We start from the raw sequence: 288358 nt of genomic DNA, 5'->3' as shown, positions 1-288358 counted from the left end.
TATGTATACATGTGCCATGTTGGTGTGCTGCACCCATTAACTTGTCATTTACATTAGGTATATCTCCTAATGCTATCCCACCCCACTCCTCTCACCCTACGACAGGCCCCGGTGTGGGATGTTCCTCGCCCTGTGTCCAAGTGTTCTCATTGTTCAATTCCCATCTGTGAGTGAGAATATACACTGTTTGGTTTTTTTGTCCTTAGGATAGTTTGCTGAGAATGATGGTTTCCAGCTTCATCTATGTCCCTACAAAGGACATGAACTCATCCTTTTTTATGGCTGCATAGTATTCCATGGTGTATATGTGCCACATTTTCTTTATCCAGTCTATCACTGATGGACATTTGGGTTGGTTCCAAGTCTTTGCTATTGTGAATAGAGCCACAATAAACATACATGTGCATGTGTCTTTGTAGCAGCATGATTTATAATCCTTTGGGTATATACCCAGTAATGGGATGGCTGGGTCAAATGGTATTTCTAGTTCTGGATCCTTGAGGAATCGCCACACTGTCCTCCACAATGGTTGAACTAGTTTACAGTCCCACCAACAGAGTAAAAGTGTTCCTATTTCTCCACATCCTCTCCAGCACCTGTTGTTTCCTGACTTCTTAATGATCGCCATTCTAACTGGTGTGAGATGGTATCTCATTGTGGTTTCAATTTGCATTTCTCTGATGGCCAGTGATGATAAGCATATTTTCATGTGTCTGCTGGCTGCATAAATGTCTTCTTTTGAGAAGTGTCTGTTCTTATCCTTCACCCACTTTTTCATGGGGTTGCTTTTTTTCTTGTAAATTTGTTTAAGTTCTTTGTAGATTCTGGATATTAGCCCTTTGTCAGATGAGTAGATTGCAAAAATTTTCTCCCATTTTGTAGGCTGCCTGTTCACTCTGATGGTAGTTTCTTTTGCTGTGCAGAAGCTCTTTAGTTTAATTAGATCCCATTTGTCAATTTTGGATTTTGTTGCCATTGCTTTTGGTGTTTTAGACATGAAGTCTTTGCCCATGCCTATGTCCTGAATGGTATTGCTTAGGTTTTCTTCTAGGGTTTTTATGGTTTTAGGTCTCACATTTAAGTCTTTAATCCATCTTGAATTAATTTTTGCATAAGGTGTAAGGAAGGGATCCAGTTTCATCTTTGTACATATGGCTACCCAGTTTTCCCAGCACCATTTGTTAATAGGGAATCCCTTCCCCATTTCTTGTTTTTGTCAGGTTTTTCAAAGATCAGATAGTTGTAGACGTGTGGTATTATTTCTGAGGGCTCTGTTCTGTTCCATTGGTCTATATCTGTTTTGGTACCAGTACCATGCTTTTTTTGTTACTGTAGCCTTGTAGTATAGTTTGAAGTCAGGTAGTGTGAGGCCTCCAGCTTTGTTCTTTTGGCTTAGAATGGTCTTGGCAATGCAGGCTCTTTTTTGGTTCCATATGAACTTTAAAGTAGTTTTTTACAATTCTGTGAAGAAATTCATTGGTAGCTTGATGGGGATGGCATTGAATCTATAAATTACCTTGGGCAGTATGGCCATTTTCACGATATTGATTCTTCCTATCCATGAGCATGGAATGTTCCTCCATTTGTTTGTGTCCTCTTTTATTTCACTGAGCAGTGGTTTGTAGTTCTCCTTGAAGAGGTCCTTCACATCCCTTGTAAGTTGGATTCCTAGGTATTTTATTCTCTTTGAAGCAATTGTGAATGAGAGTTCACTCATCATTTGGCTCTCTGTTTGTCTGTTATTGGTGTATAGGAATGCTTGTGATTTTTGCACATTGATTTTGTATCCTGAGACTTTGCTGAAGTTGCTTATCAGCTTAAGGAGATTTGCGGCTGAGATGATGGGGTTTTCTAAATATACAATCATGTCATCTGCAAACAGGGACAATTTGACTTCTTCTTTTCCAATTGAATACCCTTTATTTCTTTCTCTTGCCTGATTGCCCTAGCCAGAACTTCCCACACTATGTTGAATAGGAGTGGTGAGAGAGAGCATCCCTGACTTGTGCCAGTTTTCAAAGGGAATACTTCCACTTTTTGCCCATTCAGTATGATATTGGCTGTGGGTTTGTCATAAATAGCTCTTATTATTTTGAGATACGTCCCATCAATACCTAATTTATTGATAGTTTTTAGCACGAAGGGCTGCTGAATTTTGTCAAAGGCCTTTTCTGCATCTATTGAGATTATCATGTAGTTTTTGTCTTAGGTTCTGTTTATATGCTGGATTACATTTATTAATTTACATTTGTTGAACCAGCCTTGTATCCCAGGGATGAAGCCCACTTGATCATGCTGGATAAGCTTTTTGATGTGCTGCTGGATTCAGTTTGCCAGTATTTTATTGAGGATTTTTGCATCGATGTTCATCAGGGATATTGGTCTAAAATTCTCTTTTTTTTGTTGTGTCTCTGCCACGCTTTGGTATCAAGATGATACTGGTCTCATAAAATGAGTTAGGGAGGATTCCCTCTTTTTCTATTGACTGGAATAGTTTCAGAAGGAATGGTACCAGCTCCTCCTCGTACCTCTGGTAGAATTCGGCTGTGAATCTGGTCCTGGACTTGTTTACAGTATTCTCTGATGGTAGTTCAGATCTCTTGGCAGAAACTCTACAAGCCAGAAGAGAGTGGGGGCCAATATTCATCATTCTTAAAGAAAAGAATTTTCAACGCAGAATTTCATATCCAGCCAAACTAAGGTTCATAAGTGAAGGAGAAATAAAATCCTTTACAGACAAGCAAATGCTGACAGATTTTGTTACCACCAGGCCTGCCCTAAGAGAGCTCCTGAAGGAAATACTAAACATGGAAAGGAACAACCGGTACCAGCCACTGCAAAAACATGCCAAATTGTAAAGACCATCAATGCTAGGAAGAAACTGTATCAACTAACGAGCAAAATAACCAGCTAACATCATAATGACAGGATCAAATTCACACATAACAATATTAACCTTAAATGTAAATGGGCTAAATGCTCCAATTAAAAGACACAGACTGGCAAATTAGATAAAGAGTCAAGACCCATCAGTGTGCTGTATTCAGGAGACCCATCTCACATGCAGAGACACACATAGGCTCAAAATAAAGGGATGGAGGAAGATCTACCAAGCAAATGGAAAACAAAAAAAAAGCAGGGGTTGCAATCCTAGTCTCTGATAAAACAGATTTTAAACCAACAAAGATGAAAAGAGACAAAGAAGGCTATTACGTAATGGTAAAGGGGTCAATTCAACAAGAAGAGCTAACTATCCTAAATATATATGCACCCAATACAGAAGCACCCAGATTCATAAAATAAGTCCTTAGAGACCTACAAAGAGACTTAGACTCCCACACAATAATAATGGGAGACTTTAACACCCCACTGTCAACATTAGACAGATCAACGAGACAGAAGTTAACAAGGATATCCAGGAATTGAACTCAGCTCTGCACCAAGCGAACCTAATAGACATCTACAGAAATCTCCACCCCAAATCCACAGAATATACATTCTTCTCAGCACCACATCGCGCTTATTCCAAAATTGACCACATAGTTGGAAGTAAAGCACTCCTCAGCAAATGTAAAGGAACAGAAATTATAACAAACTGTCTCTCAGACCACAGTGCAATCAAACTAGAACTCAGGACTAAGAAACTCAATCAAAACCGCTCAACTACATGGAAACTGAACAACCTGCTCCTGAATGACTACTGGGTACATAACGAAATGAAGGCAGAAATCAAGATGTTCTTTGAAACCAATGAGAACAAAGACACAACATACCAGAATCTCTGGGACACATTTAAAGCAGTGTGTAGAGGGAAATGTATAGCACTAAATGCCCACAAGAGAAAGCAGGAAAGATCTAAAATTGACACCCTAACATCACAAGTAAAAGAACTAGAGAAGCAAGAGCAAACACATTCAAAAGCTAGCAGAAGGCAAGAAATAACTAAGATCAGAGCAGAACTGAAGGAGATAGAGACACAAAAAACTCCAAAAAATCAGTGAATCCAGGAGGTGGTTTTTTGAAAAGATCAACAAAATTGACAGACTGCTAGCAAGACTAATAAAGAAGAAAAGAGAGAAGAATCAAATAGATGCAATAAAAAATGATAAAGGGGTATCACCACCAATCCCACAGAAATACAAACTATCATCAGAGCATAGACTTTTAAAACAGCATCTTAATTCATTTCCATACTGATCATCTCTGGTCACTTCAGGCTAACACTGACCACAGAGTTATATTTTAAAAGAATAAAACTTTGGATAGGTGAATGTTCAAGGGCAAGAATAGAGAAAAAATAATAACATAAAATAAAACAATAAATCTTCTCCCTCATCACTCCTCTATTGGAAACTCTCAGGTGACTCTTAGAAAATAAAGTCTATGAGGTCATGAGTTTGAGACCAGCCTGGCCAACATGGTGAAACCCCATTTCTACCAAAACTACAAAAATTAGCCAGCCATGATTGCAGGCACCTGTAATCCCAGCTACTCGGGAGGCTGAGGCAGGAGAATCGCTTGAACCTGGGATGCGGAGGTTGCAGTGAGCCAAGATCATGCCACTGCACTCCAGCCTGGGCAACAGAGCGAGGCTCTGCCTCAAAAAAAAAAAAAAAAAAAAAAAAAAAGGAAAGAAAGAAAAAGAAAAGAAGGTCCAAATTCTCTACCATGGCCTATACAGCCTTTCTCAACTTGGATGCAACCAATACCTCCAACCATTCTCCCACATAATCAATACTACATTCACAATCAATGTTCTCCATCTGTTCACAACTTAGTGCTTTTATACAAGCTGTGCATACAGCAAAAGCACCCAATCCACTGCCTACCTACTATCCAAAATGTACAGGTCCTGCAGAAATCAGCTCAAATGCTACCTCTTTAGTAAGGCTGTTTGTAACTACACCAGAATAAATGGACATCCCCATTCACTACTGACTCTTCTCAAAACTTTTCTGGAGGCCCTACTATGTGACAGTCACTGGCATAAACATTCCTATAGTATTTTGTTCAAACTAGAGTTATGACAGTTATAATGTTATATTAGAAACACAGGTGATTTTATCACCTGCATCTGTCTGTTCATTTCCTGAAGATAGCAAGCTTTATTTTCTGATTCAGCTTTCCTGTTTTTCTGATTTGGGTCCAAGAGGGGCTCAGGACTCCATGTTATGCCTAATAAAGACTTCCCTGATGGCAGGTCACAGCTGTGGGCACCCAGGGTCAAGCTACAAGGACAGATATTAAAATAATGACTGAGCCCAGATGTAAAATATAAATAGCCAAGAAAGTGAAGAAAGGTCAAAACGCAAAGTATTCAAGTCTTCCATCTCAGATGAGAAAAACAGAGGTAAAAGTGAGAAACAAAACAAGCAGAGGTGGAAAAACTAATATTGAACTAATATAATCAACATAGCTCATCCATGCATGGGAACAAGGCCATACCCTTCAAGTAGAAAAGTCATTCTTTCTTTTTTTTTTTGAGACAGAGTCTCGCTCTGTTGCCCAGGCTGGAGTGCAGTGGCGCGATCTCGGCTCACTGCAGGCTCCGCCTCCTAGGTTCACACCATTCTCCTGCCTCAGCCTCCCAAGTAGCTGGGACTACAGGCGCCCGCCACCACGCCTGCCTAATTTTTTTTCTTTTTTCTTTTTTCTTTTTTTTTTTTTTTGTATTTTTAGTAGAGACGGGGTTTCACTGTTAGCCAGGATGGTCTCAATCTCCTGACCTTGTGATCTGCCTGCCTCAGCCTCCCAAAGTGCTGGGATTACAGGCATGAGCCACCGCGCCCGCCAGAAAAAATCATTCTAAATATAGTGCAATTAGCCGGGCGAGGTGGCGGGCGCCTGTAGTCCCAGCTGCTCGGGAGGCTGAGGCAGGAGAATGGTGTGAACCCAGGAGACGGAGCTTACAGTGAGCCGAGATCGCACCACCGCACCCCAGCCTGGGCAACAGAGCGAGACCCTGTCTCCAAAAAAAAAAAAAAATATATATATATATATATAGTGCATTATATCCATCTTTGTAACTATTCTGAAGCCTAACCTAGTGCCAGGAACACGTGAAAGTGTGCTGAATTAACACTTTCGCAAGTAATGATTATAACATACACGCCTACATTCTATGTGTGTTCATCTGACCCAGTAGGCAAAACAAAGCCACTGGAAATACTGAATAGGACGTTGATATGGTTTAGTTCTGTGTCCCCACCCAAATCTCACATCCAATTGCAATCCCTGTGTGTTGAAAGAGGGGCCTGATTGGGGGTGACTAAATCATGGCGGCGACTGAATCATGGGGGCAGACTTCCCCCTTCCTGCTCTCCTGATACAGTTCTCGCAAGATCTTGTTGTTTGAAAGCGGGTAGGCCATTCCCCTTCACTCTCTCCTACTCTGCTGTTCTCTGGTAGTAAGAGTTCTCACAGATTTTGTTATTTGAAACTGTGTAGGACATTTCCCTTCACTCCTCTCTGTTGTCCTGTATAGTTCTCGCGAGATCTTGTTATTTGAAAGTGTTTGGCACGTCCCCCTTCACTCTCTCCTACTCTGCTGTTCTCGTGATAGGAGTTCTCAGGAGATTTTATTATTTGAAACTGTGTAGGACGTTCCCCTTCACTCTCTCCTGCTCTGTTGTCCTGTAGAGTTCTCGCGAGATCGTGTTATTTGAAAGTGTTCGGCACGTCCCCCTTCACTCTCTCCTGCTCTGCTGGTCTCATGATAGAGTTCTCGCGAGATCACTTCCCCCTTAAGACTTTCCCTTCTCCTTGGCTTCCAGTTTCCTGAGACCTCCCAGCCATGCTTCCTGTACAGCCTGCGGAACTGTGAGTAAATTAAACTTCTTTTCTTCATAAATTACCCAGTCTCGGGTAGTTTTTTACAGCAGTATGAGGACAGACTAATACAGATATCTCATCTAAAACCAGTGACTTGAAACTACTAACTCATGGCATACAGTAAATATCAAAACACTAATTTATTCTCCCACCTATAAGTCACATACAGTATTAAAGCCTGGAATCAAAATGTAAAACAATCAGGAGCTTTGGAAATAAACTGTCACGTGGACTAAAGATTCTTCTGTCATTTGGCTGCAGAGGAAACCATTCTGCAGCCAAAAAAAAAAAAAAAAAGCCACAAAGAGAAAAGCAGGGATGAAAAACCACAACACGCTTAGGCTCCTCAAAGCGTTCCAGTTTCTAGTTTCATTCCCTTCCCAAATCAGAAGACACACCCCTACCCTCGATTTCTGTGAGACACCCTGAATCCTTTTAATATATTCTTCTTTGCTTCAGCTAACACTGGTTTCTATTTCCTGCAAACAAAAAAATTTCATACCAAGCATAAGTACCAGAGTGCTTTACCTCCACTGCCTTTATTATATCCAAGAACTTCATTGTCAAAAACATCTATTCCTTTTACAAGTCTGATTTCACTTCTTACTCCTCTTCTTAATTACCAATTTATTCAATTAATATCTACTGAGCATCTGCTCTAGCACAGTAACAGAAAGATGAATATGTCATGGTCTCTGCACTCAAGCATAGTCTAGTGCAGTTTTTTCAAACTATGGATCTTGATCGATGAGTAAAATCAATTTAGTGGTCCTGAGAGGAACTTTTTAATATTTGAAATATAAGAAAATTAAAATACTGCATCACAAGAAATTAAATATTATTTTCTACAGCTTTTGTTTCAGTAACGTGTGTTTTTACTGAATAGCAATATAGTATGTATATCTCACTGTGGGTCATGAAGAAATAATTTGAAAAATACCAATAGGTCCCTATTTCCTAATAATGTGAACAAATGCCAAGGAAGCAATCAGTCAAAGCTGTGCCTTAGAAAATCCTTTAGTGCTTTAATAAAAAATAATTTCAAGTGGTGTATTCCTAGTTTACGGTGATTTTATAAGTACTTGAAAACAGTTGTTGGTTTGCCTCAAGTAGATTAAACATTCCATCTTGTTTATAGTTTTAATTAGCAAAACAAATCCTTTTCTCTTTGCTTTGAACATTACAAAGAAACTTCAAATCAGCATGTCAGAATTCTTATAAACTCCTAATTAGCTAAGTACAAATTTATTACATTCCTACCACACTTACAATGAATGCTGTCTGGGCTAAAATAAACCCCAGTCATCATAAGAGCATCTATCAGCTACAAGGCTACAAACCATGATAAGTTAGCCTAAGAAAAGACCATGAGGCAGAAGACAGCTGTGCTCAAATATTGTTAAAGGCATACAATGACTCTAAATTGTTTAGGGTAACTTCTGAAAAAGGTAAGTTAAAGAGAATGTAGGAATACATCAAATAAGCATTGGGCATCTTCTAGGGTTTCTTGTATTAAGAATCTGATTTTGTTTCTTGGAAAATTAATTCAAGCATGTTTATTTTCTAGTTTAAAGGCTGTCCATCTTTATCAGATAGTGGAAATTATCTGAAATTAGTGGAAATTAGTGGAGAAAAAAGTGGAAATTAGTCAACAAGAATATTTCCTAAACACCTAGTACATGTAGCTCCAGGTATTATGCAGAACACTACATATAATATGGAAAGCCATAAAATACTTCCAAATTATATACATGTTAAATATATTAAAATCCATAGTAAAAACTTAGAACAATTTTAGTATCAAAAATAATCACATCATAAACATGTTTCTGTAGACAAAAAGAAATCATGTAAAGCACAACAATCTATTTCCATGTGTTTTCAAAAGCATACACTTGCTACCTATCTATTTGTTCTGCTAGACAGAATTAGGTAACTAAAGGCTAAGAAAAAATATGAAAAAAATTAAAATTGAGGGGGCTGAGGCAGAAGAATGGCATGAACCCGGGAGGCAGAGCTTGCAGTGAGCTGAGATCGCGGGACTCCACTGCACTCCAGCCTGGGCAACAGAATGAGACTCCGTCTCAAAAAAAAAAAAAAAATTGAAATTGAGAAAATGTATTCGCAAACTTTTTTTTCTCAGACACAGGAAAAGTACCACTATTAGTTGGTTTTCGCAGCGCCACACACTTCTGGCATACCTGTGTTCACGTATTCATTCTCATTTATTCTAAATTAATTGATTGTCTGCCTAATTCTAGAGACATAAAGATGAAGGCACTCACAGTTTAGAAAAAGAACAAACATATAAACCTAAATGTAATTTAATTTTCAAAGTGCAACACAGAGTAGGGTACCTAATCCAGTCTGGTGTGGTAGGGACGGCAAGGAAGGCTTCCACAAAAGAGGTGAAATCTAAAACAAAGGGTAGGAGGTATCCAGGTAAAGGTTTGGTTTCTGAACACCTTTACCTGAGTGGAGATGTGGAAAGCCTAGCATTGTGAGTACAGGTATGGCAAGAAGAATTCGCCTGCCGGGTACAGCGCCTCCTCCCGCGGAGCCTGGTGGGTACAGCGCCTCCTCCCGCGGAGCCTGGTGGGTACAGCGCCTCCTCCCGCGGAGCCTGGTGGGTACAGCGCCTCCTCCCGCGGAGCCTGGTGGGTACAGCGCCTCCTCCCGCGGAGCCTGCGGAGCCTGCGGAGCCTGCCGGGTTCAGCGCCTCCTCCCGCGGAGCCTGCCGGGTACAGCGCCTCCTCCTGCGGAGCCTGCTGGGTATAGTGATTCTCCCGCAGATGCTGCAGGACCCCATGCCTAGAGGCCTAGAGAACTGTGCTCCACAGTGATGAGTGGTACCCCCATCCTTGGACCTGCGTCTCCCACAACCCCATGGGGGCCTGGCCTCAAGTCATAGGACCCGTCTGTGCTACCGTGTCCACTGGGAATTGTACACCTGAGCAATGGAAGCAATGGGAATTGTACACAGACCCCACCACCCACAAAACTGCATCTCAGACCACCCCATCTTTGGGCGCGTCCCTTGACCCAGAGGCTTGGAGGGCAGGAGAATCATCTTCAGGCCATCTGGTATAGCTGAAACAAACTCAGCCTGGAGCTGAGAGAAAGGTCAGAACTGGAGAGCTACACAAACACCCTAAGGATTTTGGATTTTATGTTGCAAGAAATCCGGGTTCAGAGAAATCTCTGGTAGCTCACTCTATGAGCTAACAAAAAACAGAGTAGTAAATAAGAAATGAGCATTAAGAAACATTTTAGGTCAAAATGAGATACATGCTATACAATTTGCTGGTAAACAAAGCAACAAAATACATTTTAATTGAGTAGAAAAAAGAAAGAAAAAAACGGTAGGGGATAGCAAAATCACATTTAAGAGGCTGTGGCAGGGATGACATCCAAGTGAGAAACGGGGGGCCTGAACTGTGTAGTAGGCATGGAAAGGAGAATGCAAGAAAAACTTGGTAATATAGGAAGGAAAATGAAATGAACTTGCTGAATGACTGCAATGAGAGTTGAGAAAAGGAAAAAGTCAAGGAGTGGTTCAAGATGAGGCAGGGAGGGACACATAGGCACGGTAACAATCTGAAGCCCTGAACCGAGAACAGTAGCTAGGAGGGTAGGAGGGGAACAAGAATGAATATCAAGTGATGATGAATCAGGAGACTAAGATAGAAATTTAGGCAAGAGATTATGATATGATGGTTTCAACTAGGATGATGACAGCAGAGATACAGGGATATACGTATATTTGAGAAACATTCTACTGCTGAAATCAACAGGATTGCAATTATCTCCCTAACAGGTCAGAGAAACAGTGGTACCAATTACTGAAATAAGGAAGGTGGGAGAGAAGCAAATTTAAGAATGAAGATTGAGAATACTGTTTTAAACATGTTGAATTTCCAGCTCCTTTGAGATATCCAAATTGAAATATCAACCAGACAGTTAAATACAAGAGTGTGGGGCCAGGCGCGGTGGCTTACACCTATAATCCCAGTACTTTGGGAGGTCAAGGCTGGCAGATCACGAGGTCAGGAGATCAAGACCATCCTGGCTAACACAGTGAAACCCCGTCTCTACTAAAAATTAAAAAAATAAAAAAATAAAAATTTGCCAGTTGTTGTGGCAGGCGCCTGTAGACCCAGCTACTTGGGAGGCTGAAGCAGGAGAATGGCATGAACCCGGGAGGCATAGTTGGCAGTGAGCCGAGATTGTGGCCACTGCACTCCAGCCTGGGAGATAGAGCAAGACCCCATCTCAAAAAAAAAGGAAAAAAAAATAAAAATAAAAAGAGTGTAGAATTAAAGGTCTGTTTAGACTGAAATATAACTTCAAGAATAACAATTATATAAGTAACTGCAACTCTGTATGACGACAGAGAAGGCACATGGACCGAAATGATGGCCCAGAAACAGGCCTAAAATCTAAACTTTGGATGCCAGGAGAGGATGAGCCTGCAAAGGAAGCTGGAGTCTTTGATTATAAACAAAGCTTTTGAGAAAGTTGGTTATGAAGAAGAGATGGTACAGTAGCCTTAAGAAGTGTAACGAAAACAGAGAGGGTGCTCTTTGTTTTCTTTTTGAGGAAAGACAATATAGCATGTTTAAGAGCTGATGGGAATGTGTCCAAAGAGGGAGAAAAAGGTTTAAAGATACACAAGAAAAGGCCTGGTGCAGTGGCTCACTCCTGTAGACCCAGCACTTTGGGAGGCCAAGGTGGGCGAATCACTTGAGCTCAGGAGTTCAAGACCAACCTAGGGAACATGGCAAAACCACATCTCTACTAAAAATTAAAAAAATTAGCCAGGAGTGGTGGCATGTGCCTGTGATCTCAGCTACTCAGGAGGCTGAGGTGGGAGGCTCACTTCAGTCCAGGAGGCAGAGGTTGCAGTGAGCCATGACCGCTCCACTGCACTCCAACCTGGGTGACAGAGACAGACCCTGTCTCCAAAAAAAGGTATACAAGAAAGAGAGAAAATATTCAATAGCATAAGTTTCCAAGAAGGCCAAAATATACAGGATGCAGGACCCATGTGAAGGGTTTAGCCCCTCCTCTCCAAGATGATGTCTACGTAAACTTGTGTGTCTGCAGGACAGTGGTTGAGGAAGCAGTCTTGGAGCCACACAGCATCCTCGAAATTCTCAGTTTTCTGGCTCACCGTGTTAAGATTAGTCTGGACTTATCATTAAATTGTTAGCCACTAAAGTACAACTGGTCCTGTGTAGTCTTTTTTCCCCCCATGGATCTGTTAATGTTTATTTATTAGTACTAGCATCTTCCTTTGTTCTCTATGTTAAAGCAAAGAAAGAAGAGGGTTTTGTCATATAATCTGATTTTAACTTAACTTGGGAAACTTGAGATTGTCATGTAATATAACTTCTTGCTTTAAGAAATAAATTCCTTGTGTTTACAATTAATTGATCACAACCAGCTATGGATTTATTTGTTTATTCGCCACTCCCACTGCTTCACTTGACAAGAAAAAAAGAAACAAAGAAATTCCTTGAAAATGAGGAATACAAACTGCAGGGATAAAATATAAATCAAACAAAAGCATCTCAGCTAAACCTCTTTTTTTGTTTTCCAGATGCTACTATCCTTTAAGATGGTAATTAAGAAAAGACAGAAAAATGCCTAAACACTAACTGATGTTTTGTCAAAATCTGTTTCATCAGACCCAATGGATATGGCAAGAGATAGTATTCTACAAAATAATTCGGATTCTCTTTCAAAAGACTTGAATTGTTTCAGGAAAAATAAACTAATTCACAAATCAGTAATAATGCACTTGTAGGAGTAACTATGAGCCGCCATCACTCTGTAAATGAACAAAACATAGCAGCATCTACTTCTAAAACTGTGCCAAATACACCACTAATAACTCCTGGATGATGCAGGAATCAATGCTGGTAATTAACATAAATTAATAAAGGAAGTTCAGAAGTTCAGAAGAAGTATTAAAGAACACCTATCAGGGCCGGGCACGATGGCTCATGCCTGTAATCCCAACGCTTTGGGAGGCTGAGGCAGGAACTGCTTGTGCCCGGGAATACCAGACCAGCACCAGCCTGGGGAACATAGTGAGACCTTATGTCTACAAAAAAATTAAAAATCATCTGGATTATTAAAAAGATAAAAAATAAAAAACAGATGCTGGCAAGGTTGTGGAGAGAAGACTGAAACACTTGTTTTTTGTTTTTCATTTTTCTGAGACACAGTCTCACTCTGTTGCCCAAGCTGGAGTGCAGTGGCACGATCTCAGCTCACTGCAACCTTGCCTCCTGGATTCAGGCAATTCTCATGCCTCTGCCTACTGAGTAGCTGGGATTACAGGCAAGCACTACAACACCCAGCTAATTTTTGTATTTTTAGTAGAGATGGGGTTTTGCCACGTTAGCCAGGTTGGTCTCAAATTCCTGGCCTCATGTGATCCACCTGCCTTGGCCTCCCAAAGTGCTGGGATTAGAGGCGTGAGCCACTGCTCCCAGCCACTTATACACTGTTGGTGGGAATGTTCAACCATTGTGGAAAACAGTGTGGTGATTCCTCAAAGACCTAAAAACATAACTACCATTCGACCCAGCAATCCCATTACTTGGTATATGCCCAAGAGAATATAAATCATTCTAACCTAAAGATGCACGTGTATGTTCACTGCAGCACTATTCACAATAGCAAAGACCTAAATGCCCATCAATGGTAGAATGCATAAAGAAAATGTGGGACATATACACCATGGAATACTATGCAGACATAAAAAGAACAAAATCATGTCCTCTGCAGGAACATGGATGGAGTTGGAGGCCATCCTTAGCAAACTAACACAGGAACAGAAAACCAAATACTGCAGGTTCTTGCTTAAAAGGGGAAAAAAATGATGAGAATGCATGGACACAAAGAGGAACAAGAGACATTGGGGCCTCCTTGAGGGTGGAAGTTGGGAGAAGGGAGAGGATCAGAAAAAATAACTATTGGATACTAGACTTAATATGTGGGTGACAAAATAATCTATACAACAAACCCACATGACATGAGTTTACCTATATAAAAAACCTGCACACGTACCCCTGAACCTAAAATAAAAATTTTTTAAATAAAAATTAGCTGGGCATGGTTGCACATGCCTATAGCCCCAGCTACTCAGGAGGCTGATAGGGGAGGATCACTTGAGCCCGGGAAATCAAGGCTCCAATGAGCCATGATCATGCCACTGCACTCCAGCCTGGGCAACAGAGTGAGGCCCTGTCTCAAAAATAATAATCATTTTTTAAAAATGAAAAAAAAAGGCTGGGCGCAGTGGCTCACGCCTGTAATCCCAGCACTTTGGGAAGCCGAGGTGGGTGGATCACTTGAGGTCAGGAGTTCGAGATCAGTCTGACCATCATGGCAAAACCTCATCTCTAGCAAAAATACAAAAAATTAGCCAGGTATGGGGGCATGTGCCTGTAATCCCAGCTACTTAGGAGGCTGAGGTAGGAGAATCACTTGAACCTAGGAGGTGGAGGTTGGAGTGAGCTGAGATCACATCACTGCACTCCAGCCTTGGCGACAGAGTGAGACTCCATCTCAAAATAAATAAATAAATAAAATTTAAAAATAAAATAAAGACACTTATCAGTAAAACAATGGCAAGTTGCTGTCACTCTATTACTTAGGACAGGAGAGACACATCATTTGACAGAATTAGATTTCACATACTTTAGGATGCTACATGTTTTGCTTGAACTACCCAACATAAATATAAGGGAAATAATAAAAATATAAGAGCAGAAATAAATGAAATGGAGGCTAGAAAAAAAAAAAATACAAAAGATCAATGAAACAGAGCTGGTTTTTTAAAAAACATAAAATTGACAAACCTTTAGCTAGACTAAGAAAAAAAGAGGGAAGACTCGAATAAATAAAATCAGAGATGAAAAAGGAGATATTACAATGGAAATACAAAGGATCGTAATGTTATGAACAACTATAGGTCAACGAACTCAATAACCTAGAAAAACGAGATAAATTCCTAGCACATACAATCCAAGATAAAAGTCTCCCCCTCAAAGCAAAGCCCAGGACCTGACAGCTTCACTGCTGAACTCTAAAAAACAATTAAAGAACTAGTACTAATTCTTGTCGATCTATTCCAAAAAATGGAAGAAGAAGGAATACTTCCAAACTCATTCAACAAAGCCAGCATCACTCTGATAGCAAAACCAGACAGACACAACAAAAGAAGAAAATTACAGACCAATATCCCTGAATAACATAGAGGCAAAAATCCTCAACAGAATATTTGTAAACCAAATTCAACAGTGCATCCAAAAGATCATTCACCAGTATTTGCAGAGGCTAAGGTGGGCAGATCGCTTGAGTTCACGACCAGCCTGGGCAACATGGTGAAACCCCGTCTCTACTAAAATTACAAAAATTAGGCGGGCGTGGTGGCACATGCCTGTGGTCCCAACTACTCAGCAGGCTGGGTTGGGAGGATCACTTCAGCCCAGGAGGTGGAAGTTGCAGTGAGCCATGATTCCACCACTGCACTCCAGCCTGGGCAACAGAGCAAGACTCTGTCTAAAAAAAAAAAGAAAAACAAGAAAAAAAGAAAAAAGATCATTCACCGTGATGGAGAAGGATTCATCTCAGGGATGCAAAGATGATTTAACATAAGTAAATCAATAAACATGATACATCACATTAACAGAATGAAAGACAAAAAATATATGATAATTTCTATAGATGCAGAAAAAGGCATTTGACAAAATTCAATATGCCTTTTTAAAAAAATTTACAGTTCAGACGCAGTGGCTCACGTCTGTAATCCCAGCACTTTGGGAGATTGAGGCGGGCAAATCACTTGGGCCCAGGAGTTCAAGACCAGCCTGGGCAACATGGTGAAACCCCATCTCTACAAAATATACAAAAATTAGCCAGGCATGGTGGCACATGCCTGTAATCCCAGCTACTCGAGAGGCTGAGGCAGGAGAATCACTTGAACCCAGGAGACAGAGGTTGCAGTGAGCCAAGATCACACCACTACACTCCAGCCTGGGTGACACAGTAAGACTCTGTCTCCAAAAAAAGGAAAAAGATTAATAACAATAATAATAATTTTTAAAAATTAACAGGGCTGGGTGTGGTGGCCATGTCTGTAAATCAACATTTTGGGAGGCTGAGGTGGAAGGGTTGCTTGGGGTCAGGAGTTTGAGACCAGACTGGACAATAGAGTAAGACATTACCTCTGGAAAAACTTTAAAAATTAGCCGGGCATGGTGGTACATAGGAGGCTAAGGCAGAAGGATCACCTAAGTCGAGGAGTTGGAGGCTGCAGTGAACTCTGATCAAACCACTATACTCCAGCCTGGCCAACAAGGCTATCCCTTCAGTCATTAAGCCTCTGTACATGGTAGGGTTTTCACACTAACCCCAGGCTACTGCCTACCCACTGGCCCATTCAGTACCTCCACACTCCATCACTAGAGCAAAAGAGAACTTCTGGATCCCCAGCATGACACGCACATGTCATGAAGAACTAAGAGTTGCCGTATTTGGCCAATCTCCTTGGCCACTCACTGGAGAGGCCTCTCTGCTGTTAGCAACCTGCTTTCCACGATCACCCTCATCTATCTAACACACCTCCCAAACAGGGGAGGTCTCACCAACTACTTTTTCAATCTAGGTCTTCTTCCATTCCACAATTTTCCTTGGCCGAAAAACGCCCAAAATTGTTACAAATCTTACTACCTAGTAGTAAGGCATGGTGTTAATATGTCAACCGAAGCTAAAGCGATTTTTTAAATGGCTGAAACCAGGCTGAGAAGGCAAAGTACAACATAAGCCTGGAACGTTTTTGTCGGACTGGAACATTTTGTCATTCCAGAGAGTAAGAAAGTGTTCCAAAAAATTATGGAGGTAGATCAAATACAGGAGCCAGCTTAGAGGGGCTCCCATGAGTCAAAGCAGTGACAATTTCAGCATCAAAAATGTAGAGGACTACGCGCTTGCAAACGAGATGTTCCGGATAAGTCCTGCTCTTGCAAACGAAGCAGGGCGTTGGGGGCTTGTTTATGTGTAAACATCTTGAAAATCCAGAAAGTCAGGGAAAGGTCAGAAAAACAACAAGGTGTCTTGTGACTTGGCAACATTCCACAAATGACTGTATAAAATAAAGCAGAGCGCGCCATTCGAGGCAGGCGCCATGTTTGTCTTGTCTTGTGTTGTCTTGTGTGTTCATTCCTTTGTTTAGGAAACACGCGAACCCCAACAAAAATAAATAAGAACAATAATAAATTGTAACCAATGGAACAAATAGGAACCCATTAGTCCATACTAACAATAAATAGATACCTAAATAAATAGAGGAGAAGGTAAGGCTCCTCCTTAGAAGAAAATAAAGACATAAATGTGGAGGGAACCATAAATAATGATTCAGGTGAGAACCAATCAAGAATAGATGTTAACTCTATGAAGGAAAAAAAAATGATGAGGAATAGACATTTTCATGGTCTCAAAGTGCCTCCCCACAGACTGGCTCATTAGTTACAAGTGGAAAAATAGTAACTACCCACCCCCAAGGCTGTATCTTAACCAGGTGATTAAAACTTCACCAACCAGGAGCAGATGGACATTGTGTGCTTCCTGGTGTGATATCCTGAGGACGACACAATATCACACCTACACTACATAAATAATGTCTTACATAATACTCTCACTGGGGTTGAAAAATTCAAGTCTAATCATGAGGAAACATCAGACAAACCTAATTTTGGTTTTTTTATTCTATAAAATAACTGGCTTGCATTCTTCAAAAATATTAATATCATAAAAGATGAGAAAAGACTGAGGAACTACTCCAGATTAATAGAGACTAAAGAGACATGACAACTACATGTATTAACAATATATAATCCAGCCGGGCACGGTGGCTTACACCTGTAATCCTGGCACTTTGGGAGGTCGAGGAGTGAGGATCACCTGAGGTCAGGAGTTCGAGACTAGCCTGGCCATCATGGCAAAACCCTGTCTCTACTAAAAATACAAAAAATAATTAGCTAGGCATGGTGGCACACACGTATAATCCCAGCTACTCAGGAGACAGAGGCAGGAGAATCGCTTGAACATGGAAGGTGGAGGGTGCAGTGAGCTGAGATCACATCACTGCATTCCAGCTTAGGAGACAGAGCAAGAATCAGTCTCAAAAAAAATAATAATTTTATATATATATACTGTGTATGTGTACACATACAGTGCACATGTGTATATATACATAGTGCATATGTATGTGCACATACATACATACACACACACACAATATCCTACACTGGATCTTAGGCTAAAGTAAAAAAATGCAACAAAGGACATTATTGCAACATTGACAAAATTGGAAAAAATGAACTAGAGATCAAAAGTATTGTGTGAATGTTAAATATTTTGGATTTGACTAAATGTAGAATGGTTATATAAGAGAATATCCTTGTTCTTAGGAAATGTACACTAAAATGGTAAAGAGACATTAGGTATACAGCCTACTCTCAAACAGTTGCGAAAAATAAATAATACTTATGTATGTGTGCTGTGTGTCGGGGGTGGGTGGTGTGTATAGAGCGGAAATAAATAAATGTGATAAAGCCAATAGAGCAAATGTTAGAATCCATTGTACTTAGATAAAAGGCACGTAAGAGTTCTCTGTACTATTCTTCCAACTTTTCTGTAATTTTAAAATTATTCCAAAATAAAGCTTTTTTTTTTTTTTTTTTTTTTTTTTTTTTTTTTTTGAGACGGAGTCTCACGCTGCTGCCCAGGCTGGAGTGCAGTGGCGTGATCTCGGCTCACTGCAAGCTCCGCCTCCCGGGTTCCCGCCATTCTCCTGCCTCAGCCTCCTGAGTAGCTGGGACTACAGGCGCCCGCCACCGCGCCCGGCTAATTTTTTGTATTTTTAGTAGAGACGGGGTTTCACTGTGGTCTCGATCTCCTGACCTTGTGATCCGCCCGCCTCGGCCTCCCAAAGTGCTGGGATTACAGGCTTGAGCCACCGCGCCCGGCCAATAAAGCTTTTTAAAAGCAGTTTGACCAATTTTAAAAGATGTTTTAATTTTTTTAATTTTAATTTTTTTTTTTTTTTTTTAGAGATGGGGTCCTGCTGTCACCCAGGCTGAAGTGCGGTTGTGTGATCATGGTTCACTGCAGCCTCAAACTCCTGGGCTCCAGTGATCCTCCTGCCTAAGCCTCCTAAGTAGCTGGGACTACAGGCACATGCCACTACTCCCAGCTATTTCTGTTTTTTTGTAGAGACAGGGTCTTGCCATGTTGCCCAGCCTGGTCTCAAAATCCTGGCCTCAACTGATTCCCCATCCTTGCCCTCCCAAAGTGCTGGGATTACAGGCGTGAGCCACCATGCCTGACCCCATATTTTAAAATAAGGCTGCATGTACCTGTCACCTTTAATTTCAACCATGTAAGCAAGGTAACAAAATAAACTTTCCAATGAAGAAGCTCTAAAAATTAATGTGATATAAAGCATAGATAAATACTTTATGAGAGGATTAAAACTTCAACTAGCATAGCAATTATGCACTGGTGCTCTGCTTACTGTTCCACTTGGATTTCATTTTGGGCTCATCAGGGATCCCCTGAGTAAGATTAAAACACTTTATATCTTATCTATAAATAGATCATTACATTTGCATAGAAAGAAGTTTTATAAAAATGTAGAAAGACTACTTCTTAAGTTAACTAGGCTAAAAACTATGCAGGTACCAAATCTGGCTCCTAATCTCAGTGGCTTTTAAAAGCTAATTAGCAGGAAGCACAACTCAAATATAGAAAGTGAAGGACAATCAGTCCAATCTTGGGGAACAAAAACCTAAAGCAGGTGTTACTTGTGATGTATTATGCTCTGAATAAGTCTATTAAAAGCATGTAAGCATTCAACCAAAATATTTGATTTTAATTTTTCAATGATTCCAGATGTTCTTTACGTTGAAAAAAAACAAAAAGGAAGAATAAAAACCAAAGGTTAAATAGGCAACACTCTAGCACAAGCCACAAGGGGCCTCAGAAAAACATCCACACCACACTCGTACAAATCCACCTATCTAGTCCCCATACAGAAAGTGTCCTATGTAATTATGATAATCAGAGGCTTCTGATCTTGTGAGAGAAAAAAAAAACAGAAAAGTGACAGGCAGCCCTTTTTGCAATTTAATGAGTGGAATATGCCTCTACAATAGCTGGAAGCACCTTTTATTATGTTGTTTTTTGTTGTCATTGTTTTCCGCTATACCTGCTAGATCAGAATTTTATTTTGTTTTTAAATTTTTAATAAAAGTAATATATACCATATGGTTAAAATGTCAAATAGGCTGGGCATAGTCGCTCATGACTGTAGTCCCAGCATTTTGGGAGGCCAAGACAGGCAGATCACTTGAGCCCAGGAGTTTGAGACCAGCCCAGGCAACAGAGTGAGGCTCTGTCTCTACAGAAAACAGAAAAACTTAGCTGGGCATGCCAGCATGCGCCTGTAGTCCCAGCTACTGGAGAGGCTGATATGAGAGGATCGCTTAAGCTCGGGAGGTCAAGGCTACAGTGAGTCGTGATCACACTACTGCACTCCAGCCTGGGTGACAGAGCAAGGCAATCATAACTAACCATTTCATTTCAGGGAGTCTCTGGCAGTTATTCTCAATTTTTTTTTTTTTTTTTTTTTTTTTTTTTTTGTGAGAGAGTCTCACTCTGTCACCAAGGCTGGACTGCAGTGGGGCATTCTCGGCTCACTGAAACCTCTGCCTCCTGGGTTCAAGTGATTCTCCTGCCTCAGCCTCCTAAGTAGCTGGGATTACAGGCATGTGCTACCACACCCAGTTGATTTTTGTATTTTTAGTAGAGACTGGGTTTCACCATGTTGGCCAGGCTAGTCTTGAACTCCCGACCTCACATGATCCACCTGCCTCGATCTCCCAAAGTGCTGGGATTACAGGCGTGAGCCACTGCGCCCGGCCTGATGAATCTTTTTCATTCCCGCATTTGGTAGGTATTTTAATGTTTTAGTTTATCTTTTTCCATGTTTTAGGTTCTGGCAATACGAGAAACTATTAAACTAAGTTAACTGGTTCTACATCTTGGAGATAAACAGTACTTCAGCAGTTTGAGTCCAGAATATATTTAGAGTAAACCTGATTTATTATGTTATTATTTATTTTATGTTATATATTTTAAAATTCAAAAAAATGCCTTGGTTCCTTATTTTGCTAAGTATTCTGCTCATCTCAGAGAAGAAAGTCTTTTTGGACTAGCTCTGTAAATTACCACTCTAGGCTTGTTTCAGAACCATTTTTCTAAAAACGTTATTTTATAAGGTCAGTTGCTTCTAGCTAGGAATATTACTGATTTTCTAATAGGCCTTGCTGGATTTCAAAACTACTTTCTAATGTGCTAAACTTGCCCCCCACCACCATAGCAGACAGACAACTGTCCCAACCATGCACTGGTGATCTAAAAGACTGTTATTATGAAGACTGACTGTTACTAGAGTATAAGAGAAGAGGCGGAACACATATGCCTCAATCCCTTCAGAGTTTTTTGAGGGGAGGGGGTACAACTCCTCCATGACTGAAGTTTGAAAGAGGTACACTCTGCCCCTCGGGGAAAGCCTGCAGGTGTACTTGTCCAGCATTCCCACGAGACTGAATGAGGTTTGTATTTGTTGCCAAATTCTGCGGCAGCCGATTGTTGCCGTACACCCAAGCCACTTTTCAAATGCTCCATCACTAATAAAGCTGAAATTGTAATTTTCAAAAGATAATAAAAAACTCTGTTGGGCCATTTAAATTCACCATACATAATACCTACCAAAAGTTATTAACAATTTATTTTTAATCTAATCCTATAACATGCTTACTAATAGTTAACATCTAAATAAATTAATTGGAACAGAATTCAAAATGTTCTAATTCTACATCAGAGTGTTTTCAGCTTTTACCTAAACTTTGAAGTCTGTAGTCCTATCCCTTACAGATAAGACATGCATTCAGTCTTCAACAGTTCTTACAGAAATTCAGAAGTGGGCCAGGCGCTGTGGCTCATGCCTGTAATGCCAGCACTTTGGGAGGCCAAGGCGGGTGGATCACGAGGTCAGGAGATGGAGACCATCCTGGCTAACACAGTGAAACCCTGTCTCTACTAAAAATATAAAAAATTAGCCAGGCGTGGTGGCGGCACCTATAGTCCCAGCTACTCGGGAGGCTGAGGCAGGAGAATCGCTTGAACCCGGGAGGCAGAAGTTGCAGTGAGCCAAGATCACACCACTGCACTCCAGCCTGGTGACAGGGCAAGACTCCCTCTCAAAAAAAAAAAAAAAGAAATTCAGGAGTAATGAGGTTTGACTACTTGTTTTTAAGCTGACACTAAACAATTATTATATCAAATAAATTATACGTATAGAAATACAAAATATAAGGATTGAGTTTTTAATCTCTACTATATATAAAGGACTCTAACAATTACTGCAGAGGTCAGCAACTCCAAGGTTTATGGAAGGAAAAGGGGAGACAGGAGACAGAGGGCGTGGTATTGTCTGCGGGTCATTCTCCAGCTTTCTTTCCACTATCTCCCTTTCCCCTTTCCTCGCACTTTCCAAGAAGTTGCTGCTGTATGAGGAAATTCTGTCAAGTAGCAGGAAGGGGAAGGCTTTGAGCCTTTCAGCCAGGACTGGTAAGAACTAAGAAAATTGGTCCTATCTGTGCTATCAGATTAATGACGGTGTCGCCTCTGGTACTTCTGGCAAAGATGGTCAAATCCCCAACTAGAACTTCACGGTGATTTGTGGTGCATTAAAAAGTTTGTGCTTGATCGGGCTCAGTGGCTCACATCTGTAATCCCAGCACTTTGAGACGCTGAGGCGGATGGATCACCTGTGGCCGGGAGTTTGCGAACACCCTGACCAACATGACAAAACCCCGTCTCTATTAAACCCCCGTCTCTACTAAAATACAAAAAATTAGCCAGGCATGGTGGCAGGCGCCTGTAATCCCAGCTACTTGGGAGGCTGAGGGAGAACTGCTTGAATCCAGAAGGGGAGGTTGCACTGAGCCGAGATCCCGCCATTGCATTCCAGCCTGGGCGACACAGCCAGACTCTGTCTCCAAAAAAAAAAAAAAAGTTTGTACTTTTTTGCCCGCAACTGTGGCTCTCACCTGTAATCCCAGCACTTTGGGAGGCTGAGGTAGGTGGATCATTTGAGGTCAGGAGTTCGAGACCAGCCTGGCCAACATGGTGAAACACCACCTCTACTAAAATTACAAAAAAATTAGCCAGGCGTGGTGGCGGGTGCCTGTAGTCCCAGCTACTCAGGAAACTGAGGCAGGAGGATCGCTTCAACCAGGAAGGCAGAGGTTGCACTGAGTCGAGATCACACCACTGTACTCCAGCCTGAGTGACAGAGCAAGACTCATCCATTGTACTGCCCAGAGTGGAGACCAGTGGCACGATCTCGGCTCATTGCAACCTCCACCTCCTAGGCTCAAGCGATCCTCCTGCCTCAGCCTCCCGAGTAGCTGAGACTACAGGCATGCACCAGCACGCCAGGTTAATTTTCCATATTTTTGGTAGAGACAGAGTTTCACCATTAGCTCAGGCTGATCTCAAACTCCTGAGCTCAAGCAATTCGCCCACCCTGGCCACCAAAAGTGCTGGTATTACAGGCGTGAGCCACCACGCCCAGCCAAGTTTTTACTTTGAAGCAATAGCTAAAATAGATTTTATTCACACTCAAAACAAAGGTTATAAGCTATCTAGGTTTTGTTATTCTATGACAGGTAATACAGAAATATGGTTCAGAAAGATAATGGCAGTATATGATCCTAAAGCTATTTTTCTTTCATTTTACCAACAAATTGTAATATTCATTCTAATGAATATGGACATTTTATTTTATAATTACACATCAAAGTATACAGTGTACCCTATACTTTAAAAATATCTCGGCAGTTCTAATGGAGTACTTCCTACGAACTCCTCTGAACATTGCAAATGTACCATCATCATCCCTGTTTTACAGTTAAGGAAACTGAGATGCGGAGGTTAAATTACTTGCCCAATGTCACAAAGTTAGTAAGTCTCAGATTCAGGATTTAAACTGGGCTCCACAGGCCATGTCTAATCCATGCCTCTCGGACTTTAATATGCATGCAAACCACCTGGAGATCTTGTTAAAATGTAGATTCTGATTAAGTTGGTCTAAGACTGGGCCTGAGATTTTACATTTCCAAAATCATTTAGTTACAGTGATGCTGCTCGTCCACAGACTGTATTTTAAGTAACAAGACTGTAAACCACTTTATTCTGCTACCCAACTAAGCATCAAGAAAGGGGTGATATTTAACTCAGATCCTAACAACCTAAGCAAAGAGGCAATTATATCTGCAATTCAAATACTGAACCAAGGGGCTGCTTTCAACCCACATGAAGACTTTCAATTTACAATAAAATTCAAGACCCACCTAAAAAGAACTTGATTTGTTCAATGTCCTTATTTTTCTAGTCTAAGGACAAAAGCCTGTTTCTTCCTGTCCCCACACAAATACACAGAAGAAAACAACTTTTTCTTTTTTGCAGACAAGCTTTTCAAGTTGGCATTTGACTAAAAATTACATGTAAAAACAAATGCATCAAGTAAGACACAACACTCTTGACTATTCAATTATCAAATACGCCACAAAAACCTGTAAAAGACAGCTTGTCTCTGGAACACACTAGCTCAGCAACTTTTTAAAGGAGGGATTACAGAAAGAAATTGTTCCAACTAGTCATGCTTCTCTATTGAAAACAACATGATTCAGATCTTACATTTAAAGACACCTCTGATGTGAATTGAAACCAATTTTCTTCTTTGAATCTAGACCAAAATTAAAATATGTCTAATTCCTATTAAACTTAAACCTCATTTCTCTTTCTCAAATTCAAGCCATTTCTAAAAATTTTCTTGCACACTCCCTTTTAAGGACTATTCAGAGTTTTCTTTGGGTATGTATCCTATTTTCCCACCTTATATGATACTTAGATGAATATAGAATATAGACGAATATACTTAGATCAGTAAGGAATTGGTTAGGTTTTAAAATTAACATTTAGTCTTATTGATACCTAATTACTATAATAGCTTTCTCCAACAGGTACCATGATGTTAGAAAAAAACACACATACATACTAAAATCATCTCTTAACACGACTATATTCTAACGCTATTTTTGAAAACCTAGAGAAACTACCTGAAGACAAGTTTAGAAGGGAAACATCATTCATGGCACACCTACCCGAAAGTAGGCGCAGGCTATGCAGTTAGGCAGACCTGGGTTTACATTCACCTTTAGTGACTGTGTGACCTATGGGGAGATTTATCTAAACTTACTATGTCATAGTCCTTTGTTTCACATGTAGTAAACTCAATTACATAGTTACAGTGATAGATATTATAGAACCATTTTTATAAAGGGGAAAATTAAAGCTCATGGAATGTATACAACTTATTGAAGATCACCTAGTAACTGGAAAAATCAGAATGTGAGTCCAGCTCTATCAGACTCCAATGCCCAGGACTTCTCCTGGGAGCCACATGCGGCCTGTGGAGTTACTGACGGCTTAACTGAGGTAACAAGTATTTCCCACACTCTCAGAATGAATCTGTAACTTAAAGAAGCCTATAACTCTACCACAGCACAAAAGCCACCTGCATCTACACTGCTGGTACTAAGACAACCAACTATTAATATCAACCAGCTAGGAAGTAAACACAAAAGTCAGTCTCAGCTAACCCAAGAAATACTAATACACATGTAGATAAGGACAAAGATGACTGAGAAAATTTGCTTCTAAGGTCCTCCCAGTTTTCATATTAACAAACATCTGCTGAAGACCTACTGAGAACATATGTGGCTACGTACCCAGTTATATTTTACCAAACATTATGACACGATCAAGACTAAAGACCAGAACAATTTTACAAAATTAATTAACCTAACCTAAACCACAATAAGGGTTTCTACAACTGATGCTTTAAATGATAGGAGATTTCACTGCATCTTTGGACAGTCACCTAAAAGTAGAAGTAAATACTAAGGATACTCTGTGTAACAGAGTCAGGAGGTGAGAAAGTACTGGTCTATGCATACGTAAGTGCTCATATATGCACACCTGTCCTCTGTCCTGGAGCTGGTATAAGATCATGGTTCATACTCCAGGAATGAGGGCTGGAAGACCTGGTTCCAGATCCAGCTCTGTCACTCACAGTTGTGTGACCTGGGTCAAGTAACCTCTTTAAGCCTCAGTCATCCTAATTGTCAAATGAGTATAAAAATAGCACTTAATTTACGAGGTTGTTCATTTAATACACTTTTGTTGAGATTACATCTTACCACTGGCATCGTGCTAGGCATTGTGGATTAGGTGTTAAAATGCACGTGATGTGCTTGGCATGTGTCAAAAAGAGGGTTTTGTTTTGTTTTGTTTTTTGAGACAGGGTCTCGCTCTGCCACCCAGGCTGGAGTGCAGTGGCGCAATCTCAGCTCATTGCAACCTCTGCCTCCCAGACTCAAGTGATCCTCCCACCTCAGCCTCCCAAGTAGCTAGAACTACAGGTGTGTGCCACCACACTGCTAGTTTTTAAAATTTTTGTAAAGCCAAGGTCTCAATATATTACCCAGGCTGGTCGTGAACTCGTGGGCTCAAGCAATCCTCCCACCTCAGCCTCCCAAAGTGCTAGGATTACAGGCTTGAGTCATAGCACCCAGCCCAGAGCAGGGATTTTTGTCTGTTCTGGTTCTCTGCTGTATCTTCCGTAGCAACAACAGTGGCTGGCATGTGAAGTTTCACATTAAATATCACAACAAATATTGAAAAAATGGTTTAGCGTCAGGTGGGTCAGAAACTACTTCCCTTGACCCTTGTTTGGATTCAGCCTGTGTATTTTTAGGTATACACAGAAGTATACCTAAAAAAAAGTTCAAGGATCTTTTTTTAATTTCTTTTTAGTTTTTATAGCAGTTTCATAGAGCTATAATTTGCAAACAATAAAAGTAACCCACTTAAAGTGTACAATGCAACGATTTTACATTCACAGAGTTGTGTCTGCCTTTTTTGTAAAGACAGGGTCTCACCATGTTGACCATGCTGGCCTCAAGTGATCCTCCTGCCTTGGCCTCCCAAAGTGTTGGGATTACAGGAGTGAGCCATCACACCCAGGCTCTTTCATTTTAAAAGGAGAAGTCGGGCTCCTGAGAATCCATGCATGAGTTTCTGTCACACGTATTTAAAGTACTTTTAATTGAACATTTTCTATAACAAAACACTGAAACATACAAAGAAGTAAAGCATAATGCACTCTCATGTACTCATCAACCAATTTCCATAATTATCAACACTTTTTTTACTATATTAAAATGTTTCAAATACCTTAGAAGGTGAGACTAACAAACACCTCTCTATTCAGACACATCTAGTTCCTATTCCAAGAGAAAGGGAAGAGATATAACTACATTATCTGATAGAACTGTGGCTCCTACATCCACTCCCTTACAAGATGTCACTACACAGCAAAAATAATTTTTACCAGCAGTGAGTATCCATAGAAAACATCAATCCCCCATTCCCTTCCACTATGCTATTTTGGGTCCTTCTGACAAAATGAAAGTAAATCTCAATGCAATTATCCAAGTTACCTTTTTTCAAAAGATCTTTTTTTTTTTTTTTTTTTTTTTGAGACAGAGTCTTGCTCTGTCGCCCAGGCTGAATGGAGTACAGTGGTGCAATCTCAGCTCACTGCAATCTCAGCCTCCCAAGTTCAAGTGATTCTCCTGCCTCAGCCTCTCAGGTAGCTGGGATTGCAGGTATACACCACCCTGCCCAGCTAATTTTTTGTATGTTTAGTAGAGACAGAGTTCCACAATATTGGCCAGGCTGATCTCAAACTCCTGGCCTCAAGTGATCCGTCCACCTTGGCCTCCCAAAGTGCTGAAATTACAGCCACTGTGCCCGGCCAAAAGATCACTTTAGATCTCAAGTTTTAAAATAACTAACAGAGAAAGAGCAATACACATAGATTACAAATGTAATTAACCTGTTCCAAATACCTTCAAAATGCCATCTTCCTTTTGCAGATCTGTAATGGTTAATTTTACACGTAAGCATGACTGGACCACAAGATGCCCAGATATGTAGTTAAATATTACTTTTTGGCGTGTCTATGAGGGTTTTACTGGAAAAAAACAGCATTTGAATTGGTGAACTGAGGAAAGCAGATTGCCCTTTTAAATGTTAGCAGATATCATCCAACCTGTGAGGGCCCAATTAGAACAAAAGAATGGAGAAAGGGTGAATTCTCTCTCTCTCTCTGATTACCTGAGCTGAGACATCAGTCTTCTCTTGCTCTTGGACTGAGACTGAAACCATCGATCCTCCTGGTTCTCAGGCCATTGGAATCTACTTTCCTGGGTCTCTAACTTGCAGAGAACAGATCACAGGGCTTCTCAGGCTCCATGTAGATACACATAATCATACATGATCATATATATAATTATATACATAAACTAATATATATGAGTATATATGAGATCATATACGATTATGTGTATATATCTGATACATCTACATAGAAGATATATATAGAGAGAGAGAGATTGATTGATCAATCGATCAATACTCTACTGGTTTCTCTGGAGAACCTTAATACAGAAGTTCAAAAAAAATTCCATAACTTCTGGCTGGGTGTAATGGCTCACATTTGTAATCCCAGCACTTTTGGGAGGCCGAGGCAGGAGGATCACTTGAGTCCGGGAGTTCAAGACCAGCCTGAGCAACATAATGAGACCCTTTCTCTACTAAAAATAAACAAAAGTAGCCAGGAAGGTGCTGTACATCTGTAGTCCCAGCTACTTGGAAGGCTAAGGTAGGAGGATCATTTGAGCCCAGGAGGTCGAGGCTGCAGTGAGCCATGATCATGCCACTGTACACCAGCCTGGGTGACAGAGCAAGACCCTGTCTCAAAAGAAAAAAAAAAATTCCGTAACTTCTAACATCAAAGTGATCCTCAGTTTGCCATGAGAGGTAAAATGGTGGGTCAGCCCGAGGCATATAATCTTCATACTAACGGTTATCACCTAAAGGCAACATGCAGAAAGCCACAGCAGTGCTCCTTAGTGATAGGATCCTCAATGTTGCAGATGGTGGGTACTTCTTACCCCACCCCCCGCCCCGCATAAATTGATTTATCATGTGTCTGTATCTATCACTTACATAAGCATCATGTGGTACAAAGTGGTATTACCCCAGATTTCTTTTTTCCACAGTTACAATGGTTGACAAAAGCCACTCTGTCCCCTTTCCTGGCCTACGTCAAGACCAAGTTCAAACCCTCTCCCTAACTGCAGATTAGAAGTCATGGTGGGCTCTCGACAGCTCTCACTCAGAGGTGCCAGTACACATCCCTGCACATACAGAGGGATAAGCAGCTATACAATCTCAGTAAAGTGCTTTCTTCCAAAGAAGGGCCAGCCCCTGAACTAACTGACATATAATTTTGGCCAATAAAATTAAGGTAACAGGTTCCATAAGTTTTATAAACATAAGACACAATGAAAAACACAAAATGATCCAGTTTCAGATACAGGGAAATCAAGGCCATATACTTCTCAGTAGGGGAAACATCCAGCAAGATCCTGGGAAAACCAGCAGTCAGGGATAGAAAGGGGAACAGTGCTCCACAGACAAGGGCAGACCAAGGAGCCTCTGATTCCCCAGAGTCTATAGTTATACGCAGATCTCTCAAGGGGATGAAACTAGTTAACCCAAATGTCAGGTTTCTTCTGACTTAGACCGTATGTCCTTACAGCACCAGGTTGAGCTCACTGCCCCTCTCTTGAACCTAAACAAAGCCCAGCTGCAGACTTAGAAAGGATTTACTGTTCACAACAACAAAACTAATTTTCTACTGCACCCAATCTTCTCTAAAAATGTTCCTTAAGTGACCAAGTTAAAGGTAATCAAAGGATGATTTCCCCCTTGATGATATGTATATTTCAATTGATGTGCCTGAACATTAAACTAAGAGTTAAGCTGTTGATAAGTCCTTGAAATCAGGCATTCTCATAAAACATTCACATCAATTCAAGCAAAACATTAAAGAGCATTACATAATGAGTCATACTAAAATGGCAATGAAAAGAACAACCATTAAGACACCCAGAGTATCAGTTTATCTCCAGTTATCATTTATAGCACGAAAACATGCTTGAGACTAACATCAAAACATTTACCTCAGCCCCCAGAAGTATCCTGTTCTTCCCCTTAAGTACACAACATTTACCAAAAGCACTGTTTTATGCAAATACAAAAGGCTTCTCTAAAAATGAAACTAAAAAAAAACTTATTTGGAAGAACATCCACTAACCTATCTCTATTGCTGATGTAAAGGCTTAAAGGACTATTTCAGGGAAAGGGAAGGCTGTGTAATTGTGTGCTAACGTTCTCTGATACAACTGTGGCTCTCACATCAGCCTTCTTACAAGAGAAGAGCTATGAACAATTAAGATGGCATAGCACGAAAAAAAAATGACCAGCAAAGAACATTCACATTCCCTCTCCTCTCTCATCCTCTCTGCTTTTTGGGACCTTTCCGATAAAAGGAAAGCAAATCTAAATACAATCCAAGTCATTTTGTGGTTAATTCCAAATAATTTTCCATATTTTAATAAATCCACCATTACATTTTCAGTTTTAACAGATGCCACTCCCAACAACTCCTTCGATGTGAAACATAAAAACACACAACTGCAACCAAAAATCTAAATTATTGTCCTCTTTACCCATTACCAGAGAGTGTTATCGATAAAATCTTGTCTGTACATTTTTCCAATTTCCAAGATAAATATGATCTTATTATGAACGTACAGCATCACAGAATGTATAATTACTGTTGACATCTGACAAGTTTCCAACAGGAATGAAAAGCCTAATTAATAATAAAGATCTAGCCAGATGCGGCGGCTCACGCTTATAGTCCCAACACTTTGGGAGGCTGATGCAAGAGGATCACTTGAGGCCAGGTGTTCAAGCCCAGCCTAGACAATACAGTGAGACCCCCATCTCTACAAAAAAAATTTGTAAATAACTAGGTGTGGTGGCTCGTGCCTGTAGTCCCAGCTACTTGGGCTGAGGTGGGAAGATTGCTTGAGCCCAGGAGTCCAAGGCTGAGTGAGCTAGGATCACACCACTGCACTCCAGCCTGGGCAACAGAGCAAGACTCTGTCCCAAAATAATAATAATAATAAAGTCATTTGCTCTTCACTAAAATCCTATGAGACAGATAGGAATTATAACCCTCATTTTGTAGATGAAGAAAATGAAAATCAAAGAGATTAAGTGATTTGCCCAAGGTCACAAATCTAGCAAATGGAAGCAGCGCTCAAACCGAAGACTTACTTCTCCAAGTACAGTCCTATTTTTCAGTATACCATGTAGACAAACAGATGAATAATACTAATTAAAAAGTGATCTTCAAAAAAAGTAATCTCACCACCCCCAAAAAAACTAATTCACTCATCTAACTCATTCTCATTGATGATCAAAGCAATGGTATAGTTCTCTAAAATACATTTAAAGAAAGGAGATAAGACTTAGAGGAGCATAACACTGTACAAAAAGGTAGGCCCATGGACATATAAGGAAAGCAAAAGATCCACTGGTCTCCAAGACAACAAAATAAATAAAATTACCCACCTATACTAATAGAAAATACAGTCTAGAACTATACTGAAGAATTTTGTTTAAATAAAAACAGTCAGAATGGGTAGATATTGATGGTACAAGACACAATACTTGCATCCAAGAGCTTCCAGAGGAGGTTAAAAAAAGTATTTAACAATTATTGGTTCAAATAGTTAAAATATGATTGGGCACGGTAGCTCACGCCTGTAATCCCAGCACGCTGGGAGGCCAAGGCAGGTGGATCACTTGAAGCCAGGAGTTTGAAACCAGCCTGGCCAATATAGCAAAATCCCATCTCTACTTAAAATACAAAAATTAGCCAGGCGTGGTGGTGCGCACCTGTAATCCCAGCTACTCGTCCCAGCTAGTCAGGAAGCTAAGGCATGAGAATCACTTGAACCCAGGAGGCAGTGGTTGCAGTGAGCCGAGATTGCACCACTGCACTCCAGCCTGGGCAACAGAGCAAGACTCTGTCTGGGAAGAGAAAAAAAAAAAAAAGTTAAAATACAAGGTGGTAAATGTGATAAAAGATACAATGCTCTGAATACATGAAAGAGTGAGCACCACCCTAAACAACCAGGAGATAATCAAAGAATCTGTTCATCTAGAGAAAGAAAATGGAAAAAAGAAAAAAACAGAAGTCTCAAAATACAAGAAAAATAGCTACAAGTGACGTCACCCTACTGCAGAAAACCGGGCCCGGTGTCTAACTCAGGCTCCACTTACCTCTTTTTCTTTTTTTTTTTAAGACAGAGTTTTGCTCTTGTTGCCCAGGCCAGAGTGCAATGGCGCGATCTCGGCTCACCACAACCTCTGCCTCCCGGGTTCAGTGATTCTCCTGCCTCAGCCTCCTGAATAGCTGGGATTACAGGCATGCACCACCACACCGGGCTAATTTTGTATTTATAGTAGAGACGGGGTTTCTCCACGTTTGTCAGGCTGGTCTCGAACTCTCGACCTCAGGTGATCTGCATGCCTTGACCTCCCAAAGTACTGGGATTACAGGTGTGAGCCACCATGCCCAGCCCTCTCTTTTAGCATTTCCTGTGCATAGTGGCCACATGAATCATTTGACCTCGTAATAAATCGATGTTCCACAAGTGCCTCATTCATTAAATCTGCTCATTACAAGTTGGGCTCCAAACTACAATTAAATCCATGTATTTGATCTGTGACTGACAAATTATTATATTAAAGGTAGTTATTACATATGTAATTTCATTTAAAAGAAGTCCGGGCATTTTAAAATAGACTTCTAGAATCATCTGCCAGCTTGACTTGTATATCTTGACCGAAACTAACAGAAGAAAGATATTACTATAGATCTCTGATATAGAGGCCGGGCGCGGTGGCTCAAGCCTGTAATCCCAGCACTTTGGGAGGCCGAGACGGGCGGATCACGAGGTCAGGAGATCAAGACCATCCTGGCTAACATGGTGAAACCCCGTCTCTACTAAAAAAATACAAAAAACTAGCCGGGCGCGGTGGCGGGCGCCTGTAGTCCCAACTACTCGGGAGGCTGAGGCAGGAGAATGGCGTGAACCTGGGAGGCGGAGCTTGCAGTGAGCTGAGATCCGGCCACTGCACTCCAGCCTGGGCGGCAGAGCGAGACTCCGTCTCAAAAAAAAAAAGATCTCTGATATAGAAAGGTCAAGTTCAAGAAATTCAGTTAAAAAGCAAAAACAGAAGAAAGTGAAGGGTGCTCAGAAAAAGTCCAAGCTAAGCACAGACAAAAATAACAGAGATTTAGGCTGGGCATGGTGGCTCATGCCTGTAATCCCACTTTGGGAGGCCGAGGCAGGCAGATCACCTGAGGTCAGGAGTTCAAGACCAGCCTGGACAACCTGGTGAAACCCCATCTCCACTAAAAATACAAAATTAGCCGGGCATGGTGGCGCACACCTGTAGTCTCAGGTACTTGGGAGACTGAGGCAGGAGAATCGCTTGAACCCGGGAGGCAGAGGTTACAGTGCGCTGAGATCGCACCACTGCACTGCAGCTTGAGTGACACAGTGAGACTCCGTCTCAAAAGAAAAAAAAAACACAGATTTTAAGCAGGCTGTTACTTACAACTGCTGCAAATATTCATATAAAACTACTATTGATTTAGCCCTAGTGTTCTCAAACTTTAGTGCCAACAAGACCAATAAAGCAGACAGAAGACAGATTGCAAAGGGAATGCACCTCTGTCCTGTAGGTGAACAGGCATCAAAATTTTACGAGTTCCAGCATCACCCAGGGAGCTTGGCAGAATGTAGATTCTGTGCCTTAAAATACTAGATATTCTCAGGAGAGGCACTGGGAGCCAGATTTTTAATAAGTCCCCTCTCTCCTTCTCCACCTCCCACTCCCCAGTAATTCTGAGGGAGGTGAATGGTAGATCACACTTTAAGAAGCAATGCAGGCCGGGTGCGGCGGCTCACACCTGTCATCCCAGCACTTTGGGAGGCACAGGCAGGCAGATCACGAAGTCAGGAGATCGAGACCATCCTGGCTAACACAGTGAAACCCCGTCTCTACTAAAAATACAGAAAATTAGCCGGGTGTGATGGCGGCACCTGTGGTCCCAGCTACTGGGGAGCCTGAGGAGAATGGTGAGAACCTGGGAGGCAGAGGCGGAGGTTGCAGTGAGCCAAGATTGCACCACTGCACTCCAGCCTGGGTGACAGGGCAAGACTCCATCTCAAAAAATAATAATAAAAGAAAAAGAAGCAATGCAATATTTCAGGTACTATCCTAGTACTCTTGTGTGTGTTGTCTCATTTACTCCTCATGAAGATCACATGAGGTAGATATTTCCCTGTTTTATGAATGAGAAAACAGAAGCCCAGGGTTTAAGAGGCAGAAGGTTAAACAACTAAGGAGAAAGAAAAAGGACAGAAAGGAAATTTGCTCCATTGGACAGCGATTTCAAAGTATTGTAAATAAAGAAGCTGACATTCTAAAAAATCATTAAAAACAAAAGTATCAATAGATCAGAGAGTTTCAATATCTTGTGTCATTCAGAGAGATGTGGAAGGCCAATATTGAAAGTTATAAATAACTGTCCAAATATTTAAAATGCAACTCATCTCTGTTTGTAGTAGGCTGTACATAAGCCAAGGTAGAGGCCAAAAGTACACTGTATGAAGATATTTATGCTTAAAATTTGCATTATTTGAGCTTTAAGTCTTTTTTTTTTTTTGAGACAGTCTGGCTGTGTCACCCAGTGGAGTGACAAAATCACAGCTCACAGCAGCCTCAACCCCCGAGGCTCAAGTGATCCTCCTGCCTCAGCCTCCCAACTACCTGGGACTAGAAGCATGCACCACTGCACCTTGCTAATTTTTTCCTTTTTTTTTTTTGTTTTTGTTTTTGTCAGGACAGGATCTTGCTGTGTTGCCTGAGCTGGTCTGGAGCTTCTGGACTCAAGTGATCTTCTCACCTTGGCCTCCCAAACTGCTGGGAGGAAAGGCACGAGCCACTGTGCCTGACTTAATTCATTTTCATAGGTGAATTAAATAATCACCTATAAACATTCACTTTGATATACCATTTCTGATGACTATACAGAATTATAGATTTGATACTAATAATTCAGCCGGTGATCCTAATCTTACTAGCTTCCCTAATCAGTAGTACCAATTGACTAAGAGTGGTAACAATAATGAAGAGAAGGAGACAGTTTCAAAAAATATTCAAAAAATGTCTCAGATGTTATCTGCAGACAGAGTGCTCTGATAATCCTGCAAATTTCCGTTATTGAGACATTTATTGAACATCCTTGTGTACTTAGCAATGAACTAGGCTCTTGGGACACACAGAAAAATAAGACAAGGTCTCTGTCCTCAAGAAGGCGAAGACCACAGGGCAAATAACGAATAAAACCTAATAATAACCAAATTAAGACTTCAATTATAATAATACCTAAATTCCACCAATCAATCACTGAGGACTGGAGGCAATGGCTCACACCTGTAATCCCAGCACTTTGGGAGGCCAAGGGGAGAGGACTGCTTGAGCCCAGGAGATCAGCCTGGGCAACACAGTGAGACTCTGTTTCTACAAATAATTAAAAAATTAGCCAGGTATAGTGGCAGGCACCTGTGGTCCCAGCTATTCCGGAGGCTGAGGTGGGAGGATTGTTTGAGTCTGGGAAGTGAAGGCTGCAGTGAGTCATGATCATGCCACTGCACCCCAGCCTCAACAGAGTGAGACCCTGTCTCAAATTAAATAAATAAATGGCTTTTTAAAAAGATCAATCAATGAAAACTAAGTAGAGCAAGGAAAGAACACGTATTCAGTATAAGGACCTAATATACACAAAATACTTCCACATGTTTTATGTCTTTTAATTCTGAGAATAATCTGAAGAGGCAGGGTTCGAGATTAAGAAAACAAAGTTCAGAGCTGTTAAGTAGTTTGCCCCAACTCACATAACTCATAAAGAGGATAAGACAAGGGAAAGCGCCAAAGTGAGAGGAAGTATGACTGGTTCACAAGGCACTGAGACCAGTCAGACTAAAACACAGGATACACTGGGAAATAAAGCTGGCCAGAGTTGGGTCAGATTAGAAAGGACCACTAGTTATGCTTGATGAAATAAGAATCTGTCAGCCGGGCATGGTGGCTCATGCCTGTAATCCCAGCCCTTTGGGATGCCGAGGCAGGCGTATTACCTAAGATCAGGAGTTCAAGACCAGCCTGGCCAACATGGCAAAACTCCGTCTCTACTAAAAATACAAAAAAAATTAGCGGGGCATGGTGGCAGGCGTCGGTAATCCCAGCTGCCGGGGAGGCTGAGACAGGAGAATTGCTTGAACCCGGGAGGTGGAGGTTGCAGTCAGTCGAGATAGCACCATTGCACTCCAGCCTGGGCGACAAGAGCGCAACTTTGTCTCAAAAAACAAATAAAAATAAGAATCAGTCATTAAAGGCACATTTAAGGAAGACTACTAATATGGCAACACTTCATAGAACAGATTGCAGTAGGGAGGATCTGTAAATAGATACAATCAACTAAGACACAGCTCTAGAGAGGAGCTGCCGCTGACATGCAGGAACTAACCGATACTATCAGGTAGGCAGGTGCTGCTCCAAGCTGGCCAGGCCCTCACAGGGAGGCAGTGGTGTCCTTCTGTTGAACATAAACAATTTCACAGAACATGGACCTCAGACAAGGCCACTCTGAGACCGTAATGGATCAAAACAAAAACAAGACCACTCTGCAATCGTGTCTGAACGCAACTCTGGTCAACTACAGATGTGCTCCTTGGCTGGAGGGCAGGAACCACAACTGCAGCCTATTCTAGGATGGTGGCAGTGGGAATAGGAGAAAGAAAGCAATATAAGTGACATTTCCAAGTAAGAATAAAAAGAACTGTTAATAGGCAATTCAAGAGAAAAAGTTGAGACTCGTACATCGCTTGAGAGAGTGGGTAGCATCCAACTGATATATTATAAATTTAAATTTAATCTATATTTTAAATCCATATTTTTATTTAATCTAGTTAAATTAGTCCATGTTTCTTAGATTGGATAAAAGATGATGACGGAAAAATATTTAGTAGGTAATTAGAGATTAAAAAATAATGGCCGGGCGCGGTGGCTCACACCTGTAATCCCAGCACTTTGGGAGGCTGAGGTGGGTGGATCACGAGGTCAGCAGATTGAGACCATCCTGACTAACACGGTGAAACCCCGTCTCCACTGAAAATACGGAAAAAAAAAAAAAAAATAGCCGGACGCGGTGGTGGCGCCTGTAGTCCCAGCTACTCAGAAGGCTGAGACAGGAGAATGGAGTGAACCTAGGAGGCGGAGCTTGCAAAGTGAGCTGAGATCGCGCCACCGCACTCCAGCCTGGGCGACAAAGCGAGCCTCTGTCTCAAAAGATGATAATAATAATAATAATAATAATAATAATAATAATGCCTGCGTCCCACCTCCAAAGGCTCTGATTTGATGAGTATTGAGTGTAGCCCAGGCATCAGGATTTTTCAAAGCTCCCCAGGTGATTCCAGTGTGCAGCCAAGATAAGAACCGGTATCTTGGAGAATGCCGATGGCTCCTGACTAGGAGGAAAAAGGACAAACAATGGATAGGGTAGAAAGGGACCCAAGAAAGTACTGGGGCAAAAAGGTAAATAGAAAAAAATGGCTGAAAGACTAGACAGACGATTCCCAGACACAGCAAGAGTCATTTAAATGATGAAAGAGTCACTATGTAACAAAAGATAGAAACCAGACAAGAAGGCTAACGTAGGTTTAGATGACTAGGAAACATGACCAACAAGTAAGGACAATACTGTGTCTTCAGCTAGGAGACTTTCAATCTATCATCCTCTGAGGATGCCTGGATAACAGCTACATGTGCTACTACAAACAGATGTAACTGTACAGCCTGTTTCTAAATACAGGGGGGATTCCTCCAGCCCTCTTCCTTCCTAGTGTTCCCACACTGCCACCTCGTGGGTCAGCATTGCAAGGAGCCGGTTTGAAGTGGAAGGGAGTTCTAACTGGCCCTGCAAATTCACAAGGCAGGTACGTAGTAGAGCCTCAATTCAAGGGTTTAATCCTAATGTTTTCCTCTGTTTAATTACAGTGGAAGACAGCCTTAAGGTACATTGTTTCTTTTGTAGGTGATAAGAATTTTCTAAAGTTGATTATGGTAATGTTAGTATGTACTTAATGCCACTGAATGGTACACTTAAATAAATAAAAGGGTAAAGTTAATGTTACTTTATATCACTTTAAATAGGTGAATGGTATGGCATATGAGTTATATCTCAATAAAGCTGTTACAAAAAAAGTAGGAGGTGGCCAGGCACGTTGGCCTGTAGTCCCAGCTACTGCGGGGGAGGAGAGGGGGGCTGAGGCAGGAGGATCACTTGAGGCCAGGAGTTTGAGGCCAGCCTGGGCAACATAGTGAGACCTTGTCTCTTTGAAAAAACAAATAAAAAGAAATGGAGTAGGAGGCAGCTGTAGCAAATACATAAATGGTTTCCTAAAACTGCAGAAAATTTTAAAAGGATGTCAGAAATCACTCAATACCTTCATTTCAAAAAGGTAAAAACTGAGACTCAGATTAAATCGCTTACCCTACTTACCCAGGTAGTAAAAACTAGGCCAAAAAGGGGCACTATTAACCCATTTACGGAGGTCTTCCACCTCCCAGTCCTGAGAAGCTTTTCTCTTAAGCTTGATCCTCGGCAGTGCTATCTTTTGCTGCCTAACTTATTACCGGGAGATCACCCTCACACCAATGACTTCACATAGCAGTAGTATCACCACTATTCCAACAGTTCTAGCTCAAAACCCAGCACTCGCCCTTCGCTTACGCCCTGCCCTTTAATTGGTCAACAAAGTGGGTCAACTCCTCACCATGTTTGGTTCCAGGCCCTCTACCACTCCCCTAGCTCAGGCCCTCATCACTTCCCACTGAGAATAATGCACATTTTCTCCTAACTGGAGTCCTCATCTCCAGTCTTTCCACTTCTCTCCCTCATCACACAATTCACCCAAATCAAGATTCCCACACAAATCTTCCATGTGCACTTCACACCGCAGCCCAAAAATCTTTATGGGCTCCTCAACAGTCGTACCTAGAAAATAAAGTTCAAAATCTCTTAGCCTCATCAAGGCCTTCTGTGTTACAGACTCTATCCCAACCTATAATCTATAATCTATACAAACGGCACGTCGCTGCAGTCATAATGGTCTACTATACAATGTCTGTGCATTTCCCAACTGGTTATTCCTCCAGAGTTGTTATCTATACCACTTATTTGACTGTATCATGACTTTTTTTTTTTTTTCCCTTTCTCAAAGGTTCTCACCTCCGGCTATGCATTACCATTACCTGTGAAGCTTTACACAATTACGGGATCCTTAAGGATGTTGCTCAGACATCTGGATATTTTTTAAATCCCACAGGCAAATTTGTAAAATACCAATGATTCATACATTTTAAGTAAGTCTTTTTGTAAGATGCTTAAGTTTTCACCACCAAAACCGAACATCCAATATTAGAGTCAAAAACTCAAAAATTAAACTGCCCAGAGAAACACTTACCTCATATCCAAGGTTTCTAGATCACTGGTACCACATAAATCTTTCCAATTAACTCTACTTTCTAACAAGAGGTAAACACAGCAGCTAAAAAAAGCTAACAAGGATGAAATTTTTATACACTCAAATTCATTTGTGAGAAACATCAACCACAACCATGCCAATTAAATATTCGACAGAATTCCTGTTTGTCCTACCTATGACAATTATTTACGTGGAAACAGAACATGCTAATGTCAATGTCCAGTTTAAAATTGAACATGCAGAATTATTTATAGATATTATAAGCAGTTGGACTAATCCCAGCTGTGGCAACTTCACCTTAGCCCTCGAATATAAAGACACAGAGAAGCAGGGAGTCAGTGAAGATGGAAAAGAAAGATGGCAGCTGTCAACCCAGACTGCTCCACAGTAACCTGGGGAGAATTAAAAATGTCGATGCTCAAGCCACACTCTAGACAAATTAAATCAGAATCTCTGAGGGCAGGACCCATGCATCAGCATTTTTTAAAGATCCCCAGGTGCTTTAAATGTGTAGCCAATGTTGAGAACCAAAGAGTCACAAGGGAATTTCTCAAAGGAAATCTGAAGATTAGAGCTATTCAAAGACAGACACAAAGAGGGAAAAAAGTCCCAAGAATCAGTTAGTACACTTCAGAAGTAAGTTGCTTTCTCATATCAATTTATGAACAATTTTTATATATTACGAACATATACCTTTTGGCCATGCCAGCACTTTGGGAGGCCGAGGCAGGCGGATCACTTGAGCTCAGGAGTTAGAGACCAGCCTGGGTACTTGGCAAAACCCCATCTCTACCAAAAATACCAAAAAAAAAAAAAAAAAAAAAATTAGCCAGGGGTGGTGGCACGCATCTGTAGTCCCAGCTACTCAGGGGGCTGAGGTAGGCGGCTTAGGTGGGAGAATCGCTTGAACCCAGGAGGCGGAGGCTATAGTGAGTTCAGATCATGCCACCACACTCCAGCCTGGGTGACAGAGTGAGACTTCACCTCAAAAAAAAAAAAAGAATAATATTCCTTTTTATGTTGAAATATTTTCCTCAATTTCTTGATTTATTGTTTATTGTTATTGTTATTGTTTTGAGACAGAGTCTTGCTCTGTCACCAGGCTGGAGTGCAGTGGCATGATCTCAGCTCCCTGCAACCTCCACCTTCCGGGTTCACGCGATTCTCCTGCCTCAGCCTCCCAAGTAGCTGGGACTACAGGCATGCACCACCATGCCCAGCTTAGTTTTTGTATTTTCAGTAGAGACGGGATTTCACCACGTTGGCCAGGATGGTCTCAATCTCTTGACCTCGTGATCTGCCTGCCTCGGCCTCCCAAAGTGCTGGGATTACAGGCGTGAGTCACCGTGCCTGGCCAGTTTCTTGATTTTTTTCGTTATAAGATGGTTCTTTAACATAAGGATGTTTTTAACTTGTATATATTCAAATCTGCCCAGTCTATCGATCTATCTTATCCCCTTGTGGTAAGTCTTATTTATTTTTGCTGCAAAGGCAATAAGAACAACAACAAAAAGAGGACTTCCTTACATTATAATTCTCAACCCAAGTAATGAATTTTAAAAATCAATATTGGCCAGATGCAGGTATCTCACACCTGTAGTCCCAGCACTTTGGGAGGCCGATGCAGGTGAACTGCTGGAGCCCAGGAGTTCAAGACCAGGCTGGGCAACATGGTGAAAGCCCATCTCTACAAAAAATATAAAAATTAGCCAGGCATGGTGGTGCATGCCTGTATTCCCAGCTACTCAAGGCTGAGGTAGGAGGATGACTTCAGCCCAGGAGGTTGAGGCTGCAGTGAGCCGGGATCACACCACTGCATTCCAGCCTGGGTGACACAGTGAGACTCGGTCTCAAACAAACAAAAAGATCAATATTAGCCTACTGTTATAAATGCTTTTAAATGTTTAAAATTAAACATGAATAGGCCACGTGTAAAACAGTAAACTGACAACAAGTGAACTTTAAAAAAGAAACATTCTTGATTGTACTGTATTTAAACAACTAGTAATGGCTCTGTCCATTTTCACTTTTCAAATAGTAGAATGAGATATCAAGGTTATCCCATAAGTGGCCTTTATTTTTTCTACTAACAAGTAATTATTATGTCAAAAACTAGGGGAAAAACTCATTTACAGAGAATCTTCTTGCAGTAATAAACTGTAAGGAGATCACCAAGCACAATTTTCCCTCCAGATCATACCAACTCCAAGTAAAACTACTAGTTTCAAACACAGGTTTCAACTCTTATTGTGAAAAACATGGTCATCATTAATAAGCCACTAAACCATGTAAATCTGACCAGTGCTATTTCGTTAGTGAGTTTTATATAGATATTCATGACAAAATTTAACTTGTTTGCCCTCTTTTGGTCTAATTCAAAATAAGAGTTAATGGCAAATGTTAGAGGCTAAGAACAGTTTGGAAGGGGGGTTCATGAAGGAGACCACTCAGAGATAGTGTTTTAGTGGCTAAAAAATAAGTTGCCTTATTGAAAAATGTTTGTATGCTTTTTACTCCGTTGTCCACCAGAGGGAGCATCACATCTGATTAAGAGATAATGGGGAACTCCCAGATAGAAATGGAAAATCATCTGCAACTTGATCTACAAGGTGCTACAGATGGTAGCATATACAGAGTTAAATGTAAAATCAAATCAGACAATCCCCAAAAGAATCTCAAAGTAAGTGGGAGGACAGCCTCCTAGGGAGATCTCATCTCTAAAAAAAAAATTTTTTTAATTAGCTCGGCATGATGTTGCACACCTGTGGTCTCAGCTGCTCAGAAAATTCTGGAGGTGGAGGAGGGAGGATCACTGGAGCCCAGGAATTCGAGGCTGCAGTGAGCTATGATCATACCACTGCACTACAGCCTGGGTAACACAGGGAGACCCCAGTCTCTAGAGAAAAAAAAAAAAAGAAAAAGGAAAAAACAAGAAAAATGAGCAAAAGATAAATACGGACAAATCCCAAAAAGATATAAATATGGCCTTTAAACACATGAAAAGATGTTTAGCTTCATCCATAATGCAATTTAAATGCAAATTAAAACTGTACTAAGATCCCACTTCTCACCCATCAGCTTAGCAAAACTTCAAAAGCTCAGGCTGCAAAGCTAAGGGAAACAAGAACTCACATACATCATTAATGGGAATGCAAAATGGTACAACCCTACATAGGTTTTACCCCTTGACCGAGAAATCCCACTTTGAGGAATCTACCGAGGATACACCAGCAACAATACAAAAACACACACATGCAAGGTTATTCATTAGAGCAATATGCACAACTGCAAAATACTGGAAATTGCCTAAATATCCACACATAGGAAATTAGAAAGAAGTGGCTACATAAAATTGAGTATTATGGAGCTATAAAGAATAAGAAAGATCTCCATGAACTGATAATACAGTGATTTCCAATAGACACTAAGTTAAAAAAGCAAGTGCAAAACTAAGAATGGAAAATAAGAACACACATATATACTTGCTTATCTTAAAAAGAAAAAAAACTAAGATGAACCAGATGCTATGGTCTGAATGCGTATGCCCCCCAAGCTGGAGTCCAGTGGCATGATCATGGCTGATTGCAGCCTTGACCTCCTAGGCTCAAGTGATCCTTCCACCTCAGCCCCCTAAGTAGCTGCGATTACAAGGGTGCACATCATCCCACCCAGATAATTTTTGTGTTTTTTTTTTTAACAAGATGAAGTTTCCCCATGTTGCCCAAGCTGATCGTGAGCTCCTGGCCTCAAAAGATCCTTCCACCTTGTCCTAACAAAGCACTGGGATTACAGGTGTAAGCCACCACACCCAGACCTAAGGGTCTTTGATTAAGCCAGATTTTAGAGAGACATGAAAAAAATGCAAAGCAATGCAATCCTCATTAAATTTTCGTTGTTTTTAAAAATACACACGGGCCTATAGTCCCAGCTACTCGGGGGGCTGAGGCAGGAGAATCGCTTGAACCTGGGAGGCAGAGGTTGCAGTGAGCTGAGATTGCACCATTGCACTCCAGCCTGGGCAACAAAGCGAGACTCTATCTCAATAAAAGAAAATATAGTTTGATTTCTCTAAAAATTGTTACAATGTAAAAATTTACATATATGTAACAATTTTTTAAGGAATCAAACAATCAAATGTATACACACACACATATATTTTGTCATTGTTGTTGTTGTTGGGTTTTTATTGGAGACAGGGTCTCACTGTGTTGCCCAGGCTGCAGCGCAGTGGCGCAATCTCAGCTCACTGCAACCTCCACCTCCCAGATGCAAGCCATTCTCCTGCCTCAGCCTCTGAAGTAGCTGGATTACAGGCATGCACCACCACATCTGGCTAATTTTTGTATTTTTAGTAGAGACAGGGTTTTGCTCTATTGGCCAGGATGGTCTCAAACTCCTGGGTTCATGTGATCTGCCTGCCTCGGCCTCCCAAAGTACTGGAATTACAGGCATGAGCCACCACACCCAGCCTTCAATTTATGTTTAAATAGGTATTTTCAAAACTTAGTTTTAATTTTTATGCAGTAAATATAAATAGATAAAACCCGCATAAACAAAACATCATCAGCACTCTCAATAATGTTTTTTAAATCCCTATCAAATCCATTTTGATAATTTGGAAAAGCATCAAGGGGTCCTGAGACTAAAAGATCTGAGAACCACTGGTCTGTAACACCAGCTGCCTGAAATGCCAGAGTATTAAGAGCAGGGGGTGGGGCTGGGGACTGTATCACTTCTGTTGCCTGATAATGCTGGATTCCACAGTACGTACCACCAGCACTACAGACACTGTGCCCTGCTGCTGCTGCTGCTCCTTGGGAAAATGGTTGTCGCTGGAGAGTTATTCTCTCAACCATTCTTCTTTGTGATACTTTTGTGAGGCTTTTATTCAAAGTCCTCAGAGAGTGTCTCAGATTGAACGAACTTAGGTCACTGCTGCACCCTAGCTGCAAGGGAGGTTGAGAAGGTATTTAGCCTTTTTGCCTTTTTGGATAGAAGGCAGACTTGCTCTACATCCCACCACTTAGTCATCCAATGAGGAAATCGGCAAACATAAACAGTCAAAACCACAAGTATTAGAGCCCATTGCTCCAATTCTTTCTGTGAAGGTCAGAGGCAACCTGTGGGGAATATTACAGCTCTATCGAAGATTCTCAGTGGATCTTAGAGATGGTATTACACGCAGGGAAGACAAATCCAAGTGCAGGAAAAAAACTGATATTCCAACTGACCCCCCCATGACAAAAAGTTCTACCATAAAAACCTGACACAAGGTGGCTGGCTGGTCCTGAAGACCATTTGGGGACCAGTGTTGCCATTTGGGGAATCAGGACCAGTTAGTACTGGCAGCAAACTGGGCACTCTGTACCAGCAGAAGCCACATGGCTATCATGAGGGGAAGGCTGCATTGCTGAGTTCCAGGCACCAGCCTCTATCCCTGTCCCCATGGCTGCCCTGTTCCTGAGCCCTTTGAGCAAGCTCCAGGCTGTCTGAAGAACAACTTACTGCTATCCACAAAGCAGGTCATCCTGTCTGATGAAGAACGCCCTCTGCTGTGGCATTCACATGGACCAAATGTCTTCACCAGGGCTCTGTCATAAAGCCCTTTCCCAAACCTCCTTGCAGAAGAAAAGGAAGCAGCAGAAGCAGCAGGAATTATGACTCCCACTTAAAAAGAAAAACGTAGTCACATCCATAAAGTCCTTTCCCAAACCACATTATTATCAATTCTTTCATCTTCTTTTATTCCAAGTCTGAGACCCATTAGCCACTGCCCAGGAAGTTGCAAATCCTACTTCAAGCCATTGTTCAAGGTTCTGCTCTTTGAAATGATTTTGCTGGTCGCGTGACCTTCAGGGCCTCCAAGGAAGAGCTGTAACACTGCAGCAATTCACTTACGCCTGGTGCTAACCGTATTTCACAAAATCAGCTGTAAACCCAGTAATGTCTTTTTACATTATTTTCACAGAGGTAAGCGCTTCCCTGTCTCCACTAGCCTCTTCTACTCTACTGACCCTTAAACCTTGGGTTACTGTAGCAAATGTGAGAATTGTGCCTTTGCTGAAACTATTCATTCCAATGTCTAACATTCTTAGTAACTTCGTGTATTTAGATAATTCAACTAACACCTCAGCCTTTGGGATTCCTGACCAAAAATCTTTTCTTACTCCCTACCTTGGCCACGTTCTGCCACACCCCGAAACTTGCTGTATCAAGACGCACACTACTTCTAAGCATGGATATATCAAGTCAACCCATTATCTGATCACCATTTCTCTGACCACATGAGGACCTCTAATCCATTGATTCGGCCACATTTCACTGGCCATCACCTTCCTTATGACCCCATTCCCTACCTGAGAAACCATGATCCACAATTACACCCTCCCTTGCCTACAACTTCAACTTCCTGTCCCTTCTCTCCGTCCATCATACTAACCTAGTAATCCTGGGTAAATTCAGTTCTCGTAGCCAAGCAGCTGGCAATTGGGAGAGGAAGGAAACATGACCCAACTAACTGTTCCCACTTTAAATAAATGAACACAAGTTTTAAGTAGACCCTCAGCACTTTTCAACAATCCTACATTTCACAAGGCAATTTATGCTTCTCTCCTAGAAGACTATTTCCAATCTCTCCTAAGGCTGAGTCACTTAGCAACCACTTCCCTAGGTGTCCTTAAACTTTTCAATCACCACTGCTGTTGCCTTTTCTGGCACCTCTTCTTCTTACCCTCATATATGAAGACGCTCCCTCCCGTCTCCACCCCAGGTTCAGTCCTTGGCCAAGAGAGATTCCATCATCTCACCAAACGCAGTGAGTTACTACCCTTTATTGCCTGGTCACATTTACTCACACTGCAACTCAAATGCAGCTGCCTTTTTTTTTTCTTTTTTGAGACAGGGTCTCACTCTGTCACCCAGGCTGGAGTGCAGTGGCGTGATCTCCACTCACGGCAACCTCCACTTCCTGGGCTCAACTGATTCTCCCACCTCAGCCTTCTCAGTAGCTGGGACTACAGGCATGCACCCGGGTAATTACTTGTATTTTTAGTAGAGACAGGGTTTTGCCATGTTGCACAGGCTTATCTTGAACTTATGGGCTCAAGAGATTCACCTGCCTCAATCTCCCAAAGTGCTGGGACTACAGGCATGAGCCACCATGCCCAGCCTGCTTTATTTTCTATAACTGATCTAATCTGTCTCCTGAACATGTGCCGTTTTTTCTATAATTAATCTAATATTACTCATGAATATCTACTCTAATAAATGTCCAGGAAATTTAAAACTTGTCAAACAGTATCTCAATCTCTTCCAGTTAATACTCAGACTTGGTTGAACTCCTTACCTGGGCTGGTTTAAAACGGTATCTGAATCTCTTCCAGTTAATGCTCAGGCTGTGTTGAACTCCTTACCCGGGCTGGTTTAAAACAGTATCTCAATCTCTTCCAGTTAATACTCAGGCTCTGTTGAACTCCTTACCCGGGCTGGTTTAAAACAGTATCTCAATCTCTTCCAGTTAATACTCAGGCTGTGTTGAACTCCTTACCCGGGCTGGTTTAAAACGGTATCTGAATCTCTTCCAGTTAATACTCAGACTGGGTTGAACTCCTTACCCGGGCTGGTTTAAATGGTTGCTTTTGGGTAGGTTTCCCTCCAAGGTCTTATAGGACATCCTAGAAGAAATAATGGCAAGAAGACCTTGGATGTGGGTTGTTTCTCTGGATCCTCACTGGTCTCTGCTGCAAGGAGGTAATCAGGTCCTATGGCTGAACTGGTCCCATCTCATCTTTTAGGATGTCATGCTGGCTCTCATCCCTGGAGTCTGTGATCCTGACCTCCAGTCTATAGTCACACAGTTTTTTGTCATGATGCCAGCAGTTCCACCATGCCAATAAGCTCCTCCACCTCCTTCAAAGTGGCATGAGAGCATTTCAGAATCCCCTGCTACCACAAACTCAACTATCTAGCCACTTCCTTCCACCACTGCTGTGCTATAGGCCCGTGTCGGCCTATCACTAACCTGCATAACATCTCCTCTCAAGATTCCACATAAGGAGCAGAGCAAAAGGCCTTCCACTGTTGACTGTCCCCTCAACCCATTTAACATCCCCACCCTAACCCTAGAACTTTAGCCAGCCAAGAAAGATCAGAACACATATTTCTCACAATCTGTTTTCCCTACCTCTGTCCCCCTGCTTCCCACAATCCACCAGGACTGAAAGGGATGACACGTCTACTTCGAAGTCATCCTCCTTCCTCCTGGGAGGCACTAAGCCTCATCTCAGCCTTAATGCAGGATGAGCTATTCTCTTTACCCTACCGGAGAAACTATCATTAGAGTTTGCCAGAAGTAACTCTTGATATGGAAGCTGCAGGCAACTTGGAACTTGAGAAAAACAAAAACAAACATACAGCTACTTAAAGTTCCCCAAAATATTAACCCTTGAATGATTAACATCTCCCATGTGCTAGGCCCTGGGGATATAAAGATTAGACTTAGAGCACTACACTAGGGAGTGAGAAGGTTTACAAATAAAACCATAACAATGGAATTTTATGTGCTACACTGACCAAAGCAAACAGGAAATACACATAACCCATACTCAATTGTCAATCAACCTCTTCTATCTCCATCAAATTAAAAATGCATGCAATGGCAGAAGGACAATATAAGTGATTTCAGGCCAGGGACAGTGGCTCACGCGTGTAATCCCAGCACTTTGGGAGGCTGAGGCGGGTAGATCACTTGAGGTCAGGAGTTTGAGGCCAGCCTGACTAATGTGGTGAAACCCCATCTCTACTAAAAATACAAAAACTTAGCCTGGCGTGGTGACACATGCCTGTAATCCCAGCTATTCAGGAGGCTGAGGCAGGAGAATCGCTTGAACCCGGGAAGCGGAGGTTGCAGTGAGCCAAGATCGCACCACTGCACTCCAGTCAGGGCAACAAGAGCAAAACTCCATCTTAAAAAAAAAAGTGATTTTAGGTTATAATTTCATTGCCATTTACTCTTTCTACAACTTACATACTTCATTTTCTTTTCCAGGCACAACATGAAAAACCAGAAGCCATTCCTTAATGAGAGGAAAAAGGTAAGATAAGGCTTGAAGCAGGTTCACCTTTCTCCATTAAGAAAAACGAGTATACAGAACTAAAGCTACTAAGCAAAACAGCTCTAGACCAAAGGAACTCACGTAAAACTTGGTAACCATTATTTCTGGAGCCTAAGGAAGTAGAGTTGTACATCCCTTAAGGACATCATTAGGTGATTTCATTGTTGTGGGAACATCATGGCGTATCCTTGCATAAACCCAGAGTGCACAGCCTGCTACACACCTAGGCTAGCAGGTATTGTCTGTACTGCCTACTGCGCAGAGGCTATAAACCTGCACTGCATGTTACTGTACTGAATACTGTAGGTAACTGTAAGACAATGATAAGTATTTGTGTATCTAAACGTATCCAAACACAGAAAAGGTACAGTTAAAAAATGATATAATTGGCCGGGCGCGGTGGCTCAAGCCTATAATCCCAGCACTTTGGGAGGCCGAGACGGGCGGATCACGAGGTCAGGAGATCGAGACCATCCTGGCTAACACAGTGAAACCCCGTCTCTACTAAAAAAAAAAAAGCAAAAAACTAGCCGGGCGAGGTGGCGGGCGCCTATAGTCCCAGCTACTTGGGAGGCTGAGGCAGGAGAATGGCGTGAACCCAGGAGGCGGAGCTTGCAGTGAGCTGAGATCCGGCCACTGCACTCCAGCCTGGGTGACAGAGTGAGACTCCGTCTCAAAAAAAAAAAAAAAAAAAATGATATAACCATACAGGGCCGCTGTCATGTATGTGGTCTTTCGTTGACCAAAATGTCATTATGCAGTGCATGACTGTAGTTATCAATATCTGTCTTTTTAATTCTATTATGATTTTTCCTTTCCCATGTAACTGTTAATTGCTACAAACTAACATTTTCATTCCATACTTAATTCAGATGGAAGGTGGCAGAAGGACAGGGACAGTTAGGAGGAAAATTCTGCCACACATTCATACTAAAACTAAGGGCTTACTATGTTAGACACTGGAGCTACACAAATTGAAAGACACACTATTCTCAAAGACTTCACAATGGACAGTGAATAAAGAGAAACAAATTTTACTTACAAGATGATAAGTAATACAGAAACTTATCCCTTAAGGACAGGCATGCAACAGTGGCAGAAAACTACATCAAACAATGCACCAACATTTCCCTAACAGTATTTTCAGGTTGTAGTGATTCCCAACCAGGCTCTTCGGGACAGTATAACCACTAAAATGGGAGTGTTCAAACACAGCAACTAACTACCACAACACAAGTGAACTATGTGTCCTGGCAATCCAAAATAAGTGCAAATATTTTGTGTCTGTGTAAAATACTAATAAGTATTTGTTAGTCATTATGAAGAATCTGTTTAGCTTGTTTTGTTTAGATGCTTAGCATTTACTTATATCCTTTTTTCTATGTTTATGTGTGCTGATTTCCCCACTGGATAACTATGGGTGGGAAGTAGAGCGAGCCTGCCTTCTATCTTAAAAGCCAAAAAGGCTAACTACCTTCTCAACCTCCCTTGCAGCTAGGGTGCAGGCAGTGACCTAAGTTTAGTCAATCCAAAACACTCACTGAGGACTTTGAATAAAAGCTAGTACCACAAAGAAGAATGGTTGAGAGAATAACTCTCCAGCAACAGCCAGATTCCCAAGGAGCAGCAGCAGCAGCAGCACCAGGGTTCAGTGTCCATGGTGTTCGCGGTGCATACTGCAGAATCCAATATTACCAGGCGACAGAAGTGATATACTCCCCAGACCCCAGTCCCAACTACTTTTGCAGTGCAATCCTGACTTGTTCCGGCCCATGTCCAGTCAACTCTCAGCAGACTTTAAAGCAACACTGAGAACTCCCCCAGTACTCTTTCATGAAATTCCTTTTTTGCTTAAATCCCCACAGTTACTGCAAACAGGAAAAATTAATGAGACTAATGAAATAGTATAGTAAATTAACAAGCATCCCGCCCACAAAGGGTTCGTGTAGTTTATTTTGGAAATGCACAATTCCGTGTGTCACAGGACTCAAGTGCAGCTCTAATGATTGAATTGCCAATTTGTCACCATTTATTCATTCCAAAACTTTTCTGTTCCAAGAACTATCTTGAAAGGAATGAATTGTTTTCAACCACACAGTTTACAAAAACTTCAAGGTGCTGCTCTCTCTCCCAAACAGATGTCTTCGCTGTTATCATTACTTCAGAAAGAAACAGACAAAATTATTATTTGGTAGCTTTAAAATGCAAAGTCATATTCCTGAATTATGAATCAATAAGAACAAAGTAAGAACAACGGTCAAATTACAGATATGAGTTTTGCACTTACCGTCCCACCTCCACCCACCTAAATCTCAGACTGGCAGGTCTGAAAAGCGGCCTTGCACAAAATCATTGTACTCGTCTCAAAACAGAACTCTTCTTCCTCGCGCACAGAAGCTCAATAGTATTTGTTGACTGAATGCAATTCCCATGACTATGTATGTATGTTACACATTTCCATAAATTGCTTTCACATAGCACTTTACACCGGCACAGTGCGTCCAGGCTTCCAAAACACTTTCACGTGAATCCCTGCATCTAGAAAGGTGGTTAAGAGTTAGACACGCCTGCACAGCCATTAAACGGCACAGCACACGGGGGACCCGTGTCTGATGCTCCCACCGCACATTAATTGCCCCTCTATTTCAGCCCTTCTGGTACACTGCAATTATCTCTGTCACTTCATCTGCTCCTTAAGGAGGTCCCGTTCATCTTCGTATCCCCAGGCCTCCCAGAACCCAGACCACAGAGGTGCACGGTAAACATCAAGACTCTTCCACCTCCTGCAAGCCTGACGCTTCACCGGCGGGGCCTCCGCAGGGGAGCCTGATGTATACACATCCCGGCTCCCACCCACCCCACGCCCGCCACTTGTGATTTCCACAGCCGCACCAAGGACGCTTGTCGCACAGGACGCCGACTTTTGGTTTCCCAGCAAAATTACCGGGCACAACGCTTCCCCCTTAAGTCTGCCCAACGGCTTTCCCATTTCCACCGCAGCCCAGGCTGGGGGGCAGTGGCTGAGCCCGGGCCCCCTCCCCAGCCCCGCTGCGGCAACCGAGGGGGGTGTCCGGGCGGGGCCTGTCAGCCGCGACCCGCCCCCGGCCACACGCGCGTCAGGGGCAGCCCCGCCAAGCTGCCGGTGCAGCCCCATCCAGCAGGAGTCCCGCGGCCGCCGCCCGCCCGACGCCCCCAGCAGCCCACACAGCTCGCGACTCAGGTGGGCGAGGGCGCCCCATACGCACCCGAGGAGGCAGCGGTCGCAGACAACGCCACGACTCCCCTTGCACACCGTGTACGCCAAGGGATCCGAGCGGAAGAGCAGCTCTCCGGGGCGCAGCGCGGTCACGGCGCGCAGCCCGTTTCCCCTGTTGGCGGTGGCGAACTTTTCCACCTTCAGCGGCTCCATCCTCCCGCAGCTCCGGCACCTCAGACGGCTACCCGCGTCCAGCAGCTGGCGTCTCACGGGCTGCCGGGACCCGCGCGCCTGCGCCCTGCGCGCCCACGTACGCCCGAGGGGCGGGGCGGGCGCGATGGGGCATGAGCATGCGCAGATGGAGTCTGGAGGGACGGCTGGAGCGGCGTGTGTGGGACCGCAAGGGAGTCGTAAGGCTCCGCGTGCGGCTCGTGCCCACGGCGCCTGCGCAGAAGAAAGGCGGGTTTTCCCCCCTCTAACATTGTATTATGATAATTTTAACGCATACGGAACAGTTGAAAACAGTGCAATGAACACCTGTATTCCTCCGCCTCAATCAGACAACCCAGCACTGTGCCATTTCTGCTGGTTGCTCTCTCCCCACCTGTAGCTATGTATGCATGTATTGTCGTTAAACTATTTCAAAGTTGCAGGCATCGTGACATCACAACTAGTACTTTACATGGTAACTTTTTTTGGTTCTGGGACGGAGCCTTGCTCTGTCGCTCAGGCTGGAGTGCAGTGGCGAGATCTCGACTCACTGCAACCTCTGACCTCCGGGTTCAAGCAATTCTCCTGCCTCAGCCTCCCTAGTAGCTGGGACAACAGGCATGTGTGTGCAATCCTCCCGCCTCGGCCTCCTGACTAGATGGGACTATAGGCACACGCCACCATGCCTGGCTAATTTTTTTTACTTTCCTCCAGAGACAGGGTCTATCTGTGTTGCCCAGGCGAATCACAATCTCCTGGCCTCAAGTGAACCTGAACCTCCTGCCTCGACCTCTCGAATTGCTGGGATTACCGGTGTGAGGCACCACACCCAGCCTAAATTTCTTTTTTGTTTTGTGGGTTGTGTTTTGTTTTGTTTTGTTTTGTTTTTTGAGACGGAGTCTCTGTCACCCAGGCTGGAGTGCAGTGGCATAATCTTGGCTCACTGCAACCTCTGCCTCCCGGGTTCAAGTGATTCTCCTGCCTCAGCCTCCCGAGTAGCTGGGACTACAGGCGCCCGCCACCACACCGGCTGATTTTTGTATTTTCAGTAGAGACGAGCCTTCACCGTGTTAACCAGGATGGTCTCGATCTATCCTCGTGATCCGCCCGCCTCGGCCTCCCAAAGTGCTGGGATTACAGGCGTGAGCCACCGCGCGTGGCCCACCCAACCTAAATTTCTTAGTTTGGACAAATGTGCCATGGTAATGCAAAATCTCGTTATTAAGGGCAGCTGGATGGAAAGTGTAGGAGTAACTATATACCTTTCAATTTTTCTGTGTATCTAAAATTATTTCAAAAGTAAACATTTATTTTAAAACATGAAGGTGGGCCGGGCGCGGTGGCTCACGCCTGTAATCCCAGCACTTTGGGAGGCCGAGGCGGGCGGATCACAAGGTCAGAAGATCGAGACCACGGTGAAACCCCGTTTCTACTAAAAATACAAAAAATTAGCCGGGCGCGGTGGTGGACGCCTGTAGTCCCAGCTACTCAGGAGGCTGAGGCAGGAGAATGGCGTGAACCCGGGAGGCGGAGCTTGCAGTGAGCCGAGATTGCGCCACTGCACTCCAGCCTGGGCGACAGAGCGAGACTCTGTCTCAAAAAAATAAAATAAAATAAAAAATAAAAAAAATAAAACATGAAGGTGGTTATGCTTCCATGAGTGTAAAGTACAAAAGGAAGGCTCATGGTGCGGTCAGAAGTCAGAACACTGGTTTCAGGGCTGGGGGTGCTGGGAGGGGCTGGGCGTGGTTGGCTTTGTGATCTAGGGGCTGGTGTGTGAATATCTTTTGAGCAGTGCACTTACCAGGGATGTAAGTCATATCTTAATAAATTTTCATAAGTTTGACAAAAAGTAAAATGAGGATGGGAAGCTTGTTTGGGTTGTGGGGCCTCGGGTGCTTATCCAACCATGAGCTCTGGCCCAGATGCTTCTAGAAGCCTGGAGGGAACTGAGAACATTCCAAGTAGAGGTGGCAGAGTTAAGGCCCCGAGGTGGGAACGCAGTGCTGCACATCCCCAGCTGGGAATGGGGTGTCCATAGCAAGTCCATGTCCACGTTGTGGCTCGGTGCAGTGAAAGCCAATCTCAGCCCCCTCCGCAGTGTGATTAACCTGCCAGCAGGTGGCCAGCTGGTCCTCCTGGGAAATGGTGCCAACCCCGGGATTGGCACGAGACCAAGTGTCTCGTTCACAGACGAGCGATGTTGTCAGCCTGGTGACCTCGGTAAGGGCACGTGCAGGATGCTGAGCCTCTTCCATTCCCATGCCTGTCTCAAGGCCACTTGCTCCGTGGGCCCATCCAGCAAGCATGGCGGCCGGTAAAGACGCCGGCTGCATCCACACAGCGTGCCGTTTTGCTCACCTCAGGACAAGAGCATCCTGCGTAGTAATTCTCTTTGGTGGGAGCACTGGAAACATGAACCACGGATACCTTCAGCGTCTGAGCCACCGAGGAGAGGGCTGCAGGGCACCCTGCTGTCAGGAAAGCCTGCACTGGCAGCTGGAAGGCACATGGTGGTGGCGCCTGCTGTGGCTGCCACAGTTGCTGCGAGGCTTTGGGATCTCGCCGGCCTCTGCAAGGTGAATTGTGACAGTGCGGAGCTCCGCAGTGCCAGGGTCCCCTGCATGGCCATGCTGACTGCAGCTGGGAGCCCGCCACATCCCTGGTTACCCACTCTTTCCAGGGCTGGGGTCTAGACCAGGCCCCTCTTGGCCTAGAAATTGTGCCCTGGGAGGGGGACACTGTCCCACAGGTTGGGATCGAGGATCCAGGGCATGGTGCTGGCTGGCTGGGCTGCGGGGATGCCATGCTCACCTTTTTCTCTCATGGCCTTGACGGGACCAGCTTCCTCATTGAACAGCATTTTCCAAGGTGTCTGGGGCTGCAGGGCAGCTGTTGCGGTGCCACCCTGGTTCCTTCTAGGCAAGCCAGTCACTCGCCACCAAGGGGGCCAGATGCAGGTGCCCATGCTGCAGTGGGGGCATCTCCCAACTTCCCTCTTAGTCCTGATGGGCCTGGGCAGGGCCTGATATCGGGGTCCCCATGAGCTTCCCGGGCTAAGCCTGCCCCATGGTCCCGGGGCTGTCCAGGACACATTCAGAAAGGACATGAGCCCAGCAGCTCAGTTTGAAATTATAAAGGAACCAAGGGCCCCCCACATCCAAGTCCACTGGGAGTCGGAGCATGGAGTTCCGCTGCAGGTACCTCCAGGAACCCTGAGGTCCTCCCTGAGCCGAGGCCAGGCTGGGCACACCATAAATCCTGGGTGCCCCCAGAGAGTAGCCTGCTGCCCTGGGCTCCCCAGAAGCCCCCTCATGCCCCTGGGCCACATGGAAGCCCCACCAGGACAGGGTGTGACAGGACGAGGAACCCATGGCGGGAAAGTGGACCAAATGGGCCGCTGGAACCAGGCTGGTGGGCAGGGAGGGGCCTGCCCATCCCCCTTGCACAGGGCTTTCCTCTCATATAAAACAAGCACAGGCCTGGGTGCCGAGAACACTTGCTTGGGTTTGGCTGAAAGAAAAACATGTGGTCAGACAGCACCCGCTGTGGGCCCAAAGAGTCCTTTCTGGGCCGGGCCCCACCTGCCTGGGTCTCTGGAGTCCGCAGGGTCTCTGTGCGGCCCCTGGGGTCTGACACTGAGGACACACCTGCAGGCTGCTGATTCCGGAGAGAGGGGTATGTGTCGCCTGCGGTGGGGAAGCTGTCGGGACACAGCAGGTGGCTCCTGGGACCGCCCCCCAGGCTTCAGGCTGGCTGGGGACTTCCTGCCCGATGCCCTCATCCCAGGGCTGTTGGGCCTGGGATACGATCCCCTGTCAGAACTCAGGTGGGAGGGGCCTTGGCTGTCACCCAGCCCCCTTGCCACCTCATGTGGGGACATGTCTCCACAGTGGGTAAGAGGGCCCAGATACGGGGCCCCCTCTGCCCTCCTGGGCTGCCCGGTCCATGCCAGGACAGACCATTCCCACACCTGAATGAACTCTTGGCTCTGGCTCTGGCCAGGGGTCCCACCTGTGCCCTTGCCCTGAATGCTCTGGGGGTCAGGGACACTGATTCCCTCGTCTCCCTGGCTCAAGGCTTGTTGTCCTGGCACCCTGGGAGGCGTGTTCAGGAGTGAGGGACCTATGCTGCTCTCTGAGGCTGTCAGTGCTTGCAGGGAGGGGCAGGGGGGTCCCACAAATGGGTCTGGCTCCTCCAGTGCCATTAAGGGCCCCGTGGGGGGTGGGGTGGGACACCGTGAAAAGTGGGAGGGGGCTTGTTGGAGAGGTCTTGCCCACATCCCCCTCCTGCCTGCACAGCATGTCCAGTGCACACGCACTGAGCTCCCGCCCTGAGGACCGGGGGGCCTATTGTACGTCCTTAGAGTCCAGGAGGAAGAGGAGGAAGAAAAGGCGCACGAGGAAGACCCAGGTAGTGGGCTTGGGGGTCCGGGGCACTCCCCCACTATTGACTCCCCAGAGGGTGACTCAGGAGGGGACCTGGTATGGAAGCCCACCTGGGGGTGGCAGGTCCCCATGCTTCCTTGTTAGTTTCCTCGTAGAGGCCCGATGGTGCCTGAGAACTGCATCTTCACCCAGGGCCTAGGTATGGGAGAACCGGCCCCGAAAATGTGCCCATGGGCCAAACCTGGATGTCTTCATGAGGCCCTCTAGGGACAGGGTGGGTATCAGGCCAGGAGAGTTCCCTGGGAGGGGTCAGAGCCCATACCTCATTGCCACCTCAACCATCTCCCACTGGGTGGTGCCGGATCCTTTTATGGCCACCCCAGGGGTCCAGATGTGCATAGGAGGCTGTGGCTGGGGTTTGGCCTGGGCAGGGAAGTGCTCACCACACTCCCGACTTTCATCTGGAACATGTAGGAGGTGGGCTTGGTGTCACTGTGCCCTGCCCAGCCCACCTGGCCAGACGTCCCCCTGGGCCAGAGCAGAGGATCATGGGGACAGTGTGAGGAAGCTGCCTTCAGGCCAGTGAGAGTCTGACCGCAGCACTCCCCAGGTCCCACTGGACACACGTGGACTTACTCCTCTGAACCTTAAAGGCAGTGCATGCCATCGGCTTCAACACCTGTTCCCCTTCTAGCAAATACACGTCCCACAGGTGCAGGTTGAGCCTGAGAGAGATCTATGGGGACAGCAGGCACGGGAGGACCCGGCCCTTCAAGGCTGGGGGCTGGTGGCTTGAGCTGGGCCCACTGGGACTTCAATCCCCAGAGTCAGTGACGCTCCCCATGAGGGCCATCTGACCCCTCCAGGAGGCTTGGTCAGACAAGGTCTTGCAGCTCCTCATGGGGGGCACTCATTTCAGTGGGATGTGGCTTCTGGAGAGAGGGGCCTCCCCAGGGCTTGAGGCTTCCAAGCTCTCCCAGGCTGGGTGCTGCCCCAGCCTTCCCATGAGGCTGGGCCTGAGCCCCAGCCTCTGCCGTGGGATGACCCCTCTTGGGCAGGGGGCCTTGCTTGTGTGTCCTACAGGACCCCGTCTGTGCCCCCTGTGGGCTGGGGGTAAGCTGGACCCCTGGACTAGGGGAGTAGGGCACTGCAGGGCAAGGAAGTTCCCTGAACCAGGGTCTCCCCGGGCCTCCTTACCCCATCCATGAAGCTCTGGAGAAGCCAACCTACTGAGGAACCCTGCGCACATGGCCCTTCCTTGTCGCGATGGGAGGAACAGAAGTGCTCAGGGCCCCCTGGGCTAACCTAAAAACCAAACTTCCCTCTTCCAGGGTCCTCTGAAGACCCTTCCCCAAGTGCAGAACACAGGATGGTGTCCAGGGCTCCCCACAACACCTTCCCCTTTCCACACCCCCGGTGGACATACTGCCCTTGGCCTTGCTCTGCAGGAGCTGGGCCCCAGTGCCTGTGCCTCTGTGTCCTCCAGGGCAGGGGAGGAAACCCAACTCCAAACGCATGGAGAACCCCCACATCCCAGGTCAGGGCCTGGCTGGGACTCAGCCTCTCATCAGCCCCACAGGGGTCTCCAGCCCCGCACTCTGCCAGCCCTATGGGATGCAGGGCCTCTGGGAAAGAGCCGAGGGGACCATAAACTCACAGGGTGCCTAGTGGTCTTGGGGTATGACTAGGGTACCACATGGTCCTGGTGGTCCTGGAGCCCCTGGGGCCTCGTGCTATTTGGGCTGTAGAATTTGAGAAGACCCCAGCCCATCATGAAATCAGAGCCTGCTCCCAAGATGTGGAGCTGTCGGCTGGAAGAACTGGGCAGCTGCAGAGGCCCCTGAGCCCCAAGGCCTCCCACCCTCCCATCTGGTGACCCCACCATGTGGCCTTGGCCCTGGGGAGGAGGGGTGGGAACATCCCCTGGAGCCTGGCTGGAGGTGCTCCAGGAGGCCTCCTGGGCCAGGATGCCGGGAGGGCAAGCCTGACTTTGAGGCCACGACAGAGAGCAGAAAGAAAGAACAGGGTGGGTGCTGGGCTTCCTGGTTGTCTCCTGGAAGTGGGGTCAGACCAGGGGACACGGGATGGGGAGATGCTGCCATCTGGGCTTTGTCGGCCCACCTGTGGAGACCAAGGGCAGCTGGAGCCCGGCCAGCTGGAGGGCAGGAGGACTCTCAGGGAGGGGAGAGTCAGCTGCATGGAATTAGAGCTGGAGAGTGTGGCTCCAGGACACAGAGATCAGCCACGGTGAAGATGAGATGCCCTCTGCTGACGGGGATGAAAGGCATCTGACTCAGGGTCTGGGGGTCCCTGTTCATCCCTGGGCTCCTGTGGGACCCTCAGCAGAGACATCCTAAATGCTCCCAACAAGCTGGCGACACAAGGAAGGTACCTTTGCTGAAAGTCGAGATAATCTGGCTAGGGTGGCCGTCCCCGGGTTTGGCTGCGTGTTCGGGGGGCAGCTGTTCACCTACCCTGCGGGGAGTGCCTCTCATCAGCCAACAGCTGGGCCGGTGCCCAGAATGCATCCTCCTCAGGCTGATAGAGGAGAAACAAGGCAGCAGCGTGGCTCAGGTCCCTGCAGTAGTCCACCTCCTGCAAGATCCAGAGTCACCATGGAAGGACATCTCCTGGAGGGCTGAGGTCACCTGGGAGGACTCATGTCATTGGAGAGGGCAGAGGTGACTGGGGAGGCTTCCTCTGAAGAAGAGGCTTCCTCTGGATGCAAATTTATTTCCTAACAAGAGCCATGTCCATCAGGCACTTCAGCAACTTGTCCAAAATGTTTCCTGAGAGCACCGTCCTGCATGTGACACTGCCAAGCTCCTGGGCTTCAGGACAGCCCCAGGAGGAGGGTGTCATTTCTTGTTATGAGAAGTGGTGGTCAGGCCCAGGTGACACTAGTAGTTGGGGCCCTGACTCCTCTGTCTCAGTTTGACCCCTTGAGACCACCTCCCTTGCTTGGAGATTTAAGCCAGCAGTGAGCTGGAGTCCTATCTACTATATCCTGGTGGGTCACAAATACTGACTTTGAAAGAAGCAACGATGCCCTTACCAGACACCCATGCCCATGAATATGGGAATATGGCCCAGAAATGTCACTGCCTGGGAATACTCATAGGGTTATATGCCAAATATGCCAGGAGGATGTAGAATAATTCCTGTTGCCTAGGAAAGAGATAAAAGGGGCTTTCATTTGTTTTGTGCAGACACTTTTAGTTTCACTTTGTCTACAAACCCTAACAACAAATCCAATTTCAGGTTCAGATGATTCACCAGATAGGCTGTAAGCTGTTCAGGGCCTTGGTTGTTTAAGAAATGTTTCAGCAAAATCCATATCTGTGATATGCAAATATCCCAGTTGTACAGTGAGTTGACTGATCACACTCTGATTTTTATTTTTTCAGTTTGCACACCCTCCAGTTCAGTCTTTGGGGTGTACAGTTCCTCCATGGTTCTAAACCAATGTGCAGAGTCTCCTGGCCACCACTCCAGCCCCTCCTGGAGCAATTCCTTCATCCTCCAAGTCTCCAGGGTATCCCCTATGTCGCCAACCTCTTCCCAGTCCATCAGCCTTTGGCCATCCCAACCTGTTCTCCGTCCCTGTGATTTGGCCTTTTCCAGAATGGCCTATGAATTGGAACCCTACAGCAGTAGCTTGTTGGGTCTGGTTTCTTTCCCTTAGCAAAATGCAACTAAGATCCACTGACGTTCATGTGGGCATCACTGGCTTGTTCACTTTTCTCACTGAGTCTTTTTCCCTTTGAAGGGAGGGCCACCCATCCTCTCCCCATCCCCGTGTTGAAGGTTGTCCCCATGGCCTCTCTGTGTGAGTGATGATGAATCAAGCAGTGAATGTGGCATGCAGGTTTCATGTATGTTATAAGCAAAATGTTTATTTAGAAACAGAATGCTTGTTCCTCAGTACCACAAAGAAACATCAGCATTTAGACAAAAAGTTTTCTCAGCAAGGCAATTTTACCTTCTGCAGAAAGGGCGCTCCTCGCAGATGGAACAATGGCAAGAGCACACCTGAATAAAGGAGGGAAGCAATTTTTATCCTTTATGCAACTTGTCCCTGCTACTGTGTCCTGTCTCCATTGGCTGGAGCCGGACCACACAATCTAAACTAAAGCTGACTGACTAATAATTTAAAATGTTTCTAAATAGGCAAAAGCAATGGAGAACAAAGGAAAAGAGGAAGTTGCTTATGAAAAGACTTAGAAAAGTAATCACATTCCCAAATAAGGAAGGGGCATAGGCTTCGAGCCGGGACCTGCCTGTGAGCATGTCCAGCACAGATAACCTTGATTAAAGCACAAAGACATATAATGTACTTATTCCTTTATATCTAACAGCTACATAGGATAGGGCTTTACAAAGAGTTATTAGCACAAAGCAAGGAGGCTTGAAGGAAGTTAGTCTTTAAAAAAAACTGTTATTTCAACACTTATGATCTATTATTTAACAAGAAGGGAAACTTTGAAGAGGAACTTTTTACTTTCTACAATGTGGATGTCCGTTTTCAAATCAGTTGGTTCAATGTCTGTGACATTTTGGGGACATGTGGTTCGAGTCCACTGAGCTTTGCGAGTGACTGTCCAGCTGGCTTCCAAAGTGGCTGTGTCATGTCACGTTTCCACCAGCTGTGGATGAGAGTTTCTGGGGCCCCGAATCCCCCTGCCCCCAGCATTTGGTACTGTCAGTGTTGCCAGGGGAGGCTCAGCAGCCCTCCATCCTGCTGCCCCCCACCATGGGTCCCTACCATGGCTCCCCGTGGGTCAGGAAGAGCACCTTTCACCATTGTGCATGATTTTGTTTGCTGCCTTCTGTCTCCTCAGGATCGTCCTGGGTTCTGGCCCCACATATTTTAGCCTGGCCCAGGGCTTGGAACCTGGGAGGTGCTCAGTGCATGGTGCCGGCTGCTCCCTGGGCCAGGGGAGCCCTTGGCAGCTCTGTCATCCCTCCTGGGTGAACCTGGTTTTTGCTCCGGAGATGTCTCCATCCGTGTGGTTCACTTCATCTCCACTGGGACCCTGTGGCCCCCATAGGCTTACCTGATGCCATATCATTTCCTAAATATTATGTGATTCCTCAGTGTCCGGCTCACATCCAGGTCGATCTGGTGGATGTGTTCAGAGGACCTCTTGCCCTTTTCCTTCATGTCCTGTAGGACAGGGCCAGGAGGAGGAAGCAGCCTCAGAACAGACGGAAGGCCCCCTGCCCCAGATGGCAGTCAGCCCATAGTCAGCACTTCCGGAAGGAGGGAAAGAAGGAAGGTTTCCTTCTGCAGAAAGCTGCTTTTGGGCTTCTTTCTGAAGCCAGGGAGGGTCGCCAGAGCTGAGCTCGTCTGTGGTGCCTGTGTCACCGTCTGTGCCCAGGATGTGCCTCTGACCACCCCAGCCCTCCCCATAAGCTGGGCTCGATGTTCCCTCCAGCTGAAGACCTGGGCTCCTGACAGAGCCTGGCCGGTTTGTTGTTCTCTGGCTGAGTATACCTCGTATTTCCCAGGTTCTCAGGCTTGGCTTCCTCAGTGTTTAGCAGGACTGACCACACCCAGCCCCGGACCTTTGGTAGAATTCCTTTGTACACTCTGGCAGAGAACTGATCTGGTGACACAGGCCAAGGGGTGACCCCAGCAAGGACCAGGGCCCAAGGATTCTGGAAGTCTCTGTTTTTGGCCCCATGATTCCTCGATAGAGGTGAGGTGAAGCTGGGACAGGGCCTCTCCTCCCAGGGCTGAAAGAGTGGGTGAGCACTCAGAGTCTGAACTCTGATCTGCACCTGTTCCTTCACCAGGAGGCTTCCCTAGCCCTGATCTAGGGTGGCCCCAGCCCTGGCATCAGATTCCCTCCCAGCAAGGTGACGCTTGCACAAATGGGCAGCAAAGCTGGTGACCAGGCCTGCTGTCCTCTGAGTGAGGAGAGGGTGCTACCCGCTCTCTGAGACACAGATGGTGCCAGGCCACAGCCATGGGTGCCCATCCCCTGACTCTGCAGACAGTGGTTCTGGAGGCCTCTGCCTCCCCACGTTACCTTCTTGCTCTTCCTGTATTTCTGCCATTCTCCCAGCATCTTCAGCCACTTTTCCACGTGTCTCCTGTCCTGCCATGTTTGCTGTCAAATGAGGAATGTTGGAGTTAGTGGACCGCCACACTTGCCAGAGTGGCCCGTGGATGCCGGGTCCTGGGCTCTGGAGCCCTAGTGGGACCCAGCTGGAAGGAGCCAGGGAAGGGCAGACCCTGGGGGCTGAGACCCTCTGAGCAAATGGGCACCAGTGGGCTGGCCTTATGACCCTGGGACATGCCATCCTCAGGCCACAGACACACCAGTCTTAGGTTGGGTCCCAGGCTCTAGGTGGGGTCCCGACACGAGCGGGCAGCCACCCAAAGCCACAACTGTTGTTCTCACTTTGAAATTTCGGCAAATTGCCAGAGAAACAGAGACTTGGGGTCAGGTCCAGCAGGGACAGCTGCCTCTCCCAGTGATAGCACGCTGCTCCCACCCACCACCACCCAGGCCTGCTGCCTTCCTCTGCCTCACAGACCACCCGCTGAGTCCCCTGTCCCTGGACCAGCTCCCCAAGCATCAGGGACATGCTCTTACCTTCACCTCCAGGGCATTGACAGGGGGCAGCTCTGTCTCACTATAAGGCACCCCAGACAGAGCTGAGGACCTGCACAGGGCCTGGAGCCACCGGTCCGGGAGTCCACCCCCAGAAAGGACTGACTGTCCCCATCCACCCCAGGTCTCAGCTTGGGAGAAGCCACAAGGAAGGGAGGACAAGGGCCTTGTGGGACTGACTCCCAGGAGGGTCCATGACCTGGGAGAAGACAGAGTTCAGGGCCAGCCTGGCCGGGGCCACTAGGGGCCCTGGTGTGGGGGATGGTCAGGCTGCACAATGGGGCTGTCCCTCCTGGACTGGAGATGGTGCTTTCTGCTGGAGCTGAGAAATGTCAGCTCTGAGATGGGACGGTTTCTGCCCAGGGTGGGTGGCCGCGCCCAGACAGGAGTCCCTCAGGGAGTGACCACATCACCCTGCTGGGGTCTAGGGTGCCTGGCCTGAGACCTGCCCGGTGCACCCGGGGCCCATCCCACCCAACACTCCCAAGGTTCTCACAGGGTCTGACCTCCTGGCGTCCACCTGCCTCTCCCTGCACCTGAGCCACACACCCTGCTTGTTCCCCGATTTCCGCCATCCTGTCCAACCCGAAGACTGTGAACGTCTCTCCAGCCACCCAGGGCCTACTTGGACCCTGGTCCTGTCAGAACCCCTGAGCGAGACTCCCCAGATCTATTATCATGACTGCCTTGCCTGCTCTCTCACTGGGCTGCCGACAGCTGCTCGAGAGACGCCAGGGGCGGCGTGGGTGACCGAGGGCCCCACGGGCTGCCAGGACGGCCTCCTGGACCCACCTCCAGCCTCACTTGGCTATCGGAGCTGTTGGCTGTCAGCCCTCAGCCTCCTCCCAGACACGGCAGCAGCTGGAACTCGGACACCTGGCCGTCCTCCCCCACTGTCTTGCCTGCCCCAGGTCAGTCCCCCGATCACTGTGTGCCCACTGCGCTGTCCAAGCTGACTGGAAGCAGAGTCTCCGGAAAGCCACGCAGAGCCGTGGGCACGGACTGACTCCCTCTGCTGAGCAGTCCCGGGTGAGCTGGTGTTTTCGGCCCCACCCCATCTCTTGTCCTCCCCAGACCATCGGTTCCACTGGGGAGCATTTCCGAGGTGGCACAGCCCATGGGCTTACTCCCGCCCCACCTCCCCCGGGGCCCATCCTGTGACCCCGGAGGGATGGGCTCCAGGCTGGGCTCCTCTTATCTGGCCCCAGATGCCATCCCAGCACCAGAACCAGGGCCTTTAGTCACAAGCTCTGCTGTCCCCCGGCCAGAATGCCTAGAATGGGGGACGCTGCCCATCTTCTCCCCCATTCCCGTAGGCCCACAGCCCTCACTGTCCCCATGGGGAAGGACATGGTCCATGAGGGAACCATGGCATGGTCTATGGGGAAGGGCATGGGGACAGTAAGGGCTGTGGCACTAGGGGAATGGGGAGAAGAAGGGCAGGTGGGCCCTCAGCGATCTGCTGGACAGCTGCCCCAAGGCTGGACCAGGTGCCCCCTGACCCTGTGGCCACAACCCTTGGATCTCACTAGGATAGTGTACAAGTGGACAGGGCCAGACCCTCAAGCTGTCCACCTCCTCTTGTGCTGACTTGGAGACAGAACTGCTGAGAGCCCAGGGCCCTGACCTAGCCCCCTCTCTATTGCCACCCGCTCCCTAGATGCATTCCCTGGATGCGCCGTACTCCCTAGATGGCCGTACTCCCTAGATGGCTCCACCCCCTAGATGCGCCGCACTCCCTAGATGGCCACACTGCCCAGATGACCGCACCCCCTAGATGGCCACACTCCCCAGATGGCCATGCTCCCTAGATGGCCGCACCCCCTAGATGGCTGCACTCCCCAGATGGCCGCAACCCCCAGATGGGCTGCACCCCCTAGATGGCCGCACCCCCTAGATGGCCACACTCCCCAGATGGGCCGCCCTCCCTAGATGGGCTGCACTCCCCAGATGGCCACACTGCCCAGATGACCGCACCCCCTAGATGGGCCGCACTCCCTAGATGGGCCAGGCACCTCTGGCCTAACAACAATCGTGGACTGAACCTGCAGGGGAGCCCGGGAGGAGCTCTACCCTGGAAAAGAGGTAGGCCCAAGCCGAGGAGACACATCCCGCCTCCGAAAGACCTTTCTAAAAGCAAAACCCATCCCTGAGCTGACATTTGTACTTTAGTGGTGAGAGAAGCACAGGAGACTCACTGCAGAATCCCGAGGCCATCCGTGATCTTGTACATGTTACCATGCCCAGGCTCTATGTCCGCTGGCGCCCAGTTCCACATCCCTGAAACCCAGAGGGAGCCAGGGTGAGGCATCCAAGGTAAAAGGTGCAAGGGCCTGGGGGTGTTGTCGACGTGTCGCCACCCTGTGCTCCTGGGAAGCCCAGGACGCTTTGACCAGGGAGCACTGGGAGGGGCCTCCATCCAGGGAGACCGACTGTACCTGCTCATGCTTGGTAATGACGTGCCCTCGCTCCTGTACCAGCAGGTGTCGCGTTCTCTCCCATGTCCATCCTGCGAGACAAAATCGTCCAAAGGTTACACTGTACCCGAGAGCTTCGGAGAACACCTGAGCCATTCCTGCCAGGCTCCCAGATGCTGGCAGCGCGTGGCCCCCATTCCACACCGCCTCCAGGTGAAAAGGAGCCAGACCCAGTGGCCCACACCTGCACGGGTCTCCGGAGTCTCAGGCCCAAGCAGGAGTGGGCTCCTCCTTCCCAATGACTTGAGAACAGTGGGACCTGGTCAGAGAATCCCGTTGTCCCCAAATGCCATGAAATGGGAACATATCCGCCCCAACAGGTTGAAAAGTGTCCACCTGCCGAGGGCAAAGGGCCTGTGATTCCAGGGATGTGGAGGCAGACTGGGGTCCAGGACCAGAGGTCTCCATATGATCAGCCTCCTGGCATCGCCCAGAAACCACAAAGTTGCCCAGTTTTCTATGCAGTACAAGGTATCTCCTGAGGTCTCCACTCTACTCCACTCACCACTTGGGCTGCCATGGCCCTTCAGTCTGCCCAGTGAAGCCGCTTTAGGAATAACGCCAATTGAGCAGGAGGGTGTTTGGTTTAGGGGAAGAAAATGATCTATTTTCTCCAAAGCAGCCTCTGTGCTGGTGGAAACCATGACTCTGGGGGAGGGACGGTGGACTCCACAATTCTGAGCTATCCATGCGGGGCGTGGGGGCTTCATTTTCCCAGGTCACTGAGAAAGAACAGGAGAACTCTGGGTCCTTGGTCCTGGAGAACACCTGGATGAACAATTCCTCCTGGGATCACCTGGGGCAAAAGGGAGGAGAGGCCTCCAGAGGACCAGACCGAGAAAGAAATACTTGGAGAGAACCCCAGTGCCTGTACCCCTCTGAACAGGAGGGAAGATAGTCTCCATCCAGGCAGCCCTCCAGGGCTCCCTCATTTTCGACAAGTGCCCAAAGGCAGAAGGCTCCCCATCCTCTCCCGGACACGGAACTGTGTGTGTCCAGTGGGTCCCAGCTTAGGGCACAGATGTATTCTGAGGACCCTCCCCTCCACCCCACCCACAGTGGATCCATCCCAGGAGCTCTGCCAGGGCCAGGCTCTGCCCCACTGGGATCTGGAGCCCTGGATACATTTGGGATCTAGGGCAGGGAGGCCACAGGGTTCAGGCCTTAAGTCCAGCACGGCACAGGGCAGCAGTGACAGCGCAACATCTGGATTCTTGGGGTTACCCAGTCACCACGTCTCTGACCCCAGATGTCTCACCTGTCGAATGGGCACATTTGGGAACAGCACCCAGCCTATGGAGCCACCATAGGACCAAGGAGGTGATCGTCTGCCTGGGCAGCACAGAACGGGCACCTGGTGAGTGCGCAGGGTTGACCCTCCTTGGCAGCTGCCCAGAGGCCAGCACTGCCCACCCCAGAGCCACTGTCCCCAAGTCAGCATGAAGGGAAGAGAGAATGTCCCACTCACCTGATTCTGATGAACCAGGGTTATACCTCTCCCATAGCAAACCCTCACGAACACAGAACGGCTCGCAGACAGCACTGTGTGTGTGCGGTTGCTGTGGAACACAGAAGCAGGCTGGAGGGCCAGCAGGTACTCAGCACCAGTGACATTCTGAGGTCACGGCACGCATCACAGTGGGGCCTTGCCCGGGTCATCAGGGCCCAGAGTCAGCGTCCTCCACTGCCTGAGGCGTCAACAAGCCTGCATGCAATGTGTGCACGTGTGCGCACACGTGTATGTGGTAAACGTGTCTGTGTACTTGTGTGTTGCTTCTTTGGCCAGGCCAGGCTGCCCCACTCGTGTCCGCACCCAGTTCCTCATCACTGTTACCCCCGAGGCCCAGGGCCAGCATCAGAGCATCCATGGGTGCTCCCTAACCTCAGCCCTCCCCAACCGGGGTGGTCTTGGGATACACATAGGGGTGGAGGGAAGTGACTGCTGCTGTTGAATATCAGAATAAAAATATTAATACTATTACCTAATGACCTTTTCAGTATCTGTAGGAACTCTTAATGGTATCCCTTCTTGTATTTCTGATATTTTAATGATATGTTTCTCGCCATGACCCTGGGTTATTCTAGCTGGAGGATCCTGTGGGGAAAGGGCCTGGCACACTGTAGGGAATCACTCTTCCAGACATGTTATCTGAAATCCGGCTCACCTGTCCTTCCTGGAGCCTAGGGTATGCTGAGCTCCAGGGACCAGAAAGAGCTTGGGATAAAAAGAAGGTTCAAGGGTAGGGCTTTGACCTGGGCTGAGCCTGCCCGCGCCATCCAAACCTGCAGGCTGGAGTTCTGAGACACAGGCGGTCCAGATGCCCCAGTGCAGGGCCCTCCTGATTAACACCTGCTCCCCTGTACTCGTTAGTAACCTCACCCATCCTACTCTCAAAGCACAGCTGGCCCTGGTATCCGTGGGCTCTGCATGTGTGGATTCAGCCAACAGCGGGTAGAAAAGGGAGTGGATGGCTATGTCTCCACTGAACATGTACAGATGTTTTTCCTGTCACCATTCTCTAAACAATACAGTATGACAGCCATTTACATAGCATCTGCATTGTATTACATTTCATAAATCATCTAGAGATGGTCTAAGGTGTACGGGGGATGTGCATCGGTTCTATGTGAATGCTAGGCCATTTTATATCAGAGACTTGAGCATCCCTGGATTTTGGTATCCACAGTGGGGTGGGGCCCTAGAACAAATCTTCCATGGATACCAGGGAATGACTGGATATACTCACTCAGGAAGGCTTCTCCTTGGAGAAAGGCCCCAGTTCAGGACAGACAGGGACATCCTCTTTGGACTACTATCCATTCATCCATCCATCCATTCGCCCACTGGCCCACCTCTGGTACTGTCCCAATGACAACCCTAGCAAGTGGAGACAATGCAAAAGACTGGCTCACGTTGTCCAGCTTTGAAACCTTGGAAGACGTTGCCACCAGTATAGGGGTAGGGGGTCAATCTCCTCTAGGATCCAGGGAGCATCTCGGCCAGCCTCAGGGTCGGGAAAGGAGCCCTGCATCTCTACCAGCCAGACGGGGCTGCAGTAGGATGGGCTGGGGCTGGCCATGCGGATCACTTGGGCCTAATGAGGGAAAGAAAGACCGTGAGGCAGAGGGAGCATGGGGGCGGCTGGTGGCCTAGGCAGGAGGAACGTCAGAGAAGGGGCTGGGGAGGGCTGCGCTAGTTCATTCTCACACCGCTGTAAAGACATGCCAGAGACTGGGTAGTGTATAAAGGAAAGCGGCTGAATTGACTCGCAGTTCAGGAAACTTACAGTCACGGCAGAAGGCGAAGGGGAAGCGGGCACCTTCTTCACAAGGCGGCAGGAGGGAGTGAGCGGAGAACGAGGACGCACCACACTTTAAAACCATCAGCTCTCCTGAGAACTCACTCACTATCAGGAGAATAGCATGGGAGAAACTGCCCCCAAATCCAATCCCCTCCCACCAGGTTCCTCCCTGGACACATGAGGATTACAACTCAGGATGAGATTTGGGTGGGGACACAGAGTCAAACCCATCAGAGGCTCACTCGGTCTTGCGGCTCCCCCAGGGCTCGGCCTGAGTGCAGATCTGATCTGCAGGCCCGCTCTCCAGCACGCGGGGGCTCCCTCCGCCTGTGCATCCCCGTCTGCTGCCTCCTGGCGTGGTTCCTCAAAAGGAGGGTGGATCTGCTCTCCTGGCCACGTCCTCCCAGGGTGAGGGCATGAAACTGGGCTCTTTGTCCTTCTTGCTGTTGGGTGACAAGCCTTGGTCATGCTAGGTCCTGTCACTGTCACTGCTTCTAAATGGAGAGCGTTTTGCCAAATCTTCCCGGGAGAGGCCGGGGGTCCGTCCTTGTTATTTGTTCTATCTTGGTTAGAACAAATTAAGGTTAAGTTATCTGGGCAGACAATAGAGTGGCACCGAGGAAGGGTGGGCGTGGGGTGCTGGCCTTTGGGTTGCCTGGACTGTGCTGGGAGGGGTGAAGGTTACCAGGAAGCAGGGCTGTCAGGGCTAAAGTCAGGAGGAGGTGGTTATGCTGACGGGGAGGTGTGTGGCTGGCTTGGGGCAGGACGTAAGTAAGAGCCAAGGTCTGTCAGCTCGCAGAGGGGGCCGCTGGCACCTGAGGTAGAGGCTGCGAAGCCCAGGGCTTGTCCTTAGTTCCTGGATCCAGGCAGACTTCTGGAGCCTGTGCCTGTGACTTTCTAGGGGTGGAGCTGGTGAGAGCATCAGGAAGGGTGAGAGAGGAGGCCTTGCATGCAGGGTGCAGGACAGGAAGCTGGCCAGGGACCGGTTTGCAGTGGCTGTTCCCGTCCCCACCCCCACCCCCAGGCACACCCCTACCCCCACCCTGGTGCAGGGCTGGGCCTGGGCATGTGTCCTCTGCTTTGGTCTCAGCAGATCACAAGATGGAAGCTGGCAGCCCAGTGGGCGTGCCGCTCAAGCCAGTGGTGACCTGTGGCTTCTTCTTCCTGGATTGTGGGGTGCCCACCCAGGAGAGCACAGGCATGCCCCACACCCCTGACCTTGAGGGCGCTGGGAGGTGGGGGACCAAGGTGCTCTAGCCCTGTGTGTATGCCCTGAAAGGTGGCCTAGGAGTCCTGTGTGAGCCCTCCATGTGAGGTCCCAGAAGCTTCCACAGTGGCAGGGAGGGAGATGAGGAGGGAGAAAGACGTGCAGAAGAAGGAGAGAGAAAGAGAGTTGGGGAGAAGAGAGTGAGATAGAAAGAGAGGAAGAGAGACGGGGGAAGAAACAGAGAAAGAGAGATGGGGAGAGAGACAGAGGAGGCTGAGAGGAAGAGGAGGGAGAGAGATAGGGAGAGAGACATAAAAAGCAAAGAGAGAGACAGGGAGAGAGGCACATGAGCAGGAGGTTGGGTCATTCTTGATCCCAGTTCCAGGGCAAACTGTAGGTTGCCATCACCTACCCACACATGCAGTAAAGCCTTCTGCCTGCTGCTGATACCCTCAAGGACGCCTTCTCCTGGAGCCTAAAACCTCTGACGGCTGCCCTTCTGCACTGGATGTTCACTGTGTCTTCTGACGAACTGCAATGTCTCTTTGCAGGAGTGGTATCAATAAAGAGCCCGATTGAGGAGGAGAGTAGCGTGAGGCGTTCCAAACCATTTTCAGCTGAAAGGTCTTTAATTAAGGTTTCAAACTCGGCCGGGCACGGTGGCTCAAGCTTGTAATCCCAGCACTTTGGGAGGCCGAGATGGGCGGATCACGAGGTCAGGAGATCGAGACCATCCTGGCTAACATGGTGAAACCCTGTCTCTACTAAAAAATACAAAAAAAAAAAAAAAAACTAGCCGGGCGAGGTGGCGGGTGCCTGTAGTCCCAGGTACTCGGGAGGCGGAGGCAGGAGAATGGTGTAAACTCGGGAGGCGGAGCTTGCAGTGAGCTGAGATCCAGCCACTGCACTCCAGCCTGGGCAACAGAGCGAGACTGTCTCAAAAAAAAAAAAAAAAAAGGTTTCAAACTCTTCAGTAGGTGGATTGCTGGCATCATCAGTGCTGGTGTCCCCCTTTTCTTTCTTTGATTCATTGTTTGAATCTGTTGAGGACTGAACAAGTGCGAAGTTGACCTGAACGGCACCTTCACGCCTGACACACATTCTTGGTAACTGGATTATACCTATCATAAAGGAGGCAGGTCAGAACCACAGTCCTTCAGCTGCAGTACCCCAGCCCTGGGAAAACAGGTGTGCAGAGAACGTGTGAATCCTTGGGATAAATGTGGTGCATCTTCCTCAAGAGACAACATTTTCATGTTGAGTAATTTATTATTTTTAATACATTAATTAACAAATAAAACTCAGGGGACAGGCTTGCCTAAGAGGACTTAGCGAGTCTCACAGTGTCCTCAGGGTGCCGGGAATGTTTGCTTTGTTTCAAACCTGTTTCCTCTCACAGAGAACCTATGGCCATCACTTGGGGCTGGAAGAGGTCCTGGGGTAACTGAGGGTTCCTGGCCAGGGCCACACCCTGGTGTTATCTGAAAGCTTCTGAACTAACCCCAGCCTCCAACAGCCCGATGGGTGATGGCAACTGGGCCTCCAAGCTTTTTCTATCGCAATTTTCCTCCTCTCCTGTCCGTGACCACCATGCCTCCGATCCACTCTCTGTATGCATTGCTGCGGGAATTTTTACAGTTCGGGGAGGTAATTCTGTCAGGCGAGGTCAGGAAAACGGATTGCTGTTTTCTTGATTTTCTAGAAACAGAGGGCCTCCCCAAGTGCCCCCAAAGCCCCACCCCACTGCAGTGAGCATCTCTCTTTACCCTTGGTCTGGAGAGCACATGGTATTTCCAGGTCGAAATCACCACCTGGTGGAGTGGGGATCCTCTCCGTGAGGCACATTGTCAGCCCTTTGCAGAAACTCTCGAGCTTCCCAATTCTCCCTTTTTGCACCCCTCTACCAGACGCCAGGCTTTCTGCCTCTTCTGTAAATGGGAAAACTCAGTGATGAGAAGGAAAATGTCCTCCGAAACCAAATTTTAGTCTTGATACTGTCCCATCAGCAGGAAAAACACCATTCAGTCCCATGTTGTTTTAAGGCACCTATTCGGCCTCCAATTAAAATGGTGCTTAAACTGGGCGCGGTGGCTCACGCCTGGAAACCCAGCACTTCGGGAGGCCAAAGCAGGCGGATCACCTGAGGTCAGGAGTTCAAGATCAGCCTGGCCAACGTCGTGGAACCCCATCTCTACTAAAACTACGAAAAATTAGCCGGGCGTGGTGGTGTGTGCCTGTGCTCAGGAAGCTGAGACAGGAAATTTTTTTTTTTTTTTTGAGACGGAGTCTCACTGCGTTGCCCAGGCTGGAGTGCAGTGGCGCGATATTGGCTCACTGCAACCTCTGACTCCCTGGTTCAAGCGATTCTCCTGCCTCAGTCTCCAGAGTAGCTGGGATTACAGGCATGCACCACCATGTCCAGCTATTTTTATTTTTTTTTATTTTTTTGGTATTTTTAGTAGAGAGAGGATTTTACCATGTTGCCCAGAATGGTCTCGAACTCCTGACCTCATGATCCACCCACCTCAGCTTCTCAAAGTGCTGAGATTACAGGCGTGAGCCACCACGCCCAGTGAGGCAGGAAAATTTCTTGAGCCTGGGAGGCAGAGGTTGCAGTGAGCCAAGCTGGCACCACTGCACTCCAGCCTGGGCAACAGAGTGAGACTCCATCTCAAAAAAAAAAAAAAAAAATTAATAAGGAGATTTTATGCCCGGAAGTTAACGAGAGCCACTACCTAAGAATAAATACTTTAGTACAGGCCATAATAACAAACTGCAGAGCTCAAACCAGCACACTCCCTCCATTAAGGGGCCTTGCCCAAATGCAACCGTTACATAGTCCTCCCCAAGATCTATTGGGGAACCACACAGATCACACAAGTCTAAGAAGCCAAAGGGAAATCACCAGCAGAGGACTAGAGTCACAGGGATGAATGTGACTAATCCCAGTGGCTTAGTTCCTCTGGTTCCATGGCTGAAGGTCACATCTGCATTCCTGGGCAGCACCTTTAACAGATGCCAGGGCTCAGGGAACCAAGGAAGGAAAAACAGCTGGGGGGATGACCCCACTGTCTTCCCCTCCACCCTGGGCCATGAAAGGAGACTGAAGAGATGCCTTTTTCTTGCTTCTCTTTCTAGATGGGCAAAGACCAACTTCAGCCTGTACTCCTCTGGAATGCATTGTGAATCACCGGGACTCCTTTGACCCCAAGACTTTGAAGGAAAAGCAGCTCATTTTCTTTTGCACAAGGGCATGGCCTTCTTCTCATCTTGAACCAGCCTGGCCTGTGGAGGGGAGCCTTGATTTTAATACTGTCCAACAATTTGACCCTTTCTGCAGACAGGAGGCAAATGGTCCACAGTTGCCTATGTACACACTCTCTTTGCTCTGCAAGACAACCCAGACCTTTGTAATTGCTGCACAATTGGCTCAGCTTTTTTAGCAGAGTCATGTCAGACGGTCCCAAAGGGAATGATTCCCCAAAACTAGAGAAGCAACTTCCAGGGCAACAATCTGAGGCAGCTATTGAGTGTCCAGGCCCTTGTTGTCCCCCTTATCTGGGGCCCCCTCCAACCATGCCATCAGCTCCTTCAGCCCCACCACCTCTGAAACTCCCCACTTCGCCCTACAGGAAATGCCCAGTGGAGGAGATGCCACTAGGGTTCCAGTGCCCTTCTAATTGCAGAACCTTAGGCAAATAAAGGGAGACTTAGGTCAATTTTCTGACGACCCTTATAGGTATATAGAAGCGTTCCACAATTTAACTCAGGTGTTTAGCGTCTCATGGAGGAATGTTATGCTGCTCCTAAACCAAACACTAACTACAGCTGAAAAACAGGCAGCTCTGAAGGCAGCAGAGAAATTCAGAGATAAGCAATATGTCTCCTACAGTAGGCCAAAAAAGAAAAGAGAAAATAGGGAAAGTGAAGAAAGGAAGAATGGAGAACCATCATTCCCAATAGGAAGAGAGGCAGTACCCCGTGACAACCCTGATTGGAACCCCAATGACGCCACAGAAGAATGGAAAAGGAAAACTTTTTAATGTGCATATTGGAGGGCCTACAAAGAACTAGGGCCAAACACCTTAATTACTCTAAATTGTCCATGATGGGCCAAAAGCCAGATGAGAATCCTGCAGCCTTTACGGAAAGGCTTAGAGAGGCACTAATAAAACACACCTCCTTATCCCCTGATTCGGTCAAGGGACAGCTCATCCTAAAGGAGAAGTTTATTACACAAGCAGCTCCTGATATTAGAAGGAAACTGCAGAAGAAGGTACCAGATAGCACCTTGGAGAACCTGTTGAGGGTGGCCACCTTCGTTTTTTATAATAGGGATCAGGAGGAGGCACAAGAGAAAGGGAGGAGGCACAAGAGAAGGACAGAGGCTCTAGTAGCTGCTTTGCAGGCCTGCAAAGTCCAGGATCCCCGAGGTGCATATGCTAGTTGCTACTGATATGACAAGTCGGGGCACTTTAAGAAGGAGCACCCAAGCAGCTAGAGAAAAACATCTTGTCCCTGTCCAGCCTGTGGCAGGGACCTCTGGAGAATGGACTGCCCCCAGAGACAGAGGTCACCAGGTTCAGAACCAGTCTCATAGATGGTCCAACAGGACTGATGGGTCTTGGGGTTCAAACCCCCAGATCCAGTGGCTCAAACTGCCATTACAGCACAGGAACCCTGAGTGATTCTGGAAATTGAAGGAAGGAAGGAAGGAAGGTGGACCTCCTCTGATCCAGGCTTCCCCTCTTCCCATAGCATAACTGTGAGGGAAGTCTCAGGAAAGGCTCTGACCTGATATTTTTCTCAACCCCTTAGTTGTAGTTGGGGGGATCTATTATTTATGCATGCCTTCTTAATCATACCTGAAACTCCCACTTCTTTACTAGGCGGAGACATTCTAGCTCACATGGGGACCAGCATCCTTGTAGCCCCGGGACAAACTCTTTGTCTCCCCCTGGTGGAAGGTAATATTAATCCAGAATTGTGGGCAACTCAAGGAAGAATGGGTTGAGCTGTAACTGCTAGGCCAGTTCAGTTCCACCTTAAGGATCCCACTTCTTTTCCTAACCAGAGACAATATCCCCTAAAGCCAGAGTCTGGGAAAGGGCTAGAAGCCATTGTTAATAACCTGAAGATGAATGGCTTCCTCAAGCCCTCTAACAGCCCTTGCAATACCCCAATATTAGGATTGCAAAAACCCAATGGGGAATGGAGACTGGTTCTAGACCTCTGCTAATGAAGCCATAGTCCCAATTCAGCCAGTGGTCCCTAATCCCTATATCCTGCTGACTCAAATACCTGAAGGAACTAAATGGTTCTCAGTCCCACATTTAAAGGATGTCTTTTTCTGTATACCATTACATCCTGACTCGCGATACCTGTTTACCTTCAAAGATCCCTCCAGCCAAACTGCCCAGTTAACATGGATGGTGCTTCCTCAGGGATTTCGAGACAGTCCTCACTTGTTTGGACAGGCATTGTCAAAGGACCTTTCTGAGTTTTCCCATTCTCAGGTTAGGGTCTTGCAATATGTAGATGACATATTGCTCTGTACCTCAATTGAGGAAGCTTCTCAGGAAGGCGCTGAAGCTCTTCTGAATTTCGCAACCAAGAGAGGGCATAAGGTTTCAAAACCCAAGGCCCAGCTTTGCCAAACCTCAGTGAAGTACCTGGGTTTGGTGTTGTCTGAAGGGACCAGAGCATTAGGGGAAGAAAGGATTAATCCCATTTCCTCCTCCCCAACCATCAGGCAACTAAGAGGATTTGGGGACATTAGAGTATTTTGCAGACTATGGATACCTGGGTACAGTGAGATAGCTCGCCCTTTATTTCACCTCATAAAAGAAACTCAAGTGGCTAAAGCTCATCTCCTAACCTGGGAACCTGAAGCTCAAAAGGCATTTAGCCAGCTAAATCAAGCCTTACTTAAGGCACCTGCCCTCAACCTTCCCACAGGGAGGGCCTTCAATCTTTATGTATCAGAAAGGAGGGGAATGGCGCTGGGAGTTTTAACGCAAGCCTAAGGACCAGCTCAATAGCTAGTGGACTACCTGAGTAAGGAACTTGATATCGTGGCTAAAGGATGGCCAGCATGCCTCTGAGGAGTTGCTGCCATGGCCCTACTAGTACCAGATGCCACCAAATTAACCCTGGGAAATGACTTAACTGTTTATACCCCCACATAATGTAGCAGGATTGCTGTCTTCTAGGGGAAGCCTTTGACTAACAGACAGCTGGCTCCTTAAATATCAGGCACTGCTGTTAGAAGGGTCTACAATCCGATTGAACACTTGTCCTCGCCTAAACCCAACCACTTTCCTCCCCGAGGAAACTGGAACCTGAACATGACTGTGAGCAAGTTGCGGTGCAGACCTGTGCAGCCAAGGAGGATCTCAGGGACACTCCCCTGCGAAATCCAGGCTGGACCCTTTTCATGGACGGAAGTTCCTTGCAGAGCGAGGAGTCCATAAGGCAGGATATGCAGCCATCACTCGGAATGCTGTTATTAAAGTGCATCCCCTTCTCCAGGCACAAGCACTCAACTAGCTGAAGTAATAGCTTTTAAAAGAGCAATTGAATTAAGGAAGGGAATGGCAGCTAATCTTTTTCTCGCTCTGTGGCCCAGGCTGGAGTGCAGTGGCGCGATCTCAGCTCACTGCAAGCTCCGCCTCCCGGGTTCACGCCATTCTCCTGCCTCAACCTCCCGAGCAGCTGGGACTACAGGCGCTGCCACCTCGCCCGGCTAGTTTTTTGTATTTTTTAGTAGAGACGGGGTTTCCCCGTGTTAGCCAGGATGGTCTCGATCTCCTGACCTCATGATCCGCCCGTCTCGGCCTCCCAAAGTGCTGGGATGACAGGCTTGAGCCACCGCGCCCGGCCATGGCAGCTAATCTTTACACTGCCTCCAAGAATGCTTTCTTAGTTCTCCATGCTTATGCTGCCATTTGGAAGGAAAAACACTTTCTTACTGGTAATGGATCTCCTATAAAATACCATCAGGAAATTAACAGGTTATTATCATCAGTTTTCCTTCCACAAGGGGTAGCAGGGATGCATTGCAAGGGACATCAGAAGGGAACAGATGAAGTAGCTGAAGGAAACATGTTAGCTGATCAGGCAGCCAAGTCAGTGGCAAGGAAGCCTCAGGGCACAACACACTTGAAGCCCCTCGAATCTGGGAAGGCTCCGTAAGAGAAATTAAGCCTCAGGACTCCCTTGCAGGGATAGAAAGGGCCGCCTCTTGAGGGTGCAATTTCCAGCCCTCAGGATGGTTGAAGTCAGAGGATGGCAAACTCCACTTGCCAGCCTTCAGCCAGTGGAAAGTCCTTAAAACCCTTCACCAAGCTGTTCACGTGGGAAAGGGTATAACTGATCAGTGCGCCCAGAGATTGTTTTCAGGAGCGAGCTTACTAAAAACAGTCACACAGGTTGTTAATGCTGGTGAAGTCTGTCTTAAAAATAATCTCCTTGGCCTGGTGCGGTGGCTCAAGCCTGTCATCCCAGCACTTCGGGAGGCCGAGACGGGCGGATCACAAGGTCAGGAGATCGAGACCATCCTGGCTAACACGGTGAAACCCCGTCTCTACTAAAAATACAAAAAATTAGCCGGGCGCAGTGGCGGGTGCCTGTAGTCCCAGCTACTTGGGAGGCTGAGGCGGGAGAATGGCGTGAACCTGGGAGGCGGAGCTTGCAGTGAACTGAGATCGCACCACTGCACTCCAGCCTGGGCCACAGAGCGAGACTCGTCTCAAAAAAAGAAAATAATCTCCTCAACAGGCAGCTCCTTCCTTCTCAAACCCAAAGGATGAGAAGCTATCAAGGGGAGGCCTGGCAGATGGACCTCACCCATGCACCAAAGATGAAGGGCATCCAATGCCTCCTAGTATGGGGAGAAACTGCCACTAACTGGGCGGAGGCATTTCCATGCCACACAGAAAAGGCTTCCGAGGTAATAAAAGTGTGAGTTAACGAAGTAACTCCTCACGCTGGTGTACTTGAGCACCTCTAAAGCGACAACGGCCCCTCATTTAAGGCAGCCATCACACAGGGGTTCTCAAAGGCACTAGGCAGACGGTATCATCTCCATTGTGCTTGGAGACCCCCGTCCTCAGGAAAGGTAGAGATGACCAACGATGTTATCGAGACACCTCAGAAAACCGTCCCAAGAAACTCAGCTTCCTTGGGTCACTCTTCTTCCCATGGCTTTACCGCGGGTAGGAAATACCCCTTCAAAATTAGGTCTGAGCCCTTTTGAACTGCTGTGTGGATGGCCCTTCCTTACCGGTGATTTCTTATTAGACCTGGAGACCTCTGAATCAGGTAAGGATGTAACCTCTCTAGCTCACTTTCAACAGCAATGAATGCAACTAGCAGAAGCCCAACCCTCAAACACAGGACCACGTTTATTTAACCCAGGGGATTTGGTATTGGTGAAAGCTCTCTCTTCGCTCTCTCCTCTCCAAGCCCAGGCTGGGAAGGGCCCCACACTGTTCTTCTTATTTTTATTTTTATTTTTGAGATGGAGTTTCTCTTTTGTTGCCCAGGCTGGAGTGCAATGGTGCAATCTCGGCTCACCGCAACCTCCGCCTCCCAGGTTCAAGCGATTCTCCTGCCTCAGTCTCTTGAGTAGCTGGGATTACAGGCGCCGCCACCACACCTGGCAAATTTTTGTATTTTTAATAGAGACAGGATTTCTCCATGTTGATCAGGCCAGTCTCGAACTCCTGACCTCAGGTGATCCGCCTGCCTTAGCCTCCCAAAGTGCTGGGATTATAGGCGTGAGCCACCGCACCTGGCCTCTACACTGTTCTTCTTTTAACCCCCTCAGCGGTAAAAGTTACAGGTATCGACTCCTGGATACATGACACTCAAGTCAAAGCCTGGAAAGCTAAGAGGGCAACCCCTGACAGCCCAGAGGAATGTCCTGAATATAAATGTGAAGAAATAGAAGATGTTAAGCTGAAAATCATAAAAGATAAGTAAATGAGTGATGGTTTCTCTTCCTACTCAGTCACACCCCTAACTTACCATATACCTTCAGTCATTTCACTTTTTCTCTCGAGATTTGCCATCAAATATTGAAACTTCTTTTTGATGTGTACTTTCAGAGAGATTTTGATTATCCATGGGATTACATTTGTAACTTCATAGACCCCCAAAGGGAAATTCTGTATCTTGGTGAGTAAAATTTTAGATGGAAATTATCTACTACACCACCCTTGCGGGAATTGTTATACTCACTCTATTTTCAGTAGGACTGTATGCTGTCACACCCCCAGAATGGAGTATCGGATGAAGAATCTCAATCACTGTCGTATTTTGCTTAATTATTCTCCTGATAGCAGGGATAACAGTTACTGACAACAGGTAAACATGAAGGTTTTACTATCACTGAGTCAGCTAGGAATTTTTCTTTTTCTTTCTTTCTTTCTTTCTTTTTTTTTGAGATGGAGTCACACTCTGTCACCAGGCTGGAGTGCAGTGGTACGATCTCAGCTCACTGCAACCTCCACCTCCCGGGTTCAAGCAATTCTCCTGCCTCGGCCTCCCAAGTAGCTAGGACTACAGGCATGCACCACCACACCTGGCTAATTTTTGTATTTTTAGTAGATACGGGGTTTCACCATGTTGGCCAGGATGAGTCTCGATCTCTTGACCTCGTGATCTGCCCACTTCGGCCTCCCAAAGTGCTGGGATTATGGGTGTGAGCCACCGCGCCTGGCCTCAGCTAGGACTTTTATTGGATTTAGTAATACATCACACCCTCTTGCTTCTACAATATCAGTCATAGGCCCATTTGTACAAAACTAATTGCTGGGTCTGTCCTGAGTGGTGTGTTGAGTTCAGCAACATGGAGGAATCGCTCAATGACCCAGAACTTACAGTCTTAGGATTCCCTTTGTTAGCTTTATCTTTAACCCTTGAAGACTTAGCAGGCATAAATGCACATGGTATGGGAGCACCTTCAACTGGGTAACTAACTCTTCCCAGGAAAACATTCCCCCCGGCACAGTGCCAGGAAACACTCCCCCCAAAGATAGGCTTCATACCCTCAATTAGGAAAAGATGACTGGGTAATAGCAAATGCCTCCCTCTGCTTTAAAAGCAGGGGAAGGGGCCATATCTGGGAGATGTCAAACATTGTAACACCACACTTGTGACTGCCGAAAGCTCAGAGGTTTGGAAAAGAAAGAGCTACAGAGCTGATCTAAGAAAATTAGCAGCCCTATGCAGGGGTGGCTTTTAGAATCTGGCCTCTCCCTCTGGTTGGAAGTTCTGATGGGAACGGCAGGCTCTAGGTAACCGCCTTGCCACACGGTACTATGATGTGAAAAACAACAGGGGGCATTCCCAGACAGGCCTCCTCATGGAATTCCAGACCCCCGTATGAGGCTGGCTAACAGGGGTGGCCTGCAAATCTGTGGGTGAACAGGGGTTGTCTGGACCGACAGCCCCTGCCATAAGTATTGTCTAAGATATTGGCCAGGACACACTGTGTCCCTGACCTTTTGAAACTCCATTTGTCAGGTGGACCCTTCTCATTTAGCACGTAAAATTCCAAACGGCATCGTGAATGACTATCCTGAGTATGAATATCCCTATCCCAAAGATGCTCCTATTATAGGTAAAAAGGGAAAGCTTCTAAGATATGAGAAAGATCTTCTTGTGTCTCTCTCACAAGCGACAACTTAGAACCATCCCTTCGAGGGACAGGACTATATTTCCTTGGTGGCTCCTGGACACAGGTAATCCTCCCTAGGCATCGGAAGGCATCCTGCACTATAGCAGCGATGGTCCCTGACCTGTTATTTTAAAATTTCCCTGACACGGCAGCATCATCTGTGGACATCCCTAACCTAGGCTCTTTTCTAGAGAGTGCACTATCTCAGATACGCCAAACGAAGAGATCTATCATCTCCATGCCCTCCTATGGAGACTTAACCAAAAGAGAAGATTGGGGAGGACATGCACATGACAATCCCATCTTAGAAACTCCACGGATGGGGGATTCTACAGTCGAGGCATATTCTGGTTTGCGGGTACTCCTCTTCTTGAAAGATCAGTGTTTAATATTTCCATTATGATGCAATGAGGATGGAAGGCAACAGTAGGGGCCATAGAGGCACAACAACAATCCATAGAGTCTTTAGCCCCAGGAATAGCACAAAATACACAGGACTTAGATGTCCTTATGGCTGAAGTAGGGGGTACCTGTGCACTTTTTTTTTTTTTTTTTTTTTTTGAGTTGGAGTCTCGCTTTGTCGCCAGGCTGGAGTGCAGTGGCACGATCTTGGCTCACTGCAAGCTCCGCCTCCCGGGTTCAAGCGATTCTTGTACCTCAGCCTCCTGAGTAGCTGGGACTACAGGCGCCGCCACCACGCTCAGCTAATTTTTGTATTTTTAGTAGAGACGGGGTTTCACCGTGTTAGCCAGGCTGGCCTCAAACTCCTGACCTTGTGATCCGCCCGCTTCCCAAAGTGCTGGGATTACAGGTGTGAGCCACCATGCCCGGCCTACCCATGCACTTTTAAATGAAACATGCTGCTTCTGGATCGGCATCTCTAGTCAAGTAGAAGCGAACCTACAGGTGCTTAAAGATCAAGTGAGAGTCGTTGACGAGTTCAGAGAAAACGTGGATTCCAGTCTTCTTTCCGGAATCGATTAGTTCCTTTCTTAAGCCCCCTTGCTCGTGGGTTTTGTACTAATATTTGGACCTTGTATATGCAATATGGTAACTTGAATTATTTCCTCTCCCCTAGAAGCTATTAAACCCCAAATGGCACTGCAGATGGAACCTCGCATGGACATGCCACTCTTCCAAGGACTCTTAGATCGACTCCAGGAGGAGCTCTAGCTGCTGTCCCCCACTCAATGCCCCGCTCTTCGGCAGGAAGTAACCAGGAAGGGTCATCGCCCAATACCCCTCACCAGCAGTGAGGGTTACCATTCCTGAGAGGGGAAATGTGATACAGGAGCCAGAAGACTTATTTGGCAGATAGTGAGGGTGAAGGAGTCCTCAGCAAGGCTTCCCTTTTAAGAAAAAGCAGCCCCCACATCATTTCTTTTCTAACGAAGAGCAGCCTGAAAAATTGAGCTGCAGACATAGGTAAGCCAGTTGGAAGCTTGCACGGGGATGCCGGCACCTGCGCCAACAGAAAAAAGCTACTGAGGGCCAGATATGTTCAACATGGAGCCTCCATCCTCCCTTTTGTCACCACGTGTACAGTAAAAAAGCAGGCAACACGGCACCAGCCAGGTAGAGAATCCATCTGCGTCATAAAAGATTAGGGTGCGGCGGCCAGCTTCTTTGTGCACGAACAGCACACCTAGTCCTAACCAGTTCTTTGCATGCTATGCAAATAGCACACCTGGTCCAACCAATCTTTCGCTCCGTATGCAAATCAGACAACACCTCCTCAAGCTCATCTATCAAACCTCCTGCACTCCACTGCAGACCAGAAGACCCGCTCGGGACCTCCTCCCTCTTCAGGAGAGAGCTTTTTCTTTCACCTAGTAAACCTCCATTTTTAACCTCACTCCTTGTGTGTCTCTGTCCTTGATTTCCTTGGCGTGGGACAAGGAACCTTGGGTTTTACCCCCAGTAGATGGTGCCACTTCACCACTATGTTGCCCAGGCTGGTCTCCAACTCTTGGGCTCAAGCAATGCTCCCACCTTGGCCTCCTCAAGTGTTGGGATTACAGGCCTGAACCGCTGTACCCAGTCTGAAAACTTTTCTTTGGAGATAACAGGCTTTGTCCGTGGTCTACTTGAACAATACACTAAATTCGTCAGGTTTGTGGATTCAAAGGAACTCTCCATTATCCTCAGCCATCAGCAAAAACAAAAGACCTTTTGGTAAATTATTTTTGTGCCCTTAGGTAAATTATTTTGTAAGTGCTTAATCTTCAATTACTTGTTGCTGGGCCTTGTAATCACCAGGAATCATTCCCCGCCTGGTGTCCTTAATGCCAGCATTCACGATTTAAACCTTAGCTTTCTAGCACTTGCTTCATTGTTTCAACCACTCTCTTCCTGGGACTTTCAAATTCTTTGACCCCTGTTTTAGTTCAAGTCTACAGAGAAGCAGATGTCAAGGGCTGCATGTGAAAGAGGTTTATTAGAGAAGGGAACAGAAGGCAAGACAAACCTTCAGACTGATTGCAGGTCTGACTATGGAAGGAGAGAGGGAAGGAAGGAGGATTGGGTAGGACTGGACTGTAGCAAAATTCAGCCAGGCCACAAGGAGTCTTTGAGCCAAAACTGCCTGTTGGAGGTCTGTATGTCAACACAATGGGCCTGCGTTAGTGCCTCTACCATGCTGAGTCGCTGGCTCAGGGCTCCACGCAGGAAGCAGAGCCTTTGCAGAAGCGTGGTGGTGGATTCAGAGGGGCAGTAGCTGCAGACATCTGTCAACGACGCTCCTCAAAACTGGAGATCTGGCAACACCTCCACTGTTCTTAGGCTGTGTCTATCCCCTGTGAAAGACACCGAATGTCAGATTAACTTCTCACTCTACAATTAGTGGAGATCATTCAAATGCAGGCAAAGGCATCCCTTTAACACACTGCTTTATTAGTCTAATCATCCGTGGCCCACATTGTTCTAGTCCTACTGTTGAAAATCAAACGATAGTAGAGAAGAAGCCACCGTTAGAAGGCCCTCCATAGTATCCCTTCTTAATTTCCTGATTGCCCACAGCAGTTACTACAACTCTTTGTCCTTCTCAGCTTCTCTTCTCTTCTGTCTGAAGTAACACTGCTTGCGTTTGCTCAGAGACTATGGCACCTGTAGGTCATTAATGTATCTAACAAGAACACTTGTAGTCAATTTCTTTTATCTAAGCTAAGAGCAAAATGTGCTTTACCAGTCTTAGGACCCCATCCCTTTTCCTAAAACCATGTTGATCCCTCGGAGCTTTATTTAAAATACTCCTCAGCTTACTTCATTCTTACGCTCTAGTTCCTTTTTTTTTTTTTTTTGAGACAGTTTCACTCTGTTGCCCAGACTGGAGTGTAGTGGCACGATCACTGCTCACTGCAACCTCCAGCTCCTGGCTTCAAGAGACCCTCCTGCCTCAACCTTCCGAGTAGCTGGGATTACAGGCGCGCACCACTGTGCCTGGGTACTTTTCTGTATATTTAGTTGAGATGGGGTTTAGCCATGTTGGCCAGGCTGGTCTCGAACTTCTGACCTCAGGTGATCTGCCGGTCTCAGCCTCCCAGAATGCTGGGGTTACAGGTGTCAGCCACCATGCCTGGCCCACCCTATTAACTGTTTTTTGTTTAAGTGATGAGTCTTGCTACGTTACCCGGGCTGCAATGCAGGGGTTCTTCACAGGTACAATAAATAATAGCTCACTGCAGCCTCGAACTCTTGGGCTGAAGTGATCCTCTCACCTCAGCCTCCCAAGTTGCTGGGACTACAGGAACCTGCCACCATGCCCAGCTGTTTATATAAGTATTTTTAGAAATGGGGGTTTCACCATGTTGCCCCCAGACTAGACCCGTGGGCTCAGATGTCCTCCCTCCTCCACCTCCTGAGTAGCTGGGACTATTAGGTGCATACCACCATTCCTGGCAAGAAAACATTTTTTTCCCCCCCACCGAGAGTCTTGCTCTGTCACCCAGGCTAGAGTGCAGTGGTACAATCTTGGCTGACTGCAACCTCTGCCTCCCAGGTCCAAGTGATTCTCCTGCCTCAGCCTCCTGAGTAGCTGGGATTACAGGCACCCGCCACCATGCTGGGCTAATTTTTGTACTTTTAGTAGAGACGGGGTTTCACCATGTTGGCCAGGCTGGTCTTGAACTCCTGACCTCGTGATCCACCCGCCTTGGCCTCCCAGTGCTGGGATTACAGGCGTGAGCCTCTGCACCCGGCCAAGAAAACATTCTTAATTCCATTTACGTTCACATAAATTCCATTTAGGTTCACATAATCAACTTCAGATGAATTTTCTTGATAGAACAAATGTGCAGAAGACTTTTTTTAATACACACTGAATTATTCACCAAAACTATAAACTCTACATGACAGAACTAAAATGCAGTAAATTAAGGTCAGTTTAATGTTTCATTAAGTATTTAGAGACCAAAAGAAACCACAAAATCTTATTATTTAAAATATTTTAATTTCTAAAAAAGTTTAAATTATATTACAATTTAAACAATTTCATTGTACAGTATTTGACAATACATTTCAACAAACTGAAAGGCAAATCAGTGTATCAGTTTTGTTTACTTTCTAAGCTTAATAATGTACAGACTCTTGCTCTTCAAGAAGATGCAAACGTCAGCAACAGTAAAAGTGAAATATTTAAAGAGGAATCTGAAAGAAAATGAATTCAATCTGATCAAATCCATAATTAATTGAAGTTTTCATTTCATTCAATTGTGAATAAAATAGCAGCCACTGTTTCATCCAATATGCCAATGATAACTTAGGAGAAATGATCTGCCTGGCTTGTGCAAAACAAGAACAGTTGTCTTCTGCTGAAAGCATGGGAGTTTTCAAGTTTGGTTTTCATGTCATAGTTTCCAAGTAAATAAACTGCTCCACCAAAAATGACAGTCCAGGTGCTATATATCTTCCAGGGTGTCATCATACAGCCATTTATAAGTACAATCTTCGGAAGACTCTATAGTTTCAAAAAGTCTTTTGAAGTCTTCAGGGTACATGTTAACTACTTTCTCATCTTCCTTTTTTCCTATTTGCATCAATATATCCGCTGCATCAAGTGGAGTCAATGAACTGCAAAAGAAATATAAAGTAAATGTGCTTAATTCTTTTTCATGCATCTATCCCTTAATGGTGACAGAAATGGCTTCTAAGTCGAAATTAAAATGTCAAACTTAGGCATACAGAGTGCTGTAATGGACACGGGAGAATCAGCAGGGAAGAGGAGAGGAGGAGGGTGAGGGATAAAGCACAACCTACTGCGTACAATGTACACCATTTGGGTGACGGGTACACTAAAAGCCCAGACTTCAACAATCCATCCATGAAACAAAAAAATCACTTGTATTCCTAAGGCTATTGAAATAAGAAGAAAAAAAAAAGAACCATAACTTACATATGAGCAATCTTATTTAGTTTAAGAACTTCCAATAACTTTGTTTATTTCTAAAGTTTCATAGCTAACCTATAATGAAAATATTAATAGCAGGTTTAGGCTTTCACATACTCTAATCAATTTTTACACAAAATTCTAGTTTAATCATTACCCTTTCAAAAATTATTATGCCTACCTCTTTCATCCTTTTCCTTTCTGCAAAAAATATTCTTAACTTCTTTTGGTTCATGTCAAAGCTCAGTACTACGAACAGCAGAAGTTGCTGTTTGGCAGTTTACCAAGAGGGAGTCGTTTTTCACATTTTGATGTAACCATCACTGGTAAATAAATTATAAAGCAGCGAACTTCCTTATACAGTCATGCATTGCTTAATGATGGAGGAATGTCCTGAGAAATGCCCTGTTAGGTGACTTCTTTGTTGCTTGAACATCTTACAGAGTACTTAACCCAAACCTATGTGATACGGCCCATTACATACTTAGGATATATGGCATAGCCTAGTTGCTCCAAGGTTACAAACCTGCACAGCATGTTACTGTACTGAACACTGTAGGCAACTGTAACACAATGATGAGTGATAGAAAAGATACAGTAAAAGATACAGCATCATTATAACCTTATGGGACCACTATTGTACATTTGGTCTGCCACTGACTGAAACCAGGTTTGAGGAATCTACCTCATTACGAGGTATTATATATATGAGGTATATTATATAATATATATACAATATAGAATCAATGAGGTGTATCATATACCATAATATGAGGTATATAACTGTATATCAGCTTAGCAAGAAACCATCGATAAGCCTCTCACAGCAACAACTGTAAAAAAATATTTTGGGCTGGGTGTGGTGGCTCATACCTGTTATTCCAGCACTTTGGGAGGCGAGGTGGGAGGATCATTTGAGCCCAAGAGTTTAAGACTCTCCTGAGCAAGAGAGAGAGACCCCATCTCTACAAAAAATGTAGAAGGTTAGCTGGGCATAGTGGTGGGCATAACAGGCCCAGCTTCTCAGGGAAGAGGCTGAGGCAGGATCACTTGAGCCCAGAGGTTTGTGGTTGCAGTGAGCTATGATTGTGCCATTGTACTCCAGACTGGGCAACAGAGTGAGACTCTTGTCTGTTCAATTCCAAATTTTGATATTGAATAGAATCTCAGTAACATGTTTCTAGTCCATTGAGATTACCAGGAGCATTTTTAATATTTTGCACCATGATTTACAACATTTATTCCTTATTTCCCTATTTTCTTGGTATTTTTATTGAAAATAGCCACCACAAGGTGGCAAGATGAAAAAATAAGAGATTGCCTTTTATTAGTCTATTGCCTTTTACTAGTCTATTACCCCGCCCCCCCACCCTTTTTTTTTTTAGAGATAGAGTCTTGTTCTGTCACCCAGGCTCGTCTCAAACTCTTGTTGGCGCTCTCTGCCTCCAATTTTCTTTCTTTTTTTTTTTTAAAGAGACAAGGCCAACTTCCTCTGTGTCCCACACTGGAGTGCAGTGGTGAGTTTATGGCTCACTACAGCCTCCAACTACCGGCCTCCTCAAGTGATCCTTCCACCTTGGCCTCACAAAAAGTGCTCGGATTACAGGCATGAGCCACTGCACCCAGGCTATTGCCACTTTTAACATTTATTTTTAGATAAATATTGTCTGGTCAACAGCTCAAGAGTTATATGTTAAATGATCAAATTAGTTAAAATAATTATTTTAACATTTTACCCATCCTCTGGCAAGACTGAATGACTATGGGCTGCTGATGACAAGGCACAATGCACAACTTACAGGGACGTATGCATCAGCCCTACATACAAATTACATGGATCTACATACAAATTACACAGATGGCTGGGCACGGTGGCTCCCGCCTGTGACCCCAGCACTACTGACAGAGATGTGTGCGTCAGCCCTACATGCAAATTACATGGATGGCCAGGCACTGTGGCTCATGCCTGTGACCCCAGCACTTTAGGAGGCCAAGCCAGGTGGATTGCTTGAGGCCAGGATTTTGAGACCAGCCTGGGCAACATGGCAAAACCGGCATCTCTACAAAAAATGGCATACAATTTATAAACACAAAATATAAATAAAAAATGTGATATTTTTACAAATATAAAAATTAGCCAGGCGTGGTGGTGCATGCTTGTAGTCCCAGCTACTCAGGAGTCTGAGGTGGGAGGATCACTTGAGCCTGGGAAGACAAGGCCGCAGTGAGCTGAGACTGTGCCACTGCACTTCGGCCTGGACAACACAGCGACACCCTGTCTCTAACAACAACAACAAACATGTTTTTCACTTTTACACCACTGAAGACAGGCAATGAGGGGTGACCGTGGGCATGCCTCCAGCAACGCTGATTTTTCTCCACCCCACTAGTGGTAAGCTGCTAGTGCTTCCCGTAAGATAAAGCTAGGCCTATGCTCTCCAAAAGACAAAACAGCCTGTAGGCATCCCTGGGCATTTTTTCAAAGAAGGAAAAATAAATGAAACTCACCGAGAGATTATGGGAAAAATATATTTTCCTCAAAATGTACACTAGGGAGAACAAATTATCTTGAAGAAATATGAGGGAAAACATGGTACCTCACTTTGTCAATCAAGATATAAAAAATAGACCTCTAAGATGAAAGAAGAATACGTACATCAAATTGCTACTTTCATACTTACTTTTATTCTTTTCACTTACCGTAAGTGATCTATCACAGTAGCACTGCGCTTCCCAAAACAGTGCTTTAACAAGTGAAAAAATATATTATAGTTCATAGGTGTTAAGCTATTGGCAAATAAATTTCGACGAGGAGTCATTTGAATAAGATACAGATTTTGTTGTAATAGTTCTAATACTTCCTGGAGAGAAGAAAAAATGAATTGAATTAGTCACAAAATATTGCCAGAGTAAGACATCGCTCACTTCTTCCTTCAAGCTACCTGCTGAAAGACACAATCACCACAGGCCCTGAGTGTCTTCACATTCTCTTTTTTTTTTCCTTTTTTTTTTTGAGATGAAGTCTCGCTCTGTCGCCCAGGCTGCAGTGCAGTGATGCAATCTCAGCTCACCGCAAGCTCCATCTCCTGGGTTTACACCATCCTCCTGCCTCAGCCTCCCGAGTAGCTGGGACTACAGGCGCCCGCCACCACGCCCGGCTAGTTTTTTGTACTTTTTTTTAGTGAAGACGGGGTTTTCACCGTGTTAGTCAGGATGGTCTCGATCTCTTGACCTCGTGATCCGCCCGTCTCGGCCTCCCAAAGTGCTCGGATTACAGGCTTGAGCCACTGCCTTTTTTTTTCTTTTTTTGAGACAGAGTCTTGCTCTGTCACCCAGGCTGGAGTGCAGTGGCGTGATCTCAGCTCACTGAAAGCTCTGCGTCCCGGGTTCACGCCATTCTCCTGCCTCAACCTCCCGAGTAGCTGGAACTACAGGCGCCCACCACCCTGCCTGGCTAATTTTTTTTTATTTTTTATTTTTTAGTAGAGATGGGGTTTCACCGTGTTAGCCAGGATGGTCTTGATCTCCTAACCTCATGATCTGCCCACCTCGGCCTCCCAAAGTGCTGGGATTACAGGCGTGAGCCACCGCACCTGGCCCACATTTTCTAACTGTGTACACCAAGCACACAAAGCCCTAATTGGTCTTTACCTGGGCCATTTCTCAGAGTTGTTTGCAATGAGTAACCTTGAGGGAGGAGATAGTGTCTGTCTCCAGGACAAAGAGCAGGCTTATGGCTGGGCACAGGGCTCATGCCCATAATCCCAGCACTTTGGGAGTCCAAGGCATGGATCACTTCAGGTCAGGAGTTCAAGATCAGCCTGGGCAACATGGCAAAACCCCATCTCTATAAAAAATAAAAAATTAGGTGGGTGTGGCAGTGTGTGCCTGTAGTCCCAGCTACTTGGAAGGCTGAGGTGGGAGGATGGCTTGAACCCAGGAGGTGGAGGCTGAGAGCATGCTACTGCACTCAAGGCTGGTCGACAGAGCCAGGCTCTATCTTAAAAAAACAAAAGGGCAGGTTTGCTTAATGTTTGCTATGAAAGACGGATTCATTGGGAGGCTGAGGTGGGCAGATAGCTCGAGCCCAGGAGTTCAAGACCAGCCTGGGCAACATGGTAAAACCCTGTCTCTACAAACAGTACAAAAATTGGCATGGCATGGTGTTGCATGCCCGTAGCCCCAGCTACTTAGGAGGCTCAGAGGGGAGGATGCTTGAGACCGCCAAGTGGAGTTTACAGTGAGCCGAGATTACACCACTGCACTCCAGCCTAGGTGACAGAGCCAGACCCTAACTCAAAAAAAAAAAAAAAAGACCTGGATCCCCCAGCTCTGTACTTCTCAGCTGTAAAGCAAATCCACTAAATGCAAGTCATCCAACTGAGCCATATCAAATCACTCCACAGGAAGAGAGGCACAGAACATCCTTTGTCTGATCCAGGAGTCTTAGGCCAACGTCCGAGAAACAGTAACATTTACTAACATCTAAGTAGGGTAAAATCAAATCCCAGACACGAGGCCGGGTTGCTCACGCCTGCAATCCAACGCTTTGGGAGGCTGAGGCAGGAGGATTGCTGGAGCCCAAGAGTTAGTGACCAGCCTGGGCAACATAGGGAGACACCTTCTTTACAAACAAACAAACAAACAACTAGCTGGGCGAGGTGGTGCACGCCTGTGGTCCCAGCTATTTGGGAGGTTGAAGTGGGAGGATCATTTGAGTGCCGGGAGTTTGAGGCTGCAGTAAGCCATGATCGCGCCACTGCACTCCAGTCTGGGAGAAGAGTGAGTCACTGTCTTTAACAACAACAAAAAAAGGCTAGGTGTGGTGGCTCATGCCTGTAATCCCAGCACTTTGGGAGGCCCAGGCAGGCGGATCACCTGAGGTCAGGAGTTCGAAACCAGCCTGGCCAACATGGTTGAAACCCCATCTTTACCAAAAATACAAAAATTAGCCCCACGTGGTGAAGCATGCCTGTAATCCCAGCATTCGGGAGGGTGAGGCAGGAGAAACTCTTGAACTCGGGAGGTGGAGGTGCAGTGAGCCAAGATTGCGCCATCACACTCCAACCTGGGCGACAGAATGAGACTTTGCCTCGAAAAAATTAAAAAATTTAAAAAAATAAAAATAAAAATTAATAGTAAAAAAAAAATCCCAAACATGGCATTAACATATATTGAGTCTTTGCTATATTCGAGATAAAACATCACCATTGGATGCAAAGGATAAAAAAAAGTTATTGACTAACATTTTTAATTTGATATTTAAAAAGTAGAAGTCTCAAACAAAACTTGGATAGAAATGATAGGCTCTAAAAACCCGTTAAATGTCTCAAACTGCTTTTATAACAATATGAGCACCATGACATCAAAGATAGATGTGAAATATCTAAAATAAATTCCATCATAAAATATGACATTTGCTTATTTCATCTTCAACCCTAAAAGTTTATATATGTATATATATACACAAACACATTTTTTTTTTTGAGACAGAGTCTTACTCTGTCACCCAGGCTGGAGTGCGATGGCATGGTCTCAGCTCACTGCAAACTCTGCCTCCCAGGTTTAAGTGATTCTCCCACCTCAGCCTCCTGAGTAGTTGGGACTACAGGTGCACGCCACCACACCCAGCTAATTTTTGTATTTTCAGTAGAGACAGCGTTTCAGTATGTTGGCCAGGCTGGTCTCAAACTCTTGACCTTGTGATCCACCCGCCTTGGCCTCCCAAAGTGCTGGGATTACAGAAGTGAGCCACCACGCCAGGCCAAGTTTGTATTTTTAAGCTTGGCCAAAAAACTTAAGCTTTTCATCTTCTTGCTGAAAAACTGAGAAACTTTGTTATACACAGGATTGCGCATTTGTGGAATATTTGGATAAGTCCCCAATAGCATCCAAATGTACTGTATTAGACAAAAATGTATTATTCCTATTGTGTTTTTTGAGACCACATAAATATGCTGTATAAATAGTCAAACAGAACTAAAAGCACAATGATGACTGAGCACTCTGAAATCACATCAGTGAAAGAAAACTGATAACTTTCTTTTTCCTTTAGTGGCAAGTGTGAGAAAAAAACATAAGCAAGCAAGCCAACAGGGTCTTCAGACTAAGCTGTTATGCTGAGATTAGGCCATCGTTAGCATTTAATTCTTTTCTTTTTTACGCTCCAAACCTTAAAGACAGGTATCTAATTCTAAAGTAAAACTTCTGAATTGAGTCAAAAAATTTTGTGAAACTTTAGCTATTTTATTAGAATTTCAAAACTAGCACTGAGATAAACTAAATGGAGAACTATAACGTTGTCCCTTTGGTTCTTACATACAAAGATTTAAAAATGAACAAAAATAAAGGCCTAACTCCTGGGTAAAAATCAAGAAGTACCTATCAGTGAATTCAACCATGTAATAAAAGTAGTAATATCACAATTTTTTTTTTTTAGAGGGAGTCTCACTCTGTCGTCAGGCTAGAGTGCAGTGGCACGATCTTGGCTCACTGCAACCTCTGTCTGCCAGGTTCAAGTGATTCTCCTGCTTCAGCCGCCTGAGTAGCTGGGACTACAGGCGTGCGCCACCACACCGGGCTAATTTTTGTATTTTTAATAGAGGTGGGGTTTCACTATGTTGGCGAGGATGGTCTCGATCTCTTGACCTCGAATATCACAAATTTCTAATCGATTAATAAGTCATAAAATTTTGATTCTAATTAATCAAATTAGATGAATATTAAAATGATTTTATTTTCCAAATTTGAGATGTACCTTCATTTCAAAAGAGATAAGAAGAGAACTTAAATTCTGTTTTTAAGCCTACTACTATGCTAGCATCCATTGTATAACAGCTGATAAAACTCCTCTAAAACACTTCCGATTCATTAAAAGTAGTAAGATATGTTTAAAGAATGTTTCTAGATATTTCAAAATTAGAAAGTTAAATACAGACTACCAAATAGTCCTAAAAAATAAAATAAAAAATATGTCACGTAGGGAGAAAAAGGAAAAGGCATTATTTTCTTCTTACCTTACGCTTTGTGTTTTCCAGACGCCCACTTCGGGTGTATACATCAAATGATGACCAAGGCTCCTAGGGAAGAAAACCAAAGCAAAACAACATCTTTTATTTCTCCTTGGTCAAAGTGCCCCAAATTATTTCTTCCTTAAAAAACACCTTGCCTAAATAAGAGAATAGTCAGTTTAATTGGATTTAAGAAAAACATGTTATAGTTAAATAATACACATATCTCTCCTTAATTTTTTGAAAGAGGAGGAGGATCAAAAGTCTACCCAAATACTAGTACTTCTTTTCCTTATTAAACATGACTCGCCCTTTATGCAATTATGCAAATAAGTGTTTGTTACAATTTTTACCACTGAACATTTCCATATCATAGTCAGAATCAGCAGTTTAAGGCATACTAGATTAATGCTGAGGATTTCTTTTTGCCCTATTTTAGTGGAAAAGCCTATTAATCAAACTATTTGAATATGTTAGGACATACATGGAAATACACAAATAAAGACGCTAGTGTTGACCGGGTGCTATGGTTCATGCCTATAATCCCAGCCCTTTGGGAGGCCAAAGTGCTTGAGCCTGGGAGCTCGAGTTTGCAGTAAGCCAAGAGTGCGCCACTGTACTCCAGCCTGGCAACAGAGTGAGACCCTATCCAAAAACAACAACAAAAACCTAGTGTCAATTTTAAAATGGATCACTATTTTTCGGTATCTATCTTTTATAATAGAATGTTGTGCATAAGGCAATTAATTTTAAAAGATGATCTGGTTAGGCACAGTGGCTCATGCCTATAATCCCAGCACTTTAGGAGGCTGAGGTAGGAGAACTGCTTGAGCTCGGGAGTTTGAGACCAGCCTGGGCAACAAGGTGAAACCCTGTCTCTTCAAAAAATACAAAAATTAGCCGGGTGTGGTGGCGCATGCCTGTAGTTCCAGCCATTTGGGAGGCTGAGGCGGGAGGATTGCTTAAGCCTGGGAGGCAGAGGTTGCCGTGAGCTGGGATTGTGCCGGTGCACTCCAGCCTGGGTTGACAGAATGAGATCATGTCTCAAAATAAAAAACCGATCCACCCGAAAAAGTATTCTCTGTTAAAAAAAACTATACATACCCATACCCATATTAAATTCCAAATAAGAGTGGGTTAAAATAGATCTGACATAGGCTTAAAAAACTAAACAATATTGAACACAAGGTCTGAAAGGCTACTGTCGAAACAGTAATTTATTATTAACTATAGGGGCAATGAGAGTGGAATAAAACATATAATTGGGGCCAAACTGTGAAATTCCTAGCAGTTCCGGGAACGTCACTTTAAGTGGGGGAAGAAAAGCACCATCAGCCGTGCACAATGGGTATGGCCACTTCCCACACGCCGGGTCGAGCCTCAGCAGCTTTCCCCTCGTCCAGGACGGTGGAAGAAAACCCGCAAGACACTGGGAATGGACTTCAATGACCTCCTCTACAGCTGCAGATACGCAGTGGAGCAAGCGCTGAGAAATGTCAGGGCCAGAGCTGCAGATACGCAGTGGAGCAAGCGCTGAGAAACGTTAGGGCCAGAAAGACCTTTCCTCGCTGGAGTTTAGCAAATGGCGAAACCTAACACAGGACCTTTGAAAACAGTATTAAGTATTAAGTATTAAGTATTAAGGGAACAAAAAGACAAAAACATTATTCTGCAAGCTAAAGTCCTCAGAGGGCCTCTCTGAAGAAACCAGTTGAAAGCTACCAGGACAGAAGGCTTGAGATGAAAGTCAACAGAATGAGACAAGATCAGTGGGTGAGGAAGAATTTTAGAGAAACCAAGAACTATAGTACTGAGAGTACAATATACGGTGCGGGCAGAAAGCGGAATCAGTGACGTGAAGACTAAGTGTGAAGAGATTCTGGGAATGCAGAAAAATGACGAGAGCGTCACAGACACTACAGACAAGGATCAGAGATCCCACCCAAGAACCTCCAGTGTTTTTGAGGGAAAAAAAAAGAATTGGAACAAAAGCTAAAATCAAATGAGGTAACATTCCTGAGCTTAAAAAAAAACAGCAAGGAGCACGGACTGAAGACCTCGGAATATTCTCAGGCAAAAGCAGTGAAGAGAATACGCTAAGATCCACATTGCAACAATCTAAAAATTAGAGCCATGGCCAGACACAGTGGCTCATGCCTGTAATCCCAGCGCTTTAGGAGGTCAAGGTGGGTAGAGCACCTGAGGTCAGGAGTTCAAGGCCAGCCTGGCCAATGTGGTGAAACCCGTCTCTACTAAAAATACAAAAAATTAGGCAGGTATGGTGGCACACGCCTGTAGTCTCAGCTACTTGGGAGGCCGAGGCAGGGGAATCGCTTAAACACAGGATGTAGAGCTTGCAGTGAGCCGAGATCGAACCACTGCACCCCAGCCTGGGTGACTGAGACTCATCTCAAAAAAATAAAAAATTATAAAAAAATAAAAATTAGAGCTACGTGCAGTGGGTCATGCTATAATCCCAGTGATCTGGGAGGCTAAGGCAGAAGGATCACTTGAGGCCAGGAGTTCAAGACCAGGCTGGGCAATATTTAAAACAATTTTAAAACTTAGCCAGGCATGGTGGCGCATGGCTGTAGTCCCAGCTACTCCAGAGGCTAAGGTGAGAGGATCACTTGAGGCCAGTAGTTCAAGGCTGCAGCAAGCTATGATTGCACCACTGCACTCCAATCTGAGCAACAGAATGAGACCCTGTCTCTAAAGAAAAATGTTTTTAAATAGAAAGATTTTACTCACCATGTGCAGAACTTTAATCTCACAAGCTACCTGCCAGACAACACTTAATACATAATACAAGCCTGGATTTCGGGGATCTGCCATTAGTTTCTAGTAAAAGGAAAATAAAAATTGCATGTTATATACATCTTTAATCAATCAAAAACAAATGTTGAATCTTAATAGGACTATCTTGGCCGGGCGCGGTGGCTCACGCCTGTTATCCAGCACTTTGGGAGGCCGAGGTGGGCGGATCATGAGGTCAAGAGATGGAGACCATTGTGGCTAATAAGGTGAAACCCCATCCCTACTAAAAATACAAAAAAAAGTTTAGCCAGGCGTGGTGGCAGGCGCCTGTAGTCCTAGCTACTTGGGAGACTGAGGCAGGAGAATGGCGTGAACCCAGGAGGCGGAGCTTGCAGTGAGCCGAGATCGCACCACTGCACTCCAGCCTGGATGACACAGTGAGACTCTGTCTCAAAAAAAAAAAAAAAAAAAAAGGACTATCTTAATGGCATCTAGACATTTAAGAAAATAAAACTAGAATTAGATGCAAAAAACCGGGTACAGCTACTGGAAAGGCTGAGGCAAGGGGACTGGTTGAGCCCAGGAGTTTGGGCGTTCGGTGTGCGGTGACTGTGCCTGTGAGAGCCACAGCACTCCAGCAGGGGCAACAGTAGGGCATAAGGGGTCTCACTCGTAATTCCAGCACTTTGGGAGGCCAAGGCAGGAGGCCTGCTTGAGCCTAGAAGTTCAAGACCAGCCTGGGCAACACAGTGAGACCCCATCTCTTAAAAAACAACACGAGTGTTAAGGCTGACCCGAAAGGACGAGGTTACCTCAATGAATGGGAAGGCACTCCGGAGAGAAGAAACCACGTGTGAAAAGGTCCATGGCAGAAGAGGCATGGGCCACTGGAATATAATCCTAGCAGCAGGAATCTAACAAAGTAGTTCCTATTTTTCTCCTTGCCATTCCTTTGTTTAATATTGTATGCTATGCACAGCCTCAAGGTCCTGAGGCCCCCGCTGTCTTTCCATGGCTAGTAAATATGTATTTACTAAATGGGTCTGGGGGAGCCAATCGTCCCTTCATTTTTTGCCCCACTATCTTAATCCATAGCAATACAAATATGCATTATACAAATCTTACTCTTATCAGATCTTAATAGTACTATCTTAATAGCATCTAGAAATTTAAGCAGAGAAAACTAGAATTAGATACAAAAAGCTGGGTGCAGTGGTGTGCACCTGTAGTCCCAGCTACTCAAAAGGCCGAGGCAAGGGGACTGCTTGAGTCTAGGAGTTCGGGGGTTTGGTGTGAGAAGACTGTGCCTGTGAAAGCCATCGACAGCACACTCCAGCATGGGCAACAAGAGAGACAAATAAGCATTTCCGTTAAACCGGATTAACAGATTAATAACATGAAACATTCTGGGCAGAAAAGAAAGATGACACTCAGCAATATCAAGGTTGTCAGGAAGACCTTCCATGACAGAGAATTAAAACCAGAGTCTCAAATCTGAGGTTTGGTGTGATGGCTCACAACTGGAATCCTAGCACTTGCCTCCCCTAGGCAGCAGAATCACGTGAAGACAGGAGTTCAAGACCACCCTGAACAACAGAGCATGACCCTATCACTACAAGAACCAACAACTACCTGGGTGTGGTGGTGCGCACAGGTGGTCGCAGCTACAGGGGAGGCTGAGGCAGGAGGATCACTTGAGCCCAGAAGTTTGAGGCTGCAGTGAGCTATGAACATACCGCTACATTCAAGCCTGGGCAACAGAGCAAGACCCTGTCTCTAAAAAAAATTTTTTAAATGTTTTAAAGTTAAAAAAATTAATTTAAAAAACCCTTAAATATTAAAAAAATCCTGTTAAAACTAAAAAATTCAGCTGAGTGTGATAGCTCACACCTGCAATCCCAGCATTTTGGGAAGCCGAGGCAGGAGGATCACTTGAGCCCAGGAGTTCGAGACCAGCCTGGGCAACAAAGTGAGACACTGTCTCTTTAAAAACAAAGGGAAAAAAAAAAAAAAAACCTGGCCAGGTGCTGTGGCTCACACCTGTAATCCCAGCACTTTGGGAGGCCACAGCAGGCGGATCATGAGGTCAGGAGTTTGAGACTAGCCTGACCAACATGGAGAAACCCCATCTCTACTAAAAATATAAAAAAAGTAGCTGGGCATGGTGGTGCGTGCCTGTAATCCCAGCTATTCAGGAGGCTGAGGCAGGAGAAACACTTGAACTGTGAGGCAGAGGTTGCAGTCAGCCGGGATTGTGCCACTGCACTCCAGCCTGGGCCACAGAGCGAGACTCAGTCTAAAACAAACAAACAAACAAACAAAAAAACCTAACAGATTCAGCAAAGCTGCAGGATACAAAAACACACAAAAGTCAGTTGCATTTTTATGCACTAGCAATGGACAATTAGAAAAACACTTCCATTTACAATAGCACCAAAAGTAACTTAAAAGCTAGTAATTAAAAACACAAATAAATGGAGGCCAGGCACAGTGGCTCACACCTGCAATCCTAGCACCTCGGGAGACCGAGGCTGAAGGACCACTTGAACCCATAAGTTCAAGACCAGCCTGAGCAACGTGGTAAAACCATCTCTACAAAAACCACAATAATCAGGCAGGCACGGGGGTCCATGCCTGTAGTCCCACCTGCTGGGGAGGTTGAGGTGGGAGCATCACCTGAGCCTGGGAGGTCAAGGCTTCAGTGAGCTGTGATCCTACCACTGCACTCCAGCCCAGGCGACAGAGTGAGACCCTGTGTCAAACAAAAACGAAAACAATAACAACAACAAAAGCCACAAATAAACGGAAAGACATTTCATGTTTGCGGATTGGAAGATTTAATATTGAATACTGTTAAGATGCCATTACCACACAAAGCAATCTCAAGATTCAATGCAATCCCTATGAAAATCCTAACATGTTTTGGAGAAACAGAAAAATCCATCCTAAAATCCATATAGAATCTCAAGGAAACTCAAATAGCCTAAACAATCATTAAAAATAATAAATTTGGATGAATCATCCTCTGATTTCAAAACTTACCAAGGCAACAGTGGTAAGACAGTGTTGTACTGGCCTAAGGACAAATATTGAGATCAATGGAATACAATAGAGCCCAGAAATAAACTCTTACACATATGGTCAAATCACTTCTGACACCAACGCCAAAACCATTTGATGGGGGTAAAGAATAGTCTTTTCTTTTTTTTTTTTTTTTGAGACGGAGTCTCGCCCAGGCTGGAGTGCAATGGCCAGATCTCGGCTCACTGCAAGCTCCGCCTCCCGGGTTCACGCCATTCTCCTGCCTCAGCCTCCCGAGTAGCTGGGACTACAGGCACCCGCCACCTCGCCCGGCTAGTTTTTTTTTTGTATTTTTTATTAGAGACAGGGTTTCACCGTGTTAGCCAGGATGGTCTCGATCTCCTGACCTCGTGATCCGCCCGTCTCGGCCTCCCAAAGTGCTGGGATTACAGGCTTGAGCCACCACGCCCGGCCAAGAATAGTCTTTTCAACAAATGGCACTGGGAAAACTAGATCAAAGAATGAAGCTGGACGCCGAAACCATAAACAAAATTAACTCAAAATGGATCAAAGACCTAAACAAGAGCCAAAACTGTAAAACTCTCAGAAGGAAACGCAAGGAAACCTTCACAACACAGGATTTGGCAATGATCTACTAGCTACGACACAGGTCCCCAGTCCCTGGGCCACGAACTGATACCAGTCCACATCCTGTTAGAAACTGGGCCACACAGCAGGAAGTGAGCGGCAGGTGACCAGGCGAGGTGTCATCCGTATTTACAGCCGCTCCCTACTGTTCACATCACCGCCTGAGCTCCACCTCCTGTCAGATTAGCAGCCGCCTTAGATTCTCAGGAACGCAATCCCTATTGCGCATGTGAGGGATCTGGGTTGCGAAGGCCTTATGAGAATCTAATGCCTGATGATCTGTCACTATCTCCTATCAGCCCCAAGAAGCACCATCTAGTTTCAGGAAAACTAGCCCAGTGTTCCCACTGATTCTACATTATGGTGTGTTGTATAATTATTTCATTACATATTAGAATGTAATAATAATAGAAATAAAGTGCACAATAAATGTGATGCACTTGAATCATCCCGAAACCATCCCCACCACCGTCCATGCAAAAACCGTCTTCCACAAAACCGGTCCCTGGTGCCAAAGATGTTGGGGACCGCTGAGCTACGTATGACACCAATGGCACAGGCAACAAAAGAAGAAAGAGACAAACTTGACTTCATCAAAATTAAAAACTTTCGGCATCAAAGGACACAATTAACAGGGTTAAAAGGCAACCCATAGAACAGGAGAAAATATTTGCAAATCAGGTATGATAAGAGATTAATATCCAGAATATATAAAGGACTCTTAAAACTCAGCAACAAACAAAATAACCCATTAAAAATGGGCAAACGTCTTGAACAGACATTTCTTAAAAGACATACAGTCAGTAAGTACATAAAAATATATTCAACATCACTAATCATTAGGAAAATGCAAATCAAAAGCACAATGAAATACCACTTCACACCATTAGGAGAGGTACTACCAAGGACCCAGAAAACGACCCTCAGTAATGCTGTGGAGAAATCGGAACCCTTGCACACTGCTGGTAGCAATGTCAAATGGTGCATCCACGATGGATAACAAACAGTATGATGGTTCCTCAAAAAACTAAAAACAGACTGGGCACAGTAGCTCATGCCTGTAGTCTCAACACTTTGGAAGGCTGAGGCAGGAGGACTGCTTGAGTCCCTGAGTTGGAGGCCAGCCTGAGCAACATGGCAAGACCCTATTGCTACAAAAAGCCAGGCCTGGTGGTATGTGGCTGCAGTCACAGCTCGGGGGCTGAGGTGGGAAGGTCGCTTGAACCCAGAAGGTCCAGGCTGCAGAGAGCTGTGATCATGTCACTGCACTCCAGCCTGGGCAATAGGGAAAGACTCTATCTCAAACAAACAAACAAACAAACAAAAAAAAAACCACAAAAAACTAAAAACAGAATTACTATCTGATCCAGCAATTCTACTTCTAGCTGTACACTCAAAGGACTTGAAGAGATATTTGTAAACTCATGTTCATTGCAGCATTATTCCCAACAGCCAAAAGGTAAAAGCAATTAAACGTCATTGATACATGAACACACAAACTGTGGTATACACATACAATGGATTTTTTTTTTTTTTTCTGAGACAAAGTCTTGCTCTGTTGCCCAGGCTGGAGTGCAGCAGCATAATCTCGGCTTATTGCAACCTCGTCCTCCCAGGTTCAAGTGATTCTCTTGCTTTAGCCTCCCAAGTAGCTGGGATTACAAGCATGCACTACCACGCCTGGCTAATTTTCGTATTTTTAGTAAAGACGGGGTTTTGCCATGTGGGCCAACCTGGTCTCGAACTCCTGACCTCAAATGATCAGCATGCCTCGGCCTCCAAAGTGCTGGGATTACAGGAGTGAGCCACCGTGCCTGGCCAGAATGGAATATTATTCAGCCTTAAAGAGGAATGAAATTCTGACACATGCTGTAACATGGATGAACCCTGAAAACATTATGCTAAGTGAAATATGCCAGACACAAAGAAATATTGTAAACTTACATGAGGTAAAGAGAACAGTTAAATTCACAGAGACAGGAAGTAGAATAACGATAACTAGTGGATGCAGGAAGAGGGAAGCACAGAGTTTGTGTTTAATGAGTACAGAGTTTTGGTATGGGATGATGAAAAGTTTTGGAGACGGATGATGGTATTGGTTGTACAATGGGAATGCACTTAAAACCACTCAACTGTACACTGAAAAAGTAACCTGAGTCTAAAGACTACTCTGCAGAATTTAAAAACAATCTTAGACCCTCAAATGTCATGACCCCTAAATTAAAATTGCACAGATTAAGAATACTCAGAGAAAAATCACAGAACTCTTTCAAAACAAAAAACAGGTGTTTGTTAATAACATACCTGGAATTCTTTTTCACCAATAAACATATTTATTTCTATTCGTCCAAATTTATAGATAGAAGAACAGGAATACAAGTCATATGCGAGTTTCCAAAGTGCCCTTTTTTCACTTTTACTTGGGAACATTCCAAATACTTTTAAAGGGACGCCTGTTAGAAATATAAGCAAAAAGATCTGAATAAAGTTCTTAGCATTTTGTCCTATGCCCATATTTTATTGAGACAAACTAAGTTAACAAACTATATCAATTTCAAGTTTATTTCAATAAAAACTAAGCCTCAATATCTTTCCTTGGCATGGAACTTGACTTTTGGGGAAATAAACTGGTTGTCTGTGTCCAGGTGAGGTAAATGCCATATTCAGAGTTAGAGCATCTGCTCATAAATTGTATTAATACAATATAAATTATACACAAATTTGGCCAGGCACAGTGGCTCACACCTGTAATCCCAGCACTTTGGGAAGTCGAGGCAGGGAGATCACTTGAGAGCAGGAGTTGACCAGCCTGGCCAACAGGGTGAAACCCCATCTCTACCAAAAATACAAAAAGTTAACAAGGTGTGGTGACACACACTTGTAATCCCAGCTACTTGGGAGGCCGAGGCAGGAGAATCGCATGAACCAGGAGGCAGAGGGTCAGTGAACCAGGATCGCACCAATGCACTCCAGCCTGGGTGACAGAGCGAGACTCCATCTCAGAAAATAAACAAGTAAAACACAAATTTCATCAACAAATCAGCTATACTGCACAGAAACATGGCAAACTCCAGGTATTTGCTTTAGTAGATTCCAAAAATGACCTGCTGTCCAAGGAACTTCTTCTACTCCCAAATTCTTAAAGAGCCCTTCAGAAGACATAGCAGGTGGCTTTATTGCTCCACCACTTCTAGGATCTATTCTAAAGAAGTCACAGTGAATCACTCGTAGTTTTCCATCCAGATTTTTTCCTAAGGACTAAAGAGAGACAAAGATAACATGTTAAAAAATTTCAGCATTAAGCATACTTTGCAACAACTCAAAAAACTCTACTTCAAAAACCCAATGATAAAAAGTAAAGATAAAAATAAATCAATTACCTTTTTTTTTTTTTTTTTTGGGAGACAGAGTCTCGCTCTGTTGCCAGGCTGGAGTGCTGTGGCACCATCTCGGCTCTCTGCAACCTCTGCCTCCCGGGTTCAAGTGATCCTGTGCCAGCCTCCTGACTAGCTGGGACTACAGGTGCACACCACCACACCCAGCCAATTTTTTGTATTTTTAGTAGAGACAGGTTTCACCATGTTGGCCAGGATGGTCTCAATCTCTTGACCTCATGACATGCCTGCCTTGGCCCCACAAAGTGCTGGGATTACAACCACCACACCCAGCTGAATTATCTTTTTACAAAAAATATTTCTACCTCCATGAAGATGTAAAGAAAATATTACTAACACACCCAAAATTTAACAGAGGAAGTAAAAATCAATTAATACCTGAAAAGTAGCAAAAGTACAATAATATTACCAAGAAAAAGCCCCCCAAACAGAAATAACCTATCACAAATTTTTATTTATCCGTTCACTTTTTTTTTTCTTTGAGACAAGCTGTCAACCAGGCAGGAGTGCAGTGGCGCAATCTCAGCTGACTGCAGCCTTGATCTCCTGGGCTTAAGTGATCCTTCCACCTCAGTCCCACAGGTAGCTAGGACTACAGGTGTATACCATCACGCCCACCAATTTTTGGATTTTTTGTAGCAACAGGGTTTCGCCATGTTGCCCAGGTTGGTCTCAAACTACTGAGCTCGAGAGATCTGCTCACCTTGACCTCCCAAAGTGCTGGGATTACAGGTATGAGCCACTGCACCTGGCCCCACTTACTTTATCATAATGGCTTCAGCTATTCAAAAGCTTTTCATGCCACTCTCTGACTGCTTAGTAGTGGCTACCTGAAGCACTGGGCAAAGATTCTGACAGCATGGTTGGCCTCATATAGAGAACTGTGAGCCATCTGCTTTGGTCATGGGAAGAAAAAATGAAAGATGTTTCACAGTAAAGAAAAACAATTAAAATATGAAAGTGAAAGGCAGATGGATTCAAGAGAATATCTTTCTTCTAAGGGAATCTAGTCAGCTATCCACCAAACAAGTGAACTTAGCTCATCTCCATAATTTTCATTTACTTTTTCTAAAGACAGAAGCAACTATATACCTTGTTTGCTAGAAGAGGTCTAATATACCTCAGTCTTCTCACTGCTGTGATTTGCTCACCTTGCAGTAGTACTAGAGACCTTCGTAGTTAGGGCAAGAATCAGTTATAGACTCCATAAACTTAAATTGAAGTTACAAAAAAAACAAAACAAAACAAAACAATAAGGCATTATGTTTTTAATGCGTACATTGATGTTTCTGTGCACAGAAAATTCTATTAATATTTATTAAGGTTTAAAATGATGTAACTTAAAGTTATTAATTCAAACACCTAGTTTTTCTTAAGCATTTGCATACAACCTATGAATATTATCCTATTTCTAAATCTAGTAAATTATTTTTTCCTCTTATTTTTTATTGAGATGAGTCTCACTATGTCCCCAGGCTGGTCTCAAACTCCTGGCCTTAAGTGATCCTCCTGTTTCAGCCTCCTAAGTGTCTGGGATTACAGGCGTGTGATACCATGCCCAGCTCAAAATCTGGTAAATTTTGGCCAGGTGCGGTGGCTCACATCTGTAATCCCAGCACTTTGGGAGGCCAGAGGGCAGATCACCCAAGGTCAAGAGTTTGAGATGAGCATGACCAACATGGTGAAACCCTGTCTCTACTAAAAATACAAAAGTAAGCCGGGGTGGTGGCGCACCCCTGTAATTCCAGCTACTGGGGAGGCTGAAGTGGGAGAAATCGCTTGAACCCAGGAGGCAGAGGTTGCAGTGAGCTGAGATTGCGCCACTGCACTCTAGCCAGGGTGACAGAGTGAGACTCCATCTCCAAAGTAAATAAACAAATAAAATAAAAAAAATTTTTTTTTTTTTTTTTTTTTGAGACAGAGTCTGGCTCTGCCGCCCAGGCTGGAGTGCAGTGGCCGGATCTCAGCTCACTGCAAGCTCTGCCTCCCGGGTTCACGCCATTCTCCTGCCTCAGCCTCCCGAGTAGTTGGGACTACAGGCGCCCGCCACCGCGCCCGGCTAGTTTTTTGTATTTTTTTAGCAGAGACGGGGTTTCACCGTGTTAGCCGGGATGGTCTCGATCTCCTGACCTCGTGATCCGCCCGTCTCGGCCTCCCAAAGTGCTGGGATTACAGGCTTGAGCCACCGCGCCCGGCCAGAAATTTTTAAATCTAGTAAATTTTAACAATCCCTTTCAAGGGGAAGTTTTAAAAAGACTAGAGGAAGGGAAAGACTGGGGGTGGAAATCATATATATTTGGTCCCAATAATTTCGAGATGCCTACTATGTGATCCAGGTAGAGGTGTCAGGTAGGAAGCTGCAGCCCTGAATAAGCTGTCAGTGGAGTGGTCCAGGCTGACGATATAAATGTGTGGGTATTTGGCTTGTTGAAGGTAATTTAAGTCAGGGGTCCACACTAGGGAGAAACAGAGGACCAGCCCTGAAGGTAGACTATGTCCAAAGTCTAATGACAAGACACTGAGAATACGAGTAAGGAGGAAACCCAGAAGAGGGCGGTGTCATGGAAGCTAAAAGAAAGAGTACCCATCCAATGCATATGATTATCAGTCGACATGCACAGCAAGGCTGTCCAACCTGTGGCCTGTGGGCCGCGTACAGCCCATGACGGCTTTGAATGCGCCCAACACAAATTCGTCATCTTTCTTAAAACATTATGAGATGTATGCATGGACCTTCTGGGTGATAGGAGTGAGACCCTGTCTCAAAAGAGAAAACGAAAATGTATAAACGATGAACACTTTATGGCTTCAACACACTTGTATGTTCTGAGAGGACACCATACATTCTTACTTTAGTACCCGTCAGTTAACACTCAACAATTCAAACATGGTAACAATCAAAGCTCCAGGATAAATAGTTCAATTCATACAACAGAGAGATCACATCTGAAAATTCAACTGGATTGCACTAGGTTTCAAAAACAGGACCGGAAAATAACAGAAAAGGCAAGTAACCCTTGAGGTTCTACTAGTCATTAAGTTAGGTACGTCCCATTAAGTTTGTCTCATTTACCAGGCGCGGTGGGTCAAGCCTGTAATCCTAGCACTTTGGAGGCTGAGGTGGGCGGATCACCTGAGGTTAGGAGTTGCAGACTAGTCTGGCCAACATGGTGAAACCGTGTCTCTACTAAAAATACAAAGAAATCAGTCGGTCATGGTGGCGGGTGCCTGTAATCCCAGCTATCACCACTGAAACTCCTTTCAGTTTTCAGGAACAAACTTTAGGTGGCCAGAAGCATTATCCTATCTGCTAAGAGCACGACTTTAAGCCCCTGACTTAGAGCCACAAGAGTTCCGTTTACCTATTGTTACTTCTCTTTTCATTCTGGCAAACAGATTCATTCCACAAAATTTTATTTGAATAGCTTTTCAATTTATCATAACAACAGTTACTAAAAAGTGAGAGAATATGTACTAAGGGTTGAGTACAAGTTAGTGCTAGTAAAAAATAAGAGCCTTAAAAGAGAAAAAACTAGTTCTAATCAAAGACTGGATTTAATCAATGATGTTTATATCTTGAGCTTACATTTATAGCTTCAGAAACATTTTGTTATTGATATTCCTACCACAATTATTGTTTCAAAAATTCTCCTTTTTTCAGTAAAACAACTGTTTTAAAATTAAACTCTTATCTTGAAGACATTTTTTTTCTTTTGAGACTGAGTTTTGTTCTTGTAGCCCAGACTGGAGTGCAATGGCACGATCTCAGCTCATTGCAACCTCCACCTCCCGGGTTCAAGTGATTCTCCTGCCTCAGCCTCCCAAGTAACTAGGATTACAGGCATGAACCACCACGCCCAGCTAATTTTTTGTATTTTTAGTAGAGGTGGGGTATCACCACATTGGCCAGGCTGGTCTTGAACTCCTGACCTCAAGTGATCTGCCCACCTCAGCCTCCCAAAATGCTGGGATTACAGGCATGAGCCTCGGTTGCTCAGTCTTGAGGATCTTACAGAAAACAGTAACTACTGTGTTACAGAATAACAAACTTTAAATAGAAACAAAGACATTTTAATACAATCTTAATTACTTTGTGAACATGTAGATTAACCTTCCAATATAGGTTTTTTTTTTTCTTCCTCAAAACAGGATAAAAGTTATCTTCTTGTTTTTACTTTCCAAGTTGAAACTACAGATGACTGTTTACTGAATCACATTTCAGGATGTTAAATCTTTGGACAATTATGTGTTCTTTTTTTCTTCACATTTTTGGAACTCCTTCAGATTTAAATCAATTAAATAACGTAGCTAAAACTTGAACTCTTTTCAAAACAGTAAGTTGTAGAATAAAAATAATACTCATAGTTTTAAAAGAATTAAACAACTGGATCTGACAGACATTTTCACAATTTTTTGTTGTCATGCAATTTTGGATACAGGCATTCTGCATGGTTTCACAAAGTTGGCATAGAGAAGTACAAGTTTCGTAAATTGAAGCTGAAGATTATAAAAGAGGGAAGGAGAATGAGAATAAGAGGCTGGCTAAAGATGCAAAGGATTTCCACTTCTTCATTGTTATGTAAATGTGTCTGCTTTTTAAGAAGCACAATCACTGAAAAATCTATTTGGAAAATGCCTTCACTCTATGTAACTGTATCTGACGACACGCTGAGCATCCCTAATTCAAAAATTCTGAAATACTCCAAAATGTGAAACTTTTTGAGTGCCAACATGATGCCAAAAGTGGAAAATTCCACACCCGACCTGTGACAGGTTTGCGGTGAAACCCCGTCTCTACTAAAAATACAAAAATCAGCTGGGCATAGTGGCAGGCGCCTGTAATCCCAGCTACTTGGGAGGCTGAGGCAGGAGAATCGCTTAAACCTGGAAGGCAGTGGTTGCAGTGAGCGCCGAGATCACACCATTGCACTCCAGCCCTGGGTGACAAGAGGGAAACTCTATCTTAAAAAAAAGAAAAAAAAGTTAGGGATGATGACGATGTCAAACAACCAGATTGTTCACATGGGTGGCTGACACAGTGACACCTTTGCTTTCTGATGGCCCAATGTATACAAATTTTGTTTAATGCACAAAATTATTTAAAATATTATACAGAATTGCCTTTAGGCCTTATGAATAAGATGTGTAAGAAACAAAAAAGGAATTTTTAGACTCAGGTCCCATCCCCAAGATATCTCATTAGGTATATGCAAATATTGCAAAATATGAAAAAATTTGAAATCCAAAACACTTGTGTTCCCAAGCATTTCAGATAAAAGATACTTAATTTGCATGCCAACCTTTCTGGCCTTTGAAACCCTAAATCTAGAGGTTACATAGACCCATTAACCTAACATTAGCACTTACTCCAGTTAGATTCCAAGCTCACAGAAGAAAGAAGCACAGCGCAGCTTAGCAGAAATGGGGAAACAAACCTAGGGATGCCAGTTATACACTTTGTTCAAAGTCAGCCAACCAGGCTGTAGCCGACCTAGAACTAGCAAACAAGTCTCAGAACCCCTCATGTTTCGGCCACTCAACAGCACGGAATATTAACTGTGTTCTAGTCACTGGGAATAAACAAGATATTTCAGAGACGGCTCCCTAAAAGATATTCTACTTAAAAACCTGTGTGCTTAATTTTATTTCCTTAAACCACTTACAGGTAGTTAACCAAACAATAACATACGTTTAGAAACTAAAAATATACCTCCAAATGTGGAATAAATGTTTTGTCACTTTCGAGGGCAACCACTGTGGCACCAGCTTCAAGTAATGCCTCAGTCAGGATTCCAGGACCTGGCGCATTAACAGAATGAAAAGTTTATTTGCACAAGAAACAACATAATCTCTTTCAATACCCAACTTTAGATGTTCCACGTTATTATCTGATTTTAAATCTGACAGCATCCCCCAAGTAGATGTCACTCTCCTTTTTACATTTCAGGAAACAGGAGATTATATAGTTATTTGACTCCAGCATCACAAGCGCTGCAGCTTGGCTTCGACATCATTGTCAGTGACTGCAAAACTTTTTTTTTTTTGAGACGAAGTCTCACTCTGTTGTCAGGCTGGAGTGCAGTGGGACTATCTCAGCTCACTGCAACCTCTGCCTGCTGGGTTCAAGCGATTCTCTTGTCTCAGCCTCCCGAGTAGCTGAGATTACAGGCGCCCGCCACCACGCCCGGCTAATTTTGTATTTTAAGCCGAGATGGGCTTTCACCATGTTGGCTCCAGGCTGGTCTGGAACTCCTGACCTCAAGGGATCCACTCGCCTCGGCCTCTGAAAGAGCTGGATTACAGGCGTGAGCCACCGCACCCGGCCAAAACTTGCACACTTCATCACTATGATTCACTACCTCTTAGAAGAAGCATACCACAATAAAATAGATTGCCTCTAGCCTCTCACTTACTCATGGACTACACGGATGCTTTAACTATCAAAGAGATTGTCAAGCCTAAACAGAACTGCCTGTGATACGAAATGGTGCTTTAAAATATTATTATTCAAAAAGCCTATAAATCTTGTGTTCTTAGCATCCTGCTACTGTCTATAGGGAATGCGCGGAAAAATAAGATAACATCATTCTTTCAGCTGGCAGAGGTTTGCAACTCTTTTGGAGAGATGATAAGATCCAAGAGCATGTTTTATCAAAACATTGTGTAAAGTGCAAACTGCTACAGAAATATTTTGTGGTGTCATTAATGATATAGACTCTACGCTTATGTTGTGGGCAATCTCTCCAACTAAGGAACTTCAAAAAAAAGACCCGTATCTGGCCAGGCGCGGTGGCTCACGCCTGTAATTCCAGCACTTTGGGAGGCCTAGGCGGGCGGATGACAAGGTCAAGAGATTACCAGGTCAAGAGATCACAAGGTCACAAGGTCAAGAGACCATCCTGGCCAACATGGCGAAACCCCGTCTCTAATAAAAATAAGAAAATTAGCTGCGCGTGGTGGCGGGCGCCTGTACTTCTTGCTACTCGGGAGGCTGAGGCAGGAGAATCTCTTGAACCCGGGACGCAGAAGTTGCAGTGAGCCGAGATCGCCCCATTGCACTCCAGCCTGGCGACACAGTGAGACTCCGTCTCAAAACAAAACAACAAAAAAACCTAGTATCTTAAATAGCACCCCGACGAGGGTCAATACGTTTGAATAAATGATGAACATCCAAGAAAATGCAATCCAGCTGGACTCACCTGGATTGCACTCCAGCAGTAAGTGTGGAGGTCTATTTGGTTTTCCGCATACGATTTGCGCCAGGGTCGTAGCCAATCTCCGATCGGTTACGTAACGCTTAAAGTCTAAGCTGGACCTAGACGCCTTCCTTGGCGGATTCCTGAAATCCGGTTCGGGCAACAGCTGCGGAGAGGAGTCAGCCAGGCCACGGCGGTTCCTCGCCGGCAAGTGCTTTCGCATCGCCGCTCCAGACCCTAAAATGCAAAAGCGACCAGCGCTCGCCAAGGCGGAGAGCCTCAGCCGCAGAGGAAGCCCGGCTACTGGGATCCACATGTCCTTGTCTCTCAGGCCCGCTCCAAAGACTACCAAGTGTTGCTACTTCAGTGAACCCCAGGAACGGTATCCCACGTGGAACGTTTCCTGGCGTCCGGGCCAGGTCAAGCGGAAGTAAACACTAGAGCCCGCGCATGCGAACAGCGGAGCCCTCGGCTTTTCTCCCTCACTTCCGCTTCCGCCTCGGCTCAGCCGCCCAAGGATTGTGAGTGGACCGTTGAGGAGAGCGACAGACCATCCGGTTGGTGTCCGGACTCGCACTCTATGGTTGTCCGCGCTCTGCTCTTCCTCTCTAGCCGCCAGTGCTCTATGCTCCGCGGTCGCGGGCGGCCAGCCTCCAGCCGGCCAGCCGCGAGGGGTGCGCAGAGGGAGGCGGGGCGGAAAGGCGAGAGGTGTCTCCTCCACCGGAGCCACGGGAGACCCGAGCAAGCTCCGTGACAGCACGTCGGCCGCCATGTCGCCGAGTGGGGCTGGAAACAGACCCGGCGCCCAGCGGTAGCCCTCCTTGCGCCTCCGATTCCCAGGTGAGGAGAGGAGGAGCGGGATGCAGGGGCACCCGCCGGCTCCTGGCCGGGATGGAAAGGCTTTCGGAAGCCCCTCGCTGCTCCCCCTGCGCTGTCCTCCTCCAGCCGCGCTGCCTCTGCCCTCCCGGTGAGGTGTAGCCCGGTCCCCTCACCTCCTCCGCCTCTCAGGTCGCCTGTTTTCCTCTCCTTTCTCAGCTGCTGTGGGTCTCCTATTGCTGCGCGTCGCGCCAATTTCTCTCTCCCTGGGGGACTAGCGCCAGAAGTCGTTCCTCGCCCGGCTCCTGGAGGAGCCTGCGGCTTCCACGGTCTCCATTCCTGTCTGTTCCGTGGCCCACAGCCCGCTCTCCCCACCCTGGTGGATGGTTTTCATTCCCTCCCCACACCTGGTCCCCCCCATCACCACCACTTTGGTTGTCGAGAACCGCCTGGTGTCTCCCTTCCTTTCCTCTCTCTGGGCCAATATTTTTCTTAATTTTTTCAGTTTGTGTGTTTGAAAGACTTAAGATTAAAAATGAAGAATTAAAAGCTTACAGTTCCTTTCTCAGCTTAACAAGATTAACACTTTAGGATGCTTACTTTATTCCTTATGTAAACTTAGTCAAACACATCCTACTGTGGAATGCGATTTAAAAGACCCAATTTTGAAGACTAAAAATAGCATGCTGTAATGGAAATTTTGGCAGTCTTTTTTTTTTTTTTTTTTTTTAACCTATTGGGCAATGTTAGAAGACACGGTTCTTTGAGAGTGTTTTCGGTGTTTCAGGATCAAACTTAGAAAGAGCTTTTACCCATTATCCTTACCACCAAGGCAAGAAACGGCAGCCAATCAACTCCGTGTCTCAAAATACGTACAATCCTTTCTGCTTACTCTACTGAGAGCGTAATTGAGTTTGGCATTTAACTGCACAAGGAAAAGGTTCCTAAGGAATGTATCACCTAGCAAATAGTCTGAAGATTATACTCATGAAGCTCAAACGGATAAGGAATTGACAACCAAGTATGACCTTTTGTGGATTATAAATTCGTTAGGACATCGTAGAAAATATCTCATCAACTGTTTGTTGAACAGACTCTGGGGACTCACTCATTGGTCTTAATTTCCTTACATTCTTTTTTCGTATAGTTTTCTCACTGACAATTTTCTAGAAATGACTTTGCATCCCCTGAACCTGTCCCTATTACTGAGCTGCCTCCCCCTCTCCCCTTAAAAAACATTTTCACAGATTCAGAAATACACTTTTTTTTCCCCCTCCAGGACCTGGAGTCCTAGATATTTTTAAATCAGATGAAATAGAGTTATGTCTCTATGGTTCACTCATGGAAATGTGTCGTTGAATTTCTTACTTTTTAAATATACTTTTAAAAAAAATTATGGTGGCTGGGTATGGTAGTTCATGCCTGTAATCCCAGCATTTTGGGAGGCCAAGGTGGGAAGATCACTTGCAGCCGGGAGTTCGAAGCCAGACTGGGCAACATAGACTCTGTCTCTTTAAAAAAAAAAAAAAAAAAAAAGAAAGAAAAAAAAGAAAAATAAAAATAAACACATTGTGGTTTTTTAAAAAAACCGTATGTTAAAATGCACTGTCTTATTTCATAATGTTTGTGAACCAAAGTTGGCCTACTGAGTCCTAGAAAAACTGATGTCATTTTTAATTTTGCTTTTGGGTGTTATATTCTTTTGGTTTTGGGAAGGAGAATTACATTGTAATATTTCCTTTTTACAGTGTTGATGGTTCATTTGTTTGTAATTGAAGGTACTTAAATAATAAAAAGACAGATTTTTGTACATCTTATTTTTTTCTGAGGTCCCAGGTGCTGAGAATGTTGATTTCACCTTAAAGATGAACTTTACCATCAGGATTTAGACATACTTTATTAGAAAAACTCAATTGGTGTGCAGTATTTCCCATCTTTTTTCTTAAGAAGTGTGGTTTTCTATCCCATGCTGTTTGTACCTTTTTGAAGTAATTTTTTTTTTTTTTTTTTTTTTTTTTTTTTTTGAGATGGAGTCTACTCTGTCGCCCAGGCTGGAGTGTAGTGGTGCAATCTCGGCTCACTATATAACCTCCACCTTTCAGGTTCAAGCAGTTTCTCCGGCCTCAGCCTCCCGAGTAGCTGGGATTACAGGCACCTGCCACTATGCCCAGCTAATTTTTGAGTTTTTAGTAGAGACGGGGTTTCACCATGTTGGCCAGGCTGGCCTTGAACTACTGACCTCAGGTGATCCCCCGACCTCGGCCTCCCAAAGTGCTGGGATTACAGGCATGAGCCACCACACCTTTAAAATGGTGCCAAGACAAAGTGATTCTGCTGATGATTTTTTTTATCTCCAAAATTATCTTGTTCTCTCAATTAAGTTGGTAGCAAAGAGAAAATACTTTTGTTCCTGCTCTTTACATTTAAATATATTTATTTATTTGTAAAGGTGGAGTTTCGCTATGTTGCCCAGGCTAGTCTCAAATTCCTGGCCTCAAGCAATCGTCCCGAACCTCAGCCTCCCAAAGCACTGGCATTACAGGCATGAGCCATCACACCCAGCCTCTTTTGGCTTTTAAATGACAGCCGTAATTGGGAAATGCCAAGCGATAGTCCTTGCTTGCTGTCAGAATTGAGGTTGTAGGTCTGTAGCAGCAGTGTTCCATAGAAATACAATGCAAGCCGTATAAGTAATTTGAAATTTTCTAGTAGTGATATTAAGAAAATAAAAAGAAACGGTAAAATTTTAGTAGTATATTTTGTTTAATCTTATGTATGCTATTTTAGCATGAAATCAATTTTAAAAGTTAATGAGCTATTTTACATTATTTCATACTGAATGTTACGTTTCTGAGCAGCACATATGATAGATCCTCACGTGATTTTTAAGCTGTCTTCCTACACGGAGAGTCTGATACTGTGGGGTAAATTAAAAACTCCTCTTCCTGAAGTGCTGTGGTATTCAATTTGAGAAGTTTCTATGCAGGAAGAGAGTTCTAAGTCTCTTCCTCTTAGTGTTTTTGTTTTGTTTTGTTTTGTTTTGTTTGTTTTGAGACCGATTCTCACTCTGTTGCTCAGACTGGAGTGCAGTGGCAGTCCCTGAGCCCTAAACTCCTGGGCTCAAATGATCCTTCCACCTCAACCTCCCAAAGTGTGGAGATTACAGGCGTAGCCACCATGCCCAGCCTCTTTCTCTTAGCGTTGACTGTGTTAACGCTGAGCCCCATGCTTGTTTCGTGAGGCTCATAAGATGAATAGTGTTCAGTCATTTCCTGGCGTGTCATTGTTATTAGTTATTTACATCTACACGTCAACAGTGTGTGAGGCACAGTGTGAGTTTCTGTCTACTAAATTGTAGGGAGAACTTGAGGACCTACAAGAAGATAGAACTTTATTGTGAACAGATAGAGTACCTGTTGTTGCAGAGTTATTTTCTGAATCAGTTTCAGGTAAGGCTAAGAGTTTTATAAATGTGCTTCTTTTTATCCTGGTGTTTCTTATCAAGGGAAAGATCAAATCTTTGAGCAAAATTTAGAAAGGAAGAGAGTAAGTTTTATGGCTGTAGAATGCTGGGAGCCTGAGTAAAGTAAAAGATTAACTTGCTTATGGTGGTTTAGGGAAATTTAAAAGAAAAGATGGCAGTTTTTGTATAAAGCAACTGACATACTGTCTCCATACATGCCTTAAGTTGTTTTTGCAACAAGGGTGGTGATTTACATAGAACCGTCTCTGGTTCAGAGCTGCTGTAACAAAGGTAGCTCTAAAGCCAGTTAACCTCCATGGGGATCACTCAGACCCATCGTTGTTCCTGTCTTGACCTCTGTGCTCTGATAAACTTCCCTAAATACTACTTTAGCTGCAGTGTGTTACGTCCACATCAATAGCAAAATTAGCCTGAAGGCCTAATTAATATTCCGTGTAGTTTAATACAGGAAACATGCCCTCTTCTCAACCTTTATGGTATAAAGAAATTTTAAATTACCTGGTCAGTGAACAAACTCCCTCTGTCAAATATAGTCATGATAGACCTGGCACAATGTAGGGACTGTGGGGAGTGTTAGAGGATCAAAGACAGAATTGGGGAAGGGGTGTAGTTATTGGATGTTGCTTGTTTTGTGAGCGATGTGTGGATGTTCTATAAGAAAATAATAATGTTTTCTTTTAAATTTAAAACTAGATAGCCGTTTATTGGCACCCTTTTAGTTGGATAAAAGAGAAAATACATTGCTTGGTTTCTACAAGTGAGTCTTAGCAAATTTATTGTAGTTATTTTAGGAAGAGTAATTGGTAGTGCAGTAATCTTCAGTTTTTAAAAAACCCTGATAAGGTTTAAATGGGCTTTAAAAGCATTATATGCTTATTGAGAAATTGTAACTTAATATATGTGTGTCTTGATACTATTATGTAACCTTTCCAGTTTAGGGCCTTCAAGATTCACGTGAATACAGGCTTTCCTTTATGTAGCAGTCATTCTCATGGGGGAAATTATATATCCTTTCAGGGAATAATTTTGTTTTTTAAGCATTTGAAATAATTATTTGTAATATTCTTTAAAGAACACATCATTAGCAGAATTCTGAAGTCTTATAATAGCTTGAGATTTCTTAAATTGTTTTTATCCTTTTTGAGACAGCGTCTTGCTCCATCGCCTAGGCTGGAGTGCAGTGGTGCGAGATCTCGACTCACTGCAACCTCCAGCTCCGGGGTTCGAGTGATTCTCCTGCCTCAGCCTCCCGAGTAGCTGGGATTACAGGCGTGTGCCACCACACCCAGCTAATTTTTTGTATTTTTAGTAGAGGCAGAGTTTCACCATGTTGGCCAGGCTGGTTTCAAACTCCTGACCTCAAGTGATCCACCCATCTCGGCCTCCCAAAGTGCTGGGATTAAAGGCATGAGTGAACAAACTCCCTCTGTCAAATATAGTCATGATAGACCTGGCACAATGTAGGGACTGTGGGGAGTGTTAGAGGATCAAAGACAGAATTGGGGAAGCGGTATAGTTATTGGATGTTGCTTGTTTTGTGAGCGATGTGTGGATGTTCTATAAGAAAATAATAATGTTTTCTTTTAAATTTTATTTAAAATTTATCTAAGACTAGATAAACGGCTATCTAGTTTTTATCTTAGTTTTGAGATCCTGCTCTTTAACATTTTGGAGATGGAAACTTTTTGCCATATACCCTCCACCCTTCCATCTCTTAGGACTTCCTGTTTTTCATCATCATTAGCCATGTGGAAAGGAAAGACAGTTTGTGCCTATCAGAATACTGACAAATCAGTATCTTGTCAGTATTTTGTCAAATCTCAAACTAAAATTCCTTTTAGACAGAGAAAAATTCTGAAACAGTAAATGGTAAATTTTGTCACATTTATTTACTTATTTTAGAGATGAGGTCTCACTATGTTGCCCAGATTAGCCTTAAACTCCTGGGCTCAAGTGATCCTCCTGCTGTAGCTTCCTGAGCCGGGACTACAGGCATGTGCCACACTGTCTGGTTAGTCACCCTTCATCGACATTTGGGCATTTGATATTTAAATTGACAGTATCTAGGCAATTATAGAAGTTAATATTATTTTGCAATTGGCATACGTATTAAATTTTCTTATGAGAATAGTTGCCCTGTTTTTTTCCTGGAGAGCCACTGCCTGATTAAATAATTACATATTTTTTTCTATCTTAGCTGCATTTTGAAAACTCAGTGAATTAGTTAACTGTGGTTTTCTAATTTGAATGAAGGTAAAGTAACCTTTAAAAAGACTTTTTGGCCAGTCTCAGCCATGCCTGGGACTCGCGCCTGTAGTCCTGGCTACTCTGGAGGCTGAGGTGGGAGGATCACCTAAGCTCAGGAGGCCAAGGCCGCAGTGAAGCATGACTGCACCACTGTGCTCTGCACTCCAGCCTGGGTGACAGAGTAAGACCCTGTCTCAAAAATGCACAAATACATGAATTAAATAAAGTACTTTTTATGTTACAGAGTTTGAAATAAGTTATTAAAAAATTTGGGAATTTTATAAGATCAAATGCTGCTGTCCTTGAGTATTGGGTAACATACTGCTTATATTTTGATTTTTTTTTTTTTTTTTTTTTGAGACGGAGTCTGGCTCTGTCACCCAGGCTGGAGTGCAGTGGCTGCGATCTCGGCTCACTGCAAGCTCCGCCTCCCGGGTTTACGCCATTCTCCTGTCTCAGCCTCCCGAGTAGCTGGGACTGCAGGCGCCCGCCACCTCGCCCGGCTAGTTTTTTGTATTTTTTAGTAGAGATGGGGTTTCACCGTGTTAGCCAGGATGGTCTCGATCTCCTGACCTCGTGATCCGCCCGTCTCGGCCTCCCAAAGTGCTGGGATTACAGGCTTGAGCCACCGCGCCCGGCCTATTTTGATTTTTTGTAAGCATTGTCTTTGTTCATTATTTTTCTCTTTTGCAGCTGTTAGTATACAACTGAATCTTAAAAATAATTTTTAGATGAACTGAAAAACATTACCTAAGATTTTTCAATGAGGATTTATTTTTGTGAAAATTTGTGTGGTTTATTATTTAAATAGAGATGAGATCTCACTATTTTGCCCAGGCTAGTCCTGAACTCCTCAGCTCAAGTGATCCTCCTGCCTTGGCCTCCCAAGGTACTGGGATTATAGACATGAGCCACCACTCCCAGCCAAAAATGTATTTTATTTGTTGAATAATAAATAGGGGAGTTATTTAGTTTTGTGTTAGGTATGTGGTTTTTCTAATTATTAATTTTTTAGAAAAATAGAAGCAGGGTTTCGCCATGTTGCCCAAGGTGGTCTTGAACTCCTGAGCTCAAGCAGACTGCCTACTTCAGCCTCTCAAAGTGCTGGGATTACAGGTGTGAGTCACCGCGCCAGGCCTGAGTTAATTGTTTTTACCTCATGAAGCAACGAAGAACATTTTAGATTTTTTTTTTCCACTTGTGAAGCATGAAAAAGTTTACTTAGATTGGGTCTTTTAAGAATTCATGTAACAACATGATTTCCTCCCTCAGAGTCAACTCAGATGAAAAGAGGGGTGGACATTTGTGCAAATTATACTGGTTATAATTATTGTGAAATTTAGTTTCCTGGAAAAGTCATTATTGATACCCATTTGTGGCATCTTAATTCAAATTCAGCCATCAGGCTTTATTTTAAATAATTTACACAGTAATCTCTAGATTATTTTTGCTACAAGTATTTTTCTAATTTTGTTGTTCTTTGCCATGCCAGTTAGAGTTATATCTGTAGCATTGGATAAGCACTGTAAAGAGCCAAAATTAGAAGTAATGCCCTTTGTCTTCCGTATTTTAATCATGTAATATATGTTTTGTGACTCGGAAGAGAGAAGATAGTCTGTCTTATTAGTATTACATTTGAGGCCGGGTGCGGTGGCTCAAGCCTGTAATCCCAGCACTTTGGGAGGCCGAGACGGGCGGATCACGAGGTCAGGAGATCGAGACCATCCTGGCGAACACGGTGAAACCCCGTCTCTATTAAAAAGTACAAAAAAAGTAGCTGGGCGAGGTGGCGGGCGCCTGTAGTCCCAGCTACTCGGGAGGCTGAGGCAGGAGAATGGCGTGAACCCGGGAGGCGGAGCTTGCAGTGAGCTGAGATCCGGCCACTGCACTCCAGCCTGGGCGACAGAGCGAGACTCCGTCTCAAAAAAAAAAAAGTATTACATTTGAACTCTCTCTTTTTTTTTTTTTATTATACTTTAATTAAGTTCTAGGGTACATGTGCACAACGTGCAGGTTTGTTACATATGTATACATGTGCCATGTTGGTGTGCAGGACCCGTTAACTCGTCATTTACATTAAGTATATCTCCTAATGCTATCCCCCACCGAACTCTTGTTTTAAAATTAGTATAATAGATCATATATTCACCAAAGCTCATCTTTTCTCTAGCCAGAGAAAGATGTATTTCAAAATAACCTAAAGTAAAATAGTATTTAATTCAAGAAGTTAGTTTTTATTATATCAGGTGACCTCTTGGTTGGTTATAGTTTCATGCATTCTGATGCCTATGGGCTTTTTATCCTTCCTTTCTCACTGTATAGCTGGGGAAAACCTAGGGATTGCCCAGTTTCAGATGCCAACAGAGCTTTAACCTATGTGTCCTTGGCTTGCCTTCCCTGAAGCCTCAAAGAGTATAGCTGTGAGTGCAAAAACCTTATGAGCAGAAATTCTGCTCCAGGAACACGTATCTAGGCTGAGGAAACATATTCTAAGAATATCTGTTTTGTAACTGAAGCTTCCATGTACTTGTGTAATGCTTTGTGTAAAACCATGTACTTTGTATAGCCTTTGCTGGAGAGTTTCCATTTTCCTCCAACTCTTCAGTGTAAGTGAAAAACTGGGTCCAGAATGTCTCTATAGATTATTCTGCCTTCCCTCACCTTTTAGTTTTTTCCATGGAAAGCTGACAGGTCAGAATAGGTCATATTTTATTAGAAACTTGAAAGTGGCAGGGGATAGAAGTGCAAATCTTATTCTTTGCCTCTTTTTTCCTTCTTGATTACAAAGTAATGATGCTCCAAATATTTTTTTAAAAGGTTGTAAATTTTAACTTGAGGAAGACATGGTTATTCAAAAATTAGTGTTTTTTCTTTTCCTTTAAAAAAATTTTTTTTAGAGACAGTGTGTTGCACTATCGCCCAGGTTGCCATCCAGTGGCATGATTGTAGCTCCGTGCAGCCTCAAACTCCTGGACTCAAGCAGTCCTCTCACTTCAACCTCTCTAGTAGCTGGGACTGCAGGTGTGCACCACCATGCCCAGCTAACTTTTTTTTTTAAAGCTTTTTGTAGAGATAGGTCCTCCCTGTGTTGCCCCAGCTGGTCTAGAACTCATGGCTTCCTCCAGGAGCGATCCTCCTGCCTTGGCCTCCCAAAGCACAATACGTGTATTTTTCAGAGGGAATTCTCAGGTTTCATCAGATTTTTCAAGGAGTATGTTACTCAATAAAAGGACAAGAGCCACAGCATCAATTTGACTTAGTTGGTTATTGTATGTCTTTCCTAAATTTATCTTATAAGCAGCTATGGTTTTATAAGGATTCCTATGTAAAAGCATCATTTTTAGTAGTATTTTATTTAAAACAAAAATAATTTAATAGATTATGGGCCAGACCCGGTGGCTCACGCCTGTAATCCCAGCACTTTGGGAGGCCGAGGCGGGCGGATCACGAGGTCAGGAGACTGAGACCATCCTGGCTAACATGGTGAAACCCTGTCTCTACTAAAAATACAAAAAAATTAGCCGGGCATGGTGGTGGGCGCCTGTGGTCCCAGCTACTTGGGAGGCTGAGGCAGGAGAATGGTGTGAACCTGGGAGGTGGAGCTTGCAGTGAGCCGAGATCGCGCCACTGCACTCGAGCCTGGGTAATGGAGGGAGACTCCATCTCAAAAAAAAAAAAAAAGATTATGAAGAAAGTCATGGTGAGTCAAAGAACAAATCTGAACAAATCTTCCTCAAGTATTTTATTTATTTATCTATCTATTTATTTATTTTTGAGATGGAGTCTTGCTCTGTTGCCCAGGCTGGAGTGCGATGGCATGATCTTGGCTCACTGCAGCCTCCGCCTCCTGGGTTCAAGTGATTCTCACCTCAGCCTCCCAAGTAGCTGGGATTACAGGTGCCCGCCACCAAGCCTGGCTAATTTTTGTGCTTTCAGTAGAGATGGGGTTTCAGCATGTTGGCCAGTCTGGTCTTGAACTCCTGACCTCAAGTGATCCCCCTGGCTCGGCCTCCCAAAGTGCTGGGATTACAGGTGTGAGCCACCGCGTCTGGCTCCTCAAGTATTTTTTGCCTTGTATCTTTTATACCTTTAGGAATTACTCTTTATATTTTTCTAGTACCTTGTGGGGTATTTTTTTTTTAAATCATTTGTTCTCTGTGCATTTTCTAGAAAAGTGAATAATTATTGTGGTTGAGTTTTTGCTGCAAGTCCAAAGACTTATTCACAGACCTGGGATTAGGGTAAAGGCAACTGCTGTTTTGTGATGATAAGAATGGGTCCATAGAGAGCTTGATTGTACAGACATGTTCCCTGATGAATAAGGAGTGGGTGAGAAACTGGATACAGGTAGAAAAATTATCCTTGAAGAGTGGATAGAAGCATTCTTCTACTGAGATGGAGGTGGAGCTTCTATTTACTTTTCCAGCTGAGACTCTGTTGAGCCAGGAATGGGTAGGCAGGGGACTGGAGACTGGTGATGAAGGCTGAGAATAGCTCTGGAGGAAGGTCGTCTGTCCAGCATTAAGGTTCCAGCTGAGGTTTCATGGGTACTGCTTTGAGAGAGTTATTCATTTGTGTAGTTGTGATGCTCTTTAGCAATAGATTGCAGATTGACGATAGGAGCAGAAAACGTAGTTAGATTGATCAGGGCTGGTGGTTTATAGGGTGAGTGCAGTAGAAGTGTAAGAAGACTAAGGAGTAGCAAGAGATGATACGTGGATTCGATACTAGATAGGAAAGGAAGTCGTGCCAGGATGGGGCTGACTAACGTGACCAAAACATTGGCAGGAGTTCGGCACTCTTGTGGTTGAACAGCTGGGGTGAGGGCTTGAGAGTAATCAAGGAATAGGAGTTTAGAGCCAGATAAAAGGATATGGATAGTGGGATGTTGTTGAGACTCATCTGAATTGAACAGATTTGTTCTGTTTATTTTGATATTCAGTAACAACATAAGACTGGAGTAACGTTGGCTAAATGACCAGACCATAGGATATTATTATAGATTTTTGAGACACAAAAAATTATTCATTCCACAAGTATGTGAGGTCATTGCTTTTTTATGCAAAACAGAAAGATAGTATTTTCTGAAGATTAATCTGCCTCTGATATGCAGGATGGATTGAAAGGGATATGTGAGAAAATGAAAGCCTTAATTAAAAGTAAACATCAGCCTAAACTCTTTGAAATTTTATAACCTCTGAAATGATAGAATTAATGAGTTTTTGCTTTGTGTTCATAAGAAGAGAAGAAATAAGCTAGTGAACTCCTGGCTTAGGTTTTGTAATTTTTAAAATTGTGTTTGCCATATAGATTTTATGTTCTTTATCCTACTCAAATTGATAAATTAATTTTAATTTATTGATAATCCATTTAACCTATACACTATGATATACATATGCAAGAAAATATGTCATGTTAGTGTATAATTTTGAAATATGGTAGATTTTGAATGACTGTTGAAACCCAACTTTCCTGTTAGCTTAATGACTAATGTCATGAATGACTTTATATAGATTTAATTTTTTTAAGAAAGAAACAGGAAATATACATGAAAAGTCTTTTGGTTAGTATAATTTATAATTCATTTGGTATATATTGTATAGAATTTTATTTCTTCATTTTACTAGAATTTTAAATGTCACCTCTTTTGACTTAGGGTTCAGTAAACCTATTGTGAAAAGTTGTGAAACAGTTTGGATGAGTTGCTTTTTGAGATCTATACAGTTCCACTATAGAGGTCTCCACTTTGTGCCCTGGAAAACTGGTTTTGTAGGAATTCCTGTTTCTGTAAGTTATTGGCAATTACAGCAAGAGTCTCGGTGGTACTCTAAAATAAGGTCCTAAGCAGTGGATATCTACTGAAACGGTTGATAAATACACTTTCTAAAAGAAAAAAACCCACACATTTATTACATAACACATGTCAAAGTGACTTTCCACAGTGTGTGGCACACAGACAGCACTTAGTAAATGGGGTGTTTTGTTTTTAATTTGCTAAACTTTTGTTATTACTTTGTATTTATTTGGGTTATTTTCTTTCTAAAGAGGGGAATAATATTAATATTTAAATGACCTGCATAACATTCTTAGTGATTAAAAATAAACTTTTATGTCCTTGGTTCAATGATTTAAAAAACATGTTTGAGTTTAAAATCTTACATTTAAATGTGCAAAATACAGAAAAGTACAAAAATAAAAACTCGTAAGACCTGATTGTTTAAACGTGTGTAGCACATAGTTGAATTCCCATCAACTAAGAGGAAAAAGTGTTAACATTTTGGTATATTTATTTTCAGTCTCTTTGGAGTGTGTGTTTTTACATAGTTGAGGTCATATTTACAATTTGTTTTAGATTCTTCTTCTCTCATTATGGACACATAATGTATATTTTTTGTGGTTTTGTAACAGGATAAACATTTCCCTATTATTGAACATTTGTTTTCAGTTTTTTCCTCACTGCCACCGTAGTCTTATGTATTCTCGTGTTGCTATTTAATAATAAAGAAATACCTGAGACTGGGCAATTTTAAAGGAAAGAGGTTTATTTGGCTCACACTCCTGCAGGCTGTATGGGCATGACATCACTCAGCTTCCGGGGAGGTCTTAGGGAGCTTTTACTCATGGTGGAGGGTGAAATGAGAGCGGGCACATCACATGGCAAGAGCAGGAGCAAGCGCAAGCAGGATGTGCTACACACGTTTAAACAGTCAGGTCTCAGGAGAACTCACTATCATGAGGACAACAGCCAAAGAGATGGTGCTAAACCATTCATCAGAAATCCACCCCTACGGTCCAATCAACAATCAGGTCTCACGAGAACTCACTCACTATCACGAGAACTCACTCGCTATCGCGAGGACAGCAGCCAAAGAGATGGTGCTAAACCATTCATGAGAAATCCACCCCTACAGTCTAATCAACAATCAGGTCTCACGAGAACTCACTCCCTATTGCAAGGACGACAGCCAAAGAGATGGTGCTAAACCATTCATGAGAAATCCACCCCCACGGTCCAGTCACCTGCCACCAGGCCCCACCTCCAATACTGAGGATTACAATTCCATATGAGATTTGGGTGGGGACAAATATATAAACTATATCACCTTGGATAAGCTATTTAGCTTCCTTTCCGCTTAGTTTTCACGTTTATAAATGTGGGAAATAATACTTCCTAAGAGTTAATGAGGATTAACTGACATAATGTGTATAGGACATGTAGAGCAGTCCTTGAAATAAGCCTGTAAAATATTGCCCCTGTGTTCATCTTTGTGCACAGAGGATCTCCTCTTTTTTCCTTTTTATGGCTACTGAAAAAATTTTTAGCATAAATCCCGCAATAATAAAAGGACTTAATTGCTTTAATCTTACTACATATTGTGAAATCATTTTCTGATAAGTTATGGCAGTTTACATTCCTCTTGAGCAGCATGAGACTGTGAATATTTAATCGAACCCTCACCAGTATTACATATTCTCATTTATTTATTCATTTATTGTAGAATTAGGGTCTTGCTTTGTTATATAGACTAGAGTATAGTGATGTGATCATAGGTCATTGTAGCCTCAAACTCCTGGGCTTAAGCAATCCTCTAGCCTCATCTTCCAGAGTAGCTGGGACTATAGCTATAGGCCACCACACCCAGCTAATTTTTTTTTTTTTTTTTTTTTTTTTTTTGAGACATGGCCTTGCTCTGTTGCCCTGGCTGGGGTGTAGAGACCACTGCTCACTGCAGCCTCGACCTCTTGGGCTCAAGTGATCCTCTTACTTCAGCCTCACAAGTAGCTGGACCACATGCATGTGCCACGAACATCTGGTTAATTTTTTATTTTTTTGTAGACACAGGGTCTCACCTTGTTACTCAGGCTGGTCTCAAACTCCTGGGCTCAAGTGATCCTGCCACTTCAGCCCCCAAAGTGCAGGTATTACAGGTATGAGCCACTGTGCCTGGCTCATGTTCTCATTTTTTAAAATCCTTGTTTGAGAGGCAAATGAATTGCCCATTTTAGTTAGAGAAGGAGATTTATAGAAGACTAGTAGAGGATAAAGTTAGAGAGCTGGTTTGCTGAGATACTGGAGATACTTAAGAGTTGGGACTGTGTTGGGTGTCGTGACCCTCATAGTTCTCCACAAGGACTTGAACTGGATTAAGGGCACCATGAGTCTAGAGGCAGGTCCAGTAGGCTCCACCTTCCCCATCCAGCCAAACCGGTGGCCTCAGTTTCCTGTAAAAATTTCTTTTTTTTTTTTTTTTTTTTTTTTGAGACGGAGTCTCGCTCTGTCATCCGGGCTGGAGTGCAGTGGCCGGATCTCAGCTCACTGCAAGCTCCGCCTCCCGGGTTTACGCCATTCTCCTGCCTCAGCTTCCCGAGTAGCTGGGACTACAGGCGACCGCAACCTCGCCCGGCTAGTTTTTTTTTTTGTATTTTTTTAGTAGAGACGGGGTTTCACCATGTTAGCCAGGATGGTCTTGATCTCCTGACCTCGTGATCCGCCCGTCTCGGCCTCCCAAAGTGCTGGGATCCTGTAAAAATTTCTTGTCTTTGTATCTGAAATACCGTTACATCTCACTTCTTCTTTTTCATCTATCTAATCTTTCTTATCGTGATTCACTTTCATTTCCTCTATGTCTTCACAGAAGGCTGGCCAGCTAACACGGCATGGCAAAGTAGTATCGCCTCTGCTGACAGACTCCCTCTAGGGAGAAAGAAGGTGGCCAAGCCAGTAAAGCTTAGGCATTACCAAATTTGCCAATAAGAGAAATAATTCTACCTTCCCAGAATTGGGTGAGTAAAGGAGTGTGGGAAAGTTTCTACACTAACACAGCCCTCAATATTTATATTAATTTTACTTTTAAACCATATTAGCATATGTCCACTGTTTTTTAAAAAGTCGTTTTCCTGAGTTTAAAAATCTGCAACTTACAACTCAGTAGGTTGTGCATAGACATTTTGCCACAGAAGATACACAAATGGCCAAAAACACATGAAAAGATGCCCAGCATCATTAGCCGTCAGGGAAATACAAATCAAACACAGTGAAATATACCACTTCACACCTGGAGATAGAGAAATCCAAGCCCGACCTTGTACATCTGATGGAAAGAGAATTGGTTGAACCCGGGAGGTGGAACTTGCAGTGAGCCGAGATGGCACCATTGCACTCCAGCCTGGGCAACAAGAGCAAGACTCCATCTCAAAAACAAAAGAGATTTCAGTGCTCAGGGTTGTATTTCTGTTTACAACTGTGGGGGTAAAATTAATAAATTTTGCCTTTGGGACAACATCACATCACGTTTTAGAAACAAAGATTTCTTGGTAGTCGATGGTGGGAGAGTTGGATCCTCATGTGTGTATGATAAATAAGAGTGTGAACTTGAAAGAACTGGTGCCGTCACAGTTTATACCGTATTCCATTAGTGAACAAAACTTTAATTTTTACAGAGCAGCATTATGTTAAATGACTATTATTTTAACTTTATTGATATTTTTTGCATGTACTAATTTGTAAATTTGTTTTGGTTTAATTGTGTTAGAGTTAGAAGCACATAAAAATTATGTTTTTACATCTTTTTTTTATTTTTTATTTTTGAGATGGAGCCTCACTCTATCACCCAGGCTGGAGTGCAGTGATGTGATCTCGGCTCACTGCAATCTCTGCCTCCCAGGTTCAAGTGATTCTCTTGCCTCAGCCCATTTAGTAGCTGGAACCGCAGGCATGCACCACCACGCCCGGCTAATTTTTGTATTTTTATAGAGACGGGGTTTTTCCATGTTGGCCGGGTTGGTCTCTAACTCCTGACCTCAGGTGATCCATCCACCTCGGCCTTCCAAAGTGCTGGGATTACAGGCGTGAGCCACCGCACCCAGCCACAAATTATATTTCTTAATTCTTTTTATCCTATTACCCCTTCCCCTGGCTACCATCCCCTACCCTCCACCCACATCCACAGTGAAAGATAAAGGAGATTAATTTTGCCTGTAGGAATCCATGGAAACTTGGCCTTCAAACTTCAGGCAAGCACCAGAGTGGAAACGTTTGGAAGTCTTGTTCTAACATGTTTTTACTTTAAAATGTTTTAAAAATTGAATTAGGTTTTTATGTTTTTAGAACCATCTTGCCCTGCCTTTTCTAGCTTTTGATGGGACATTGCCAAATTAATAGACTGTTTTAAAGATTACTAAGATGGGCAGCTTTCATTTCAGTAAAGAAAAGAAGCTGTACTAAAGGAATTATTCAGGTGAAAATGCTTTTGTGATTAAAAATGATCTTCAGAAACTGATGAAGTAAATTTCAACAGTACAAGTAAATTTCAACAGTACAAGCAAACCCTGTTTTTCTGCAGTTGTGACTTTGTTGTTCTCACGTCTCCTCCACATGTCTCCTCCGCACCTCCCCACCACACCTCCCCACCACAGCGTCTCTGCCTTTACAGCCTCTTCCTACTGCTACCTCCTTATCCAGTTCTCTGTCTAGACCCTCTGCTGTCCTCTGCGTTTGTTTTTGAACTGAACTTTGGATTAAAGTACTACCTTTTTGTGGCTGTTACCCAAAGTTTGTCTTCACTTTTGCTTGGAATTTGAGGTTACTGTACTGTTGTTCAGACTTTACCTTTAAAATTCCAGGAACATCCTATTAGTAAAACAATGAGTTTTTAAATTTTTGGTAAAGGTGGTCATAATTCTTACAGGAACCAGTTTTATTCCATTTCGTTCATAGATTTTCATTTTGCCTTTTTAATGGGCATAGAATTATCTTTCATGTTTTTCTGTAGTGGAGAAACCTAGTTGTGAGAAGGTGAACCTTTCAAATAAAATTGTAGTTGAAGAAACAAAAGTGGAAAGACTAGGTTAAAATAAATTTGACCCTGGCCTAATTCCATTTATCTCATATCCACTTTAGAAAAGAACTAAAACAGGCTGTGCATGGTGGCTCGCACCTATCATTTCTTTGTGTTTTTACTAATTCATGCTTCTTGTTTGGACTTTACTGACTTGTCTCTATATGAACTCTGTCACTGACAAAAATATCCTCTGTTCTCAAGTTTCCCTCTTCTGTTTCCTACCAGATAATACTTGTGGTTTTTTTTGTTGTTAAGTACATTTTAAACATCATCTTTAGAGATATAACCATTTTTTTTCTAAATCTGTATCCTTGGGTAAGAGGTAGTGTGAGACTTTAGTATTGTAGTTCAATTGAACAAACATTAATTAAACACCGTTTATATGCCTGGGCTGTGTTTTGGTAAGGATTGTAAAAGAAGTAATGGGCACATTCTCATGCTGCAAACATTCAAGCACTTGAATTCCAGATGGGAAATAATATATATGCATGAAATAACTTGAGAAAAATTCTGAAGCAATAAATAAGCAAATTCAAGACAGTGTCTAGTAAATACCAGAAAAGTTACAGTGTTTTAAAATAAGCTCTAAAATTATTGTGCTTTAAAAAATGGGTCTCTGAAAATGTTTCAGTATGGATTCTGTATTAACCATTGCCTTCGGCTGGGTGCGGTGGCTCACGCCTGTAATCCCAGCACTTTGGAAGGCTGAGGTGGGCAGATCACGAGGTCAGGAGATCAAGACCATCCTGGCTAACACGGTGAAATTCCGTCTCTACTAAACATACAAAAAATTAGCTGGGCGTGGTGGCATGTGCCTGTGGGCCCAGTGGGAGACTGAGGCAGAATTGCTTGAACCCAGGAGGCGGAGGTTGCAGTGAGCCGATATTGTGCCACTGCACTCCAGCCTGGGGACAGAGAGACTCCGTTTCAAAAAAAAAAAAAAAAAAAAAAACTATAGCCTTACAGCCTCAAATTATAATTGGCCTCTTCTAAGGCTAAATAGTATTATTACAATTTCTCTTCCTCCTCCTCCTCCTCCTCCTAACTTATCAAACTCTTCAACCCCCAGCTCAAATTCCATCTTGCTTATGGAATTTGCCCTGTGCACCGCAAGCAGCACAGCATCTGGAGCCAGTCTGCCTAGGTTGAGTCCTAATTCTAAGACTGTTTGACTTTGGATGAGTTGCTTTACCTATTAGTGCCTCAGTTTGCTTGCTATAAAATGGTAGTGCTAATAATAACTACCTCATAGGACTGTTGTGAGGAATTGTTACTATATGAGTGGCAAAGAGTAAGCACATATATAAATGTGTCTTGTTACTCTCATACTCTGTTATTATGGTCACTTCTCACAATACACTTAAACATTTCTATAAAGTGATTTATCTGAGCTTAAATATTTTTTGGAATTATATATTTTGTATATTCTGCTCTATAATAGCTGTTTGTGTTAACATAAAATTAGCATCTCTCTTCCATCCTCACCTTTAGAAGTGAATCGATGTTACCAGAGAATGTGCATTTATCATCCTGTGGCTTTGCAGATCCCTGGTCCGCTTTTTCTCTTTCCTGTTTCTGTTCAGTATTTATTCATTCTGCCTTGTTGCCTATTAGGTTCTGCATATGTGCTCTTCACTAGCTTATTATAAGTTCTTCTTCCCAAGGAGCAATTCTATTTCAGGGATGACAACAAACATGACTATTGAACTCTTAGTGCCGTGCATCTTGTTATCACTAGAAAATTCAGGATTCACAAATAGCCAATAGCTGGGCTTGGTGGCTCACACCTGTAATCCCAACACTTTGGGAGGCCAAAACAGGCAGATCACTTGAGCCCAGGAGTTCAAGACCAGCCCAGGTGACACGGTAAAACCCCATCTCTACTAAAAATGCAAAAATGATGAGTGCCTGTAATTCCAGCTACTTGGGAGACTGAGGCAGGAGAATCACTAGAACCTGGGAGGCAGAGGTTGCAGTGAGCCGAGATTGCCCCTCTGCAGTCCAGCCTGGATGACAGAGTGAGACTCTGTCTCAAATAAAAAAATAAAAATAAAAATCACACAGAGTCCTCAGCAGAGTAAATAAAACAAAATTGCTAGCGATTGACATCTAGAGACTGTTTACAAGGATGTTCTTAATGTACCTTTATGGATGACTTTAGCTGTTTCCCATGGATTATCTCATTTTACTCTTACAGCAAAGAAACAAAGGCTCATAAAGTTGAACTAATTTGACTAAGATTACACAGCTGGCAAGTATCAGAAAACTATATTTGCACTGAGAAGGGAATGACTCCAAAATTAGAGCTTCCTTTCTTACTGCTGTCTTATCTCTAGTCTTAGTTCTTGTTTGGAAAGGGAACTTCTGGTGCTTACGAATGGTGAGGCTTATCTTCTTGAAAGTGGTAATCAACTGTACTGAATTTCTAAGGTTAAAAAATTAAGATGTACAAGGCCTATTATGGGGAGGGGGGAGGGGGGAGGGATTAGGGATTGCATTGGGAGTTATACCTGATGTAAATGACGAGTTAATGGGTGCAGCACACCAATATGGCACAAGTATACATATGTAACAAACCTGCACGTTATGCACATGTACCCTAGAACTTAAAGTATTAAAAAAAAAAAAATTAAGGTGTAACATTACCAGTTTTCTCTTTTATTGATGCTTTCCTTAGATTTTTTTTTTTTAAATAAATAATCTGTTACCTTTTTGTGAGAACTGTATGTAGATTTCATTCTGGACATATAAATATTAAGGCTTAGGTAGCATTTAAAGTATTTGTGATCCCAGCACTTTGGGAGGCCGAGACGGGCGGATCACGAGGTCAGGAGATCGAGACCATCCTGGCTAACACGGTGAAACCCCGTCTCTACTAAAAAATACAAAAAAAACTAGCCGGGCGAGGTGGCGGGCGCCTGTAGTCCCAGCTACTCCGGAGGCTGAGGCAGGAGAATGGCGTGAACCCGGGAGGCGGAGCTTGCAGTGAGCTGAGATCCGGCCACTGCACTCCAGCCCGGGTGACAGAGCGAGACTCCGTCTCAAAAAAAAAAAAAAAAAAGTATTTGTGGTCAGAAATTAAATGAATGCATGAAATACTGTACTCTTTTTTGAGTAAATTCTAAAAATAATCCCTAATCATTTTGTTACAATCAGTTGTAGATTACTTTGCCATTTACCCATATACTTTTTTAATATACCTTAAAGACCAGAGAGAAAGGTAGGAACAGTTGCGAAGTTGCTCTTCTCTGATTATGAAGACTTATTCAGGAGGACTGGAAGCAGAATTTTCAGACATGTTTCTGTCTTTCTAAATGGATTCTATTAACTTCCATAGTACTTTGTTCATAGCAGACTTTCAAATGTTTGGTTGGCTTCATGCAAAAAGGAGCTGTCTCTTTACTCCCTTCTGTATTGCTGATGCTAATTGAATTATCTTTTAAAGATTCAGCATATTTTATGGGGATTTAATTTTGAGAACATTGGTGTCTTTGTGAAGGTTTCTTTTTTCTTTTGAGACAAAGTCTCACTCCGTTCGTTGCCCAGGCTAGAGTGCAGTATCGTGATCTTAGTTCACTGCAACCTCTGCCCACAGGGTTCAAGCAATTATCCCGCCTCAGCCTCCTGAGTAGCTGGGATTACAGGTGCGTACCACCACACCTGGCTAATTTTTGCATTTGCAGTAGAGATGGGGTTTCACCATGTTGGCCAGGCTGGTCTTGAACTCCTGACCTCAAGTGATCCCCCCACCCCGGCCTCCCAAAGTGCTGAGATTACAGGCATGAGCCACCGCGCCCAGCCTGAAGGTTTCTTTTGTAGCACGTAAAAAAGATTTAATTCATCAAAATATCCACTCACATTCTGATACTTCCTAGAGTAATAATCTTCTGTCTTTAGCTGCTATTTCTGTCCTGTATTTTCATTGCAATTGTATGCTTTTCTTCTTGAACCATTCCCATACATGGATATGGTAACAGCCACATTGGGTGAAGCTTCATTAGTGTCTCCACACTGTATTTTTTCTACCCATCCCAATCTATTTTTTTTGAGATAGAGTTTTGCTTTTGTTGCCCAGGCTGGAGTGCAATGGCACAATCTTGGCTCACCACAACCTCCATCTCCTGGGTTGAAGCAATTCTCCTGCCTCAGCCTCCGGAGTAGCTGGGATTACAGGCATGTGCCTCCACGCTGGGCTAATTTTGTATTTTTAGTAGAGACGGGGTTTCTCCATGTTGGTCTGGCTGGTCTCAAACTCCTGAGCTCAGGTGATCTGCCCGCCTTGGCCTCCCAAAGTGCTGGGATTCCAGGCGTGAGCCACCGCGCCCGGCCCATCCCAATCTTTTGGAAACGTAGTCTGGGTCCTCGTAAAGCACATGGTTGCTTAAAAACATTCCATTACAGCCGCAAACTCCTAATGTGTTCAAGAGGACATTGCATTTTACGTTTTCAATTTCTTACAAACTTTCACAAAAACAATATAAGTAAATAGCTGATGAAGTGTTCTTTGTGGCTTTGAAGAAACGTTAGTACCTTAGGAGATACCCTTTACCAGCAGCCCGTTAATACTTGGTTTATTTTATTTATTCATACGTCTGAGCTGGATTCTATAGGGAGAAATGAAAAATGTTTTATAGGCAAAATGTTATGAGATATCTGCTAATATCATAGGCAAAAGTATTTTTGCAATATGTATTATATATCATTAATTTAATGGTATCCAGTAGAATATAATATCCTTTTACTGGAGGGTTTTAAATAAAAATGTCTTTTCATTACAGTTTAAAAGATGATTGTAAAGTTTCATGTAAGTCAAGCACGCAGTTGTTAATATCTTATATGTATGTACTCCTTATGTTTAGCAAGATGAAACTTGTCAGACCCACATGCTAAGAGTGACCAGATTTACTGGCCCTTCACACAAATCAAACACGACTTTGCCGTTGCTGTTTTTCTTTCCTCTGCCTTCTTCCGCTGTATTCTATCTCTCTCCATCTGTTACTGTGAAGGGGTGGCCTGCCCCTCCACACCTGTGGGCGTTTCTCATTAGGTAGAACGAGAGACTTGAGAAAAGAAATGAGACACAGAGACAAAGTATAGAGAAAGAAAAAGTGGGCCCAGGGGACCGGCGCTCAGCTTACAGAGGACCCATGCTGGCACCGGTCTCTGAGTTCCCTTAGTATTTATTGATAATTATCTTTACCATCTTAAAGATAAGGGAGTGGCAGGACAACAGGATCATTTTAGGGAGAAAATCAGCAGTGAGACTTACGGATAAAGATCTCTGTGACATGGGTAAGTTCAAAGGAAAATGCTGTGCCTTGATATGCATATGCAAACATCTCCATAAACCTCTTAGCAGCATTGCTCCAGCAAGTCCCACCTTATGCCGTAAGGTGGTTTTCTCCTATCTCAGTAAACAGAGCAGACAGTCGGGTCTCACACGGGTTTTCTCCTATCTCAGTAAACAGAGCAGACAATCGGGTCTCACACCGAGATGTTCCATTGCCCAGGGACCGGCAGGACTTTTAACCAGCAAGCTGCCTTCAGGCACTTGTTTAACAAAGACACACCCTGCACAGCCCAAAATCCATTAAACCTTGAGTCACCACAGCACATGTCTCTTGCAAGGACAAGGTTGGGGGTAGGGTCACAGATTAACAGCCTCTCAAATACAGAACAAAATGGAGTCTCTTATGTCTACTTCTTTCTATACAGACACAGTAAGAGGCTGATCGCTCTCTCTTTTCCCCACAAACTGACAGTTATAAGCATAGAGGAGCCTGTACCTGGAGGTGGATTCGTAACTGTCCTTTACCTTCCACATCTACTCGGGCCTGCAAACCGCGAGCCCCACCTCCATGCTCTTTTTTTTTTTTTTTTTTTTTTGAGACGGAGTCCCTGTCTCCCAGCCTGGAGTGCAGTGGCTTGATCTTGGCTCACTGCAACCTCCTCCTCCCAGGTTCAAGTGATTTTCCTGCCTCAGCCTCCCTAGTAGCTAGAATTACAGGCATGAGCCACTTATGTTTTGTATCCTCCTCCCCTTTACCCCCTAGTAATTGGTTCATGGCCCACTAGGGGAAAAAAAGATGGTCTTTCACAACAGATAGTCTGAAAAGCGCTGGTCTGAATTTCCTGTATTAGGCCCTGGCCCTGCCTCCGTTTATCAGGCTCGTCACTCAGTACTTTCCTTCAGCACTCTTATTCCAAAGTCTACTCGCTCTTCATTCTGTTCTTCCTCACCTTTTCATTTGGTCCTGTTTATTTCTTCTCTTGAGATTGCCGCTCCATGCACCTCAGATGTGGGTAGAATGGAGGGAACACACCGTCTCAGAGCTGGGTTACAGCGTTCCCTTCTCCAGGGTTCTCTGCTATAGCGACATTTCCTCCAGACCATGGCTGAAGATGAACACGGCAGCTCAGCAGAGTGAAGACGCCTGAGGCCAGCACTCATTCGCCCTATCAGAGAAACAAGGGACCTGCCAGACCCTGTTGTCCGCCTGTTAGTGTGATGAGCAGCTGTGGATTTCATCTGTGTTTCCTGGGCAGGGGGCATGTAGGTGTGGAAATGGATACTACCAATTGGATTGGCTGGTTTAATATCTCATGAATATCAGTACCTTCATGAGTATTTTGTGTCTCCTCTGATCTCGTGAATATTTGGTGGTTCTAAGTGCTTTCATTCGTTCCTGTGTTTACCACACAGATGCCCTGTTTACCTTCTCTGTGTCTAACTTCTCAAGCTGTTTGCTCTGTACTTATTTTCATCTCTCTTATTTGTATCTTTGATTTTCTGTAATGGAATTGGATATTCTTAAATATTCATGCATTACACCTCTCCACAATAAAAGTAACCTTCATTCCTCTGACTCTCAAACAAATTGCCTGTCACTGATCACATTCTTTGTAGCAAAGTTTTTCTGAGAGAAGAGGAATGTTAGTTAGGGCAGGGTTTATAGACACGTCGTATAATTCATTACCTGCTAGAGTATCAGCTCTTGTATTTTTATTTTCCACTTTTAGAATACATAGTCCTTAGGGCATGTTGTGTCTCATCTGTCTCTCTCTTGCCCCATTGTATTTAGTATATGGATTTTTGTTGTAGACACTCAAAGTTGATTACCCTGAAGGCTGGTTAAGTTTAGTTAAAGTGCTCAACCTCTGAGGTCAGAGTTCGGTGTCATGTGGAGACTTATTTGCTTTGTTTCATGTCCTCATGGTAACCTTGAATGCTGGCCAAATGGCTCTTGGTTACAAAGAGCCTGGTAAGACAAAGCATTAGCACTTGTATCGCATAAGCAGTTTGAAACCAGTGTTCCTCTGAATGTGGGGCAAGAGCATCTTGTTCCCATTCAGAGGGCAACATTATATCATAATTTTTCATGATTAAAAAAAAGTGGACAGTGAGGATGGCAGAAGAAAATATATGTGAATTTGCCTGTAACTATACTTTTTTCTTTTTTTTTTTTTTTTTGAGACTGAGTCTCGCTCTGCTGCCCAGGCTGGAGTGCAGTGGCCGGATCTCGGCTCACTGCAAGCTCCGCCTCCCGGGTTTACGCCATTCTCCTGCCTCAGCCTCCCGAGTAGCTGGGACTACAGGCGCCACTACCACGCCCAGCTCATTTTTTGTATTTTTAGTAGAGACGGGGTTTCACCGTGTTAGCCAGGATGGTCTCGATCTCCTGACCTCGTGATCCGCCCGTCTCGGCCTCCCAAAGTGCTGGGATTACAGGCTTGAGCCACCGCGCCCGGCCAACTTTTTTCTTCTTTTTAAGAGGCAAGGTGTTGCTCTGTTTCCCAGACTGGAGTGAAGGGAGAGTCATAGCTCACTGCTGCCTTGAACTCCTGGCCTCAAGCAGTCCTCCCACTGCAGCTTCCAGAGTAGCTAGGACCACGGGCACATGCCACCGGAGTAGCTAGGACCACGGGCACACGCCACCATGCTCAGCTAATATTTTAGATTGTCTGTAGAGATGCGGTCTCGCTTTAAGGCCCAGGCTGGTCTTAAATCCCTGGTCTCAAGTGATCCTCGCAGAGTGCTGAGCCACCATGCCCAGCCACATATGTTGGCTTTCTTGTATAGGTTTAAGAATTCAAGACCGGGTGCGGTGGCTCACGCCTGTAATCCCAGCACTTTGGGAGGCCGAGACGGGCGGATCACGAGGTCAGGAGATCGAGACCATCCTGGCTAACACGGTGAAACCCCGTCTCTACTAAAAAGACAAAAAAACTAGCCGGGCGAGGTGGCGGCGCCTGTAGTCCCAGCTACTCGGGAGGCTGAGGCAGGAGAATGGCGGGAACCCGGGAGGCGGAGCTTGCAGTGAGCCAAGATCCCGCCACTGCACTCCAGCCTGGGCGACAGAGCGAGACTCCGTCTCAAAAAAAAAAAAAAAAAAAGCAGTCATGTATCTATGTTAGAAGAATCTGAAATTGCTAAGAAATAATGTGAAATTTCAAAGTAACTTATATAAGTCAACATACCACTCCCTCCCTGCCTCCGGTATGTGGGTCTCCTTTGCGTCTGTTTCTGCTGTTTTTTCCCCTAGTTTTCTTTTTTAAATCAAGGTGTGATCTCTTGCGTGCCTGGTTGTTTTGGATTCTATACTGAATATTACATATGAAAAGTTGTGGAAATAATTTGAACCTTTGTTGGATTTTTCTTGCAGCGAGGATTGACTTTAGTTTCTGGCAGGCAACCAGGTTAGAACAGATCACCTTAATTCAAACAGAGATGAGATGATGGATTCTTCTGGGTTAGTCCCTGCGAGCGCTGATCTGTTCCAGCCTTGCCTTTTCTTCTGGGGAGTATCGCTTGTAGGTCCCACCAGAAGGCCTGTGGTCCCCTCTTCTTGGAAGACCTCGAACTCTGGTTTTTCCTCCAGCTCTGTGAACCTACTCAGCACTCTGCTCAGCTTTTTCGGCTTCCCAGCTAAGCTTTCTGCCGGCTTTTCTGGTTATCAGCAGGAGTCTGCCCTTGCCAGAAGTACATTCTTTCTTCATGTTTGTTTTTGCATTTGTTTAAAATGGCCGGGTGCTGGCTCAAGTCTGTAATCCCAGCACTTTGGGAGGCCCAGGCGGGTAGATCACTTGAGGTCAGGAGTTCGAGATCAGCCTGGCCGACGTGGCGAAACCCTACCTCTACTAAAAATACAAAACTTAGTTGGGCATGGTAGTGCGTGCCTGTAATCCCAGCTACTCAGGTGGCTGAAGTGGGAGAATCACTTGAACCGAGAGGCAGAGGTTGCAGTGAGCCAAGATCACACCACTGCATTCCAGCCCGGGCAACTGAGACTCTGTCTCAAAAAATCCCACAAAGAATATATACATATATATGTATACAGCATATGTACATATGGTTTATGAACAGATATACCTACAGTGGGTATACGCATGATCAGTTTCGTTGCCTAGGCTGGGTGTGGCGGCTCACATCTGTAATCGTGGCACTTTGGGAGGCCGAGGTGGCGGGATCACTTGTGGCCAAGAGTTTGAGACCAGAGTGGACAGCATAGTGAGACTCTGTTTCTACAAAAAATTTAAAAATTAGCTGGATGTGATGGCACGCACCTGTAGTCCCAGCTATTTGGGAGGCTAAGGTGGAAGGATTGCTTGAGCCCAGGAGTTCAAGGCTGCCGTGAGCTATGACCTTGCCACTGCACTCCAGCCTGGGGGACAAAGTTAGACCATGTCTCTGGGGGGGAAAAAAATATATGTGTGTGTGTGTGTGTGTGTGTGTGTGTGTGTATGTATATGTATATATATTACTGATAGTGTGCTTATAATAAGCAAAGATATATGGTATATCTTTGATATGTATCTTCATTATATAGTATATATAATATATGCCTTTTATTATATATTTGATATTTATTATATATAAAGCTGTATATCTTTGACATATCTGTATATAATACATATATAAGCTCTATCTTATGTATCTCATCTATATCAACCATATATGAGATATATAAGATATATAGATATATAAATGATATATCAAATATATAACATCTTTTATCTGTATCTATATATGATATATATGCAAGCTATATCTTATGTATCTCACATATATCTTAGCTATATCTGAGATACAGAGATAATATATAAATATTATAAGTACACCACCAAAGTTTGGAGACTCTTGCATGTTAGTCCCTCTTCTTTAACGTGGTATTGGTTCAGTAAGTACCTGTGGCCTGCCTGGTAAAAATTTTTCTAAATGCACAAAGATGAATGTCAGATATCTTATGAATGTCAGATAATTTATAATGGGGTGGTTATATAGCCCAACATATAAGCCTGAAGAAATGAACTCATAATATTAAAGGAATGCAGCAAATCAAGAGTCTTATTGGTGGGTTCTATGTATTTGCTGTGTAACCTATTTTTCTACATTTGACATATTTGAAAAACATCTCAAGATATTGGAAGTGTTCATTTTGTGGCCTCCTTAAAGTAGCAATTTGGTATTTACAACATATCTGAAAACAGCTGGTTTTTAAAAGTAATATAAAAATGATTATAGTGGTTAAGGGTACAGGCTCTGGAATCAGATTCTAAATTGAATCCTGACTTTGCCACGTAATAGCAGTGTGACCGAGGCCTATGTGTTTCATCTTTCTATTGTTGTTTACTTCTGTAAAAAATGGAAATAATTTTAGAACTACTATATGGGACTTATAAGGATTAAATTATATATATGTAACAAACTTTAAACACTGACACTTACTAAATCTTCAATAATTGTTAAAGAGATGGAGTCTTGCTGTGTTGCCCAGGCTGATCTCAAACTCCCCGGCTGAAGCAAGCTTCTCACCCCAGCCTCTTGAGTAGCTGACACTACAGGCACACTACTGTGCCCGACTAGTCTCAGCATTTTATTCAGATAGTGCAATCTATTTTGTCAGACATCTTAAAAGAAGGTTCTAATAATTTGCTTTTGCCATTGTATTTTCAAAAATTGACATTTTAAAACAATGTATAGTTTTATGTGTCTATTTAATGAGTCAAGTGTAAGACAGTTTCCGTGAGGATATATAGTTGATACAGGCAGTAAACATGATTTTTGTTTTAAAAGAGTTGGCTATAATCTGAACCAAAGTATTTTCAAGTCTTAGATTCTGTTGGTTGCGGCTTAAAAGTATGATTGCAGTACATTTTTACAACAAAGAGGTATTTAAAACCGAATAAGCACAATTTGGATGTGTTGACTTCTCTTTTGTTTACTTAAGTAGAACTTGTGTATATCTGTGCATAAGAGAGGGACAAGGGAAGAGAGATGACTCTTTATCTTTACTGCTTGGGTATACCCACAGTGAGGCTTTGGACCTGTCATTCCCATTTATGTAATGGATTTTGAACTCAAAAGCCCTGTAAATACATAAGCTATCTTGAACCAAGCCCCATTGTGAAAGGCAGGATTGAGGAATATGAAACAAATTATGCTTCCTTTCATTCACTTTATCTGCCCCAAGGTTTTTTGGGGAATGTGAGTCACATAATTTCATTTAATTTCTTCATATTTTTAACAGTGCTCTCTCTTCATAACTGAAAATCTGTATTTGATGTTGTTTTTCCCTTAGAATCATTACCTTCACATTTATTCTTGTTTTTCCTTTTGTATCTTGTACCTTTGTCACATTTTTATCCTTCCTGCATACCTCATAGCATACATTTTCTCTTCTATGGCCTTTCTTTTTGCTAAATGAAGAACTAAATCTTTATGAAATTATATTTTGTATTCTTATTAAAGAAATATTAAAACAATGTGATTTACTTTTGTACTGTACTATTATGTAGAAATTTCGGTATTTAGAGTGATTACTGAAAGGCTGTTTTACTAATTTTAATTATAATACTATTTAACTTTTATGAAGTACCAGGGATGTTCTGAATATGGGGAAGTACGAAAAAAAGGAACAGCATGATCTAGTGATTTACATTGTGAATATGGGAAATGAGGAGGTAAAAATTAATTTTAAATAGTATCTATTTCCTTCAACAAGTATTTGCATTTGTTTAATTACAGTAATAATAATATCTATATCCAGGAAATACCTGTAGCACAACTTGTGTTAGCAAAGGAAGAATCTAAAGTGGAGTGATTCACCATGAGCCATATTTGGCTGCTGTGGCACTGCCAAGGCAATGTCATAGACAGCAGCGTTGTCCAATAGAAATATGTGAGACATATATATAATTTTGTTGTCTAGTAACCACATTAAAAATTTTCAAAGGGAGAAATTAATTTTAGTAATAGTTTATTCAGTATATCTAAAGTATTATTTCAACATGTAATCAATATATAGAATTGATGAATTCTTTTATATTGATTTTATTCATACTAAGTCATTGAAATATGGTATGTATTTTATAAATATAGCACATCTTAATTTGGACACAATTTTCATTGGAAATGCTTGAACTACATTTCAATTTCATAAAGTGTACAGGTGAAAAACATTCACATACCCAAGTTATTCCAAACATACTTAAGTTTTTCAGTAACTGAATTCATGTCCATTTAAAAATTTAAATTTGGCCGGGCCCAGTGACTCACGCCTGTAATCCCAGCACTTTGGGAGGCCGAGGTGGGCGGATCATGAGGTCAGGAGATCGAGACCATCTTGGCTAACACGGTGAAACCCCGTCTCTACTAAAAATACAAAAAATTAGCCAGGTGTGGTGGTGGCACCTGTAGTCCCAGCTACTCGGGAGGCTGAGGCAGGAGAATGGCGGGAACCCGGGAGGCGGAGCTTGCAGTGAGCCGAGATGGCGCCACTCACTCTAGCCTGGGCGACAGAGCGAGACTCCGTCTCAAAAAAATACATAAATGTATTAAAATTTATAAAAATGAAAAATTGAGTCCCTCAGTGTGTTCATGTTTCAGATACTCAGTAGCCGTGTGTGGTTAGTGGCTACCATTTTGAATAGCACAGGTGTAGAATAGAGCTAACAGTTGAAGATGTCAGCTAAGGAGTCCTGAGTCATTATTACTCTATTTGGAGACACAGTCTTGCTCTGTTGCCCAGGTTAGAGTGCAGTGGTGAGATCATAGCTTGCTACATCCCAGGCTCAAGTGATCTTCCCCCTTCAGCCACGTAGCCGGGACTGTAGGCATGCACCACCACACCTGGCTAATTTTTATTTTTAGTGGAGACGTGGGGGTCTCACTGTGTTGCCCAGGCTGGTCTTGAACAACTGAGCTCAGACGATCCACCTGCCTCGGCCTCCCAAAGTGCTAGAATTACAGATGAGCCACCGTGCCTGGCCTAGCATACATTATTACATTGAAATTATGAGAACGACATTTTAAATGAAGTTTGTATCTAAATTCCAAATGATCTGCATTATTTTCAGAAAACAGTTTGGAGATCATCGCTACCCTCTGTGGTCCTCACTCGGGGGTCCTCAGGCTGAGATACTATTAATTCCTAGAAACTGCCTTCTGGCATACTGCTGTGGTCGACACTCATCAGTGGGATATGAAATCCACCTAGTGGATCTTGAACAGCATTTTTTAAACATATGAAATCGTATTGAATGGGATAAAGAGCGTATCAGTGATTCACCTGTGTTAAGTTTTAGCTGCATAAACGTGTGTATTTTGTGGGTTCAGGAGCTCAGTGAAAAATGAATTTTTTATTGTGTGTCACAACGGTTTTCACCGCCATCCCTCTGAGGCATACTTTTGATTGCTGTTGTACTGAATATTGCCTCAGGGTATGTTTGTTTAAACAAAGAGTGTTAATCAGAGAAGAAAAGTATAGATTTAGCAATGAGATGTAAGTGGTATTGGAACCTATCTAATGAGTAAAGAGGTAAAAATAAATGTGAAGTGGTATGGAATGTCAGTGATAAACAGAATCATATGGATGTGGTCACTTTGTTTTTTGAGACAGGGTCTTGCTGTGTCACCCAGGCTGGAGTGCAGTGGTGAGATCTTGGCTCATTGCAACCTCTGCCTCCCAGGTTCAAGCTAGTCTCCTGCCTCAGCCTCCCAAGTACCCAGGATTACAGATGCCCACCACCATGCCCAGCTAATTTTTGTATTTTTTTTAAGTAGAGACGAGGTTTCACTATGTTGGCCAGGCTGGTCTCCAACTCCTGACCTCAAGCAATGCGCTTGCCTCGGCCTCCCAAATCACCAGGATTACAGGCATGAGCCATCACACGTGGCCTTGGACGTGGTCACTTTGTTCCTCAGTTCTGAATTGGCCGGGAATAGACACATTTGAACTTGGTGTTAATAAACTGCGTTATTAGTTTGGTGACTATATTCCTCTAAATGTTGGTTTGGCTATAAATCAAATTTAAATTTGGGCTTGAATCTTTATTCTTCAGAAGGATCTTGGCTTCAAAAGTAAAAGTATAGTATTTATCTGATTTGTATGAAATACAGAAAAATGGCACCCATAGTCTTAAAGCATTTCAATGAAATACTACATATTTCACTGTGTATTCCCATAAATTATTTTTAAAAATTTTAGTAACACCTAATGTTTAATCTCTTTGGACATCCATTAAGATGTGTAAAAAATGAAGTCAAATCCTATCCAGAATTGAGATATGCTTTTGGTAAAATGGAGATTTTTTTTTTTCTTAGCCTGTTACTTTAAATTGTTCATTTATTTAATGTTCTTCCTTAAAGTTTGGGGGTTCTCGTGTTTTGTATAAGCCTCACTTTAATATGGTTGTTTGAAATTCTTAAGCTGTAGAGAGGCAATGCATCAAATGATTTTTATACAGAGTACATGTTTGGAATGCTTTCTTGCCACAAGAGTCTGGAAACTTGGGCAGCACTCGCTGTTGTGCTTTTAAAGACAAAATATGCCACAATCAGTGCTGTAGCAGTGATTGTAGCATATCACTGTTTCTTTTGTGAGAATTTGTATAGACTTAGGGATTACTACAAAATAGCTTTACTGTTTAGATACAGCAGATAAGTTTGAATGCAGTCTCAACTAATAATCCTCAGGTCCCACGCGCTATTGGCACACATTTTAAAATACTGTGTATTAACTGGGCGTATTTCTCCTTGTAAATTTTCTCTTGCCCAAGTGCTTTGTAGTGAGATACTAGGTATACCAGAAGATCAGCCTGTTGAAATGCTATTCCTGTAGCATTAAGGGAGAGGAAAGAGGAAGAGACAAAAATAAACGTTTAATTTATAACTGTTTCTAAAAACAGTAAGACTATACGGATTATAAACCCCATTAGGAAGTTTATCCTATTGCTTAAGTTAAGGCATTTGTATTGAAATGTGTTAGGGATGCAGACAGAAGCCAAATATTGTGCAGTAGGTCCCATTGCCTCTCAGAATAGGGGCAGGAATGCAGATGGGATTCCATGTGTCTGACTTACCCCCGTTCAGAGAGAAACAGTAGAAAATTGTTTCCTTACTCTTTCATGAATCTAGTAAGTACAAGGCCCAGGGCTAAACATTGCAAAGAATGAAAATTATCTATGCCTGGGTTCTAAGTATTCAAATGGCTTAAATCTAGTATGACATATATGCAAAAATACAAAGTGCAGAGCCATATTTGGGAAGGACTGAATGACAACAGTGCTGTTGTACATTATGTGTTGGTCTTTGTGATGGAGAAATCAGGGAAGGCAAACTAGGGTAAGTGACTTTTGAGCCAGACCTTGATGCATTGCTAGGAATCCCTTTCCTTTCCCTTTCCTTTCCCTTCCCTTCCCTTCCCTTCCCTCCTCTCCCCTCCCCTCCTCTCCCCTCCCCTCCCCTCCCCTCCCCTCCCTTCCCCCTCCCCCTCCCCCCTTCCTTCCTTCCTTCCTTCCTTCCTTCCTTCCTTCCTTCCTTCCTTTTCCTTTCCTTTCATTTCCTTTCCTTTCCCTTTCTCTCTCTCCTTCCTTTCCTTTCCTCTTTTCTTTCTTCCTTTCTTTTCTTCTTTTCTTTTCTTTCACAAAGTCTCCCTCTGTCACCCAGGCTGGCATGCAATGGTGCAGTCTCAGCTCACTGCAACCTCCACCCCTCAGGTTCAAGCGATTCTTCTGATTCAGCCTCCCCAGTAGCTGGGACTACAGGCATGCGCCACCACGCCTGGGTAATTTTTGTATTTTTAGTAGAAATGGAGTTTCACCATGTTGGCCAGGGCTGGTCTCGAACTCCTGACCCTCAAGTGATCCACCTGCCTCACATCTCAAAGTGCTCAGGTTACAGGCATGAGCCACTGTGCCTGGCCAGGTATCTTTATTTCTTAAACTACAGCATATTCACACCTTAGAGCATGAAAGTCAATCTTAGAAAATATTTTATAAAATTATCTTATGAGTTAAATTATGTCATCACAAGAGTTGCAGGCAAAATGTCTTGAGGCCCACAGAAATGGATATGTACTGTACTGGTAATAGCGACTTTACTTAAATGGTATATCGCCCCTGCACCCACCCGCTTAAGAAAGTTTCCGACGGAAGTTGAGCTCCGTAGGAAGTGAGGTACTGTGTGGTAATGGCGACTTTACTTAAATAGTATATCCTCCCTGCAGCAAGTGAGGTACTGTGTGGTAATGGCGACTTTACTTAAATAGTATATCCTCCCTGCAGCCACCCGCTTAAGAAAGTTTCCGACGGAAGTTGAGCTACGTAGGAAGTGAGGTACTGTGTGGATCTAGTACTTCGCAGGGAAAGAGAAGCCCTTCCAGGAACGTGAACTTGTTGGTCGTTAGATTTGTGTCCTCTGCTGTAGGGTAGATCCCTAATTGGGGCATACCATAGCTGGAATGAAATGTAAGTTATTGTCTCCCTATTGTCCATATCAGGATTATAACTGGTCTAAATTCCATTTCTAAACTTACTAGCTGAGGGACTCGATGAGATACAAGTCTTGGCTTCTTATCAGTAAAATGGCACTAAAATTACCTATCTGCTAGGGTCATTGCAAGAATTGAATAGGAGTGTTAGGCTAAATAGTTTAAGTCAGGGCTTGGCACATGACACTCAACAAAGCTGTAAATATGCTCTGTAACTTCATACTTCCCAAAGAGTCTTTCGATTTTTTTGGTTTTTAGTTTTTCTTAAAGAGACAGGGTCTTGCTATGTTACCCAGGCTGATCTTGAACTCCTGGCCTCAGGCAGTCCTCTGGCCTCAGTCTCCCAAAGTGCTGGAATAACAGACATGAGCCACCAAGTCCAGCCACAGCAAGAAGTCTTAATGACTAATTTCTAAGTTTCTTAGTCGTCTGAAACAGAGTGCTCAGAATGGATATTAAACACTCCAGGAACTGAATGAGATATCGCTGTCATAAATTCATCCTTCAGCCTTCTGCAGTGATGCTGCTTAGCATCGGTCTGTTGTTAGGAACCTCATCATTTCTGGGATGTCTGGAAAAGCTGTTACTGAAGCTGCGGTAAGGCTAAGGCCTCAGTCGAGTAAACCTATCAGTGCTTTCTATCAACCTGTGAGATTTGGGAAGTAATAACTTTTATTGAGCTTTTACTGTGGGCCAAATACTCCACTAAATGCTTTACCAGCAGCGTTGACTAAGCTTCAAAAATGACTCCTTGAGGTAGGTGTTACAGTTCTTCAGTTTTACAGATGAGAAAATTGAGGCTTGTGGATGCTAAGTAACTTTACTAAAGTTGCAAAAACAGCTTGTTAAATGGCAGAGTCAAACTTGAACCCAGGTCTGCCTGCACTCTTACCCATGATGCTGTACCTCCTGGGATCCGATGTCAGGAGGAACTAGTTTCAGGTCCAGTTCCACTTCTTGCCAGGAATATGATCTTAAGTTATTTTGCCTCTTTGAGTTTCAGATTTTTCATCTAAAACCCTGTGAATACCCATGATGTAGGCTTGCTTTGAGTACTAGAAAGAAGGTATAAGGTATGAGGTTCCTGGCATAGTTTCTGTTTTGTTTTGTCTTTTGAGACAGGGTCTGGCTCTGTTGTCCAGGCTGGAGTGCAGTGGCACAATCATGGCTCACTGCACCCTCTACCTCCTGAGCTCAATTGATCCTGCCACCTCAGCCTTCTGAGTAGCTGGGACTGCGGGTGCACATTACCACATCCGACTAATTTATAAAAATGTATATATAGAGAGACAGGGTCTCACACTGTTTCCCACGCTGGTCCCAAACTTCTGGACTCAAATTATCCTCCAACCTTGGCCTCCCAAAGTGTTGGAATTATAGGTGTAAACCACTGTACCTGGTCCCTGGCACAGTTTCTGTTTCATGATAGAGCCTCAGCAAGACGTGACTGTTACCGTTTTGGGCTCTCTATACAATGCTTTCTAGTTCCACCATCCCCCGTGGCCTGTGACCTCCAGGTCTCTTGAAGGTAAAAGTAAAAGCTTATGCTTTCAATTGCAGATATGTGTTAGAATACCTCTTAATTACATAAATGGGAAAACAGCTGAGGATGTTACCAGTTTCACAGATCAGTAGAGATATGTAGTATATATTTTGAGGAAAATAATACCAGCCAGATTTAGATATTTTAGTGTCCGAGTTGCAAAATATGCTGAAAATATATGATGGTGTAACAGGACGAGCCGCAGACAAAACTCCTCCAACACCAGATTAAAGAAGGGAGAGGCTTCATTTGGCCGGGAGCGTCAGCAGACTCGCGTCTTAAGAGCCGAGCTCCCTGAAAAAGAAATTCTTGGCCCATTTAAGGGCTTACAGCTCTAAGGGGTCCATGTGAAAGGGTCATGATGGATCGAGCAAGCGTGGGGAACGTGACTGGGGGGGCTACATGCATCAGCTAACAGAACAGAAAGTTTTGCAGGGCTTCCTCGTACAATGTCTGGAATTTACAGATAACACAAGTAGTTCAGGTCGGGGGTTAATATTATTTTTTTAGCCACCAGGGTCGAGTGGGGGTGCCAAGGCCGTCTGGCTATTTATCGTCTGTTTCTTTCTAACTTTTTGCTTTCTCCCTTTTCTCCTGTCTTCTAAACTAGGCAAAAGTGGGGGAGAGGAGGGTAGCAGGAGAAGCGGTGGTCTCCTTCCTTAATGATATAGGGAGAATATTTTATTTTGTACTTCTCATGTTTTTAAAGACTGTACTTTATATACATGTTTCTAAAGATTAAGCGTTTCTACTCATTAAGTTGAAGAATCTTTAGAAGTCCTCTCACTGAGGTTTTTTTCCAGAATTACTGGAATATTTCTTTCATACCTATCATTTTTCTTAAAATGTAATATACTTTTAGATAATAAGAGGAGATAAAAGATGACTGATAAAGGGCTTGCAGTCTGTTTTGTTAATTTTAAAAATATTATTGGTATTCTTCAAGCAGATTTAGCTTTTCTTCTAGTTCTCCACTAAGAGTAGCCTAGAGTTAACCATGGCCTTTTTTTTTTTTTGTAAGTGTTCAAAAGGATTTTGATGACAACTCTAAGGTACCTTCCAGGGCTTATTTTTAGGAAATAAAAGAGATAATGATAGTATAAATATATGCTACCCAAACTTCCCCTCACATACTTTTTTCTAGGTTTTTTTTTAGAAAAAAATCTGTAAACATTTTCACTTCCAAATATTGCTGCTGTTTAGCCAGGGAAGAACTTATACAAGTAGCTTTCAGTTGTCTGCTAAGTGTCCAGAGATCAACATAAGAGACCAGTTTCAGCACGTAACCTATTTAACTAGTCATTTCATTAAGGCAGCGGTCCCAACCTGATGCACATTAGACTCACCTAGAGGACTTCAAAAATAGCGGTGCCTAGGTTCCATCCTCAGCGATTCCAATGGAATGGTGTAGAACAGAATTTGGGCATCCTCTCAGGTGATTATCTTGAGGAGCCAGGGTTGACTCCTATGGTATTCACGTGAGAACCAGCTGAGTTTGGGGTTGGGTTGGATATGTTGAAAGGGAATGAACTTAAGTCATTTCCTTCTCTTGCCTATTTACAGTGAAACAACCTAAGAGGAGGGGAAAATCAGAGATCACTGAGAATCTGCAAAGGTTAGAAAATGAAGTAGCTCTTTTCTTTTTGTCATTGTAGACATGGAAGGTCTTTAATATAACTTTAAATGGTTCAGCAAAGGATGCTCTAATGGATGACAGCGATACTCCTACATATAATCTGCAAATAGAACCACAAGATGGATGTCATCCTGGTGACAGCGTGGAAAGGAGTGTGACCTGCCTGCCTTCTGCATCAGATGAAAATGAAAATCAGCTTGATGGGGACGGGCCTGAGCATCTGACCAGCAGCGACAGTGCAATGGGAAAGCCCCAAGTGTCTGAGCAGGACAGTCTCAATAATAATGAAAGCTGCATATTGAGCTGCGAGGTGGCCGCAGGTGAGGACTCAGAAAACACCCTTTGTGAAGGCTCCAGAGATGAACAGGCCTTCTTGGGAAAGGACAAAAAAATACCTGGAAAAAGAAGTCCAAGAAGCAAAAAAGGGACTGCTAAGAAGATACCACCAGGTATTTTTTAAAATAGTATTTATTCTCTTCTTTAATTAATTAAAAATGAACCTCCTTCCCCTCCCATACCGTCTTTACTGTCCTGCATCTTGCTTCTTTCTTAAGCTATTCTGGAGCTAGTTCCACCATAGCACAAGTAGATCCAACTGAGTGATATTCCGTGCGTGTGATACGTCTCCACACTGTTCCACTGTATGGGTGTAACACAATTTTTTAAATCACTTCCTTATGGCCCTTCCCAATCTTTTACTATCATAAACAGTGCTAAGGCCGGGTGCGGTGGCTCACACCTGTAATTAGCACTTTGGGAGGCTGAGGTGGGCGGATTACCTGAGGTTGGGGATTCAAGACCAGCCTGGCTGACATGGTGAAACCCCATCTCTACTAAAAATACAAAAAATTAGCTGGATGCAGTGGCGGGCGCCTGTAATCCCAGCTACTCTGGAGGCTGAGGCAGGAGAATCGCTTGAACCTGGGAGGCAGAGGTTGCGGTGAGCCGAGATCGTGCCACTGCACTCCAGCCTGGGTGACAGAGCGAGACTCCGTCTCAAAAAAAAAAAAAAAAAAAAGTGCTGAAATTGACATCCTTTGTATATGTTTTCACATTAGGTACTTTAAATATATGCAGTCTCCTCCTTTATAAGTTAGACCATTTTCTACCAATATCAACTTTAAAAATTGCCTTCTGTCATTCCTGTGGCTTTGACCTCTAACCTGTGAGTTTAGATGCTAGTATGACCTCTTCATAGATCTTTCCATCTCATTCAGCAGGTAAATAAAGTACATGAACATATATTAATATACAATTTAATATGTAGTGTTGAATAAGACATCTGTTCTAATTATCTGTATCACTTTGGTTAAAAAGTAATTCAGAGTATTTCTCATTTGTGTATGCAGTTTGGCAGTTGAAGTTTAGAGCTATGGAATTTTTGGCCTGAATCACAGGGCCCCCTTGGGAAAAGGCAGCCTCTGGTTATTTTTGATCAGAAACACGTGAGCCTAGAAAGTTTTGGTATGCCCTAGACTGGATTCCTTAGTGTAGTATCACTTTACGCAAGCCAACAGATTTTACATCAGACTCTAGTGAACTAAGTGGAATGTCTCTTCATCTTCTGTTCTCTTCTTTGGTTAATTAGAAATATATCTGTCTATATCATATTTTTTATTTGTATTTTTAAAATTTGAAGTAAAATACAAAACTTTTCAGTTTCTTTTTTTTTTTTTTTTTTTTTTTTGAGACGGAGTCTCGCTCTGTAGCCCAGGCTGGAGTGCAGTGGCCGGATCTCAGCTCACTGCAAGCTCCGCCTCCCGGGTTCACGCCATTCTCCTGCCTCAGCCTCCTGAGTAGCTGGGACCACAGGCGCCCGCCACTGCGCCCGGCTAGTTTTTTGTATTTTTTAGTAGAGACGGGGTTTCACCGTGTTAGCCAGGATGGTCTCAATCTCCTGACGTCGTGATCCGCCCATCTCGGCCTCCCAAAGTGCTGGGATTACAGGCTTGAGCCACCGCGCCCGGCCAAAACTTTCAGTTTCTACAAATTAATCCATATTTATTCTATAAGGTAATTTGAAAACTTTTTAATATAATTCATAATCTGGCTTTCTGGTTAATGTAACTGATAATTTGGCTTTTCATGTCCCTGTATCCTTTTCTTAGGAGACTTAAAATAATTTGTAACCAGGGATATGAAAGCTTTTTTTTTTTTTTGAGGCGAGCCACGCTCTCACCCAGTATGGAGTGCAGTGGCGTGATCTCGGCTCACTGCAACCTCCGCCTCCCGGATTCAAGCAATTATCCTGCCTCGGATGATTATCCTGCCTCGGATGATTATCCTGCCTCAACCTCTTGAGTAGCTGGGATTGCAGGCGTGCACCACCACGCCCCGCTTATTTTTTTTGTATTTTTTATAGAGACAGGGTTTCACCATGTTGGCCAGGCTGGTCTCAAACTCCTGACCTAGTGATCCGCCCACCTCTGCCTCCTAAAGTGCTGGGATTAAAGGCGTGAGCCACCATGCCCCGCGAAAGCATTTCTTAAAAGATCTAATAAGCAGAGGATATTTATAGTACTATGTATATATAAATCATTCTATAACTATCATTCAAGGGCAAATTCACCAGGCCTCTCAATCCGATTTTGTGGTTTTCTTTTCTTTTTTTTTTTTTTTTTTTGAGACGGAGTCTCGCTCTGTCACCCAGGCTAGAGTGCAGTGGCGCGATCTCTGCTCACTGCAAGCTCCGCCTCCCGGGTTCACGCCATTCTCCTGCCTCAGCCTCCCGAGTAGCTGGGACTACAGGCGCCCACAACCACGCCTGGCTAATTTTTTGTATTTTTAGTAGAGACGGGGTTTCACCGTGGTCTCGATCTCCTGACCTTGTGATCCGCCCGCCTCGGCCTCCCAAAGTGCTGGGATTACAGGCGTGAGCCACCGCGCCCGGCTGTGGTTTTATTTTCAAGACAGCGTTTCATTCTGTCACCCAAGCTGAAGTACAGTGGCATGACCGTGGCTGTCTGCAGCCTTGACCTCCCAGGCACAAGAGAGTCTCCCACTGCAGCCTCTGGTAGCTGGGACAACAGGCGTGTGCCACCATGCCTGATGAATTTTTCTTTTATTTTTATTTCTGTAGATAAAGGATCTCTCACTGTTGCCCAAGCTGATCTTAAATTCCTGGCCTCAAGCAATCCTCCTGCCTAGGCCTCCCAAAGTGTTGGGATTATAGGCATCTTATGATGTAAGAACTGATGCTTAGTTGCATATCTATGAGTCAGTCATAGCTTTAAGATTATGAGTCCTTTTACTCCTCCCTTCCATGACCTTTATTCCACTTTCCTTAGGTGTGATTATATTATTATTATTTTTATTTTAGAGACAGGATCATGCTACCTTGCCCAGGTTAGTTTCAAACTCCTGGGCTCAAGTGATCCTTTAATCTCAGCTTCTTGAATACCTGGGACTACAAGTGTGCACCACTGGGCCTAGCTTATAATTTAAAGTTATTTAGTATTTAGAATACTGTGACTCACTATCCGCTAATGCATTTGAAACATATGATTTATAAAATCTAGGGATAGTCTTTATACAGCTTGCTTTAAACATCATTTTCTATATCTTATATAAAGTGAGTTTAAGAGAGTGAGAAAGGCCAGACCTGGTGGCTCACACCTGTAATCCCAGCACTTTAGGAGGCTGACAGGGCGGATCACTTGCAGGAGTGACCAGCCTGGCCAACATGGCGAAACCCCATCTCTAAAAAAATACAAAAATTAGCTGGGCCTGGTGGCATGCACCTGTAGTCCCAGCTACTCAGCAGGCTGAGGTGAGAGAATGGTTTGAGCCTGAGAGGCGGAGGTTGCAGTGAGCCACGATCCTGCCACTGCACTCCAGTCTAGGCGACAGCACCAGACCTTGTCTCAAAGGAGTAAGAAGACAGAATCAGGAGTTATAAAACCCACGTACAAATCTTACGATTTTAGGTCACTTGGTGAGACTGAAGCAGTCTCTACTTCGTTGTTTTCATCTGTATAATGATGATGTTCATCTACCTAAATCTATGAAATTCCTTTTTAAGCTGTGAGTTTCTTAGATTTCATAGTAGAGGTGGTATACTCTATACTTGAATAAAATTTGGTGATTCGCCTCTAGTGCATCTATAGGGTTTTTATGTTTTAGAGATACATTTTTGTTTGTCTTTTAAGTTTTGTTGATAAATTAAAAGAAAGGAGACTGCTGTCTGCCCGGGCTGGCCGTGGACGAGGCAGGACTGAGTGTCCTGGGGTGAGTTAGCAGGGCATGGGTGTTTGAGATGGGGGGCCCTTAATTTGAAACTGAATAGGATTATTTTGGGTGTGGAATTAATCCTTTGTAGATGTGGAAGAGACCTAGAATGGGAAGAAGCTTTAGTATTGCCTGGAAAGCTTCCCTCAGAGTTTAGTTGCTGGGACCCCATCCTGAGAACTCGCTTCAGCCTGTCCTCTCTCAGTACGTATCCGTCACCCGGTCTAAGTAGTGTTGTCTCCCTGTGACTTCTCTAGTCAGTCTATTTCTCTCCATCTTCACTGCCACAGTTCAGCATCATCTTCAGCCAGAGTACTGCAAAAGCCCCTAAATTTGTTTCCCATCTTGCTTCCATCCTCCATGTCAAAAATAAAGCAAAGAGTTTACACATAGGAGTTTAGACAAGGACGTGTTTACTCTGTTTTTTCGGTTAAATTCTTAGATCCTAAGTAAATAAAGTTTCAAAATTTTCAGACGAGTACTTTTCTAATAATTGAATAGCTTCTCAAATGTGAAATGACATGTAAAACATGACATTCAGTTGCAAACGGAAATGCAGTTTTTTGTAGGTAGGTGCTCTTGTAACACTTTTTAGACAATATAAAATATAAAAATAAAGAAAAGACAAAAAAATAGAAAATGTAAAATAAAGTAAATTTATTCACTCTTATGCTCCCTTACCTGGTTTAATTTGTAGTAATTTTTCAGTTACTACTGTCCAAAGGCTAGTACTGGAAAAAAAATGATAGTGCAGGAGCCTTGTTACTGAAAGTCGTGTTACTATTAGGAGACATGTCACTATTTATGGGTTTGCTGGAGGCAGTATTTGTGTCAGTGGCGAAAACCTTGATCTTAGCCTCGGGGAAGTCCACTTGTCATTATATAATGAGCTTTTTTTTTTTCCTTAAGAGAATTGAATCCCCTTGATATGGTTAATGAAGCACGATTTCAAGCTGTGTTACAACAAGTTTTCACTGTCGGGCGGTCGCGTTGGCTCATGCCTGTAATCGTAGCACTTTCAGAAGCCACTGCGGGAGGACTGCTTGAGCCAAGGAGTTTGCGACCAGCCTGGGCAACACAGGGAGCCCTCATCTCTACAAAAAGTAAAATAATTAGCTAGGCATGGAGGCACGCACCTGTAGTCCCAGCTACTTGGGAGGCTGAGGTAGGAGGATCACAGCAACACTGCACCCCAGCTTGGGAGACAGAGAGAGATCCTGTCTCAAAAAAGAAAAAGAAAAAATTTTTCACTGTAGTTAAAATGGCAAAGCTTTAGGTAAATATTATCCTAAAAACTAATGGCCATTATTTATTTATTACTATTTTTCACATTACTTCTTACCTGGGGGAGAAAAACAATGGAACTTAATGTTTGTTTTTTTTTTTAACAGCTTTATTAAGATGTAATTCATTTACATACAATTCAGCTACTTAAAATATGCAATTCACTGATTTTTGGTCTACTCACAGGGATGTGTAACCATCAGTAGTCAATTTTCGCATGTGTTTTTCACCACACAAAGGAGCCCTTACATATTAGCACCCACTTCTTACTTCCACTTAGACATCACAACCCGAGGCAACCATTAATCTACTTCCTTTTTCTATAGATTTGTCTACTCTGAACATTGCATATCGGTGGAATCATGCAATAGATGGCCTTTGACTGGCTTCTTTCACTTAACATGTTTTCATGGTTGACCCATTTTGTAGCATGTATCAGGACTTTGTTCCTTCTTGTGGTCAAGGAACATTCTGTTGCATGGATAGACCGTATTTCATTTAGACATCAGCTGAGGGATGTTTGGGTTGTTTCCGTTTTTGACTGTTCTCCTGTGAACGCTGGCATACAAGTTTTCATAGAGACATATGTTTCCATTTCCCTTCGTTATATATTCTAGGAGTAGAATTGCTGGATCATATGGTCACTTTATGCCAAACAGTTTTCCAAAGCAACTGCACCATTTTACGGTCCTGCCAGCACTGTATGAGGGTTACAGTTTCTCTACATCTTCACCAACACTTGTTAATATCTATTTGGTTGTCTCCATGTAGTTTTAAAAAAATTGTAATTCATATACCATAAACTTCACCTTTTTAAAGGGTAAATTTAGTGGTTTTAATATATTCACAAAGTTGTACAATCTAATTCCAGAACATTTGATCCTCCAGGAAGAAATGATGTACCCATTAGCAGTCACTCCTCATTCTTCCCTTCCCCAACCCCTGGCAACCACTGTCCCGTAAATGTTATATATTTGCATGAGACAAGTTTAGATTATGTGTTTTATGGTTGTCATAACAACGTTAGATGTTTACTCAGTACCAGTCACCACAGTATCGAAGCATTTGACAAAACAGTTCAGCAAATGGCGGGAAGCCAGAAATAGGCAGCACATGGAAACTGGGAAGGGAAGACCTTTCTCAGTTGACCTGACACTGTCAGTGCCCTGACTTGTTTCTCGGGAGGCCTTCACAGTGTGGCCAGCTGAAGGATGACAGGGAGGCTAGAACCTTAGGAAGGATCTTAGAGCCTTAGAAAGCCTGCAGTCAGGCTGGTGTAGTGAGAACAAAGACTTTGGATTTGAATCTTGGTTACTTGAGTCTTGGTTCTGCCTGTTTTTACCTGTATGATCTTAGAAAAGGAACTCATTTCCCTGAACCTCTTTTTCTCATCTGTAAGGAAGGCTGATCCTACATATCTTGCAGGATTGTCCTTAGAATGAACCGCTCTGTATGTAAACCTCTTTATAAAGCACCCAGCATAAAATAGGTTCTTCTAAATGGTGGCAGTTGTGTTTATGTGTGTCACAAGATGATATTTATTTACTTATTTATTTAAGACAGGGTTTTATTCTGTTACCTAGGCTGGAGTACAGTGGCGTAATCATGGCTCAAAAACATCCTCGAGGCCGGGCGCGGTGGCTCAAGCCTGTAATCCCAGCACTTTGGGAGGCCGAGACGGGTGGATCACGAGGTCAGGAGATCGAGACCATCCTGGCTGACACGGTGAAACCCCGTCTCTACTAAAAGATACAAAAAATTAGCCGGGCGCGGTGGCGGGCGCCTGTAGTCCCAGCTACTTGGAGGCTGAGGCCGGAGAATGACGTGAACCCGGTAGGCGGAGCTTGCAGTGAGCTGAGATCCGGCCACTGCACTCCAGCCTGGGCGACAGAGCGAGACTCCGTCTCAAAAAAAAAAACAAAACAAAACAAAAAACATCCTCGAGTTCCCAGGCTCAGGTGATTCTCCCACCTCAGCCTCCCCGGTAGCTGAGACTACAAGCGCATGCCACTACGCTCAACTAATCTTTTTTTTTTTCTTTTCTTTTCTGTTTTTTGTTGTTGTTGTTGTTGTTTTTTTTTTTTTTTTTTGTAGAGACGGGCTTTCGCCATGTTGCCCAGGCTGGTCCTGAATTCCTAGGCTCAAGCCACCCACCAGCTGTGGCCTCCTGAAGTGCTAGGATTAGAGGCATGAGCCACTACACCAGCCACACAAGATGATTTCTGAGTGGCATGAGTGGGAGCACCATTAACCAAAATTAAGAAATTAATTTGATTTGACTTTAAGTCCATTTGCCTCTTTTGTCAGTACTTTTTTTATTTCCTAGGAGCTTTTTAATACTGTCTCTTCAGGCGTACCTATCCCTGCCCCACTCCCCTAATGTACATTCCTAAAAATATATTTTCAGTTCCATACTGGTTTAATGTCAGATGCAACAGGCTTTTTGGGATGTTAACTGATATCTAAAGTAATAACTAGTAATGCCATAAAATAGGAATCCCCAAAGGCCTATTTGCATTTTTATGTATTGACTTCAGCTATAGTAGAACATTGATAACTGGCCTGTAAGTCAGCTTTATGGAGTCAGTTGGGTAATATCTGTACTGGCCAGAGCTGAGATCCCTGGGATTGGTGGGGACTGTGGTGAACAGGAGTCTACATCATGCCCTACCTAAGTGCATTCAAATTTTTAAAATGTAAGTGCCTGACTAAGCCCCTGTAAGAGGAACCGTAGGGGCTAGGGTTGATGTTTTGTGATTGTAACCCATTCTACTCAGTAGGTAGATAAATGGACAGTTTAACTCCCTTACAGACTACACACCATACTTTCAGAATTCAGGAGTCCTGGTTCACCTTATTTCTGCTCCCAGTAGATGTTCCACCTCTTTTAAATTAACGTTTCTTTGGACAGTGACATGCAGAAACAGCCTCTCATTTTACTCTCCCTTCATTAAGGGACTGATCGATGAAGGCAGGTCCTGTCTTTTCTGAAGCTCAGCGAGTAAGAATAGAATAAAGAGTTCCTGATTTATACGGAGTCAAATAATTTCACAATCGGGAGAGACTTCAAGGTCGCTAGCCAAAACTGTCTTAGGAAAAAAAAAAAAAAGGCCCAATATTAAAAGTGTATTCGTTTTCTATTGCTACCGGACCAAGTTACCACAAATTTAGTGGCTTTAAACACACACGACACAAATGTATTATCTTACAGTTCTGTAGATCAAGAATCTGACATGGTTCTTACTGGGCTCACATGAAGTTGTTAGCAGGACTGCGTGTCCCTCTCCGGACGTTCCCTGGGAGAGTCTGTTTCCTTGCCTTTTCCGGATTCTAGAGGCTTCCCACATTCCCCAGCTTCTGTTACCCTTCCTCCGTCTTCAAGGCCAGCAGTGGCTTTGAAGTGAGCCCAAGTCCTCACATTGCATCACTTTGACCAGGTGACGCTTCAGCCTCTCTCTTCCACGTTTAAGGTCCCTTGTGATTACACCGGGTCCTCCCAGATATTGCAGGATAATCTCCCCTTTTCCAGATGAGCTAGGCTGGGCACAGTGGCTCACACCTTTGACCTTTGGGAGGTCAAAGCGGGGAATATATTTATAAGTTCTGGGTATGGGGACAGGGACGTCTTTGGGAGCTGTTATTCTGCCTACCACAAAAAGATTTTAATTAATATAGACTGGATGATAACATTACATAACAGAATAATTCTTCTGACATTGCTTTGTAGACCCGTATAGGATTACTTAGTCAGCAGATATTTATTGAGCATTATATGCTGGGCACTATAAAACTGCAGGTGCACCTCCCCTTCAGTTTTGTGTGCTCAAGTGAGGGAGCCACGTAACTAACATGCGCAGTCTAGCAAGATGGGAGTCATAAGTAAGCACATGGTCGTGGAGGTAACCTGTCCTGGAGAGTTAGAGAAGGTTGTCAGGAGGAGTTGGTATCTAAGCTGAGTTAGGACAAATAGGTGCTAGTGAAGTAAAAGCAATGGGGACGAAGAGGAGAGGAAGGACGTCAGAGATGGCAGGCGCACCGTGGACTAGAGCTCACAAGACAAGAAGAGAGTATCCTACGTTTCAGCACCTGCCAATATTCCTGCTTGAGCAGAATAAAAGGAAAGAGTGGATCAAGGGGAAAGAGTAGAGAGTAGAGCGATAAGCCGGGCGCGGTGGCTGAAGCCTGTAATCCCAGCACTTTGGGAGGCCGAGACGGGCGGATCACGAGGTCAGGAGATTGAGACCATCCTGGCTAATATGGTGAAACCCCGTCTCTACTAAAAAATATTAAAAAAAAAAAAAAAACTAGCCGGGCGAGGTGGCGGCGCCTGTAGTCCCAGCTACTCGGGAGGCTGAGGCAGGAGAATGGCATAAACCCGGAGGCGGAGCCTGCAGTGAGCTGAGATCCGGCCACTGCACTCCAGCCTGGGTGACAGAGCAAGACTCCGTCTCAAAAAAAAAAAAAAAAAAGAGAGTAGAGCGATAAAGAGATGGAGGCTTAGAAGATTAGCAAAGTCCAGCTTATAAATGGTTTTTAACATTACCAGTTTGGGCCTTAACAACAGGTTTGAATAAGGGAATGACATGCTATGAATTGCATTTTTTAGAAGATTCCTCGGTCTGCAGTGTGGAGAATTGGTTGGAGCAGTGCGAGATTAGAAACAATACACAGTTAAGGGGCTTTTACAATAATCTCTGCAAGAGATGCTGGTGATCTCTAATGAGTAGCTGTACAGCTGGAGAGAAGTCAGTGAATTCAGAGTTACTAAGGAGGTGGAATTAACAGGACTGGATCATTAATTAGATATGAAAAAAAGAGTCCAGGATAATCTAATTCCCAGTTATCTGGTTTAAGCACCAGGATGCTTGATGATGCCATTTATTGATTTATTGAGCATAGGAATACAGGGAGAGAAAGAGCAAGTTTGGAGAGAAGAGAGTAGAAGACAGTGTTGTGCTTTTGGATCAGGTGTCTGGGGTCTCCTCGACGTCTAAATAGATATGTTAAACAAGCTTCTGGCCTAGAGTCAGGCCCGTGATGTTGGCTAGAGATGCAGACTTGGGAGAGCTGCTAGAGAGGGCCTCAAAAGTGACCTCCTCTAACCTCTTAGATTCTATGGATGAGGAAGTTAAAGGTTTAACTGAGAAAATACGTTGTTCATTTTTGCAGGAGAGAGAATTCGAATTAGGATGTGAATCTCAGGCTCCTAATAAGCTAGAATGTGTGTGTGTGTGTGTGTGTGTGTGTGTGTGTGTGCAGGACTCTGTGTTTTCAGCTGAGTCCTACTTCTCCCACTAAACAATGAGACACCAGCCACGGTGGCTCACACCTGTAATCCCAGCACTTTGGGAGGCCGAGGCAGGAGGACTGCTTGAGTCAAGGAGTTCAAGACCAGCCTGGGCAACACAGTGGGACCTGGTCTTTACAAAAAATAAAAAAATTAGCCGGCATGGTGGCATACATCTGTAGTCCCAGCTACTCAGGAGACTGAGGCAGGAGAATCACTTGAGCCTGGGAGGTCAAGGCCATAGTGAGCCGTGATCACGCCACTACACTCCACCCTGTGACAGAATGAGACTCTGTCTCAAAAAATTAAAAAACATACAAAACAATGAGGTTCTGTTGGTGGGGTAAAAATGATAATGAGCCACCAACTGTTACTGATTTTTTCTATTGTGGAAATATTTGCCAAGCATTAGGAATACAGTAAGGACAAAGCAGATCTGCGCTTCCCCTCCCAGACCCCTGGTGGAGTCCAGTGGGAAGGCAGGTATTAAATTAACGACCTGGCACAGTGGCTCACGCCTGGAATCCTAGCATTTTGGGAGGCTGAGGTGGGTAAATCACCTGAGGTCAGGAGTTCGAGACCAGCCTGACCAACATAGAGAAACCCCGTCTCTACTAAAAATACAAAATTAGCCGGGCGTGGTGGCGCATGCCTGTAATCCCAGCTACTCAGGAGGCTGAGGCGGGAGAATCACTTCAACCTGGGAGACGGAGGTTGCAGTGAGCCGAGATCATGCCATTGCACTCCAGCCTGAGCAAGAGCGAAACTCCATCTCAAAAACAAAATAAAATAATAAATTTAATACAATTATTGCAAGGGTGTATAGTCTGCTTGCTTCTAGAACTGACGCATGTTCACTGTGTGTGGAATGGAATGGAGAGAGCAGTTTGGAAGATGGTAGGAGATGGGTTTTGAAGTATTACCTCTTGGGTATTCTGAATGCTAATGAGAGAAAACCCTTTAGTGGAAAGCCTAGTTAAGGGTTGAGAGTTGGGAGTAACATACCACCTACTTATAAGAGGACCCTAAACTGATGGTTAGAAGGATAGAAATGCATTCCCAGCTGTTATGTAGCTCTTTCCGATAGACTGCACCGTTTCCAGGAGTGTTGGGAAAGTACAAACGTCAGAGAAGGGAACAACAGAATATACTAAAAAAGCAGAAAATCAAAGAATTATGCATGGTCTGCATATTAGCTTTCTCTTGCAGCATAACAAAACTCAGCAGCTGAAAGCAGCAAACATGTATCATCTCATGGTTTTTGTAGGTCAGAATCTGTGTGGCTTAGCTTGGCGCTTCTCACTTAAATCTCTTATGAGGTTGCAGTCAAGGGTTGGCCAGGGCTATAGTCATCTCAAGGTTTGATAGAGGTTGGATAATCTGCTTCCAAGGTCACATGGTTCTTGGCAGGCCTCAGACCCCTGCCATGTGGCCTACTCCACAGGGCTGCCTTACACCATGACAGCTGGCTTCCTCCAGGGCTAGCAGTCAGAAAGAGAGAGAGCACTCAACCTGGGAGTCATACCTTTTTAATGACCTAATTTTGGAAGTGATATTCCATCACTTCTGCATATTCCTTTCATTAAAAGCAGGTTACTGGGTCCAACTTGTGCTTACAGTAGGGGGTTGTATAAGGGCACGAATACCAAGAGGCAGGGATCACAGGGGCCCATCTTAAAGGAGGTCTGCTGCAGTCTGCCAGGAGAAAGTCGATGCCTCAGATTGTGGCAAGAGCCCCGTGAGAATATGTAATGGCAATTCTATTCACAGTTCCTTTTTTCCTCTGAACACCTTTCCTGAGATTGCGGGTGGAACCCAGGATATATGATGGTACAGACAGCCCAGTTAGATAGTTTTCTTTTTGTCTATTTTTTTAAATCATTTTAGTCATGCTGTTAAAATGCAACATCTCTGCAGAGAAAAGGTGAAAAAGAAGAGAATTACAATCAATCAGACCTTTCAAATTCTGTCCAAAAAAACAGCATTCTCTAAGTCTCAGTAATGAGTTAGGTATTTTTTAAGTAATGTGATATTTTATGTGCAGAAAAATTAAGAAATTAAAATTAAGAAATTTACCTCCAGATGCATGTATTTATGCAGTGACATACATATTAACCTAGACAAATGAAGACTTTGTAAAAGTTTTTAGATATAAGAATATTTTATAGGCTATATTTTAAAATATGGTTTTTAAAATTGATTTTATAGGACTCAGATTAGTGGAAGCTTAATGGAAACGTAACCTTAGGTGGGAGTTTACTGACTCTTGGCTTCTCAGTTCTTTACTGTGAAAGTCAAACTTCCCAATGTTTAATAGTTTTTTAAATAGTCACCTTTTGTTTTTCTATTTACTCCTTTTGTTTTAGTGGATCACGATCCCTACAAAGAGTGACTGTTTTATCTTCATTTGTTTAAAATAATAGTTTCTAGGCATCACTGATAGGGTCAGAACTACAATTGATTAAGAGATTTTTTGTTGACTTGTTTTTTAAACGAAGTTGTATGCACCTGCCTCTTAATTTGTAAAAGGCACACAAGTGAACATTTGAAAATGTCACACAAGTGAAAAGCAGGCAGAGGTTATATGCATGCAATAGAGCACTATTTGGCAATGAAAATGAATGAAATCCTAATACATGCTATAACACAGATGAATGTTGAAAAGGTGCTACGTGAAAGAAGCTGTACATGTGAAATGTCCAGAACCGTCAAATCTACACGGACAGGAAGTAGATTAGTTGGCTGCATAGAGCTAGGGAGGCGGTAGGGGGCGGGGTGACAGCTGAAGAATGGGAGATTTCTCGTTCGGGTAATAAACGTTCCAAAATGTAACATGGTGATGGTCGTGCAACACAACATGTTAAAGTAAAGCCCCTGAATTATGTATTATGAGAATTATATCTCAGTAAAGCTGTTAAAAGAAAAAAAGGCCGGGCGCGGTGGCTCACACTGTAATCCCAGCACTTTGGGAGGCCTAGGCAGGTGGATCACTTGAGGTTAGGAGTTCAAGACCAGCCTGGAAACGTGGTGAAACCCCATGTCTACTGAAAACACAAAAATTAGCTGAGGATGGTGGCGCGTGCCTGTACCATTATAGGCGTGAGCCACCCCGCCCGGCTACTGGAGAGGCTGAGGCAGGAGAATTGCTTGAACCTGGGAGGCAGAGGTTGCAGTGAGCTGAGATCACGCCATTGCACTCCAGCCTGGGCCAAGAAGCAAGACTCCATCTCAAAAAAAAATAAAAAATAAAAAATAAAGGCAAGGCTTGGTGGTAGTTGGTTTGGTGATATGCAGAAATGGTATAGTTATTTGTCTCCACAAAATTTAAAAATTACTAGTGTAATGGAAATTGATGTAACAATTTTCTATAAACTATAATAAAATGCCATTAAATGTGTTTCTCTGTGCCTTTCTTTTGACCTGTTGAAAGTTCAGAGTTAACCCCTGGGCTTCTAATGCTTACGTTCTTACATGATTTCATTAATTGCAAAGAGAATCTCTGATGTCAGTAGCTTTTAGAGAATTACAGAATATTAAAGGAGGGGGCTTTTAAGGAAAATTTCACTGTTTGGTTTGCTTTGGCTATTAGACTTTCCCCCTTCTCCCACAAACATATATTTATTATTATTATTATTATTATTATTATTATTTTGAGATGGACTCTTGCTCTGTTGCCCAGACTGGAGTGCAATGACACGATCTCCGCTCACTGCAACCTCCGCCTCCTGGGTTCAAGTGATTCTCTTGCCTCAGCCTCCTGAGTAGCTGGGATTACGGGCATACACCACCATGCCTGGCTAATTTTTTGTATTTTTAGTAGAGACGGGGTTTTACCATATTGGCCAGGTTGGTCTCGGACTCCTGACCTCGTGATCCGCCCGCCTCGGCCTTCCAAAGTGCTGGGATTACAGGTGTGAGCCACCGCGCCCGGACCATTATTTTTGTTTTGAATTTAAATACGTGCCTTTATGTTTGTTAGAGAAACAAAATATGTGTATTTTCAGGCATACAGGAAAATCATATACTTCTAGTAAGAAAATCATGTGCTCTCTTATAGGGTCATGTAAATTTTGAGAATTTTTTTATTATAGAGAACCAAGGAATATTTTCTATTTGATAGTTGATGAATTCAGTGTGCTTGGAATGAACAGGGAAAATACGGTAAAATTTAACCATTTTGATGTTAGCAAAAGTCAGTGTACTTCCAATGGATAAACAATGTATTTAATCGGATTTGAAAAATCCAAATATGGTGCTTGAGTTGTTTGTGGACCTGGATAAGTAGTTTTGAGGATTTGGCTAGGCATGGTGACTCACACCAGCATTTTGGGAGGCCAAAATAAAGAGTGGCTTGAGTCCATGAGTTAAAGAACAGCCTGGGCCGGGTGCGGTGGCTCATGCCTGCAAGGCTCTAACATGGGCTGGAACCCCGGAGCGCACTAGAAGACGGCCCAAGGCCGTGTGGAGCAACACGCTGTTTTAATGAGCACGTGGGTGCAGACGGGCTGAGGCCTAAAATGGGGCCTCAGCCCCACGTGAGGATGGGGCCGGAGTTTTACGGTCTCCTGTAAACAGGAAGTGTCCCTGTCTGATGTAACTGCTACGTGGTACCCGGATGGCCTCTCTCCATCCTCTGGGATAGGTGTCTTCCGGCCAGCCCTCTTCCTGCTTCCGCTGTCTCACTGAGGCACGCTGCTGGCGGAAGTGGCCTTGCGCCTCGGGACGGGGCCTGAGAAGGGAGGAGTTACTCATCCCCCCAAGCTTTCAGGCCCCGCGGAGAATCGTTCATTCCTGTCTGTCTTCTATAGAAGAGGGAAGAGGGACGACTTTCTCAATAACTACTTTAGGCATAACATAGGGGGTGGCGTGGGCACCTCAGAAACAAAAGAGAAAACTTAATTTTGGGGATTCTTGAGAGACAAGTTGGCATCCACCGTGCCGTTGTAGCAGGAGCATCGTCTGGATCGTCTGGTGGTTTACTGTGGTTTCGACAAGAGCTTTAATGGCTTTATCACTGGGATAACACAGGGGAGAAACAGGAGGACCCCAGTGAAGATGTCCGTCCCTACCAGCGTTTTACATCCTCCTAAATTAGAGAACCACCCCCTAGAAGGTTTTCCGGGTCCCATCCCTTCCAGGTTGGGACTGGTCCATGGGCTACTTTTCCGGTGTTTGAGGCGATTTCTAGAACCACTTTTCCGTTATCGTCTATGTTAAGACAGCAATTGGAGATATTAAACTTACCACAGACCCCACCCTCTTCTGCTAGTAAGTGTCTAGTGCCAGCCTGTGTTGATAAATTGCCGCGTGCATTTGGTTTTGTTGTTGCGTGAGCATTTCCAGGGCTGAGGCGGTTTGGTTGGTGATGGTCTCTAGAGCAGCCTGTGGTCTGATTATTCTATTTAGCATGTATATGGGATGACCCTGTGAACCATCCTCCGCCCAGGTGGCAGGACTGTAATATTCGATGATCCGTTGCGGAGGCCACTCGTCCTCTTGCCATCTTTGGCTTCCTCCTACCTTTAAGGACTGTTTTTCTCTGGTTATCATACACAGGGACTCTGAGGGTGTTGCCCGCCTGCTTTGGAAGTAAAAGGAATCCGGGTTTAATTGTGGCTAGGCAGCAAGTACCTTGCCAGTGATAAAGTAGCCATGAGTAAGCCTGGGTTCCACATAGCCACAGAATCCATCAGGGGCAGTCCATCGTAGGCTGGTGTTCGTGGTATTGTCGCATAGTGCACTTAGGCGGGGGTGTGCGGCCGAAGGGTTAGTAGTGTTTGTACAGTTCCAGGCCTTTGTCGACGAGACGCAATTGAGGTAGCTTAAGTTAGAAGGAGACCAGGCTCCGGGGGGTAACCTTGGCCACCACTCAGCTGTGGAGGTGTTGACTGTTAGGGTTTGGTGACAGGGGTTTCGCCTAGGGCGCGGTGGGTTTTCTCAGTCCACTTGTGGGATGTTCTCGCCCTCCCTCTTACTGGGTTGGTAGGTGTCCAGGACTGCGGGCGTTCCTGAGGAGTGAAAGTGAGGCTGGGGTTTTGAAATACTAGTAATTAAGGGGGATGTCTGTGCCGTGCCACAGCCACTGTTCACTCGTACGAGCTCCCCCGCACACCCAGCGATTGGACACATTCGTGGTGAGCCAGATGTGCTTTCCTACACCTACAGACAGGTTTTTTCCTGGCTTGGGAAGGGATACGTCTGCTTGTAGTTTTTATATAGAGGGATGGATGTACCACGGGTGATTTTCTGATTTTCAGGGGAGTTAACCCCGGGAGGGCGCCAACAGACAACACAAGGCCATGTGGAGCAACACGCTGTTTTAATGAGCCCCTGGGTGCAGGCGGGCTGAGGCCTAAAATGGCGTCAGCCCTACGGGAGGACGGGCCAGGGGTTTTACAGTCTCCTGTAAACAGGAAGTGTCCCTGTGTGATGTAACTGCTATGTGGTACCCGGATGGCCTCTCTCTCCATCCTCAGGGGTAGGTGTCTTCTGGCCAGCCCTCCTCCTGCTTCTGCTGTCTCACTGTCGCACGCTGCTGGTGCAAGTGGCCTTGTACCTTGGGCCTGGGCCTGAGAAGGGAGGAGTTATTCATCCCCCCACGCTTTCAGGCCCCGGGGAGAATCTTTCAAAGCTCATAATCCCAGCACTTTGGGAGGCAGAGGAGGGGGATCATGAGGTCAAGAGATTGAGACCATCCTGGCCAAGATGGTGAAACCCCGTCTCTACTAAAAATACAAAACTTAGCTGGGTGTGGTGGCGGGCGCCTGTAATCCCAGCTACCCAGGAGGCTGAGGCAGGAGAATCCCCTGAACCGGGGAGGCGGAGGTTGCAGTGAGCTGAGATTGCGCCACTGCACTCCAGCCTGGCAACAGAGCAAGACTCTGTCTCAGAAAAGAAAACAACAACAAACAGAACAGAACAAAACAAAACAAATAAAACCCAGCCTGGACAACATGGAGAACCTGTCTCTACAGAAAAAGAATTTTTTTTTTTTTTATTAGCTGGGCATGGTGGAGGTCCCAGTTACTCAAGAGGCTGAGGTAGCAGCATCATCACTAGACCCAAGGAGTTGGAGTTTGTATGATCCTGCCACTCTGCTGTAACTTGGGCAACAGAGACTCTGTCTTTAACATTTTTTAAGATAAGAAGAGGTTTAAGAATTAGCATAACAAATTGCATGCTTGGGCTAATGTCTTACATATTTTTCGTTTTTCATAAAAACATAAAATGTCTAATCAAAGTTCTGAGAGGAAAAATAGAGAATCCAAACATTGGTGCTAATTGACATGTTCTACATAATTTAGATTCTAAATCCCAGAAATATTTATGTGTACTAATTGTGCCTTGATTAGAAAGCCTGAAGCAAGCTCTAGGAAGTGGTGGCATCACTGTAAATGCTGTGATAGACAGAGCCCATGGGTTTTCCCTGCTATTACAACCTAAGCACTAAGGGATGGGGAGCCTTGGGCCTTAACAGCCTCTTGTTGGCATGCATTTGTCAAATTCCACTGGAGTTTCTTGAAGTTCATTTTAAGACTGCCACCTGAAGTCAAGTCCAGTGGCTGTTCCTGTCTTCCCATCCCTGTATTGACATTGAAACCACCTACCCAACACTGAGGTGCGAGAATAGTGCTGCCACGTTGTGTGCCTGGTAAATTCTGGCTGTACTTTGTGTGTCACCTTATTTAATCCTTTGCCATTAGTTTACGAGAAGACAGGTTGAGTGAGTCAGGTCGTCGCTTACTTTAGGTTAACAGGGCGGCTGGACTCCAGCCTAAGCTCTTAACCGAAGTCCTGCCTCACTCCCTCTGAAGGCAGAGGATGCAGCCCAGGGGCGTGGGAGGGAACGTGGCACATGGAGCACGTGGTAATTATGTCATAAGTACATAATACATTCTTTTGGCCCGAGGTCAGGTCAGAAGGAAGTTGACTAATTCCAGATTTATTGCAGTCATAATACCTGTGTCTGGTGTTGAGAAAAAGGAAGGGATGTTTCCTGTTTGCTGCTTCGGTATGGTTAGCCAGTGAGTGGAAGTATTTAAAAGGTGAGCACTGGCCGGGAATAGTGGCGCCTTTAATGCCAGCACTTTGGGAGGCCGAGGCAGGTGGATCACCTGAGGCCGGGGGTTTGAGACCAGCCTGACCAACATGGCGAAACCCCGTCTCTACTAAAACTACAAAAAATTATATGGGCATGGTGGCGGGCACCTGTAATCCCAGCTACTTGGTAGGCTGAAGCAGGAGAATCACTTGAACCTGGGAGGCAGAGGCTGCAGTGAGCCGAGATCATGCCATTGCACTCCAGCCTGGGCAACAAAAACGAAACTCTGTCCCCCGCCCTGCCAAAAAAAAGGTGAGCATTGTCCTTCACTCTCCTTTCCATTTTCATGGCATTGATCCTAACCTTAGAGGATGAAACGTGTCAGAAAAAGGGAGTGGGGCAGAGAGATTCTCGCACAGGAACTACATCAACCGTGTGTTAAAATTTATTTCTGGGCCGGACGCGGTGGCTCAAGCCTGTAATCCCAGCACTTTGGGAGGCCGAGACGGGTGGATCACGAGGTCAGGAGATCGAGACCATCCTGGCTAACACCGTGAAACCCCGTCTCTACTAAAAAATACAAAAAACTAGCCGGGCGAGGTGGCGGGTGCCTGTAGTCCCAGCTACTCAGGAGGCTGAGGCAGGAGAATGGCGTAAACCCGGGAGGCGGAGCTTGCAGTGAGCTGAGATCCGGCCACTGCACTCCAGCCTGGGCAACAGAGCGAGACTCCATCTCAAAAAAAAAAATTTATTTCTGATCTGCCTTCCAAAATTATGCCCAAGATATGCATCAGCATTAATGGGTAAGGCGGTTTGAGGAATTCGGTTGTACAATGACTCAAAGACTTATAACGTGAAATCACAGAACTGAAGGCATTTTTTTCTGTACATAAATTTGCCATTTTAACCATTTCACTCTATAGTTCAGTGGCATTAATTACATTCATAATGTTATACAACCATCATTTGTATCTATTTCTAAAACTTTTATCTCCCCAAACAGAATCTCTGTGCCGTTAAACAATAACTCCCAGCCGGGTGCAGTGGCTCAGGCCTGTAAGCCCAGCACTTTGGGAGGCCGAGGCGGGTGGATCATGAGGTCAGGAGTTCAAGACTGGCCTGGTCAAGGTGGTAAAACCCCGTCTCTACTAAAAATACAAAAAATTAGGCAGGCGTGGTAGCAAGCACCCATAATCCCAGCTACTTGGGAGGCTGAGGCAAAGAATTGCTTGAACCCGGGAGGTGGAGGTTGCAGTGAGCTGAGATCGTGCGACTGCACTCCAGCCTGGGTGACAGAGTGAGATTCCATCTCAAAAAAAAAAAAAAAAAAAAAAACCTCCCCATTCTTTTTTTTTATTTTCTGTTTCTTTATTAATATTCTCATTTTTTCCTACATTGTCTTCCTGATTTCCTTTAGTTCTTCATCTATGGTTTCTTTTAAGACAGTTAATTTAAATCCTTTGCCCAGGAAATTCAATGTCTGTGCTTCTTCCGGAATGTTTTCTGTCCATGTATTGCTAAACTGGACATTGATGTATTATAATGTGGTAACTCTGGAAATCAGGGTCTCCCCTTTGCTCAGGGTTGGCAGTTCTTGATTGCTGAAGCCTTAGCTTGTGTTTCTTTTCCAGTCTCTCAGATCGGCTCTGTGCTCGGGTACTCCTTTAACACCTCGCCAGGTCGTTTATAACTCTGCCCCAGCCCTCACTTCTGCTCGCACGAAGTTTATGGGTCTTCTCTGGCTCTTTCTAAGCACGTGTCATGTCCTGAGCTGTCGCGTGTAGCTTTCTGAATTCTACAGTATACACAAACATTTTTGAATGCCCTGATTTCCCAAGGAAGCAATCTTCCTGACTTTTGTCCCTGGCTTTAGATTGTCTAGTTTATGTCTCAACCATAATTTTTTTGCCCCCACCTTGGCTGTGGGTTTTTGATCACCTGACAGTATTTTCCAGCAACACCTGCTGCTTTTGTGCTCTGAATGTGTTCTGAGTTTTGCAACAGAGAGGTGAGTGCCTTGTTTCAGTCTTTAGGTAGCCCCAGGCAGATTAGAGCAAACATAGTGATTTGCAAGTAAGATCTACTCTGCTCCCTTCAAAAGCAAGTACGGGAGTTCCACACTGGGAATGAGGGCTGCTGTTGAGCTGGGGAAAGGGGTGAGGTAAGGGCAAGTAAAAACACCCAAAGCTTTGCTACTCTTTTGACGTTGCCTTTCTCTTGATTCGGTGGTCACTGTCTTGTTCAGGTATACCTTTGTTTTCCAGAGTTCTAAGAAAGTTACTTCTTACAGTTCTGGATGTTGTTGTTGGGTTTTTTTTATTTAATATTTCTGTGAAGGCCTCAGAGTTTGAAACTGCCTGTTCTGCCGTTTTACTTATGACACTCAAGCCCTTTTCATTTTAGGGCTTCCAGTAGCAAGAACTATGTCCAGAGGGATGGAATTAGATCAGACTGCTCTGAAAGAGTACTGTTATTTCATATTTTTATACAAAAGCATATTTTAGATAAGGATGTCATTGATTTAGAAACTTGAACCAGTTAATCTTTGGGAAGTAATATTATCTCTGTTTTAGAGATGGAAAAAAACAGCACAGATATTAAAGTCTCAAGACAGTGGTTGAGATAGAGTTAAAATAATAGAGCTGTAGGAAAACAGTTAAACATAGAATTACCATTTAATCCAGCCATTAACTTCTAGGTATGTACCCAAAAGAATAGAGAGCAAGGACCCAAGCAGATACTTGTACACTAAGGTTCATAGCAGCGTTATTCACAGTAGCAAAAAAGGTAGAAACAATCCAGGTGTTCGTCAACCGATGAATGGATAAACAAGATGTAGTATGTACATATTAATAAATTTCAGATTTTAGAAGGAATGCTAATCTGATACATGCTACATATGGATGGATGGATGCCACAGCACAGATAAACCTGGAAGACACTGTGCTAAGTGAAAGAAACCAGACACAAAAGGACAAATATTTTATGATTTTACTTACATAAGGTACGTAGACTAGGCAAATTCATAGAGACAGGAGGTAGAATAGAGGTTTCCAGAGCTGGAGTGAAGGGGAATGAAGAATTAGTATTTTATGGGCACTGACTTTCTCTTGGGGATGATGAAAAGTTTTGGAAATGGACAGTGGTGATGATTGAACAACGTCGTGAATGTATTTTATTTATTTATTTATTTATTTATTTATTTGAGACAGAGTTTTGCCCTTGTTGCCCAGGCGAGAGTGCAGTGGCGCGATCTTGACTCATTGCAACCTCCGCCTCCCGGGTTCAAGCGATTCTTCTGCCTCAGCCTCCCAAGTAGCTGGGATTACAGGTGCACACCACCACACCCAGCTAATTTTTTGTATTTTTAGTAGAGACAGGGTTTCGCCACATTAAGCAGGCTGGTCTTGAACTCCTGACCTCAGGTGATCCACCCACCTCGGCCTCCCAAAGTGCTGGGCTTACAGACATGAGCCACCATACCTGGCAGGTATGAGGCCTTTAAATAACCCTTCCCTATCCTCAAAAATGCCCGTCAGCTTAGTTTATGTCATCAGTAACACCGCAGGTTGAATATCCCTTATCCAAAATGCTTGAGATTGGAAGTGTTTCAGATTGCAGAATTTTTCTTTGGATTATGGAATATTTGCATGTATATAATGAGATATTTTGAGGATATGACCCAAGTCTAAACACAACTTTATTTATGTTTCATATACCCACCCTGTATATAGAGACTAAAGGTAGTTTTATGCAATATTTTAAAATAATTTTATGCATGAAATCAAGCCTTGACTGTAACCTCTCATGTGAAGTTAGGTATAGAATTTTCTCCACATGACATCTTGTCAGCACTAAAGAAGTTTTAGGTTTTGGAGCATGTCGGATTTCAGATTTACAGATAAGGGATGCTTAATCTGTATCATCATAAATATAATAATTGCCACTCTTTACCTAGGCCTTGGTGTTTTCTGTGTGACATCTTTCCAGTCCCCGTTTTGACTGCAATAATTTTTTCAGTCAAATTGAATAAGACCTAATTTAAGGCCTGTCGACTTCACTAAGCTCTAACATGGAGATGACAGTTTACGTGTACCTACTGAGGTTTTCAGAGGTGGGGTTTCTTTTTTTTTTTTTTTGAGACAGAGTTTCTGCTCTTGTTGCCCAGTCTGGAGTGCAGTGGCACGAGCTCGGCTCACCGCAATCTCCACCTCCCGGGTTCAAGCTATTCTCCTGCCTCAGCCTCCCAAGTAGCTGGGATTACAGGCATGGGCCACCGTGACAGGCTAATTTTGTATTTTTAGTAGAGACGGGAGTCTCTCTCTCTTTCTCTGCAACCTCCACTTCCTGGATTCTAGCAATTCTCCTGCCTCAGCCTTCTTAGTAGCTGGGATTACAGGCATGCGCCACCACGCCCAGCTAATTTTTGTATTTTTAGTAGAGACGGGATTTCACCATGTTGGTCACACTGGTCTCGAACTCCTGACCTCGTGATCCGCCCACCTCGACCTCCCGAAGTGCTGGGATTGCAGGTGTGAGCCACCATGCCCAGCTGACTGCAATAATTTTTTATTCTCTTAATTGCTTACTAACTAGAGTACCAGCTGTGAGATTTTGCCCTTCAGCATCCAGTCACATCATTTTCCCTGTAATGCAGAGAAATGGTTATATCCCTTAGTTATGTTCACAGATGGCAGATCAGTGCTAGATTATTAAAAGGAACATGAATGTCAGGGTGCATTCCTAGTGTTTTAAGGTAAAAGTCATTAAAGGATACTACTGTATTGTTTCACAAAATGCCTCTTGACCACCATCAGAGATAGATTCTAAGCTAAGTGGAGCAGTTACATGTTAGAACTGACACAGAATTTGGGTGGTGTGATCAATTGAATAAAATTTCTCAAGGTAATTTCCCCAGTCTTTGGCCCATGGTTATTATAACTAATTTTTAAAAACAAATAAAACCTCTTCACAGCTACTCGGGAGGCTAGGCAGGAGAACAGCTTGAACCCGGGAGGTGGAGGTTGCGGTGAGCTGAGATCGTGCCATTGCACTCCAGACTGGGCAACAAGAGCAGAAACTCTGTCTCAAAAAAAAAGAAACCCCACCTCTGAAAACCTCAGTAGGTACACGTAAACTGTCATCTCCATGTTAGAGCTTAGTGAAGTCGACAGGCCTTAAATTAGGTCTTATAAATGTGCCTGTTACTGTCTTTAAATATTTATAAAATAGCATCATCAAGTTATTTAATGGGTAGTTTTAACTATAAGTCACTTGGCTTCCACAGATGACAATAAATAGAATTTTTTGTTCTTGTTAGCCGTATGGATTCGTATGTGGCAACAGAAAGCTTCATTTATATTGAGTGAGATTTTGTAGGGAATTACATGGAGGCGTTATGTTTTCATTTGGTTCTTCTCCTTAACTGTAAATATATCTTGAAAACTTTTTGTGTATTAGAAGGAATTTTAGGTCAGACATGGTGGCTGGCGCCTGTAATCCCAGCATTTTGAGAGGCCAAGATGGGAGGACCAATTGAGGCCAGAAGTTGAAGACAAGCCTGGGCAACATAACAAGACACGGCCCTTGCCCCCCAGAAAATTTAAAAATCATCCGGGCTTGGTGGTGTGTGCCTGAGGTTCCAGCTACTCGGGAGGCTGAGGTGGGAGGGTCAATCTGAAAAGACCACATATTGTATGATAAAGTGTGAAAAAATATATACAAGCTCAATGATGTTCAAACCTACAGTATTGGTGAATAATAACCTAAGCAACTTAATACTCCAACCTAGTTCTTATAACTCAATTATTCACTGTGACATGAGTAATGTAAACTTTATTCGCTTTAACTACCCTTTCCTCTGAATCTTTGTCCTCAAATTGGACTTGTCTCAGAACTGCTTTACCCATCTTGTGACCTTTTTCATTTAAGTGACAATAAAGCTGTTTTTCAGGCTGAGACTTAGGAGCGCTCCTGCTTTTTGCATGCACTGTCTCATTTAATCCTCACAATGCTATTATAAGGTAGATGCAATAGCCCCATGTTACAGAGGAAAAAATAGAGGATCAAAGAGATTAACTTGCCAAAAGTACAGCTAATAAGTAGGTGGAGCAAGCTGGGAACTTAGGGCTGCCTTAATATCCATGTCCTTCTTCCAACTCTGGGCAACAGTTTTCTAATATGAGTTCTTTACCCCATTAATGTTGTGAAACTAAAAACACCATAATTTAAGTGGCTTAAAATTGCTAGTAACCAGAATATGGCTAAATGTTACTTTCCTATTTTGTATGTACCTAAAGTAAAGTATATCCTTGGTCATTTCATAACATGTATAACAATTCGTGTGATTATTTGAGTCACGATGGAATTCTAAAAGCTTGGCAGAACTAGAAACAAGAACCTACTCGTTGGTAGGGAGTATTGCAGCATGCTCCTTGCAAGGACGTTCAGTTTTCTTGCCTGAAAAGCAAACACGCCACTATTTATATAGTCTACAGTCTAGGCAAGGGAGGAACAGTGGTTTTAAAAATATATCGAGAAAGGAATTAGAGGATACTTGTATTAGGTGGGTAACCTTACCTTCCATTGTCGTAAATAGGTGCTCAAGCTTCTTCACAGTAATGGTCTGCATTTCTCATATAGCAACATCTCTGGAGATTCTGAATGCTTTTGATGGTCAGAACTAGGAGGGATGGACCTGAGAACTTCTCTATGCAATCTCTTTGTTTTAGATAAGGAAACTACATAGGTCAGTGAGTAAAATGTCTAATCCAAGGTCTCTTGGAAAAATAATAGCAGAAAAGAGCTAGTCTCTTGCTCCTTTTCCAATGCTCTCTGATTTTATATTACTGTGTCCCAGCAAGGAATGTCATCTCGAGGTAAGATGGTTTTGTCTAGTAACAGTTATCTCTGAAGCTCATGTTGTTTAAGGCCTGACAGATAATCCTTTTGTAGTATGAGTCTTGTAAGTTTTGCTAATGTCTTCAATGATTTAGTGTGACCCATCTGAGCCTAGATCATATTTTCCTTCCCCTACCTACACTTGGTGATTAAAGGACGATATTCTTTCTAATTGCCCGTTAGTCCCCTGCTGCTCTTGGAATCCTTAGACTTCTGTGGGCTTTTGGAACTTCTGCTGTTATGTTTCATGAATAATAGTCCCCCTTCTGTTAAAGTTTCTCTGGTTACATCATTTTATTTACCAATATATTTCTTTTTAATAAACTGTACATATCGGTAACATTGAATATTAAAGTAAGTGATCAAATGGATCAAGCAGGAAACTTGACCATTACAAACTGATGCTAACTAAATAACTGAGATAATCACAATGCAGGTTACCATTTTCATTATCCAGGACCCTTTTTTGATCTCCTTTAGGAAAGGGAGTCATCAATTCTGTCCTTTTTCCTTACCTTTGAAAGTTCATCCTTCTTTGGCAATAGTCCTCAAGGGTTTTATTTAGCTCCCTTTTACTAACAAGCATTACAATATCTCATCTGTTTTTTACAAAGAAGCCTGGAGTAATACCCTGATAACTATAGGGGAATAATGTCATCAACAAAAGAATAGAATTTGGGAAGCTGACCTTATCACAGTCTGTATGAGATTAAATGTCTTGGGCATAGTAGTGTGGCTGGAGAAAAGGGAAAGAAAACACTAATTCTCTTAGTTTCTTTGTAGTTCTCCGTGGAAAACTCCTTTACCCACATTGGCACCCTTTTAGTCTTGCTGCTATGGTGGTTAGAAAATTAGAAAGCAGAAGAATCACCTATGTTTTTAGAAATACCCTAAAAAATGGCAGGCCATCACTGGGCCTTGTACTTCTAATGGCCAAAATGTATAGCGACATAAAGTATCTAGAAGAGAATTCTCTAAAATCCAAGTAATCACTGTAGGTGATTTTTTAAAGAAGCACAGCACGTGGAATTGTAGTGTTGAAGACACCATGCTGGATGTCACTGGAATAACCCCCGTACTGCCAGAGTTGATCTGAAGTAGAAGATGACATCTTATACCAATTACTGTCCTGCAACCTAGCATAATACGAGGCCGAATATCAGGTTCAGAGGAAAGTAACTTGACTTCAAGCTCATGTTATAGGGAAAGATATGGATTTTATTAGAGTAGGATGGGCTCTGGGCACGCTCTGCGGGGAGGGCGGCTTCAGTCGTGGTGTATACACACAATGGACTCTGGGCACGCTCTGCGGGGAGGACGGCTTCAGTCGTGGTGTATACACACAATGGACTCTGGGCACGCTCTGCGGGGAGGACGGCTTCAGTCGTGGTGTATACACACAATGGACTCTGGGCACACTCTACAGGGAGGACGGCTTGAGTCGTGGTATATACACATGATGGACTCTGGGCACACTCTGCAGGGAGGGCGGCTTCAGTCATGGTCATACACATGGTATTTCTGAAGAAGATCCTTTCCAAGGCAAACTAGCTAAAGGTACGCACATAGGCAGATAGTCTGTTAAATTTGAACATGAAAATTTAAACTGACACAGATTTCAGTGAAGGGTGAGGTTATAGTTTATAACAATGTTTAAGATTTGGTGTATTTCAGTAACTGTTAGTTAAGTATTTATTTATTAGTGATTTTTGAGAAGTTTGTGTTACTTCTTTTTATTAGGAAAAACATTTCACTAGCCATTAGGTCTGGCGTCTGAATTCCTGCTACTCTCCTAGCATCTAGAAGTATTTCTGATGTTATCAGAGTTTAATCAGAAAGGCTCAACTTCTTTAGCAGTTCCATGTGATTAACACATTTACCTTCCTGTTCAGGTCTCTTTTAGTTTGGGCAAGCCAGGGCATCAAACTATATGTAATCGTTTTAATGTGTTACACCATCATGGGAATTGATCCTAACGTAGGCATTTTCTTTACTTCTTAAAGGACTGTTTTCAGGAGATATTGCACCTTTAATGCAAGAAAAAATACTAAGTGCAGTCACACATGCTGTTGGTGTTGAAGAAGCTGCTGAAGTCAATGCTAATGAGCAGCCAGAGGCTCCGAAGCTTGTTCTGCAGTCTCTGTTTTCACTTATACGAGGTGAAGTTGAGCAGTTGGATTCAAGAGCACTTCCCCTTTGCCTTCATCAGGTACTCTGGTAAAGCCTTCACTTTCAGCCTCACAAAAATTCTCCTAGCAGCGTTTGGAATGATCTAAAATGCTGTCTTGGCTGGGCACGGTGGCTCACACCTGTAATCCCGAGGTGGGTGGATGACTTGAGCTCAGGAGTTCGAGACCAGCCTGAGCAACATGGCGAAACCCCATCTCTACAAAATATACAAAAATTAGCCGGACATGGTGGTGTGCACCTGTAGTCCCAGCTACTTGGGAGGCCAAGGTGGGACGATCGCTCAAGCCTGGGAGACAGAGGTTGCATTGAGCTGACATTGCACCACTGCTCTCAGCCTGGGAGACAGAGTGAGAGAACCTGTCTCTAAATAAATAAATAAATATAAAAATAAAAAATAAAATGCAATCTCTGTAATTGATTGTGTCCCACTCATCACTGGTGAGCCCAGGGGAAGGTGACCCTAGTGGGATATTTGGCATATTGCTAATTGATGGCCATCCCTTGGCCTTGGATAATCCATAGTTTAAACAATGGCTCACTTTTTAAGTCAGTAATTAAGCTGTGTACAGATAAATGTCAACATAGCAAGAGTTTGATAAGCATCTACCAGGTGCCAAAGACCCTGCTAGACACTGGGTGGACAAAGATTACTTAGCAGAATATGCCCTTCAGAGAGCCCCTGCGGAACAGGAGCAACAGTTATATAGATAAGTAGTTGTGGAATTTTGTATTCAGTGTTAGAGTAAACATAGTTAAAGATTCAGTAGCACAAAATGAGTGATTAATTCTGCCCTGTGGACACTTGGGAACAGAAGGTGACTCTTGAGCTGGGTTTTCCAGGCTTATTAGGTACTCAGTGGATTAACAGAATGAGCTGGTCCAGGAAGAGATCAGCCTGTGAGAGCTGTAGCTGGGATATTATTGGAGATGAAGATGGAAAACGAGGAGGTGAGATTGAAGAGCTGGTTTGACATTAAGGCTTTATTTTTAGGGACTGGGAACTTTTAATTATAAGAGTTCCTGAATCAAATTTGAATTTTAGAGAAAGAACTCTTCTGAGGATTAGGAGGGTACATATGTTAGAGGATGGAGAGCCTGGAGACTGGGGAACCTTTAGGCTAGTGATGAGGAAACTTTTTTTTACATAAGAGCTAATTCAGAAGAAATTAAGATATTTGAGCTGCATTTTATTTTATTTTTTATTGTATTTATTTATTTTTTTTTGAGACAGAGTCTCACTCTGTTGCCCAGGCTGGAGTGCAGTGGCATGATCTCAGCTCACTGCAGTCTCCACCTCCCGGGTTCAAGCCATTCTCCTGCCTCAGCCTCCTAAGTAGCTGAGATTACAGGTGCCCACCACCATGACTGGCTAATTTTTGTATTTTAATAGAGATGGGATTTCACCACGTTGGCCAGGCTGGTCTCAAACTCCTGACCTCAGGTGATCCACCTGCCTCGGCCTTCCAAAGTGCTAGGATTACTGGCGCAAGCCACTGCACCCAGCCTGCATTTTATTTTTACATAAAATGAAAATAACTGGTACATGGGAATGGCGAAAGTGATTGACTTTTATAATGAGAAATGAATACTTTTTAATTTTTAACCCATTTCCCATTTAGAAAAACAAAAGTGCAGCTGGCTGCAAGTGCCCAGTTTCACATAAACATGTTCTTCCAGGCTGAAGCAAATCTGACTCATTGTCAATGTGAAAGTAAAATAGAAAGACTGTTATTGGAGTTATTTCTAAACAGAATTTGTGTCTAATACTAATGTAACAAAAATGGATATGATGTTACATTAGGATTGGAGACAAGAGTATTCTCAGGGCAAACAGAAAATGGGATAAAAAGTAAAGTAGGCTGGGCACGGTGGCTCATGCCTATAATCCCAGCACTTTGGGAGGCCAAGGTGGGTGGATCACGTGAGATCAGGAGTTCGAGACCAGCCTGGCCAACGCAGTGAAACCTCATCTCTTTAAAAATACACACACACACACACACACACACACACACACACAAATTAGCCAGTCATGGTGGCACGTGCCTGTAGTCCCAGCTACTCAAGAGGCTGAGGCAGGAGAATCACTTGAACCCAGGAGGTAGAGGTTGGAGTGAGCCGAGATTGCACCACTGCACTCCAGCCTGGGTGACACTGTCTCAAAAAAATAAAAAGGAAAATAGGACCAGGCACAGTGGCTCATACCTGTAATGCAGCACTCTGGGAGGCCAAGGCAGGCAGATTGCTTGAGCCCAGGAGTTCAAGACTAGCCTAGGCAACATGGAAACCTTGTCTCTACAAAAAAATAAAAAAAATTTAGCCAGGCACAGTGGTATGCACCTGTAATCCCAGCTACTGAGGAGGCTAAGGTGGGAGGATTGCATGAGCCCAGGAGTTTGAGGCTGCAATGAGCCGTGATTCCACCACTGCACTCCAGCCTGGGTAACAGAGTAAGATCCTGTCTAAAAACAAACAACAACAACAAAGTAAAATGGGTTTTGTCCCAATTCAGGAAAATGTATACTCTTACAAATTTGTATTACCTCCTTTATGAACGTGAAGAATGCCTTTGAGGAGATGTATACTCCTTCTGGCCTCTAAGCTGTCACGAACTCACCATTGTTGGGCAGCACCAACAGCAAGGCAGCTTTCTAATCACTCAGCTTTCTTTTTTTTTTTTTTTTTTTTTTTTTTTTTTTTTTTTGAGACGGAGTCTGGCTCTGTCGCCCAGGCTGGAGTGCAGTGGCCGGATCTCAGCTCACTGCAAGCTCCCCCTCCCGGGTTTACACCATTCTCCTGCCTCAGCCTCCCGAGTAGCTGGGACTACAGGCGCCCGCCGCCTCACCCGGTTAGTTTTTTGTATTTTTTAGTAGAGACGGGGTTTCACCGTTTTAGCCAGGATGGTCTCGATCTCCTGACCTCGTGATCCGCCCGTCTCGGCCTCCCAAAGTGCTGGGATTACAGGCTTGAGCCACCGCGCCCGGCCTAATCACTCAGCTTTCATTGCATTTGAACAGTGGATTGCACGGCGATCTTTTCTCTCCTGAGAAAGATGAGAGAATACAGTGGTGGTTTAAAAGTATGGGCTTTGGCCCTACCACAAGCTAAGTGGCTTTTGGTTTCCTTTTGTAAAGTAATAAAGGATTAAATGAGATAATGCATGTAAAAGCACTTAACATATGTGTGACGTACAGTAAAAGCCAAAGAAATATTAAACATTTAAACTCTATTCTTAACTGTCACTAATTCAGAGATTGCTCATTGGAAATCAAGGCTGGGGATCAGCAAAGAAATACTGATGCCATTAGAAAGCTGAGGCATCAGGGTGACAAGGTTCGGTTGATGGTTGCCTCCTCAGCCCAAGAAGACAGAATACCCTGTCACCTCCCAAGGGACACACATCAGGGAGGGATGGAGGCATACTTCATTCATTTTAGTAATTCCCAGCACATCACACGATAGATTTCACCTAGATTTGCCAGTTGTTAACATTTTTATCAAATTTTTGCTGTTTTTTTCACCTGAGACTATAGGCACTCACCACTGTGCCCAGGTAATTTTTGTATTTTTAGTAGAGACGGGGTTTCTTCATGTTGGCCAGGCTGGTCTTGAACTCCTGACCTCAGGTGATCCACCCGCCTCGGCCTCCCGAAGTGCTGGGATTACAGGCGTGAGCCACCGCGCCCAGCCTTTTTGCCCTTGCCCTTTCTCTTGTGCACTTACACGTATTTTTTCCATTGAAACACTTGAAAGTAATTTGCATTATGACATTTCGCCCCTAAGTATTTGTACATAAATCTCCCAAGAAGAAGGATACTCTCCTATATAATATACAAGGCCATTATCAACCCCAAGAAATGAGTCACTGATGCAGTAAAATTATTTAATATACAATCCCCAAGTAGTTCCACAAATGTTCTGTGTAACTGTTTTCCCCCAATGCAGGATTCAGTGTGGGATGACATATTGCATTCAACTGTCAGTATTCATTAGTCTCCTGTAATCCAGAATGCTCCCTGCTTTTCTATCTGTATCAGTCTTTCTTTCTTTCACAATGACATTTATGAACAGTCTTAAGAATTCATGTAGAATGTCCCATAATCAGGATTTGTCTAATTATTTCTTTCTTTTTTTTTTTTTTTTTTTTTTGAGATGGAGTCTTGCTCTGTCCGCAGGCTGGAGTGCAATGGCGTGATCTTGGCCCACTGCAACCTCCACCTCCTGGGTTCAAGCAATTCTTCTGCCTCAGCCTCCTGAGTAGCTGGGACTACAGGCCTGCGCCACCACGCCCAGCTGATTTTTGTATTTTTAGTGGAGATGGGGTTTCACCATGGTAGCCAGGATGGTCTCAATCTCTTGACCTCATGATCCACCAGCCTCGGCCTCCCAAAGTGCTGGGATTACAGGTGTGAGCCACGGCACCCAGCCTAATTATTTCTTTAAGATTTGATTGAGGTTAAACATTCTGGGCAAGAATTTACTTAGGTAACATTCCATACCCAATTCTCTCTTGAAGTGATTCTAATCTGGCTTTTGTTCCCACCACTCCCCCAAAATTGCATTGTAAAAGTCACCAGTGATCTCCATGTTGTTAAATCCAGTGGTCAGACCTCAGTTTTCATCTTACTGGAGCTATTGGAAACATCGAGTTGATCACATACTCTGTTTTGAAGCGTTTTGCTTATTTGCCTTTTGGGAGCTCTTTTCTTGGCTTTTACCTGTTACATCACTGGCCATGCCTTCTGTGGCTCATTTGCTGAGTTCCCATATTTTCCTTTTTTTTTTTTCCCACTCTGTCACGGCTCACTGCAGCCTCCATCTCACGGGTTCAAGCAGTCTTCCTGCCTCCGCTTCCCAAGTGGTGGGGACTGCAGGCGCACGCCACCATGCCCAGCTAATTTTTTTGTAGAGACAGGAGACAGGGTTTCACCGTGTTGTCCAGGCTGGTCTCGAATTTCTGGCCTCACGTGATCCTCCCACCTTGGCCTCCCAAAGTGCTGGAATTTCAGGCATGAGCCACAGCGCCCAGCCCTAATTTTTAAACACTGGGATGCATCAGAGTTCAGTTCTTGACTCTCTTCTCATTCTGAGTTTACTTGCTGGGTGTTTTCATCCAACCCTGTAGGTTTGTCTTTTTTTTTTTTTTTTTTTTTTTTTTTTTAGACGGTGTCTCACTGTGTCGCCCAGGCTGGAGTGGCACAATTTTGGCTCCCTACAACCTCCGCCTCCCGAGTTCAAGTGATTCTCCTGTCTCAGCCCCCCAGCTAGCTGGGATTACAGGCATGTGCCACCACACCTGGCTAATTTTTGTATTTTTAGCAGAGACGGGGTTTCACAATGTTGGCCAGGCTGGTCTCAAACTCCTGACCTCAGGTGATCTGCCCGCCTCGGCCTCCCAAAGTGCTGGGATTACAGGTGTGAGCCACTGTGCCCGACCTGTCCTATTTCTTTTCTGAACTCCAGACTTAACTATCCAGCTACCCAAGATGTCGCATGGGCATTTCAAACTTAAGATTTACAAAATCAAACTTTGATTTTCTCCCATATCTACTGCTTTCCTGGTCTTACCTCTCTTGTTAAATGCCAACTTCATCCCTCTAGTTGCAGAGACCAGATGCCTTGAAGTCGTACTTTATTTACTTTTCCCTGCATCCAAATCCAATCCAACAGCAAATCCTGCAGATCTACTTCAAAATATACCCAGAACTACTTCTTCCCTCTTTCACTACTACCATTTCAGTACAGGACACCATTAAATCTCATCCAGATTCTTGCAGTAAATTTCTCACTATAGAGACCTTTCTGCCTTCACTCCCCCTTCCACTTAGTGCTTTCCCTCTCCATGACAGTCACTGCGATGCAGATGAAACATAAGTCAGATCTTGTCACTCCACTGTTGAAAGCCCTCCAATGGCTTCCCTTCTCATTTAGAATAAAAACCAAAATCCTTACCATGGCCTACAAGGCCCTACATGATCTGGTCCTGTTAGCCTCCTCGATCTTCATTACTAAGATTCTCCTTAACTCACTCCTTTCCGGGTTCACTGGCCTTCTGACAGCTCCTCAGATATACCAAGGATTTCCTACGTCAGGTCCTCTGGTATCTCCTATCTACTCTTTCTCAGGAAGCCACTAGATGATGTGCTTCAGCAAAACAAGGGAGTAAACCAAGAAACAGGAAGGTGTGAGATACAGGAAACTGGGAATCCTACTCAGGAAGGAGGTGAAGGGAATCTAAGTGAAGGGAGATTTTAAGATGACAGCTGTATGCCAGGAAGGAGAGGGTCACCGGTCCTGTTTAGAGTGGATCACAAGAGTCTGGGGAGAGGCTTTTCTGTCATTTTCCTGTTTGTAGAACTGTTGGACTCCTTAAAGCATAGACATGTAAAATTTGGATGAAAATAAGAACTAAAAGAAGACATAATTCCGGCATCAGGTAATAAAAGCATCTAGGCTAAAGTGGTGACAGTGGAAATGGAGAGGGATGGATTTGAGATCTTTGGAAGGAAAGATAACTGGGACTTAGTGTAGATTGTTGTATTAGGGTTCTCTTAGAGGGACAGAGCTCATAGGATATTTATATATGTCCTATATATATTTATATATATAAATGGGAGTTTATTAAGTATTAACTGGCATGATCACAAAGTCCCACAATAGGCTGTCTGCAAGCTGAGGAGGACAGAGAGAGCCGGTCTAAGTCCCAAAACTGAAGAACTTGGAGTCCGATGGTCGAAGGCAGGAAGCATCCAGCACGGGAAAAAGATATAGGCTGGGAGGCCAGGCCCGTCTCTCTTTTTCACCTTTTTCTGCCTGCTTTATATTCCCTGGCAGCTGATTAGATTGTGCCCACCAGATTAAGGGGGATCTGCTTTTCCCAGCCCACTGACTCAAATGTTCATCTCTTTTGGCAGCACCCTCACAGACACACCCAGGATCAATACTTGGTATCCTTCAATCCAATCACGTTGACACTCAGTATTAACCATCACAATTGTAAAACAGGAATAAAGGAGAAATCAGAGATGACTGTAGGATATCCAGTTTGGGGAGAATAGTAGTACCATTAACAGAAATAAGGTATTCGAGTGTGAGAACTAATTTTAGGAAAATTGTGGTTTAAAAAGTGGTATATAATATATAGAATAATATGTGCTAAAGGCCAATGGAAATACGACGACATATACTTATATTTTGAGCTCGTGGAACTCTTAAAAATTCTGTTTTAAAGTTCTTGTTCTTAGGTATGAGTGGTCTTTTTTACACTGACTTAGTTAATATGACTACAGATTAGCTTTAAATGTTTAACTGAAGTCATATGCTTGGGAGATGTTCGTATAGAAACGCAGGCCCTCCCTTGAGCCTCTTTTGTAAGTGAACGTGGGCAGAGCCCCCATGACCTAATCACCTCCCGGAGACCCCCTTCTTCACACTATCCCCTGGGAACTTGGTTTCAAAATATGAATTTGTGAGGGGGACACAAACATTGAGGCTATGGCCCTTCACAGTGTCTTTTTTTAGCGGGTTCCTGATTGGTAAAAGAAGGAAAACCAGGATCACCTTACAACTGTTGCCTTCCCAGCAGTTTTCAACTTTGTCACATGATTATACTCTGCACCTTGCAATTCATTCCGAATCAGACTCAAAAACCATTTTAAGCACTTACTGCAGTGTGCTGGGCATTATGCTAGATATACATTCTCTCTTTCTTTTTTTTTTTTTTAATTTGTATTTAGTTATTTATTTTAATTTGCTTCCTGTACCTGGGCAGCAAACACAATCTCTGTTTCAATCCTTATGGCAGCCTTGTTTTATACACCTCTGCAGCTGTAAAAACTGCATTACTGTCCCTGTTTTAAGATAAGAAAGTTGAGGCTTGAGATGCAAAATGACATGTCCGGGATCACACAGCTGGTAAGTGACAGGGCTTGGACTAAAACCAGGCCATTCACCTCCAACCCCATGTTCTTTCTGCTCTACTGGGCTAGCTTTCAGATTTAGAAATATGCTTCAAAAAAAGTACATCTTCTCTTCCTGCTAGACTTGCAAGGGGGAGATTTTTAAAGGGGAAATACTTTGTGTATTTATTTCTCAGGATGACTTTTTACCTGGAAATGTCTTTTACTTTTACTTTTTTACTTTTGAGGCACTGGTTTCATAACCTCCTCTGCAGTTACTTTATGGTATTAGAACCGCTACAGAAGCCTGCAAGCTAATTGAACATTGTATCTCTGCAGCGCCAAGAAATCTGGTTACATAATAGTTATGGACCCCATCAAAACTCCTCAAATAAGAGCTATTTATAAACATGTGCCAATTGTGTGCAGATGCAAAAAGACAAGAAAAATGGCTTTGAAGGGCCAGACATTTTATTTTAATGGGCAACCTGAAACTATATCTCATACCATGTATAGAAAGGAAACTGTGTAATACCATAGATGTTTTCATTGGGAGTTTGTACTTGAAATGTTTTTTTCTTTGTTTTTTTGAGACAGAGTTTCACAGTGTCACCCAGGCTGGAGTGCAGTGGCGCAATTTTGCCTCACTGCAACCTCTACCTCCCAGGTTCAAGTGATTCTTCTGCCTCAACCTCCCAGGTAGCTGGGAATACAGGTGCACGCCACCACACCCAGCTAATTTTCATGTTTTTAGAAGAGACAGGGTTTCACTATGTCGGCCAAGTTGATGTCAAACTTCTGACCTCAAGTGATCTGCCTGCTTCAGCCTCAAAGTGCTGGGATTATAGGCATGAGCCGCCATGCCCGGCTCTGTAATTGCAGTGTCATCATTGATTTCAGTTAGGTGTAACGCACTGGTATGCTGAAACCTGCTAGTACTGACATATGAGAACCATGTTTAGTGACGCCCATCACATTGGTAGCTTGACATCGGCCATGGTGGGAGTATTGACACCACTGAGATGAGCAAACACTGCAAGCCGGGGCTCTCCCCAGCACTCTGGAGACTGTTAAACATTAGCACACTGCTGGTTACACCATTATATGAAATTCTCATTTTGTAAGCTAAAGGAATGATTGAAGATTGGCAGTTTGACTTGGTTCATACTACTTTTAAAATGTATTATTAAAAAAATAAGCTGGTAAAAGATAACCAGGTTCTTAAAAATCAGTTTGTCCCTTTCAAAATCCTTAATATAACATAAATATGGAATCAAACTTTGTATTAACTGAAAACTAAACATTTATAGAGATGATTGAGTCAGTCATCTACATTGCTGATGGAAAAAATGTCACATTTGTAGGATTTAAACTAGGCAAATATTTTCCTTTAAAAGTGTGCTGTTTCCCCTGGGGTATTTGGGAAAAACCATTCCTTTTTATTGCTAGCTTATAGCTTTGACAAGTACTTTATTACTCTTTGCCTTGGCAGTTTACCTGGAAAATGGAGATCGTGATGTATAAAGGTTATACCTTTTTTTTACTAGAGACAATCTGTGGAAACTGTTTTTTGGTTGTTTTGGTTTTTTTTTGGGGGGGGGGTTTCTTTTTTTGAGATGGAGTTTTGCTCTTGTTGCTCAGGCTGGAGTGCAATGGCACGATATCAGCTCACTGCAACCTCCGCCTCCCGGGTTCAAGCAATTCTTCCGCCTTAGCCTCCAGACTAACTGGGATTATAGGCATGAGCCACCACGCCTGGCTAATTTTTGTATTTTTAGTAGAGATGGGGTTTTACTGTGTTGGTCAGGCTGGTCTTGAACCCTTGACCTCAGATGATCCACCCGCCTCGGCCTCCCAAAGTGCTGGGATTACAGGCATGAGCCACCGTGCCCGGCTAGAAACTGTTTTAAAAATACAGAGTTTATGCAATATTTCAGTGAATATTTTTAGTTTTAGTGATCTGTTCATAAATGTCATATCTAAATAAAGATCTAAAAATATCCCTAAGTTTTTAGAATCAAAGAATCTTTAAGTGTAAAGATATCTTAGAATGAATCTGGTAACTGACAAGCCTGAACTGAGACCAGCTCCTGAGTCTCGGAACTCTTTATCTAGTGTTCTTTACCATGTGCAGCACTGTTAGCGCTTGGCCTGGCCTTTTCTTTTTTTTTTTTTTTTTTTTGAGACGGAGTCTAGCTCTGTTGCCCAGGCTGGAGTGCAATGGCCGGATCTCAGCTCACTGCAAGCCCCGCCTCCCGGGTTCACGCCATTCTCCTGCCTCAGCCTCCCGAGTAGCTGGGAGTACAGGCGCCGCCACCTCGCCCGGCTAGTTTTTTTTGTATTTTAGTAGAGATGGGGTTTCACCGTGTTAGCCAGGATGGTCTCGATCTCCTGAACTCGTGATCCGCCCGTCTCGGCCTCCCAAAGTGCTGGGATTACAGGCTTGAGCCACCGCGCCCGGCCGGCCTTTTCTTAAATATCACACCAGACCAAAAAGTCAGTGTCCTGTGACATCCTCAGCCAGTAGTTTGTGAAATAGGAATGAAATAAATAGGATGTTGAGGTCTCACGTGACTTGACATATTTCTACTTTTTATTTATTTATTTATTTGCTTCACAGCATTTGAAAGGAATATTTCTCCTTTTATTTACAATAAACAATCGTTTTTTCATTTGTGTTATATTTTTGTAAGTCTAACATTTTTCTCATTCTTTAGAGTTCTAAACGCTAATGAATCAGGGAAATTTGCTTTGACTTGAAGTAGAGTAGGAAGAATGATATGCAAACACCAAAGAACGTCTCTGCTTTGCGTGAGATGAGTAACTTAAGAACTGCGTCCTGTGCCTACAGTCAGATTTCCTCTGAACTGGTGAATGTAGTTTAAAAAAGAGTTTTCTTAGTTTGATATCAAAAACATTTAGAATTTCAAGATCTTAATTTGCTTCAAATTTGTCTTCTCATCCAAGTGTTCATTTAATTTTCTCTGTTTTTTTCTTTGTTTTTAACAGATAGCAGAGTCCTATTTCCAGGAGGAGGACTGTATCCTTTTCTTAATTACATGAAGAAATTTTTAGAACTCTTAGAGAACCATTCATTTTTTTTCATTGAAGTATATTTTACATGTAATAGAATATACAGATCATATGGTTTCAGTGGTTTTGACGGTTGTATGTGCCCACATAACCACCTCAGAAAGCAACGTGTAGGAAATTTCTGTCACTCCACAAAATTTCCTAGAACCATCCAAAGTTTACCTTCATAAATGGGCCTTAATTTTACTAAAGTAAGTATTTGTATTTATTTTTCGAAAGAAAAGTTGTATTATTTTAATTATTTTTATGTACAGAACACTCAACAGTGTACATTTAACCCAGTTTAGTGGCGAGTTCTTTAGCCTTTGCCTTTTCGAGCTTGGCGATGCAAGCCACAGACTTGGGACCGGGGACATTGCCGCCCCAGTGACGGCGGATCTCATCGTATCTGTCGTTGTCATTGGTTCTGATAGCTTCCACCGGCTCAGCCACAGCGCCTTTGCCTTCCGAGTTCACCTGTGTGACGGCGACAGTGGTACAGGTCTTCCTGTGGCCTAGACGGCCCAGTCTTGCCTTCTCCCTGATAGTGCTGTAAGGGACCCCCATTTTACAACACAGAGCAGGCAAGAAGACAGCCAGCTGGAAGAAGGCATTAGCTGAAGAGTGTATTTTGACCAAAAGCAGTAGATTTCAAAGCTAGCTTGGTAGCAAGCGAGAGGGAGAGGACTTCTGAGTGATCATGAAGACAAAAAGCGAAACAGTGAGTTTTTCTCTTCCTTTTTTCTGGGTCAGCATTTAGAGCATTGCCCAGGGGAAGGTAGGCAGTTGGACAGCGTATCCTGACCTGACAAGATGCAGATCTGTGTGACACAAATGCGAAGGCGAAAGCTCACAGGATCATTTACAAAGAAGTAGAATCACATGATGATGAGGGAAATCACTGTGGCAAGTTAATTCAGTGTTTACAAAAGACCATGTAAGTTTTTGCTCTGTCATTGTTTAGGCCTGTGATCCTTTGGTCTTGCGGGAGAAAAGCATTCAGTGGGAAATAATAAGGATCAAGGTGACTTGGAACAGAAACACTGGACCAGAGAGTCACATAGGTGCTTGACAGAAAGTAAGGAGAGAAATAAAAAAGGAAACATGTAGATTCCAGGATTCCATGTGGTCCTGTTTCCTTAAATTACTTTTGGTTGACTCTGCAAGCAGACCTTCCTTGAGCATTAAAACCTTCTTTTAGTTTCTGTTTGCTGATAGTGTGGAATCCAAGTAGCTATTGCATAATATGCCACATTAAAATTTACCTGCTTCAAAACCGAGAAACATTACTAGGCTGGGCGAGGTGGCTCATACCTGTAATCCCAGCACTTTGGGAGGCTGAGGCAGGCGGATTGCTTGAGGTCAGGAGTTCAAAACCAGCCTGACCAGCATGGTGAAACCCCATCTTGACTAAAAATACAAAAATTAGCTGGGCATGATGGTGCACGCCTGTAATCCCAGCTATTCTGGAGGCTGAGGCAGGAGAATCACTTGAATCCAGGAGGGGGAGGTTGCAGTACACCAAGATCGCACCACTGCACTCCAGCCTGGGTGACAGAGGGAGACTCTGTCTCAAAAAAAAAAAAAAAGCTGGACGCAGTGGCTCATGCCTGTAATCGCAGCACTTTGGGAGGCTGAGGCAGGCAGATCAGGAGGTCAGGAGTTCGAGACTAGCCTGGCGAATATGGTGAAACCCTGTCTCTACTAAAAATACAAACAAATTAGCCAGGCGCCGTGGTGAGCACCTGTAGTTTCAGTTACCCGGGAGGTGGAGGCAGGAGAATCACTTGAACCTGGGAGGTGGAGGTTGTAGTGAACTGAGATTGCGCCACTGCACTCTAGCCTGGGCGACAGAGCAAGACTCCATCTTGAGAAAAAAAAAATGAGAAACATTATTATAGACATGTTTAAATTTAAAAGTATTTAGAGTCCTCTCATGTTTTAGTAAGCTGCAAATTTCTCAACATCTATAGGACATTGTTCTTCAAATAGGGGAATAATGTAAATAGTCTGGATTTCTCTTTTCCTTAAATGTTCTATTCAGATGAGAAAGCAATGAAATTCATTCAGCTAGAACGATTGTATCATGAGCAATTGCTTGCAAATCTTTCTGCCATTCAAGAACAGTGGGGTAAGTACAGACCAACATGGCATGTGGAATTAGCAGTAATCCAACAAGTCACTGTCTACAAAATTAACATATTTGACCTGATTTTATAAATCAGAAAATAGATGTTTCCATAGACAAGTTAATGTTGCAAAAAAATAGCTTTTTTTTTTTTTTTTTTTTTTTTGAGACGGAGTCTCCCTCTGTCCCCCAGGCTGGAGTACAGTGGCGCGATCTCAGCTCACTGCAAGCTCTGCTTCCCGGGTTTACACCATTCTCCTGCCTCAGCCTCCCGAGTAGCTGGGACTACAGGTGCCCACGACTGCGCCTGGTTAATTTTTTGTATTTTTAGTAGAAACAGGGTTTCACACATGGTCTCGATCTCCTGACCTCGTGATCCGCCCGCCTCGGCCCCCCAAAGTCCTGGGATTACAGGCGTGAGCCACCGTGCCCGGCCAAGAAAATAGCATTTTTACCACAAGTCTGTTCTATTGTGAGAAGACTTTTTTCTTTGTATTTTGCTCTTCATATCAATGCCAAGAAAAGAAGACTTGCAACTATTTGCATTTTTCCTAATCACATTTCATGCCCTACTGGCTCATTTCGTCTCTAGGATGATATTTACTTATACTGAAAAGTAATAAGTTAGCTATTTCTAACTGTTGGGTTGTTAGAGAAGATAATTTTGCAGGCAAATCTTTATGAGTGGTGCTAGTTAACTGTTTTTGTTTTTTTTGCTCCTAAATATGTTTTGTAAGAGCCAGTGACTAACAAATACTTTAAATTTAGAAACAAAATGGAAAACTGTGCAACCACAGACAGTCACGCCTCTAAGGAATTCAGAAAAGGGATTTAATGGTGAAGATTTTGAACGGCTTACTAAAATTTGTGCAACACATCAAGAGTAAGTATATCAGAATTTCGTTAGAGTGAGTTGGAGTAGAATATTGAAGAAGCATTATAGCATTGAGTATCCATTTCTTTAATGTTTTCAACTGGAGACATTAAGATGGGCATAATATAATTATTGCAAAGCTCTGGTATTGGTTCAAACCCGGGGAACGCGTCAACAGACGACACAAGGCCATGTGGAGCAACACGCTGTTTTAATGAGCACCTGGGTGCAGGCGGGCTGAGGCCTAAGATGGCGTCAGCACCACGTGAGGATGGGGCCGGAGTTTTACGGTCTCCTGTAAACAGGAAGTGTCCCTGTCTGATGTAACTGCTACGTGGTACCCGGATGGCCTCTCTCCATCCTCAGGGATACGTGTCTTCCCGCCAGCCCTCTTCCTGCTTCTGCTGTCTCACTGACGCACACTGCTGGCGCAAGTGGCCTTGTGCCTTGGGACTGGGCCTAACTACTTCAGGCATGACATAGGGATGGCATGGGCACCTCAGAAACAAAAGAGAAAACTTAATTTTGGGGATTCTTGAGAGACAAGTTGGCATCCACCGTGCCGTTGTAGCAGGAGCATCGTCTGGATCGTCTGGTGGTTTACTGTGGTTTCAACAAGAGCTTTAATGGCTTTATCACTGGGATAACACAGGGGAGAAACAGGAGGACCCCAGTGAAGATGTCCGTCCCTACCAGCGTTTTACATCCTCCTAAATTAGAGAACCACCCCCTAGAAGGTTTTCCGGGTCCCATCCCTTCCAGGTTGGGACTGGTCCATGGGCTACTTTTCCGGTGTTTGAGGCGATTTCTAGAACCACTTTTCCGTTATCGTCTATGTTAAGACAGCAATTGGAGATATTAAACTTACCACAGACCCCACCCTCTTCTGCTAGTAAGTGTCTAGTGCCAGCCTGTGTTGATAAATTGCCGTGCGCATTTGGTTTTGTTGTTGCGTGAGCATTTCCAGGGCTGAGGCGGTTTGGTTGGTGATGGTCTCTAGAGCAGCCTGTGGTCTGATTATTCTATTTAGCATGTATATGGGATGACCCTGTGAACCATCCTCCGCCCAGGTGGCAGGACTGTAATATTCGATGATCCGTTGCGGAGGCCACTCGTCCTCTTGCCATCTTTGGCTTCCTCCTACCTTTAAGGACTGTTTTTCTCTGGTTATCATACACAGGGACTCTGAGGGTGTTGCCCGCCTGCTTTGGAAGTAAAAGGAATCCGGGTTTAATTGTGGCTAGGCAGCAAGTACCTTGCCAGTGATAAGGTAGCCATGAGTAAGCCTGGGTTCCACATAGCCACAGAATCCATCAGGGGCAGTCCATCGTAGGCTGGTGTTCATGGTATTGTCGCATAGTGCACTTAGGCGGGGGTGTGCGGCCGAAGGGTTAGTGGTGTTTGTACAGTTCCAGGCCTTTGTCGACGAGACGCAATTGAGGTAGCTTAAGTTAGAAGGAGACCAGGCTCCGGGGGGTAACCTTGGCCACCACTCAGCTGTGGAGGTGTTGACTGTTAGGGTTTGGCGACAGGGGTTTCGCCTAGGGCGCGGTGGGTTTTCTCAGTCCACTTGTGGGATGTTCTCGCCATCCCTCTTTTTTTTTTTTTTTTTTTTTTGGCACGGAGTCTCGCTCTGTTGCCCAGGCTGGAGTGCAGTGTCACGATCTCGGCTCACTGCAAGCTCCGCCCCCGGGTTCATGCCATTCTCTTTCTTCAGCCTCCCGAATAGCTGGGACTACAGGTGCCCGCCACCATGCCAGGCTAATTTTTTTTGTATTTTTAGTAGAGACGGGGTTTCACCGTGTTAGCCAAGATGGTCTTGATCTCCTGACCTCATGATCCACCCGTCTCAGCCTCCCAAAGTGCTGAGATTACAGGCGCAAGCCACTGCGCCCGGCCCTCGCCATCCTTCTTACTGAGTTGGCAGGTGTCCAGGACTGCGGGCGTTCCTGAGGAGTGAAAGTGAGGCTGGGGTTTTGAAATGCTAGTAATTAAGGGGGAATGTCTGTGCCGTGCCACAGCCACTGTTCACTCGTACGAGCTCCCCCACACACCCAGCGATTGGACACATTCGTGATGAGCCAGATGCGCTTTCCTAGATCTACAGACAGGTTTTTTTCTGGCTTGAGAAGGGATACGTCTGCTTGTAGTTTTTATATAGAGGGATGGAAGTACCACGGGTGATTTTCAGGGGTAGTTGTTGGTTTTGAGGCTTTTGCTTTGGCTGTAGTCTGTTCTCTCTTTATGTCCTCGAGCACTTGAGTGTTTATTCCCCATTGTCCAATTTTGGTGAAACAAAGCCAGTGCTTCCCTTTTGGACATATAGCCCCATTACAACTGCGAGATACTCCTAGATTTTTTACTTTATAATAACTCTTTCCTGATTCAACACATTCCTCGACTAAGGTTCCCCAACAGGATCTTTCTGTATGAGTACGGTGATGAAGGACTGTTGACGTGAGTATGCTGAGTGAAGAGTGTGGTGATGAAGGACTGTTGACGTGAGTATGCTGAGTGAAGAGTGTGGTGATGAAGGACTGTTGACATGAGTGTGGTGATGAAGGACTGTTGACATGAGTGTGGTGATGAAGGACTGTTGACATGAGTATGGTGATGAAGGACTTGACGTGAGTATGCTGAGTGAAGAGTGTGGTGATGAAGGACTGTTGACATGAGTGTGGTGATGAAGGACTTGACATGAGTATGGTGATGAAGGACTGTTGACGTGAGTATGCTGAGTGAAGAGTGTGGTGATGAAGGACTGTTGACATGAGTATGGTGATGAAGGACTGTTGACATGAGTATGCTGAGTGAAGAGTGTGGTGATGAAGGACTGTTGATGTGAGTATGCTGAGTGAAGAGTGTGGTGATGAAGGACTGTTGACATGAGTATGCTGAGTGAAGAGTGTGGTGGTGAAGGACTGTTGACATGAGTATGCTGAGTGAAGAGTGTGGTGATGAAGGACTGTTGACATGAGTGTGATGATGAAGGACTGTTGACATGAGTGTGGTGATGAAGGACTGTTGACATGAGTATGGTGATGAAGGACTTGACGTGAGTATGCTGAGTGAAGAGTGTGGTGATGAAGGACTGTTGACATGAGTGTGGTGATGAAGGACTTGACATGAGTATGGTGATGAAGGACTGTTGACGTGAGTATGCTGAGTGAAGAGTGTGGTGATGAAGGACTGTTGACATGAGTATGGTGATGAAGGACTGTTGACATGAGTATGCTGAGTGAAGAGTGTGGTGATGAAGGACTGTTGATGTGAGTATGCTGAGTGAAGAGTGTGGTGATGAAGGACTGTTGACATGAGTATGCTGAGTGAAGAGTGTGGTGATGAAGGACTGTTGATGTGAGTATGCTGAGTGAAGAGTGTGGTGATGAAGGACTGTTGACGTGAGTATGCTGAGTGAAGAGTGTGGTGATGAAGCACTGTTGACATGAGTATGCTGAGTGAAGAGTGTGGTGATGAAGGACTGTTGATGTGAGTATGCTGAGTGAAGAGTGTGGTGATGAAGGACTGTTGACGTGAGTATGCTGAGTGAACAGTGTGGTGATGAAGGACTGTTGACATGAGTGTGGTGATGAAGGACTGTTGACGTGAGTATGCTGAGTGAACAGTGTGGTGATGAAGGACTGTTGACATGAGTGTGGTGATGAAGGACTATTGACATGAGTATGCTGAGTGAAGAGTGTGGTGATGAAGGACTGTTGACGTGAGTATGCTGAGTGAAGAGTGTGGTGATGAAGGACTGTTGACGTGAGTATGCTGAGTGAAGAGTGTGGTGATGAAGGACTGTTGACGTGAGTATGCTGAGTGAAGAGTGTGGTGATGAAGGACTGTTGACGTGAGTATGCTGAGTGAAGGATTGTTGCATCTTTCCTCCGTGGTGGAAAGACTGATAGCGCCCACAGCAGCTCTGAAGGGCTGTTGTGGACAGCAGGGCGGCTGCTGATGGTGTAAGGATCATGGTGAGGGATATTCCTGAATGAAGACTTCTGGTTGGAAGTGAGGCACAGCATCCGGTTGGGTAGATATAGGCCATATCTGGAAGCAGGTGTTTAGTCTTCCTTGTGTTTTGGTTTTAAGAAGAAGAAAATGTTTTGGTTAATTTCAGCTTGGTAGGAGAAATTGGCCTGGACAACCACTTATCTGTTAATGTTTTGGAGGAAGAAGTAGCCTTGGGGGTGAATTTGACCCTGGTACGATGGACTCAGTCGGGGAGTCCTTGGACTCTCACTGCTGTTGGCGTGCTGAGTATTACCGTGTAGGGGCCTGTCCACTTCGGTTGTAGCTTTTTGTGAGGGTCGGGTTGGCTGATAAACACGTCGGTGCCTGCAAGACAGTTATGCTGAGAGGACAAGAGGTGTCGGCAGGGAGAGGCGTGGCCTCGTTGGCTGCTTCATGAATGAAAGTCTTTGTCTGGATTAAGGAGGGGAGGTAATTCCCGAGTGGCTCAGAGTCTGGTAAGGGTGGAGGCCCTGAGACAAAAGCTCGTCCATACATGATTCCAAAGGAACTATAAAAAGAGGGTGCTTTTGGTGTTGCACGAAGTCTCATGAGGGCGAAAGGGAGATTTCTCGGCCACGACTGGCGGGTTTCTAGAGCCAGCTTGGTGAGTTGGGCTTTAAGGACAGAGCTGACCTTTTCAACTTTGCCTGAAGATTGAGGCCTGTAAGGGGTATGGAGAACCCGTTTCATTCCTAAGGATGTAGAGACGCCTTGGGTAATTTGGCTGATGAAGGCAGGCCCATCATCCGACTCGATGGATATTGGGAGTCCGAAACAGGGAATTATATGCACCATGAGAGTTTGTATGACGACATTTGCAGCTTCTGAAGTTGTTGGGAACGCTTCTACCCACCCGGAGAAAGTACAGACAAAGACTAGAAGGTAGCGGAGCCGTTTATCAGGCGGCATGTGAGTGCATCTACCTGCCAATCTTGCCCAGGTTCTTCACCCTGGGCTTGGTGGTTAGAGAAAGGCGGCGGCCAGAGGGAATCCTGGGGTGACACTGAGTGGCAGATAGAGCAGGACTGGGTGATCTCTCAAACACGGCTGGAAAGGTGAGGACAAGTGAGAATAGGGCGGAGACGTTGCAAGAGAGATTTGTAGCTGACCTGGAAAGAGTTGTGGAGGCTTTGGAGGATCGGCGTTGTTGGAGCGTGAGGAAGAATGAAGCACCCCTCCTTGATGTACCACGGTCCTTGCTGTTGGAGGTTCTGGGCCAGGAAGTACTCCTTTTCTTCTGAGGAGTAAGAGGAAAGAACAAGGACAGGCACAGAAACTGGCCTTGCACGGTTGTGGGGCTCCTTGTTTGACCACCGGATCTGCTAGCGCATTTCCAGCCGATACAGGATCGCCTGGGGTTTGGGGGCCTCTGCAGCGAATGATGGCAGCTTTCTGCGGGCACCTGGCAGCCCGAAGGAGCTTGCTGATGGGAGAGCCGTGTATGACAGAAGTGTTGTTTGCAGTTAGGAAACCTCTTTCTTTCCAGATGGACCAGTGTGAGTGCGCTGTGTGGAACACATAACGAGAATCTGAATATATATTGATCTGTTGCCCGGCTGCTAGAGTGAGAGCTCGAGTGAGGACGATGAGTTCAGCCTTTTGGGAGGTGGTGCCTAGGGGAGCGGATTGGCTTCACTAGTGTGGGTGGGTGACAGCGTAGCCGGCATGTCGGCGTCCTTGGTGTAGGAAGGAGCTGCCAGCTGCAAACCAAGTAAAGGAGGCGTCTGGAAGGGGTTGATCTGTGAGGTTTGGAAAAGGTGTAAGAAAGGTTTGAACAGTGTCCACAGAAGTGTGCAGGGTCTTGGGAGGTAGTGGCTTCAGGTAAGAGCGTGGCCGGGTTTAGATGGGAGCTGGTTAGCCCGATGATTTGGGGGTTTCTATGAATAGAGCGTACAGTCGGAGGAGCCGTGGGGCAGACATGAGACAGTACACTGCGGTGAGCTAGCACATCTTGATGTTATGGGTTGAATAAACTGTTAGGTTGGCATGAAGGATAGTTTTAGACTTTCACAGGTGAGGACAGCAGCTGCCACCAGTGCTTGGAGACAGGCAAGCCGTCCGAGAACTGTGGTTTCGAGCTGTTTAGAGAGGTAGGCAGCAATCGGAGGGCGAGTCCCTTAGACTGGGTTAGAACACGTAGTGTAACTCCACGCCGTTCATTGAAATAGAGGGAGAAAGGTTTGGTGAGGTCTGAGAGAGTGAGGACGGGGGCTGAGGTGAGAGCCTTCTGGAGTAGATGGAAGGGTTGGGTAGTAGGCTGTGCAGGGTTTAAAGGCTCATGGAGAGGGCCTTTAGCAGCTTAGTGTAACAGTTTGGCAAGTAGAGCGAAGGAGGGAACCCAGAGCCTAAAATACCCCACTAGTCCTAGAAAAGAGAGAATTTCTTGCTTAGTTTGCGGAGGTAGGAGGGACTGGAGGAGGGATATGCGGTCGGTGTGAGCCCTCAGGTTTGCAGGGTAAGAGCTAGGCCAAAGGAGGTGACTGAGGGGTGCATATTTGTGCTTTCTTAGGGGAGACCCAATACCCCCACTCTGCCAGGAAATTGAAAAGAGAGAGAGTGTGACCGTTGCAGTCTTTTTGAGAGAGGCTGCACAGGAGCGTATCATCAACATATTGAAGGAAAGTGGACAGTTCTAGGAATAAGGTACAGAGGTTGTGAGCAAGGGCCCGGGTTTCAGCATCAGGTGCAAGGCTCTAGTATTGGTTCGAATCCCGAGACTGCACCAACAAACAGCACAAGGCGGTGTGGAGCAACACGCTGTTTTGATGAGCCCCTGGGTGCAGACGGGCTGAGGCCTAAAATGGCATCAGCCCCATGTGAGGAAGGGGCCGGAGTTTTATGGTCTCCTGTAAACAGGAAGTGTCCCTGTCTGATGTAACTGCTACGTGGTACCCGGATGGCCTCTCTCCGTCCTCAGGGGTAGGTGTCTTCCGACCAGCCCTCTCCCTGCTTCTGTTATCTTGCTGACGCTGACAAGCATTTGTCACACAAGTGGCCTTGGCCTTGGGACTGGGCCTGAGAAGGGAGGAGTTATTCATCCCCCCCCCAGGCTTTCAGGCCCCAGGGAGAATCTTTCATTTATAGGTTCCTTTCTCAGTTTTTGTTGAGTTTCTTACCCTGAACTCAATAAAAGGTCAACTTTATGTAGGTTCAAAAGATTCTTCTGATTAGATATTTTAAAATATAACTTCTGATTTTGATCTCTTTTTGATTAAGAGATGAGCAGTTCAGATGGACAGAACTGTGTATTAGGGCTTTTGATTCTACTCGCTAATGTTTCTGTGTTGCAGTAAAAACATGACATTTTTAAGAGTAGTCTGATGCTGGAAAGCTAATAGAATATGGTATCTAACCAAAATCTTGCGAAAGGAAAACTGCGTTTACCAGGTAATTTTCAGTTGCTTGAATTGTATCAAGGAGCTGGATTTTTTAAACTAAAGAATAATAATAATAAGGCACTTACTTTTTAAAAAAACATCCTTATTCAGAGATCCAGATTTCTGAGGACAAAGGGACACAGTAGTGTTTAAACTAGTGCAAATTTCTGGAATTTAGAACATGAATTCTCCATACAAAGGCTAAAAGACTTTCCATTCTATGGATAACTTTTTCTCCTTTTCTCTCAGAACCAATGAGAGTAAACTAAAGCTCTGTTTGTTAATAGTGAGGCAGTGCCAGGTAATTGTCACGTAGTTCATGCAGCAGGTAAAGAACTCACAAATATTTATTGAACATGACATCAGCATGGTGTCTTTATGCTTCAAAATTTAGATAATTCCCCCCATATCATTACTCTTAAATTTTTGAATATTTAAAAATATTTTCAAGTTATACATCAAGTGTACAAGCTTGATGAGTTTTTGCATAAACATATGTCTATGTGACTACCAGTCTGAGCAAGGTACAAGATACGGAACATTCCAGCCCCTCAGAAGGCTCCCTCATGCACCTGCCAACTTCGTACCCACCCCCAATAGTAACCACTGTCTGGACTCTATATAACAATATATTTGCCTGTCCTGTAATTGTATATAAATGGGATCATGCAGAATATAGATTTTTATGTCTAGATTCTTGCACCCATCAGTATGTCTTGTTCCATGTTGTTGCATGTAACAGTGGTTTGCTCTGTTTTATTGCAGTACAGATTTCTTGGATGACTATGCAGCAATTTATTCATTCTATCATTAGTAGACGTTTGGGATGTTTCTTGTTTTGTGAATATTATGAATAAAGTGGCGATGAGCATTTTTGTGTGTGCCTTTAATGGATATGTACGTTCTGTTATCTTGGGTATTCCCTAACGTTTAATATTTATACTTTTTATCTGTTTCCATGGAGAATTCCAACAAAATTATCTTCAACCATAATCTATTTTAGACTAAAATGACATAAACTGAAATTTTTTAAATATGTGTATGTGAAATCGTCTTTATTTATTAGCAAAAGGTTAGCATTCTTTTTTTTTTTTTTCTTTTGGAGTGCAGCGTTGGTAGCTTCTTTGGGGGTTTCCAGTTTAATTGGCCATCTAAGGAGATTAACACATGATATAGCTGCACTTTGAACTATGTGAGCCAGTGGTAATGTTTCAGCCGTGGAAATGTTCTGTGCTAATATTAGAATCCAGAGAAGCTGTATTTTTTTATAGCCATTTCAGTGACATTTGTTTGGAAGCGTATTGCTGCTGTAATTTTTTTTTTAATTCTTTTTTCTTTCTTTTTTTTTACAGTCCTCTTTTATCCAAACATAAGGTAAGAAATTGTTTCTTTTGAAAATATTTCTAGGAAAAATGTTTGTGTCATATGTCTGTTGTATGGACTGTTTTGGAAAATAAAGAAACCTTTCTCAAGTTATTTTCAGCTTCCTAGTTTAACACAACAGTTTTCCCAAAAGTTGGGTTTTCTCGTTTTAAACTTTTTAGATAGCAGCTGTGGAGAAGTCCCAGGAAGGGAAATGCTCTACGCAGTTACGAGTGTCTGAAGATCCAAAGGAAAGAGGAGCTGCCACCAAAGAGTCAGGTATGTTTTAACTTAAGCTAGGGAGCAACGGGAAAGATACCTGCCTCCTCTGATATTTTACAAGTGTTACCTCTGATTTGCTGTGAAGGATCTTTTCTTTTTTTTTTTTTTTGCACTTACATTTTTGTACCTATACCTCTCCTAGAAAAATAGCAAAACAAGAATTTTTATATTGTTTAGCTCCACATTTTAGACTTCTGGTAGTAGATACCATAAAATCTAAGTTCTTATAAAAACATAAAATTCTTATGTTTTCAGTAGGTGGTTTTATATATATATCTAACAGAATAAGCAAAGATGGTACAAAATGCTCCGAAATAGAACTGGCGTTGGTACATTCATACATTGTTTTCTGTTTAAAAACCAACAGTTATTGTATGCACTTTACCAGAAATTTGTTCTGTCAATTTAGATATTTAAAACTCTGTATCTTGATAATTCATAGCAATTTAATTTCTCCCCTTTTCTGTTTACTAACATATGATATACTTTAGTTTGTGTATGTATTTCTAAAGCATTGATGATGATTTCCTACCACCTTGTGCCCTTATATCAGAAGATTTTAAGAGGCTTTCTTCTAAATGTTTGGCATGTTGCTCATTATAAAAGCTTTAGAAAATAAAAATAAATGAATATGTTTTAGGGTTTTTTTCCCCTTGACATCTAATTTTACTATTAATGTATATTTCCAGGTTTTATGTTACTGGGCCTGAGAGCCCTGATACTGAAGAGGAAGTGTCAGGTGTTTTGGACGAGTTGCCCTGAAGTGATGTGATGATGATGATGATGATGATGATGATGATGATGATGTCATGATTAGCCTTTTGCCCTCCCCCCCTTTTTTTTGAGACAGGGTCTCACACTGTTGCCCAGGCTGGAGTGCAGTGGCACCATCACGGCTCACTGCAGCGAGCTCCTGGGCTCAAGTAATCCTCCTGCCTCAGCCTCCCCAGTACCTGAGATTATAGGCACACACCACGGCATCCAGTTAATTTTTAAACATTTTTGTGGATATGGAGGTCTCACTGTGTTACTCAGGCTGGTCTGGAAGTCCTGAGCTCAAGCGGTCCTCTCACCGCGGTCCCACAAAGTCCTGGAATTACAGGCATGAGCCACCATGCCCGGCCAGCCTTTTACTCTTTACAAAGTATCTTTTTATTCTTTCAAATCTTGCTTCACCTCCTTTTCACTTCTGAGACAAGCTAGGGATGTTGCCTTGGGTCAGTCCTGCTAGACTCTGTTCTTCCTGTCTTTCCTTTTCTAGTCATTTTTATATCAGAAATCACCGTAAAATGAGCTTCATAACAATCTTAAAAGGAGGAAAAATACCACAAAGCTGCCTAGTGTGGGTGTGAACGTGTGTCTGTGTTGGGCACATTGAGAAAAGTGCTATTACAGGCTGTGCATTTGAGCTTGAGACTGACTTAGCATGGTTGCTGCCCAGCACCTCCTTCAACTTGGCCTCTGCTTTGATTCATGTGGTACAGATGGGGAAACTGAGGTACCAAGTTTAGTCACTTGCTTGGTGCTTTGATTCACAGCTAGAACCTGGGTCTTCCCATTTCTTTCTTTTTTTTTTTTTTTTGAGATGGAGTCTCGCTCTGTTGCCCAGGCTGGAGAGCAGTGGCGCGATCTCGGCTCACTGCAAGCTCCCCCTCCCGGGTTCCCGCCATTCTCCTGCCTCAGCCTCCCGAGTAGCTGGGACCACAGGCGCCGCCACCACGCCCGGCTAATTTTTGTATTTTTAGTAGAGATGGGGTTTCACCGTGCTAGCCAGGATGGTCTCGATCTCCTGACCTCATGATCCACCCACCTCAGCCTCCCAAAGTGCTGGGATTACAGGCGTGAGCCACCACGCCTGGCCGGGTCTTCCCATTTCTAATTGAATGCAGCCTGCTTCTGCTAAGTGCATTGTATGGCTTATCAAAGGCTTCAACAATCCAGATGTCCCAGGAATAACCCTGTGAGGGAGTATGGACTGAATTCTCGGGAAAGAAATGTTGGGGCCCAAGTTTCACCAATGTTTTAAAGAGAAATGTCGACAATGTGGGTGACTCTCCGAATGTAGTTTGGAAATCTTGGCTTTTCCAAAATTATGGTGGAGTTTTTTTCCCCATATTTTCTGTAGTATTTCTAAATAATGGGATGAAGCAACCATTTTCAGGTTATTTTGTAAATAATACATTGTACCCATAGATTGTCTTTATTGCTTATCACTTAAGTGATATCTCAGTTCATTAGATACGATACTTTAAGCGGTTGTACTTCGTGACATAGCGGCCGTCCACCACCTCACCTCCAACTCATAAAATGGCACCTCAGACTGATTCTGTACCTTTTCAGTCACTTACTAATAAGCTATTAAATAGTCTCATTTTGATTATTTAGAGCTTAGCCCTATTCAATCCTGAACTTGATTTTCACACTTAAATCTCATTGTACTCAAAGCTCTTCTCCGCCCTCCAGTTGCCAGGGCTGGGAACACAGTCTGCTCCTGGTTGGAGTTCACTGGATTGGTGTTTATGACTGAACCCAGGTCGTGTGGTGGCTCCAGCAGGAGCAGCTACGGAGGAGGTTACCCCCAAGCTGCTCCCCTAGATATTTGCAGCCTTTAGGTAACTGACCCTCAGCTGGAAGCAACGCACCGCATTCCTCTGATGTGGGGGTTCTCTCTGCCCTGTGCTTTCACAGTGCCTGTGGGACTGTGGTTCCCAGTCTCATTTAGTCTCTGAATCCTGTGGACATGTTTCGAGGGACATCTTCTGAACCTTTGGGTACCTGGAATCGTGGAGGAGCGGCTTGGCCCCCTTTCCCCTTGGCTGTGGCCCTCACTGCTCTAACCTTCCCCCATTTAACAGAGGGAGGGGCAGACCAGCAAGCCCAGTGGCAAAGCAGACAACCAAAGGAAAGTGAAATGTGCCTGTGTTTTCTTGCAGCCTCACAAACTTAGAGTGATTCTTTGGGGTGGGGAGAGAGAAGGAAGGCTGTGTTCTCCCAAAGGTGACCACTTCTTCCTTCTCCTGATCCGCATCTGATAATTTGAGTCAGGGTGTCAGGGGAGGTGCTATGAACTCTACTGAATAGCTACCTCTCAGCAACCCGGAGTTGAGGTGGCAGCCTCAGCACCAGATGCTCTGAAATCTGAAGCCGACGTTTCAGGAATGCCTTTTGCTTGATATGGTGTGGGCCTCAATTGTCAGTTGGTAATTAGTAGTAAAGTATCAATATGTTTTTGGAGTCCAGGGTGAAAAGGAAAGAAAAAAAAAAAGAAAAAGTATCAGTAAATAAAAAAACAAATGGAATAAAATTATCATCATGTTTTCTCTTTTATTTTCACATTTGGCTCATTTATTTAAGTTAAACAGCATATTAGTATAAAAAGGTTAAAACTTCTAAAATAGTTACGAATGCTAAGTGTACCAATAAAGCGAGAATGAGCAAGCTTCTCTGTTTTCTACCCATCCATGCACTGCTCCTTCATTATTCACACGGAGGTTTTTAACTGTTTCATTTTAAAGTGAAAGAAAAATAAGTTGGTTTTACTTAAAGTAGAAATTGAAAGAGATGTCAAAATTCAAACCCCACTTTGGGAGGCCGAGAAGGGCAGATCACGAGGTCAGGAGATCGAGACCATCCTGGCTAACACAGTGAAACCCCGTCTCTACTAAAAACTACAAAAAACTAGCCGGGCGAGGTGGCGGCGCCTGTAGTCCCAGCTACTCGGGAGGCTGAGGCAGGAGAATGGCGTAAACCCGGGAGGCGGAGCTTGCAGTGAGCTGAGATCCGGCCACTGCACTCCAGCCCGGGCGACAGAGCGAGACTCCGTCTCAAAAAAAAAAAAAAAAAAAAAAATTCAAACCCATTTCTACTTGTTGCAAAAACGTATCCTTTTTATTGCTACCCTTTGCTACCTCCCTTTAAGAAGTTGCAAGTAGGCCGGGCGCGGTGGCTCAGGCCTGTAATCCCAGCACTTTGGGAGGCCGAGGTGGGTGGATCAGGAGGTCAGGAGGTTGAAACCATCCTGGCCAACACGGTGAAACCCTGTCTCTACTAAAAATACCAAAAATTAGCCAGGCGTAGTGGCGGGCGCCTGTGGTCCCAGCTACTGGGGAGGCTGAGGCAGGAGAATGGCGTGAATCCGGGAGGCGGAGCTTGCAGTGAGCCGAGATCGCATCACTGCACTCCAGCCTGGGAGACAGAGTGAGACTCTGCCTTAAACAAACAAACAAAAGTTGCAAGTAATTTGCAAACACATTTATTAGTGGTATTATGGTCAAATTGTAAATTTTAACAGAACTGAGTTTTGTTCCTTTTATCTTAGTAAACCAGACCAATACTACTTTTCTTTGTTTGGTTGTTTTTTAAGACAGTTTTGCTCTTGTTGCCCAGGCTGGAGGGCAATGGCGCCATCTCGGCTCAAGCAACCTCCGCCTCCCGGGTTCAAGCAATTTTCCTGCCTCAGCCTCCTGAGTAGCTGGGATTACAGGCATATGCCGCCACGCCCAGCTAATTTTGTATTTTTAGTAGAGACAGGGTTTCTCCATGTTGGTCAGTCTGGTTTCAAACTCCCGACCTCAGGTGATCCGCCCACCTCAGCCTCCCAAAGTGCTGGGATTACAGGCGTGAACCACAGCACCCGGCCCAATACACCATGTCTTAAATGTGCTGAAAATAATTTTTCTAACTTCATTTTAATGTAAAAGGCTAATAAAGTTCAGAATAGCTTTTAAACCTTTGAAAATGACTTTTTTGATTATAATGAGGACTAAATGATTTAGTCATATTCACATGCTTTTGAATAATCCCTGTTCTGTATAAGGATTATTTACTAAATATTTTAGGTATTTCCTCTACCTAAAGACAGTATAATGCAACAGATAGAATTTCCATTTGAAAGGGTTAGAATATTGTTGTATTACACATATTCATAAGTCCCTTCTTTTCCTTCCCATACAAAGTGTTTTTTGAATTTTTAACAATTTATTTTTCTTCATCTTTAGAGAGTAAAACTTGTCTTGGCACAGAGCCAGATAAAGACAGCCAACGTAACGAGGATCCCGTGGGGAGCGGTCCCTGCTGTCGTCAGATGGACCAGCAGGCGGATGCCCCGAGCCTTTCGGTAACTGCAGGAAAGGACCACACGGAGGAGCTGCTCTGCCGCACTGAAGCCACGTTACCGCTCCACACCCAGTCCTCCGAGACAGCAGGGAGCCCGTCTGGGCCAGACTCTTCTGAGGATGCTTGTGAGGATGACAGTGGCTCGCAGCTGGCTCAGACGGAGGCCTGCCAGGCTGTGGCCAGAATAGAGGGCATTGCTGAAGACCCTAAAGTGTTGCCTTCCAGCGAGTCAGCGACGGAGACATTGATTTTACCAGGCTGTGACCGTATACCTCCTGCATTGATTTCTGAGGGTAAATATTCACAGGCTCAGAGAAAAGAACTTCGTTTGCCACTTCGGGATGCTTCTGAGGCGTTGCCCACAGACCAACTTGCGAACAATGAATTAAATGAGCTGCAGCAGCCTGATCTTACGGACAGTGATGGAAAATCACCACAGGCGCTGGCTGACTCACACGGCTCTGAGAATGTGCTCTGTGGAAATAATCAAATATCTGACCTAGGCACACTGCTTCCAGAGGTGTGTATGGCCCCAGAGGAAAAGGGAGAGAAAGATGAGCAACTCAGCAGAGAAACAGAAGACTATTTGAACAGCCTTTTAGAAGGATGTTTAAAAGATCCTGAAGATTCCCTTTCCTACGAAGATAACCAAGACAACGACTCTGATCTCCTTCAAGATCTCTCTCCTGAAGAAGCATCCTATAGTTTGCAGGAGAATCTGCCTTCTGATGAGAGCTGTCTTTCTCTTGATGATCTTGCCAAAAGGATAGAGATTGCAGAGGTAAATCAGAGATGAAGTACAATTAAAAGTAAAATGGCATTTAAAAAACATATATGTATTAAATATTGCCTTGTTTTTGTAAGTTTTCTCTTGTCTCAAACATGAGGGAAAATTCTGGTTCACATAGGCTTTTAATTATTAGTAGTTTTTACATTTGTGTGTATTGAATAAAATGACTTTTAATCATTATAATGTTCATACTACAAGATGTTCTATTGCATGCTTCCAGCTAGAGTGAGCCTTATCATATATATCCATTTTTTATAGTCCTGACTGATACGTGGCAGTTCCAGAAATTGGAATCAAGACAAGAATAGTCACATTCTAATAAGGAAGTCTCATTTTTCTTCTCATACATCTAGCAGATAAAATATGATATGTACTTACTGTTTCCTCCTCTTGTTAATATATTTTTAAAATCTTTTAAAATAGTCTAAAGAATGGACGGAACGTTTTAAAATGGAAGAGATACTGGATTAATTTTTAACCTTATATTAAGTTGAAAAGATTAAGGAAAAATGACCATTTTTCAAAGTTTGGAAAAAGAAAAGATAAAAGCCATATCCAAACTACAGCACCCTCACCAAGGTGGCCTGGATGGTAGAGCAGAATTTGATTGCCTTAGTTCCAGTACAATCCCACCGGTTAGTTAACAGCTTCTTGGAGTTACTTTTTACCTCTGTAAGCCTGTTTTCTTCTCTGAAAATTTGGATACGAGCTGCCTTTCCTTTTCTTCACCATTTTTACCCCCAAGTTCACTTTTAAGTCCCATTTCTACTCATTGTATTCTGAATCAGCATTATCATTGGAAAAAAAAATAAGGGGGAAAATGAAAAAGTAACAAAGCCAAAGTAGACAATAAAATATATGTGAAAATAGAAGACTGTGAAAAGCTTTCTAAGGTAATTATAACTGTTATATTACTAGCTCCCTTTATTGCCATTTACAGTCAATTCTCTATAAACAATGACTTTTCTTTTTAATTTTTTTCTTGCTAAAATTAGATAGAATAGTAAAGCACTTGGCTTACTGTTCATTCTCTTATTTTAACCAGACAGCTTGGTTGCCATTTGCGGTTAATTCTCTACAGACTATTGGTTTTTTTTTTTTTTATTTTTTGCTTAACGAAATTATTTAATATTGCTTAATGGGCACAGAGTTTCCATTTGGGGCGATGAAAAATGTTGGCAATAGATGGTGGTGATGGTGCACGTTTTGATTGTAATGAATGCTGCTGAATTGTATACTCACCAAGAGTTAAGGGCAGTTTCATGTGATATATATTTTTCCACAATGTTAAAAATAGTTTTTTAAAAAATTAGGGCTAATGGTAAAGCACTTAATCCGGTATTCATTCTCCTGTATATTTTAACTAAATCTCTGGTACAGGAAGTTAACAACACAAAGCTTATACCCATATTCAGATCTTAGCTGTAATGCCAAAAAAGTTACCATTATCTGCCTTTTTTCATGCCAATAATCAAGTCGACCGTAAAGGGAGAACCCCTGTGGTCTAATTTTACCTTTTTAGGTCTAAATTGTGAAGAAGGAGCAGAGTGCTCCTGTTGTCTTGCCCACCTTGTAAAACGTTTTCCTCCATTTTAACATTTGACTAGTTACACACTGATAATCACGTGGCCTTTTTAGAACTGTCTTTCCCCAGTAACTCGTATTTGAGGGGATAATAGGAAGTTTTGGAATTTCAGTTTTTGCTTCTGCCTGCAAGCTGTTCGGCTGGAGACATTTCTGTTGTCTAGTTTGCCAGGTGTCCCCTCCAGAGCAGCTCTTTGAGTTTCGGTCACCTTTGTCTGCAGCCTCCTCCCTGCCCAGCTGTGTTGAAGACGCACAGGGTCTTGTCAGGGATGTGTCAAAGGTCTGTAGCGTTTCTCCTGTGTGTTTCACTCCTGTGTGTTTCACTCCTGTGTGTTTCACTCCTGTGTATTTCAGTCATCTATTGACAAGTACTTCCAAAGCCTACAATTGATCAACATCCTTTTCCCAAATTACTTTTCCCCACATCACTAAATTTAAAATTGTACTCAACTGAGTCATCCTATTTCTAAGAAATAAAAGAATTGTTTATATTGGGAAAAAAATATTTTAAGGTGGCAGATTGTTAAATTAATGTTGCGTATTACAACTAAATGGAATATTCCCTCCTCAGACTCAAAACACAATGTCACTTCTACTGGGTAACAGCTAACAGTGGAAATTATATGTGTTTAACGTTGTATTTTCTATTAAGTTAATACATAATGGTCTCCTTTCCTAAGATTATATTGATCTATTAAGTTAAGCCATTTTAAGGACCCCAAAAGCTACATATGCATGACTTACAAAGCTAATTTACTTTCCTATGACAATGCTAAGCAGATTGTTAAACATTTGCTTTCCTAATACTTACTACCCTCTCTATTCTGAGAAGCATAGTTTAACAAAGTCTGCCTAATTCCTTAAGAATGAGGTTTTGGACTAAGTAAAATATCCAGGCAATTGTGGGTTTGCTTATAAGTGCAAACTTAGGATTTTTATTTTAAAATTTTCTTTTAATTTTAGATTTGAACCTACAACATTTTAATTCAAACTTTTTTTTTTTTTTTTTTTTTTTTTTTTTTTTTTTTTTTGATACAAAGTCTCACTCTGTCGCCCAGGCTGGAGTACAGCAGCATGATCTCAGCTCACTGCAACCTCCATCTCCAGGGTTCAAGCAATTCTCGTGCCTCAGTCTGTTGAGTAGCTGGGACTACAGGCATGCACCACCATGCCCCGCTAATTTTTGTATTTTTAGTAGAGGCGGGGTTTCACCATGTTGGCCAGGTTGGTCTTCAACTCCTGGCCTCCAGTAATCCACCTGCCTCGGCCTCCCAAAGTGCTGGGATTACAGGCGTCAGCTACCACACCTGGCCATCAAACACTGTCTGTTTGTGCTTTCAGTCAGATTTTATTAAGAGTCTTCCCTGTGTTTGGTGCTGAGGATACAATGAAAAATCAGATGATGTTCTTGGCCTTTTGGGGGCTCTCTGCTGTCACACTTGGCTAATTTTACTGGAATTGTTTTTGAAATTTTTTTTATGCTCCCTTCCTTTTGTGATTAGAGGATATAGAACATGATCTCTTAATAACCAAGTAATTTTGAACAGCATTTTTCATGCACTTAGGAACCCCGAGACAATGAGCCTGTCCCCTCCACCCCCGACACTGCTGTGCAGGTGGTCCTAGGTGGTCCTTCTCTGTTCGCTTTCCCGGATCTCCCTGTGACCTCTCCCGCCTCAGGTTCTCTTACTTCCCTCTTTCTACCATTGTGTTTGTGGTAGAACATGCTGGTTTGTTCTTTCTTTGCCAGCTTTCCCCTTTTCTTTTGTCTGCCTGCTTTCGTTTCCTTGCCACTTTTGCATTGCCCAGCCTTGGCTCCAGTGGACCTTGGTTTTGATCATCATTGCCAGCCCAGTGCAAGCACTTGTTTTGCTGTGTTACTTTGAACAATTGGATTCATCACATCAAATGAAATAATTTATAGAGAACTAAAATGTCTATGCTATTTATATAGTGACATGTATAAAGGGAACTTGTCTAGGTTTGGAAAGCTTTTTCAAACCCAGTAATTTGCTATGTAAAGTGATAGCTTAATATCTGAAGTATTGCTATTCTTTCTTACGTAAAAAATAGCATGACACATTATCAAAAGTATAGTTTATACTGTATACTGTTTTTAAAAGGCATCAAAAATTTTATCCTCCTTTCATAGATTTTTAAGAAAAAAAAGTATCACATGTGCAGTGTCAGACAACACATTGGAAAGATTTACTCGTTTATTCTCATTCAGTAATTTTTATTGTGACTTCTCTGTGAGGGCCGCATTACAGATGCAGTGACTAAAGTACAGGTAAGGATTTTTATGCAGATGAAGCCTGCAACCTAACAGTCATCTGGCACCAAGTGTGTTGTCTTTTTGCTGCATTTGATTATCCCACAGTTTTTGGCAAGGGATGAAATTGCATTGTAATACCCGTAATACACCAACGTGGTGGTTTTAATGTCAGAACCCAAACCCCTCTACTCCGGAGCCTGATCCTGCAAATAAATCTGTGTTTGCTTGGTTCTGGAACCTGGAAGAGTGGCATTATCTTCTCTTCAAACTCTTCAGCTGTTCCTCCTGTAGCCTGAGACTCAGAGGGAGCTCCTAGCATCAAAACTTGAACGAAATGTGCCATACGAACTCAAAGTGGCGGGATGACCCACCGGGCGCACTCAGCCTCTGTAGACTGTTAGACGCGCAGAAGTGAGGTAGCTGTTTTCTGAACAAGTGAGGTTGAAATTAAAGTTAACCTATTTTTGAACATAATGAAACCTATTTTTTAACATAATGAAAGTTAACCTATTTTTGAACATTGAAAATAATCTTAGTATGTAATTCAGAGGTCCCCTTGTGAGCAGATTTTAGCAACATAATATGCCGTGTGGAGACTAACCATTCCTTTTTCTTCATTAACATCTACATTTATAATCTGCTTGCAGAGATGTCATATGTTCAGAAAACTATATTAAGTGTTTCAGATTCCAGTGATTTTTGTTTTTAGAAATAATTTCATTATTTTTAAAATCTGAGGAAGAGGCCCTGTGTTACTGCTTGGGTCTTTAGAAAGCTTTTACCCTGGGAGAGAGCAACTCATGTTCCTTTTCCTCTGTCTAGATTAGCAACATTCACTTAAATGTTTTCAGATGGCCGGGTGCGGTGGCTCAAGCCTGTAATCCCAGCACTTTGGGAGGCGGAGATGGGTGGATCACGAGGTCAGGAGATCGAGACCATCCTGGCTAACACGGTGAAACCCCGTCTCTACTAAAAAATACAAAAAACTAGCCGGGCACGGTGGCGGCGCCTGTAGTCCCAGCTACTCGGGAGGCTGAGGCAGGAGAATGGCGGGAACCCGGGAGGCGGAGCTTGCAGTGAGCCGAGATCTGGCCACTGCACTCCAGCCCGGGCGACAGAGCGAGACTCCATCTCAAAAAAAAAAAAAAAAAAAAAAGTTTTCAGACCTGCTTGTATCACACAAAGCAAAACACAGGGGAGGACATAAGGTCACACTGTCTAGTGGGGACAAAAATGACAACCCAGATGGCTCCTGGGTTTGCCTTTAGAGAAGCTGTCTAATCGAAGCTGTGAGTTTTCTTCCCCGTTGCCTATTAAGGGAGGTAGTTACTTCTTGGCTAGATCACTGGGATCAGGGAAGTTTCTTTACGACTAGCTGCTGTGGGATTCTCTTGCCAAGTGAAGATGGGAGGCTAGCACTAAGCAGTAGTTGTTTATGAAATCACATTGGTGGCTGCTCTATGGATCCAGAACAAAAGAGGGTCTTAGAAACAGCAGTCATGGTTGTTCTGCCCAGAATGGCTCTTTTGAGAGGAGCAGGGGAAGTCCAGCCTCCTTACAACAGAAGGAATGCAGTCTTCCAATAATGTAAGAGGTTTTAGGAACAATGGTTGGCCCAGAATTTATGTAGATATCTAAAGAGCCCCCAAAGGAAAACCCAGGAATTACCTGTTTTCCAAATGGTCTCGTCCTTGCCTTTTGTTTTTATCATGACCTCTACATTTTCTACTTCATTAATTAATTAATGCTTCTCTTGATTGCCGTGTCTCTTGCACAAAGCTCTTTTTCTTTTCCATTTTAATCACTCTTTTAATTATATTTGTACGGCCTCTTCCTGGATTTTTGCAGTAGTTACTTAATAAGTTTCCCTGTTCCTTGTTTCATCTTCTCCCCTCCAAATGGCTCTTAACGTTAGCCCTCTATAAACTTGGGGTCTCAAACTGGTACCCAAGGAGCCAGTCAGGTATTAGAGTCAATGAAATGACTTAGCTGTAGTGATAGGAAGAAGGTTTCCACGCCTTTTCCAGAAGCATTCAGCTTTTTTAAACTCTACGGATTAAAACCAACCTCAGCTGAGGGTTCTTGATCGAACACCCAGACTGTGAGTTTAAACTCCTCCTGCTGTGAAACCCTTTCTACACCGTCATTCCTTTCCCACAGCTCTCTTTAGCTGCAGGATAAAGGCTGTACTACTCGACATTCAGGACTCCCGTCATCCGGCCCACCTGCCTCTCCAACATCATCTTCTGTGCTGGGGTAGCAGATGGTGCTGTAGTCAGACTGGCCGCCTCACCACCTCCCAGCTACACCCTGCACGTTGTCACCTTTGCTCTTTTCCCTCTGCGTATGTCAGCTCCACCCTGAGGCGAGCAACCTTCTTTCCACATAACCTTTTCTTCCCAGCCCTCAACATCTAGGTCATGGCTTTTTAGCATGGAGAGTACCAAGCAGTGCCTAGCTCATGGCCAGTACTCAGTAAGTGCTAGCTGATGCCATGATTCCCTGATCACTGGAGTCCAGAAGTTTGTTTCTTTCAAACAATTCCTCAGAACTTCAAATGAGGGCGAGGCTGGAACATCACTCTTCCCAAAGTCCGGCCTAAATGTAATCTCCCTCTGTTATCATAAGATGCACACATGCTGTCTTCTACACCAAACTGCAAACTCCTTAAAGATAGGGATTCTGTTAAGTATATCTTTATATTCTCGGCTAAGCTAATACAGGCTGTTGTAAATAACAGCCACTATACACAGTAAGGCTTTTTTTTTCTTAGTTCACTTATAAAAATAAATATCCTTTAATAATAGATTTGGTTTTGATTATTTTCAATGAAAAAGCTACAGTATGTTTAAGTATTTCCTAGGTGCTATCTATGTGTAAATTGCTTATCCGTGTATTTTTTCTTCTTTGGCATATTTAGTGAGCACCTACTTTATTATAGAAACTAGGAAGACAGCGCTGAACACAGAGCAAGTCCCTGCTCTCATAAAGCTTCCTTTCTAGAGGGAGAGACACATAATAAATTAACATAAAAACAAAAATATAGTTTTGGATACTGGAAGAACTATTAAAGAATTTCAACAAGGTGAGGAGATTTAAAGTAACTGAACTGGCAGCTATTTAAACAATTTTCTGGGACTTAAAAATGGGATCATATCTTGACATTCTCTTTTCTTTTTCTATTTTCAACTTATTAAATTGTCCCTTTAAGCAAGCAAAACAAATTACAAAAACATGAGGTAATGCCTAACCTAGAAACTTAGACACGTGATAAAACTCCTGTTATTTTTTAAAGGCTTTTTCCTTTTTAAGTGAATCTTTTAAAGATTCGACATTGATGTACTTCATCATAGTCCGTTTTTTCCCTTGTTTGCTTTCTCCCCGTATTGCAGTGTTCTAAGAAGCAGTGCTGTGGGTCTGAGGTGACCGCCGTGTTCTTTCTGGAAAATGGCTGCGCTTACAGCTGGCACTCCCTGGCCAGCTGTGACGTGTTTTTATCAATTGGCCATGGAAGGAGCCATGACATTAGTCTACTTCCAGATTAATCAAATGACACAAAGATCTTTCATCTAATCTCCTCTCCCCTTATGTCTCTAGATGGACAACTTTGGCCATTAGTTTAAGTATCTCATAAATGAGGTGATGTGTAAGATAAGAATTTTTGCTTGAGTCTTATTTGAAAGTTCTATTAATCTCGTTTTAATTATAATATATAATATAGCATATGGCATAAAGCAGCATTTTAGTAGTCATAGACAATAAGATATTTCACATTAAGGAACTGGCAAGAGGTTTGGTATCGAGTTTGTTTTCAAACTCTACCAGCTTCGGGCACTGCGAGCTGAAGCAAGTTACTCAGGCTCTTGAAGCTTGGCTTCTTCATCTGCAAAGTGGGGCTAAGGCTTCTAAAAGAGAGTTGTGAAAATTAAATATGATGTATTATGTAAATGTCTTTACATAAAATATACACATTTACTAAATTACAGTTGTTATTATGGAACCCAACACTGAAGAAGCAGGCAGAGAATATCACTTGTTTCTGTCGTTAGGAATAGTAGTGGTAAATTTGACATGTGCCACAATAGTGAAATTGCTGGCGTTTAAGGTATTTATGATATACTCTAATAGTATGATTTATGAATGTTAATTCTCAAATCAGTTGGAAGCCAACTGTGTGTTCTTGTTCAGAACTGACCAGCCTAGAGCTTCTGAATGGAGTAAAACCTGTATCATTAAAAGAATGTGACTTGGTATCTATTTTCTTCTTCAATTTAGTGAGGAGGCACTTGCAACAGCAGTGTGTCCCTGAATGTTTTCCTTGTCACATCAGGATTTGCTATTCCGGAAGAGTTGCAGAATAATTTTGTTTTCACAACTAGTTCATTCTGAAAATGCTATTTAAGATGGTCACTGATATCTGAGGGGAAGTGTGGGAAGAACTATTTATTTGCAAATACAGAAGCCTGGCCAGATGGAATATTTTTTAATTCCGTATTTATTCATAGAGCATCACCAGTAGCAATTACATTAATTATAGCTCAGACATTCTTTTTGGTCTCAATAGAAGGGCTTGGCATATTTGGGTAACAATTTGGCAATTGAAGTGGGAAACTAAATTTAGTTTTAAGGCTTTATTTTTTGAGATTTAAAAATTCTTCACCTTTTAATACTGACACTATAGTTAAAAAAAAAAAAAACATGGAAATATTTTTAAGAATAGTTTGGGGCCGGGCACAGTGGCACATACCTGTAATCCTGGCACTTTGGGAGGCCAGGCACTTTGGATTGCTTGAGCCCAGGAGTCCGAGACCAGCCTGGGCAACATAGCAAAACCCTGTCTCCACAAAAGAATGCAAAAAAAATTAGCCAGGCATGGTGGCGTGTGACTGTCGTCCCACCTACAGGAGGCTAAGGTGGGAGGATTGCTTGAGCCTAGGAGGTTGAGGCTACAGCAAGCTGTCAGCATGCCACTGCGCTCCAGCCTGGGCAACAGAGTGCGACCCTCTCTCAAAAAAAAACAGACAAAAACAAAACAAAATAATGGTTTGGAGGGAACACACTGCTCTCTGCCCTAAGTCGGCAGCCCGATCTGTTTTAGAAACACTTGCCAGTCTTTTGAGTGAGGCCCCGAACCAAGACCATGACTTTGTTTTGTCTTACTTGCCCTTCAAGCATGAAATTAAGGCAAACCCCACCAAACTTGTTTCTTAAGATATTTTAGTTGGACTGCCCTGATGTGGTAAGAAAAATTTCTGTTACAGGTAAGCCTGAATGTACCCAAAATTCTTGCAAAAATAGAAAGGCTAGATGCTGTCTGCCACTCCCACCTAAGAGTTCCTCCTTGGCCTGCATCTCTTACGCCTAAGCTTGGCCCACCATCCGTTGTTCTCCATCTGTAGGCTGTAGAACCAGAAGACAGTCACAACAGAAAGACCTAGAGAAGATCACTGAGCAAGCCTGAAAGGAAATAACGGAAAAGAGCATACTGCTTCACTTCAGACTCTGGGGCAGGCCCTGCTGAAACAAAAGGGTTTTGGTGGCAGAAAAAAAAGGCGTGGTTCGATTTTTAGCAAGAATTAAGGTATTGTGAGGGAGGGGGTGTCAAAATGTTAGCCCATCCCACACAATTGTAATTTCTCTTACTCTGTTTCTCCCATCTTTGGAAAGAGTTTGGAAAAGGTTGCCAGAGTTTGTTGCCACCCATAGTAAATAAGGTGGGACCACCTGACAAGGCGTATATCCCTTAGCAGAGTGACTTCAGAGCCAAACACCACCCTGGATGAGGCCGAGCAGGAGCTAAGGTGGGGACCTCACAGCCGCTGCACGAGGACCAGCTCTAGGTTCAGTTGGCACATTCTGTGCCTTCCCAGATGATTTCAGGAGCTTCTCTTCCTCCGTCAACATGTTTGTTCATATTTGCAGTGTCTTTTAATTTATGGCTTTATTGTTTCTTGAATTTATAGATGCAGAATTTATATCATAAATATATACAATTAACAGTAACACAACTCTGGGGCTCATCTTTAAAACTATTCTGAATAGGATTGTTTTTTCTAAGTAGTTAAAACGGCACCTTGAAAATCCCCATGGCAGGTGAATTCACCATTGGTAAGTGTATGACAGTATTTTATGGAGAAAATAGATAGTGAAGGAATCAATAAACTTCCTCCCCCCTTTTAAAATTTTTGAAAACATTTTAGAACAGCCAGATTCAAGATCCTCTCCTTTGTTTACATGTACTAAAAATTAAAAGAATATCAGTGATACATCCTTAGTAGTAATGTATTCATGAAAATTAATTTTCGTTTTCCATCTTTTGCTCTTTACAAACGTATTAAGACTGTTTCCCTCTCAGTTTCAGCAAGGTGCTTGTAAAACCTATTTTCTTTGTTGTTTGAAGGAGTTCTTTAATGGTGATGTTGCTTTCTTTACATATTTGTACTTACCATTTCAAGGCTGCTAAAGTACTTTTGTTTTCTCAGAACACGGACTTCTGAAATACATATTTCCTATAAAAAGAAAAGAATGTATTGTTGGCTTATTGATTTTTTTCTTTTTTTTGAGATAATGGTTTCGATAGACCCACATTCAGGGAAGCGTAGTCAAAGACCATCTTGAGCTATTTGGCCCTAAAAGCCCTAAGATATAAAAAGAACTAATCGAATCTGTAATATTTATGCATAGCGCATTGTCAAAGATTGCTGGCTGGACCTGCAAGTCATACTTAGTGTTTTATGCTATTGATTACATAAATGACATTACAGGCAGTCCCCAGCTTAGAGTTACCTGATGCCAGCAAGTCACTGGCATCTTCAGGGTTAGGCCCACGATGCCTGCCTGTGTCATCACCTGCAGCTTGTAGCAATCAGGCAACTAACAAGTTAACTTCTGTGACTGGCCCTGCTGTTCAGGGGCCTTTGGTAAGGCCTCCTGCTTCCCAGCCTGGCTCTTCCACCTGATCCTGTTCCTTCTCCCTGCACCTTGGAGTCTTTTAGCTTCTAAATGGCGAGGGTTTTTGGTTTTATTTCTAAGTAGGGGGTGGAACATAGGCAGGAGAGAGGCAGCCCAAATGAAAGCTAGAAGGCAGCATAGAAAGGGGTAGGAGTGGGTGTCTGAAGAGATATTAGACAGCAGACTTTTTCTAGGAAAGGCCAAATTATTAATATTTTAGGCTTTATGATCTCTTAGAACCACACAGTGCCATTGTAACCCAAAAGCAGCCATGTACAATATTTAAATGAATCGGCTTGGCTGTGTTCCAATTAAATTATATTCACAAAATTAGGCAGCACAGGCCTTTGGCCTGCGGGCCATAGTTTGCCAACCTCTGCATACTAGAAAGTAATTATGTCCCAGGCCGAGTGCAGTGGCTCATGCCTGTAATCCCAGCACTTTGGGAGGCCAAGGCGGGTGGATCACGAGGTCAGGAGATCAAGACCATCCTGGCTAACTTGGTGAAACCCCATCTCTACTAAAAATACAAAAAAAAATTAGCCGGGCTTGCTGGCGGCGCCTGTAGTCCCAGCTGAGGGACTGAGGCTGAGGCAGGAGAATGGCATGAACTCGGGAGGTGGAGCTTGCAGTGAGCCGAGATCGCGCCACTGCACTCCAGCTGGGCAAAAGAGCAAGACTCTGTCCCCCCCAAAAAAAAAAGTCCCTAGTAAATTGGCTCTGAGAGAAATTCTAGAAGTCCTTAAACTATTTTGAGCAGTAGAGCATTATTTAGTAAATGCACAGTTTCTCAGAGAAACTGAGGACAACACTTTGATGTTAAAAGCTTGGTATCCAAATGAAGATTTTAAGTTCCATATGTTCATTTGTTTAAAATTGCTGTTGAATGAAAAAAGCAGTGGAGGATTATAAGCTTCCATTATAAAGCAAAACCCAGTGCTAGTGACGAAGCAAAGAGGGGACTGTGAGTGATCATTTTACCGGTAACAGGGAAGTCAAGCTACAAAGCAAGGTGCTCTGATTCCCAGTCGACTGAACACTTCACACTGCCTGTCCCTGGAATCAGTTCAAGGGCTAACAAAGGAAACCAGGGTTTTAGACTTTTGTGTTTCTCAGTCATCTGCAGAGAAGTGAAAGTTTTATTCTGTTAGACTTTGATGATTGATACTTTTTTCTGTAGGAATTGGATACCCCTGTAATAAAAATTCAAATATCTGTTGAATTAGCCTTTTTATAGATACATGTAGAGATGTCCCGCCTTAATAAAACAATGATAGGTTCTTATAATTTCTGACAGGTTGTTCCTACTGAAGGACTGGTCTCAATATTAAAGAAGAGGAATGATACTGTAGGAGATCATCCTGCCCAAATGCAACACAAACCATCTAAGCGAAGAGTGAGATTCCAAGAAATAGACGATAACTTGGATCAAGGTAAACTGCTTGGCACTGTGGCTAGCAGCATAGATGGTCAGTGTTTGCTGAAAGAATGAGTTCGTGTAGCATGTGATGTTTACTAACAGGGTTTGTAAAAGACTGTCCGCTGGGCACACTGACTCACCGCTGTAATCCCAGCACTTTAGGAGGCTCCGGCGGGCAGATCACTTGAAGTCAGGAGTTTGAGACAAGCCTGACCAACATGACAAAACCCTGTCTCCACTAAAAATAGAAAAATCAGCGAGTGTCGGGGTACGCGGCTGTAATCCCAGCTGCTCGGGAGACTGAAGCGGGAGAATCGCTTGAACCCGGGAGACAGGTTACAGTGAGCCGAGATCGCGCCACTGCACTCCAGCCTAAGCAACAGAGCGAGACTCCATCTCAAAAAATAAATATAAATAAATAAATAAAAGAATATGTCAATCTAGTTGCTTTATCTTCTAAGGGAAAAACATATAAAATCAAACTATCATCTTAAATCATTTCTAAGTCTTTACTTGCTTAAATAAGTGAGCAAGTTGCAAATGCAACCTCTGTCCTTCCTGTTCCATAGTCAATGTTGAGAGCTTATTTCAGTTTCCTTCTTTAGCACTTTTTGTGTGAGTCTGCTGTGTTTGTCTTTTTTTTTTTTTTTTTTTTAAGACAGTCTTGCTCTGTCACCCAGGCTGGAGTGCAGTGGCACAATCTTGGCTCAGTGAAACCTCTGCCTCCCAGGTTCAAGCAATTCTAGTGCCTTAGCCTCCTGAGTAGCTGGGATTACAGGTGAGCACCACTATGCCCAGCTAGTTTTTTGTTTGTGTTTGTGTTTGTGTTTTTTTTTAGACGGAGTGTCGCTCTGTCACCCAGGCTGGAGTGCAGTGGTGCAAATCACTGCAACCTCAACCTCCACCTCCCAGGTTCAAGCAGTTCTCCTGTCTCATCCTCCTGAATAGCTGGGCTTACAGGCGCGTGCCACCACACCCAGCTAATTTTTATATTTTTAGTAGAGACGGGGTTTCACTGTGTTGGTCAGGCTGGTCTCAAACTCCTAACCTCATGATCTGCCTGCCTCAGCCTCCCAGAGTGCTGGGATTACAGGCGTGAGCCACTGCACCCGGCCCCAGCTAGTTTTTTGTATTTTTATTAAGATGAGGTTTTGCCATGGTGGCCAGGCTAGTCTCGAACTCCTGGCTTCAAGTGATCCACCCACCTTGGCCTCCCAAAGTACTGGGATTGCAGGCATGAGCCACCATGCCTGGCTTGTCTTCTTTTCAGTGGACAATTAAATTACTCCTCCTTTATTGTGGAAAATATTTATGAATATTCTCTCCAGTGAGTTCCTCTTCATTGATAGAAAAGAGCGTCTCTCAGGAGCAACAATTTAATACCATTACTGCTGTTTGGCTTTTTCTCCTGGGCCTGTTATACTTAAGGCCCTGACTTGGTCTAACATGAGGTGGTGAGTTTTGTAGCAAACAGTGCTGCCTTTTGTGGTTGCAGATATATTTAAGGTGTAAGTAAATAAGAGTAAATGGAAAGGTAACCCAGAACCTGTCAGTAGGCTTCTCATGTTTATAAAACAACTGCGTTGTTAAAATAACAGTGTAAGTATTTAGGTGTGCTTTCTAGGTGTGACGTGAGTGATAACAGTAGAAGTTTCTGCATTTTTACAATTATAAAGCTGCTTAGGGGGCCTTAGAAATAATGTCCTAAGCCCTGATTTTACTTCTGCACCCTGCTTGTAACTCTCACAGTCTTCTGCAGATAAGGTGCTCACTTCCATTTGCACTAATTTGACCAAATCATTGCTTAATAGGAGGAACCTGGATTTGGAACTCACCGTCTGCATTTCACTTTGTAGCCACCTCATCTTAAACTGAGTCACTTACTTGGAGGAGACTCAGTTCCATCATCTTTAAAATAAGGAGAATAACATCTGCCTGTCCCTATTGAAAAGCGTGTCAGATAATGTGTGTAAATTGATTTTGAGGGTTATAAAATGAAACGTAAATGTTGATTGTGTTGTTGGTTCCGAAGCTCTGTGACTTACACAGTGTTTTCATGAACCTCACCTTCTGCCAGAACCTTCCTAAAAGGGCCGATTCTTCCTCCTCTGAACCAAGGCATCCACTGGAAATATAATGTGAGGCACATACATGATTTTCAATTTTGTAGTAGCCATGTCAAAGTGAAAAGAAACAGGTGAGGTGAATTTTATTTTTCATTTGATTTCTTTTTTTTTTTTTTTTTTTTTTTTTGAGACGGAGTCTCGCTCTGTCGCCCAGGCTGGAGTGCAGTGGCCGGATCTCGGCTCACTGCAAGCTCCGCCTCCCGGGTTCCCGCCATTCTCCTGCCTCAGCCTCCCGAGTAGCTGGGACTACAGGCGCCGCCACCTCGCCCGGCTAGTTTTTTTGTATTTTTAGTAGAGACGGGGTTTCGCCGTGTTAGCCAGGATGGTCTCGATCTCCTGACCTCGTGATCTGCCCATCTCGGCCTCCCAAAGTGCTGGGATTACAGGCTTGAGCCACCGCGCCCGGCCGATTTCTTTTTTTTTTTTTTTTTGAGATGGAGTCTCACTCCGTCACCCAGGCTGGAGTGCAGTGGTGCGATCTCGCTGCAACCTCTGCCTCCCGGGTTAAAATGGCAAATTTTATGTTACCTATATTTTAACACACACAGACTGACACTACCAAGTGTTGGTGAGGATATGAAATAATCAAATTTTCATAGACAGCTAGTGGGAATATGAAATGATTCGCCCACTTTGGAAAACAGTTGGGCAGTTTCTTTTCTGCAGGGTGAGGGGTTGGGGGTGGCGGAGTCTCACTCTCTTGCCAGGCTGTGATCTCAGCTCACTGCAACCTCTGCCTCCCAGGTTCAAGCGATTCTTGTGCCTTAGCCTCCCAAGTAGCTGGGATTACAGGCATGCGCCACCACACCCAGCTAATTTTTGTACTTTTAGTAGAGACGGCGGTGGGGGGGGTTCACCATGTTGGCCAGGCTGGTCTCGAACTCCTGACCTCAGGTGATCTGCCTGCCTCGGCCTCCCAAAGTGCTGGGATTACAGGCGTGAGCCACCGCACCTGGCCAGAATTTTAAGAATGTATTTTATTTAACCCAGTACATCAAAAATATCATTTCAAAATGTGATCTATATGAAAAAATTACTAGTGAGATATTTTACATCCTTTTTTTCACACTAAGTATTCAAAGTCTATGTTTATCGCCACTCAGTTTGGACCAGCTGCATGTCAAGTGCCCAACAGCCACCCGTGACTCACGTCGGACCGTGGAGCTCCAACGGTTCTGGGACATACAAATAAAACACACAGCATATGTGTTTTTACATATTTAAGCTACATTTAAATGCTTGGATTTGAACATATGATAATGAAGAAAAATACTTTAGGTTGTTAACATAGATAAGGTGAGGGAAGGAATCATGTTAAGAAAAGCAGGTAAGGCTGGGGGCAGCGGCTCACACCTGTAATCCCAGCACTTGGGGGAGCCTCCTCCCAAGTCTTCCTCCTGGATCACTTGAGGCCAGGAGTTGGAGACCAGCCTGGGCAACATGGCAAGACCCCATCTCTACAAAAAATACAGAAATTAGCGGGGCATAGTGGTGTGTGCACCTGTGGTCCCAGCTACTTGGGAGGCTGAGATGGGAGGATTGCTTGAGCCTGGGAGGTTGAGGCTGCAGTGAGTGTGGCCTGGTGACAGAGCACAACCCTATCTTTGAAAAAAAAAAGAAAAGGAGGCGAAAAGACTGAACTGTCCAAAAACGACAAATACAATGTGATTAGTATGATCCTATTTCTTCATTTATATAAAAGACACATTTTCATACATAGGTATAAACTATATACTATTTTATATGCTATTATAAAATAGTATAAACTATTTTAGACTGGGCATGGTGGCTCACGCCTGTAATCCCAGCACTTTGGGAAGCCAAGGCGGGCAGATCACCTGAGTTCAGGAGTTCAAGACCAGCCTGGCCAATATGGTGAAACCCCATCTGTACGCCAATACAAAAATTAGCTGGGCATGATAGCAGGTGACTGTAATCTCAGCTACTCAGGAGGCTGAGGCAGGAGAATTGCTTGAACCCAGGAGGTAGAGGTTGCAGTAAGCCAAGATCACACCATTGCACTCCAGCCTGGGCAACAAGAGCAAGACTCTGTCTCAAAAAAAAAAAAAAAAAAAAAAGCTATTTTAAAATGTAAATTTCAGAGCAAACGATTGTTTAATCCTATTTTCATGTAAGTCCTGAAATCTACATATTTGATCTGAAAGGACACACACCAAATTGAACAGCGTTTACCTCTGGGATGGGAAGGGAATGTGATTGGGCAGGAGAAAAATGGGTAGTCCCTTAGACTCTAAGATGCTTTTGGGTTTGCATTTTTACAGGGAGAATATATTCATATATTACTGTACAATGTTCTAAATAAAGTCTATTTGGTATGCATTAGGTTTTATAAAATTTGTTTCTTGTAAAAATATATGGTAATTATGAAAAAATCACAGTTTAATAAAGTAAAAATTAAATCATGAGTCTTAGACATCCTTCAATGAAAGAATATATTAAATTTACTTCATCGTATTAAATACTTACATCCTGTTTCATTATATAAATGTCTCATAATGGTTTAACTGTTCCATTGTAACCAGAACAACTAAGTTACTCCCAACCTTTTGTTATAACAAACTCTGCGGCAGCCAACAAGCTTGTATATATGATGTTTGTTGTGCACATCTGTGGCCAAATTCTTAAAGGTGGATTTGCTGGGATATGTTGAAACTCTGTGTCCCAGGTGGCCTGAGGCTGTCCTGGAATTGCATTCGGTTAACACTGTCTTTTTTTATTTTTTATTTTTGAGACGGAGTCTCGCTCTGTCACCCAGGCTCAAGTGCAGTGGCCGGACCTCAGCTCACTGCAAGCTCCGCCTCCCGGGTTCACGCCATTCTCCCGCCTCAGCCTCCCGAGTAGCTGGAACTACAGGCACCTGCCACCATGCGCAGCTAATTTTTTATATTTTTAGTAGAGATGGGGTTTCACCGTGTTAAACCAGGAAGGTCTCGATCTCCTGACCTCGTGATCCGCCCGCCTCGGCCTCCCAAAGTGCTGGGATGACAGGCGTGAGCCACCGCGCCTGGCCTTAATACTGTCTTTTACTCTCAAAATTGTCCAGTCTGGAGGATAAATTAATTTTAAGTTTTGATAGATGCTGCCGAATTACTTCCAGAAACGCATCCTGCACCTTAATCATGCTGCACGTCAGAAGACTTTTTGGTCTTTTTGAAATTTTTTTAAAAAATTTTTAATTATGAATAATTAAGATTTTTTCAACCAAAGAATAATCATTTTCTTCAATATAGAAAGATGCAAAAGAGATCCCACCCAAAGACATTTTTGTTGTTTAATGTTAAGTGGACTTTGCTCTAAGGTAGTCCCATAGTGTGAACTCCAAGGGTATTCGAACAGCAAGGCTGTAATGTGTACTGTCAAATGCTGCTGTTAGGGCGGGCATGCTGGCTCACACCTGTAATCCCAGGACTTGGAGAGGCCGTGACACGAAGATTACTTGAGGCCCGGAGTTCAAGATCAGCCTCTGCAGCATGGTGAGACTCCATCTCTACCCAAAAATAAAAAATAGCCAGGCACGGTGGCACAGGCCTGTCGTCCTCGCTGCGCAGGAGGCTGAAGCAGGAGGACTACTTGAGCCCGGTGTCGAGGCTGCAGTGAGCCAAGATTTTGCCGCTGCACTTCAGCCAGGGTGACAAAGTGAGACCCTGTCTCTAGAAAACAAACAAAATTTAATTAATCCTTGCTATGAGCACAGCAGCTGTTTTTCTTCTTCTCATGGAGTGATTCTATCCATTGTATAAATGAGCACGTTTTAATTTTAGCATGTACAAGCTCCACAAGTCGGAATCTTCTTGGTAATTAACAGGTAGGTCTTTGTAGAGTCATTAGGAGCATGAGTTTTCTGTCAATACTTCCTATCCATAGAGGACCACCAGTAGAAATGTCCAGTTACCTTAATTAATGAAAAGACAGCAGATGCTAAGATTTCCATTTTGGTGACAATGTAACCTCACTCTTTCTCATGTTTGCAGATGAAGTTGGAGGTGGCTCCTGTATTTTGCTGATCTTGCTGTGCATAGCAACGGTTTTCCTTAGTGTTGGAGGAACTGCATTATACTGCACTTTTGGTGACATGGAGTCACCTGTTTGTACAGACTTTGCAGACAACATGGACTTCTATTACACTAAGTTACTGCAGGGAATGGCGGAACTGAAGCACTGGATCTACCTCTCCTAGCAGCATTCCAGAGACAGACATGCTGGCAGTGAGAATGAAAGGCGTGAAACTTTCTAAACAGTTTTTATTTCAGGAATTGTGTAACATTCCCCTTTCCCCTCTGTTAGGAACCAAGGACATCAGAAATAGCAACTTCAAGTGGCAATCCGGAGGAACTCTGTTAGAATAACCCACACAGTGAGGCAAATATCGATCTAAGCATTGTGGATGGAGGGAGTGATCTGTGAGGAACACACCCATCTCCTCCTCACTGCCTCCTAACGCAGTGAGTTACGCTGAGCAGAATCAAACAGGGTAGTCTTCGTAGCTACTTCTCAAGCTCATGGTTAAAGAACACTTTTGGCTTACACTTGTTGGTCCATAGAAATTGCTTTCAGCCATCATGCAGTAAGTTTGTGTGTAACCAAAAGGAGTTACCTTATGGTTTCAGTGTCGTTTTTTAGTTAACCTTGGGAGCTGTGTAATTTAGGCTTTGCGCATTATTTCTGTTCTGTTCTCCACTTATGAAATGATTGGGTGCGTGTGCGTGCGTGTGCGTGTGCGTCCGGCAGTTACCATAAGCAAACACCCAGCACCGCAAAGATGATCTTTCTTCTTTTCACTTGATGAGGTGCAGGCACAGATCTTTGGAGAAGGCTTCACTGTGGAATAGATGAATTTGAGACCTCTTGACCCTGAAACAAGAAACTGTGACAGATCTGTGTCAATTAACTTGATTAGCCAGAAATTCATCACAGGCCTAGAGACAAAAGGAGAAGCGCCCCTGAGTCTCAGTCAACAGTTCTGTCACGGGTGCAGAGCTTCCTGAAATCACGAATGCTGGACTCAGTTCGGCAAATGCTTACCCCTGTTGTGTTCTGAGATTCTGAGAACGAGAATGCAAACTTAAGTAAGATACAGTTCCTGTTGTAGATGTTTTAATCCTGGTCGTATGTAAAATAAACCAGTACTTTGGTGAGTGAAATCACCACATAGAATTCAGTACTAACAGATCATGCGTTCAGATGCGTGAATGTGCATTCTTCTTGTGGGCTTGATTTAGATCCTACTGTGGGGTCATTACGCGAAAATTCAATCATACCTTCCATAGACAGATGTCTGATTTTTGTTTAAATCTGTCCGTTAGGTGGCCTTTCCTTATCTAAGGTATAGTGGTCTAACATTTAGGAAGCCTTGCTTTGACTTTATCAGGCAGCATTTAAGAAAAAACAAAAACAAAAAAAAACCAAACCAAACATGAATTATAGTTTTTTAGCAAGTGATCATTATTTCCTGTTTTCTGTTAGGATCATTTGAAAGAAAAAGGGAGCACTTCCTTTCTAGTTGTTACTGGCTGGCACAGTACCTCCCTTTGTGTTTCCGCTTGTTTATTTAGATTATGTGAATCTTAAAGGGCTTTTTATGTAAGTTGAAAGTGTGTTACTGCGCATGCATTTGGTTATTCCAATGCTAGATATTTAATTACTGTGTACTTAGTGTTTTGATTTTCTATAATTTCAGTTCAGCGTGTTTTAACACTTGTATTTTAAATTGATGTTTCATTTTCACTTATAATACTGTTTGACTTGTCTCTATCATGTCACCATAAACTGTAATATTTTCAAGGGTTATAGATCAAAGCTATTTATTTAGAAATGTACAAGATAATGAAATTTAGATTCCTTATACTTAAGGCTGATTTTATTAGAAGATTATTTTAATGTTCTATTATAAATTTTAAGAATTTGTATTCAAATTGTATGTAAAATATGTAAAATGTTGATGGTACTATATTAAGTGGTTCTATAAAAGCTGTTCACAAGTTCTACTGTGCGGACATCCTCATCATAGACAAAGCTCTTCTGTTTTATCCTCAATTTCTACTTACAGAAATTTGGTGATGCTTATTTTTGCCAATTTATGTCAAAATAAGTTAAAACTTCCCTCCTGTTCACCTCTTAGGTTGCTGTCCTCTGTGACCTCTGGTGTAATATTTGCCCGTCGGCAGCCAGAGCCACTTCCTCTGAAACCCGAGATCTCCTGGGGACCTTCTCACCAAGAGGAAAGCATTGAGACAGTACCTTGCCAATCAGGGAGCCAGGGGTGTCTCAGAGAAGCCATGGGTGTCCTCACCCCTTCCCAGGGAGGGTGAGGTGAGCTCAGGAGCATAGCGATGTTTTGACTTAAAATAGGCATGAAATCGCAACTAGAAAAATTAGGGCACTTCTTACAAATGTGATAGTCAAAGTATTGCATGACCTGGAGTAGCTTCACCTGGTGGTGAAACGATTGTTATTTCGCACAAGAAACATTCATCCAGTTTTACTAAAATGTAATTTTTTCTGTCATTTGAAAGTACTGACAACTATTTGTAACTAATCTTCCTTAAGAACTGTATTTGAGGGTATCAAATCAAGCTTGTAATTTAAAATCTATACCCACAAAGTGTCTCAGAGAGTTTATTGGAACCCTTGGGTGCTGAGGAAAAACTGCTTTAAGGTGAAAATGTGATTTCAGAAGTCGGTCTGGCCCTACAGGTAGGTAGTCATCTGTTCTGGGAAGACTAATAGGTCCTTCAGTACAGGCTCTCCTGCTTTCAAATACCTCCCCCATCTGCCTGACGGTAACTGAAAATTGTTCCAAAAATTCATTCTTTTAGATTTAAAAATAAAAATCTTCTGGAGGATTTAAGATTTGAAGGGGGCCTTATTATGTTTTTTGTTTTGTTTTGTGTTTTGTTTTTTCGCCCTGTCGCCCAGGCCGGAGTGCCGTGATGCAGTCTAACGTCCGCCTCGCAGGTTCAAGCAATTCTCGTTCCTCAACCTCCCAAGTAGCCAGGATGACAGACATGCGCCGCCACCACGCCCGGCTAATTTTTGTATTTTTAGTAGAGACGGGGGTTTCACCATGTTGGCCAGGCTGGTCTCAACTCCCAACCTCGGGTGATCCGACCGCCTCAGCCTCCCAAAGTGCTGGGATTGCAGGCGTGAGCCACCACACGGCCCAGAGGCCTTATTTTGAAGGACTTCTGTGAATTGGGTTTTGCTGGAGTGCCGGGAGGATATGGGGTGGGAGTGGCAGGGATGGAGACAGGTGGGAAAGGACAACCTTTAGCTCTTCCCCTGCTTTGCTGAAGGTGGCCTTGTGGCGTTTACTCCCACTGCAAAGAGAGGCCGCATTGTTCCCTTTCTGCTGACATGACCTGCATGACTGTCCATTTCTTCGGGCTCGCTGTTGTGTACAGTTTTGTGCAGTGTGTGTAGTGTTTTCACAGTTTTTTCATTTGATGCTGAGATTAGTAAATATACATTCCTCAAATCCAGATCTTAAACTCCCAAATCCATTTTAGTTTCTATGCTGCCATGTTGCCTCTATCTTCAAAAAGAGGAAGAGTGATTTGAGGATTTATGGCACAAATTCTAGTGCCATCTGCTGTTTTAACAACCCCGAAGGTAAACATTCATTGAGCCTCATGTCCTAACTCTATACAGCTACAATTAGTTAAAATGTTCCTTCAGGAATTTTTGTACTATTTAAATCTCCCTGGGTTTAGGCTACTGAGAGGAAAGCTACGGTAACCTACAGGCACCTCTTCTCTTCTCCCTGGTGAAAGAAGAGTTGCTCCCAGACTCGCCTTTTTGTCTGTTCCCCTGAGATCAGTGCAGAACCACGAGCAACAGTGTTTCTCACTGTCTGTACCTTGGCAAACATCTGAATGCCTGCAGTGTGCACTGAGCTGGCTGCTGGGGCTCCAGTACAAGAAATGGTACCAGCTTCAGGAATTAGCATCTGCTGAGGGATACATTTGTGCAGAGGGAATAAAAATGGTGAACCTGGGAACATGCCACTTGCGGGGGTGGAAACCAGAGCTTCCCTAGTGTGTCACACACTATTAGATGTTACTCGGGGTGGGGACCAGAGCTTCCCTAGTGTGTCACACACTATTAGATGTTACGGGAGTGGAAACCAGAGCTTCCCTGGTGTGTCACACACTATTAGATGTTACAGGGGTGGAAACCAGAGGTTCCCTAGTGTGTCACACGCTATTAGATGTTACAGGGGTGGGGACCAGAGCTTCCCTGGTGTGTCACACACTCTTAGATGTTACAGGGGTGGAAACCAGAGCTTCCCTAGTGTGTCACACACTATTAGATGTTACTCGGGGTGGGGACCAGAGCTTCCCTAGTGTGTCACACACTATTAGATGTTACAGGGGTGGAAACCAGAGGTTCCCTAGTGTGTCACGCTATTAGATGTTACTCGGGGTGGGGACCAGAGCTTCCTTAGTGTGTCACACACTATTAGATGTTACGGGGGTGGAAACCAGAGCTTCCCTGGTGTGTCACACACTATTAGATGTTACAGGGGTGGAAACCAGAGGTTCCCTAGTGTGTCACGCTATTAGATGTTACAGGGGTGGGGACCAGAGCTTCCCTAGTGTGTCACACACTATTAGAAATCCAAGTAAAATTCGATCTGGGCCACCTGCATCGCAACTTGATAGGAATCTTGATGGATCTTTTCTCACAGCCAAGGTCAAGTAATTATTATCTAGTAATGATTGCTTTTCATGTCTAGTTAGCACACGTGACATGAATGGCTGGCAGGTTTTCCAACAGTGGAAAGCTTCTCTGCAAGAGACTTCCTCAAAATTGAAAAGCTCAATTTCCCTGAATTGAAAACTTTCTCGCAAAGAAAACTCCGGTCCCAGATGGCATCACCCGTAAATTCTGTCTGTCATTTGAGCAAGAAATAATACCCATCCTACAAAATACTCTTTTAGAAAGAGAGAGAGAATATTTGCAAATTCACTTTGTGAGGCCAGAATTACGCTGATACCAAAATCAGATGAAGACAGTAAGAAAAAAGCCTAACACCAGTGTGACTCATGAATTTAAACACAAAAGTCCTTACCAAAATAGTCCGTCATATCTAAAGGTATATAAAAAGGGTAATGCACTGTCATGGCCAAGTGAGATTTAACCCAGGAATACGGTGTTGGTTTAATATTCAAAAATCACCCTATGTCATTCATTCACCATTTTAACCACCTAAAAAAAACCATATGATCATATCAAAAAGCACATTAAATCCATACACCATCTATGATGAAAAACTCAGCAAACTAGAACTCTACGTGAACTTCCTCCACTTGATGAAGTGTATTTAGAAAACTCACAGCTAATACGAAATATTTAATGGAGAAAGACCAAACACTTTTCTTCCCATGATCGGGAACAAGGAAAGGGCACTTTTTTTTTTTTTTTTTTTTTTTTTTTTTGAGATTCAATCTCACTCTGTCGCCCAGGCTGGAGTGCAGTGGTGCGATCTCGGCTCACTGCAAGCTCCACCTCCCAGGTTCAAGCAATTCTCCTGCCTCAGCCTCCCGAGTAACTGGGACTACAGACACCCGCCACCGCGCCCGGCTAATTTTTGTGTTTTTAGTAGAGATGGGGTTTCACCGTGTTGGCCAAGCTGGTCTCGAAGTCCTCACCTTGTGATCTACCTGCCTCGGCCTCCCAAAGTGAGCCACTGCGCCCAGCCAGAAAGGGCACTATATTCACCTTTGTACTGGAGGTCCTATAGCAAGAAAAAAGAAATAAAAGTCATTCCAATTAGAAAAAAAAAAAAAAGTTTTGCAAATTGACTTGTTTATAAATAAAGAGAATCCGAAGGAATCTACCAAATGCTACTAGAACTAGTGAGTTTAGCAAGGTCACAGGATACAAGGTCAGTATACAAAAAACAGCATTTGTGAATACTAGCAATGGATAATTGGAAAATGAAATTTCAAATTCATGAATAAATGAAATTTATTTCACTTACAATAGCTTATAAATTGGAATGCTTATACATTTAACAAAATATGTGCAAACCTGTACACTGAAATCTATAAAATATTACTGAAATAATGGAGAACTAAATAACTGAGAGATATAGTCTGTTCATGGATTGGAAGATGGAATATTGTTAAGATGTTAGTTCTCCCCAAATTGATCCATAGATCTAACACAATTCCAATTGTAATTTTAGTACTTTTTTAAAGAAAACAGGTTCTGTTCCCAGCTACTCTGGAGGCTAAGGCAAGAGGATCCCTTGAGCCCAGGAGTTCAAGGCTGGCCTATACTACATAGCAAGATCCTGTCTAAGAAACGCAGAGATAAATAAATTGACAGGTTAAAAATTTTAAATTTGTGGCTGGGTGCGGTAGCTCACGTCTGTAATCCCAGCACTTTGGGAGGCCAAGGAAGGCAGATCATGAGGTCAGGAGACCGAGACCATCCTGGCTAACATGGTGAAACCCCGTCTCTACTAAAAAAACAAAAAACTAGCCGGGTGTGGTGGCAGCACGCACCTGTAGTCCCAGCTACTCGGGAGGCTGAGGCAGGAGAATGGCGTGAACCTGGGAGGTGGAGCTTGCAGTGAGCCAAGATCATGACACTGCACTCCAGCCTGGGTGACAGAGCGAGACTCTGTCTCAAAAAAAAAATTAAATTAAAATTTAAAATGTAAAATTTGTATGGAGATGCAAGTGACCGAGAAGAAAGCCAATGAAATTGTTAGAAAGAACAAAACTGGAGGACTTACACTTCCTGATTTTAAGACTGAATTAATGCCACAGGCCAAGTATGGTGGATTATGCCTATAATCCAAGCACTTCGGGAGGCTGTGGCAGGAGGATCACTGGAGCCCAGGAGTACAAGGTTATAGTGAGCTATGATTGTGCCACTGCACTCCAGCCTGGGTGACAGAAAGAGAGCTTGTCTCAAAAGAAACAAAAAGAGACATTGAATTACCAATAATTAGTTGAGACACTGAAATTTTTCTGAATTTTCAATGATAAAATACACATTTGAGTCAACCACGTTAGGGGAATTATCTTTTCATTATCCCAATAGAAAGTGATATTGTATAATCATTGTCTTATGAAACAGTGATCAAAGGATGCAGCTGAAACAATGTATCATTGAGCTCTCAGTATGGATACTAATAAGTAATTTTTCTGGATTTTGGGATATTTATGGGTTTTATTTTTCAGCTTTTAAAAAATTGTAATTTGAGGCTGGGTGCGATGGCTCACGCTTGCAATTCCAGCACTTTGGGAGGTTGAGGCAGAAGGATCACTTGAGCTCGCGAGTTCCAGACTGCCGTGAGCTATGGTCACACCCCTACACTCCAGCCTGTGTAACAGCGAGGCCCTGTCTCAAAGGAAAAGGAAAGAAAAAAGGGAAGAAATAACATGATTATCTCAATAGACACAGAAAAGGCCTTTAGCATTCTTTCATGGATAAAAGCAAAACTCGCAGTAAACTAGGAATAGAAGGACTTCCTCCACATAATAAAAGGCATTGATGACAAAGCTGCAGCTAACGTCATAGTGGTAAAAAGACTAAAAGCTTCACCCTTAAATCAGCAACAAGACAAGGATGCTTACCTTCCCACTGCTATTCAACACAGTACTGGAAGTTCTAACCAGAGAAATTAGACAAGAAAAACATAAAAGGCATCTGCTGTCGTTTTAATGTGTCCCCCAAAAAGCTTGTGTTAGAAATTTCATCTCCAATGTGGTCGTGTTGGGAGATGTTTAGGTCTTAAGGGCCCCAACTCCATGAATGAATTCAGGCCAGTTATAAAAGGTGTTGAGTCTGCAAAATCGAACTCGCTCTTGCTCACCTTTTCTTTGCCCTTCCACTGTGGGATGATGCAGCAAGAAGCCAGATGCCAGCCCCCAAGTCGCGGACTTACCAGGCTCCAACACTATGAGCCAATAAATTTCTGTTCATTATAAAACACCCAGTTTGTGGTATACGTTACAGCAGCACAAAACAGACTAAGACGGCATCCAAACTGGAGAGAAAGAAGTAACACGATTCACAGATGACATGTTCCTATATCTAGAAAGACCCAAAAGTTCACAAGAAAGCTACTCTAGCTGGTAAATGAATTCAGCAAAGTTGCAGGGTACAAGGTACAAGATAAATACACAAAAAAACAGTTGTTTCTATATACCAGCAATTAACAATCCAAAAAGGATATTAAGAAGTCAATTCCAATTACCATCATATCTAAAGTAATAAAATACCTAGGAATAGATGTAGCCAAGGAGGTGAAAGACTTGTACATTAAAAACTACAAGGCCGAGTGTGGTGGCTCACACTTGTAATCCCAGCACTTTGTGAGGCCAAGGTGGGCGGATCACATGAGGTTGGGAGTTCAAGACCAGCCTGGCCAACATGGAGAAACCCCATGTCTACTAAAAAAAAAAAAAAAAGAATACAAAATTAGCTGGGTGTGGTGGCGCACGCCTGTAATCCCAGCTACTCAGGTGACTGAGGCAGGAGAATCGCTTGAACCTGGGAGGCAGAGGTTGCAGTGAGCCAAGATCGTGCTGTTGCACTCCAGCCTGGACAACAAGAGCAAAACTCTGTCTCAAAACAAAAACAAAACTACAAAACTTTTGTTAACGACTGATGTGATACCTTGGTTCTTGTCTTCTTGGTTTAAAAGAATTTAAACAGACACACAACAAAAGAGGTGCAGTGTAATGTATTGCAAAAAAGAAAAAAGAATATTTTGGAAGTTAGGTGCAGAATAGACAGTGCACCCTGAGAGAGAGAGAAAATTCAGGGCGGGCTGCTCCTAAGGGCGAGACAGCAAAGACTGGCACTAGGGAGGCTCCTTGATGGGTCTTCCTGGATTATTCCTAAGGAGATGGGAAGAGGTGTTGCTAGGAAGCGTGTTCCGGATGGTCCTCTGGGTGCACAGCAGCTGCACACGCTTGTTCGTACGTCGCATGTCTCATTAGCATCTCAATCTCCACTCAGGAGTGTGTGTTTTACTATTATAATGGCCAAAGGGTCGGTTTGAGGACAGGTAACATCAAAACGCACCTGCCCTCTAGAAGGGAAAGCCCCACTGAAGAGAGCTCTGCTCGAATGAGCTCAATTGCAGCGTGAATGCTGAGGCTTCTTGGATTGACTGTGTGGTCACCAGGGCTGCTGCGTCCGAAGAACGTGGCCACTTCCTTGACTACCTGCCTCTCCTGCCTCACTTAGATGGAAGGAGACTTGAATCAGTGGAAAGCTAACCCATGTTTATGCACAGAATGACAGTATTGTACCATCCAAATTACAGGTTCAATGTGATCCCATCAAAATTTCAACAGCCTTTCAGCGCAAGAATGGAAAAGTCAGTTTTCAAATTTATATGGCATTACAAGAGGACCCGAATAGCCAAAACCACCTTGAAAAAGTTGGAGGACTCACACTTCCCAATTTCGAAACTTTCTGCAGAGATGCAGTAGCCAAATCAGTGTGGTACCGCTATAAGGATAGACATATAGACTAGTGGAATATAATTAACACTCCGGAAATAAACCCACACATCTTTGGCTAGTTTATTTTTTGCGGGTATGTCAAGTCTGATCAACGACCTAAATACCGGCTAAATCCATAAAACTCTGAAGAAAACATAAAAATAAATCTCCGTAAATGTGGATTTGGCAATGGATTCTTAGATATGACATCAAAAGCATAAATAATAATACATAGGTAAATTGCATGTCATCTAGGTTTTTTAACTGTGCATTAAAGAACATTATCAAGAAAATGAAAAAACCCAAAGAATGGGAAGGAGTATTTGCAAATTGCATAATAATAAGGGTTGTGAAGAGCTTACTCAACAAAAAGGTAGACATATACAGAGTCATGAAGAGTATATGAAGAGCTTACTCAACAAAAAGCCAAACAAATAATGGGCAAAGGACTTAAATACACGTTTATTCCAAGAAGATACACAAACGGCCAATAACACATGAAAAGATGCTCACCATCATTGGTCATGAGGAAAATACAAACCCAAACCACAATGAGAATAATGACATGAGGCCGGGCGCGGTGGCTCAAGCCTGTAATCCCAGAACTTTGGGAGGCCGAGACGGGCGGATCACGAGGTCAGGAGATCGAGACCATCCTGGCTAACACGGTGAAACCCCGTCTCTACTAAAAAAAATACAAAAACTAGCCAGGCGAGGTGGCGGGCGCCTGTAGTCCCAACTACTCTGGAGGCTGAGGCAGGAGAATGGCCTGAACCCGGGAGGCGGAGCTTGCAGTGAGCTGAGATTGTGCCACTGCACTCCAGCCTGGGCGGCAGAGCGAGACTCCGTCTCAAAAAAAAAAAAAAGAGAATAATGACATGATACATGCTACTCTGCATGAGTGAATCTTGAAACGATGTTATGCTAACTGAAACAAGCCAGATACAAATATTGTATGATTTCACTTACAGGAAATATCTATAATAGGCAAAATCAAAGAAACAAAATGTAAATTAGAAGTTACCAGAGGCTGGAGGAACAAGGAAATGGGGAGTTACCACTCGCTAGAGTGTTTCTGTTTGGGATGATAAAAAATTTTAGAAAACAGATGGTGGTGACGGAGAGTTGCATGACGTTGAATGTACTTAATGCCACTGAGTTGTACACTTAAAAATGGTTAAAATGGCAAATTTTATGTTACCTATATTTTAACACACACACAGACTGGCACTACCAAGTGTTGGTGAGGATATGAAACACTCAAATTATCATAGACAACTAGTGGGAATATGAAATGATTTGCCCACTTTGGAAAACAGTTGGTGGGGAGATGGGGATGGCAGAGTCTCACTCTGTTGCCAGGCTGGAGTGAGTGGCATGATCTCAGCTCACTGCAACCTCTGCCTCCCGGGTTCAAGCGATTCTCGTGCCTCAGACTCCCGAGTAGCTGGAATTATAGGCACCCACGACGCCCAGCTAATTTTTGTGTTTTTAGTAGAGACAGGGTTTCACCATGTTGGTCAGGCTGATCTCGAACTCCTGACCTTGTGATCCGCCCGCCTCGGCCTCCCAAAGTGCTGGGATTACAGGCTTGAGCCACCGGGCCCAGCTGACAGTTTCTTATAAAGCTAAATATGCATCTATTGCATGACCCAGCAATTCCACAGCTGGGTTTTTACCTAAGAGAGACGACAACGTGTCCACACAAATGTTCATAGCAGCTTTATCCATAACGGCCAAAAACTGGAAACACTCCAACATCCATCACCGATACAAGAGACTACTTACTATCCAGCAATAAAAAAGAACAATCTATGGATACATAAGCGACATAGATGGACCTCGAAGTAATTATCCTGGGTGAAAGAAGCCAGAAGCAACAGAGTGCACATCACCATCACATGTTTCCGTTTATCTAAAGTTTTAGGAAATGCAAGATAATCCGTAGCAACAGAAACAAATTGGTGTTTCTCTGAGGGGCGAAGGATGGAGGGAGGATGAATATACATCGTTCAAAACTCATTGAGTTACATACTTTATTTTTTATTTTTCTTTCTTTCAGAGTCACTTGGAGAGTTGCATACTTTAAATGAATGCAGTTATGTACATAAGTCATACCTCAATAAAGTTGTTAAAAATATGTTCAGGCCAGGCGCAGTGGCTCATGCCTGTAATCCCAGCACTTTGGGAGGCTGAGCCAGGTGGCTTATCTGAGGTCAGGAGTTCCAGACCAGCCTGACCAACATAATGAAGCCCCGTCTCTACTAAAAATACAAAAAAAGTTAGCCAGGTGTGGTGGTGCATGCCGGTAATCCCAGCTACTCGGGAGGCTGAGGCAGGAGAATCGTATGAACCCGGAAGGGGGAGGTTGCAGTGAGTCGAGATCACACCATTGCACTCCAGCCTGGGCTACAAGAGCAAAACTCAGTCTCCAAAAAAAAAAAAAAAAACATATATATATATATATACACACACACACACACTTGGAATATATGCATATATACTTGAAATATATATATATTTGGAATTTTATATATGTGGAATATATATATGTTCAGTTTGTAGCCTTATGGGATCTCAAAATAATATGATGGCCAAGGGAACCCCTACTATATGACAGAATACCTTATTTCCTTTCACTGTTTTTGCTTACTTGGGTCAGAAGAAAAATTCTGGCGACCTCCAAGTACCAGCCCTCACTTGTGGAAGACCTAACTCCTCAACTAGCTACTTACACAGTGTTGCAATCATCTTATTTTTCTTTATTTCAGTCTGAATTCTCTCCACTGCTTTCAGAACCCTCTAGTTTCTTCCGAAATGTTGAGATGGCGATTTAAAACCATGCTTGTTTTCTACTTGATGTGGCAGTCCAAATTCCAAATCCAGTCTAATTATAGATATTCTGTAAGGACAACCTGATCTCCTTCTGGCCGGAATGCATTGATCAAAAGTGAGGTTTCATGATTTTATTGCTTTTCTTAATTGCCTTGGATCAAGGGTCAGGAAGAAGAAAGGCACTTAGGGAGTGGAGGCAGCCGACAGCATCCATCAGAATGACGGCAGCCTGTAAATGGCTGGTTCTTATTTTCCAAGTACAAGGTTGGGGGTTGACAAAATCTCTACTAAACAAAGAGGAAAAAAACCTTTGCCTAAGCTTCCAATCTGCATAGGGACTTGGTCCTAAAGGGACTGTAAATGTAAACAACCTTTTCCCCACCTCTCCTCCCCACCCCACCCCCAACCATTTCTTTTTCTTTTTTTCTTTCTCTTAAGTGGGAAAACCTAAATTATGGGGATAGGAATAGTAGTTGAGTCAACTCTGGAAGGGAGACTTCTGTCATATAGGATGGTTTTGTGGTACATAAGGGCCGGACAGGGAAGCAGTCCTAGGGTTGGAATCTTGATGATTCCACATTAACTAGGTGTGTAGTCTCCACTCTGGACTTCAGTTTCCTCATCTGTGCAATTTCTTTTTTTCTTTTTTTTGAGACGGAGTCTCACTCTGTTGCCCAGGCTGGCATGCAGTGGCGTGATCTCGGCTCACTGCAACCTCCACCTCCTGGGTTCAAGCAATTCTCCTGCCTCAGCCTCCTGAGTAGCTGGGACTACAGGCACCTGCCACCACACCTGGCTAATTTTTGTATTTTTAGTAGAGACGGGGTTTCACCGTCTTGGTCAGGCTGGTGTCAAACTCCTGACCTTGTGATCTACCCGCCTCGGCCTCCCAAAGTGCTGGGATTACAGGCATGAGCCACTGCGCCCGGCCCCTCAGCTGTACAATTTCTAAGATAACTCCGAACTTTCAAATCCTGTTATTCTTTGACTCTGCGGCAGTGTTTGACTTTCCACCATTGAGAAAAGACAGCGTGGATGTCTGTGCTCGGTGGGTGAGTGTAATCACTGGGTCGGGTAGGATGGGAGTTCTTTGAAGCTGTACATGGAGGTCAGAGGTGGAATAAATGAAACGATCTGTAGTGTTTGAAGCACTCACTGTGCCCGTAGCCCCCTTGTAAAGAAGAGCCTGCCACAGATCGCTCCTTCTCAAGAAGGTTTGATGCTTTTCATTACATTATCCTACAAAGCTGGTCACAGCTGATTAGATTGGGACACTGGTGCCTTAGCCTGACGCAGGCCTTGAAGCTTGAACCTGAAGAAGGCTAGTGACTTGGATGAGAATGGGTTCTCTGGGGGCAGTTTTTGTGTCCAGAACAACATAGAATCAGGAACTTGTGTGGAGAGTATCTTCCCAGGCAGGTCACATCTCAGATGATTTCGGTTTGGAGCACAGAGTGTGTATCCAGCCCCGGCAGTCGGAGGGAGCAGACGCTGGGGCCGCTGTCAGGGAAACAGCATGAGGCTGGAGTCCAGAAGCAGCAGAACCACTAGACAGGCAGAAAGGCTTTCCCTTGAGAGTCGTCAAGAGCTAGAACACAACCAATGTTCCAGTTGTGGAAGACTTGAGCCTGGGAGAATAATACCCCTTATTATATGTGCTCCTTACACAAGGGACCTGGGAAAGAGTCTTTTCGCTGCACACTGAGGCCGGCTGCACGCAGAGGTCGTATGTAAGCCTTGTCTGCCTCTTTAAAGTTGTGTTATTTGGGAGCTACTAGGCAGTGTTAATTTGCTCTATTGTATCAGAGATGAAGCTGGGCTTCCAGGAGTTTCAGTGACTTCCTCGAGACCAAGAGCAGCACAGCTAACGGAGGATCTTCCACTTCTAATTTGAGAAGCTGAAAATACCTATAGGGCATTTCTCCTGGGATTACCACTGCATCCTTCTCCTCCTGCTCTTCTGTGACCCAGAACGTGGTGATCACTGTTACTCTGGGTCTTACACGTGGAAAAAGACAACAGAGGCGGTTACTCCGTATCTGCAGGCCACGGGCAGTGAGGCAGTTGGCATGGAGCTGTCCTGTCTTTGTGTGAGTTTCTCTGGGGGGGTCCTAGTAAGAAGGCGAGGGTTTCCCTGGCAGACCTGTGTCTGTTCTGTGCCTAGGGCCGCCAGATGAAATACGGGATGCTCAGTGATTGCACGAGACATTCTTGGACTAAAAATCATGTATTTATCTTAAACTCAAACTTAATTGGGCATCCTATATTTTTTGTCTGCTAAATCTGGCAATTCTGTCAGTGCCACAATGTGTTATACACGTCGAAGACCACAGGAGACAGGGTCATCAGGGCCAGAGAAGCAGAGGGGATCAGTGTCCAGAAGCAGCCTTCAGCCCCGTCGTATTTCCTAAGCATCCCAGGGTCTTGGGTCTGCAAACAGAAGGCACGGCATCGGCACAGCTGTGACAGCAGCATGTCTGCAAAGGGCAGGATGCGATCACAATGTGTTGGTATTTGTAGAATTCAAAACTCTGAGTCTGCAGAATTTAAACTGTTTTTAATCTTTCACAAAGGTGGCAATGTAATCATAGCTTAGAATATGATGAAAAAAGGGCCGGGCGCGGTGGCTCAAGCCTGTAATCCCAGCACTTTGGGAGGCCGAGACGGGTGGATCACGAGGTCAGGAGTTCGAGACCATCCTGGCTAACACGGTGAAACCCCGTCTCTACTAAAAAATACAAAAAACTAGCCGGACGAGGTGGCGGGCGCCTGTAGTCCCAGCTGCGCGGGGGGGCTGAGGCAGGAGAATGGCGTAGACCCAGGAGGCGGAGCTTGCAGTGAGCTGAGATCCGGCCATAGCACTCCAGCCTGGGCGACAGAGCAAGACTCCGTCTCGAAAAAAAAAAAAAAAAAAGAATATGATGGAAAAAAAAATGAGTACTCTACCTGAAGTGAAAAACCTTCCGAATGTGACTGTGTGTGCTGTTTGTCCTATGGTGGCATCACAGTGGCCCAAATTCACAGAATTGTGTGTGTCAGTCCTGGTCTGCAGATAGCACCAGCTAAAGACACGGTTATGAAATATGGCCTATCATTGCCATTTTGTTTTGGCTCTTAGGTCATCTTATTTTTATTCTGGTCTTGTTCCAGAGATGAGATTGCTGGCTTCGCCTAGCTGACAGTCAATGATTCACTGTGAAAAAAGATGGCATTTTCGCTTGCCGTGTTCCTAGGCTTAGCTTCCATTGCCTCTGCTTTTCACCAACAGCTGCTGGCCCCTCTGCCCTTGTGCGACCAGCTCCTCTGGATGAGCGCTTCCGTCTTTGTCCAACCCTCTTTCAGGACAGCAGCTCCCACTTGGTGTTAAACATCGTTATTCATAAATAGAAGAGCATTCGGATTAGCTGTGGCCAAGGTCCATCTGGTCTCTTCCCTTCTGCATAGAGTGATGAATTGGCTAAAGGACAAGAAGGGAAGGGCAGGGCAGCTGGCCAGGCAGTCAGTGCAGAACCACAGCCTTGTGTGTGTGCGATGCATGGTTCCTTGTGCAGAATGAGCTTGAGTGACCTCGGGGGCACCCTCCCGTACAGCCCCTTGGCCACTGTGGGAGGGAAAAGCAGATTCTAATACAGGGCACAGCAAACATCATGTTTGCCTTCATGTCTCCAAAGCACGCTGGATTTACCCAAGGAAAAAGCAAGTAAGAATAGAGAAAAAGAAAATGAGGACTCATTTCAGAATTTTTTTTTTTTTTTTTTAGACAAGGTCTGTCTCTGTTGCCAAGGTCTGACTGCAGTAGTGTGACCACGGCTCACTGCTCTCTCCACCTCCCACTGCACCCAGCGAGACAATGGCTTTTTTTTTTTTTTTTTTTTTTTTTTTTTTTGAGACGGTCTCACTCTGTCGCTCAGGCTGGAGTGCACTGGCGTGATCTTGGCTCACTGCAACCTCCACCTCCTGGGTTCAAGCGATTCTCCTGCCTCAGCCTCCCGAGTAGCTGGGATTACAGGCATGTGCCACCACGCCCAGCTAATATTTGTATTTTTAGTAAAGACGGGGTTTCACCATGTTGGCCAGGCTGGTCTCAAACTCCTGACCTCAAGTGATCTGCCCCCCTGGACTTTCCAAAGTGCTGGGATTCCAGGTGTGAGACGCTGCGCCCGGCCGGGATAATGCATATTGATAAGTATGTACACGTGTGTGCATTTTTTCTTTTAGCTAGTGACTAGTCTGGCAGGCCATAAACACTTAAGGGATCAATAATTTAATAATAAACACAAATGGAAATGTTGCAAGCATAAAAGAACAAAAATCCGCAAATGGAGGCCTGGGAGAGGGCGGGGTCTGGGGGAGATGGGAGCTAGCTGTCAGTAAAAGCCTTCACCAACAGGCCTTTGCTCTGTGGCTGCAGTTTCCCTCCCCAGCAGCCCGAGGCGGATCTCCAGGAACCCTCCCCAGCAGCCCTTCTGCGACCTCACGCGCTGGTCGGTGTCTCAGCTGCCGGAGTGGAAGGCACAGCCAGCAGCTGGGATTTCTGCGATGCCTATGGGCTGGGGTCCCCCTGTCCTTCTCTCCTACACGGTCCCCGGTCTGATTTCTAAGGGTGTGGTATTTTCTCCCTAAATGATGTTTCAATAGTATTTTTTATTCTTCTGTGGGATACAGAAGAATTTTTTTTTTCTTATTCCAATAAGGACAAGTAAACAAGTCAGAAACCTCAGAAGACCTCAAGGGAGAAACCTCAGCCTTCGATTCCCGATCCCTTTCTGTGACCTCAGCTCTTGATTTACTAACGTTCAGGGAAGATTGTTTTATGACTACATCAAGCTGACCCGAAGACCCGTGGGAAGCACGGGGCCTGCCAGAGGGAAGGGCTGGGCCCTGGGGCTGCAAAGGGCGCAGAGCCTGTTTTCAACAATTACGTCTAGTCTACGTTTTCCAAGAGATTAAACCGATTGGAAGCCAGGCGTTGCAGAAGAGAGCTTTTGTCTTGCTTGGCAACATTCCTGAAATCTACAGACAGTGATGAGGAAGTGAGGCACATTTTTCATCTGTTTCAACAAATTGCCAATGGAATGGCTGACGTGCCATTTTAGCGTATGTCACCTCTCCTGTGTTCCCTGAGCTGCCTGGGGCGGGCTGCAGCTAATCACTGAGGGTCAGCTGGGCCCTGTCCCTGAATACGGCACAGGGCTGGCGTCACGGAACCGGCCCTCCTTACGCTAATGAACCCCAGGAGCCTCCCCTTGTCCCTTGCCTGGGGGGATCTAATGGCATTGCAGGCAAAGGCTCAGCAGGGACCCTGTAAGACAGAGGATAGACTGGCACCCAGGCGTCTTACAGGGTGGACCCCATGCTGGGGGGGGGCAGCCAGAGAAAAGAGGCTTGGAAGAAGCAAAGGGAACCCTCAAGGGGGTGCAGAGATGAAGCTGGCTTGCACCTGGAGAATTCCCAACCAGTCTGAGCTCGACTCCCCTCTCCTGTCCCCCAATCAGATTGCACTACCATCTCCTTCTAATTCCCTACCAGTCAGAACCAGGTTTCCTTACCCTATCCACCAATCAGGGCTGTGGACAAAGAAGAATCTCATCAAACCCCCCATGGATTCGCACACATCTGGTAGCTTGGTGGTTGGTAAGTCTCTGCATGGCAAGCTGGGTATCCAAGTCTTTATTGTTATGCTTCTATTGTTGCAGGCAGAAGGGGAGATGGGAGAGCTAAAAGCCCAGGCTCCTTCTTCCCTGAAAACCCTGAAAAAAGCTTCTGCATATGTGAAAAAGAAGGGGTTCAGTGGACAGTCATCACAAGCCAATGGTGATATGTGGTCGACATGCCAATGACATGGCTTAGGCTGCACTGATACCCATTTATCAAACCCATACATTGCCAACGGAATGGCTGACGTGCCATTTTAATGTATGTCATCTCTGTATTCAGTGAGCACAGTGATGTCCTTCAAGGAAGGCCGTGTTGCCTCGGCTGCTGGGGTGCCAGGGGCGCTGCTCTGACTGTAGTGAGATTAGCTGACCTAGCACCAGTTGGACCAGTTGGGCTGTAATGATTGCCAGAGACAATCGCTCAAGATAGATCTGTGTATTTGTTCCATAAATAAGCTCCATGGCAAATTCTCGTTTTCTTCCCCAAATAAGCAATTCCGAAGGCTGGGCCTTCACTGAGGGCTTGCATCTCTGCATAAACTGCCTCTAGGCTTTGGGAACTGCTTTAGCTTCCAGGAGCTGCTCTTCAAGACCACATTCCGCCCCAGAGCAGCCCTGTCAACATCCAGGGACAGATGAAAGCCGGGTATGACGACCTGGCCATCTCGGCCCAAATCAGGAAACTCTGAAGAGCACTCTAGCTCCAAAGACTCCTGTGGATTGCCTGGGGCTGTGCTTGGGCCTGTAGCGCAGCCCAGCTCCTCCCACTGCCCGCACCCCCTCCTGCCTCCTCTCTGTCACAGGTGTCGGTCTGAGGGCACTCCTGCACGCTAAACTCCATTGGAGTCTGCTTTCCAGCTAAACCAGCCTGCAGGGAAACCGTGCCAGCTCTCTGTGGCACCTGTATCTCCCTTGCAGAGCTGCCTTCAGAATCTGGGCAAAGATTTGGGTCAATTTAGAAAGTTTACTTTATTTATTTATGTATTTTTTGAAATGGAATCTCTCTCTGTCATCCAGGCTGGAGTACTGTGACGCGATCTTGGCTTTCTGTAGCCTGTGCCTCCTGAGTTCAGGTGATTCTCGTGCCTCAGCCTCCCCAGTAGCTGGGACTACAGGCATGTGCCACCACACCCAGCTAATTTTTTTTCTTTTTGTATTTTTAGTAGGGATGGGGTTTCACCATGTTGGCCAGGCTGGTCTCTAACTCCTGACCTCAAGTGACCCGCCCGCTTTGGTCTCCCAAAGTGCTGGGATTACAGGCGTGAGCCACGGTGCCCGGCCTAATTTATAAAGTTTCTGTTTGTGAAAGCTGGCTGAAATGTGATAGACATCCTCCGAAGGTGAGGTCATCTTCTAAGGAAGATGTTCAAAGGAAAACTGACCATTGGAAAGATAAGGGATGGGTGAAGGGGTGAAATCAGGAATCGTATGGGCAGATGGACCGCATGCCCTCTGTCAGGCCTCTGAGCCCAAGCTAAGCCGTCACATCCCCTGGAGGCCTCACTGTCCATCCAGATGGCCTGAAGCAACTGAAGATCCACCAAAGAAGTGTAAATAGCCAATTCCTGCCTTAACTGATGACGTCCCACCATTGTGATTTGTTCCTGCCCCACACTAACTGATCCATTGACCTTGTGACATTCCTTTTCCTGGACAACGAATCTCAGGAGCTCCCCACCGAGCACCTATGACCCCCGCCCCTGCCCGCAAGAGGAAACCCCCTTTAACTGTAATTTTCCACCACCTTCCCCAATCCTATAAAACTGCCTCACCCCCATCTCCCTTTGCTGACTCCTTTTACAGATTCAGTCCGCCTGTACCCAGGTGATTAAAAAGCTTTATTGCTCACGTAAAACCTGTTTGGTGGTCTCTTCTCAAGGAAGCACTTGACACCCTCCAGGGTCCAATCCTACATCAAGATCTTAATATCCCAAGATTAACTGTACCCCAGATATCTACCACCCTTCAGCATACATCCAGCCGAATGTTCTAAAATATCACATTTATAATTTAACTACATAAGACAGGGTTGGCCAAGATATTTTTGTTTTTGTTTTTTGTTTTTTGTTTTATTTATTTATTTTTTTGAGACAGGGCCTCACTCTGTCACCCAGGCTGGAGTTCGGTGCTGCCATCATGGCTCACTGCAGCCTCAACCTCCTGAGTTCCAGCAATCCTCCCGCCTCAGCCTCCTGAGTAGCTGTTATTACACACATGCAACACCATGCCTAATTTTTATATTTTTTGTAGAGACAGAGTTTCACCATGTTGCCCAGGCTAGTCTCAAATGCCTGGGCTCAAGTGATCCAGCCACCTCAGCCTCCCAAAATAAATAAATTTAAAAAAAAGAAAAAGAAAAGGAACAATCATACAGTTATAGAATTGTAACTGCTAAAGAGGCAAGCTAGTCGCCTGTTAAAATAACGCTGCCTTCCTAAATCTAACAACTATGAATATATAAATTCTATTGTATTCACTCTACTTAATCTAGGTAACGTTAACGTTGGCCAGAAGTAGACAGAGCACACGCATGTGTATGTTCACACATAATGTATGTTCACATACCCAAGAGGCCTCACTATCCATCCAGATGGCCTGAAGCAACTGAAGATCCACCAAAGAAGTGTAAATAGCCAATTCCTGCCTTAACTGATGACGTCCCACCATTTGTCAAGAGACAAAGAGAGTCACTAGAATTAATAGGATAACTGTATTTTCTGGGGATAGTGTCAGGCCTCTGAGCCCAAGCCAAGCCATGGCATCCCCTGTGATTTGCACGTATAGGCCCAGATGGCCTGAAGTAACTTAAGAATCACAAAAGAAGTGCAAATGCCCTGCCTCCCCTTAACTGATGACATTCCACCACAAAAAAAGTGAAAATGGCCGGTCCTTGCCTTAAGCGATGATATTATCTTGTGAAATTCCTTTTCCTGGCTCATCCTGGCTCCAAAAGCTCCCTCACTGAGCACCTTGTGACCCCCCCCACCTCCCCACCCCCCTCACCCACTCCTGCGCACCAGAGAACACCCCTCTTTGACTGTAATGTTCCTTTACCTTCCCAAATCCTATAAAACGGCCCCACCCTTCTCTCCCTTCGCTGACTCTCTTTTCAGACTCAGCCCGCCTGCACCCAGGTGATTAAAAAGCTTTATTGCTCACACAAAGCCTGTTTGGTGGTCTCTTCACACGGACGCGCATGACAGATAGTATTTAAGTATCCCCAGAAAATACATTTTTTTTAAAGACTACTGTGATGGCTTTGCCTCTTTTATTTACTTGATGTTCATTTATTCATCCATTCAAACAATATTCACTGGTCTCTAATCACATGAGAAGTGTTAAGTGTTGTGCTCCTTGGTCTGGGAAGAATGTGTCCTTGTCCAAGTCACAGCCCCACCTCCTAAAGAGGAAGCATTTTGGGAAGACATGTAAGCTGTTCTGCAGCAATGCTGATGCCGCAAAGCACAGGCTCCATCATCCCAAGGGCTAAGCTCATGCCCAGCTCCATCTCGGGCCAGCTGTGTGACCTTGGACAAGTCACTCAACCTCTCTAAGCTCCATTTCCTCATGTATTGTCAGGCCTCTGAGCCCAAGCTAAGCCATCGTACCCCCTGTAACCTGCACCGCACGTATCCATCCAGATGGCCCAAAGCAACTGAAGATCCACAAAAGAAGCGAAAATAGCCTTAACTGATGACATTCCACCATTGTGATTTGTTCCCGCCCCACCAGAACTAATGTGATATATTCTCCCCCGCCCTTCAGAAAGCACTTTGTACACCCGTCCCAAACCTATAAGAACTAATGATAACCCCACCATCCTTTGCTGACTCCTTTTTCGGACTCAGCCTGCCTGCACCCAGGGGACATAAACAGCCTTGTTGCTCACACAACGCCTGTTTGGTGGTACGAAATGCGGAAGATAGTCATGACGTTTACCTTATTTGGCTGGTATCACCATGTATTGGCTTGTGGAAGCTTTTGCCCCTATCTTCATAACTGTCACCGGCACTCTCCAAAGCCGCCTGGAATAAATATGCCATCTAATTAAAGCACCGTGTTTTCCTGGCACTTGCATCACCCCCGTCCAATTCAACTGCAGCCCTTGAGCCCCCTGTGTACAGAACCCTGACTGCTGAGTCCTCAGAGCCAGGCTGAGGCTCTGCACATGTGCACTCCAGAGGCCTCACCGTCCCCGACGGACAGTTCCCTGCAGGAAACGAACCCTCGCGGTCAGAAGCACCGTTGCCCCTCAGAGTCCCTGACACTTCCCGCCAGTGGGATCGCGGCTCGGTGTTTGCAGCCTGACCTCTCACTCATGGGAGTAGAAGACCCCTTAGAAGCAGAGTGAGCGGTCGGGCGCAGGGCTCACGCCCGTAATTCCAGCACTTTGGGAAGCTGAGGTGGGCGAATCCTGAGGTCAGGAGTTCGAGACCAGCCTGGCCAATATGGTGAGACCCCATCTTTAGTAAAAATACGAAAATTAGCCGAGCGTGGTGGCGGGCGCCTGTAGTCCCAGCTGCTGGGGAAACTGAGCCAGAAGAATCGCTTGAACCCGGGAGGCAGAGGCTACAGTGAGCCCAGATCACGCCACTGCCCTCCATCCTGGGAGACAGAGCAGGATCCATCTCAAAAAAAGAAAAAAAAGTAGAGTGAGCCCATTGAGGGCTGTGTGGTGAGGGAACAGCTTAGGCCTACTACAAAAAAGTAGGACAGAGACTGCAGAATCAAACTTTTAACTGACAACTTCAGATTTAAACAACTTTGGAAGAATACATAAGCAACACACCTCCTTCCTTTACCACAGAAATGTTTACTTGTCCCCGAGGCCTCACGTAGTCTTTTTTTTTTTTTTTTTTTTTACATTTGAGATATAATTCATATACCATAAAATTCAAACACCTAGTGTACAATTCTGTGGTTTTTAGTATATTCATGTAACCTGTGTATAAAGTTTCTTCCCCATAGTTATAATCATAGTATGTAAACTTTCTTTTTTTTTTTCTTTTTTGGTGCTATTTTCTTCACTTTGGCTAATTTCATCCTCATATTCCTTTTTTCTTTTTCTAAGAGAGCATCTCACTCTGTGGCCTGGGCTGAAGAGCAGTGATGATTTCATGGCTTACTGCAGCCTCGACCTCCTGGGCTGAGGCCATCCCCACACCTCAGCCTCTTGAGTAGCTGGGACTATAGGCGCCTGTCACTATGCCTGGCTCATTTTTGTAGTTTTTGTAAAGACAGGGTTTCTCCCTGTTTCCCAGACTAGTCTCAAACTCCTAGGCTCAAGCCATTCGCCCGCCTCGGCCTCCCAAAGCACTGGGATTCTGGGATTACAAATGTGAGCCACTGAGCCTGGCTGTAACCTTTCTTTATTCATTAGACATTTGGGTTTTCTACCTTTCTTTCTATAATAAATTAATACTACTATTGTTATGCCCAGACCGTTTGTTCCCCAAAGAAGACCACCAGAGTCCAGAGTCAAAGCCAAGCGGCAAGGATTTTTTACTGCAAGTTCGAACTTGGTCCCTCCATTCCACAGCATACAAGAGGGCCTCGAACAATGCGAGTGCTTGCTTTTTATAGCCCGATGTAAACAGGATATGTAAAGTTACAGGGGAACAAGGGAATTCTTTTGGTTACAACATTACAATTGGTTAACATTATACATTTAGCATTTTTTATTGGTTCCTGCTGTGCCCTTATCGGAGATTTCCCAGGTGTTGTTTTCCTAAAGTTGAGAGACATATGGAGGAATGTGTTTGTGCTGGGCTCAGGGAGTTGGGAGATATATGGAGGAATGTGCCTGGTTTCTTTCATTCCCCCCTTTTCTTAGGTACCTCTAGAGCCAATCTTGGGTCTTATAAGTCTGATTCTGTTTCAGTGTTTACAGGCTGGTATTGGGCTCTGAGGACCATGAGCTGTACGGTGTCAAATCTTTCCCTGACAAATTGTAAAATTCTGTTAACAACACAAGGTCTTACGGTAAACAGAAATAGTAGACTTAGCAGGGGTCCAAGGAAGGGGGCTAACAGGGAAAACACAGAGGAATTCCACCATTGGTCTGCAGCTGAAGCAAACTGCCTTTTTTTTACTTCTGTGCTTAGCTTGCGTAACTGTTGGACCCAGTCCTCTACAAGCCCTGATTCATTTATGTAGAAACAACAGTCTTCTTTTAGAAACATACATGTACCACCTTTTTCAGCAGTGAGTAGGTCTAGGGCCCTCCGGTTCTGCAAGGTTACCTGAGCTAGGGACGTGAGCTGCCGCTGAAGGGAGGCAAGGGACTCAGCTGACTCCTCTATAGCAACGGCAAATTGTTGGTACAACTTGTTGCTTTCTATGAGGGTGTGACCTAGGGCTCTCCCCGCCAGTCCGGCCGCAATGAGGGACGAGGTGAGGGAGATTCCCGCAATGAGGGGGAGAAATATGGCTCGTGCAGGTCTCGGTCTAGGGACTGGGTGAATAGCAGTACTAGTCCAGTTACCGGTGTACCCTAGGAACTCGCCGGCAGTTAGTAGAGTCAACCGGGGAACTACTGTGACAGGAAGACACAGTAGGTTGGTAACAGAGGGACTAGATAGGTTCTTAGATAATGTTCCATTACACCAGAAGAATATGCCTGGCGGAGCCCTTAGGGTGATATTAGGGGGCATTGCAGTGATGCTGCAGAGGCTGGAATTGGTTCCTGAGAAACAGTAGGGAAACTTCTCCTGACTGGGGTTTAGGTATAGGGGCACGTTAAGGATAGGGGCATATGAGAGGTTTCGGAGGTTGTTAGCTTGGGCAGAGGTAGAGGATCCCCATGGCAGAGGGACAGCGGTTAGTGGTGGACGCCCTAGGGTGGCACACAGAAAGCAGCCAGACAGGCCGTGAAGTCCTGTAAGGTTAGCAAGTTCTAGTCCTTCTTGTAATAATTTTAACCAGGAGAAAGGACATAAGTCTTGTGTTAGTCTGTTTTCTTGTCGTTGGATATTTCCATGGACCAGAGGCAGTACCTGCACTAGACCTCTCCACAGATAGAGGTGACTGCTAGGCCATGTGGAGGAGGGGGAGTAGTATACAGCTCCATGTTGAGGCGTGGTCCAGCAGGAGTTCCAGGGGTCTCTAACTATCCATGTATATGAAAAGTCTCGCCGGGCGCGGTGGCTCAAGCCTGTAATCCCAGCACTTTGGGAGGCTGAGATGGGTGGATCACAAGGTCAGGAGATCGAGACCATCCTGGCTAACACAGTGAAACCCCGTCTCTACTAAAAAATACAAAAAACTAGCCGGGCGAGCTGGCGGGAGCCTGTGGTCCCAGCTACTCGGGAGGCTGAGGCAGGAGAATGGCATGAACCCGGGAGGCGGAGCTTGCAGTGAGCTGAGATCAGGCCACTGCACTCCAGCCTGGGTGACAGAGCGAGACTCCGTCTCAAAAAAAAAAAAAGAAAAGTCTCCGTCCCGTCTACAATGGAAGGCCCACTTAGGGTCTAACTGTTCTTCCTCTCCCCAATAACGGAATCTATGGATGTTACAATAGTTATAAGGACAGCCGGCATTTTGGTGCCACCAATAGTGCTTACAATTGTATTTAGTCTGATCAAACTCAAAGCATATTATTGGTGCCATAGGTTTGGCTATTTGAAAACTAGTAAAATTTAGTAGAATTGGGCTATTGCACCCTGAGGAGGGGCAATCAGCACTGGCCAATAATTTCCCGGGCTTATGAGGTTGCCCAGGGTGGGTTCAGTTTTCATAAAGCCAGAATCTCCAGACAAAGGGATTAAGAGCTGGTTTTGTGATTTCCCCAGCGACCACTAGGGTGACTAGCATTAGGGCTAGACTACCTAACTGCATGTGTGCAGTGAGCTATGCTGCCGGCGCAGGGTGAGTTTTAAGGGGTTGTTCTTAGCTTTGTCCACAATCCACGTGGCCAGTGCTTCAGCTGCCGCCGTGATTGGTCCCAGAAGGTCGGAGGTTGGGTCCACTGGCTTGACGTGGGTGTAGTGGATCCACGATGCGATGCCTTCTACCTTCAGGGCGGTGGGTGTGGTTAGGAGTACCTGAAGCGGTCCTTTCCACCTGGGTTTTAGGGTCTCTTGTCAGTGTCGCTTAACCAGGACCCAGTCTCCCGGCTGGTATGGATGGGGTGTCGGCGGGGGACCGGTCTCATATAGTTCCTTCAGCTTGGGCCAGATTTCTTGATGAATTTTCTGCAAGGCTTGTAAGGAAAATAAGAGTTCAGAGACATTTTCTGTTTCAGACTTGAGCAGATCATCTTTTAGGCTGGGGACCAGGAGTGGGGGTCTGCCATACATGATTTCGTAAGGGGTAAGGCCCAGTCTGTAAGGGGTATTACGGGCCCGGAACAGAGCGTAGGGGAGAAGGACCACCCAATTAGCGCCAGTCTCCATAGTCAATTTAGTTAAGGTCTCCTTTAAGGTCGGATTCATCCTTTCTACCTGTCCTGAACTCTGGGGCCTGTAAGCGCAATGTAGTTTCCAATTTGCCCCAAGGTTGGAAGCCAAATCCTGACTTACCTTAGCAACGAAGGCCGGCCCATTATCTGACCCTATCTGGACGGGGAAGCCATACCTGGGGAGGATATCTTCCAGGATTTTCTTTGCTACAACCTGAGCAGTTTCCCTTTTGGTTGGGAATGCTTCAGTCCACCCTGAAAAAGTATCTACAAAGACAAGTAAGTACCGATACCCATATTTTCCTGGCTTTATCTCAGCAAAATCTATTTCCCAGTAGATACCGGGCCTGGTTCCCCTGAGCCTTGTTCCCGTTGCAGCCTGGGATTGGGGGTAGGCGTTGTTAAGCTGGCAGACTTTGCAACTTGTCACGATGCTGCTGGCCATCTCGGCTATATGTCTGATTTTGAGCTTGGAGCATCTGATTAGGTCTATCATCCGCTGGACACCCAGGTGGGTGGTTCAGTGGATGTGTTCTAACACTTGTTGTCCTAATTTTTCTGGTAGGATGGTTTGGTCATTAGTATCAGTCCACCACCCATTCTGGATCTGTTTCAGGGGAAGTTTGTCGATCCACTGGAGATCTTGTTCTGAATAATCAGGGAGATATAGCAAGTCCCAGGGGCCCGGATCAGGGAGCTGGAGTGCAAGGAGTTGGCTGGGAGCCTTTGCCACACTCCTTGCAGTTTGGTCTGCCAGAAAGTTGCCTTGAGCAATTGGAGTGGTTGATTTCTGATGCCCTGGGCAATGTACAATAGCCAATTTTTCTGGTCTCCACAGGGCTGTTAACAGGGCTAGGATCTCTTGCTTGTTCTTTATTTCTTTTCCTTCAGCCGTTAGTAACCCTCGCTCCCTGTAAATGGCCCCATGTATGTGTGCCGTAGCAAAAGCATATCGGCTGTCTGTGTATACTGTCAGTTTCCTCCCTGCCCCTAAGGTAAGAGCTTGGGTGAGCGCTATCAGTTTGGCCTTCTGGGCTGATGTTCCCGGGGGCAGGGGTTCCGCCCAGATTACCTCAGTCTCTGAAGTCACTGCCACTCCAGCGTACCTCTGGCCTTGGTATACGAAGCTGCTCCCATCAGTGAACCAGACGAGGTCGGCATCAGGAAGTGGGCGGTCCTGCAGGTCCTCTGGAACTCCGTGCACCTGAGCTAGTATCTCGGTGCAATCATGGAGCAGGGCGTCCAGGTCCGGGTTGGGCAGCAGCGAGGCAGGGTTTAAGGTTGTTGGGGGCAGGAAAGTTATCCTGAGGGGATTCAGTAGTAGTCCTTGGTAGTGGGTGAGCCAGGCGTTACTTATCCATCGATTAGGTGGCTGTTTGAGTACACCCTCGATGGCATGTGGGGTAACGACCCGTAATTCTTGACCCATGACAAGTTTATCAGCATCTTGTACCATCAGGGCCGTGGCCGCAATCATTCAGAGACAAGGGGGCCACCCGGCAGCCACTGGGTCTAATTTCTTTGACAGGTAGGCAACCGGCCTCCACCAGGGGCCTAAGTTCTGAGTTATTACCGCCTTGGCGACACCCTTGCTCTCGTCCACGTATAAGTGGAAGGGCTTGGTGACATCAGGTAGTCTCAATGCAGGCGCAGAGAGTAGGGCGGTTTTGATCTGTTGGAAAGCTGACTCGGCTTCCTCTGTCCAATTAAATGGCTGCTGCCCCCGTGTTGCCTGATATAAGGGTTTAGCCAGTTCTGCGAACCCAGGTATCCATAGTCTACAAAATCCTGCCAACCCCAGGAATTCCCTTACTTCTTGGGTGGATTGTGGCCTGGGGATCTGCAGGACAGTTTGCTTCCTGGCGTCTGTTAACCAGCGCTGCCCTCCTTTTAGCAGGTACCCCAGATATGTTACTTCTGATTTACAGATTTGAGCTTTCTTTGCCGAGGCTCAGTAGCCTAGGTTCCCTAGAGTTTGTAAGAGACTCTTGGTCCCTTGAATACAAGCTTCCTGGGTCTCAACAGCAATCAGGAGATCATCAACATACTGTAGTAAGGTTATTTCAGGGTGTTTGCGTCGGTACTCACCCAGGTCTTCATGGAGGGCCTCATCGAACAGGGTAGGAGAGTTTTTGAATCCCTGCGGCAGTCTGGTCCATATCAGTTGGCCACTTATGCCCCTCCCAGGGTCAGTCCACTCGAAGGCGAAGAGCTTTTGGCTCTGAGGGGCTAAAGGCAAACTGAAGAAAGCATCTTTCAAATCTAAAACAGTGTACCATTGATGTTTAGGATTTAGGGTACTCAGGAGGGTGTACGGGTTAGGCACAGTAGGATGTATGTCCATAACCCTCTTATTGATTTCTCTGAAGTCTTGTACAGGTCTGTATTCTCCGCTATTAGGTTTTCATACCAGCAACAATGGAGTGTTCCAGGGCGAGTGACATGGGCGAAGGACCCCTTGGTCAAGGAGCCGGCGGATATGCGGGGCAATTCCTTTCTTGGCCTCTAGGGGCATCGGGTATTGGCGTACCCGCACGGGGTCTGTCCCAGGCTTAAGTTCAACAAACAAGGCAGGACGGTGTTTTGCTAGTCCTAAGCCCCCCGTTTCCGCCCAAGCTCCTGGATATTGCTGGAGCCAGGTTGCTATGTCCTGGTCAGGGGCCGCTCGCTCCTGGTGGAGCCGGTACTCATCTTCAAGGGTTATAGTCAGGACGGACACGGGCTGATTTTGGGAGTTGGTCACGACAGGCCCCTCGGGCAGGAAATGGATCTGTGCTCCCATTTTAGTTAGCAGGTCCCTCCCTAATAGGGGACAGGGGCTCTCAGGGATGACCAGGAAGGAATGGGTTACATTCCTGGCTCCGAGGTTTACTGTTCTTTGTGTTGTCCAGGGGTATTTCTTAATTCCTGTGGCCCCTTGTACCCACGAGGACTTGGAGGATAATTTTCCCTTAGTTTTAACTAGGACTGAGTGCTGTGCTCCTGTATAGACCAAGAACTGGAACGGGGACCCCTCCACTTGCAAAGTTACCCTAGGTTCGGGGAGGGGGTCCGAACCCCGTCTTGCCTAGTCTTCGTCTTGAGTGACTAGTACGGGTGTAGACCTAGGGGGTCCCTGTCCTCGTTGTTTCTTTTTGGGGCAGTCTCTTACCCAGTGGCCAGCCTCCTTACAGTATGCACATTGGTCTTTGCTCAGATTATCATGTCTGGGGGACCGCCTAGGTTGGGTGTTCTCTGGCTGTAGATGCTCTTTCTGTACTACTGCTGCCAGGACCTTGGTCATTTTTTCAGTGGCCTTAAATTGCCTTTCTTCTGGAGTATCTCTGTTATTGTAAACCCGCTGGGCTATCTGAAGGAGGTCCTGAATCTGCTTTCCTTCTAAGTCTTCTAATTTCTGGAGTTTCCTTTTAATGTCTAGGGCTGCCTGATTTACAAAAGACATTACGACAGCTGCCTGACTTCCTGGAGCCTCTGGGTCTATGGGGGTGTACTGTCTAAAAGCTTCCATTAATCTTTCTAAGTAGGTGGCTAGGCTTTCTGTCTTTCCCTGCAGAATAGAGTATACTTTAGCCAAATTAGTGGGCTTGCGAGCAGCTGCCTGGAGACCCGCCATTAGAGTCTGGCGATAAAGGTGTAGCCGTCCCCTACCTTCTGCCGTGTTGTAGTCCCACGCCGGCCTGGTCAGAGGAAAAGTCACATTTATGAGGTCGGGGTTGGCAGTCGGTTGACCGTCGTCCCCCGGGACCAGCTTTCTAGCTTTTACCTGTATTCTCTCTTGCTCCTCCGTTGTGAACAAGATTCGGAGGAGCTGCTGGCAATCATCCCAAGTGGGCTGGTGGGTGAACATGACACTATCCAGTAAAGCCATTAAATCTTTGGGGTTGTCTGAGAACCGAGCACTCTGGGTCTTCCAGTTATACAGATCACTGGTGGAGAATGGCCAATACTGGAGCCTGGGGATTCCCGTGTCATCTGGGGGTCCTATTTCCCGAAGGGGTAGAGCCACTGTGGAGTCAGGCGGCTGGGGGGGGGCTAGCCCGCAAAGTGCACCCTCGCGTCCGCCCCGCCGACCCTTCAAAGTTACTTTCACTTTCAGCGGGTCCGGGTGCGTCGGCCGCCTCCCGTCCGCCTGCTCCTTCCCGCGGCTCAGCCCAGGGGGCTGGGGCCTGGGGCCCGGGGCCCGGAGGGGTATGGAGGGGGTTCTGTGGACAGTGGGTCCCTGCTATCAGGTAGAACAGGATGCGGGGGGCAGTCGGTTGCTTGGGTTTTAGCGGCTGAGCAACCAGCGCCTTACAGGGTTCGGGGGGGCTAATTGGAAAGGAGACAGCCAAGGAGGCGGGTTCTCAACAAGGTCCTGCCATATGAGGATATATGGAATTTGATCCAAGTGGCCCGCACGCCCAGGTAGGAAAATCTTGGACTTTACTCTAGTGATGACAGGAAGTCCGAACGTCCCTTCGGGTGGCCACCCCACATCAAAGGCAGGCCATTCGGAGTGACACAGAGTAATTAGCTTTCCCTTCCTGATTTCCATACTAAGATCATGGCCCCTTGCTCTAACATCCTTGAAATTACTTATAAGGAGAGATAGGGGAGTGCTCTGGGTATTACCCATCCTGTAATAATCTGTAGTCTCTCCCTGTAAAAGAATATGGGTTAGAATTCCTGTAAAGGAAATCTGGCTTATTAATAATTTCTAGCCACAAGCGCGCTCCGGGAGCCCGGGTCAGAATCAGTTCAGATAAAAATCTAAATCAGACGAGAGCCAGGGGACGTCTCCCACCGGTCTCCGCTGGTTGTCCTATAGCGCGTCCGCCAGGACTGCATCAGCTTCAGTTTCAGACCTCGCGAGTTACAGACACAGGTTCAGAACAGACACAGACAGACAAACAGAGACGAGCCGGCTCACCTATCAGCAGATCGATCCTGGTAGATCCGTTGACCAGGGGTCTGGTGGGCTTGGGGAATCCCGGACGAGCCCCCAGATGTTATGCCCAGACCGTTTGTTCCCCAAAGAAGACCACCAGAGTCCAGAGTCAAAGCCAAGCGGCAAGGATCTTTTACTGCAAGTTCGAACTTGGTCCCTCCATTCCACAGCGTACAAGAGGGCCTTGAACCATGCGAGTGCTTGCTTTTTATAGCCCGATGTAAACAGGATATGTAAAGTTACAGGGGAACAAGGGAATTCTTTTGGTTACAACATTACAATTGGTTAACATTATACATTTAGCATTTTTTATTGGTTCCCACTGTGCCCTTATCGGAGATTTCCCAGGTGTTGTTTTTCTAAAGTTGAGAGACATATGGAGGAATGTGTTTGTGCTGGGCTCAGGGAGTTGGGAGATATATGGAGGAATGTGTTTGTGCTGGGCTCAGGGAGTTGGGAGATATATGGAGGAATGTGCCTGGTTTCTTTCACTATAAATATTATTGTACAGATAGACCTTTATTTTGAACTAGTATTATCATTTTAGACACAAAGTCTTGTTCTGTTGCCCAGGTTGGAGGGCAGTGGTGTGATCATAGCTCACCGCAGCCTCAAACCACACTGAAGTGAGTCTCCCACCTCAGCCTACCAAGTAGCTGGTACCTTAGCTGCACGCCCCCACACCTGGCTAATTTTTTTTTTTTTTTTTTGAGACGGAGTCTCGCTCTGTTGCCCAGGCTGGAGTGCAGTGGCCGGATCTCAGCTCACTGCAAGCTCCGCCTCCCGGGTTCACGCCATTCTCCTGCCTCAGCCTCCCGAGTAGCTGGGACTACAGGCGCCCGCCACCTCGCCCGGCTAGTTTTTTGTATTTTTTAGTAGAGACGGAGTTTCACCGGGTTAGCCAGGATGGTCTCGATTTCCTGACTTCATGATCCACCCATCTCGGCCTCCCAAAGTGCTGGGATGACAGGCTTGAGCCACCGCGCCCGGCCCACCTGGCTAATTTTTAAAAATTATTGTAGAGACAGGATCTCCCTATGTTACTCAGGCTGATCTCAAACTCCTGGGCTCAAGTGATCCTTCCACCTCTGCCTCCCAAAGTGCTGGGATTTACAGGCATGAGTCACTGCACCTGGCCTTGAACTTTTAACTTAGAAATACATTCAGAGGGCCAGGCGTGGCAGCTCACGCCTGTAATCCCAGCACTTTGGGAGGCGGAGGCAGGCGGATCATGAGGTCAGGAGATCGAGACCATCCTGGCTAACGCGGTAAAACCCCATCTCTACTAAAAATACAAAAAAATTAGCCAGGCATGGTGGCGGGCACCTGTAGTCCCAGCTACTCGGGAGGCTGAGACAGGAGAATGGTGTGAACCCTGGGAGTCGGCACTTGCAGTGAGCCGAGATTGCACCACTGCACTCCGGCCTGGGCGACAGAGTGAGACTCTGTCTCACAAAAAAAAAAAAAAAAAAAAGCAATACATTCAGAGGTTTTTGATTACTGAGTAAGAGTAATATTATTTTAAGGCTCCTGCTTTATTATTTTCCTTCAAAAAGACTGAACCCCTGTAATAAACTGGTGACACCAGTGATGTTTACACATGTCTGTATCCAGTACTTGACCAGCACTGCGTTCATTATCATCTTTATTTATGCCAGTAGGTATAAAATGATACATTGATATAATTTTAAATTTAATTTCTTTAGTAACTGGAGAGGAAGCAAGCCTTCCCACCCTGTGATTTGAAGTATCCACAAGGAGGCTTCATGTGGTAGACTCGCTCTCATCATATCAGGCTGCTAAACAATGATCTATAGTGCCTAATTTCTGTTAGATTCAAATCTAAATGGAACACATAGTTGATGCTAAATATCTACTTCATTGCTTTATGGCTTCTAAAATCTGGATATTTCCCCGACAGAGAGTAATTATCTTCGGTATTATGCATTATATATATATAATTGTTTTGCAACAGGGTCTTGCTCTGTTGCCCAGGTGCTGGCATGCAATGGTGCTACCACAGCTCACTGCAGCCCCCAACCCCTAGGCCGAAGCTATTCTCTTGCCTCAGCCTCTTAAGTAGCTGAGACTACAGGCATGTACCACCAGGACTGGCAATTTTCTTAATTTTTATCTTTTGTAGAGACATCTCACTATATTGTCCAGGCTGGTCTCTAACTCTGGGTGCAAGTGATTCTCCTGCCTTGACCTCCCAAACTGCTGGGATTACAGGCATGAGCCGCCACGCCCAGCCCAGTTTATGCATTTTGGACTCTCAGCTCCAAATTCCCCCTTTTGGACTACTCTGTGAAATGGATCTGGACCTTTAACTATTTTTTCCTGGGCTAGCTAGCACTGAAATCTTGCCAGTAGAGGGTGTTAGACACTGGAGAAGGAAAAGAGGTTGACGTGCCTCTGGGTTCCAGGGTGCTCACTGGGTGGTTCCTCCAGTGCCCAGCTCCTACAGTGACTGCAGCCAGCAGCACCCAGGAGACTGAACCTCCCCGCCCAGCCCGGCGCCCGCCAGCCCTGGCGCCGTTTTATAGCAGCATGCCTCTAGCAGTCAAGACACCTGGCACCTCAGAGGGAAGACTTCCAGAAGGATTTGCCACAGGGCACCACAACAACTTCTCTGCCATTCAGAGTCACAGCTGCACAGGTCTGGATCTCCGCCTGGGGCGCGGGTGGAGGCTCTCTCAGTCCTGGGGCTGGTTCACTAGAGTCTCCTTTCTTCATTACTAGCCAACCCCTCATTGCTGTAATCCCTCGCTATGTAAATAATTCTTTATATTGAATTTTCTCTGTTCAAATTACTATGTGATTTATCTCTCCGGATTGGACTCAGACTGATACAAGTATGGACCCCCTAGAAGGAACAACAAATGTAGCTGCCGTCTGTATACAGACGTGAGATGGAATTCGTGTTTTACAGCCTTTCCAACACCTGGCTATCTCAGAGGGTGGAGGACTTGAGTGAGCAGGGCACGGCCCTTCCCCAGTCCCCTCGCATGACTGCTGTGGGCTGCTGGCTCCCACCTCAGGACTCCAGTCCCACCTCACACGTGGCAGCTGGCCCAGGCGCGAGCACCTGTTCCCAGCTGAGGCAATCAGAACCCACCTGGGATTTTTTTCATCCTCGAAGCCAACTTCTCTCCCTTAAACTAAAGCGGAAAGAGCGTGAGGATGTGACTTCAGAGCTGCCTGCTCCATCCCTTGCCAAGGGGGAGCCCCAGAGTCTGATGGGGCTGGGCACCGTGGCTCATGCCTGTACTCCTAGCACGTTGGAAGGCTGAGGCAGGCAGATTGTTTGAGTCCAGGTGTTTGGGACCACCCTGGGCAACATGGTGAAGTCCTATCTCTACAAAATATATGAAAAATTGGCCAAGCGTGGTAGTGCGTGCCTGTAGTCCCAGCTACTCAGGAGGTTGAGGTGGACCGATGACCTGAGCCCGAGAGGCGGAGGTTGCAGTGAGCATGGCACAGCACTCCACCTGGGCGACAGAGCAAGAGTGTGATGGACTCGAAGATGAGAGATGGCAAAACAGAGAGAGACGGATTCGGTCCAGCTGTCCCCGGCGGGATGGTGCCACTGTGCCAGGCTGAAGTATTGTATTTTGCAAAAAGTGCTGAAATAACAGGAGTTCGTTCAGAGACCATTTCTGTGCCACAAGAAATAAAAGCACTGCAGCCGTGGAAGGAGATAGAAACTCGACATCCTGGATTGGCTGATGTTAGAAATCAGATACTATTTGCTGTTCATCAAGAATATGACAAGCTTGGAGATCAGCTCCTCCGCTTCAACCAGGAGACGAAATTGCTGTTATTCCCCATTAGTGGAGGATAGTGCTTTTGAGCCATCTAGGAAAGACATGGATGAAGGTGAAGAGAAATCTAAAGAGGTTATAAACGTTACTACCGAGAAACTTCCAGTAGATGAAGTCCCACAGTTGGTGATTTCTCCGCTCTGTGGTGCAGTATCCCTATTTGTAGGGACTACAAGAAATAACTTTGAAGGGAAAAAACTCATTAGCTTAGAATATGAAGCGTATCTACCCATGGCGGAAAATGAAGTCAAAAAGATTTGTAGTGACATCAGGCAGAAATGGCCAGTCAAACACATAGCAGTGTTCCATGGACTTGGCCTGGTTCCAGGGTCAGAAGCAAGCATAATCAGTGCTGTGTCCTCAACCCACAGAGCTGCATCTCTTGGAGCTGTGAGCTATGCCACTGATACTTTAAAAGCCAAGATGCCCATATGCCAAAGGAAATATACGAAGAGTCATCATCTTGGAAAGGAAACATAGAGTGCTTTGGGGCATTCAACAATGAATCACTTAGCTTTTAGAGCCTGCAATCTTAACTTTGTTCAACTATTATCATTGATCACATTTTGATTTTTTTTCTCCCCACATGAGGATAGTTTACTGAAGCACAATCTCTTATGTTATACTAGTGGGACAAAAGGGAGAAAAAGGAAGCAAGATAAATGGGTATGTAGGATGAAGGGTTATTTAAAATGGAACTAAAGATAGAAGGAGGACTGTAGGAAAGAAATGGAATAATTTAAATGTGAGGAAAGATGTCCGTGGTAGACATGTCCTTCCATGACTAATTTCTAATTGTAACTCAAACTCACATTGAGGTATGGGCCCTCCTCAGTGACTTTAACTGACTCAGAAAGATACTCCGCCAGCAACCCCACCTCACCACCCCCGTCCTGGTTCAGGGATAGCATTGTTATCAAGGATGCATGACAGCAATGTTGGCGGAACTGGAAAGTATTAAAAAATCATTGTCAGACCGTCTTGATATTATATATTTTCAGAAATATATTAAAAATAATAAACTAAAACCCATGATTTCAAAAGTTAAAAAAAAAACCAAAAAACAGAGAGAGACTCCTAATGTCATCTCCCACCCTTTTATTGAGACAGGGTCTGCCTTTGGCACCCAGGCTGGAGTGCAGTGGCACAATCACAGCTCACTGCAGCCTCGACCTCCTGGGCCGAGTCATCCTCCTGCCTCAGCCTCCCAAGTAGCTGGGACTACAGGCAAATGCCACCATGCCCAGCTAATTTAAAAAATTTTTTAGAGATGGGTCTCACTCTGTCACTCAGACTGGAGTGTCGTGGTGTGATCATAGTTTACTGCAACCTCAACTTCCTGGACTCAAGTGATCCTCCCACCTCAGCCTCCTGAGTAGCTGGGACTATAGGTGTGAGCCACGGCACCTGGCTTATTTTTTAATTTTTGGTGGAGAAGGAGTCTCCCTTTGTTACCCAGGCTGGTGTCCAACTCCTGGGCTCAAGTGATCCTCCTGCCTCAGCCTCCCAAAGTGCTGGGATTACAGGCATGAGCCACCACGCCCAGCCCAAGGCCATCTTTAGGTTTCCAAATATTTTAAGGCCAGTTTCGGTCGTTCCACCTACATTGTGGGAAAAAATAAATAAATAAAATGAAAAAATAAATTTTAAAATTAGAATTAAATAAAAAATTTAAAAAGTAAAAAAAAGGTATTCAATATCACTTTGATAATTTACTCAATAATGAATCTTTTTTTTTTTCTCACCTAACCTAGGTCGATTTAGGTCTCCGTCTGTGGTAACTGAAAAGAGACCGAACGAAAGGTCTTACAGAGCACCAGGGCCAATTCTTGATGCGGCGTTAGATTCTGTGTAGCCAGAAAACGGAAACAGAAACATATCCATGCCGGGCGGAGGAAGAACTTTGGGGCCTGTTTATCCAGGTTCAAGACAGTTTCTATTTAAAAAAAAATAAAAGAAAAGAAAAAGAAAAAGAAAAAACAGTTCATAACAGAATAAGTTCAGATTCTCCTGTGACTGTCAGAGCTCAGATCTGACACCTCTGCTGGTTTCCATGACAACCACCAGCAGCTACAATCCTGCCGAACCCAGAACCAGAGGATTCGGTGACTTTACCTTGATTCTGTGGCCGGATTATTGCCGATTTTAAAAGGAAATGCATAGCGAGCCCCTGTCTCTGTTGTGTCTTCAGCTGTCCTTTGAAACGTGGATGTCTTGACAAGCGGCCAGGGCAGGGCTCCTCTCTCATCTCCCCGCGCTGGTGGCCTTCCCAGATGAATTTCTTCTGGTGCCGGTGAGATGACTTGGTGACCTAGTTCCAGCTGCACAAGTTATGCCGTCGTGATTGCTGGAGGTGATTGCTCAAAATAGCTCTTTGATTTGTTTCAAAAACAGGCTCTGTGGCAGGTTCATGTCATTTTGTCCCCAAAGAAGGGATTCCAGAGACCAGGACTTCACGGAGAGCTTGCTCCTCTACCTCTGGGTCAAAGGCTGCGGGTTTCAGGGCTGGGACGGGGGACCAGAGAATCTGTCTGTCTGTCTCTCGGGAATGCCAAGTCGAGATCCAAGACTGGCTAGGGACTCTTGCATTCCCCTTGCCAAGCTGTAGCCCCCCCTGGAAACAGATCTTCCAGGAGTGTCGCACTGAGTGATGACACCTTTGCCTGAGGCTCTGCAGTGCTTGGACACGGAACTGCACTGCAGCCTTCCAGATGCTCAGCTGGAAACCCCCCGAGAACCTGAGGCTTTTCTACAGCACATTAGAGCTTGTGACTGGAGAGTGTCTACCGCCTGAGGGCAGGGATGAGGTTTTTACCCACCCTATTCACCTGTTTAGGTGCCCACTTCATCCTAGACTCCTTTCTTTTCCCTCCCTCCCTCCCTCCCTCCCTCCCTACTTCCCTCCCTCCCTCCCTCCCTCCCTTCATTCCTTCCTTCCATCCTTCCTTCCTTCCTTCCTTCCTTCCTTCCTTCCATCCTTCCTTCCATCCTTCCTTCCTTCCTTCCATCCTTCCTTCCTTCCTTCCTTCCTTCCTTCCATCCTTCCTTCCATCCTTCCTTCCTTCCTTCCTTCCTTCCTTCCTTCCATCCTTCCTTCCATCCTTCCTTCCTTCCTTCCTTCCATCCTTCCTTCCTTCCTTCCTTCCATCCTTCCTTCCTTCCTTCCTTCCTTCCTTCCTTCCTTCTCTTTCTTGCTTGTCTACTTGCTTGCTTGCTCACTTGCTTGCTTGGGGGTCTCACTCTGTCAGTCAGACTGGAGTACAGTGGTGCAAACACAGCTCACTGCAACCTCCACCTCCTGGGCTCAGGTGATCCTCCTACCTCAGCCTCCCAAGTAGCTAGGACTACAGGTGTGTGCCACCAACACTTGGCTAATTTTTTCTATGTTTTGTAGAGATGGCATCTCACTATATTGTCCAGCTGTTTTCAGACTTCTGGGCTCAAACAATCCTTCCTCCTTGGCCTTCCAAAGTGTTAGGATTACAGGTGTGAGCCACCGTGCCCAGCCTTTGATACACTTCTTGATTGAAGGAAGAGAGCCAACTTTTACTGAGTACCTATGATGTGCCCGGTACTTGCATGCATGCCATTATTTTGGAGGCAGTATAGCAGAGTGCTCACGGACAAGAACTCCAGTATCAGAAAGACCTGGACTTAAATCTCAGTTCTCCCACTTACAGTACTAGCTGTGGAAAGTTCACTTGTTACTTAACTTTCCTCAGCCTCAGTTTTCTCATCTGTAAAGTGGAAATAATAATAAATTACCTCATCAGGTTGTTATGAAGATTAAATGAGGTGATGTAGATAAAGCACACAGTAAACATTCAATAAAGTTAGCTATTATTATTCTAGTTATTAGTAGCCACAAGATACAGGACATTGTTATACAGGAAGTTTAAATCATGAAAAGGAAAAGTTCCAGAACATATAAGCCTGAATATAGCACCTCCTCAAATTGTGTTTAAATCATTGAAAATGCTATTGCCCATGGTGGCTCACACCTGTAATCCCAGCACTTTGGGAGGCCGAGGCGAAAGGATCACTTGAGGCCAGGAATTGGAGACTAGTCTGGGCAATATAGTGAGACCCTGCCTCTACCAAAAATTAAAAAATTAGCCAGGTGCCATGGTGCACATCTGTAGTCCTAGCTACTTGGGAGGCTGAGGTGGAAAGATCGCTTGAGCCTGGGAAGCCAAGGCTTCAGGGAGCCGTGATCATACCACTGCACTCCAGCCTGAGAGACAGAGCAAGACCCTGTCTCTAAAAGAAAACTAGGAAGTGCCACAGTCTGAGTTGTTGTGGGAAGTCAGGGACCCTGAACGGAGGGACTGGCTGGAGCCACAGCAGAGGAACATGAATTGTGAAGATTTCATGGACATTTATCAGTTCCCAAATAATTTTTTTTTTTTTTTTTTGAGACGGAGTCTCGCTCTGTCACCTGGGCTGGAGTGCAGTGGCCGGATCTCAGCTCACTGCAAGCTCCGCCTCCCGGGTTTATGCCATTCTCCTGCCTCAGCCTCCTGTGTAGCTGGGACTACAGGTGCCGCCACCTCGCCCGGCTAGTTTTTTTTGTATTTTTTAGTAGATACGGGGTTTCACCGTGTTAACCAGGATGGTCTTGATCTCCTGACCTCGTGATCCACCCGTCTCGGCCTCCCAAAGTGCTGGGATTACAGGCTCGAGCCACCGCGCCCGGCCCCAAATAATATTTTTATCATTTCTTATGCCTGTCTTTACTTTAATCTCTTAATCCTATTATCTTCATAAGCTGAGGATGTATGTCACCTCAGGACCACTGTGATAATTGTGTTAACTGTACAAATTGATTGTAAAATGTGTGTTTGAACAATGTGAGATCAGTGCACCCTGAAAAAGAACAAAATAACAGCAATTTTTAGGGAACAAGGGACGACAACCCTAAGGTCTGACTGCCTTCGGGGTTGGGAAAAAGAGCCATATTTTCCTTCTTGCGGAGCCTATAAATGGACTTGCAAGTAGGAGAGATGTCGCTAAATTCTTTTCCTAGCAAGGAATATTAATATTAATACCCTGGGAAAGGAATGCATTCCTGGGGAGAGGTCTATAAACGACCGCTCTGGGAATGTCTGTCTTGTGCAGTTGAGATAAGGACTGAGATACGCCCTGGTCTCCTGCAGAGCCCTCAGGCTTACTAGGCTGGGGAGACTCCGCCCGCCCTGGTACATTTGTGGTCAGACCGGTTCTCTGCTCTCGAACCCTGTTTTCTGTTGTTTAAGAAGTTTATCAAGACAATACATGCACCGCTGAACATAGACCCTTATCAGTAGTTCTGCTTTTGCCCTTTGCCTTGGGATCTTTGTTGGACCCTTATCAGTAGTTCTGCTTTGCCTTTTGCCCTGTGTCCTCAGAAGCATGTGATCTTTGTTCTGCTTTTTGCCCTTCGAAGCATGTGATCTTTGTACCTACTCTCTGTTTTTACACCCCTCCCCCTTTTGAAACCCTTAATTAAAAATTTGCTGGTTTGAGGCTCAGGTGGGCATCACAGTCCTACCAATATATGATGTCACCCCCAGCGGCCCAGCCGTAAATTTCCTCTCTTTGTACTCTTTCTCTTTATTTCTCAGCCGGCCGACACTTATGGAAAACAGAACCTACATTGAAATATTGGGGGTGGGTTCCCCTGATACCAGTGAATCGCCCTTGGTGCTTGGCATGGAGACTATATTCCATGCTTACCGTGTGCAGGGCACGGTGCGCGGCCTGGAGACTGTTTACTCCATGCTTACCGTGTGCGGGGCATGGTGCTCGGCAACATGGCCCATGATCTTATGAAGTCTAAAATCTTGTTGTGGAGACATGGCCAACAAACATAACGTTAATCAGCAAATCAAGGCAGGACGCGTTGCTGAACCCTCTACTTCTGGTAGCAAGTGCTCCGTGAGTTAAGAGGGAAAAGCAGTAACTCAGCACCCGTTACGCTCTAGCTCCTGGATTGAAAACACCACCTTATTTAAGCTTTCATTAATTCTATAAGGTAGGCTGGGGGTACTCATGTAAGGCATGAAGAAACTCCGACTCAGCGAGGCTCAGTGACTTCCCAAGGACGCACAATTACTAAGTGGCTGAGCCGGAACTTGAGCACAGCCTCCTGGCTCTGAAACTCTGCCAGAATACGTTCTCCCAAATCAAGCAAGTATCATCAATTCTGTTTTGTTTTCTTTCTTGTTTTTGTTTTGTTTTGTTTTGTGTTTTGTTTTTTTTGAGACAGGGTCTTTCTCTGTTGCCCAGACTGGAGTGCAGTGGTGCAATCATAGCTCACTGCAGCCTTGAACTCCTGGGCTTAAGCAATCCTCCCACCTCAGCCTCCTGAGTACTTGGGACCACAGGTGTGCACCACCACGCCTGGCTATTTTTCAAAATTTTTTCGTAGAGATGGGGTCTCACTGTGTTGCCCAAGCTGGTCTCAGACTCCTGGCATCCAGGGATTCTCCTGCCTCAGTGTCTCAAAGTGCTGGGATGACAGGCAAAAGCCACCACGCCCATCCCATCAATCTCATTTTCTACAAGAGGAAGCAGGAGGTCAGTGAGGTAAGGGACTTGTCGGAGGCATGGAAATAGCAGCGGGCGGAGCTGGGGTTGGGCGCAGGCCTGTCTATCTCGTGATCTCATGATTGAGGATGCCTCTTAGAGCCTGTCGTGGGTACCTTTCCTTCTACCAGGCGAGGGACCTGGTGGAGCTGCATTGGGCCTCTGGAGCTCATTTGACAAATAAAGAAACTGAGGCCTCCAGAGAGGCTTTTTCTAGTCCAGCCTCCTCACTGTCAGTCACACCCATTTGCCTTGGCTTGGCCGCCCCACACCTGCCAGGCTCCCACTGCATCCCCGCCCTCTATATTCAAGCTCACCTAAAAGACCCACCTGTTCCTCAAGACCCGGGCTGTGGGAGCCTCTCCAGCTCCACTTGGAGGCCTGGGAGCTACTGAGAGCGTGTTTTCTTGGTTTCGTTTTTGTCTTATTTTGTTTGCTTTGAGACAGAGTCTCGCTCTGTCGCCAGGCTGGAGTGCGGTGGCGCGATCTCGGCTCACTGCAGCCTCCACCCCCGGGTTCAAGCGATTCTTCTGCCTCAGCCTCCGGAGTCGCTGGGACTACAGGCACCTGCACCACGCCCGGGAGTGTGTTTTTAAGTGTTCAGGTACTACAGCAATGAACATGGATCATTTTCCATTGCTTGGCTCCTGGTAGCACTCAGTCAATGTTTGTTGAAGCGAAGGGAAAATCCACGAAGAAGCCACAGCGCCGGCAACCAGAACAGGATCCAGCTGAGGACTCAGCCCGGGGCGTCACCTGTCGCTCACAGCGCGGGGGAACCCGCCTCACCTTTGCCTTGGCTCGCCAGCGCCACCTCGTGGTTTCCACGAGGAATAGCATCATGCGGGGCGCAGGGGCCCTGCCCCGGGGTGACTGACAGGCGTGTGTGCGATGGCCAGGGCCCTGCACCTTGCCTGTCAGCTTTTGGAGGTGCACAAGCTCGCTGGAGGAAAAGGATGCCGACCCGTGGCCCCAAAGGATTTTCCGCATCCACTGGAAATGGGAAGGATCCTGTCAAAAATCCAAAGGGAAATGATACAACCAGGAAGCCTTGGTGCCCTTCCAGAAACATGAGCCCCTTTCCCACGCTGTCATCTGGCAGGAGGACACTCTGACAACCACGGTCACTCACCCGGAGCCCTGCGTGGCCTCACCTGCCCGACCTCCCTCGGGAGTCAGAGCAGAGGCGCAGGGGAGGGCTCCGGCCTCCAGAGCGTGGCGCTGCAGCCGCAGGGGAAGGGAAGAAATCAGCCACCTTCTCTGCAGAAGGCTGAGCAGCCCAGGAAGCCTCCCGGGAAAGCAGCTTCTGATCCAGCCCCGAAGTCAGTGCCTTCTTCTGCCCCTGCTGAGTCAGGGTTTTCTCAGCCGCACCCTCATCCGATCGGTATTCACAATCCAACTATCACATGTTTATTAGGGGTTTTTTGTTGTTGGTTTTAAGGTTTCTTTCTTCTTGTTGTTGTTGTTTAAGAGATGAGGTCGGCCGAGCGCGGTGGCTCACGCCTGTAATCCCTGCACTTTGGGAGGCTGAGGTGGGCAGATCACGAGGTCAGGAGTTCGAGACCAGCCTGGCCAACATGGTGAAACCCCGTCTCTACTAAAAATTCAAAAATTAGCCAGGCGTGGTGGCGCACGCCTGTAGTCCCAGCTACTCAGGAGGCTGAGGCAGAATTGCTTGAACCCAGGAGGCAGAGGTTGCAGTGAGTCGAGATCGTGCCACTGCACTCCAGACTGGGGGACAAAGAGACTCTGTCTAAAAAACAAAACAAAAAAAAAGAGAGAGAGAGAGAGATGAGGTCTCGCTCTGTCCCCCAGGCTGCAGTGCAGTGGTACAATCAATTACAAGCGTGTGCCACCACGCCCAGCTAAGTTTTGTATTTTTGGTAGAGATGAGGTTTCACCATGTTGGCCAGGCTGGTCTCAAACTCCTTGCCTCAAGTGATCCCCCTGCCTCGGCCTCCCAATGTGCTGCTATTACAGGCGTGAGCCACCGTGTCGGCCACAAATATTTCTTTACTGATTTCTTAGGTAACCCTTCATCTGTGCTTAGACCACCAAGGGTGGGCACCAGGAAGCCCCATCTTCCTTTCCTACTAATTCAGCCTCCACTCTCCCAGCTTCCCTCCCCAGCCTTCTGCGTTCCATTTGCTTTGGACCCGCAGATACCTCAGGGAGGAGCACCACGAAGGCAAACCCACCTCTTTCATATCAACGTCCATTGCTACCTGCCAGTAAGTGTCACACGATGTTCTGCCTGCTGGAGACCCCTTCCCACGGGGTGCCTGTGCGCCCCCTGCTACAGCACACAAAATTCTGTATGGCCCATCCAGGGAGAAGCAACTGAAGCAAAAACAGCAACTGTGGTTCTCCGAGCCACACTGGGCCACAATATGGGAACTACTGGATTAGGTCTCATAGATGTCCCTTACGGCTTCTAATGAGGGAATGGCTAGTGGGGCTCATATTTGCTAAATGTTTCTGCTGAGCTAAAAACTGCTTAGGTGCCCAGGGGCTGTGGCTCACACCTGTAATCTCAGCACTTTGGGAGCCGAAGTGGGAGGATTACTTGAGTCTAGGAGTTTGAGACCAGCCTGGGCAACACAGTGAGACCTAGGAGTTTGAGACCAGCCTGGGCAACACAGTGAGACCTATAAAATAAATAAGTAGAGTTTAAATTAAAAAAAGAAAAAGAAACATGCTTAGTCTACTTCTGAGAATGATCTCAGGAAGAGAGTGAAACAGATGGGCTCGGTCTCGTGAGGGAGACAAGCAGGGCTGAGGCTGGGGACGCTGTGTGGAGCAGAGTCACTGGCTATTCATAGCCCAAACAGTAGAAAGAGTTATTATGAAAATGCCCAGAGGCGCTTTGATCTGGGAAGTACACAAGCCAATCAAAATACGCCGCCTTCGGGCAAGAGGAACGAAGAGTGCTGTCTAGTGACCCACAAGTTCTCTTCCTGAAGGAAGTGTTCGGTCAGGAGAAACCAAGAGCCACCTCACAGTGAGGACCAGAAAAACACCTCAGGCAGAGGCCCTGGAAACGAAACCCAAAGCGAGGAAGGAGAGTGCACGGGCCTCAGACGTGAAAAACAGGGGTCGGAGTGCCCATCCTATAGGTCGTTTGATGATTAAATGAGATATTTCCTTTTTATATGAAATGTTTTATGTTCATAAACAAAGATGACAACTAAATATCTTCATTAACTTAGGAATCCAGCCGTTATTATGTGACACATTGTGTGCCAATATATTTATCACTTTGTTTTATAAGTTGTTTTTTTTTTTTTTTTTTTTTGAGACAGGGTCTCACTTTGTCCCCCAGGCTGGAGTGCAGTGACGCGATCTCGGCTCACTGCAACCTCTACTTCCCAGGCTCAAGTGATTCTCCTGCCTCAGCCTCCTGAGTAGCTGAGACTACAAGCGCATGCCACCACGCCCAGTTGATTTTTTGTATTTGTTTTGTTTTAGTAGATATGGGGTTTCACCATGTTGGTCAGGCTGGTCTCGAACTCCTGAGCTCAAGTGATCTGCCTGCCTCGGCCTCCCAAAGTGCTGGGATTACAGATGTGAGCCACCGCACCCGGCCAACTTGTATCATTTTTGTTATTATAGAATATTTATTTGGAATGTTCTAGTTTGCAGTAATTTGTGGGAGTTTTGTTCTTGCTAGGATTTAGGAAAGATATTGTATAAACCACTGCTATTGGGTTCACAGAAAATATAGGAAAAAAAGACTAAGAACTAGTTTGGGGTTTTTTTGGTGGTGGGTGGTTTGAGACAGGGTCTCACCATCACCCAGGCTGGAGTGCCGTGGCGCCATCACGGCACTCAAACTCCTGGGCTCAATCAATCTTCCCACCTCAGCCTCCCAAGTAGCCGGGAACCACAGGTTCATGCCACCACGTCCAGCTAATTTATTTATTTTTGTAGAGATGGGGTTTCACCATGTTGCCCAGGCTGGTCTCAAACTCCAGGGCTCAAGTAATTCTCCCACCTTGGCCTCTCAAAGTGCTGGGATTACTGGCATAAGCCACTGCACCTGAATCAATAAGAACTATTTTGGAAATGACGTTTACATTTGTGTATGTGCAAGATGTGTATGAAATAGGATGAAGAAAGGCCCAAACCCAGCATAACACACCATTTCCTGGAATATTAATACACTCTAGGCAGCCTAAAGGTATGTCTCATGGCAAGCCTGGGTCCGGATGAAACCGAACCTGGATTCCTCACAGCTCTGCATAGATTGTTGGAAGGCAGAGATGAGAGTCAGTATCGGGCAACCAAAATATCGTTTCTCTTATGACTCTGAGTCACCTCACATACGGAATTTGGAAACTTACATATGCAGGTGACAGTTGGCAACAGCGGAGTGTGTCTCACAGCTGGATGTGGGTGTGTACTTAGCTGGAGGCAATACATCATTAAATCAGTATGTTTCATTAGATGTCACGTATTAATCCCCCTTACTCGTCTTGAGAATATTTTAATTTTCATAACGAAATTATTCAGATTATAATTAGGTTGGTGCAAAAATAATTGCAGTTTTCACCATTGAAAATAATTGTGAAAGCTGTAATTACTTTTGCACCAATATATAGAAATGTTATATTTGTAATGCAAAGAAATTTTAATTTTTTGAAGTTCTTTTGAAGTAATCTTAGACATTACATCATTTCATCTTTTAAAAAATTCACTACATATCTCTAAAAGAAAATAATTTTAAAGATTTTACCTAATAAAATTACCACACCTAAAAAAATAACATTAATACTTTAATAGCATCAATATTCAGTGTTCAAATTTTTCTATTTGGCCCATCAATTTTTTTCAGATGTCACATTTTTATAAATTAAAAAAGATCTATGTGTTTCAATAAATGGTATTAGAATAATTGAATATTTGTATGGGGAAAATGAATCTTGACACCTTACCTCACACCATAAAAAAATTTCAAGAGGAATCATGGACCTAAATTTTGGAAGGTAAATCAATAAACTTTTTAGAAGAACACAGATTTGTGTTCTTCCAAACTCAGCTACTTGGGAGGTTGATGTGGGAGGTCGAGTAAGCCCCGGAGTTTGAGGCTGCAGTGAACTATGTTGGTGCCATGGCACTCACTCCAGCCTGGGTGACAGTGAGACCCTGTCTCAAACCACCCACCCCCCAAAAAAAACCCAAAATAGTTTTTATTATTTCTTCCTATATTTTATCTGAACCCAGCAGCAGTTGAACAGATTTGGGTAGGCAAATGTTAAGCAGAAAACAAAAAGCACAAACCTTAAAAATAAAATAAGTTGAGCTTCATTAATTAAGAAAGTTGTTTCAATAAAAGATAGCATTAAGATATTAATACTTAAAACAGGGCCAGGCATGGTGACTCATGCCTGTATTCCCAGCACTTTGGGAGACTGAGGCAGGTGGATCCCTTGAGCCCAGGAGTCTGAGACCAGCTTGGGCAAAGTGGTAAGACCCCCATCTCTACTAAAAATATAAAAATTAGCCAGGTGTAGTCATGCATACCTGTGGTCCCAGCTACTCAGGAGGCCGAGATGGGAGGATCACCTCAGCCCGGGAGGTTGAGGCTGCAGTGAACAAGATTGTGCCATGGTACTCCAGTCTGAGTGACAGCAGGACCCTGTCTCAAAAAAAAAAAAAAAAAAAAAAAGAAAAAGAAAAAAAAAGAAAGAAAAGAAAAGAAAAAGGAAGAAAAAAAAAAAAGTGAAAACAGAAGTCACAGACCAGAAGACTTTTGGTGTCCATATCTCTGACAAATGACTCAATGACTCATATCAAGAATATATGAAGAACTACAGCAAGTCACTAAGAAAAAGACAAACAACTCAATTAAAAATTGGCAAAAATGGGGTCAGGCGTGGTGGCTCATGCCCGTAATCCAAGCACTTTGGAAGGACAAGGCAGGAAGATGGCTTGAGCCCAGGAGTTTGAGACCAGCCTGGGCAACATAGGGAGACCCTGTCTCCACAAAAAAAGAAGAGAAAAAAAATTAGCCAGGTGTGGTGGCATGTGCCTGTGTCTGTCCTAGCTACTCAAGGAGGCTGATTGGTTTGGCTGTGCCCCAACCCAAATCTCATCCTGAATTCCCACATGTTGTGAGAGGAACCTGGTGGGAGGTAATTGAATCATGGGGGCAGGTCTTTCCCTGCTGTTCTTGTGACAGTGAATGAGTCTCATGCTTTCTGATGGCTTTAAAAAGGGGAGTTTCCCTGCACAAGCTCCCTTCTCTTGTCTGCCACCATGTGAGACGTGCCTTTCACCTTCCGCCATGATTGCAAGGCCTCGTCAACCAGGTGGATGTAAGTCCATTAAACCTCTTTATTTTGTAAATTGCCCAGTGTTGGGCATGTCTTTATCAGCAGCATGAAAACAGACTAATGCAGTAAATTGGTACCAGTAGAGTGGGGCACTGCTGAAAAGATACCCCAAAATGTGGAAGCAACTTTGAAACTGGGTAACAGGCAGACGTTGGAACAGTTTGGCGGGCTCAGAAGAAGACAGGAAAATGTGGGAAAGTTTGGAACTCCCTAGACACTTGTTGAACAGCTTTGACCAAAATGCTGAGAGTGATATGGACAATGAAATCCAGGCTGAGGTGGTCTCAGATAAAGATGAGGAACTTGCTGGGAACTGGAGCAAAGGTGACTCTTGTTATGTTTTAGCAGAGACTGGTGGCATTTTGCCGCTTCCCTAGAGATTTGTGGAACTTTGAACTTGAGAGAGATGATTTAAGGTATCTGGTGGAAGAAATTTCTGAGTAGCAAAGCATTCAAGAGGTGACTTGGGTGCTGTTAAAGACATTCAGTTTTAAAAGGGAAACAGAGCATAAAAGTTGGGAAAACTTGCAGCCTGACAATGCAATAGAAAAGCAAATCCAATTTTCTGAGGAGAAATTCAAGCTGGCTGCAGAAATTTGCATAAGTAAGGAGAAGTTGAATGTTAATCACCAAGACAATGGGGAAAATGTCTCCAGGGCATGTCAGAGACCTTTGTGGCAGCCCCTCCCATCACCGGCCTGGAGGTTTAGAAGGAAAAGATGGTTTTGTGGGCCAGGCCCAGGGCTCCTCTGCTGTGTGCAGTCTAGGGACTTGGTGCCCTGCATCCCAGCTGCTCCAGCCATGACTAAAATGGGCCAAAGTACAGTTTGGGCTGTTGCTTGAGAGGGTGAAAACCCCAAGCCTTGGCAGCTTCCACATGGTATTGAGCCTGCTGGTACACAGAAGTCAAGAATTGGGGTTTGGGAACATCTGCCTAGATTTCTGAGGATGTATGGAAATGCCTGGATGCCCAGACAGAAGTTTGCTGCAGGGGTGGGGCCCTCATGGAGAACCTCTGCTAGGGTAAGGCAGAAAAGAAATGTGGGGTTGGAGCCCCCACACAGAGTCCCTAATGGGGGCACTGCCTAATGGAGCTGTGAAAAGAAGGCCATCGTCCTCCAGACCCCACATGGTAGATCCACCAACAGCTTACACCATGTGCCTGGAAAAGCCACAGACACTCAGTGCCAGCCTGTGAAAGCAGCTGGGAGTGAGGCTGTACCCTACAAGGCTACAGGGGCAGAGCTGCCCAAGACCATGGGAGCCCACCTCTTGCATCAGCATGACCTGAATGTGAGACATGGAGTCAAAGGAGATTATTTCGGAGCTTTAAAATTTGACTGCCCTGGGCTGGGCATGGTGGCTCAAGCCTGTAATCCCAGCACTTTGGGAGGCTGAGATGGGTGGATCACAAGGTCAGGAGATTGAGACCATCCTGGCTAACAAGATGAAACCCTGTCTCTACTAAAAAATACAAAAAACTAGCCAGGCGAGGTGGCGGGCATCTGTAGTCCCAGCTACTCAGGAGGCTGAGGCAGGAGAATGTTGTAAACCTGGGAGGCGGAGCTTGCAGTGAGCTGAGATCCAGCCACTGCACTCCAGCCTGGGTGACAGAGTGAGACTCTGTCTCAAAAATATATATATATTTTGACTGCCCTGCTGGATTTTGGACTTGCATGGGGCCTGTAGCTTCTTTGTATGGGCCAATTTCTCCCATTTAGAACGGCTGTATTTATGCAACATCTGTATTTACCCAGTGCCCGTACCCCCATTGTATCTAGAAAGTAACTAACTTGCTTTTGATTTTACAGGCTCATAGGCAGAAGGGACTTGCTTTGTCTCAGATGAGACTTTGGACTGTGGACTTTTGCGTTAATGCTGAAATGAGTTAAGACTTTGGGGGACTGTTGGGAAGGCATGATTGGTTTTGAAATGTAAGGACATGAGATTTGGAAGGGGCCAGGGGATAAATGATATGGTTTGGCTGTGTCCCCACCCAAATCTCACCTTGAATCCCCACATATTGTGGGAGAGACCTGGTGGGAGCAACTGAATCATGGGGACAGGCCTTTCCCAGCCATTCTTGTGATAGTGAATGAGTCTCATGAGATCTGATGGTTTTAAAAAGGGGAGTTTCCCTGCACAAGCTGTCTTCTCTTGTCTGCCACCATATGAGATGTGCCTTTCACCTTCCACCATGATTGTGAGGCCTCCTTAGCCATGTGGACTGTAAGTCCATTAAACTTTTTCTTTTTTTTTTTTTTTTTGTAAACTGCCCAGTCTCAGGTATGTCTTTATTGGCAGTGTGAAAACAGACTAATACAGAGGCTGAGGTAGGAGGATCACTTGAGTGCAGGAAGTTGAGGCTGCAGTGAGCTATGATTGCACCGTTACACTCCAGCCTAGGTGACAGACTGAGACCTCATCTCAAAAAAAAAAAAAAAAAGGCAAAAACACTAAAATTACTTGGAAGCCTTTAAAAGATATTGATGCCCATTGTACAGCCACTGTTATAATTTGTCTAGGCAAAGATCATCAATGGATGCTAAAACCATTGAACCAGATATTCAAACAGCCTCCAAGTATCTCCCCACAGATCACTTATCCATTACAAAGGAAAAAAGAACCTTCGAGGTGGATAAATATAGCAGACATCACCTTAATCAAATGATTACATTTAACATCACCAATAAAACCAAAAAAGCTAAGGGGAAAGAGAAGACTTGAACAGGTACCTCACAAAAGAGTATACCCAGGCCGGGCGCGGTGGCTCATGCCTGTAATCCCAGCACTTTGGGAGGCCAAGGCAGGTGGATCACGAGGTCAGGAGATCAAGACCATCCTGGTTAACATGGTGAAACACTGTCTCTACTAAAAATACAAAAAATAAGCTGGGCGTGGTGGCAGGCACCTGTAGTCCCAGCTACTTGGAAGGCTGAGGCAGGAGAATGGTGTGAACCTGGGAGGCAGAGTTTGCAGTGAGCCAAGATCATACCACTGCACTCCAGCCTGGGAGACAGAGCGAGACTCCATCTCAAAAAAAAAAACAGGATATCCAAATGACCAAAAGACTTAAGAAAATGCGATCTGTATCATTAATTACCAGGTAAACACAAATTAAAAGTGCAATGAAATATCATTACCTAACAACCTAGAACAACTCAAAAATTAAAAGGATGGGGAATACGAAGGGTTGCTGATGTTAGGGAGCAACTGGAACTTTCTCTCATCAGTTACTAGTTGAAGTGTTAACTGAAGCAGCCACTTTTGAAAACTGCTTAGCAGGATCTACTAGAGCTAAACATACACCTACCTTTTACTCTGGCAATTTCACTCCTAGGTGTAAATCCAAGAGAAATGAGTACACTTGAGTAGGAAGCCTTGTATGTGAGAAAGCTGAGAGCAGCCTTATTCATAAAAGTAAAACTAGAAGTGTCCCAAATAGTTATCAGCAGCATAATAAAAACTAAACTGCTCACACCTGTAATCCCAGCACTTTGGGAGGCTGAGGTGGGCGCATCAGAGGTCAGGAGATCGAGACCAGCCTGGCTAACATGGTGGAACCCCGTCTCTACTAAAAATACAAAAAATTAGCCAGGCATGGCAGTGTACACCTGTAATCCCAGCTACATGGGAGGCTGAGGCAGGAGGATGGCATTAACCCAGGAGGTGGAGCTTGCAGTGAGCCGAGATTGTGCCACTGCACTCCAGCCTGGGTGACAGAGCGAGACTCTTTCTCAAAAAAAAAAAAAAGAAAAAGAAAAACTAAACTGGCCAGGCACAGTGGCTCACGCCTATAATCCCAGCATTTTGGGATACCAAAGTGTGTTGATCACTTGAGGTCAGGAGTTCGAGACCCACCTGGCCATCATGGTGAAACCCCATCCCTACCAAAAATACAAAAATTAGTTGGGTGTGGTGGTGCATGCCTGTAATCCCAGCTACTCAGGAGGCTGAGGCAGGAAAATCGCTTGAACCCGGGAGGTGGAGGTTGCAGTGAGCTAAGGTTGTGCCACTGCACTACGCAACCCCATTGCAGAATGCTGACTCCCACCACATCCCGTCCTGAATGCGCCTGTCTTTGATTCCTAGTACAGTGCAGTCATTAATCGCACTCCAGCCTGGGAGACAGAGTAAGACTCTGTCTCACAAAGAAAAAAAGAAAAAAGTAAAAAAGAATAAAAATTAAACTAAAAACTATAGTTTATTCATATGGCATAGTGTTATACAGCAATAAAAATAAGGAATTACTGATATATGTGCAATATGGATGAATCTTATAGACATTATGCTGAATGAAAGAAACCAGATACAAAAGAGTGCATACTGAATGATTCCTTTCTTTTTCTGAGACAGAGTCTCACTCTGTCACCCAGGATGGAGTGCAGTGGCGTGATCTCGGCTCACTGCAATCTCCACCTCCCGGGTTCAAGTGATTCTCCTGCCTCAGCCTCCCGAGTAGCTGGGATTACAGGAATGTGCCACCTTACCTGGCTAATTTTTGTATATTTAGTAGAGACGGGGTTTCACCACATTGGCCAGGCTTATCTCAAACTCTCAACTTTTGGTGATCCACCCACCTCGGCCTCCCAAAGTGCTGGGATTACAGGTGTGAGCCTCTGCGCCTGGCTGAATAATTCCTTTTATATGAAGTTCAATAAATCAGAACAGTGGTTACCCCTGGAGAGGATGGTGCTGAATGAAAAGGAGTACAGGGAAATCCTCTGAGGTGCTAACATCCTGTATCTTGATCTGAGTGGTGGTTACAGGGTGCGTATATATATTAAAATTAAATAATATCTACATTTCAGGGTAATGTATTTTAAAACTTTATTATATTTATTTTATACCTCAATAAAGAAGAAAAAAAGAATACAGATGGTAACTTGAAGGGAATACTAGTGGCCAAAGATGGGACAATTTGAATATCAAGAAAAATTTTGACTGTGATGTATTGAAACATATTAAACAAATAAAAGCCCATTAGTTTGTAATAATTCTAAAAATAATACTTTATCTGTTATTATCTTGAAAATTGGTAAAAAGAAAAAATCAGATATTTTTCCCGTTTTTCCTTAGCGGTAATATATCAGAGTAAACAAATAGTTGATGAGGAAATTATTTTTCCTATATGAAACTTCCAGCTGATAAATACAGAAGGAACAATAGAATTAGAAAACTGCTGGCCAGGTGCAGTAGCTCACACCTATAATCCCAGCACTTTGGGAGGCTGAGGCGGGTGGATCACCTGAGGTCAGGCATTCGAGACCAGCCTGGTCAACATGGTGAAACCCTATCTCTACTGAAAATACAAAAATTAGCCGGGCATGGTGGCATGTGCCTGTAATCCCAGCTACTCGGGAGGCTGAGGCAGGAGAATTGTTTGAACCCGGGAGGCATAGGTTGTAGTGAGCTGAGATCATGCCACTGCACTCCAGCCTGGGCAACAGAGCAAGTCTCCTTCTCTAAATAAATAAATAAAAAAGAAGCCTGGCACAGCACGTCTGGGCTGAAATCAAGGTGCAGACCAGGCTGAGTTCCCATCTGGAGACTCTGGGCAAAATCTGCTTTAAAACTCATTCTTGTCGTTGGCAGAATTCAGTTCCTTGTGGTTGCAGGACCCAGGTTTCCCGGTTTCCTCGCTGGCTGTCAGCCAGGAGCTGCTTTCAGCTCCTAGAGGCTCCCTGTCCTCCCGGCCCTGGGTTCCTGTATCTTTAAGCCATCAAAGACACACTGAGCCCTTCTTGAAATTCAAATTTCCGGCTTCCTCTGTCTTGACCTCTAGACCAGGATTTAAATGCCTAGGCCCATTTAAGTAATCTCTGAAATGTAAGATAAATTTATTTGAGACCTTAACTACACCTGCGAAATTCCTCTTGTCATTGAAGGTCACACAGCCACAGGAGTGGCAGCTCTTCATATTCACAGGCTCTGCCTACATTCAAGGGAAGGAAGTGACACAAGGACAAGGGTCATTTGGGGATCACCTTAGAATAGCTCCTACTAAAATCACCAATGTAGGCCGGGTGCGGTGTCTCACACCTGTGATCCCAGCACTTTGGGAGGCCAAGGTGGGCGGATTGCTTGAGGTCAGGAGTTTGAGGTCAACCTGGCTAACATGGCGAAACCCCATCTCTGCTAAAAATACAAAAATTAGCCAGGCATGGTGGCGCACACCTGTAGTCCCAGCTACACGGGAGGTTGAGGCAGGAGAATCGCTTGAACCTGGGAGACGGAGGTTGCAGTGAGCCAAGATTACACCACTGCTCGAGCCTGGGCGACAAGAGCAAGACTGTTAAAAAAAAAAAAAAAAAAAAAATCACCAACGTAGTATTCTTGCCAAATTTTTAAAACCTGGATCCAATTCTGAGGATACAATCAGACAAATCCAGTTGACATGACATTCTGCATGTCAACTGGCCTGAACACTTCAAAAATGTCAGTCATAAAAGATTTTTTTTAAAGAGGTGACTCTTCCAGATTCGAGGAGGTTAAAGAGAAATGACAACCAAATGTATAATCCTCGATTGAAGCCTGCATTTAAAAAAATATTATGAGACATTTTCAAGACAATTTGAAAAGTGAATATATTCCAGCTATTAGCTCACATTATTGTAACAATGTTAAATTTCTTCAGTATGATAATGGTGCCATGATTATGCAGGAGAATGTCTTTGTTCTCAAGAAATAAGTGAATGCTAGAAAATTTTAGGGGTGAAGTTCAGTATATTTGCAACTTTTAAATGGTTCAGAAAAAAATATATATGGAGATAGAGAAAAACGGTGGCAAAATGTTAACAACTAGTGAATTAAGAAGAGTATATGGGTATTTATTGTATTATTATCAGTCTTTAATCTTTCTGTGGACTTGAAGATTTTTTTTGTTTTGTTTTGTTTTTTTTGAGATGGGGTCTTGCTCTGTCACCCAGGCTGGAGTGCAGTGGCATGATCATAGCTTACTGCAGCCTTGAACTCCTGGGCTCAAGTGATCCTCCCCTGTCAGTCTTCTGAGTAGCTGGGACTACAGGTGTGCACCACCACTCCTGGCTAATTTTCCTATTTTTCTGTAGAATCAGGATCTCATTATGTTGCCCAGGCTGGTTTCAAATTCCTGGGCTCAGGTGATCCTCCCACCTCAGCCTCCCAAAGTGTTGAGATTACAGGCGTGAGTGTGCCTGACCCGACTCGAAGATTTTTAAAAAATAAACCTCAGAAAGAAAAAGAATGTGGTGTAAAACCATCTTAATGGTAAACTTATTTTCCCTTTCTCTGTTTTTTTCTATAGTGAGGCAGTACGGAAATAATGTGATGTAAAACCATCTTGGTGGTAAACTTATTTTCCCTTTCTCTGGTTTTTTCTATAGGGAAGCAGTACTGAAAGAATGTAGCAAGTGAGTTGAGCAATTTCAGACATTCAGACAACGCCCGAATATCTTGTGGGAAATCTTTTCTGCCCATAAACATAAGTCAGAATCTGTTTTCTGGAAGGCTAAATAACCAATTACTTATTGCTGTGATTCGTAAGTAAAGAAAGACACTAATTTCCCTCCCCCATTATCAAAACATGATCCAGTAAGAAAGTTTGGACCATGTTTTGTTCACTGAGATTTTGCTTCGGCAGACCTTTATGTTTGCAATGGCCATAAAAGTAGTTCAGATTTGTGTACTGATATGTATAGACAAGCCCAAGCCCTACCTCAATAAAGGTACCATAGATATGAAATATAGAATAGATATCAAGAGCTTTTGACATGGTAGTCTCAGATGTGGAAATTTACTCTAATATGATTATTAAGAAGGAAAAGTTATATAAGAATGTGCATAGTAGGCCAGGCGCGGTGGCTCACGCCTCTAATCCCAGCACTTTGGGAGGCCGAGGCGGGCAGATCACAAGGTCAGGAGATCGAGACCGTTCTGTTCAACATGGTGAAACCCCGTCTCTACTAAAATACAAGAGATTAGCCAGGCATGGTGGCACGCACCTGTAATCCCTGCTACTCGAGAGGCTAAGGCAGGAGAATCACTTGAACCTGGGAGGCAGAGATTATAGGAGGTTGCAGTGAGACGAGATCACATCACTGCACTCCAGCCTGGCGACAGAGCAAGAGTCTGTCTCCAAAAAAACCAAAAAAGTGACAAATTGGAAAAGCTCTAAATGTACATCTGTAGGGAAGTACTTAAATTATGTCTACAAGTACTATGTGGATTTTTTTTCATAAATTTGAATATAATGTGAAATCAGAAAAAAAATGGTCATCAAATAATGTTAAGGACATTTATTAAGTGCACCAAAACATTATGTTGTAAACCTTAAACATACACAATTTAAACATGTTAAGGGCCTAGCCAGAGCAATTGGCAAGAGAAAGAAATAAAGAGTATCGAGATTGGAAATGAGGATCAAATGGCCTATTTGCAGACAATATGGTCTTAGCAGTTGACCCTTAAACAACACAGGTTTGAACTTCACAGATCTACTTATATGTAAATTTTCTTCCATCTCCATCTCTGCTACCCTTGAGCCAGCAAGACCAACCCCTGCTGTTCCTCCTCAGCCTGCTCAGTGTGAAGATAAGTATGACTTCATGATGATCCACTTCCACTTAATGAGTAGTAAATATATTTTCTCTTCCTTATGGTTATAAATAACATTTCCTTTTCTCTAGTTTATTTTAAGAAGAGAGTATATGATACATATAATGTATAAAATATGTGTTAATTGATTGTTTATGTTATTGGTAATGGTTCTGGTCAACAGTAGGTTATTAGTAGCTATGTTTTAGGAGAGTCAAAAGTTATACATGGGCTGGGCACGGTAGCTCACGCCTGTAATCCCAGCACTTTGGGAGGCCGAGGCGGGCAGATGGCTTGTGTTCAGGAGTTCAAGACCAGCCTGGGCAACATGACAAAACTCTGTCTCTACCATACAAAAAATTAATTGGGTGTGGTGGTGCGCCTGTGGTCCCAGGTACTTGGGAGGTTGAGGTGAGAGGATCACTTGAGCTTGGGGAGGTGGAGGTTAAAGTGAGCTGAGTTTGCACCACCATTTAAAATAGCTACAAAAATAAAAATACCTAGAGATAAATTTAACCAAGTCAGTGAAAGATATCTACCAGGAGAACTATAACACAGAGATGAAAGAAATTGAAGGAGACACACACACACACACACACACACACACACACACACACAAAGAAAGAAAAGAAGAAAAGGGAAAGAAATAGAAATGGAAAAAAAAATTCTAAAATTCATATGGAATCACAAAAGACTCCAAATAGACAAAGTGATCCTGAGCAAAAAGAACAAAATTAAACACTACTTGACTTCAAAATATACTAAAAAACTATTGTAACCAAAACAGCATGGTACTGACATAAAAATAGAAACTCAGACCAATGGAACAGAATTGAAAACCCAGAAATAAATCCACATTTGCAGTCAACTGATTTTTGAGAAAGGCACAAGAGGAAAGAAAAATCTTTCCAGCAAACGGTGCTGGAAAACTGGATATCCATATGCAGAAGAATGAAACTAGTCATCAGGGAAAGGCAAATCAAAACTACAATGAAATTTCATTTCACCCCAGTTAGAATGGCTATTATCAAAAAACACAAAAAATAATAAACACCACCAGGTGTGGTGGCTCACACCTGTAATCCCAGCACTTTGGGAGGCCGAGCGGGTGGGTCACAAGGTCAGGAGATCGAGACCATGCTGGTTAACATGGTGAAACCCTGTCTCTACTAAAAATACAAAAAATTAGCTGGGCTTGGTGGCGGGCACCTGTAGTCCCAGCTACGCAGGACGCTGAGGCAGGAGAATGGCGTGAACCAGGGAGGCGGAGGTTGCAGTGAGCCAAGATCGTGCCACTGCACTCCATCCAGCCTGGGTGACAGAGCGAGACTCTGTCTCAAAAAATAAAATTAAATAAATAAATAAACACCAGCAAGGGTACAGAGAAAATGGAACTCTTATGCACTGTTGGTGGAAATGTAAATTAGTACAGCCATTATAGAGAATAGTATGGAGGTCTCTCAAAAAACTACAAATAGAACTGCCATGTGATCCAGCAATCTTGCTACTAGGTGTATATTCAAACGAAAGGAAATCAGTATATTGAAGTGATAGCTGCACCCCCATGTTTATTGCAGCAGTATTCACAATAGCCAAGATATGGAATCAACCTAAGTGTCCATCAACAAATGAATGTATAGGTAAAGAAAATGTGGTACATATACATAACAAAATACTATTCAGTTGTTAAAAAAGAATGAAATTCAGTCATTCCCAGCAACATGAATGAGTCTGGAGGACACTATGTTAAGTGAAATAAGCCAGGCACAGGATGGTAAATACTACATGTTCTCATTCAGATGAGAAAGTTAAATAAGTTGATCTCATAGAAGCAGAATAGTGGTCACTAGAGGATGAGAAGGGTAGGGGGGAGGAAGAGATTGGGAGAGGTTAATTAAAGAATACAACCAGCTTGATAGGAATAAGTTGAGGTGTTCTATAGTGCTCTAAGCTGACTATCGTGAACGATACTTTATTATATATTTTCAAGTAGTTGGAAAAGAGGATTTTGAATATTCCCAACACAAAGAAATGATAAACGTTTGAGGTGACAGATATGCTAATTATCCTGATTTGCTACTGCACATTGAATGTATCAAAATATCACTATGTAGCCCATAAATATGTACAATTTTTGTGTGTCAATTTTTAAAACTTAAAAAAAGCTTTCCTAGTCCAAGGCCAGCATTTCCTAAGTGAGCCTTTCCTGTTTAGCTGCAGTCAGAAGGTAGCAGAGTCACCTAGCAGCAGCTTGCAAATGTGCAAATTGCCCTCAGGGATGTGGTAGACACTAGTCCTCCTCCCCCTGCATGCAGAATGTACAGGGATGGGGCGGGTTAGGGAGGATTTCATTCCAGGGCTTTAACCCTCCACTTCTCCAGTCTTTCTCCCTCCACCCAAAAAAGATTTAAAAAGCTAAGAATAAAAGGTAGAACACCAAATTGTGTTCACACTATACTTTTAAATATGTATAAACGATGAGCACGTGTGAATAAAGATCAGAAAGACCCAAAAATAATTGTTGTAAATCTTTGGTGGGATTGTGGACATAAATCTTTCGATAATTACAAGTTTTACTATTACCGTTTCCTCCGCCACACTAAAAATCCACGAGATCACGAACTATCTTGTTCATCTTTGGAATACCAGGGCCTGCTTCAGGCTAGAGACATTTATTTAAGAAACGAATGGAGAAATGAACAAATGCATAAATAAAATGTTTTAAAGTTAAATAACATTTTTAAAGGGGGATTCTCTTTTCTTTTCTTTCTTTCTTTTTTTTTTTTTTTTTGAGATGGAGTCTTGCTCTGTCACCCAGGCTGGAGTGCAGTGGTGTGATCTCAGCTCACTGCAACCTCTGCCTCCTGGGGTCAAGCGGTTCTCCTGTCTCAGCCTCCCAAGTAGATGGGATTACTGTGAGTCCCTCGGAAATGCAGAATGAGTGTTGTGTCTAACTGCCCATCCTACCAGGACACTGGTAGTGTGGTGTGGTTTAGAATTTTCTAATAGCAAATGTTTCAAAATTTGATCTTTGTAACACAGGCCCAAAGGTTGATTGAAGAGCTTGCTTTCACTGTAGCTTAATAAAATGAATCCTCTACCTCTGTGCAAAACAGCAGTGTCCAAAGTGGATTTGCTTCCTAACATAGTAGGCACTGAGTTTCACACAAGGTTAATTTGTGTGTGTGTGTTTCAAAACTATCATGCTCATTGAAAATTAAAGAAAGCAGCATAAAAACATCAATACAATACTCTGTGGATGTGTGCTGGCCTCCCTTGGGCCTTGGCAGGAAGGTCACATTGCTTGGTGAAGACAAAGTCTTTTGAGATATTTCTGGTAAATTTTTGTGCATATTGGAAGAGTAAATTAAATCTTGCTTCACAGGATCATGTCCTTACATTTTTTTTAAATTTAGAAAGAAGTAAATTGGGAAAGATGATTTATGATTCTTCAGGTCATTATTTGAAGATGGTATTGCCTGACCAAATTATACCACTTATATCATGATGTACGTTAATTTCAAAAGTGAATATTATTACTGCTTAAGTATACACATGCTTTGTTAGATTTTTATAAAACAGGCTCTTGTCATCAGGCCCTATTATCTTTTTACTCACAAGGAAACCAAGAAACCAGAAGCTGAGTAACTTAGCTGTACCAAAATTAATCACTGATGGGGGGAATCAGGAAGAATAGATTCCCTACTCTATTAAATCAATTTTTAATTTTTTAAAAGAGATTTTTTGGAGGGAATGGTGGCTCACGCCTGAAATCCCAGCACTTTGGGAGGCCAAGGCAGGTGGATCACTTGAGGTCAGGCGTTCAAGACCAGCCTGGCCAACATGGTGAAACCCCGTCTCTATTAAAAATATAAAACTTAGCCATGCGTCATGGTGTGCACCTGTAATCCCAGCTATTTGGGCAGCTGAAACATGAAAATTGCTTGAACCCGGGAGGCAGAGGTTGCAGTGAGCTGAAATTGCACTACTGCACTCAAGCCTGGGCGCCAGAGCAAGACTCCATACCAAAAAATAAAAATAAAAAATAAAAGAGATTTTTGCAAGTTTCTGATTTCTACAAAGTCCTTGATTTCTCTCTTTCCTTCTCCCTCCCTCCCTCCTTCCCTCCTTCCCTCCTTCCTCTAGTTTGCTGATAAGTATTTAACAATCCACTCTCTGTGGGGAGAAACACGATTTGTAGAGCGTGCCAGAGCCCTGGTGTAAATCCAGCCATGGCTGTAAACCATGTCTGATTGCCAACGGTGCTGAGAATTTCACAGTTGGCTTTCATAAAGGTGGTATGAGTGATCTTCACCATTGGATGCCTCCTTTATTAAAAATAAAAACATTAAAAATAATAAAGCCCTAGACTTCTGAGGATTTGCATAAAGAACTTTTAATGGCAAATAGATTTTTAGTTTAATAGTAGAAAAAAGGAAAAAATGATACCTAGAAGGGAAAAGAAGGAAAAAAAAAAAATAGAAGTAGCTGCCTTAATTGACAATAAAAGCACTTAGTTTATGTTGCATACCTAAAAGGTCAGCCTGGACTAACTCCTTTTCACTGCATCATTCCAGCATGATGTGCAGAGGTTGGTAGAAGGACCAGGTATTGGGAGGTAGGGCTGTGTTGTACTACTGTACAACTTTCAGTATGCTGAGACCACAACATGTTCCAAAATGTGGCAGCCGGTCGAGCATGGTAGCTCACACCTGTAATCCCAGCAGTTTGGGAGCCCGAGGTAGGCAGATTATTTGAGGCCAAGAGGTCGAGACCAGCCTGGCAACACAGTGAGGCTTTGTCTTTACAAATAATTTGAAAATTAGCTGGGCATGATGGTGTGCACCTAAGGTTTCAGCTACTCAGGAGGCTGAGGTGGAGGATCGCTTGAGCCCTGAGGTTGAGGCTGCAGTGAGCTGTGACAGTGCCACTGCACTCCAGTTTGGGTGGCAGAGTGAGACCCTGTCTCAAAAAATAATGGTAATAATAAAATAAAATGTGGCAATATATGATGGAATTTCTGAATTGGGTTAGTTACTTTCCTTGCCTTTTGTTTCTTTTTATTATCCACTAGAGATCAGCAAATAATGCAGGTAATCAAAAGTTGCAAACAAACAAACAAACAAAAAAAACCATGAGTTTTCATCGATGACTCCCCATGACTTCTTCCCTTCACATTTAGCCACAGCTGCCAAACCGCTTCCTAAGCGTGGCAAGTTCAGCTTCCTTCTCACTTTCAGCTTCAAATGGACTTTTGGACTACCTGGGTGTTCCTTTATTTGTCTTCTTCTGATTTCCTATGTCAAAGATAAACAAGGTGGAAGGACAGATAATCAGTTATACACTAATGCAATGTGAAAAGAGTCTAGCATGAACTGAACTCAACTTCTGAACCCAATTGGAGGTGACTAGGCATTTTAAAGGAAGAATGAGGGAAGAGGCAAGGGTAAGTGAGGGCTCAGGAGAGTCAGGGAAACAAAAAAATTACAAAAAGCAGAAGTGGGGGGGCGGTAAATTAGCCCATTCTATGTTGCTATAAAGGAATACCTGAGACCAGGTAATTTATCAAGAAAAGAGGTTTATTTGACTCATGGTTCTGCAGGCTGTACGAGAAGCATGGTGCCGCATCTGGTGAGGACCTCAGGAAGCTTACCATCATGGCAGAAGGTGAAGAGGGGGCAGGCACGTCACATGGAGAGAGTGGGGGCAAGACAGAGAGGAGGCAATGCCTGGCTGTCTTAAACAAGTAGCTCTTGCATGAACTAATAGAGTGAGAACTCACTTATTACTATGGGGATGGCACCAGGCCATTCACGAAGGATTTGCTTCCATGACCCAACTGAGAGGTGAAGCCGGCTGGGTCTCTGGGTCGGGTGGGGACTTGGAGAACTTTTCTCTCCAGCTAAAGGATTGTAAACGCACCAATCAGTGCTCTGGGTCTAGCTAAATGTTTGTAAATGCACCAATCAGCACTCTAAAAATGCACCAATCTGGGCTCCGTGTCTAGCTAAAGGTTTGTAAATGCACCAATCAGCACTCTGTAAGAACAGACCAATCAGCAGGATGTGGGCGGGGCCAAATAAGGGAATAAAAGCTGGCCACCCAAGCCAGCAGTGGCAACCCGCTAGGGTCCCCTTCCATGCGCTGTGGAAGCTTTGTTCTTTTGCTCTTCACAATAAATCTTGCTGCTGCTCACTCTTTGGGTTCACACTACCTTTATGAGCGGTAACACCCACTGCAAAGGTCTGCAGCCTCACTCGTGAAGTCAGCGAGACCATGAACCTACCAGAAGGAACAAACAACTCTGGACGTGCCACCTTTAAGAGCTGTAACATTCACTGCGAAGGTCTGTGACTTTACTCCTGAAGTCAGCAAGACCACGAACCCACCAGAAGGAAGAAACTCTGGACACATCTGAACATCTGAAGTAACAAACTCCAGACACACTATCTCTAAGAACTGTAACACTCACCACAAGCATCTGCGGCTTCATTCTTGAAGTCAGCGAGACAAAGAACCCACCAGAAGGAACCAATTCTGGACACACAACCGCCTCCCACTAGGCCCCACCTCCAACACTGGGGATCACATTTCAACATGAGATTTGGAGGGGACAGGCATTCAAACTACACTGGGGGACTCGATCCACGTGAAACTTCTCTGGGTTTGCTAACTCACTGGTGCTTTTGGAAGCTAGGCACCTAGCCCCCCACAGAGGCTGGGTGACAGCGGCTGTGTCTTCAGGTGTTGGCTAGAACAAGCAGCAAATTCTTGGGGCAGGCTTGAGCTTTCTCTCAGGCAGCTATGTGAAGAATAGGGGTAGGGTCATGCCGGCAAAGGGGCCTTGAGCTGTTAGAAACTGCATTACTGTTTGTTCAAGTCTTTACAGGCCAAGGATGAGACTCGTGCATAACCGGGCTCAGAGGAGCCTGGCTAGAGCTTGGTTGTGGAGAGGATCTTTGTCACCTGACTAGAGCTTGGTTGAGGAGAGTGACAGGTGAAGCCGACTGGGCTTCTGGGTAGGGTGGGGACTTGGAGAATTTTTCTGTTTAGCTAAAAGATTGTAAATGCACCAATCAGTGCTCTGTGTCTAGATAAGGTTTGTAAATGCACCAATCAGCACTCTGTGTCTAACTAATTGGTTGGGGACTTGGAGGACTTTTCTCTCTAGCTAAAGGATTGTAAATGTACCAATCAGTGCTCTGTGTCTAGCTAAAGGTTTGTAAACACACCAATAAGCACTCTGTAAAAATGCACCAATCAGCACTCTGTGTCTAGCTAAAGGTTTGTAAATGCACCAATCAGCACTCTGTGAAAACAGACCAATCAGTGCTCTGTAAAATGGAACAATCAGCACTCTGTAAAATGGACTAATCAGAGCTCTGTGAAATGGACCAATCAGCAGGATGTGGGCGGGGCCAAATAAGGGAATAAAAGCTGGCCACCCAAGCCAGCCCCAGCAACCTGCTTGGGTCATCTTCCGTGCTGTGGAATCTTTGTTCTTTTGATCTTCACAGTGAATCTTGCTGCTGCTCACTCATTGGGTGTGCACTACCTTTATGAGCTGTAACACTCACCATGAAGGTCTGCAACTTCACACCTGAAGCCAGCGAGACCACGAACCCACCAGGAGGAGCGAACAACTCTGGAGGCGCCACCTTTAAGAGGTGCAACACTCACTGTGAAGGTCTGCGGCTTCACTCCTGAAGTCAGCAAGACCACGAACCCACTAGAAGGAATAAACTCCAGACACATCTGAACATCTGAAGGAACAAACTCTGGACACACCATCTGTAAGAACTTTCTCACCGCGAGGGTCTGCAGCTTCATTCTCGAAGTCAGTGAGACCAAGAACCTGCTGGAAGGAACCAATTCCAGACACAAGAGGATTTTTGTCACCTGGCTAGAGCTTGGTCGAGGAGATGATCTTTGTCACCTGGCTAGAGTTTGTTGGAGGAGAGGATCTTTGTCACCTGGTTAGAGCTTGGTTGAGGAGAGGATCTTTGTCACCTAGGAAACAGTCACAGCTGATGTTGCAGGTATTATTCTCTCTTCTCCTGCCCCTAGTTCTACCCTTCATTCTAGAGCTTCAGAAGACCCGGCTTCTGGCTTTGTGACGGTGATGGTTAACAGCCTGTCCCCAAGCCAACCTTGTCTTCTTTTGGAGGAGGAGGGGGTCTTCCCTTTTTCTTGGCACTAACCTTGGTGCAGAAATTAAGCTGTCTCCTGGCCCCTGGAGCAAATGAATTCCTTCGAACTCCTTTAGATGAAGAATTACTTCAAGAAGGGCCAGACCTGGGACTACTCTACACAAAAGCAAATTGTTCCAAGATTCTTGTCACAGTAAGTTGGTTTTGCCTGCTTTTGAGCTTTAGATGAAAGAAATGACATAGACATTCTGTTTGGCTTTCTGCTCGGATTAGTGTTTGTGGGATTCATTCATATTGTTGCGTGTTATGATGGACAAAAAAATTAAGTTCCCTGGAAGCAACAGGAACAGGCCTCAGTGTCAGAACTGCAGATGGTGGGGTGCGATTCCCACAGCCGCCCCTCGGGCCCTTCTGAAAATCAGCCCCTGCTCCTTTAAAAAACTTACGATTACAAATTATCAAATAATTATCATATAAATTGTTTAAAAATTTTGAACAACATAGAAAGGTAAAAAGTATGAACCCCTTTCTCTTGCATAATTTATACAAACCCACTTCCCAGTAATAATCACTGTTACTGTTAACAATGGCTAACATTTATTGAGTAGTTACCATGTGTAAGACATGTTTCTAAGCATTTTACAGTTATTAAGATTTATAATGTATTCTTAACATTCTGTGTGCATATACATACATCTTTTTTGTCTTAAATATACTCTTGTAATGTTAGGAGATATGGACAATTTTCCATGTCACTATACACAGTTTTTTTTTTAGGGACATAGTCTTGCTCTGTTGCCCA

At 44.3% G+C, this 288358-nt stretch overlaps 3 protein-coding genes, 1 long non-coding RNA gene and 1 pseudogene across 24 annotated transcripts in view; 2 read left to right on the top strand and 3 right to left on the bottom strand.

Moving 5' to 3' along the window:
• Nucleotides 1–52260, bottom strand: part of LOC105474705 (SET and MYND domain containing 3) — an 813173-nt gene extending 760913 nt beyond the window's left edge. For 5 of the 8 annotated variants that reach the window (XR_011607705.1, XM_071069323.1, XM_071069331.1 and 2 more), the window contains exon 1: nucleotides 52012–52260. Coding sequence is in view for 6 of the 8 variants with exons in the window: in XM_071069323.1 (XP_070925424.1) it covers nucleotides 52012–52175 (164 nt within the window). In the remaining 2 variants the exon portion in view is untranslated. Of the gene's footprint in view, nucleotides 1–40346; nucleotides 40366–51710; nucleotides 51730–52011 lie in introns of those variants that run through there. The other 3 variants (XM_011729521.2, XM_071069345.1, XM_071069338.1) reach the window with 3 other exon arrangements.
• A 7307-nt stretch (nucleotides 52261–59567) lies between these two features.
• LOC139357214 (uncharacterized) lies at nucleotides 59568–67271 on the bottom strand. Of its 6 annotated transcripts, none has more exons than XR_011610037.1 (8): nucleotides 67129–67271; nucleotides 66166–66456; nucleotides 65622–65692; nucleotides 65382–65463; nucleotides 62596–62676; nucleotides 61062–61727; nucleotides 60543–60592; nucleotides 59568–59728 (listed from the first exon to the last, which is right to left on the bottom strand). It is a non-coding gene; the product is annotated as an uncharacterized lncRNA (long non-coding RNA). The 6 variants fall into 6 exon arrangements; XR_011610031.1 differs by lacking the exon at nucleotides 59568–59728 and adding an exon at nucleotides 59835–59899; XR_011610029.1 differs by lacking the exon at nucleotides 59568–59728 and adding an exon at nucleotides 66919–67014 and having other exon boundaries at nucleotides 60429–60592; nucleotides 67129–67267.
• Nucleotides 67272–85279: 18008 nt separating this feature from the next.
• LOC105474706 (transcription factor B2, mitochondrial) lies at nucleotides 85280–110717 on the bottom strand. Of its 2 annotated transcripts, XM_011729526.2 has the most exons (8): nucleotides 110267–110715; nucleotides 108778–108866; nucleotides 102777–102930; nucleotides 101977–102125; nucleotides 95998–96087; nucleotides 93253–93315; nucleotides 88937–89097; nucleotides 85280–85920 (listed from the first exon to the last, which is right to left on the bottom strand). In XM_011729526.2, the coding sequence occupies exons 1-8, from the start codon at nucleotides 110577–110579 to the stop codon at nucleotides 85749–85751; spliced, it is 1191 nt and encodes a 396-aa protein (XP_011727828.2). In that variant the 5' UTR covers nucleotides 110580–110715; the 3' UTR covers nucleotides 85280–85748. The 2 variants fall into 2 exon arrangements, with proteins under 2 accessions (XP_011727828.2, XP_011727829.2); XM_011729527.2 differs by lacking the exon at nucleotides 95998–96087 and having other exon boundaries at nucleotides 85318–85920; nucleotides 110267–110717.
• Nucleotides 110718–110793: 76 nt separating this feature from the next.
• Nucleotides 110794–225672, top strand: LOC105474707 (consortin, connexin sorting protein). 8 transcript variants are annotated; one of them, XM_011729529.3, is made up of 12 exons: nucleotides 110799–111103; nucleotides 125447–125594; nucleotides 147619–148048; nucleotides 175342–175547; nucleotides 186433–186463; nucleotides 188540–188626; nucleotides 189392–189506; nucleotides 198244–198265; nucleotides 198436–198532; nucleotides 203533–204431; nucleotides 216548–216683; nucleotides 222789–225672. In XM_011729529.3, the coding sequence occupies exons 3-12, from the start codon at nucleotides 147670–147672 to the stop codon at nucleotides 222992–222994; spliced, it is 2178 nt and encodes a 725-aa protein (XP_011727831.2). In that variant the 5' UTR covers nucleotides 110799–111103; nucleotides 125447–125594; nucleotides 147619–147669; the 3' UTR covers nucleotides 222995–225672. The 8 variants fall into 8 exon arrangements, 7 of the variants coding, with proteins under 7 accessions (XP_011727831.2, XP_011727832.2, XP_011727830.2 ...); XM_011729530.3 differs by lacking the exon at nucleotides 125447–125594 and adding an exon at nucleotides 114438–114528; XR_982927.3 differs by lacking the exons at nucleotides 125447–125594; nucleotides 222789–225672 and adding an exon at nucleotides 213699–213880 and having other exon boundaries at nucleotides 110794–111103; nucleotides 216548–216682.
• A 31866-nt stretch (nucleotides 225673–257538) lies between these two features.
• Nucleotides 257539–257950, top strand: LOC105474709 (molybdopterin synthase sulfur carrier subunit-like; annotated as a pseudogene).
• The last annotated feature ends 30408 nt before the right edge of the window (nucleotides 257951–288358 follow it).

The sequence above is a fragment of the Macaca nemestrina genome, chromosome 1, assembly GCF_043159975.1.
Source record: "Macaca nemestrina isolate mMacNem1 chromosome 1, mMacNem.hap1, whole genome shotgun sequence".
Taxonomy (NCBI): Eukaryota; Metazoa; Chordata; class Mammalia; order Primates; family Cercopithecidae; genus Macaca; species Macaca nemestrina.
The sequence above is the reverse complement of the archived record's forward strand: the minus strand, read 5'-3'. Positions and strand labels throughout refer to the sequence as shown.

Excerpts from the sequence above, each read along its gene's own strand:
- LOC105474707 (XM_011729528.3), top strand. The coding sequence starts at position 147,670 with ATGGATGACAGCGATACTCCTACATATAATCTGCAAATAGAACCACAA. Across the intron at positions 175,548-186,432 it reads TTCCCCTTTGCCTTCATCAG|ATAGCAGAGTCCTATTTCCA; the intron begins GTACTCTGGTAA and ends TGTTTTTAACAG. Across the intron at positions 198,266-198,435 it reads CTCTTTTATCCAAACATAAG|ATAGCAGCTGTGGAGAAGTC; the intron begins GTAAGAAATTGT and ends TAAACTTTTTAG.
- LOC105474706 (XM_011729526.2), bottom strand. The coding sequence starts at position 110,579 with ATGTGGATCCCAGTAGCCGGGCTTCCTCTGCGGCTGAGGCTCTCCGCC. Across the intron at positions 102,126-102,776 it reads AGAAGTTCCTTGGACAGCAG|GCGTCCCTTTAAAAGTATTT; the intron begins GTCATTTTTGGA and ends TATTTCTAACAG. Across the intron at positions 93,316-95,997 it reads AGATTAAAGTTCTGCACATG|GAGCCTTGGTCATCATTTGA; the intron begins GTGAGTAAAATC and ends TTTCTTCCCTAG.